This window comes from Syngnathus typhle, linkage group LG10 (genome assembly GCF_033458585.1).
Source record: "Syngnathus typhle isolate RoL2023-S1 ecotype Sweden linkage group LG10, RoL_Styp_1.0, whole genome shotgun sequence".
Lineage (NCBI taxonomy): Eukaryota > Metazoa > Chordata > Actinopteri > Syngnathiformes > Syngnathidae > Syngnathus > Syngnathus typhle.
This window is the reverse complement of record NC_083747.1, coordinates 13058311-13343479: the sequence shown is the minus strand read 5'-3', so window position 1 is coordinate 13343479 and position 285169 is coordinate 13058311. Positions and strand designations below refer to the sequence as shown.

At 46.7% G+C, this 285169-nt stretch overlaps 7 protein-coding genes and 5 long non-coding RNA genes across 30 annotated transcripts; 6 read left to right on the top strand and 6 right to left on the bottom strand.

Moving 5' to 3' along the window:
• Positions 1–22302: 22302 nt before the first annotated feature.
• LOC133161289 (uncharacterized) lies at positions 22303–25967 on the bottom strand. Its single transcript, XR_009716046.1, has 2 exons — positions 25547–25967; positions 22303–22649 (listed from the first exon to the last, which is right to left on the bottom strand). It is a non-coding gene; the product is annotated as an uncharacterized LOC133161289 (long non-coding RNA).
• Positions 25968–54264: 28297 nt separating this feature from the next.
• Positions 54265–69273, top strand: pou2f2b (POU class 2 homeobox 2b). Of its 3 annotated transcripts, XM_061289674.1 has the most exons (15): positions 54265–54620; positions 56150–56215; positions 56465–56499; positions 56952–57008; positions 57829–57954; positions 64650–64755; positions 64831–64922; positions 65055–65198; positions 65269–65410; positions 65490–65638; positions 65829–66026; positions 66436–66620; positions 66686–66754; positions 67660–67733; positions 68423–69273. In XM_061289674.1, the coding sequence occupies exons 1-15, from the start codon at positions 54608–54610 to the stop codon at positions 68722–68724; spliced, it is 1758 nt and encodes a 585-aa protein (XP_061145658.1). In that variant the 5' UTR covers positions 54265–54607; the 3' UTR covers positions 68725–69273. The 3 variants fall into 3 exon arrangements, with proteins under 3 accessions (XP_061145658.1, XP_061145657.1, XP_061145659.1); XM_061289673.1 differs by lacking the exons at positions 54265–54620; positions 56150–56215; positions 56465–56499; positions 56952–57008; positions 57829–57954 and adding an exon at positions 63049–64464; XM_061289675.1 differs by lacking the exons at positions 54265–54620; positions 56150–56215; positions 56465–56499; ... (1 more) ...; positions 57829–57954; positions 67660–67733 and adding an exon at positions 63051–64464 and having other exon boundaries at positions 68423–68596.
• A 2028-nt stretch (positions 69274–71301) lies between these two features.
• On the bottom strand, positions 71302–113065 carry erfl3 (Ets2 repressor factor like 3). 3 transcript variants are annotated; one of them, XM_061288523.1, is made up of 5 exons: positions 112604–113065; positions 89805–90039; positions 78877–78992; positions 77658–78739; positions 71302–77433 (listed from the first exon to the last, which is right to left on the bottom strand). In XM_061288523.1, the coding sequence occupies exons 1-5, from the start codon at positions 112623–112625 to the stop codon at positions 76798–76800; spliced, it is 2091 nt and encodes a 696-aa protein (XP_061144507.1). In that variant the 5' UTR covers positions 112626–113065; the 3' UTR covers positions 71302–76797. The 3 variants fall into 3 exon arrangements, with proteins under 3 accessions (XP_061144507.1, XP_061144509.1, XP_061144508.1); XM_061288525.1 differs by lacking the exon at positions 112604–113065 and adding an exon at positions 110561–110982; XM_061288524.1 differs by lacking the exon at positions 112604–113065 and adding an exon at positions 101278–101338.
• Positions 112832–115400, top strand: LOC133160652 (uncharacterized). The gene is made up of 4 exons (XR_009715944.1): positions 112832–112968; positions 113346–113462; positions 113934–114209; positions 115263–115400. It is a non-coding gene; the product is annotated as an uncharacterized LOC133160652 (long non-coding RNA).
• A 471-nt stretch (positions 115401–115871) lies between these two features.
• Positions 115872–124600, bottom strand: LOC133160400 (uncharacterized). Of its 2 annotated transcripts, none has more exons than XR_009715875.1 (3): positions 124545–124600; positions 124283–124398; positions 115872–118795 (listed from the first exon to the last, which is right to left on the bottom strand). It is a non-coding gene; the product is annotated as an uncharacterized LOC133160400 (long non-coding RNA). The 2 variants fall into 2 exon arrangements; XR_009715874.1 differs by lacking the exon at positions 115872–118795 and adding an exon at positions 120323–121400.
• A 4488-nt stretch (positions 124601–129088) lies between these two features.
• cicb (capicua transcriptional repressor b) lies at positions 129089–157712 on the top strand. Of its 3 annotated transcripts, none has more exons than XM_061289104.1 (21): positions 129089–129230; positions 133422–137110; positions 147365–147514; positions 147673–147835; positions 148104–148215; positions 148279–148461; positions 148577–148709; positions 148794–148978; positions 149100–149238; positions 149386–149483; positions 149694–150546; positions 150707–150846; positions 150926–151089; positions 151854–152053; positions 152237–152671; positions 152867–153141; positions 153239–153396; positions 153475–153638; positions 153775–153909; positions 154329–154463; positions 156404–157712. In XM_061289104.1, the coding sequence occupies exons 2-21, from the start codon at positions 133516–133518 to the stop codon at positions 156661–156663; spliced, it is 7677 nt and encodes a 2558-aa protein (XP_061145088.1). In that variant the 5' UTR covers positions 129089–129230; positions 133422–133515; the 3' UTR covers positions 156664–157712. The 3 variants fall into 3 exon arrangements, with proteins under 3 accessions (XP_061145088.1, XP_061145087.1, XP_061145089.1); XM_061289103.1 differs by lacking the exon at positions 129089–129230 and adding an exon at positions 129351–129511; XM_061289105.1 differs by lacking the exon at positions 129089–129230 and adding an exon at positions 129351–129511 and having other exon boundaries at positions 153239–153398; positions 153480–153638.
• Positions 157709–166504, bottom strand: znf526 (zinc finger protein 526). Of its 2 annotated transcripts, none has more exons than XM_061289112.1 (8): positions 166302–166504; positions 162202–162532; positions 161853–162016; positions 161678–161779; positions 160536–161227; positions 160308–160452; positions 158673–160094; positions 157709–158232 (listed from the first exon to the last, which is right to left on the bottom strand). In XM_061289112.1, exons 2-8 carry the CDS (start codon positions 162479–162481, stop codon positions 158086–158088), a joined length of 2952 nt encoding a protein of 983 aa, XP_061145096.1. In that variant the 5' UTR covers positions 162482–162532; positions 166302–166504; the 3' UTR covers positions 157709–158085. The 2 variants fall into 2 exon arrangements, with proteins under 2 accessions (XP_061145096.1, XP_061145097.1); XM_061289113.1 differs by lacking the exon at positions 166302–166504 and adding an exon at positions 163111–163238.
• Positions 166505–166935: 431 nt separating this feature from the next.
• Positions 166936–176836, top strand: gsk3ab (glycogen synthase kinase 3 alpha b). 3 transcript variants are annotated; one of them, XR_009715977.1, is made up of 12 exons: positions 166936–167057; positions 167183–167368; positions 168893–169080; positions 169194–169277; positions 169735–169845; positions 170458–170588; positions 173455–173659; positions 173759–173854; positions 174014–174200; positions 174271–174348; positions 175199–176043; positions 176119–176836. XR_009715977.1 is itself a non-coding variant. In XM_061289114.1 (11 exons), exons 2-11 carry the CDS (start codon positions 167194–167196, stop codon positions 175258–175260), a joined length of 1317 nt encoding a protein of 438 aa, XP_061145098.1. In that variant the 5' UTR covers positions 166936–167057; positions 167183–167193; the 3' UTR covers positions 175261–176836. The 3 variants fall into 3 exon arrangements, 1 of the variants encoding a protein (XP_061145098.1); XR_009715976.1 differs by having other exon boundaries at positions 176116–176836; XM_061289114.1 differs by having other exon boundaries at positions 175199–176836.
• A 4588-nt stretch (positions 176837–181424) lies between these two features.
• On the bottom strand, positions 181425–183636 carry LOC133160976 (uncharacterized). The gene is made up of 2 exons (XR_009715978.1): positions 183500–183636; positions 181425–182591 (listed from the first exon to the last, which is right to left on the bottom strand). It is a non-coding gene; the product is annotated as an uncharacterized LOC133160976 (long non-coding RNA).
• On the top strand, positions 182198–194851 carry znf574 (zinc finger protein 574). 5 transcript variants are annotated; one of them, XM_061289107.1, is made up of 10 exons: positions 183520–183654; positions 183844–184005; positions 185468–186578; positions 187405–187877; positions 188227–188321; positions 188932–189026; positions 190924–191069; positions 191144–191431; positions 192340–192968; positions 194268–194851. In XM_061289107.1, exons 1-9 carry the CDS (start codon positions 183520–183522, stop codon positions 192952–192954), a joined length of 3120 nt encoding a protein of 1039 aa, XP_061145091.1. In that variant the 3' UTR covers positions 192955–192968; positions 194268–194851. The 5 variants fall into 5 exon arrangements, with proteins under 5 accessions (XP_061145094.1, XP_061145095.1, XP_061145091.1 ...); XM_061289109.1 differs by having other exon boundaries at positions 187405–187619; positions 187698–187877; positions 192340–194494; XM_061289110.1 differs by lacking the exon at positions 183520–183654 and adding an exon at positions 182198–182346 and having other exon boundaries at positions 192340–194494.
• A 6314-nt stretch (positions 194852–201165) lies between these two features.
• On the top strand, positions 201166–283514 carry grik5 (glutamate receptor, ionotropic, kainate 5). Of its 4 annotated transcripts, XM_061289273.1 has the most exons (22): positions 201168–201909; positions 202150–202203; positions 205830–206911; positions 252402–252566; positions 253959–254123; positions 256972–257069; positions 257151–257316; positions 262115–262293; positions 263034–263087; positions 264721–264879; positions 265721–265873; positions 266806–266910; positions 268085–268192; positions 272175–272378; positions 273143–273256; positions 273868–273977; positions 274081–274254; positions 274894–275059; positions 276169–276394; positions 276883–277011; positions 277253–277419; positions 279939–283514. In XM_061289273.1, exons 4-22 carry the CDS (start codon positions 252452–252454, stop codon positions 280551–280553), a joined length of 3207 nt encoding a protein of 1068 aa, XP_061145257.1. In that variant the 5' UTR covers positions 201168–201909; positions 202150–202203; positions 205830–206911; positions 252402–252451; the 3' UTR covers positions 280554–283514. The 4 variants fall into 4 exon arrangements, with proteins under 4 accessions (XP_061145258.1, XP_061145257.1, XP_061145256.1 ...); XM_061289274.1 differs by having other exon boundaries at positions 201166–202203; positions 277253–277374; XM_061289272.1 differs by lacking the exon at positions 202150–202203.
• Positions 232317–243689, bottom strand: LOC133161342 (uncharacterized). 2 transcript variants are annotated; one of them, XR_009716070.1, is made up of 3 exons: positions 243550–243689; positions 232653–232903; positions 232317–232558 (listed from the first exon to the last, which is right to left on the bottom strand). It is a non-coding gene; the product is annotated as an uncharacterized LOC133161342 (long non-coding RNA). The 2 variants fall into 2 exon arrangements; XR_009716069.1 differs by having other exon boundaries at positions 232317–232903.
• Positions 283515–285169: the final 1655 nt, after the last annotated feature.

Genomic DNA, 285169 nt, shown 5'->3' with positions numbered 1-285169 from the left:
ACAACAATATAACAAGATCGTGTTTCAAGCAGGTACGGGATCATGTCTACCATGTCAGAAGCGCAAACGAAACGCTCGTTGTGTTGCAGTTACAGATTCGTTCTTGATAAACGTTTCCACAATGAAGGCGCGATGCTCACTGGTCCAATTTATGATAGCAACTGAAACGAAACAAAACGGCATCATATGTACTTTCGGGGGGAAAACTTTTTTTTCTTTTGTTTATTTGCATTTTATTAAACCTACAAATGTGTCAGATCATTTTGCCGGACCCTGTATAACCCGCGGGTCGGGTTTGGTGCTTCTCGTTGATGGCGTCCGTACCGCCGCTGCTGCTTATTGACGCGCTCCATGAAAAATGACACCTTGTACGGAGCTAGGTTATTTAGTGGAAGAGCGTGCAGTAGGACAACCTCAAACGACTTCAATATTCCACTTCCCTGAGGATGCTTGTGAAAAACAGATGTTTGTAAGAAAACCGCTTTAGGTTTTGGATGGATTTGGAGTGCCTTTTTTTAACAATGCAAGATGGCGAGTGTTTTTTCCCCCCCGCAAAAAAACAAACTAACCCTAACCCGTTTTTTGTACATGCTTAATCGATTCTGTATGAAACATTAAGATATACTGTGGTGGGCAAACAATAACTGTAAAGAAATATATAAAAGAACCAACGGTGGCGCCCACTTCCCGCCCTCTTCCTTTATATTCTGGTCTCTTTCGTGAGTAATTCCACTTGTCTGCTACAGGGGGCGCCAACAGGGCAACCAGCCATATCGGCTACAACGGAAGGCCTGCTATTCAAAACTGGAACTCACGTGGCAGTAAGCTGGAAGATCCACGCTGAGTGTGTGATGTGACAAACCGGTGAAAGTTAAATAAGTTTTGTCATGTGTACAAAGTCCCCCCAACCCCTCCATCCCTCTGTCCACCTACCTTTTTTCTTTCCTTTCTCTTTGGCCTCCTCAGCACCACAGCCACTGGGTCGCCATAGCAACCGCTGGGCGCCATCCACGTTGAGGATGAGGGATGGAGAAAGAAGGGAGGGAGGGGGGTTATAAAAGGATGGGGAGTTACCACTTCCCCCCCTCTCTGACTACACACCCTTGCTTTATTGCTGAGCCCCCTATCCAAGCTGCACCCCCCCTTCCCCCCCACACACACACATCTCTGTTGCCTCCCCATGTACCCCATCATCCTCTCCATCCCCACTGTTGTCCAGAAAAGCTGGCTCGCGTGGCGTGGATGGAGACGTACGCCGATTGAAGCACAGGTAGTGTTCTTTTATCATTATTATCATTTAAAAAGTGCCAAGAATGGGCGCATGGGGGCGTGCATGGAATGTCTCCTCTAATGTCAATGTACCGTTGCACTGCTCTTCTTCCACGCGGGACCCGTGAGCCCGTGCGTGTTTTTATGCGTGTGAGTTACATTGACTCGATAATCGTTGAAAATCCCACTTTTTCATATGCGCTCCCCGCGCGCACCTGTGTACCCCCCCAACCAAGCCCCTGCATATTACCTGCCATGCACGTGATTGTGCAGGTGCGCGATTTTGCACGCTGCGCATCCTCTTCTCGCGTGATGAGCGCGACATGCGTGATCGATATTGCCTCCGAGTTGTAGTAGCAGTACTGCTGGTGTCTACAATAACACAGCGCGCGTGGAGGGGAAATCAATGGACACACTGAGTTAATTATGGGAAAATCAATTAAAAGGAGGAGGCAGACCCGTACCATACAAACAGGCCGGCCAGGCGGCTCTCTCTTCCGGGCAGAGGAGAGAAGGAGTGCGGCCGGGCTGCTGGTACTGCTGGTGGTCGTGGAGACCTCTATCCGCTGGGGCTGCGGCCTCGCTCCCGGTTGACAAAATGCAGTGGTTGTATCTGATTGTATGTTAAGCCTTAAAAGCTGATTATTTATTGATTGATTGAAGTGTGAGTGCATGGGACTCTCAGTGTAGTGTAATTTTTGCTCAGCTTTGTAGTGTAACTCGGTCTTTGTGTGTTGTGTGTGTGGCGGCGGTATTCATGTAAACAACGTGTGTTCAATAACAAAAAGAGAAGTATATACAGTCATTAGACACTCTTTACGTACACCCGCACCTTCCAATACGAGTTCTGCCTTGTTACAAATACGAATGCTCATTAAGTACAACTACTTAATTGACAAATGAGATTTTTTTTGGGAGGGGGGGGGGGGAGCAGTTGTGCGTTTGTCTCACTAAAGTTGTGAATGGTGCTCATAGTGGAGTCCAGTTATAGAGCGTTAATAAACGCGTGCGTGCGTGCGTGCGTGTGTGTGCACGTTTTCATTAGCATTATTAACAACGACATTTTTGCTCGTTTGCTGCAAAAAAGAGAACTATAAAGATTCCACTCATTGGAGCCTTCAGCTGCGTCATCCCACCGTCAACAAATGTGCCTTTACAAACGCTCATTTGAATGGAGTGCATAGTAACATACTTATTGGTAATTAAATGGCACACAATTGAGCTTTATTACGTTTTAAGGTTATAGATTGGACCCAATTCGACAATTTGCAGGTGTACCTATTAAAGTGGCTGATTATCGTATTTTATTTTTCAACCTGGATCATCAATCATAAAAAAACAAAATCGCATTTATAATAATAGTATTATTTAGGGTGAGAATATTATCAACATTGAGCCGTAGTTGTTTTATGTGCAACTGAACTTTTAAAGGCCAATACACAAAAGCACCCGCAAATGAAGGCTCAATTAATTCTTAGATATTTTTTCATACAATTCAAGAGTAAATAATAATCTTCCATGTTTTAATATATATATAAATATAACTTTTCCCCCGTGTTCAAGTGTTACATGCTTTTCTAAATTTGCATAAAAGATTTAAATTGATGAAAATCTATTTCACCAATTTTTGTCGTGTTTTTATAATTGCTTATTATCCCAATTCTGCAATCATATTTGGACGTGACCATTCATTTAAAATGTCAAGCTCGCAACTATTAAATATGTAGAATTCAGTTTGCATTAATATTAGGTTCATTCAATTGCATTAATTCAACATTTCGTTGTTGTTGACATTTTAGTGCACTACCATGTAGCAAACATTTAAAACTTAATTTGTGGATTCAAATCCATTAAAATGCACGGAGCGTTTTGAAATTCACGTTCATTTGTAATTGTGGCGAACCAAAAGTTGCTGCGCTCGTACGGTTTGAAATGGTTATGGGCAAAATTTATGACAATAAAAAAAAAAAAACACGTTTGCCAATTACGTCGTTAAATGTTGTCGGGAGAAACACCCAAAACAGATTTTGTGACGTGAAGCTTTGCGCGTTGACCCTTCCCGTAACCAATACTTGAAACATCGGCTCTGTGAGGTGGTGCTATTTGTGCTCCACCTTACCAATCGTTGCACGGATTATTCAAGATTCTAAAGTTTTTATAAGAACAAAAAAAGAATAGCAAAAAACAACGTAAGCAGACTGCAGATGTTGGACCTTATCGCACGTACACACAATGGAATTTTTTTAGAGATTCTTAAACGTTTTTCTACGTGGCATTGATACAGAAAAAAACAAAACACTCCATAAGTCCTTTCACATACTTTTATTTTTCCAAATAGTACAACAACAAGGAACGAAATGAATCTTGTGCACGACGACCCCCACCTTCCAAATGTCCCCTCGCCCTTTCTGGCCCGCTGCACAATGCGGTAATGACCTGCGGGGTTCAAAGTTCGCTCGGCCAGCTTCTCAATTAATGCGAGAGATTGCGCGTGCGGGAGAGCCAGCATTGGCCGCCAACCTGCTGTATGGCAAAAACACGCCAGTCGCAATATGAGGTTCACTTGCACAAACACGCGCGCGCGCGCGCGCACACACACTCACACACACACACACACACACACACACACACACACACACACACACACACACACACACTCTTTGATGAGTAAGGCACAGTGGTTATTATCAAAATACATTTCTCCCCCTCAATAAAATTTGAACTACTTCTGCTGGCCATGCAGTATGCGCAAACAATATATTAGTTCATATGACTAAAAAGAAAAATATTCACAAAACTCCTTCAACATTTTTAGACTCACCCCTGGTACCATATATGCAAAATGACTAAATGACTGATGAAATAAATAAACGCTTCCTCCTTAATGACACAGATACTTCCACCATTCCATTTTATTGAAAAAATATTTGCAAAACTTAAAGATTAGCAGACTCTCTTTGATTAAGTCAATAAATGCCTTCTGGCTATCATATAAGGATGTCATTCAACATAATTAATTTGCAACATTTACAACCCTCCCCCCTAATAAACACAACAAATGACTAATTGATGCTTAGTAACTTCCTGTAGTTTTCTAATAAACACCTTCTTACTGAATGAGAAAAATTATGAAAACGCATCAATTAAAGGCCTCGCCGCCTGAACCAAGTAGACACCTGCTCTCCTCTGCAGCCACTATTTGAGAAAGTGCGCTGGTCGCAGCTTTGTGCCACATAGTGGCTATTGAATAGAGTCAACAGTCAATTTCCGATCATAGCTGTATTGATTAGCTGATAAATGGCACTTGAACCAGTGCCGGGCCAAGATGGCCGACTGCGACTGCAAGGCAAAATGGCGGCGGTCAAGCCTGCGGCGGCGGTCAGCGCTTTGGCCGAGCCACACCGACGAGGTGATAAATTGATCACAAACGGCGGCGGTGCACGGCCATTATGGAAGAGTGTGCCGCCTTTGTGCTCGGAATAATACATTGAGGCATAGGGGGTGTCAAAGGTCGGGCTTCATCCCAGACTGATGACCCCACAGACGGGACGACCTTTTTGGGGTCCGCGAGCCGCCGTGGTGTGAAAAGGGGGAGGGAAGACAAGAAAAGAGGGATGATGATGTAGCTTGATCAGAAAGGAATAAAAGATACGCAACGGGGAGCTTGAGGTCCACATCGGTATGGGCGGAAGGACATTTCCCGAGGCCCGATTATGGGATTTGTTGATCCCATCTGAGAGATTATTCTGAGTAATTAGCATGTGAAGTGAGCTGTGGTATTGTTACGTTGCTGTTGCTGATCACCGTTTGTGATCAAAATCTGTTGCTTAAAGCGTTCTAAAGAACACAATTGTCAATGTCTACCTCTAGCATGAATGTTAGCATTGAGCTAAGCGGCCTTTCCCTAATGTTTGCTTGTGTTTTAACGCACCGCTGTTACGACACTGTAATTGGCCAACCAATACTGCTTCGGTTGTCGAAAAATTTTGGGAGGTCGAACCTCGCGACATGAGCCGTTGTTATTGTATTTTCGTTACCTTGAGGATTGTATTAAACCCTAATCATGCCTCCAAAGAAAACAAGTGGAAGCAGTAAAGCCATCCTAAAACACAAAGACGCTATAAAAGCAATGCGACAGTGAGCGCCCGGCGCGCTGCAGTTGCGCGATTGGACCATGCTCCCTGCGGACTGAGGTCCACTTAAATTTTGGATAGTACATCAGGACTTTAAAAATATTTTCTGAATTTCAGCGACGGCTCTGTCACCATAATGCGACCAGCGTGGTGCAGTTGCGCGGTCGGCGGCGCGCTACAGTTGCGCATTCGGCAGTGCGCTGCAGTTGCGCGATCGAACAAAAATGCGCAAATGAAAAAAACGCTAAACGGCGTTTTAGTCTTGGAATGGATTGCTTTTTTCTCCATTATTTCTTATCAGAAAAATAGTTTCGGGATTCGACCGATTTACTTCTCGAACCGCCTTCTGGAACGGATTGTGGTCGAAAACCGAGGTTTGACTGTATTCTGTTTTATTTTAGTAACTTTTTAATTCTATTATATTTTTTAATAGATACAACTACCACTTTGTAGTAGTGATAATAATGAATTATAACTCAAATTAAGTACAATTTAAATATTATATTTATATATCTATTATATTTTTTAATAGATACAACTACCACTTTGTAGTAGTGATAATAATGAATTATAACTCAAATTAAGTACAATTTAAATATTTACAAAATATCATACATAAATATTATTTAACTCCCTCCCCACCTGTTTTATAATATAAACCTCACGTTAACAAATAATTCCTTTAAAATACTAATGGCCACTTCTGTTTTTTTAATTGCATATTATAATTATTGGAGCGTCCTTTGGTTCCACAAATACCAGTTGGCTGTTCTTATGGGAGTGAGTCAGCAAGCAACATGGCGCCGCTCAAAGTTATTGATCAAGACAACCTGCTTCTCTCTTTTACATTTTTTTTCCCTCTGAATGCCCGGCAGCGCGTCAACTCTTAATCCTGCCTGCTGTTATCGTGCGACGAAAAAGACAATTGCAGGACCATTTTAGCCCCCCACCATCATCACACCACCCCGCCCCCCCTGGATGGATTGGCCTGCGTGCAGTGATTTGCTGTCCACCTGCGGGGGGCAGAAGAGAGCAATGGACGCTCTTGTTCATGAGGGGACACATCTTGTTTTGCCACATTGAGGAGTGTGGACAAAACTCAGTTGAGTTTTGTGTCATGGACGGTTCCCACCAGTGGCGTAGCCAGACATTTTTCCAGTAGGGGCGCGCGCCCACAGGAAAAAAAATCGAACATCACCCACGTCGTTCGCTGATCGCTAAAACAACATCCGGGTCCGAGAGGCAAACGGTGAATGGATAACATCGCGCACATAGAATAGCGCAAGCACATTCGCGCAAGACCGAAAGAAAAAAACGGCATGAAAATGAAGAATCGAAAAAGCGCGATTTTTTTTCAACCGGGGCGCAGGGAGTCTTAACCGGGGCGCCGCCCCGGCTCGCCCCGGCTTGGCTACGCCACTGGTTCCCACCTTTCACAGCATAGCAGCGGCGGCGGAAGTAGCAGCAGCAGCACCTCTAATCCTGCTCTGGTCCTTTTTTAGCCCACACTCATTGCTTAATCCCAAATCTCTTCCTCGATTTTTTTGGGTGCAGCTGGTTGTCTCCCTCCGACGCTTTCTTCCTCTATCGCTTCTGAACAGGCCACCTCGACGTGGAACCCTTTTACACTTAATTTTCTACGCCATCATCTCATTTTTGATGGCCCTCTCCAATGCTAATTTTGTTTAAGTTTATTTGTACTGTAAAAACAGCAGTGTGGCAATCTATTGCTACTACAAGGACTCAAGGAAATCATTCAAAATCCAAAATACACACACACCAGATATATATATATATATATATATCTGGTGTGTGTGTATTATACACCCCTAATATATATATATATATATTAGAGTGTATTAGGGGTGTAAATTGCGGGTTTTGCCACGATACGATATAATATCGATACAAAGAACTATGATACGATATTTGCCGATATCTTAAAGCCTGCTGTGATTCATTCACGATACATCACAATATAGTCGATCGATATAGAACAATATCCTGATTTATAACAATTCGTACGCAAAATCAACAAGGTACTGCAAACTCTTTATTTAGGAAATTACAAAGTGCTTCCAAACGAATGACTTGAAGCCCAAAGGGGAGAAAATGTCCTCGTCTTCTTGGACACTAGCCATAGCACCAGCCCAGGAGCCGCGTAGTTGTCGGCTCCCCTTTCACGTGCCTGCTCTGCTCACAACACGCCGCACACTGCTCCCGGAAAGAAGAAGCAAGCAACAATCAACTGGATTTCAAAATAAAGTCGTGTCTCATGTCTGAGGTCAAAAACGGGTGATATAAATCGATGTTTATGTTTAGCAATGATGCCAACAAATCGTAGAGCATTATATCGATTAATCGATGTGTATCGATGAATCTTTACACCCCTAATATATATATATATATATATATATATATATATATATATATACACGTGTAACATCCATCCATCCATCCATCCATCCATCAATCCATCCATCCATCCATCCATCCATCCATCCATCCATCCATCCATCCATCCATCCATCCATCCATCCATCCATCCATCCATCCATCCATCCATCCATCCATCCATCCATCCATCCATCCATCCATCCATCCAGCCAACCATCCATCCGTCCCTTTTGCACCTGCTGCTTGTCGTCTTGTGTCTAAGCAAGCTCACCGTTTGTTTTTTCTCCTTCTTTTGTCACCGCAGCCATTTTGTGGGATGCGATCAATTTTCTGTGATTTTCCACCCGTCATTAGGAGGTGCCACTGATGCCACATTGCTCCTCGATTATTTTTATGTGTGGTTTGAGGAGGAATATGATATTGACCCCTCCCCCCCACACACACACTCTCAAACCTTTCTTTTTCTTTTAAATCAATTCTCTTGTTCATTAAGTTGGTGGTGGTGGTGGTGGGGAAACTTTGTTGGTTGTGGCAGATCAGGGCTCTAATTTCAGGCACGCCTGGTGACAAACGGCGCCTCCTCAGCGGCTCCTATTATTCCTCGTATCAAGAAAGCTGCAAAATATGATATGTTCTTCTAATCTGCCAATAGTCGCGTGGCCTTGAAAGACTTCATTTCGGATGAGCCGTGAAAGGCTCAAAAAAGAAGGAGCTTGGGGGTGGGCGGGGGATGGCGCATCAATATGGCTGAGCAGGATAAGAGGGAAAAGAGCCGTATTCCGAGGCCGTATCACACTGCCGCCGTCCATATCCTCCCCATTTACGCGCATATTGGCTTTGGGGAGGCGAGAAATCGGGATGCGCCCCTCCAATAGGAAGGTTATCCGGAACCCGAGCGGCCCGGCCCGGGCTAGGCTGCAAAGCCCATCGCTAAACTTTTACAGCGTGAGGTGCCGATTATGGGCCCACATGTAGAGTCGAAGTGTGACTCATTGCGTGGAAATGAAGTGCATGTCGCACGACCGAGGGAAGATGGCCACAAATCCACTCAGCTGCCCTTTTTTCCCATTTCGGGGATCGGACACGGTATGATGCGCATGGAAACAAAACACATGCATGCGCTTTTCTACGGTCTGACAGGATTTGAAGGCTTTTCTACAGTCACTCAAACATCTTTGCGGAGTACATTGCGCTATTGCCGCCATCTTTGTGGAGTGTTGCCACCATCTTGGCGGAATCTATTACATTGTGGCTCACGTGTTGGTGGAGTGTATTCCGTGGATGTCTTAGCAGCGTAATTGCGGCGTGTGTTGTCCACCATCTTTGTGGACGCTGTTGCATGACGCCGTCTTTGTAGAGTGTTTTTGTATCCGCCAGAGTGAGCTCCAACTTGTCCGCTGAGCCAGTTGTTTTTGTGGCGGTGTGTCTGCTGCCGTCTTCTGCGGCTGCCATGTTTGTAGGCTTTTTATCTGTGCATCACAGTCCCACGGAAGAAGCCTTGGGCGTTTTGCACAAGCCGAGGGAATTTCAAAGCTGTTTGTCTGTTGCAACTTTACATGACTCCACTGCTGCCCGGAGTAACTGTCAGACAAAAAGACTCACGTTTCCAGGCCTTTAATTTTTTCGTTACACAAGAGGAGGAAATGAGGAAGAACGAAACCAACTTATGAAAAGTCAAACATGAGAGAGCCAGCGGAGAGAGGGAGTAGAAACAGAGGAGGTAACAAAAACAAGGCAGCTTTCAAAAGTGCAAGATGAAAGCTGCAGTCAGGCACCTCCCAAGAATTATTTTATCTTCTCGACAAGTGGCGATTTAAGCGGGCCGCACGCATGTGAACAAGCAGGTCAAATTTTGAGTCAACAAAAGCCAGATGAGTGCCCGTCTCTGAAAGATGATCCTGTGTCGCTTCATGGCTCGATGGTGAACACATTTGTGCACTGCCATGGATGCAGTTTGCTGTTAAATGAAACCAACAGTCAGACCTATTTCCAAATCGAGCCAGCCCCGCTCCAGCTCACTAGGCCACGCCCCTCAAAGGCACACACCAAGACTGCTGTCCTTTTTGGGCGCCGAGGAGCCAAATGCTTCCTGCCTTTTTTAGTGAGCTGTCTGGAGCATCCCTCCGATGTTTGTGTCGGAATGCGTCTTCAACACGTGTCCCACGTATCAATAGGTTAATAGCCCAGATGTCAGTTTCACTGACTGGCTGATTAGTTGTGTGTTCACTAATCCACACTGGGGCGGGGAACTATTGGCTTCGTCATTGATTTTTAGCCTTGTGAGCAGCAAGAAGATAGAGAGAGGGGAGATCTATTGATTGACCCCAAATTAGCCCCCCCACTCGCCTCTACACACACATACACACACACACACACACACACACACCACCCACCGAGCATCCAATCAATGATGTCGTTTCCTTCCAGTCCTCAGCTGGAGAGTTCTCATTGGCTGCTGACGAACCAGTATGATCGCAAAGACGAAACGTGTTGATTTGATGGAATTTCTGGATGGCTTTGAAATGAGCGGTTAGTCACTAAGTAATAAGTCACAACATCAGAAACTTTTTTAGAAATTTGGTTATGATCTTTTTCTCATTTTTCTTTCAAAAAAGACCTGACCTGATAAAAGGCTTTTATCAAATTTGTGGCAATTTTGTGTGTTTGCTTTCGTTCTACCTTTTGGCCTCGATGACTGGCTAATAAGCGAATTTTCGAGGAAAATGTGTGGTGCCGAGGGTGGCCTCGTCTGAATGATTTTTGTTGGTGATGACATTCTCCCATGCAGGAAAGAACGGCTTTCCCTTTTCCCCGTGACCGTCCCGCCATTGCTCCTTCATCTCCCTCCTCCCTCCCTCCCTGCAATTCCTCTTGGCTCGGTCTAAGCCGGGGAGCTTTCCCCCACTGAGCCCTTTCCTTCCCATACATCACTCGATCTCATCCCTCTCCCGCTCTCCATATAGCTCCTTCAGGTTCAGCCTGGCTCCCCCCCTCCTCTTTGCTCTCTTTGGTGCGTCTGCGAGGTTGTTAAACATTTTTCTTGCCTCTTAATTGTTTTGACTGATCCGATTGGCATCCCGATTAGGCCCATTGATTTCTTGGCGCTAAGTGCATTGATTTTTAAATTTCTTATTGATTCCTCGCTCTAAATCACCTGCACTCTCACTCACAGTCTGACTGTTTAGCCGCGGCGTGAAAAAGGGCTGAGGGAAGACCGCGGCGAACAGGGAAGGCTGGCGGCGGCAGGGAAATCAAACTATGGCCATACAAACGTGTTTGGAGCATGTCCCACTTGATTGCGTCTTACAAAGTACAATTACATGCTCAGTACGCAAGTGGAAGTACCAAACAACCTGATTTGGGAGGTTTTTAAAATAAGTACTATGAGAAAGGGACGCTAGACTAGGGGTGTAACGATACATCGATACTAGGGGTGTAAATCGCGGGTTTTTTCACGATACGATATAATATCGATATAAAGAACTACGATACGATATTTGCCGATATCTTAAAGCCTGCTGCGATTCATTCACGATATATCGCGATATAGTGCTCTACGATCGATTTTTTTTTTTTTAATAAAAAATATAGAACAATATTCTGATTTATAACAATTCATAGGCAAAATCGTCAAGGTACTGCAAACTCTTTATTTAGGAAATGACAAGAGTATTGTAGTATACAAAGTGCTTATTTTAACACTGAACTTTGATGTCGTGTTTTTTCTTTAAATGTGCGGCGAGATTTGTGCTCCCTGAATATTTGATCACCGCATGGCAGGATTTACAAACTGCACGTGTCTTGTCCGTTGAGCCATCTTTTCTTTGGAATCCATAGTGCTTCCAAACGAATGACTTGAAGCCTAAAGGGGAGCCAATTTCCTCGTCTCTTTGGACACTAGCCATAGCACCAGCCCAGGAGCCGCGTACTAGTTGTCGCCTCCCCTTTCACGCGCGTGCTCTGCTCACAACACAACAACGCCGGGCGCACTGCTCCCGGAGAGAGGAAGCAAGCAACAATGAACTGGATTTCAAAATAAAGTCGCGTCTAATGTCCGAGGTCAAACACGGCGATATAAATCGATGTTTACCTTTAGCATCGATGCCAATAAATCGTAGAGCATTATATCGATTAATCGATGTGTATCGATGTATCGTTACACCCCTAATCGATACACATCGATTAATCGATATAATGCTCTACGATTTATTGGCATCGATGCTAAACGTAAACATCGATTTATATCGCCGTGTTTGACCTTGGACATTAGACGCGACTTTATTTTGAAATCCAGTTCATTGTTGCTTGCTTCCTCTTTCCGGGAGCAGGGAGCAGTGCGCGGCGTTGTGTTGTGAGCAGAGCAGGCACGTGAAAGGGGAGTCGACAACTAGTACGCGGCTCCTGGGCTGGTGCTATGGCTAGTGTCCAAAAAGACAAAGAAATTTGCTCCCCTTTAGGCTTCAAGTCATTCGTTTGGAAGCACTTTGGATTGCAAAGAAAAGATGGCTCAACGGACAAGACACGTGCAGTTTGTAAATCCTGCCATGCGGTGATCAAATATTCAGGGAGCACAAATCTCGCCGCACATTTAAAGAAAAAACACGACATCAAAGTTCAGTGTTAAAATAAGCACTTTGTATACTACAATACTCTTGTAATTTCTTAAATAAAGAGTTTGCAGTACCTTGTTGATTTTGCGTATGAATTGTTATAAATCAGGATATTGTTCTATATTTTTTATTAAAAAAAATATATATCGATCGTAGAGCACTATATCGCGATTAGGGGTGTAAATCGCGGGTTTTGTCACGATACGATATAATATCGATATAAAGAACTTCGATACGATATTTGCCGATATCTTAAAGCCTGCTGCGATTCATTCACGATATATCGCGATATAGTGCTCTACGATCGATATATATTTTTTTTAATAAAAAATATAGAACAATATCCTGATTTATAACAATTCATACGCAAAATCAACAAGGTACTGCAAACTCTTTATTTAGGAAATTACAAGAGTATTGTTGTATACAAATTGCTTACTTAAACACTTAACTTTGATGTCGTGTTTTTTCTTTAAATGTGCGGCGAGATTTGTGCTCCCTGAATATTTGATCACTGCATGGCAGGATTTACAAACTGCACGTGTCTTGTCCGTCGAGCCATCTTTTCTTTGGAATCCAAAGTGCTTCCAAACGAATGACTTGAAGCCTAAAGGGGAGCAAATTTCCTCGTCTTTTTGGACACTAGCCATAGCACCAGCCCAGGAGCCGCGTACTAGTTGTCGCCTCCCCTTTTACGTGCCTGCTCTGCTCACAACACAACACGCTCCCGGAAAGAGGAAGCAAGCAACAATGAACTGGATTTCAAAATAAAGTCGCGTCTAATGTCCGAGGTCAAACACGGCGATATAAATCGATGTTTACCTTTAGCATCGATACCAATAAATCGTAGAGCATTATATCGATTAATCGATGTGTATCGATGTATCGTTACACCCCTAATCGCGATATATCGTGAATGAATCGCAGCAGGCTTTAAGATATCGGCAAATATCGTATCGTAGTTCTTTGTATCGATATTATATCGTATCGTGACAAAACCCGCGATTTACACCCCTACGCTAGACGCCTCTTTGGCAATTAAAGAACCGAGAACAAAAATATTGCTAAGCTTATTTACTTTGAAAGGCTTTCCTTGAATATGAGTGCAAAAACAAGAAAGCTGACAAAAAATACTATGGAGTCAATTGAACCAATTTATTGACACATTTTGCAGCGGGTTAGGGTTAGGGTTAGTGTTTTGGTAAATCTAAATCCTATTGCCAGGGAGACATGGCTTTTCACCATGGTGAGAAAAATACAAAACTGTGTACTGGAGAAAACACTTTTACTTGCACACATCTCTGGATAACATACAAAACATGTACTGTAACAAATTGTACACAGTATAATAATAATGTCCTGGCGTTACTTCCAGGAATCCGTCAGGCCCAATTTTCAAAATGTCTGCTGCTGATTTGGGAGGATTGCGGGGGACGGATCAATAACGTCAATTGCGTGACGCGGCTATGATGATGGAGTGCATGTTTGTGTGATTCACTTGATGGCTGAAGTCGGCTTTATCAGGGATGGACAGATATTGGAAATGTCAGAGATGGAATGCGCTGTTTTGTCTTTGCCTTATTATTTCGCATGCTGTGTGCGTGTGTGCACGTGTGCCTGTGTTGTTTTTGCCTCATGACTGTTAGGTATTGGAGACCCACTGGACTCCAAGTCTTACATGCCCACTGGTGTTTCTCTGAAGGTTGCGCATGGGCCTAATTGGCTTTAGCCTCCTGTGTGCGTGTGTGTCTGTGTGTGTCTGTGTGTGTGTGTGCGTGCGTGAGCGTGTGTGTGTGTGTGTGTGTGTGTGCGCGCGTGTGCCTGTTTTCATGCATGCATGAACACCATAATAAAGTGCTGCTGTGTGAGCAAAAGTGTGCATGAAACCCAAACTTTGCTCTGATATATCCAGTATGATGTTAGTGTGAATGATGTATTTCTTGAAATAGTGTCCTCCCTCTAAAACAGGGGTCACCAACACGATGCCCGCGGGCACTAGGTCGCCCGTGAGAACCGCATGAGTCGCCCGCAGGACTGTTCTAAAATTAGCTCTAATAGCGGCACTTGTCAGTGAGCTGCCTCTATCTATTTTACAGTCAAACCTCGGTTTTCGAACGTCCCGGTTCTCGCACGAATTGGAATCCGAACAAAAAAAATCGAGATTTTTTGCTTCGGTTGTCGAACAAAATTCGGAGGTCGAACCTTGCGAGATGAGCCGGGAGGACCCGAACAAACCCAACCGCGCGGCCCGGATGCCGACTGACTTGTTGTTATTGTATTTTCGTTATTTTGAGGATTGTATCATGCCTCCAAAGAAAGCAAGTGGGAGCAATAAACCCATCCTAAAACACAAAGACACTCTTAAAGCAATGCGACAGTGAGCGCCCGGCGCGCTGCGGTTGAGCGATCGGACCAAATGAAGCTGCCTGCGCACTGAGGTCCACTTAAATTTTCGAAAGTACATCAGGAATTTAAAAAATACTTTCTAAATTTCAGCGACGACTCTGTCACAATAATGCGACCAGCGCGGTGCAGTTGCGCGGTCGGCGGCGCGCTACTGTTGCGCGTTCAGCGGTGCGCTGCAGTTGCGCGATCGGACAAAATTAAGCTTCCTGCGCACTTAGGTCCACTTAAATTTTGGAAAGTACATCAGGCCTTTAAAAATATTTTCTAAATTTCAGCGACGGTTGCGCGTTCGGCGGTGCGCTGCAGTTGCGCGATCGGACAAATATGCATGTTGTTTCTTGATGTTAGTCCAACATTTGTGCTCAGCTATCCGTCGCTTCGAAAAACCGCGTCTGTCGATGCTAACCGTTAGCATTTACGTGGCATTTTGCGTTATTTGTCTATGTTACCATACCAGGGCATCTTAAGGCTTTCGTGTGTTTTTTAGTATATTCAGTGTTATATTTGTCTTTTTTTTAAAAAAAGTGTGTGTGTGTGGGGGTGGGGGGTGGGGCAAAGGGCACATCAACGCACTAACTTGAGTTTCAGCTTACGGTTTGTTTTAGTGTTGGAAAAACGTTTCAAAGGTTTTGTAAGTGTTTTAATGTGTTACAAGGACGTGGGCAGGTCGCAAGTATAAAATTTTAAGCAACTTTATTCATCTTCATTCTTTATCACAAAAGGGGCTTCACTGTGAGCGACGGTGCTATCCTCTGTACTGGCCGACTGTCATTGGCTTGCGCAGGTGTGCCTAATGTTTTGTCCAGTAAGTTTTTGCACAAATGTGACAACGTCTCTCGACCTGTCGTACAAGCGTGCTGAGGTGTTGGCGAGACCTTTCTTTAAGTGTCAAGGCGTGTATTCCTATTATTGTTCCTGCGCTGACCAAATTGCCCTAACCTTTTCCCCAAGTCATTTGCTGCCTGCTATTGTTTGACTATTGTGCAGTGGAGCGCCGTTGCCCCCGCCCCGCTCCCAAATGGACCGTGCGTCGGGTGGCCCTGCGCCGCCATTACAATATACACTCTTCTGCGAACAGCCACTTAAGATGAGTGCTTTTAAATGGCCCCGCAGATGAGACCGAGGAGAAGGGAGCACGAACGACAAACCCATCGGTTGCCTTTTTCAAACACTTGCTGAGACGCACAAGCTGTTCTTGGCTCCTGTCCGTGCTGGCTGCAGCATGGAGGCCATATCAAATACGCTATTCGCTAGGGGATAGTAACTGAGCACGACAGCAAATGGTAAACCTCCAGGAATAATTGACCAAAATGATTACAAATGCCTCAATATGAAAATTCCAATTGGCTCCTAAATCATGGGTTACAAATACGGCGGTGCCTTGAGATGCAAGGAAAGTGACTCTGATGCAAGCCATCATTTGGCCCGTCCTATGAGTAGAGATTTTTAAGTAGAGATTTTTCACATTCATTCAGCTTGTCCTCACAGGGGTGGCAAACGTGTTGGAGTTGGAATTGACCCCGTTTAGTACCGTTTCTTTCCGTGTATAGTGCGCCCCCATGTATAGTACGCACCCCTAAAAATGGCATGCTGATGCTGGAAAAAAGCTTGTACCCATGTATAATACGCACCCAATTTTTATGAATTTTTAAAAAAAAAAAAATTATTTTTTTTTTTTTTTTTTTTTTTTTTTAAGTCCCAATGATCGTCACACACGCAGGGAGGCAATGGGTCCCATTTTTATAGTCTTTGGTATGGTCTTAACTAGGCTGGATGTAATTTTTTTTGTTGGCGTTGATTTCTCCGACTGCCCGTAAACGCACCACCGCGCTCCGTGCGCATGGAGCGTGTTTGAAGTGAACAGCAGAGAAGAAAGGAACAAGGCAAAGTGTTGTGAAATAAAATATTACCTGTAATACGGATTTAGGTAGAGAACTGAACTCTCGCTCTTTATATAGCTGACGTGTCTTGCTCATCCGTTCTGCGCATCTGTAATGGCGGCCTCCGTATGATATCCGGTTTGCGTGTGTGCGAGAGCGAGAGAGAGCGAGAGAGAGCGCGCGCGAGAGAACGCTCAACCGTAGCGCGCCGCCGACCGCCCAACTGCACCGGGCTGGTCGATTATTGTGACAGAGCCGTCGCTGAAATTTAGAAGATATTTTTAAAGTCCTGATGTACTTTCTAAAATTTAAGTGGACCTCAGTGCGCACTGCGCAGGGAGCTTAATTTGGTGCAGCGCGCCGGGCGCTCACTGTCGCATTGCTTAAAGAGCGCCTTTGTGTTTTAGGATGAACAGCAGAGACCAAAGGAACAAGGCAAAGTGTTGTGAAATAAAATATTACCTGTAATACGCATTTTGTTATTTGCTGATTGAAACTGCTAATTAAACTGTGAATTGAAACTAATAGGAAGAAAACAACTCTCGCTCTTTATATAGCTGACGTGTCTTGCGCATCCGTTCTGTGCATTTTATTTCACAACACTTTGCCTTGTTCCTTTCTTCTCTGCTGTTCACTTCAAACACGCTCCATGCGACCGCAATGCTCTCGTATCAGACAAGGCTTGCTCGATCACCTGCTCGTATGCTGTCCCGTGCGCGCACGAAGCGCGGTGGTGCGTTTACGGGCAGTCGGAGAAATCAACGCCAACAAAAAAATTACATCCAGCCTAGTTAAGACCATACCAAAGACTATAAAAATGGGACCCATTGCCTCCCTGCGTGTGTGACGATCATTGGGACTTAAAAAAAAAAAAAAAAAAAAAAATTTAAAAAAAAAAATTTTTTTTTTTTTTTTTTTTTTTGTACCCATGTATAATGCGCACCCCGGATTTTAGGACAATAAATTAGTAAAATTTTGCGCACTATACACGGAAAAAAACGGTAGGTCCTGAATACATGAAAGCAATTTCAATGGAATCTAAGACAATATATATGTCCACTGGTTCGGCTTGATGAGTTAGTTGAGTCCAGAGACGGGGAAGTAGCATTTAGCTGTTATGCTGCAGGCAAATGGGAGAAGGTGCCAACAGAAGTGAAGCCAGCCCCAAGTGTAAATACTCGGAAAGCCAGATGAAAAAAAAAACACGCCTTCCCGTACCATCCTGTTGCCCTTGATTTCCCTCCCAAAAAAATGTTATACAAAAATTTGTTCATCCAGCAAAGAAAAGGGAAAGTGAATGTACTCTCTTGTCTGCAAATCCGTTGAAACGTTGCGCACGTTGACGCGTATCGAGTTATCTTGCGTATGAAAGGCGCCATGTAAAACTGCTTTCCCTCGCCTCGCTTTTAATTCACCTCTCAATGGTGCTTCAAACGCCTCCCCGTTATAGAAGCCATCGATGCCACAAATAGCGCAATAAAAGGGCGCGCCGCACACCGTACATCATCTGCGGCGCTTTATGATCAATATTTATGGATTAACATGACAAAAGCATAAAATAATCCAATCAAATGTCACTCTGTTCAGGAACATGTATGGTTCGCTACTGAAGTGCGGCGCTCGCCAAGGTTGGCCGTTGCAAGTTTTGCTGTGATGAACCAAGCGGAGGATGTCAAGGGCCAGTCATTCGGCCCTGTGAGGATGAATTTCAAATTTGACCGCTTAAAGAAACACTCCTGCCGCAAAAGTGGTCTTAGTCCGAGTGTGCCTGATTGTGACAACAATGCAATGCAGCAGAATGCGATGGAGGCAGCAGAGCAAAAGCGCAAGAGGCTTCAAGTTCAATTCGAGGTCACGAGGTCATTTGAGACTTCATCTTCAACGAATTGATGTGAAGTTTGAAGGTGTTAATTGAATAATCAGTTTTGAAGTGAATTAATCCTCATTTGGATTTTTAATCTCTCTCTCTCTTTGTTTTTCTGTCATGTGTCTCGCCCACTTTTACAACGTATTGACTGTTTTATGGGCAGCCCAGGAGCACCTCGCGCAGAAATCACCCAATCTGGCTTTTCCTGACCGAACAGCAGGCTTCTAACCTGCTAATGTTCGGTCCTGTTATTGCGCTTGGTGCTTGAACAATTTTGAAAGGAAGTCAGTGCACGCAAATAGTGTTACGAACATCGACGTCGCTCGTCCTTGGGACGGATCCGAGGCGTCCGGCTTTGCCTCGACCTGCTTACCTTCTCTCTGCCTCATTCATCCTTAATTCCTCATCATCATTAATTAAAAGCCCCCCACACCAATCCCCAATAAAGAATGGCTTGTTGGGCAGGTGCAATGTGGAGCGAATGCAGGCGACGGTAGCGACGGCAGCGACGGTAGCGGCAGCGGCGGCCGTGTGATGAATTTCTCTGTCAAAGACAAATTCGAAATAAATCTTTTGCCTCGGACTTCCAGCGCGTGTCGCACTCTGATAATTTCCACAATATCCTCTGTAACCCCCCGAGGGCAGATATTTTTTTATTTATTTATTTTATTTCCTATACTCCCAGCACCCCCCTTTCCTCCACATCTGTCTCTTCGTCTCTCCGCCCTGTTTGTTTCTATCCTTGTAAAATGCTGCTTGCTTTGCTGAAATACTGCAGTGCTTTATCAGCCCACTTTTTTAGCCCCTTCTTCTGGACAAGCCGCCTTCCCCCTCTCTTTTTTGTTGTTGTTGTGTAGTACGCTTGCTTCTTGGAGGGTGGAGTGAGTGTGTGTGTGTGTGTGCGGGGGGGGGTTAGGGTTAGGGGGGGTTAAAGGGTGAGGCACGGTGGAAGGGGTCGTGAGCAGACGTGGGTGCGACATGTAACCGCGGCGCAGGAGAGGAAATCAATACGTGAAAGGATGAGGAGCACTGGGGTGGATTACCGTCTGGAGGGAGATAGGGGTGGCTGTAGATGAGGCCTGGGGGGTTGCCGTGAACTAGTGTGTCTATGTGGAGGCCAAGCGCATTGTCCACTCTCGTCCCCACCCTCCCTCCCCACACGCACCCCTGACTTGAATCTTGACACCCCCCCCCTCAGCTCACATACACACAGGCGTAAACACACATTACCAGGCACAAATGGAGTGAGTGTGTGGACGCTTATGGTCGCCGTGTGCTGATAACCTTAGACTATCTGGACGGGCGAATAATGGCCAGATATTACCAGCGTAAATTAAAGCGCTCCGGTGAGACTGCCTGTGCGGATGTGTGTGTGTTTATGTGCATCTGCCACCGAGCCTGATAATAAATATCTATAATAAATATCATCATTATTGGGACAAACGCTACCCCCATCCCCAATAAGGCAGCTGTTGTGAAAGATGGCACAGGGGACTTAGGTGGATATTGGCAATATATCAGCATTGATTATTGAGAGTGCTGACAGAAGAGAGGCAAAGTTAATAAAAACTAATAAAAGAACAGAAAACCAGATAGAAGACTGCCTCCCATTTAGCGGGATCAAATGTTTGTAAAGGAGCGACAAAGCGTGCGTACATACATATGATGTCTCACCATGATTTGGTAGGGAGGCGATGTGATTGGCCGTTCGAGACTTCACGGTCGCGATCGAGCAAAACCAGATTTGATCTCACGAACCGCTTTCTACGCTTCAGGACGCGGCACCGTCAGCTGAATATTTCGTTTTACTTCATCTTGACGGCACTAATTTGAGATACGACTGCTGTTTGGCGACGGTGTCCGGAAGAAAAATATGTGAACAAAAAGGGTACAGTGACACATGTAGATGGACAATATGAGTACTCTTACTTTTTTTATCCTGTCAGAAGAAAGACGAAATGAACCCCACTAAAGCTCTTGGTGGGAAACACCCCACTGCATCATGATTGGTTGCTGCATCCAAGTAGGAAAGCAATTGTGAAGCATGAATTGGCCTCTATAGTGTCCCCAGGTGGCCAAGGTTGGCATACCTGAATACAAGGTGTCTTGAATTCCATGTGAAAATGGAAGGGAAAGTCACAGGACTCCTAGTTTTCCCCTTCATGTAAGGTGGCCTGAGAATGACCTAGGAACTAGGGGTGTAAATTGCGGGTTTTGCCACGATACGATATCATATCGATACAAAGAACTACGATACGATATTTGCCGATATCTTAAAGCCTGCTGTGATTCATTCACAATACATCACGATATAGTGCTCTACGATCGATGTAGAACAATATCCTGGTTTATAACAATTCATACGCAAAATCAACAAGGTACTGCAAACTCTTTATTTAGGAAATTACAAAGTGCTTCCAAACGAATTACTTGAAGCCCAAAGAGGAGCTAATTTCCTCGTCTTCTTGGACACTAGCCATAGCACCAGCCCAGGAGCCGCGTAGTTGTCAGCTCCCCTTTCACGTGCCTGCTCTGCTCACAACACAACACGGAAGCTCCCGGAAAGAGGAAGCAAGCAACAATGAACTGGATTTCAAAATAAAGTCGCGTCTAATGTCCGAGGTCAAAAACGGGCGATATAGATCGATGTTTACGTTTAGCATCGATGCCAACAAATCGTAGAGCATTATATCGATTAATCGATGCGTATCGATGAATCGTTACACCCCTACTAGGAACCACCTCCCCTGGCCACTAGTTCCACTCCTGAGTCGATGACTGGTTTGTCCTAGGCGTGGTAACACTTACGGGGACCCGCTGCATTCAGAGCAGTGAGACGATCAACCGCTGACAAAGTTGATAAGAGGTCATGCTTCATAACTGTATTGTCTTGACAAACGTATACATCATGTCGCCACGTGTCTTTGTGTGAGAATTGCACCGTACTGCGTTCTTGTCGTGCATGCAGCCAGAATATGACAGTGGGGGGGTCCATTGTAATGGGGTTAGGCCTCCCCAGCTATCGATTGGCGAGCGGTGGTGTTATTGATGAGCGACAATTTAATTCCGCCGCCTCATTTGTCTGTGTGACTTGACCGTTTAACGAGCGAGCGCGCCACTGATATGCGGTGACGGCAATGGTGTCGACTTGAGCGCTAGCTTTCGCGCGTAGTCAAATGCAAGCGGGGCAGGCGAGCGCACGTGACTTTGGTGCAAGGCCTTGTTTATAACTAATGGGTGGCCTGAGGACACTTCAACCTCCCTCTGATTGGATAAATATTTCATGCCACACTCTGACCTGCTGCACATGCAGCATAAACACGCAGAGGCGCTCGACAAATTGCCCTCCGCGAATATCGTTGTTTTAATTTGTGGTCCTATAACGTGAGAAAAGCATTTAAAGAGCCATCGTTCGCTGGCTGAGGACAAAATGGCGTGTGGCGAACTTGCATTTAACTTTTATATGAGCTTCTATATTCTCACTAGGAACCATACATGTTAGCAAACTTAGGTTGCTAAAACAAAAGAGCTAAAAGGATAAATCATCATTTGCAGTGAGCGTTCATGGTTGAATAATAATGAATCAAATCTACGTTTACTACAATGACTCAAGTTTCTGTGTGTGTGGGGGGGCGAAAGGTCTGAAAAGCAACCTGACTGCGATTGTGACTCCAATCCAAATCAATCAGCGGCACAGAGTTTAGCATGCTCAATGTATTGAGAGAAGACAAGCACGATCCTTTCCGTTGACTGAAATCGTTTATTTTGTGTGAAGTCGGGATGAGACGGTGCTCTGGAACCCACGGTGCCGCTCGTTCTCGTTATGCTTTGTGGAGGGGCGCTTCCGGCTCATTTTACCGTAATCATCTGTAATCGCCGGCGAGTCACCATTACGTCCATTAGCGCTAGCAAAGGTGCGCTGGTCTATTTGCGGCATGCCTTGCTTGCACCATATTGAGGCTTTGGCCGTTGCTTCGGTCCCCGGTGACGGGAGCCGTTGTTGCTCGCTCGCTCGCTGGGTCTGACTGTCAGTTGGTCTGTGCACGGGCCCTTGAGTCTTGCACGTTCCCCCAAGGAGCAGAAACCTCTGTTGGGGCAAAAAACGCTGTGGGGGCCCTTTTGGCAGCAATTTTGCTGGACAACATCAAGGCACATGGCTCATTTCTTTCCAAGTTTGGATGTATTTCCGAGACACGTGAAGGTCCTCGTTTTAGTTTGACAACCCCCGGAAAAAGAAATCAGCAGCTCATATATGTGTCTGATTCACATATGGAAGAACAAGGCGGGTGGCCTCTATTCCCTATCTGCTGTGTCTGGAGCGCCAATTACCCTGAACAGGATCTCGAAAATGTAAGAATATTTTCTGCGCGAAAATAGGGCCTTTTTATTCCAACGGGAAGACAGGCAGCAGCCACCAGTCACCCCCGCCGCCGTTTATTTACATTCACCCAAAGTCAAACGTAGCAAAATGTTCTCAAGGTGTGGGTGGATGCTGTAAAGGTGTAGACCGCACCACCTCCCGAACCGCTTGCGTGCCCCCTTCCCCCAATCTTGCCCTCCCTCCCTCCCTCCCTCCCTCACACACACGCCACTACATTTTCCAAGAAATAATTGCTTTTGTCTGGAAGGAGTGCACGAGGGAGGGCGGGAGGGATGGAAGGGGGTGCTCACACTCCCTCTGTGGATGAAAAAGGGGGTCTTTGAAGGACAACTGGTCACTTCCCCCCCCCCCCCCCCCCTGTCCTCATTGGATGTCATCTGTCATACATGACGCTCGGGGTGAGCCGCCATCAAGCCCGCTTGTCCACTGCGGGACATTTTTCTTCATTAAGGCCGCTTTAGTTTGCAGCGCATCCGCAGCGGCCCTGATGAGGAAATGCGGTGAGCGCGGGCTCGCTCGCTCGCTCTTCTTTTCGTAGCGTCCTCCTCCACGATATTTTTGTGAAAAGCGTGCCATTATCACCCCGCAGCGTCGTTGAAGGTAGAAATCAGATGCCTGCGGGAAGGACGCCGTTGGACCGGACAGGCACTCGCGGGGTTCGGGTCGCAGCGCGCTGCCTCATTCCTATTGATTCTCGCCGTATTGACTGCCATGTTTAAAGTATAGATTTTTCTATTTAAAAATCTATACGGACAATAATCTGCCGTGTAAGCGCCTGGCGTTGACTGATGCTGGCCAGTAATTGACGGCGTATAAGGTGGCGGGCGAGGGCAGAAGGAGAGAAGGAGGAGGCTGCCGATGCAAGGGAAGACAATTCGGGTGGTAACCTCCATCGGGGAACAGCATTTTTGGGGCGTTCGACCAACAGATTCTTTGGAGGTGGTTTGGCGGGATGAAATTATGATTACCGATTAATCGGCCGATTCATTTCAAAATAAATAATGAATGAAATATCTCAAATCAGCCGATTTTTGTTTATTTTAAAACATTACCAGTCAAAGATTTTATAATGGTAAAATATATACTAAAAAATAAAAAATCCAAATTTGTGAATATGTTAAATATATAATTAATTTGTCAATAAAATACAGATCAGAACTTTTATTATTTATAAAAAGAATCTGACATGATTGGAGCAATGTCTTTTATTTCAACTTAAAAATTCAAATACAAAAATAATTTATAAAATCTATACATACGGTCAACACAAACAGATGTAGTGTATATATGAATCTTTTTTTAATGCATTTATTATCTAATGCACTTTTACGGTGATACAAATTTGTTTAACCTACATCTCTTTATTATAAATTATGATGCATTTGCTTGAAAACTAATTGTTAATTGGCAAGCAGATTTCAGTCCTTATTATTATGTAGTATTTTAAAAAATATGCCATTTCATACATTAAATAAAGGTTGGCAAACCTTTGGCTTGTGGCCCATCCATGTACCTTTCCACCTTAACTCACAAATGCGCCAAACAAATAATAATAATCATCATCATCATCAATCAATGTTGCATCCACTGACACAATGTCTCCCAGCCCGCCTCTCTGGTGGCTTATTATATACAGCGGCGGCGATGAGATGAGTTAATTGCGCCGCATGCTGTGGTTTTAGCCCTTAAGCATCACCATGAATTCCCTGATCCGGGCTAGCCTATCCTCTTTTTCCCCCTTTCCAAATGCACTGATCAGGGCTGGCATCATTATAGCCTGTATTATTAAGAGTCGTAGAGAGAGAGAGAGAGGGGGGGGGGGGGGCAAAAATCGATACAGGATACCTTTTGCAGCGCTAGTGAAAACGAGGGAGATGGAGGGGAGGGGCGATGGTGGGTGGGGGTGTGGAGGAGGATAAGGGGGTGGTGGTGGTGGTGGGTAGTGATGTGTGAGTAGTAGCGGCTCCTGAGCTGCCTCAATGTTGCAGGCAGCCTGGTGTGGCAGATCGCTACAATCGTGCAAGGGAGGCGGGTCGGGTGAGCTGGCTGCTGCATACAGGGGGGGGGGGGGGCTTCCCAAAAAAGAAACAAAAAGAGAAAAAAAACTAAACAAATAAGACTCGAAAGAGACATACACAGGCGGATGGACGAAGTGTAAGTTGTTTTTCCCTCGGGTCGATCTGCCCGTTGTTTGTTTATCTATCGATTGATTGCGTTTTAATTACTGGAGAAGTGGGGCGGAGATTCGGGTACGAGCGCGCGGCTGTGTGTGCGCGCGCGCGCGTACGTGCGCGCTGTCGAGTGCGTGCGCGCCTTTTAATTAACCAACTCGTGCGATTCTCGACGTTCGTCTTTTTTTAAAGCAAGCTAGCTATTACCGAATGTATTTTTGATGCACATGTACGTACGCAAAAATTAGCTCCAAACCAAATATAACCACACAATAAGACATTTTCCCCCAGTTGTAATTATTTCCCTCTCGAATGCTGTCTTCTTGCCGTCTTTCGTCTGTATTCAAGCTAATAACCAAAGCCAACCCCTAAAGCACGCTAGCGACTGTGTACGCTTTTTTTTTTTTGTAATATTAGCGTGACGGTATTCACCTCCAGGGGCCTCCATGTTGGCTTATTTCGTCCCGCAGAAAGAGCAGTCCTCGTCGTCTCGACCTAACTTTTTCACTCGTCAATCCGTCTGTGTGGGGTCGTAACAGGTTCCATGGACATTCACGCCGGTTAAACTCAATAAAAGTGCCGGGGCGGGGGCTACATGTGTACGCACCAAGCGGCGAGCTGTCCACGCCGAACCGCCTCCCGAAAAACAAGCGCCGAAACTCCGGCGGGGACCGAGCTCGCCCCGGCTCCTCCTCATTTGCACCCAAAGCCAAAGAAAGAAGCCGGAGGAAGATCATGTTTGTTCCCTTGCCGGTGCCGTTCGTATTTCAGAGAGCTGCCCCTGACCTCAGCGCCTGGCGTCTCAAGTCCCCCCTGGCTCTCCGCTCCAACTCCGGTAAGACGTGTTCACTTGTTTCCCTCAACGGCGAGCCATCCCAGCCCTCCCCGCGGTTGAGAGACCTGCGCCCCGCCTCGGTGGCTCTCCCTTCCTTCCTTCCTTCCTTCCTTCCTTCCTTCCTTTCTTTTTTCCTTCCTTTCCTCTTTACCTTCCTTGTCCGGGCGTCGCTTTGCTTCCGTTCCCTTCTCCCGGAGAAGCGTGTCCGTCCTTTCCCTCTCCTCCACTGCCTCAGCCTCCGCGTCTCTCCCCGACTAGACTCGGCAGGCAGGGAATATTCATGCCAACTTATCGATCCTCGCGGAGATCGATTCCTCGGGCCGCTGGAAGCGAGCGCGAGGGGGAGATAGGGAACGCGGAGGAGTACGGCAGAGAAATGTCTTCTTTGCCTCTTCTGATGTGTTTCATGTAACTCTGGTAACGTTGTGTGCAAGCTGTAGTTGACTTTTCGGCTCGATGGCTGACGGCATCATTGCTCACCTACGCGGATGCGGCGCCGGGGATGCGAGCTTGAGGGCTGGAGTCAGGCTGGTGGTGTGCTGGTGTTTGTAGGGTGGAGCTCCATGAAAGGCACACTTGGGGGAAGAAGTCACAGAGCGTGTCCCTCAACTAGGGATGCTAAAGTTTCTTTCTTTTTTTTTTCAATGTATGCCAAAAACGTTCTGCATTCATTTTTGACTGATAAATGGTCTGTAAATGATCCAATGGTGTGTTTATGAGAGTTCTTTGTCAGTATGCGTCTTGCCTCAAGTGCACCCCGCCTCCTCCCATTATGTGCCTCCGGCTTACCTGTGACCCCGAACGAGTATGTTGGAAAAGGGAAGTTGTTGTTTTTAAAGAATTGATGGTTGGGCCGGATCTAATGCTTCGATGGCCGTCTTTGGCCCGCATGCTGAAGGTTGCGCATCCCTCACTTTAGTGTTAGCGTAATGGGTCGTCCTCGGTTTACGATGGTCCAGACATAAAACATTCAGAGGTTCCAAAGGGTGCTAGAATATGTCGTCATGCGGCACAAGAAGGCACACTCGGTTACTGCCGTACTTGCTACTCTGCGGTGATTGTTTTATATTGATGAGATATAGTTTCTTACCATAATCAGGATATTTTGAGGTGATGAAGGATGCATCATAATACGTGCTCACGTGGCAGAGGGCACGCTCAGTTACTGCCGTTCTTTGTGTTTTTCTACATTTGTCCCATGACTGAATTTTACACCAATGTTTTCCGTAGATCTGATAATTTACTGTAGTTTGTGCAGCAGGTTAAGAATACTGTGTAGACAAGCTCAGTCACAACCGTACTTGCTGCATTTTGTTTGATTGTTTCATGGTAACTGTTCGTCCCAGTAGCAGGAGCATAAGAACATGCTGTAACGAGGCGCAAGAAAAGCTCACTAAGCGCTCTCCTTGCGGTTTTTCATTTGCTTCTTTGTATTTATGGCCACGGGTTGTTGCATATTTATATTTCAAGGAAGAACTCGTTTGCACAGTGGCGTAAGAGCGGGTCATTAAGTGCCACAAGGAGGCCCGTCTGCTTAATATCCAATTTTATCTTTGGCTTTGCATGCCCTAGATTTACCATACCATATTACCATAATTTGGACTTTACTAACTGCGTTAACATGCCCACGTGTAACACTTTTATAGTAGCGTGGTGTCAAATAAATGTTAGCCAGAGATGCTGGGCTCTTAAAGGGCACCCAGCTGAACCCTGCCTCCGGCGCCGAACCCCGCCTCTCATTTCTAAATCACTTCAAGCATATTTGATCGGCAGCGCAGCGAGCATCACCGCCGTTCCCGCATGTGACAGTGATGAGATCGCCCGCCGGGGCCTCGTGGCTCCATGGCTGGGGCCATACAAAGGGGGGGAGGTGCATCCACGATCAGGCGAAAGGAGCAATAACCAGCCGAGGAGGAGGAGTTTTGTTGCTGAAAAATTGCAAATGTCAGAAGCAGATAAAAAATATGCGGGCCATGAGAGGAGAGGAGCGGGAGAAAGTACGAGCGTGTGACAAGGCGAAAAACGTGGAAGGGCGGAAAACTCGCTTTGAGCTAGAGAGGGAATTGCCGGGTGAAGCGTTCCGTCTGGCCCGCCATTGGAACAAGCGGGCCAAGTGACGCGTCGACGGCGGGATAACAGTGGCGTGCGAGCTATGCCGATTTGGGAACGCACAAGTGCCTCGTTCGACTTTGGCGCCGAAAAACGCAGGCCAAAAGTGGCTCCTCCCGTTTGTCGCCTTCTTCTCTCAGCTGAATTTGGTTTAAAAGCAGCCTCGGCTGCCAACAAAGAAACAATAGAAATGTCTCTTAAGAAACGTTTTAAGGATGGACAGAGATGTTTAGAGGGAGGTCCTGCTTTGGCGAAAAGGCTTTGCAATTCAGTCTCACCGGTCTGTCCAAAAACATGCCACCCACAAATGCTCAGCGTGTCCATTTGTGGCAGCCTTGTCCTTCCGAAATGTAGTCCGGCCCTCGGAGGACTTTGCGTCCCTTCCCCACTTTTGGAGAGAGGATCAATTCCATTTCTTTGTGATGCACCTGTGCCCACTTTAGCGGCTATTTGTGTACGACGGACGGCCCACGTGGCCAATGAACTCCGTCAGGGTGGGTGGGGGCTTCATGCCAGTTGCAGTGTTAACATGATTGCAAATGACAAAATGTCAACCTGGGTTTGTTAGCGACATAATGGCGAATCAATAGACGTGAGAAAGATGTCAATACTACATGCTTTATTGCATTAAGCTACCTCTCTCCTTCTGCGTAGGCCCCCCCCACCCCTCTGCCCTCACTCACCCCAGACTCGCTCGCTGTCACAATACGATTCTCTCCCTGCTAGAATTAGATTGTGGAATATGACTACAGGAGCGGAGCGACGGCGGAACGCTCTGGTGGCTAACGAGCTTTTGGTTCTGCTCTTTGTGTACATTAGGATGCGATATCGATGCACTGCTTGAGGCCAGACTTGCTGATGTGGACTTGAGCTTCTGCCTGCCCTGCATCCATCTTCCGTTTGGAAGATGTGCTCGAGCATACATTTGGACACGCATTAAGATTGAAACATTTTGGAGGAAGGGGGTGGGGTCAAATTAACATTTAGGAAAATACACTCGGCATCAAACATGTAGTCTGGTTTCTGGAATTTGCCCCTTGCTTCAAAGTGCCTCTGTCATTGGCGGCAGAGAGATTTGGAAATGATTTGTGCCACTGTTTGCGTTCACATCATTTGACTCTTGTATGGTCTTAGTACATTCTTGGTGGCTGGGATTCATTTCCTTTTCAACGGCTTATATGATGATTTTCTTTCTTTCTTTCTTTCTTTCTTTCTTTCTTTCTTTCTTTCTTTCTTTCTTTCTTTCTTTCTTTCTTTCTTTCTTTCTTTCTTTCTTTCTTTCTTTCTTTCTTTCTTTCTTTCTTTCTTTCTTTCTTTCTTTCTTTCTTTCTTTCTTTCTTTCTTTCTTTCTTTCTTTCTTTCTTTCTTTCTTTCTTTCTTTCTTTCTTTCTTTCTTTCTTTCTTTCTTTCTTTCTTTCTTTCTTTCTTTCTTTCTTTCTTTCTTTCTTTCTTTCTTTCTTTCTTTCTTTCTTTCTTTCTTTCTTTCTTTCTTTCTTTCTTTCTTTCTTTCTTTCTTTCTTTCTTTCTTTCTTTCTTTCTTTCTTTGATGCATGTGTAATTACCGTTTTTTTCCGTGTATAATGCGCAAAATTTAACTAATTTATTGTCCTAAAATCTGGGGTGCGCATTATACATGGGTACAATTTTATTTATTTTTTTAAGAAAATCATGGTACAACAAAACCAACAACAGGACTGACCGACAAAGTCGTGGAACAAAAAGACAGGGTGACATTACCAAAGACAGGAAAAGAAACCAAACAGACATCATGACAGTAACACATGCAATGATCCGACGGTGAGCGAGGGGCAGACAGGACTTAAATACAAAACACGTTACATTGATTGAGGTGACACAGGAAGGGAGGGGCGACGCGAACAGAAACTATGGCAACATAGCAAAACTGGGGACGAGACATGACAAATCTCCCTCGAAATAAAACTTGAAATCACCTTTCTTCTTGTTTGTTGTCAATGGCGCATCGCATTCAGCCATCCTGCCCAACACACTTAGTCAGTAAAATTCATAATTGACGACACATCGTTTGATGCGATGGTGAAATCCTTGATGGTGTGTTATTGTCAAATATTGTTTGTTTTTTAATCTCCATCGCGGACCGGATGTCAAACGGAGGCAGTATGACTGCGCATGTGCACTATGGATCCGATGCGCAGAACGGATGCGCAAGACACGTCAGCCATATAAAGAGCGAGAGTTGTTTTCTTCCTATTAGTTTCAATTCACAGTTTAATTAGGTAATATTTTATTTCACAACACTTTGCCTTGTTCCTTTCGTCTCTGCTGTTCACTTCAAACACGCTCCATACGAACGCAATGCTCTCGTATCAGACGCTTGCTCGATCACCTGCTCGTTTGCTGTCACAATGTACCCTACACAAATCCGAAACATTTGTTGCGGCTCCGAGTCACGACGAGGGGCGAGTTTTGGTTTCCAAGGGTGTTTGTATTCCTTCTCCCATACAGAGCCGCCTTTTTCACGTCCGCACGCCTTTTTCACATGTCCGCACTAATCGCGGTGGTGCCTTTACGGGCAGTCGAAGAAATCAACGCCAACAAAAAAAATTACATCCAGCCTAGTTAAGACCATACCAAAGACTATAAAAATGGGACCCATTGCCTCCCTGCGTGTGTGACGATCATTGGGACTTAAAAAATAAATAAATAAATAAATAAATAAATTGGGTGCGTATTATACATGGGTACAGGCTTTTTTCCAGCATCAACATGCCATTTTTAGGGTGCGTATTATACATGGGGGCGCATTATACACGGAAAAAAACGATATTCCTAAAGCCTGGCTTAATTGATTGGATATTATTTTTATTTGTTTGAGGCCCATATTGATTAGGAGATTTGGCAGAATCAAATGCCATTAACGAACTGATCAGCCGATTAGTCCCAAAAAATAAGGTCCGCCTCTGCCCGCACAATATAGCGCCTGTGTGTTGATATGTAATTGACAGCCTGTTGATTGAATTGATTCACGTGTGGTGCTGTGTCGGGGGACAGTTACTCTCTCTTGGTGCCGCGCTGTTTGCGTTCACTTGGGTGTGTGTACGGATGGTGGGACATACGTATGTGGAAGTGGAATGATTGCGCCACAGTGTGTGGCTAATGTAGTATTCATGGTGATGAGGTCCCGCGGCTCATTAGCCCCAAACGCATTATCGAGTTTCTTCAGACCACATCAACCACGCGCATATGAATAACCATTAGCAAGCGCTGACCTTTTGCACATGTATACTTGACAGTGGCAAAGAGAGCTGCGCAGCATCCCAATTGGGCAAACATTGCAATGGTTTTGTTAGCTTCATTCATTGAAATACGGGCTGCCATTAGTCCTAATCATAGCCCACTTAATCAGACCTCTCACCTGTAGAGCGCACGCACAGGGCCCCAAATGGACTCTGCGTGCGTGTGTGCGCGTGTGTAGTTGCAGCCAGTTAATCAACACATCAGCGGGAATCAACACATTCAAAGCGCCCGGCCGGCTCCATTGCACATATTGATTGATAGCGTTTATTTCCCTCGCCGTCTCTCGTCTTCACTCGTCCAGATGACGTGGACGTACAGAGAACTGGAGCGTCCTTGACCTCTGCCGGGGGCACGTTATGTTGTGCGTGCGTGTGTGCGTGGATGCACCGGCCCTATCAGGATCTTGAGTGGTCTTCGCCCCTGGCAATCAGCGGCTGCAAAAACAGGTTGTGAGCTCCTGCTGCTTATTGACCAGTCCCGTAGTTGATTTTGCCGCTTCTTTCCGCCACCGCGGGAAGGCTTTGCGTGCTGGTTAGCATGATCACGCCACAACAAATGTTTGACGCTACTTTTATGGACGAACAACGAGGAAGTTTTTTTTCATGGTACAATATTTCCTTGTAGCATTTTGCTTGTCCACGGTCTTGCCTTTCCCAACATTTTTGACATATGACAAACTTCTGTCTCTTTCTTCTCGACCTAATCGCAGCGGGGTAGGTTTTGGATGGTTTTGTTTCAAGGTCCAAGTTCCAGAATTTGAGTTTGGCCTAGATTCTTACTTAGCAAAATAAATTGAGGAGGAAATTTGATCATCTGCACACAAACGAGCGTGTCCATTTTTTCCCATCTAGTGATTGTCTTGCTGTATACGACTTTCAGCAGCATCCACATTCATCCCGTCTGTGGGACTTGATTCGGTTGTTGCTAACAAAAGCTGAAGGTCTCGGATGCCGGATTTGCCGACAGCGCGCTCATAAACGTGCCAAGAATCAGTTTTACTGGCCGCATGTCTTTTTTTTTTTTTTTTTTTAAGTTGTTGATTGCAGCAGGCTGTCACCTCTGGCATCTTGCTCATGTGCAAGTACATTTAGCTAATAAAAAAGACCAATAAAACGCAGAGGTTTGATTGGGTGTCTCCCCTTAACCCGGCAGAGCGGACGGCTAAATCAAGGGTCCTTCGCCAGCAGCCCCCCAACCCCATTTCATTTAGCTGATAAGATTTATGGTAATGAAGGCGTTCTATTAACCTCTGCTTTCCACCGCTGTCCTTCACGCCGATGGTGGATGAGAGTCATGCTTGGCCATCGTAGCGAAGCCAGCTAACATGTCCTTTCTTGAGACGCACAATGTGCGCACACACACACGCACACACACATGCACACACAGACACACACATGCACACGCACACACACACACACACACACACACACACACACACACACACACACACACACACACACACACACACACACACACATAACCGCCAAAAGCAGCTCAGACCTTTTGAGAGGGTTGAATACATGTTTAATCTCCTTGCGCTGGTCATTCAGTGCGTTTCTTTATCCCCTCAATCCTTCCTGCTCTCTATCCTCCTTTGCGGCAGGAGGCCTCTGTTCTGAAATTAATCTGCTGTACTCGACCACCTTCTCGCCTGCTAATTCTCTTGTTCGGTCTCCGTCACGGCCTTTTGTCGGCCGTCACCGCCTCACTTAGAAAAAGGATGCCGCTTCAGCGGGGTGCGTCCCGAAACATTTTGAAGATCTTAACAGACTCTGCATAGGATAACCGAATGTGTGTCCTCAATAGTCAATAGCACGTTTTTGTACCCAAAATCGAGAAGGCACAATTTGGCCTAGTACCCGCGCTAATCTGTGAGACGCAGCAGTGGCACCCAGTGTGACGAAAAATTTAAAAAAAAAAATCCAAGCCATTAGTTTTCCTTTACATTTACGCGACGGTTGATTTTTGGAGAACTTAGTTTGAATGCTGAAAACAAATTCTGCCCATAGCAGGTATTGGGCCATATTTGAAGGTATCTCGTACTCGCGGAGCCTGCCCATACTAGACATGGATAATTGAGGCAAAAAGAAAATATGTGACAGGAAGTCCTCATCAGCAGTAGTTGGCGCTATTCTGTGACAGATTGACTCTTTAAAAACTCATCTGTGTCAGACAGAAAGGACTTTGTCATTGGCAAAAATGAAATTGTATCCATCAAAATCGTTAGCTGTTGTAGGAGTGCAACTATGTTGTTGACAATTGTTTTTGGTGCTTCACAACTTTTCTTTCACCGTTTCACCCAACCCAACAACACCATATTGACACGTTACATTTATATACAAATAATAGGGAGGGGTGGACAACCCTCCCTTTTTTGTACAAAGGCTGCACCTCTCTGTCCCTTTGTGTGCTTGTAAAGAGGGACAAGAGAAGGGGGGGGGGGGCAGTTGATGGAGTGACTTAGTGACCTCTCTCTCTCCCCACTTTTGACGGGCGCATGTTCTTTCCATTTCACCGTAGCGCCTCCCCCTCTTCCTCCCTCTTTCATCCTATTCGGTTGGCCCTTTTTTCAGGCTGGTTAAGTTGCTGTGGCTGTTGGCCTCGCACGTCCTGCCCCCTCCCTCCCTCCCTCCATCCCTCCCTCCCTCCTCCGTAGCCTCCTTGCGTCTTCCGCAGTAGCCGTCTGCTTGCCAAAGTGTCTGTAAGACACATTAAGGCCCATAAAAGCCTAGTTTGCCGTGGCACCAGTCAGAGGTAGTGTACAAAAGTGACTTTAAATGAGCCGGTGATTACCCGGGAACATGGCAGACAGACGACCAAGTGGCCAGGAGAGTGTGAGACAAGGCCAAGGCGGCGTCTTCTCGCCAGTCTCTTCAAGGAAAATGGTCCAAGAACTAATATTTGTTTGTCTCTCCCTAAGAGCTAAAAAGCCGACTTGAGTGCAGGTGTGGTGACGCAAAAGTTGCAAACCTAAATTTACTGCGACCCCCACCGCCCTCCCCTCGCTGTCACCCCTCCGCCTAATTGGCCACATGCTGCCTTGAGTGACATGTGTAATCATCAGTCAAATTATAAGGGGGCGGGTGGGGGAGGCAGCAGAAGGTGGTGTCTGAAAGGAAGTGCTTTGATCAAAGCTAAAGATGGAGGAGTGGGAATCCAAACAAATGGATGGAGCTACATGGAAACCCGCTGTCCACACACCTGCTGCAACATTAGTGGCACGTCGCTGGCACCGTGCTCGCTGCTAATGGCGCAAAGTCCATCAATTGCTTTTCTTATGGAAATGGCATTGAAGTTGCTTGGCTCCACCGCTTTCGCAAGGCAGCCCACCGGTGCAAATACAATATTGCCCATAGATCAGGGGTGGGCAAACTACGGCCCGCGGGCCACATCCGGCCCACGGGACCGTTTAATCCGGCCCGCCAACCCTGAACAAATTGTATTATTAAACTTTTTTTTTTTTGGTCATTTTGCCTGCAATGACTGCGTTTTCCCAGTAGATGGCGCAGCGCTCGCCTGCGCATTTACTACCGGAAGCCGTGTCAGAAAGCTCGGTGCACACTCACAAGTGCGTGTACGTACTCAGTAGTACGGACTTGGCGCACTCTCGCTCTATTCGTATCAGTCCCGAATTTAGAGCGTGGGCTTTGACGACAGCATTCTTATAATTCGCGCGCTGAGCTTTCAGATGCAGTTTTGCGCTAAAGCCACCCACAAACCTTCCCCTGGAATCCTTCCATTAAAATGAGTGGCCCGAAAAAAAGAAGTGAGTGCCGAGTGTTTAAAAAAGAGTGGCCGATTTGGCTCGACGTACGCGACGTGACGTTCAGCCACATCAACATCAACCCGTCACAGATCAAGGTAAACGGACCAACACCTCGGATCTCGCCTAAGAATTGCCACAACAAATTTTACTCCAGACTATGACGCACTAGCAAAAAAGGGACACCAACAACACTGTTCCCACTGAAAATGAACGGGAAGCTCTCAAGTTTATTGTAAAAAAATGCATTTTGAATATGATTTGTACACATAGCAGGGATTGAAACTAGCGACCATTCTCATTTTCAAACAATGCAGGATGCTCAAGGACATTGATGCACCACCTATTTGCGACTAATCTTAACCTGTAAAGTTCTTAAGTGTTTCCCGTTTCCTCACCTCTGTTACCAGGTGTTTGCGAGTTAAAACTCTGCTCTGATTTTCAGATACCCCTCACCGTTGATTACTTTATTTGAGTGTATGCTTTCACCGATTCTTCAAGATGATATATTTGGTCAGAATGTTTGCCGTTTGATGTGATCCCATAAGATAAACATCTTTCATTAATCTGACCTGCAGGCACTGAAGTGATGGAGATTGTTATTCATAATAAGAATCACTGATAGCAGTTTTTTAGTGAAATTTTTTTTTTTTTAATGCTGTTAATAAATGCATTTGTTTTCAAAAAACTTGTTTGGAATATCCATGCTTTACTACCTACTAAAGGCCAAGATCTTTTATGCAATGACCTTTACAGGTCGCTTATATGACTTCACACAACGCCTATACCATCTGCTCCTGGTCCGGCCCTCCGGTCCAAATTTAGAACCCAGTTCGGCCCGCGAGTCAAAAAGTTTGCCCACCCCTGCCATAGATCCATTCATCCATCCATTTTCTGTACCGCTTTGTCCCCACGGGGGTCGCGGGCGTGGGGACACCCTGAACTGGTTGCCAGCCAATCGCAGGGCACACAGAGACGAACAACCATCCGCACTCGCACTCACACCTAGGGGCAATTTGGAGTGCTCAATTGGCCGACCAAGCATGTTTTTGGGGATCTGGGAGGAAACCGGAGTGCAGAAGAAAACTCACGTGGACACGGGGAGAACATGGAAACTCCACACAGGGAGGGCCGGAGGTGGACTCGAAGCCGCACCCTCCTAATTTTGAGGCGGACGTGCTAGCCAGTGCGCCACCGAGCCGCCCTGCACATAGAATCACTTGACAAAATTTGGTGGAGTTCTTTATTATATCCTGGATAAAAACGGTTCTATATTAATATCAAGCTTCCTTTTTTGTCACTCGACTTGCCTTCTTTGGGTCATTGCCAAGATTGGTCAATTTGGCCAATTTTGGCTGAATTGTTGCTACGATGCCACTCTCTTTTTACTTTTGCCAACAATGCAGATTGCATAATTGTCTGCAAAAATATCTGTGAAAATATCTCCGTACCTAAAATAGCTTCTACGCTGTTTCTATTTGGACACGCATTGTTAACGAGAGCAGACGCTATAGCTTGCTGGTGTGCTAACGAGGTTTACAGTAATTAGGAGCGTTGATGAAGAAGTGCTTTGATTCCCCGGCTGTGGCGGCGCGCTCATTAGCGGCGCGCTAGCCGCAGCCCCAGTCACATCCCATTAGGCGGCTCAGTGTACACTCTGAATCGGGAGCGGGAGATTAAGCCCAGATGAAAACACACGCACACACACACACACACACACACACACACACACACACACACACACACACACACACACACAGCTAAAGACGGTAAAGTCCAAATGCTCTCACCACTATAATAAAGTTTGTAAAAGTTTAACCATAGCTTTAAAAAAAGCACAAAAAAAATCTAATGAGCGTGTTACATGGAGTGTGATGTTTCGAGAAATTGCAATTTCCAATTCACATTTCAGCAGAGTAAAGCTGCTCACCTCATGACAACCAAGCGCCAGCCCATCAAGCCCTGCCTCTTAAAGGCACACACATCAACGCAGATTTTCCAGACATTTTGTGCTTGCGGTTTGTTAGTGTACAAAACAAATGTGTGTCAGTGTGTTTAGAAAGTATATTATTATTATTATTATTAATATTATTATTATTATATATTATTTTTCAAACGTGAATGATGGGTAAAAACCAAAAACTACTACCGGAGAGCTGTGCCTAACCAGGATTTTGTTCTATTTTGTTGATTATTTTTGAGAAAAAAAGGCGTATTTTTGTTAAACCTGTAACGTTTTTCCACTTTTGTGTCATTACCTCTCTCTCTCTCTCTCTCTCTCTCTCTCTCTCTCTCTCTCTCTCTCTCTCTCTCTCTCTCTCTCTCTCTCTCTCTCTCTCTCTCTCGTTCTGTCTTGCGCCATCTTTTGCGTGATGGAGTGATAATTGAGGATGTGGCTCCCGTGTTTAACGCCGCTTGATGAAGTCCACTTTTTTCTGTCTGCGCTAACCTGTTGCAACCGGGACAGTGCTTATAGCAAAATCAATACGCGCAAGTCGAAGAGTGAGCCAGCCAGGAAAAGGCCAAGACGAGAAGAAGACTGTGTGTGTGTGTGTGTGTGTGTGTGTGTGTGCGTGCGTGCATGTGTGTGTGTGTGTGTGTGTGTGTGCGCATGCATGTCTGCGTAAAGAATTTCATCATGCCAAATATTAGAATTAGCATTGGCTTTAAAATAATGTATTGCTCAGGTTGTCGTGTAAATTTGACACACTACAGAGATGAGTGTTGTTTGCGACGACAACTCAAAGCCAAATTTGCTCTCTGATGCTGCGGCCGTTGCTACCGAACTCTCAATCAACTACGACCTGGAAAAGAGCCATGCCACATTTACATGTTTCACTTTTCCAGGGTCTTTAGAAATGCGTGTGTACTCAATAATGGAGAAACACCGGTTTAAAAGTGTAAAGTGGTGCCAAGATGACTGGCACCAGAAGGGGGGACACGGGGAAGGAGTCGAGTAGTAGAGGTAGGGGGTTGGTTGTATGAGAGAAGCACAGCTGGGAAATGAGAAATGCAAACCTCCGCACCCCCTCACCTCACCATCCATCCTTCTATCCATCCCTGCACCTCGCACGCACGCACGCGCACACACACACGCGCACACACACACACACACACGATCCCCATCTCTTTATCCTCCCCTCAGGAAAGAAGGGGTGGCGGTGGGATAGGGAGAGGCGAAGAAGGGGACAGATAGCTGCATTAAAATTCATGCTTTGACCCCCCCCCCCCCTCCCTTGCTGACTTTTTTTTTTATTTTTCCCTGCTGAAAATCAATAGTGTTTACTATGAATGAGTGCAAGAGTGGACAACAGCAGTGCCAGGGGACAGAGAGACAGTCGGAAGAAGAGGAGATGCAGCAGCAGCAGGAGGAGGATGGGTGACTTTATTGCAATGGGCAGAAGCACCAGAGGCCAAGGTTAAAGACCAGCTGGGCCAGTGAGACAGAACAAGACACGCACTAAGTAAATTCAGCTGTCTTATAAAACAGACATAGTGCCCCTGTAAATGCATATCACGCCATTGGCCTATCATCACAGCAGAATATCAATCTCAGTCCAACCCGCCTTGTAATTACCCGCACCGTTAATAGCCCAACTTTCCGCCCCTCACGAGAGACGTGGCCCTATTTTGGAAATAAGAAACAAACGCCACGCGCACGTACAATATAACGCGCTTTTCAGATTTCACACTTGGTTACATGTGGAATGTGTGCAGACCGCATCCGAACCCCCCCCCCCCCCCCCCCCTGTTCCCCTGGCCTCTGTATTGTGTTCCCCACCCAAGTACCAGTGAGTAGTTTTGCTCTCCTGCCGTCACACGCTCATTATTGAGCTCTGTGTTTGTAACGCTCATATGTGGGCGAGCAGGCTCAGGCCTTATCCTTGCGCATGGTAAGCTACGTATGCGAGCGAACAGCTCAAGCATTATGGAGAGCGCAGGTGAGCGAGAGCGAGCGGCCGCTACGTGCCGAGGTAGCGGGGCCAATCTGGGCTGCGGCCCTTTCATTAGCATAGCATCTCCATTTCAAATCGGCCCGTCTGAAGCCGACAGCATGTTTTATTCAGCGGCTGATATTGATCATGTTATGCATACCTACAAATCCATAGTGCATACCCCGAGCCGAACCTTTAATATGCTAATCGTGCCACTCACGTAAGAAGCATATTGATGTCAAAATATTTCCATATGTACTAAAGAGTTCTGAAAAGTGACATTCAGAATTGTGTGCCAATTGTGTGAAGAAGCAACCAGTGTTTCTTCAATTGCCAACTGTGACATTTCACCTGGGCCTGGGCAATTTGTCCAAATTTGATTGTGATCATTCAAAAAAAAAAACTAGAAAAACATTGTGTGCGTGCATATGCAAGTTCCTGCGTTGTGAAAGGACCCTTACTGAGGTCAAGCGCCCCAAAGTCTTCGAGCGTCTCGTCCATAGATGACCACCTCCTGCCTCTGCCCGTTAAGAGCCGATGCTTCACTTTAAGAGCTTTTCTTGGCCATCGACATGTTTTCAGCTTTCAATATTTCTCACTGTGTTAACTGAAAGCCGACAACTCCGCTTATGGCTCCCTTTTTATGTTGCCGTTGTTGTTAACTGGAGCCGATGTGCTAAATCTCCTGGAGTCCTGTGAAGGAGCGCCCTTTTTTGTCCCATCTTTCCCCAATGGGACACCTATAAGGGAAGAAAATGACTTGCCCTTCCGATTTCGGTTTTGATCAGCCCCTCATCAACAGTCTTAAGTCTCAGATTCCCCCCCGCTCCTGTGCAGCTGTCTTGTCCAGCCATCTCCCTCTGGAGCTGTTCCCCCTAGCGACCGTTTCCAAGGTGCCCATTCCCAAGGCCACAAGGGTCCGGCAATGTCACTCGTGCGTAACTCCACACCTGTAATTCATCCTCCCCCCCCCCCCCTCCTGTGTCCCCCAAAACCCCCAAGCCCTTTTTGAAATTGGAGCCCCAAAAAACCTGTTTCACTTCGCCGCATGAAATTTGGTAGGCGTGTCAGTATTGAGCAGCTCCACCAAAAAGTAATTCCCGAAAGATCTTGTGTGTTTTGCTTGAAAGCGGCCATTTTAGAATAATTTGGGCCATTTCCTGCCGGGGGTCCTACAAAAGTAAACTTGCCTGAGAGAGTTTGGCTACCAAACTAACTTGAGACTTCTTTGAGTAGAAAATAAAAAAACGTTGACAAAACCATAGGAAGCAGGCACAGAAGGTCTGCCGTTTTGGTCCGAAGTGACCGTTTTAGGGTCACATTGGCCATTTCCAGGTGTACTGTGCCACAAAGACCAAGTCGTCCTACAGATTCCCTTCAGTTATGATCTTAGTTTCAAGTTTAGTTTGTTTTGGAGGCCCCCCCCTCGGCCCTCCTCGTCACGGAGGAGCGACGCTTATCTTCTCCCCGGCAGTGTAAGCTCCCCGTGTCCACAGTGTACATGACACTACATCTGTTCCATGTTTAAAAGGTCATTTGTCAGTTGTGACATTTTATGCCCTTACCAAAGGTTTCCCCAACATCCCACATCTCCCGAAATTCTGTTTCTCATCTGTTTGTTTGGCTTTTGTATCAATCTCGCGGCGGTGCCACAACATATGGAGAGAAATGTCGTTGGCTCGATTCGATCGTTGTGTAATATCCAACACACAACATGCACACGATATGACACGCACGCCGGGCGCGCTGTGCCTTTGTCTGCCTGCCATGAGGTTGCCCGGGTAGCCGATTTCCAGAAATGTCACTTTCAACTGGCGCGCACACTCATTGTAGTCAGACTTTGCTAATAATGCATGTTTGTTCTCTTTCTGTGTGGAAGTGGTAATGAAAAATTTAGATGGATTCCGTATGGATAAAGAGAGACACGCTCGCTTAGTTTTTTGTTGTTGTTGTTCCATCCATCCGGAGTCCAGCTAGACCCGAAACAGCGTGGATCAGTTGAACTGTGCAGATAGTCATCATATAGTACGGCGCTCGGCGGTCCTTTTCTATGTCGCAGACAACTGAATGATGAAGACTGACGTTGTTTCGTACTAGCTTTCGCAAACGTTTTGTTGGCACCTTCCCCAATATTGCGTTCAGCACCACGTGGCCCGTTTCGGTTTCTTTCGTTGTTGCAATACACGTATTTTGTCTTTGTCACCGCTTTCTTCCTATTGGTCTGTCTCTCCGCTAACTCCGCCACCCCAACCCGCCCCTGCCCTGCTATTGATCCAGTCATAGTTTTCTCAGTCTTCACAGCGCAGGGCTGCTCTAATCAATACAGATAATTGTCTACTCTCTGCCCATGCCAAACAGCGTCTCTCCCCTTCTCCCCTAGCCCTCCCTTTTTATCAATGAACCCCGGTCTTTTCCTCCTCCGCCCCGCCCTTGCTGATGGGAATTCCCCTTCCGCTAATGACGGGAGATAACCTGCTTTCTTTACAGACCCCCCCTCACACCTCCCTTTCCTCCCTCGTTCATCGATTAGCGTGAGAGTCTGGGACTGGCCCGACTGCCCTACACATGTAAACATGCTCACTGCTCGTGTTGCGGTTTAGTTGCGGTTTGGCTGATCCCCACCGCCCACATGGCAGCTGTCGCTGTCCACCAAAGACGAACAAACACCTCGCCTCAAATATGATGAATATTCTCATTGATCCTCTCATTCTCTGAATCGATCGAAGCCGAACATAGGGGTGGGAATCTTGAGGCACTTCACGATTCAATTACGATTCTGATTCAGATTCAGATTCAGAGGCTACGATTCGATTATAAAACAATTATTGATGCATTTTTAATTTATGTACCGTATTTTTCGGACTAAAAGTCGCTCCGGAATACAAGTCGAAATGCATGAGCTCAGCCATATTAGCACCCGTGTGGCTTTCATGCATTGCTCCTGTTTGAAGCACGTGTGCTTTCAGCTCCCACTCATCGGTTTTGAAATGCGCAGTTAGAGTAATAAACGACTGTGGCTACAGACGTTTACGCATCACATGTAACGGCGACTCGGTCTGCATTCAACAGCGATGATGTTATTTCTGCTTTAGTCTGCTTGTAGAGTGCCGGGACGCCTGTGTCGGTGAAATAGCGTCGGGATGATATGACGTACCTCGGCTCCGTTGCCTCCATCATTCTCCGAAATCCCTGATTCTCTACAACCAAGTACGGTTGCAAACCCATTGCAATGAATTCCGCGATGCCTTTCGTAATTCGCTTGGCCTTTTGCAATGTATTTGGCAGCTTACTCAGAGCGTCCGCAATTGTTCTCTCGCTGCTAGCAGCAGCAACAGCAGCAGCCAGCTTTCCCACCTCCTCTGTAGGCTGGAATGGTGCTGTGTGACTTCTCATATTCGTTGTGTTGCCAAAGTATTTTATTTTAGCGTGACAAATTTTGCTTACAACGTAGCTTTTGTGCAATTTATTTCCTCCGTCAACATTGTAGAATCTAAAATGATTCCACACGTCTGCTTTTAAATTTTTAGGAGCAGGTCGGATTTCTCGGCGAAGTGGGTTGAATATCTCAGGCTCAGCCATGTTTTTTTTTTCTTTTCTGGAGGCGTGTACTGCAGAAGTGTGCTGAGTGTGCCACTGTGCTCACGGTCCGTTCCACATAGCGTCTCGGAGAATGCGCTTACTGTATTTTAGTTTCGCTTTACTTGGCATATTTAAATACCGTATTTTTCGGACTATATGTCGCTTTTTTTTTCATAGTTTCGGTGGGGGGGCAACTTATACTGAGGAGCGACTTATATGTGAATTATTTCACAAATTTTCAAAATATATATATATTTTTTTATAAAGTGAAACTGCGATAAACGAACCGCAATGTAGCAAGGGATTACTGTAATTTGAACTCCAAGTGACGTCAGCGGCGCGGCGTTTGTTTACATAAAGGACAAAGGATTTGATCACGGGATGACGAAGATGACGAAGGGCCCCACGTACTACCGGCATCATTAGCAGCTTTGTTTGCAAGTGACACGTAGGACGAAGAGTTTGAAGGATTTATATGACAGTTCTTTGATATATACTTTATATATCGTTATATGGGTCTGTGGAATATTTAGAACTGCAACTCACGACGAGTCCGATGTCAGCGGCGCGGCGCATACGCGGCATCGTTTACATAAAGGACAATCGATGGATTTAATGAATTGGAGTGACACGGATGGTTTGATAAACGTGTTATTTATGTAATAGTTATTTGAATAACTCTGAATGTTACGTCAGGCCCCTTCTCAGCTCCTCGCTTGTGTATATGTCACGTTAGCATGCCGTATCGTTTAGCCTGTTGTTGCTGGTTCATGTCTGTTCTTTGCCCCCAAAGTGCAATATATAATTCGGTGCGACTTGTATATGTTTTTTTTTCACTTTATTGTGCATTTTATGGCTGGTGCGACTTGTACTCCGAAGCGACTTTTAGTCCGAAAAATACGGTAATCGGAATTTGGATGTTTGCAAATCGTTCTCGATTCTTCTACGGCCGAATCACGATTAATCTAAGAATCAGAAATTTCCCCCACCTCTAGCCGGGCGGTTGTGGTTGACTTAGAAGACGTTTGGCCTCTGGTGTGAGTGGGCCGCATCAGTTCATGCTGCGGGGCTTGGTTAAGAAACTGAGGCAGACGTCCTAACGCTGCATTACTCTTAGGTCACATGATCAAACGCTTTAGAACAGTGGTCCCCAACGTTTTTTGCGCCACGGACCGGTTATGTGTCAGAAATATTTTCGCAGACCGGCCTTTATATGACTAGATAATACATTTATATAAATAAATAATAAATTGATAATAAATATATAAATAAGATGAAATAAAATGATACGACTGGCATAAAAACAGGTATAAACAACATAAGAATAAAACTCACCATTACGTTGAATTAGTGGGAGCACTGAGCTTGTGGTTAAGGTTTGTCTTTTAATGTAGGATGCTATGTCGATTTGAAGGCTTCATTGCCTCGTTAGCTAGCCTGTCGCCAGATATTATGCAGAGTGGGCTTGGCGCGTCTGAGTCAACCGTGGCAATAAATCCATATTTTAAGTAGGTCTCTGGAAATTTTCTTTTAAATGCAGCTTTGCTTTTCTTAGAAGTTGTAGCCTCTTCTTCTGTCTCCTCATTGGGCTATTTTCCCTTTCCGAATAAGCCTTCCAAACATCTCTGTTTCCTGCTCATTTTCGCTTACTTCGCGGGCTTGACTGACGCGGCGTCACGTGACAGACACAAGCGTTTTGACCTGAACCGACGGGTGAAATTGGGAGAGAATCGCCAATTTTTTCAAAATAAATTCTTACTCATTTTACTCATTCATGTCATCTACTGGAGGAGATGACAAATTTGCCTAATTCCTGTAAAAGACCAAATTGTGAGGTGCAGTGAATGAAAGCGTTTCAAGAAGCGACTCGAGTAAACCCCACGCCTGATTGCACTGTAAAGTTGGATTGCGTGTGTACACGTGTAATCCTGTGTGTTTAATAATGCATCAGTGTGCGCATTTGTCTTTGTTAGTCTCTGATGTATACGCTATCACTCAAGCCAATCTGGAGCTACGAGTTAAACCGCCCAAGCAATATCAATGTTGATATATATGAAGAAAAAAGAGTCCGTGTGTGGTGTGTTTACACAAATATCTCGTATCCCGCATTCACACGTGCTGCAAGTGATGTTTGGTCTTTTCTTCAAGGGGAGTAAAGTGAGATGGAAAGAGCCAACCAAGTACTTATCAGCCGCGATGTCGCTCACAATGGAATGATTTGCTCTTGTATGAACAAATTTGAGGGAGAGCGACTGCCAATCGTTTGCGGTTCAACTTGGCGCTAGGCTGAGGGCTTCTTTTTGGGTCACGGTAGCCTCTTTCATGCCGAGACCTCGCAAAATTGCCAATTGGTAATGGAAGACCCGGCGTTATCAGCTTGGGCTTTTTTTAAAAAAACATTTTTTTTATATAGTTTCAGATTGAAGCATCTCGCCGAATGTGGAAATTGCCTGGTCGACTTTGTCCCCCACATTCCTAGTCGGTGCCGACGTGGGTGGAGGGGCAAAGGTGCAAGCGTGTCATCTGTTTCCTAATGCACGCAGATAATCTGCAAGATTACTCTAACTAAAAGTACCGCGTTGTCTTTGCTTTGTTGATTTTTTTTTTTTTACCACAGCGCTTTTCAAAGACAGACCCTGCAAATTTTCTAGACATTGCTGGCGTACAGGTTAGAGAAAGAGACAAAGTGGACCTGGCAATTTCCCACCTCTGGAAGTGATATCAGAGCCGTAACTTGATTTCGGATACGTGTGGTTGCCGCGGAGGCGTATTGTTTTCTTTTGAGACATTCTTATCATCTATTCCATGAGTATTTGAATTCTGGCCTCCGTTATGCAGTTTCAGCCAGACTCCCGTTGTGTGTGATGTTTCATGTAAGCACTTTTCTTTTGTGTTTGGCTACTCTGCCTTTCATATTAGCTCAGCAATTAGCATGGCTCTCGGTTTTCATCTTCACTCAGTAATAACGATCTTTGTCACAAGTGCGTCGCATTCGTTGCTATGAAGATGGAGGAGCACGTTAGATCAGCGTCTAGCGTTTACCCAGTCGTCCTCAGATAGCGAGGAAAGCAGGAAGAATGGCTGGTGACCTTGACCTGGTTGAAGAAATGTCAGACTTGGTTGAAGCCATTTTCACACCAATGATGTCATCAACAGGCCTTATCGGTATTGGTCAATCAAGGAGTCAAAATCTAAACCGGAGGCCAAACTTATACCATCTTCTACGCGGCGTGGACAAAATGATGGCATTGATGGGCTCTGTAAAAAAAGGATTCTGCTAGCTGGGTGACAGACCGTTGTTATCTGGAGACTTTTTCAAAGCAAAATCCTGCAGAATTGCACTCACGGATGATATCGCCGTATTCATCCGCCTTTGCCTTTTATCCAGCAAAGCAGGATAGACCGCAGATAACAAACATTATCCCCTTTTAGCCAGCCAACGACAACATTTCTCCGCTGTTTTTCTTCTCTTATGCAAAAGGGTAGAAAAGTGCAATAAAGTCAGATTCAGCCTTCAAAGAAACAAAACTGTGAATGAATAAAATTTCACCAAACACACATTTTCAATTTAGCCTGTAAATGTTGGTCGGTACTTCCGATAGTGTCTTAGGCCAGCACAGAATTTGTGACCGCCCACTGCTGACCCTTTGGCGCCTGCCTTTTTTACTCCGATATTACTTCTGAAGGCAGAAAATTGGAAGTAAGGCGGAAAATTCCGTCTCACCCAGCCAGGCCTTCTCATGTTTGTCGGCGATAGTGTGTCGTTATCTGTGTGATTGCCCGCGTCGCACATGCGTGTTTGTTTAAGGAACAAAGGTTTACCCAAGCACTCGAAGGGGGCCGACAGTTGGGCGGGCAGTGTTGGGTGGGGGTGAGGGCTCTGCGTGTATTATTGGCGTTCTCCTCCGCCGGGAGACAGAAGGGCTCCTCTCCCGTTCCCCCCTCCATCCCTCTTGGGAGTTGAACCGTCAACTCCCTAACCTTACTCTCGCCCTCTGGTCGTGGACTTGAACCCTGTCCTCGGCCCCCACCCTTTCGCCCCCTGATGGACAATCTGTTCTCCTCCTTGGCTGCAGTGCTGTGCATGCCATTAACGGATAAACACCACCACTCTGTGTGTGTGTTTGTGCGTGCGTGCGTGCGTGTGCGTGCGTGTGTGTGTGCGCGACACACGAGTCAAGTGTTTGGTCAGTTGGCTTTGGCGTGGGGTCATGGCCCCACCTCCTGTTCATCAAACGACCATAATGGAAACCAAATCTCTCGAAATAGCTGAAACAAAATCCTGGCACGTCATGAGGCAAATCAAAAAGAGCAGACATCAGGTTGTCTGCCGTTTTGTTTGAAAGTAGCTCTCCTCCTCGGGAAGGCGAGAAGGAACGGCCACCGCCGTTTGAATGGCTTTACTCGTCACAAGTGACGTTTCCATGCTGAGATTGTGCTTTCATTGCACACATTTGTAACCTTGAGCGAGCAAGAGGAGTTTATTCACCCCTCCAGGTTCAACTGGGAGGCGCTTAACCCCCCTTTATTCCTCATGTTTGTGTGTTGTGGCTTATCAGATCCCAGCTCCTCATTCAGAGCGAGAATCCAGACATCCTCCACTCTCTCTCTCACTCTCTTTTTTTTCTGCTAACCTTTGAGAATAAGAGCAATGAATTAGAATTTCTGAGCGAACGAGCGAGTGAGAGGAGGAATCGGCGGGAGGAGTGCGCGCAGGCGTGTGTGTGTAGGGGCGGTGGGCTGGGCTGGCTTTTGTTGCGAAGCTCGCCGTCGTTGAGAAAAGCCCCGTTCAGCTCGTCCCGCAGCCTCCCCCCTCCGAGGGGCCCCGATCGATACAAACTCGGAGCAATAAAGCTTTCCCCCTGTCATCTCTGCAGAATACAAAGCAGAATAGAGGGGGGGGGGGGGCGAAAAGGAGGGAGAGAGCAAGAGAGAGAGAGCGAGAGAGGTGAAAAGCTGTTCCGCTAGCCAGACCAATTTCCTAACCCTCCTCCTCGTCCTCCTCTTCCTCCACCACAATCACCGGCAGCACCTCCATCACCCACTTTCTCACCTCCTTCTTGCGCCCCCGCCCCCCCCCAAAAAAACCTGCACTGTATTCCTGCATGACTTGTATCTTGCCATTGTAAATGCAGCATGAATAAAGTATGCGTAGATTCCCCTGTGCCCCAACTATGTGAGAGCAAAAGTAGCATGTGATAGGAAAGTATGAAAAGGAAGCGTAGGAAGATGCACACGGCGACGCTGAATATTGGCGATGACGAGGCGAGAGGGTCAAACACAAGTCCCGGCCGGGAATTGCGAGCTAATTAGCGTAATTGCACTCCGTATGCAATGGGATGCGGCTCGCAAAAGGCCGCCGCTGCATGAGTTGTGCGTGTGCACGCGCGCCCTCCGACACTGTTCGTGAATTTGCGCCTTTCATTCTTCTGCACTTGAATGGCAGTGCGGGAGTCCGCCCGCCTGCCAATCAGCAATTGTCAATTTAATATATCTGAGTGCCAGCTTCATATATGTGCGCATGTGTTCCTATATCTCAGACTTTCCATCTCTCACCTCTGTAAATGATGACAAAGGAGGCTCTCAACTTTTGCGTCTCTTTATAATGCCGTTCACTAAGGAGCGGTCTATCTGCTCCGTGCATAAACCCCGCGGGACTTAGCGTGATCAATGCAGCATCAAATTACCGTATTGTTCTAACGCATGCGCAACACAGATTGGCAACATTATATGGCATCTCCGCCTTTTTTGTGTTATGTCAGTCATAACAAAACAAAGACCATTATGCACAGAAAACAGCATCACTCTTCTACAAAAGTACTATATCAATTAAATTGAGTCAACTCGCAAAATATCAACAGCATGAATTCCGGCTGCACGTGAAACAACACCGTTTGGTATTTCAACATGTCAACAGTCAAAAATCTTGTACGAACCGCGACATACCCCTTTCTTCTTTTTTGTTTCTCCCCCCCAAAGGCCATGTGTCCTTCCACCGTCACAGGTTCAGCCTATCGACCGGTTTGCACACGCGTCCAAAACGGGTCACAGTTTGAGTGGGTTGGGAAGGCTCACTCCTACACAAAGCAGCAGTGTCGCCCGTGTGGGTGTTGGTAGAGTGGAGCAGAAAGAGGTAGAGAAAGAGTGCGCCTGTCGTTGCATACTCTTTCTGCTCTGCCGGAACGGACTGGGAAGCTGGTCCCGGCTGTAGGTTCCGCCTAAGCTCAGTCCCATGCAGCGTCCGGATAATGAAAGATCTGGGCGTAGCCCTCATGTGAAACCACAGCCTGAAACACTTCTCGTGATCCAGCTTGGAAAGGACTCGATCTCCCGGCTGCAGAGTGGGCAAGGTCCTGGCTCCATGGCGATGGTTGAAATAGTGTGCCTGTTTAGCCTCTTCTTTCTTGTCCGTTTCCTCCACAGCCGTCCTGCTGGGCCACTTTGGTTTGAGGTTCGCCTCCAGAGTTGGCAGTGGAGTTCTGATTCTCTTCCCCATCAGCAGCTCAGCTAGGCTATAGCCTGTGGTGGAACAGAGCTACGCTCTGTAACACATCAGCGCCATGACAGGGTCCTCCTCGTGTAGGATCCTTTTATCCGTCTGCACTGCCCTTTCTGGATGTCCATTGCCTTGAGGACGGGATGTGAAGTGTTGGAAATCAAGTTGCCTAGCGAACTCTTGGAGTTCAGCACTTGCAAACTGAGGACCATTGTCACTCTCCACCTCACTTGGGATGGCAAACCTAGCAAAAACTGATTTCAGCTTTTCCACCACTTGCGCACTTGTTGTAGATGGCAGGTGCAATATCTCGATGAATCTCGAATAGTAATCCGAAACGACCAGGTCGTGTTGTCGGTTAAATTCACAAAAGTCCACAGCTAACCTCTTCCAAGGTCGCTCCGGAAGCGGTGTGGATAAGAGTGGCTCCTTTTGTTGTGTTCTCTTCATTTCGTGGCAAATCTGGCAAATGTTCTCCTCACGGTACACACCGAAGTCGCAATGTTCAGACAGTTCGTATAGAACCCTAATGAATGTTTCCGCCTTCTCACCCGACCGTTGTGTACGCTGGTGGAAGCATGCATGTTCGTGTATAACATTCCTTCGCGGCGCAAAATACTTGTCGAACTTGCCAAGCACTCGATCAAAGTCATTCCTGTGCCCATCCTCGGCGAAGGTAAACGACCGGTTGATGTTCTCGAACTCATTGCCCATGGCGTAAATAAAGCTGCTCACTTGCACCGCGCTGTCCTCCCTGTCGAGCGTCGTAGCGGTCCTAAACCTCACAAAGCGCTGCTTCCAGTCAGGCCACTCAGCAGGCTTATCAAAGGGAAAGCTCGTTGGAGGGTTAAACTTTGCCATCGGCCCAAGTTTACTTCTGACACCATGTAAATGATGACAAAGGGGGCTCTCGATGTTTGCGTCTCTTTTTAATGGCGTTCTCTCACATTCACTCAGGAGCGGTCTATCTGCTCCGTGCATAAACTCTGCGGGACTTAGTGAGATCAAATTACCGTATTGCTCTAACACATGCGCAACACAGATTGCCCCCCCCCCCTCGTCTTGGTCTTGGTCTTTTATTCGCTCAGCCAGCAAAACGGCCACCTCCCCTCATTACTATCGGTTGTGCGGTGCATTCAACGGAAATTTGGCATGAACTCAGTTTTCAGAGTTTCAGGTCGCTCACAATTGAGATGCAAAAAAAGTCTGGGTTGAGGATAAATTCATCAGTTGGGCCAGTGATCAACAATCGCCCATTTCAGGTTGATTATGTGACCGCCCGTGAGCATATTTTTTCCATCGGACGCGATCGAGAACATCTCCGGAGTGTGTGGCCGCTTCCCTGTGACAAGATACTCTGAGCATCCGACACTTCCTGGCCGAGAAGAACAGCGCAGTGTTGGAGCCTGGCTTTGTTTCCCATCCCCCCCATGTCTCCCAGTTGGCCTGGGATTCCTCCCAAAGACACTGGTGGACAGACGGATGGACGATTGTCCTGTATAGTTCCTTGTTGCAAAGTGCATCTTTCCCACCTTGCTTCGTGTCCTTCGCACCTTAGCCTTGCCTTGCCTCTCTCCATTCGTCTCTTGCGTCCCCTTTTGTTCATCCCGTCTCCCTTTCGACATTGTCCCCTCTTACTTTTTCATCATCATAGGCTCATTTTGTCAACTCTGTGTCTCCCTCCCATCCCTCACCCTTCCTCCCTGCCTCCCCTCGCCCCCACCCTGCCGGCTCCCCGGGGAGGTCAGTAATAATGGTCGTGATGGAGTGAGAGAGGGAGGTGCGATTATTGTCTTGTCGGGAGTCAAAGGAATCGATCGGCCCAGAAATATGAGGCGCGAGAAAGAGCCGCTGTGTCAGATACAATAACCACCCACTCCCGGGGGCTTACGCACACACACACACAATGAGAACACATTTATTTGTGGAGATGTTGCAGACAGACATTGGTTTGATTCTTCTTTTCTTTTTTTATGAACAAGACGCGCTCTTATCCCTCTTGCAAGCAGCCGCCCAATCATCTGCATGCTTTGATCGGAGCTAAAGCTCGGAATGCCTGCCGATCATTGCTCATGCACAGATAAAGGGCAAGGCGTGGAAAATGGCTCGTGCACCTTTCACTTGCTATAAACAGACACAGACACATGCGCACACACACACACACACACAGCAGAAGCGTGCACGCTAACACTGAGACCTTTCACTGCTGTTGCCTGGCAACATGGCCGAATGTCCAATTGGAGGCGAGGAGAGTGGCCGCTGATGTCACTGCTGCTGCTGCTGACCAACATGGTTGAGAGAGGAAGACAGAGCGAGGAGAAGAGAAAGTTTGAATGAGAGGAAGAAAAGGGCAAGGTTGCCACAAAAGAAAGATGGGACGCTTGGCCACAAAGCACAGCAAACTCCCAGAAGCCCCATCTTCAGACTTTTTAGTTCAGGCCTCTTTCGGCAGATCGGGATTCTTAGATCTTGCTTCTGTTGTAAATCGCTTCAGAGTAATGAGAGAGGAGAACATCCGTCTGGAATCAAATATCATTTAGATTACTGCAACTGATATTATGCTGCCATGACTATATGTTTGGAACCAAGCTCCTTCTATGTTTCTTCTCCTTTTTAAACTTCAGCCGACTTGACATTTTCCCACAGGCCCACCTGGGGTTGGCCACCGTTGTGGTGACGGAAGCTAATGCCCGAGAGTGAAAGTGAACGTCGAAGTCGCTTGTCCCTCACTGGTGCGATTTGATTCCCCCCCACAAGGGTCGGTGGGACCCAGCTCCTCACCGGCCAGCCGCATCCGGCATGTAGGTGAGATGTTTGTGTTTTCCGCCACAACAAGCTTGTTGCTCAGCTTGTTTCTAAACCTACCACAATACCCTTGCCCACCTGCACGCCACCAAATCACCAAAGTCGATTTTTAATCTCTAACCTTGCAGTCTTGCGACTCGGACGATGTAGAGGACTTGGCGGCTCCATACAAGAGCGCCAATGTGATGGATTAGATGAATTAACGGCCGCCCGCGCGCATGCGTGCGTGTGGAAATGGGAAGGCCGGTAGACTCCTCTTAAGAGCTCGCAGTAGGCCCGACAATGAGCGTACGCACCTTCCTTTTCTTCCTCTGTCTATCGCCACCTTGGCTCCCATCGTGTGTTCACCTCACCTTCTTTTTACGATTCTCCTGCTCTTTGTAAACACACACACACACACGCACCCGTGCTCCTCTTTGTGACAGTCTAGTGATTGATGGCGCTCGGGAGGCCTCAGCCTCCCCCATCTTCCTCCCTGGGGGTCACACTATTGCATCGTGTGTGTGCGTGCACGTGTGTGTCGTATCAACACAACTTAAAGTAATCACGAGATCACATCTTAATAGTGTGTGTTTGAATCACATTTAGGCCGGTCCAGATTGAAACTCTCCAAGCGAGGGCTGTAAGTGAAATGTGTTTTTCTTTATGATGTGAAGCGTCCTTAGCGTTCCAAATTCAAAGTGCAGAGCATGCGCATTCAAATCAGGAAGTATTGTCAATGTTCAAAGAATTCCAACATTGTCCCAACACTTTCTCACATTCCCAGAATTTGCACTTTCTGCAGGAGACTAAATAAAAAAGGTTTCAATTTTTAACACACTTTCTCGAGCAATCAAAACACGCCGCCGTCAAACTGTTAAAATCAGCAAATTCATTTCCGAATCCTTGCACATACCTCAACTTATTCAAACCACGACAGCGACAAATTAAAACACTATCAAAGTAAAACAAAAATCAAAATGTAAAAATAAGGGTCAAGCATTCAAACCATTCTAACTTAAGTTGTAGTTTTTTAAATACCACATTTGTCCTAATAAATTGACATTTGCCAAACTGACCAATTCTCAGCTAATTGAATTGTTAAGAATTCCAAACATTTGCATGAATGTTTTTAGCTGTCTGTCAATGTCTGACCACGCGTCAATTGAGACCCGAGCCATCTAAGTGGCCTGGCTGGCTGTAGTGTTGCTAGAACTGGTCTCCATGGTAACCAAGGCTGAGACCTCCCCCAGGGTGCTGTCAACTGTAGCACAAATGGCCATTTGCTATAGTTCTTCTCTTTTTCTTAACCAACGGTGCCAATACGCATGCACGCACACACACGCGCACGCATGCACGCGCACGCACGCATGCACGCGCACGCACGCATGCACGCGCACGCACACACACACACACACACACACACAGCTTGTTATGTGGATAAACTGGACCGTAGACAAAGGTCACGGCCAAAGCCAGGGCTGCCCAGACAACCTCTGACCCCCAGATACTCCCCCCTCCCTGTCTGTCAGAGAGCGTCTGCACACGTTACATACAAAAACACCCGCCGTTTGTCACGTACGATCACACAAACGCATCTGCCGCCCAACATTGCTGGCATGGAAATCGCACTTGCAGTCAATCGTGTTGACAAAACCGATGGAAATTGATGAACAACCCCCCCCTATTCACACTAAATTTCAATTTCAACACAGCAGTATTTCCTCACATAATGGTGCTGACTTATTAGACTGGTGGATGCAAAATCTGCAAATTTCAGTGTTGCTAATATGACATCTTCTCAAACAATGCCCCCCTTCTGTTATAGATTTTGCTAACCAAAACAGCAGTGCCACCATTATGCCAGCCAACATGTTTTTTGTCATCTCGTCACATTTCGTGTGTCAAAGTCAAAAGTATCTTTTGAAAAATAAAATGAAACCGGATTAAACATTTCTTGGCTTGTGGCCATTTTGAGTGACCAAGAGAGGTCGTTGGCCGCATCCATTTGCAGCTCAACAGTGCAACCTTGTGGCCGCTCGAACCTCCCGTCACAGTGGAGCAAAGTGCAAACAAACAATTGTGTGCTCTCCATATTCTCTATGCGGGAGTTTATCCTGTTGCAGTTGGTCCTCTGCACCACTCAATTGGTTCCCAGTTGTAAGTGTGTCGATCTTGTCATAATTATTTCTGCTTGGGGAAGAAGAAAAAAACATCCACCTCCAGCCTAATTCTGTTTTTAGAAGCAGTGGGTGTCGTTGAGAATTTCCTCCACGTTGAGTGTATGTGTGCGTGTGTGTGTTGTACAATTGCGCGTGTGTCAGCGTGTGAGCGGCTCTTTCCAGCTGCACTGTCACTTTCCACCGCAGTCAGCCAGCCAGCCAGCCAGCTCACTTCTGCCCCTTCCACTCTGTCACATACTCACCTAACGCTCCCTCCCTCCTTTTTCTCGCTTTCTCATCTTTCACTGCCATCTTCCTGCCTTACCTTTGGGCCCACTTCCCACTCTTTTGAACCACACTTCCTGTCGCGTTGCAGGATGTGGTGATGAAGGAGGCGTGGCTTAGTGAGAATGAGTGAGTGGAAGAAAGAGAAAGCGAGAGAGGCTGTCTTGCGTGCGCGTGTACGTGCGTGTTGCAGTGACTTATTCTTTGCTGACTTTTTGAGTGAGGCGCCAGCAATTGCTTAAGATTGCAAGGACTCGTTCGTCGCAACTATGTGGTTGCCAGGTGAGTGTGCACTACTTGACTGGGCAACCAATGACGCGCGTGCATGACGGCAATGTGTGTGCGTGCGAGCCTAATTGGAGAGCAAGGGCTGGCCTGCCTGCCTGCTTGCCTGCCTGTCTGCCAATGGGCGGGGGAGTTAAGGTGGACAGGAAAGGTCAGCGCTTGTTTCCAGTGGATCACATCTTGCCTTTTTTAAATTTTTTATAAATATTATCTATTTTGTCTTCATGCTCAGCTGACAGAGCTAAAGTTAGCCAATCATTTGGCGTATCGGCAACACCGCATCATGTCCCGGTTAAATTTTGTCCAATAATTCTTGTTTAAAATACAAGGCTTAACCTTGTGTCTGTCAGCCGGAGGTCGAGTGCGCTCGTTAGTCCGCCCGGCCAATTATCTCCAAAATGTCTCCGTTGTCCCTCCCTCAGTGCTGTCTTTTCATGTTATTAATAATTCCCCGTGTGAGCTGGATAAATTGACCCCCGACGGTGATGCGAATCAAAGTAACGTAACCAAGTCAAAATTCACCAGGCTTCAAGTGGCCCCACTTTAACTGCAGACTTTTTTGTCCAATCAAAATCCAATAGAGTTTGTGCAGCTACATTGTACAATTTTTGAATTTTATCTTGAAGAATTTTATTATAACAGTCTTCTTATTGATTGTTCCTGATTCACGTTGGATTACACAGCGCCAAATGTTGCCAGATTGGAGTGCGTCACAGGGCAAACACGGCCATATTTGAAAACGTTTTCTTGATCATGACATCAAAAAGCAGCACTCTTCTTTGTCATGTGTGCGTGGAATGTTTGAACATGCTAATGTTACCGGTAAGTAACACACACCGCTAATCTTATAATGGGGAAGTAACGTGGGGAAGTGAGAGAACGCCACTTCATCTTGATGTACTGCACATGTTTGTCATCTATGTATCAATATCGGACGGACTTGTGTCCACTGTCTGTCCACATGATGACGGTTTTCTAGCATTCTTCTTTCCACCAATCCATTGTGTCAAACATCATCTTGCACGCTGTTGCTTCATAAAAACGAACAGAGTGTGGGTTAGTGAGTCGATTCTGCAGGTGGCATGACACAATTAGTCGGTGGTTGGGGCGGATTTGCATATTTTCACAAAAGGGAAGTGGCTCGCAAGAAGGCCTCACAAATAACCGCAAGCCGACTTCATCTCGCGGTTCATTGGCCAGGAAAAAAATGAGTCGAAAAAAAGAGCAGAAAAATGTGAAGCGTTGCACCAGGACTGGCGACTAATGACACGCGAGAGACCTTTAGAGCTTCCAAAGGCCCCCACAGTCAAAACATCTCGAGTTAAATTTAGCCTGAGCCCGGCCTACTCGCTTTAATTGGAAAGTATGAATAGATACAAGCAAGCAAGCGACTCACCTACGCTGCCTGTACAGTTTGTGTGTGTGTGTGGGGGGGGGGGGGGATTGCGCTGTGGTCTGACAGCACTCCCAACCTTCACCTCAAGGATCCTCTCTTTCTCGTCAACACGTGTCTTTGTGTCTTGCAGATAGCAGGATGCCAAGGCCGGCTGAGCTTGACAAACTTGGAGCTGACTCACCCCTGGACAGCACAGGTGACAATCGCACACGCACACACACACAGGCATGAGTAGAACACATCATGCCTTTATTTTGTTATGCATTTTCTCAAATGCATATTTTCCAATCTATATTTGAATGAGCACAATTTCAATTTGTTGCAATTTTGTCAGTCGTCTAAAATGCACCTGCGTCAGCTTCTTGTTTCCTTTTAATGCATCGCCCACTTTGAAAACTTCACTCGGTGTGTCGTAGCCGTCTTAGCCCTCTTTCTTTCCGTGCAGATTCCGAGCGCAACGGCTCCGACTCCAATCACCAGGTACGTCCAAGTTAATCTGGCAGACCTTTGGGGCCACCCTGCACTCCGTGTTCCTCCAGCGCCATTCCGCGGTCCCGCCAACATCAGTATGATGAGGCTCGTGCCGATCAGGCTAGCCCAAGCTAATTGTACAAGGCCGACCTCGAGTTGATTTATTTGCATCACGGCAACATACCCCACCCCCCACCCCCCTCACACACACACACACACACACACACACACACACACATCCCTTGCCCGGAAGCAGCTCCAGCACACAACCCGTTCCTGTTGAGGACAAGTGAATGGGCGATTGCTAGCTGGGTTCGAATCCCCTCTGCAGTGAGCATGATGTTCCAGAACACGTCAGCAGAAAAACGGAACCATTGTCACATTTGTGTTTGTTCTCCTTGGATATGAAAAATCACTTCTTCAGCCAATCCTCCAATTCTGTCCTTTTTCTCTCCATCAAGGCTCAGTCAATAAAGGTCAATCCCTTTTCCCTTTCGCCCAGCCTGAGCAGCAGCAAGGTAAGTGACTATTCTGCCTGCCTGTGTCCATGCCCACGTCTTCATGTTTACTCATCTTTTGTGTCTTAGCGTCGCTCAGAAAATTGCTTGACAGCAAGCGGGTGAGCTCTGACTTGCTCCTTTTGTGTCCTTGCCCTAAGTAAACAAGCAAGCCACTAAGACTGTCTGCTAAATAAAGTTGGGTGCTTCAAATCACCCATATTTGCCTATGCCGGTGAAGAGATGCAAACGAGTAGTCGAGCATAGTCTCGTCTTTCCCAGTTGGATCGCAAACAAAGCCGCCACCGTTATGTCGCACAAAATGCCCCCCAAATCTTGCAGAATAAAGAAAAACAAAAATAGAAGAGTCCTCAAGTGCCAAACCAAGTCCACTGTAAAATATGATTGCGTCTCAGATTTTTTATTTTTTTTTATTGCGTCTCAGTTGAGACTGTCTTCTCCTGCGTGTCATTATTAAATCTTCGTCTGTATGTATTCTACTGCCCCCTTGTGGCCTTAATGCGTACACCGAAGTGAGCAGGAAAAATCCCATTGAATTGCCAAAATAGTATATTAAATGTTGTAGTGGTTAATGTTTCCATTTAGTTCAGCAGGAAAATATGATTTAAGAATTCATACATTGTGCCACTTAATATCGTCACAAAGTAGCTTCAAAAGTAAAAAGCACTTGGTAAATGTTTCTTGAATTAAAATACAATGAAAGTAGTTGTTGACATGACGCTTGCTCTCTCTTGTGCGGACCTCGCAATGGTGTGTTCTCCCCACCAGCGAGGTCACCTGCTCACTTTTCTCCTTCCTGGTGTCCTCTTGTTTCTTCTAGAATAAGATGGAAGAGTGTGGCCAGCATGATCTGGCACTGCCTCCCTCGCACGGGCCCACCCTCTCCCCCTCCCAGACGACACTGCAACACACACAACTCATGCTTACTGGCTCCCAGCTGGCAGGGGTGAGACACGCACGCATGCGCACACACACACACACACACACACACACACACACACACACAGTTTTTCTTGTGCTAATTTGTTTAATCAATAATATCATTAGTTTGAAAAGAGCAAATATAGGCCAATTGGAGCGCCACTCGCTACATACAGGACTGTCTCACAAAATTGAATATTGTGATCAAGTTCTTTATTTTCTGTAATACAATTAAAAAAACAAAAATATCATACATTCTGGATTCATTACAAATCAACTGAAATATTGCAAGGCTTTTATTATTTTAATATTGCTGATTATGGAATACAGCTTAAGAAAACTCAAATATCCTATCTCAAAATATTACAATATCATGGAAAAGTAGTAGGGTATTCAATTAATCACTTGAATCGTCTAATTAACTCAATTCTGGTCATTCTGGATGAAGGTGCAGCATTGTTCCCTGAACATTGCGCAGACCCTTCCTTTCCCAGACAACAACATAACAAGAGCATTGCGGTTCTGGATTGACATTAGGGACAGGCTAGCTGTTCGTGCACTGCCTCAAGTCCCGCTTGTGTCCGTTTGCCCAATTTCTGCATGTTGCAATGGATGTAATTTATCCTGTCAACGTTCTTGTTCATCGTCCACCAGCAGCAAATGGAGGACTCCCATCCCGCTTCAATTTGGTCAATTAATTCTTATTAATCAGGAACTTCTCTGGGGACTCTAATTGCATCAATTTCAGTCAGATCATCGTCGCCTCTCAAATTTAAAGACATTATGTTTTTGTTTTTTCCAGCTTTTTCCCAGATCTTGGCATGTCGGTACATATATAATTTTGGTTGACTACAGTCTCTAAAAGCAATGGTTTCTTTTCTTTTTTTCTTTTTTTTTCTTTTCAACGGATATTATTTAGAACACTGTCGCACATTTCACAATCAGTAGACAAACTATCCACATTCATTTTCGAGATATTGATTCCATTCTTTAACATCTACAGCAGTTGTTGACAAACTATTATTTCTTTACATAACGTTTTTGCCACTGTTAAGGCATTCAGTGTATATTTTGAAGCCAATTCAATCAATTTTGAGAATGCATCTATTATGACCAGGCATTATAACCCTGTGGATTGTGTTAAGCACATGTTAAACAAGCTCTACAAAAAAAAAAATTATGACTGTTTTGAATATGAATCAAATTCATATGTTGTACAAAGCTGACTGAACTGTCCCATTATCCCTCCTCTTGAGCCATGCGACACACAACCATGGCTCAATATTGCTGCCCACTTGTATAGTTTTTTTGGAGGATAGGTCAGTCTTCTGGTCATTTATAGATACCATTCTCCACTCTTGCTCCTCTTTTCGTCCATAATTGGATCTCAGTCGATGGACTTAGTCGCTGCACATCTTTAAAAAAATGTCAGTAATTCAATCTGCTTCTTCTGTGTCTGCAAGCTTGTTACCTCTTGGCACCTTATCAGTCTCGTGTGTGCCCTGCACACGTGCATATAGCTATTTTTCGTGGCAATTGGGTTAGGGTTGGACTGCTACTAGCTTAGTTGTAGTTTCTTGTAGTTTCTTTTCAATTATTTTCTCATCGTTTATCACAAGAATCTTAGCAATTTGAATAAGAACCAAAATGTATGTTTTATGTAACTCAATAGTACGATTTAGGGAATCCATATGTAGTAAAGTGTTGTATCACTACATATGATTTCATCTCCATTCAATTTGACACACCTTCCAAAATGCTTCTCAGTGTCCCAGTGCACACATGTTTTGCATGTGTAACTGGTTGTCTAAACCCGTGTTCCACATCCTAATTTTTTCCTTCCTCAAGGTGTCAAACCAATCCACTAATTGGAAAAGATAAAAATCAACAAAATAACCGTCAGTAAATTAATATAATAGTTAATTGTTGTTGTTTCTTAACTTCAACTCGATCGCTCTCTTATTCTCAAATGTAAAAACTTAAAAGTCTTGACACAACCAATTGACTATTCCCTTTAAATTTAGCTTCAAAATGTCATTATTTTATAGTTTTTCTTCATCCAATTCCAGAAAGCAAGTTCTTTCCATCTCTCAAATTTTGTTCCATCAAGGCTAGGCATTAATTCCTAGCCTCAATGCTAGTTTTTAATTAAGTTTCATTAATATAGTTTCTGCCCATAAACTAAAACTTGCTTTTTTTTTACTTCCCATTTTTACAAAATCGTTTTTGTTTTGCGGTGCAAATCAGATAGACTACAGCAGGGGTCCCCAAACATTTTCCTTTGAGGGCCACATAACCTTTCCCTTCTCTGATGGGGGGCCGGTGTCAGTTTGTAACAGAAAAAGTGTGACGATCGTAGGGGAGCTTAAAAAATTTCTTGTTTTCCAGAAAGCCACACATAACCAAATAACGGTTATTTAATAACCCTTTCCAGGTTCTTTACAGAAAAAAAGTCAGGAAACAAATAATAACACTATTAATGAAATAAATAATAACTAAATAACCCTCTCTGAGTTCTTCACAGAAAAAAACAACTAAAAAAATAACTAAACTATCTCTGGGTTCTTCATAGAAAGAAAACCATGGAACATTAACTTTCTGTCGTGCCATGCACAATCTTAACAGATAAAAGTTCAGCTCAGTTGTCAGAGCAGAACCTCTCTGACACATATGAGCAGTCTCTTAAAGTTCTTGTGTTCCTTCCTTATAATCCTTTTGTAGGTTCCAGTAGGCTTGTAGACACCGCTGTCTTTTTTGTTAAAGTTTGATAGTGCGTCATAGTCTGGAGTAAAATTTGTTGTGGCAATTCTTAGGCGAGATCCGAGGTGTTGGTCCGTTTACCTCGATCTGTGACGGGTAGATGTTGACGTTCATGTGGCTGAAACTGCATCTGAAAGCTCAGCGCGCGAATTACAAGAATGCTGTCGTCACAGCCCACGCTCTAAATTCGGGACTGATACAAATAGAGCGCGAGTGCGCCATGTCCGTACACGCACTTGTGAGTGTGCACCGAGCTTTCTGACACGGCTTCCGGTAGTAAATGCGCAGGCGAGCGCTTCCCCGTCTACTGGGGAAACGCAGTCATTGCAGGCAAAATGACCAAAAAAAAAAGTTTAATCATACAATTTGTTCAGGGTTGGCGGGCCGGATTAAACGGTCCCGTGGGCCGTATCCGGCCCGCGGGCCGTAGTTTGGTGACCCCTGGACTACAGTGTAGTAAATTCTTTTTTGCACCTATATTAGCCAATTTCACCCTTCTAACACATAACACCTACAGCACACAGACAACACAAAAACAGCAGAGACACAACTCACAAACAATACCAACAAACAACGCTGCGCAAACATCATCCTCCTTTGACGTTTTGGTTATACTTTTTTTTTTTCATCAGTGCCTTTCATCCTTAATGCAAACATTGTCACATCTTCCTTAAGCATCACCCTGCTCCAAATATTCAAACATTCTCTGAGAAGGGGGGGGGGGCAGCATCAATGTTGATTGGTCACAGGCTGGCCATTTTCTGCAACAATCATGATGCCGGCCCACCGCCCACACGAGCATAGCACAGGCCCATGCGGACAGCCCCGCCCCGCGGCTACGCGCAAGCGCAGGCACGCTTATCAGTCTCACTTTCTCAAAGGGCAGGCCAACTTTGCTGTTGCCCCCTTCATCATTATCACATTTGACATTTTTCACCGTCTTCTACACAACATTTGTCGTCTCTTATTCTCGTCCTACCAAGCCACCGTTCTAGTCACTTCCTCCCACACACGTCTTATTTTCTCTACTTCCACACACTGTTCATCTTAGTTTCTCCAACCAACTTAAACACACCATCATCCACTTCTCGATTTCCCTATTATTGCTCAACAGCTTCCAGAACATTCTCCATTACTGATTTCTTCCATAGAACACACATCTCACTCACACTCGTACACACACCCATTCATGAGGATCCTTTGCGCGCACACGCACGCACACACCAGCACAAAAGAATGACGCACAACAAATAGAACACACATCGATCCCACTAACACACCTTTTTGTTTGTCTTACTTTTCTGATTTATTCTCTATTTCACTTTTAGAAGCTATTTGTAATTCTTTTCCATCTATTTAGCAGATTTGGACTTCAGTGTTTCTTTATATTACTTTATAATTTGAATCTCCCCCTTCTTCTCTAGCTCTCTGTACATTTTGGTTTTCTCTTGCCTGCCTACTGTTAGGCCCAGTCTCATCATCTTCCTACCTGCAATACAGTGCTTTCCTCTGTCCTCTCTCTGTCTGTCTCTCTCTGTCTCTCTCTGTCTCTCTCTCTCTCCATCTCTCCCTCTCCCTCTCTCCTACATCAACAGATGCCTTCTTTAAGATTTCTTTTTGTTGTTTCGTTTATGGCACCTCTAAGTCCTAATAATTCGGTTGTTTTTAGTTGTCCCTCAAATTTATATTTTTTAACCCCTTTATCGAACATTTTTTAAGTCGGTCGGGATCCTGCCTTTCAATTATTTTGCAATCTTTACATTTTAGAGTATCTCGTATATTAGTTTTACTCTTCCCGTTCTCCATTTTAATCAATTTGGTCCCAACTGTAAAACCATAGGGGTTTCTAAAGTCAGGTGTTTCCAGTGGGATAACGAAAAGATCCTGTGGTGATTCTCACTTTTACCAGCGTTTAGTTACTTCTCCGTTGAGTAACTTTTATTTAAACGGACCTTTCCGTTTTGGTACCTTTAGAACGGACCTTTCCGTTCTGTCCTAGGACTTTTATAGGGCACGACGAGCCCTCGGCCGCTCATTCTTTTAAAAGAAAAATAAAAGCTCAACCTCTGGTTCTCTTCACCTCTGCACCTTGGATTGCCTTCAACCTTTGGATCCCAGCTGGCGGAGCAGACAGCCAGCCCTTGAAAAGGATTCTAGGACCCCACCTAGGGAGGTCCTGCCACGCGCAGTCTTTCTGGATCTCCGCTGCCGCCCGCTGGAATCCTCAGGTGTATTGGCATCTGGCTCGAAGGACCAAATAAATGTCAGGTCTAAATACCATCAGTCATTTAACCACACGCTGGAAGGAAGAGGAGAAAAGAACCAGAACAGGTTTACTCGCAAGGAGAACGATAGACAGAGGAAACTCAGTTACAATCTCCATCTATTCTGAGTTCTCCCTCCACGTGCTCCTCTATTTAATGTTTTGGTTGCCCTGGTTACAGAGGCGTTGCTACACTAAAGGGAGGGGAGATTGTGTCTGTAGCAACGCTGATTAGCAAAACAATGTAGTGTGGTGTGAATTAGCACTTCATTGTCGGCCCGTGACCTCCGCAGAGTTTGTCCATCTGTTCTTCTCCAGTTGTTGGCCGAGTCGTCCGCGAGTGAGATCAGATAACTTCAATTGCCGCTTTCCTGTGGAACAATGCAACTAGACCTTTGCTAGATTTTATCTACTTAGTAAATTAACACGCAATAACAATGAGTGACTTGTCCTAAACACTTGAACAAACATTGAGTAAATATGGGATAACTTGTATGCAACCACTTCAACCTGTGTTTAACACTTAATAAAGACAAACAGTTCTGACCAACAACAATCTATGAACCAAACCTACAGTTAACTAAAAGGAATGAAGTTTCTTTCAACCAAATAAGAACATTTCGCCTATGCAAATAAGCTCTGCTCATTGTTAGTGAAGGCCTCTTACAGGAACAAAAACACACAGATAACATAAGGACAGGAAGGATACATATGGCTGACAGGGATCAAAAGACATCCCTGTCACTAAAAAGAAAGAACCTAGATAAAAGGAAAGCCATAAACTCGTAACTGACAAGGCTTTACTTAAATTATTCCAACACTTGGTCTGAGGAAATATTCAAATTTTTTGAGATAGGATTTTTGAGTCTTCTTAAGCTGTAAGCCATAGTCAGCAATATTAAAATAATAAAAGGCTTGCAATATTTCAGTTGATTTGTAATGAGTCCAGAATGTATGACATTTTTGTTTTTTAATTGCATTAATGAAAATAAAGAACAATCACAACGTTCTAATTTTCTGAGACAGTCCTGTATATTTGAACAAAATGTCAAGCTCACCATATCAGGCAGCATACAGTGCCTACAACGCATCGGTCGACTCTCAGCGCCTCTCTTGTGCTCACTCTATGCTTTTGCTTTGGCTTGCAACTTCATAACACTTGCTCTCCCAATTTGGCGCCGCTCGCAGCTCACAGCTCTGTTGCCGGCGCAGCAGCAGCTCCTGTTGCAGCAGGCCCAGGCTCAGCTGCTGGCCGCCGCCGTGCAGCAGTCCAATGCCGCTCACGCTGCCCACGCTGCTCACGCTGCCGCTCAGGCCACACAGCAAGCTCAGGCCGCTGCAGCCAATCAGCAGGCCCACAAGCATCAGCAGCAGCACCTGCAGCTTGAGGCGGGACAAACAGGCCAGAAGGCGCAGGGAAAGAGCACACAGGAACACACTACCCAAAACGTCCCTGCCCCACCTCCTCCGCCCCAGCTTGCCCTCTCTCAGCCAATCCAGCTCACCGCCCAGGTACTGACTGGCTATAATGTCTTTTAGGGGGTACTTCTGTTGAATTGACGTGAGGAATTGTAGAATGTTTCCTGTCCAAATTTTGAGATCCCCTGCATGACAATTCCTCGTTCCACCCGGCATGCCCTTTCTCTCAACTCCTGCCGCTGACTTCTTATCGCACCTCGTGCTCTGGCCTTCCTCAGGACATCCAGCAGTTGCTGCAGCTCCAGCAGCTGGTGTTGGTGCCAGGCCACTCGCTGCCGTCGCCTGGCTCGTTTCTCCTCCCGCAAGCGCAGCAGAGCCAGCAAGGTAGCGCAAGCGGCGGCAAAACGTTCCCTTCTCAAAGATTTTCCAAAAGCTTTACTTTGATGTTATTTATTTCAGGACTCCTGTCGACACCAAATCTTATTCCGCTACCTCAAGTCAACCAAGGGAGCCTGCTGTCCGCTCAAAGTCGAATGGGACTGCCAGCACAGGTAGGGGACAGGAAATCATTTAGGGACCTCGCATTGGGTAGCCCCATGGAAGAGCACTTGGGCTTCAGCACGCCTTTGACCCAAATTTGGACGAGGAAAAGAAAAGATTTGAAATCTTGTTTCCTCTTTCAGCGAGACAAGAGCCTGGAGGCGAGTGGCGGCTTGAGCTCGGCGGCCGCCGTGCCCTCTCACCCCGAGGAGCCCAGCGACCTGGAGGAGCTGGAGCAGTTTGCTCGCACCTTCAAACAGAGACGCATCAAGCTGGGCTTCACGCAGGTAAGGAGGCCCGACGTCGTCGCCACAGTGTGTACGTCGTGTGGACTCAACGTGGCGGCCATCCGCGCAGGGCGATGTGGGCCTGGCCATGGGAAAGTTGTATGGTAATGACTTCAGCCAGACCACCATCTCCCGCTTCGAGGCCCTCAACCTGAGCTTCAAGAACATGTGCAAGCTGAAGCCGCTGCTGGAGAAGTGGCTTAACGACGCAGGTTCCTCTTTCATAGTGCCTGCATGATGAAGATGATGGTGAACGACGGGATTGTGACTGTGTCTGCCCCCCCTTTCCAGAGACCATGTCCATTGACAGCACCCTTCCCAGCCCCAGCTCGCTGTCATCGTCCTCACTGGGCTTCGACGGCATGCCCGGCCGCCGCAGGAAGAAGAGAACCAGCATCGAGACCAACGTACGCGTTGCCCTGGAGCGCGCCTTCTTGACGGTAAGACGCCTGACGACGCCTTTTGCAGAAATGGACTCTCATTTCAATTCCGTCATGTTTTGCGGATACCTGGAGAGAGGGAAAAATCCTGGCTCTGAAACTCTGCGGCCTATTCATCCTGAATCTTTTCAGTTTGAATTTGTGAAGTAAGATTGCAATTTGGTCTGAGCGAGCTGAACTGCCGTTGCAGAACCAGAAGCCTACCTCAGAGGAGATCCTGCTGATCGCCGAGCAGCTCAACATGGAGAAGGAGGTGATCCGTGTGTGGTTCTGCAACCGCCGGCAGAAGGAGAAGCGCATCAACCCCAGCAGTTCCACCCCACCCCTGCCCAGCCAGCCTGCCAGCGCCCCGTCCTCCCACAAGCCCGCCTGTTACAGCCCCCACTTGGTACGACCTGCGACAGGCATTACCGCCCTCTAGAGGCACCTTGTAGGATGGCTGGACATCCGCTTGCACTTACGTGTGGGCTTTCAGATGAATTTACAAAGTGTTAAAGCAGGGGTGGGCAATTCGGGTCCTCGAGGGCCGGTATCCTGCATGTTTTATAGGTCTCCCTGCTGCAACACCACTGATTCAAATGATCAGGATTGTTATCCAGCTTCTGCAGACCTTGCTAATTATCTGACCATTTGAATCTGGTGTGTTGCAACAGGGTGACGTAGAAAACATGCGGGACACCGGCCCTCGAGGACCGGAATTGCTCACCGCTGTGTTAAAGCATGGATTCATGATGTGTCCCCACCTATTTTCCTCAGCAATGAATAAGAGATCAAAATATGTCTTGCGCTACTGACAGATGAGCAACCAGCTTTCCCAGGCCGCGAGCGGTCTCGGAAGTGCGACGGCCACTGCCGTGTCCCCTGTCTGCCCCCTGACCTCCAGCCTGGCCTCCAGCCTCACCTCTAGCTCCACCCCCTCCCCGGTCACGCCTCCTCCGGCTCCTCCGCGCAGCACGGCCAGCGGCATCAATCTCAATGCTAGGTAAGCCAACAAACGCAACTTGTTGGTCCAAGCTGTACATTCTCACTTTGCATGTGCGTCCACAGCTTGTGGCGTGTGGGCAAGAAGAACGGCGAGGTGTCGAGCTACATCAGCGACTTTGCCGCCAACTTGAGGTGAGTTGCGCAAAGAGGCTGTTCTCGCAAGAATTGAGGAGGTAGCTTTTGCTTTGCTCTTGATGCACGGCACTGCAGCTCGAGTGTCTGGCGCTTGTTGAACTTGTTCTGCGCTCAACCAAACAAAAAGCCCTTTGTTCCTTTTGGATTCATTTTCACACATGAGCAAATGTCTACAAGTCTTTGTGAATGTGCATGTACAGCGGAACCTTCCCATGTGAAGCTGAGTCCTTTTTTCCCATTGGTTCGCAATTCTAAAGGTGTATTCAGACCTGAATGTTTGGTCTGCTTTAAACGGACCACGGTTCGATTGCTGGTCCGGACCTTTTGTGCAGGTGTGAATTCTGGTGTGGATTAAAGAACTTTTTAAAGAACGGACCAAGGCCCACTTTTTCGCTTCCAAATGAACTCTGGTGCGGTTTGCTTCAGCTGTGAATACAAACAGCGTAGATCTGAACCAACAGCACACATATGCAGAGCAGGAACGCAGCACGTAGGACTCGCATGTGTCGCCCTGGCCATTGCAAAATATACTTCACTTGTAAAATGTACAGTCTGAATAGGAACCGCATCAAACGAAAAATATTAAGTCTGCTTTTGGTCCGGACCAAACAAGCGGACTAAAGGAATTTTCTGGTCTGAATACACTCTAAAGAACTTTTCAGGTCTGAATACACCCTAAGCGACATCGGAAATTGATGCTATTCATGTCGATAAGTTCACTGCTTGGTCTGGCCTTTGAGCATGAGGGATAGATGTAGAGCGTAGAGTATACACACACACAAGCCAACAAGAAAGTTTCCTCTTTACATTATGCTTTTCTGCTAACCTTGCCTCTTCATCTTTTCTCTTCTGCCTGGATGCCTGTCTTGATGTGTGCTTCACGCCTGCGTGCATCACAACAGGAACACTGTGATGGGCGTTAACACTGGGATGAACCAAGCCCTCCTCGCTAACAATCCCCTGGCCACTATTCAAGGTGTGTGCTTGCCAGAATAGAATTCGGGTTACTTTCAGACCTCACTTGCTCTGTTTTACTGACGTGTTTTACGGCCATGAAAAGAAATCGTTATATGGCTGCAAAAAACAAAAACGTTTAGCAACGCAGCACAGCTTTCATCATCCAAACTATTAGGCCTGTCACAAAGGAATGTTTTTACAATCCATCAGCCCATCAATTATTCCATCGATTCTCCCCCACATCTTCTTAAAAATATGTTATGTTATGTGTGCAATTCTTTTCACATCGATCTGTTCAAAACTTGTCGAAATTGTACAGCTTTTTCTCCAATGTATAATTTTTTCTGAAATTCAAATGTTGAATTTGATTGCTGACTTGCCTGGTAAGATGATGGGTCCTGATTTTGTTTTCAGTGTGGCCCTAATGCTCCTTTGTAGCATTTCCAATCAAAATCCATCGAGTTGTTGTCGTGTGAACGTGTGTTTGTGTGCGTGCGTGTTTATCTTGCTCATGTGATTCCTTTCCCCCCCTGCATCATCATCATCATCATCAAACAGTCCGAGCACAAGCTTGCTGTTTGATTTTGAGCACGAGCCGAGTTTGCAAATTATTGAGAGGGGAGCGTGCTCTGCTTCAAAGCGGAATACATTTTCTACACGCACGGGCATGTATTTTTCTAAACATGTTCTGCTGTGTGTGCCCCTCAGCCCTGGCAGCCCGTGGTGGCCAGCTGCCTCTTTCCAGTCTTGAGGGCGGCGGCAAGATGATGCTGGGGGCGTCGGGTGGCCAGGGCGGCGGCCTGGCTGCATCGCTCTTCCTCAACCACCCGGCGCTCCTCCACATGGGCCAGAGCCTGGGCGCCGGCCTGCTGAACGCGGCCTCGCGCCCTTCTCCCTTCGTCCCCTCGGCCAGCAGCATCAGCCCGACCCTCTGCTCGCCCTCGCCCTGCTCCAGCCCCGCCTCCTCTTGCTCATCCAGCGAAATGGCACACAGCCCCAAGATGGAGTGACGGCGGCGGGCGGGCGGCCGGCCAATCAGAAAGAAGCAAGGAAGCGGGCAACTCTAGCCTTTCACACCAAAGCTAGCTCTTCCTCTCTCTTGCACTCTTCTTCTTCTCCCGGCCCTTTTTGTCCTTCCCTCCCGCGCTTTCCAATGCCAAAACCCCCCACAGAATGGAAGAGGAGGGAAGGGAGGGGTGCAGGAAGGGGAAGACCAAAACCAAAAATCTTTATTGTTTGTTTGTTTGTTTGTTTGTTTTGTCAGCATCAGCATGGCACCTCGAGACTCTGAGCAAGAGAAGATGAGCGGCGAGGCCTGCCAACCGGTGTCTAAACCAAAAATGACAAAAGAAGACGAAGGAGGACTTTCAAAAGTATTTATTTTGCGTGTCTACGTAACGAGGAAAGCGAAAGAGGAGTGTTTGAAACCAAAAATATACCCGAGGAGGAGGAGGAGGACGAACACACAAAAAGTGACAACCATACCAAAATCTCAAATACCAAAAAGTACGGAGAGAAAAGCTTTATTCCACGGACATGTAAATAAATTGTCAAGCTATCCAGGACCAGGACTCCACTGCAACGCTTGCATTCCATTTCATCCATTTCATGAAGATGCTGCAGTTATCTTGTTGCGCATTTACATGTAGCCCACCACCACCACTATCACCATCATCTTCATTACCACCACCGGTGGCACGCTCCAAACGTAAGAACCAAGGCACCTCTCGGATGGGGAGCCGCAATCGGATGCTGCCGCCGCCCTTTCATCAATCAACTTTGCGTGTTTTGTCGATGTCGTCGTTCGCCACCGCCATCCGTCCACGTCCCACTGCCATTAAACGCTCAAAATGGAAACCAAAGCATTTTTACCAAGGCCTCAAGGAGGTCTTCTTGAAGAGCCTCGTCTAAGACACTTGACACCCTGACGGGTCGGCGGCGGGTTCAAAGCGAGACCAGATATTCATCCCCGCCTGCCACAAACAGTTCACTACTGGGGTCATCAGCGCAACTTGAAATCCCCACGAGGAAAGTTTCCCCGTCAAATAACAAACGGGATGAGTCAGGTTTGTTGAATCGTCTGTGGGGGAAGTTGGGTCCGTTTAGCCCAATGGACCGCTAAGCAGGCAAAAGGTGGGACACACATCTGTGACGTCACACCTTTTCAAAAAGGATACCAAAAATAAACCCAAACCAAAAAGAGACAAACGACTTGAGGACTGAGCGAAGCAAACCAAAAATCACCAACCAAAATGTGTCCGGGGGGAGATCGTGGTGGTGCGATGCCCTCAAAGTGTGTAGCACAGCCAGGTGGAACGCCCAAAGTCTGGCGGCCAGGCAGGGTCCCCCCCCCCCCCCCCCCCCGGCCTCCCTCTCCAGCCCAGCGCACGGAAGCAAACGCAAACAACCTCATTGAAGTGAATCTTCTCAAAGAAATCCTTTGTTTTTTGGGTCGCTGCCATGCCCTTTTATTATTCTGTACCTTTTAGTGCTCTCCCCACTCGCTTACCACAAAAAGCTCCTTTTCATTTAGTTTTTTTAGACGTGCTGGGTGGGAAAAAAAAAACTGTGAATATTTTGCTTCCAGATTTTTCCAAAAAGCAAACAAACCAAATTGACATCAAGTGACAGTCTGGCAAAATGGAGCAATTTTGTGTTTGGGGTGTTGGTGGGCACCCAATTGAAGATGATCTTTGTCACCACTTTGCAGGCTCGCTTTCGCCCCCAAAGTGGCAGGCGGGCGTTTACCCAAAGACGACTGGGCTTCGACGTGGAGGTTGACGCCTCAAAGGTGAAACCTTTAGTCCACGTGGACTCTTTAGACGGAATGTATCTGTTAGTGCTTCTATAGATTTTTGTAGTACCAAAAAAAAGATCTATGTTCTACTACTGCTTACTTATTGCCAATGTATTGAAAAAAAGAGATCCTTAAAACATTGACTTGATTTTAGACCAAAAATGTAAACTATCTCTCTTTTTTTTTATTTTGAAGTTAGACTTTTGATTGTACTGTTTATTCAGGGTAGGTTTAAGTTGCTATTTATTTGTTAATTTATTTTGTTTGAATATTCTGGGATGGATGTGATGTTGTGCCCCTCCCCTGAACGTTCCTCTCGAAACCAAATAACCCCACCGAGGTTACGAGGACACGTTTGCTTTCCCTTGATGTTGCCATCGCTGGTGGTCCTCGGTTTACGACGGTTCCGGCGCACAAGCTTTCCACGTACTGAACGAGGTCACGCGGCAAAACAATTTGCACAGTCATCCCCGTGCTTTGTGTTTTACGTTTGTTTTATAGTGATGGCCTCCAAGTGTTTTTCATAGAAATCTTCACTGTCGTTTGACATTACAGTGTTAGCATTACATTTTGTGATTGACCACAGCGTAAAGTTTTCGGTCAGTGTCGTAAACCAAGGACCCCCACCACCACTGTAAATGATGTTAAAGTTAAAAAAATGATGAATCTTTTTGTACAGCTGAGCAAAAAGTTGACTTAGACGAGTTAAACGTTTTTCTCCACAGGGAGAAACTTTGAAAGCTTTACTGCTGCGTGACCAAAACGAAGCAAAACACGAGAAAGGAACCCGTTTTTAAATAACGTTTGTTACTCAGTTTCGTCCTTCAACCTTTCCTTTTGCTTTCTTGAACTTTTGTTGTTTTCCTTCATCCAGTGTTGGATGTCAAAGAGAGATAGTTCATCGTATACCTCATATTCTCCGATGATAAACCAAATAGATGAATGCTTTAAACAAAACGTGCACAGGGATGAGCGGTGGGAGGTGAGTCTGGCCAGGTGAGCAGCATGTTGCGCTGGTGCAAGTTAAAGAGTCCGATGTGATCACGTGCCTCTTTCACACTGAGATCCTGAAAAACCGGCGCATCGGCGGCTCCGGTATTAACAAAAAAAATCAGGCAATTACAAATTGTTTTTAGAATAAGAGTGAGTGTTGGTAGTAGGGCATTCCCCTTTCTTAAAATTGGAAGTTTGCTGAAATGAGTGAAGTCGTACTCCAGTCCCGGAGGTGGCAGTACTGCAAATTGCGTTTTACTCCGCAGCCAGCAAAGACACGATCCGAATACTCTTGAGCATCTCCCAATCAGATTAGGACGCCAGTGTTGTATGCGATACTTGACAGACGCAATTGCTGGATACGTGCATGGTCAGTGTTAGCCTTTATTTCGGCATTGCCCAAAGCGCCTGTAAAGTTAAAGTTAAGTTAAAGTCCTAATGATCGTCACACACATCTGGGTGTGGTGAAATTTGTCCTCTGCATTTAACCCATCCCCGTGTGATTTTGATCCATCCCTTTGGGGAGAGGGGAGCAGTGAGCCGCAGCGGTGCCGCGCTCAGGAATCATTTGGTGATCTAACCCCCCAATTCCAACCCTTAATGCTGAGTGCCAAGCAGGGAGGCAATGGATCCCATTTTTATAGTCTTTGGTATGACCCGGCCGGGGTTTGAACCCACAATCTGTCCAGTCTCAGGGCGGACACTCTACCACTAGGCCACTGAGCTGTAATCCTGCATCCGGTCCTGTTTCGCTCTTTGCTCTGATACTACCTACCAGCACTTGCGTCCCCCCATTCAAAAAGTATTCTGTCGCCAAAAATGTCTTTTCAAGTTTTGTTAATTTCTGCTCGGTGTGAGAGGGGCTTGGACTGATCCAGGCTCTCGTCAGCAACTCGTGCGAGCCCGGGCACCTCCCCCCTTGAAAAATCCCTTTGCACCATTGCTGTCCGCCTTGAGCTTTGAAGGCCGCCCTCTTCTCTTACCCGGGACGCTTCCATCCTTTCAGACACGGCTGCGATTTGCTTGCCAATCGAGCCCTAAATTAATCACAATTTCCGTAGCTTTCCGAATCAGAAAGCGACCCGGGGAACCGGGGAAGGGCGGCCGAACGGTCGCTAGGTGACACGTCCTCCGCAGAATCCCCGTCGGGCGTGGAGGTGAATTTCGGGCCACCTCGGGGTGAAGATAACCCCCATAGTGAATGATACCAAAGTCTACGCCCTGCTCCAGAGAACACGGCGCTCCTGCTTCCAGACGTCTATCTGACGCCGCTTCACCTCCGCCGGACTCCGGCAATTTCAGTCCCAGATTAAATAATTTGCCCTCCACCCCCATTTTTATTTTTTACAATTTAGATTTGCTAAATTTCTTTTGTTTTAGGGTAGCTTCAGCCTATTGCTACTGCTTTTATGTTAAAATAATGGTTTCTTTACATTTTAATCTTGTAAAATCTTGGACCCTTCCTTGAAAAAGTAGATCCTTTTAACATGATTAAAAGTGTTTCAGGCAATGAAAAGGAATGAAAGTGGTGGGAGAAAGCGAGATTAGCTAACTCGCACATTGCGGTTTCTCTCTGACCTCTATCATGGCTTTTCTTTTTCTGTCTTCTCCCAGTGCAGCTTTTGTCCACAGCTTTTTCACAAACGCACATCCCTAAACAAGTCCCAGATTTTAAAGTATCAAACCAAAGAGCTCCGACTTTATTGATTTTTCTCTCAAAACGTCTCACCTGGCGACCTGCCACTCATTTACAACCTCTGCTATCCAAAGGGAAATAATAATGATGCTAATGAAGATAATGATGAAATGTATATTTTTGACTATTTGTCATCATCTGAATTATGATGATCTTGACGACGATGATAATGAAGTTTCTCTTGGTATCTTTGTAGCTGTTCTGATTTTTTCTGCCAAAGTTAGCCCCACCCCATCCTCCGCCTCCTTTGACCCCGATTTCCGTGTGAGTGTTTGCGAGGTTTTTTTTCTTGGAGTGGTCATTTGCCAACTGCCTCGTTCATGTAGCTTTAATTGCCCCTGTCAATTGATGTGTATGGATGGATGGATGGATGACATCACCCCCGCAACATCCTATTGTGTCTTCCATCATGTCAGCCCAAACCCTTGTAGTAGCGAATTTGAGTGTTTATCTTGAAAAGAAAAACAAAAAAAAGAGTAACTCTGCTTGTTCATTGTACAGTGTTGTTCATTTTAAGTCATTTTTGTAACTGAACGTGTTTAATTCATGCAAATAAAAACAGGAAACAAAAACTGTACAGATGACCCCTGCTGCCCGCCGACTCTTGCCTTCTGCTTCTTCAGACCGCACCAAAAGCTGTGGGGCCACAATCGGACCACCGGAGGCCGCTAGAAGACTTAAAATAGGTAAATTTAGTTTTGTTTTATTCTGCAAATCCAATTAAAAAATATCAAAGTTTTTTCATTAGTTTTATGAATTACTTAACATTTATGGCAAAGCTAAATTAACTAAATTGAATCTAAGATAGATATTTGGCATTTTTTGTTTAATTGTATTTAAGACACAGCAAAAATATAGTGAGATAAATCTCATTTTCATGGTTACATTAACTCCGCAAATGTTCTGTAACGCTTATGTCAATATTTAGAGGGAACCATTCTCAGGAATGTAAGTACAGTACAGTAAATTATGTGTTAACTTCAGTTTACAAGTCTATCAAATTGAAAAGTGGGTTGCTCAAGTTATTGTTATTGACAAACAAGCTGGTAATTAAAACTCAGTCTGCCTGGCAGCTGAAGACCACTATTTGCATACAAGACAAACAAACGCACACATGAGCTTTTGTTTTGTCTTTTAACTGGTTTTAATTAACCCTGATTACATCTTAATTACAATTTTTTGGGGAGGCAGGGAAAAAAAACAACCCACAGGGAAGGGGGGGGGGGGTAGTGAGGACGATGACATTACGTCACGGGATCAACTCAGCTCATCTTATCTCCGTGTCAGAAGTGTTACGTAACAAGTTGGTAACATTTACACAAACAATAGTCCAAACGGTTTTTTTTTTTTGTCCTCAACGCAACCTCCCCCGAGGTAAAAACTATCAAATACAAATCTCAAAACAGTAAAAGAGGCTTCTGATGTACAGGGCAAAAAAGCTATGGAATAATAATAATTACAAGTGGAGGAGACTTTAGGAACAATATTAAGATCAGAAAAATAAACTTTAATCCTCTTGATTGAGAATCTTTGTGCTGCGTTAATTATTCTTTTGTTTAAAAGCGAGGAAAAGATGCTTTGGGTTAGGAAAAGTCAAGAATAAGGCGGCAGCGGTTACTTGCAACTTGTGTGTGCATATACTGTATGTGTGCGTGTGACATGCTCTCGCGCAGACACAGAGTACGCCAGAAGAATTCAATCACAGCGCTGCCTGGAGCTCTTATGGATCCGTCTGATCCCGCGCGCGTGCACCTCGATTGAGGACATGCGTCAGATGCTAATAATTAACCTCCTCAACACTTCACTTGCTGTCTTTTCGCCCTGAGCGGTACCACACACTGAGCTGCAAAGGTGACGCAGAACCCAATGACAGGTGTGGCCGGAAAATAAAGTAAAAGTCGAAACATGATTAAGTCATTCAACGTAAACTTAGTTTAGTCCCACACACCAGCGCAGTCATGGGACAGGACAGTAGAGGTGATACTGAAGAACACAAAGTTGAAAGGGACTGACTGCAAGTAGCAACGAGATCAAGCGTTTCACTAATAATCCAACACCAAATGGTCTTGCTCTCACCTTGAAGTGTTGAAAAAATGACTGAAAATTGAAGAAAACAAGATAAACCGTTTCATGAATTGCCCTAATCTAATTTTCTCTCTAGTCCAGTGGTTCTTAACCTTTTTAGAGTTACTGAACCGCACCAGTTTCATATGCGCTACACTGAACCCCTCTTTAGAGAAAAATAAGATTTTATTTTTTTAAATTGAAGACTGGAGCACAAAATGAGCCAAACATGGATATTACCTTGTTCAAAGAACAAAACTCACACAATGCATGAACTCACAACAAATTACATACCTGCAAATCAGTGTGACTTCTGCTGTTTTGCGAGACCAGTTCAGAAATGCGTCATCACGAATTTACACTATACGTCAGGTGTGTTTGGACCTCCGCAATGGAGGCTCTGCCGAATCCATGAGACAGACTCACCGAACCCCTAGGGTTCGATCGAACCCAGGTTAAGAACCACTGCTCTAGTCTGTGAGAGCATGTCAGTGTTCGTGTGTGTGTGTGCGCGTGCTGAGTTGAGCACTCGTGTATTTGTGTATGTTTTTTGATTTCTAGAGGAGCTCAGGCTGGTGAAGTGTGTCGAGCAAAGTTGTCGTTGGTCGTCAACGTGTAGGCCGGCTGGGGTAGGTGTTAAGCTATTCTCCGAGAGTGGACTGTAAGCAGAAGAAAGAAGGTCAGGCAGGACACAAGGGATTTCTGAGAGGACGGACGCCCGTTCTGTTTTGGCGACCGGCTTCCCTGACGCGAGCGGGCTGTTTTGAAGAACCACGACACCATGCGCTCCTGAAAAAAACCCTTTTCCCGTCTTTTCCTCATTATCCTGCCAAGAGAGGCAGTAAATGCAGGCACTTGTCATCGGCGCCTATTTACAGTGAGCAGGTTGGGAGAGGAAAAAGCCCTGAGGAACATGTGACAAGAGTTGGGAGCTGCGCTTTGGAGTGTGACTGGCCTTGGTAACCTTCCACGAGTGTGTCTGACTGCAGTCCATGCACGGCCCGTTTCCACCCGACGTTTCTTTTCCGTATGTCCGCTTTTTCTCTGCATTAGCACCTATTTGTCGGTTTTCTGCTGCGTTCTCCCCCATCACGTCAATCACAGGGCCATCGAAAAGTGACGCGCTAATAACCACAAGGACACCGCGCAATCTTAAAAGCCTTACGGCGGCCAACCGTTAGCATAACGGGAATTGGAACGGAACCGGTTTGAATGTGAGCGGTATTCATCCTTAACGCGAAGGGACAAAAAGGCTTTTCCGGTATGATATGCGTGTCGGTTTGGCCGTCCCATCTATCGGCTTTTATTATGCATACCACGGAACAAAACCGCTGGGTGGAAACGTGGCCTGACAGTCAGGGTTCCTGCGCTTTTGGAAGTACCTACTCCCAAATAATATGTCCCAGAAGAATCCTAATACCGAACTTGTCGGTGGGGCCTCTGTAAGATTAAGGCAGTGTTTGGGGTGGCCGGGCACAGAGGCTTTGGGGCGTACAGAGGAACCATTTGCACACCTCCGGCATCCAAATCCCATCAGCAGTCTTTGTTTTCCAGGGACAGCTGCGCCGTGGCACGATGCAGCTCGGCACTGGCCCGCCCACGCACTGGCAAGGGCGGCGCTATGGATCTCTGGTACGTCGACAGAGGGGGGCTGTCCCCGTGCCCGGGCCCTTCCTCCTCCGTGTCCATCTGGTCGTTGCCTCGACGGTCCCTTTGCCCCTGAGGGCGGACTTTCTTGTCGTCCGACTCCTCCTGTGAGGCCTCCAGGCGCTGGTCTTCGCTCCAGCGCCTCTTGAAGCGCAGCTTGAGGGGGATGCACTTGGTCTGAGGCGGCGCGTGCGGGGGAGGACTGGCGTCCACCGGCTCGCCGGGCTCCATCTTGAGGGCGGGCGGCCCGCGTTGCGAGGCCAAAAAGGGCATGAGGCCGGGCGGGGGAGGAGCGGGGGCTTTGAACACATCTTCGTCAAGATCTTCGTCGGGAAGGGGCGGGTGGGTGGCCGAGCCATTTGAGATGAGCTGCTGCTGTTGGAGGTGGCGGCGGTGGTTTGTGGCTCCGGAGAGGCGCTGTGCAAACAGCTCAAAGTATTCACTTCGGTCGTCGAGGTCTTCATCACTAATGTCAGTAACCTCCACCTCCTCTTCTGATTCGACGTCTGAAATTGGTTCCACCTGTAAAAAGAGGCAACACAATATTCAAGGTTCCTAGCCACGTCATACATTTAAAGTTCTCTGAACACAATACATTGTAATCATGAACTATCAGTTGCAGCGTGACAAGATGACATTCTGTCAAAAGGGATTTAATTTTACGGAAGACGTATGTACGAGGTCTTTGAAGTGTGGGGATGGGTTGGTGGTGTGTTGTACAACTAAATCAAGCAAAGGCCTCCTACCTTGATTTTAGGAAGGCCTGCACTGTTGAGGGACTGCGTTGAGGATGAGGCAGAGATGAGGCCCGAGCCGCTAGCTGAGCTCAGGTCACTGCTAAAGGACAGCGAGGAGCCCAGGCCGGACGTGGATGACATGGAGCCTGAGCCGGACGACAGCGAGCTCTGTCGAGCTTTGCCTTGTCCCTGCCCGTCTCTCTGCTTGCGGCCCAGCGGCGGCGGCTGCAGCTTGAACTTGAAAGGGGACACGTCCTCCCCCAGGTGGAGCGTGTGGTGCAAGGGGTGAGAATGGGTGTGTGGGTGGGCCGAGTGAGGTGGGTGCGGGTGGTGCTGGGCCGAGTGAGACAGTGAGGCGTGGTGGTGGTGCCGCTCACCTCCCCGTTCTCGCTCGGCTGCTCCTCGGTCGCCGCCCGGGTCCACCTTGTCGGCGGACGGCCGGTGAGGCTGTGGGATGACGATGTTGGGGTACTGCAGGAAAGCCCGGGGACTCAGCCCGTAGTTGTACACCGACTGGGTGTGAGCCTGAAGGTAGCGTTTCATGTCCTCGGGGTTGAAGGAGAAGTGGGAGCCCAGCATGGGTGAGAGAGTGGGTGAGGGAGTGTAAGCGAGGTGCGGTACGGGAGTCATGTTGAGAGCCGGGGACAGGGGCGGGGCCAGGAGGCCCGCCGCTCCCGGCCCGGGCAGGGGCGATACGGGGAAGGGGGACAAAGACTCCGGGTGGATACGGTGCCCGGCTGCGCCACGGGAGGCCGGGTGAGCGCCGAGATTGCCAGCTCCTCCGTAAATGCGGAACAGAGACTCGTGAGAGATGCGGGGGTGGATGAGGCTCCTGTAGCCGCAACTCCGCTCCAGCCTGTCCTCCCCGCCGCCCGGACCGCCCTCCTCTATCTCCGAATTGACAGAGGTTCCGTCGCTGCAGTCGCTGACGGAGCCGCGGGCCACCCGGCGGGCCACCGAGCTGTACAAGCCTCCGGGGCTGCGCAGGTCTTCGTTCGGGGAAAGAACTTCTGAGGGCGTGGAGGGAGGGAACCGGAAGTGCGTCCCCGCACCAGAGGGCACGGGCGGGGCACTCTGAGGTACGCCATTTCCTGGAGACAACCGAGATGAGGATATTAAAAAAAAAAAACAGAGCTTTCTCATCTAATCCGTCATCATCACGCCATCATATTGTGGGATTAGGAGGCACGTAAACAAGCGCACACAGCGCTCGGCTTTCCAGGCTTACCGGTGGAGCCCATGTCGATGAAGGGATAGTTGACCAACACCAGCTTGTTGAAGTTGAACTTGTAGGTGAAACGTTTGCCTTTGGTCTTGTGCAGGATTCGCTTGTTGTAGTAGTATCTGGTGTCAAACGGCAGCAGATGCAAGATTAGCCGCAGTAAAGCTATCAAAGTATCAACATAGGGCAGTTGGAACACCAATGCATGTTGAACCAAAGAATTTCAAACTCATTGGAAAGCAATTTCTACGAGGACAGTTAAGCAACATTTTGATGGACATACAACAAGTGTAGCAATGCAAAGTGCTGCTTCAAGGCCAGATTACAACACAACAGTGCGTGCACCAGGTTAGTTCATTTCTTGGCCCTAAATTGCAGTCAAGCGGCGTCCACACCACATACCAACGTACAATTTATCAAGAACAATCGTCAGGACACGGTCCAATTATATAGACACAGCCAGTGGAACCAAATATCCCCGGAAGAGTCGCAAAAAGGACCACATTTACCTGCCCACGCACTGGAAAAGCATGGCACCGAATATTTGGGAGCAGCTCAGCAAGCCTTCAACTGAAACGAGGCCTGAGCACACCTTTTGGTGAATCCAAAGACGCAGCTGCTAGGAAAATAAAGATGTAAAGCGATTCCAACTTGTTCTACTCCAAAGGATTTTACTACAGCCTGTCAAGAATCTTCAAGGAAATCAGTAAACAACGAATAAGACTTGAGTTGTCCTTTGCGTTGTTCAACAATTCATCGGGCAGTGGCCGTCTTCATGGACACGCGCGAGTTTGTTGATTCAGGAAATGGACTGTACGGATGCTGTTGTTGAGCATGTAGCGGTGGCTTTTGTTGAAATTTCATCCGCTTGCATTTCATCTCTCCCCACCTGCCAGTGAAAGACGATCTTTGTCTTGCACAGCACACAATCAAACGCATGCTTTAATAAGCGTGCATATGAGCAAGTGTTGCGTGACACCCGCAAAAGAGAAGGCAGCGCTGACAACAGGGTGCAATGGCAACAGGTTGATGAGAAGCAGCGGACGGACGCAGCCCGAGGCCCTCTGAGGCGTGTGCGTGTTACTCGTAGGATGCAAACATTCCGCTCTTCGTGTTGCGGCACGGAGTCAGCTCTTTATGTAACGCCCAAGCAAAGCCACTCATAATTTGGTCCATCTTTCTTTGTTTACGTAACCTCCATTCACTGTTGTTGTTTTTATTTCCCCCCCGTGATTTGCGAGCGTTCCCTCTCCCATGGCCACTGCGGGCATTTTCATTAACTTTTGTTCAGCTCCATCTCTTTATGTAACACCGCTAGCTTTCTTCGTCTGCTTTACGTAAGCTTTCTGACGGGGACGGCTTTGAGTGAAGTCTCCGTGCGGCGCTGCGTGCGGCGCTGCACATCTACTCCCTTTGCTGTGTCAGAGCAACACGTCTGGCTCAGTTCAGTCCAGCCTTCGGGCGACGCGGGTGAGTTAATGACAGCCCGGCGTTGCATCTATCATGACACCATCTTCAGCCTGTCACTTTTTCAAGCCCGACCAAACGCATGCTACAACCCATCGATTCGCTCGCCCACACGAGTGTGCGGTAAAGCTCCGCCTCTTCTGCCGGTTGGTGGGAGTCATGAGGCATTAAGTTGCCTCGACATTTAAAGTTTGGATTTTTGAATGAGTGAAAATCTTGAAATCGGGGACCCTTGTTTTGTTCAAAATAGATCAATGCAGCCAGTACATGGGTGCACAAGGAAGTGCATCAGTCACCAACCAAAGTGCACAGTCCTCTTATTGTTTTATTTATTGCAGTTTGGAAAGACAATGAAACCGATCGTGAAGTCTAAAAGGCGTTTTGTGCGGTCAGAAAAGCCCCGCCGGCGTCAATGTAGACTTTGATGTGGCTAACGGGCCAACCCTTTTCATCAATTTATAGCGTCATAAGCGATCATTTTTGCAATTGCATGAATTAGTGATTTGAACATGATTGGTACATGACGCTATATTGTACGATAACAACACCATCTGTGAATTATGCGATGTTTAGTAGCAAGAGAGCTTTTTCCTAGTTTGCCCCTACCCCCAAAAACACTGCTATGGTGGGGGAACACAATCCAAAAGGCAGTGTCTTCGCCATCTCGGTTGCATCGGAGCGAGACGACTTATTTGAAGCTGCAGCGCCCGAGGCTGCGTAGCGAGCACGTGGTCAATCGCTGGCTTCCTGCCCCCCCCCCCCCTCCTGCGCCATCATGCGGGCAGACGCTCTTTGAAGAGCATTTGAACTCACTTCAAAAGAGAAGAAAGAGATTCTTGGCGTGCTCGCCGCTCGAGTCGCCGCCCCGATCCATCGGGATGGATCCACAGGTGTTCTTGGCCCCAGACCCAAACGTCATCCGAGAAAATGTCTTGATTGTCACCAAAATTCTGACCAAAAGTCAGCTCTGGCAGATGCGCCATTTTCCCTTTTTTGTTCTTTTTTACACGTAACAAACCACAGTTCATGTTGAACTTCCAGTCCTGTGATCAAGAGAAAATGATTTCAAAATTTAATGGATGGGAACTAAGTTTGTCAGTCCAAACAAATTAGAGGCTGATCGGCATCCGGTGAAGGGTGTTGCACCTTCAGTGATATTCCGGAACAACTGCCTGATTCACAACTGCTCGTTTCCTCAAAGTGGTTGGGCTTGCGCTGAGGGCTGATCGCTGCCTCTCAATTCTGCTCTGGTTTTTAAACATGCCAGCATACTTCTTCAGCAAAGTTCCCTTTTCCAGCAAGACGCGCCTGAGCGCACCACAAACGCACACACACAAAAGGCCTTGTGGAAGCCACCGGCCGGTGAGCGAGCGTATGCACCGGCTCGGGCTTTGCCCATTGTTGCTCCAACTGTAACAGAAAGTCCCGATTACAAGAGCAGGCCAACTCATTTTATGCTGCTTTCGCACGCACGCCAAACTCAGGTATGATGAACGCGTGAATTTTTGTCTGAGTCATCAACGAACATTGAGTGTTTCACCTGAAATAAGGGGCGATGCTGGCTTGCTGTGTGTGCGGTGTCACGTGCTGTGTGTGAGTGAAGGGTGTTTGTAGCCATAGCCTTGGGCGTTTCCTTGCCCTTGAATGGACTGCCAAAACGATTCCTAACAAGTTCCTAACAGAACAAGGATGGGGCAAAGGAGACCGGGGGACAAAGAAACCAATCAGATGGCCCGGACCCACGCACTGTGGATGACGGCAAGCGAGATAGCTTATCTCGTTGCCGCACTTGCGTTTACTAGCGGCTCGTCGCCATCTCCATGAGTACTGTTGCGTTTGTTCAAGATGTCCGTCGTTGAGCAAGGAAAACAAAGATGTGGAGTAATATGTGGTTCTTTATTTGCAAGATCTTGGATTGTTCTACGGCAGTCAGTACACAATGCACTTCACCAGATGAAAACAACAACGTCAGACTCCAGCTCAGAAGGTTTTATACTGTCCGCAAGCAGGAATACGGAAGAGAAGAAAAGGGAGGGGAAAAGAAGGAAAAACATCCTCATAGGCAGACATTTGTTCTATTATCACCTGAATGTCTTGTTATCTACTGAATGTTTTATATCTATGTGTCATGGCGTTAACGAGCTGTACCTTATGTGTAATGGAAAAGTTACCAAGCTGTGTGTGCCGTATCTGTGCTCTGATTGAGCAACTATGTTTGTATAAATTAATAAGAGTATTTACACATTGCTGTTGCTCCCTCTTCAGTCCAAACTACAAAAGTATTAAAAGTTAGCGGACTTACATTGTATGTTTGTACGTATGTTTTGGAATACTCACGACGTCGTCCGAACGATAGATTACATGCAGAACTGCAACGTGACACAAACGTCGAACGTAGCTCTTAGCTAACATGCAGAAGGTAGTGCGCTCTAAACTCTAAGGCAGGCGTATACGAACTGGACCAGCAGATCATCACATTTCAAACCTGTTTTAGAAACTTTTACAGACTGTAAAAATCCACATTATAGTTACGTGCCCGTGTATTCCGTGTGTGTTGTGTGTGTGTGTGTGTGTGTGTGTGTGTGTGTGTGCGTGTGTGTGTGCGTGTGCGTGTGTGTGTGTGTGCGCGCGCGTGCGTGCGTGCGTGCGTGGAGTGTGTGGGGGGTCACTTCTTCACGACTGTTCAGTGCGTTTAATAACCATAATTGTGCAACAGGATTCCTACTGGGCTGGTGTAACGTCCCTGTTTGCTCAGGGAAAATACAAATTTCCATGTGGACAGAAGCCTGGAGCCAGAAGATGGAGAGCAACGCTGAACAACATTAAACAATGTCCTCTGACACTACTTCCTGATCAAAGTGCCTGCAAACTGGACATAACTGAGAAAAGATCCCCTCCAAATGCGTCTAACATGAGGTAACTTATGACATCCCCTGCGTCCTCCCAGACCTAGTCCTCCTCCGGCCCTCATGGACCCTCCCAGGTTGGTTTGCCACCACGAGGCACCTTCGTGCAATTCCAGGGCTGGTCCTCTCCACTCAGCAGGCACCCGCAGCACATTATTCGAAGAGACCACCTCCACCACCCTCACCATAAAGTGGGCTTCCCCACCAGGCAGGTCCAGAAGTACCAGATCCCCTCAGTTTCCATCAATGGAGGCTACGGAAATTAAACCTTGCGGACCAAGAGCGAGATCGAAGAGGTAAGCCACAAAAGAAACGACAGAGGAAAGAGGTGTATCACTATAGTAAGTTGTGTGGGAAGCCAAAAAGCAAAGCAACTGGAGATTCACAACTGCGTCTGGACAGAGCTTTGAGGAGTGGAAAAGCTCTTTGCAAGTGTTTGTGTTCAATACTTGTGTTGGTTTCTACTCTGTATAGAAATTTGTATTTACTGATTGTTGATATTTTTTCTCTCTGTGATGCTTTATAAAAATACCGTAATTTTCGGACTATAATTCGCGGGGTTTTTTCATAGTTTGGGTGGGGGGGCGACTTATACTCAGGAGCGACTTGTATATGTTTTTTTCACAAATTTTTACTTGATCATTAACACATCACTTACTTACAAGTATAGTTGACCACTTCACATGTTATTTTTAGTATAGTTGAACACTTCACATGCTTTGAGATCTTTATCTTGAACATATTCAAAACATGAAAAATTGAGAGAAAAAATCAAATAAAGTAATTACACTTTAAAGCGCCATATCCTCTGGACATGTCCTCTGTCACAAGGATAACATAAAGGACGAGAAATTTGATCGATGGATTTAATGATTTGGAGTGACACAAATGGTTTGCTAATATTGTTGTTTATGTGATAGTTATTTAAAATGTAGTTTATAGGGGTGTAACGATTCATCGATACACATCGATTAATCGATATAATGCTCTACGATTTATTGGCATCGATGCTAAACGTAAATATCGATTTATATCGCCGTGTTTGACCTCGGACATTAGACGCGACTTTATTTTGAAATCCAGTTCATTGTTGCTTGCTTCCTCTTTCCGGGAGCAGTGCGCGCGGCGTTGTTGTGTTGTGAGCAGAGCAGGCACGTGAAAGGGGAGTCGACAACTAGTACGCGGCTCCTGGGCTGGTGCTATGGCTAGTGTCCAAAAGGACGAGGAAATTTGCTCCCCTTTAGGCTTCAAGTCATTCGTTTGGAAGCACTTTGGATTCCAAAGAAAAGATGGCTCAACGGACAAGACACGTGCAGTTTGTAAATCCTGCCATGCGGTGATCAAATATTCAGGGAGCACAAATCTCGCCGCACATTTACAGAAAAAACATGACATCAAAGTTTAGTGTTAAAATAAGCACTTTGTGTACTACAATACTCTTGTTATTTCCTAAATAAAGAGTTTGCAGTACCTTGTTGATTTTGCGTATGAATTGTTATAAATCAGGATATTGTTCTATATTTTTTATAAAAAAAAAAATCGATCGTAGAGCACTATATCGTGATATATTGTGAATGAATCGCAGCAGGCTTTAAGATATCGGCAAACATCGTATCGTACTTCTTTGTATCGATATGATATCGTATCGTGACAAAACCCGCGATTTTCACCCCTAGTAGTTTATATATCATTGTATGGGCCTGTGGAATCATTTGAACTGCGGCGCGGCACACGGCATTGTTGACAAAGATGGATTTAATGAATTGGAGTGACACAGATGGTTTTATAAACCTGTTATTTATGTACCGTATTTTCCGCACTATTAGGCGCACCGGATTATAAGGCGCACCTTCAATGAACGGCCCATTTTAAAACTTTGTCCATATATAAAGCGCACCGGATTATGAGGCGCATAAAATAGAAGCTATACTGCAACAAATTGAGGTTGACTAGGGTTGCGGTATGCATCCACTAGCCAATAACCAACGAGCCCTCTGTAAACAATCGCGTTTCTCAAACGATCTCCTATAAAATGATCGGAACTGACTAAAGTTCGATCTAACGCATTGGTACTAGTTACCTATGTTTCCCTTCCATATCGATCGGTAGATTTACTTGAAACATTAACAGAGCAGCCTATTTTGACATGAAATAGCCTGGTGCGTATAGCAGTTATCGTTATAGCATTAGCCATCCACAAATTCCCATGATCCTCAGCTCGCAATCTCCCATGAGCCTCAGCAAAGTGTAAACAATCGCGTTTCTCAAACAATCTCCTATAAAATGATCGGAACTGACTAAAGTTCAATCTAACGCTTTGGTACTGCTTACCTATGTTTCCCTTCCATATCAATCCGTAAATTTACTCGAAACATTAACGGAGCAGCCTATTTTGAAATGAAATAGCCTCGCGGGTACAACAGCTATTCGGTGACGCCCCCTGACTACATTGGCGTAATGTTGGGAAGCGATGCGACCTTGTAATTTACTAGTCGTACTAAAACGTACTGAAACATTTTGGCAGAGCACTGTGTACAACCAGTATGGATCAACAAATTCATCAATTGATCCATATATAAGGCGCTCTACATTATAAGGCGCACTGTGTTTTTTTTAGTAAAATGTACGTTTTTAGGTGCGCCTAATAGTGCGGAAAATACGGTAATAGTTTTTTTTAAATAACTGAATGTTACGTCAGGCTCGTTCTCAGCTCCTCGTTTGTGTTTGTCACGTTAGTATACCGTAACGTTTAGCCTGCTGTTGCTAGTTCATGTCTGTTCTTGGTGTTGGATTTTGTCAAATAAATTGCCCCCCAAAATGCGACTTACATATAGAGATGCACCGATCCGACTTTTTCAGTTTCGATACCGATACCGATGCCGTGGCTTTGCGTATCGGTCGATACCCGATACCGATCCGATATTATGGTTGACTTAACAAGCTACATAACTCTACATGTGGAACAGAAAAGACCAAAGGCAATGGCATCAGGCAGACTACACAGTTCTTTGCTCTAAATTAGGGGTGTCCAAACTAACGGTCCAGTTTTTATTGGCCCGCAGCAAATTCTGAAAACATAATTGAATATGGCCCGCACAAGAAGCTTGAGCTCAGCTTCTCAGTTTCCAGACTAGATGGAGCCCGCCACACAAAGCGTTTAACGTCCCATTAACACCCCCCCCCGGAAGAGAAGCGAACACGCAGCGTTTGACATCCGATTAGCCTCCCCCCCCCCCCCCCCCCATTCGGGAGAGAAGTGAACGCGCAGCCTTTGACGTCCCATTAGCAACCCGAAGAGAAGCGAACGCGCAGGGTTTGACGTCCGCTTAGCAACACGGGGAAGAGAAGCGAACGTTCGCTCCATGTTTGCGTTTGTTTAGAAAACTCTCGTGGCATGCGGCACACGTGCTGCTGACGTATGACGTAGCCCGCGTCCTAATAGATTAAGGATCGGCTCACAGATCGGCTGCATTTTCCGATACCCGATCCATCTATTTTGTTGATATCGGGCCCGATATCCGATCCAGATATCGGATCGGTGCATCTCTACTTACATATATATGTTTTTTTTCACATTTTTGGGCATTTTATGGCTGGTGCGACTTATACTCCGGAGCGACTTATAGTCCGAAAATTACGGTAATTATTTGTGTTTATCAAAGTGCTATACTTCATCCATTCATTTTCTGAACTGCTTAGTCCCCACGGGGGTCGCGGGTGTGCTGGAGCCTATCCCAGCCGTCATCGGGCAGTAGGGGGGGACACCCTGAACCAGTTGCCAGCCAATCGCAGGGCACACAGAGACAAACAACCATTTGCACTCGCACTCACACCTAGGGACAATTTGGAGTGCTCAATCGGCCTACCAAGCATGTTTTGGGGATTTGGGAGAAAACCGGAGTGCCCGGAGAAAACCCACAAACAAAGCCGCTAATGATGGACCCCGGTAGTACGTGGGGTCCTTCGTCATCCCAATCTTTGTCCTTTATGTAAACAACCGCCACGCCACACCGCTTGAAATTCTTGAAATTCACTTGAAATTCAAATTACAGTAATTTCTTGCTACATAATTTTTTTTGGGGGGGGGGGGATTTTTTGAAAAAAAAAAAACCATATATAAGTCGCTCCTTATTATAAGTCGCCCCCCCACCCAAACTAGGAAAAAAAACGCGACTTGTAGTCAGAAAATTACGGTATTTAAAAAGTGATTTGTACTTATGAATTATTTCAAGTTAAACTAAACTAAAGGGGGAAACATTAAGTATAGTAGCTGTTGAAACTCAAAAAATAAATAAAATAAACCCAACAAAAAAATAATGCACTCATTCTTTGGGGTGGTGGATACCAGGTGCAAATCCTGGCAAGAATATGCACTTTGTTGGTTAGACTAATACTTCGTTTAAAATAAAAATAAAAACATGATAGACATACAATGTCACATGGGGACAACATTGCAAACTCCACACTGAGGATCAAAACCTGCCTGCGCCGGGCCTCGAACCCCTGACCTTTACTCTCTCTCTCTCTGTCTCTGTTTCTCTTGGTGACGGTTAGGTTATGCTGATCACATGTCCTGCAAATGTTGACATGTACTCTGGCGTGTGTGTAAGTGAGGAGCGCATAAAACCCGTATTCAGTCAGAATAATGCAGCGCGCACACACAATGGGAAGCTCACATGCACGTGGGCCGCCAGCCTTGAACTTTGCTGCCACATTGGCCTCGTGACCCGCGACTGGCCGGATGAGTTGAAGTGGGTGCGTTTCCTGTAGGCCATTGCGCGGACGCAGTCGCTGGGCTGACGTGGACGCACGCTTCTGTTGCAACGTCTTTTTGCAAAGTGCCAACTTCAAAAGTTGCAAAAGCAGAGTGAGTCGTCTTGAAAAATTGGCTTGTCGAAGATAAGGGATGCATTTTTTCCCTCCCCAAAAACGTTTCAATGCTACTTGACACGATTTCTTACAGGAAAATGTATCTCGTCCTCAACCTTGGGGGTTAGACTCACCATTTTCTATTTTACTTGATTCCGCTTTTTAGTTTGTTTATCAAGTGGCGGCCGCTCGATTCCACTTGACAATGATGCCGACGTGAGACAGCCAGCTGCCACAATGGCGCGCTTGTGCACATGCCTTGCCTTGTTAATCTTTTCCAGCTGTGTGCGGCAGGCGGGCGGCAGGCGGGCGGCAGGCGGGCGGGCCCCTCTGACCTCTGATCGGCGCGTAGAGAACCCATGCGCCGCTACTGACCGTTAGATAGGAGAACCGAGGGGGCTGGGAACTGTACAAAGCGGGAGGGAGGAAAATGAGGGGCAGGTGCTTTACCGTTTACGGTGGACCTTGGTTCGATTCTAAAAATTCTTAATAGCGGTACTACATCTGTCCTTAGTCCAAATGATCAGCTGCCCACACAGCAATCAAAGCCAATCAAAAGCAAAAGTGTGGGAGAAGATATTCCGGCACGTGTTCAGCAGGCAGGCATGGTATGAAAAGCAATGATGAAAAGGAACCCTTGAAAACACTCGAAGGTGTGAGGACCATAATTGCCACATGCCAATAGCAGACGGCAGCTTTCTTCCATATGACTGCCTGCCGGGCCGCCGACAGACATCGCGCCGCCGCGCTAACAAGCACACGTGTGCGCACGTTGCCTTTTAATCTTTCGGGGCGCCACATTCCCACTGATGCGCATCTACTCGGCCGACCGGGCTCTGAGGACAGATCGGGTGTCACGTCAGGTGGCCACACCCACCCGCTTGATTGTGGCTGAAAGGTGACTTAGCTCCATTCATCCATCCTCAGAGGAACAAACAAGAATGGAAAAAAGAGATGGGCGGATGCTAAGACTGGCTATATTTAAGCACTTGGCTGCGCTTAAGCTTGCAATCTGTCACAGCTCCAGAGGATGGACGCGGATGTGCTAAAAATAATCGGCATGAGGGTCCGAGTACGCATTCTTTCTGTCTGTCTAATGCTAAATGACGACTCATGACTTTGCGTGGCTTGTAATCTCAAAGCTAAATAGCAAGTCATCGAAAACCCCTTCTATTTCAAACAAAGTAAAGCCTCCAACCTCTGTGTTGGAACACGTAGCTTTTTTTAAAGGGATTTAGTTAAATTTGGATACGAACGAGTTGACTCGAGGTCATTCCCAGGAAGAGGAGTTGAACAAGAGTTGAATACATACGCAATCATCAACATCTCGAGACCTCGTCTCTCACCTCAGTAATCGATCAATACAAATATCAATCTTACAAGATGATCAACGTGGAGCCACCACATTAGCGCTACAAATGCGCGGGACAAGGCACCAACAATCTCAGCCCCGCGGTGGCAAATTGAAAGTCTAAACAGAAGGCAGTGAGTGTTTTACTTGGCACAAGGGGCACCGACACGCTACGGGTCGATAGTGAGCGTGAGGGCACATGGCGAGGGTTGGCTCGTTGCTATTTGGATGGAAACAGACATGACGGACAGAATGTCTGGCGCCAAAGAGGGCCAAAGTGTACGCTATTGATTCTCCTTGTCGGTTGGTCGTTGGAACTGACAAAAACAAGAATATTTTACCTGAGTGCCCTACTGAGTTTGTCGTAGTTCATTTGGGGTTTGCACTTCCTGGCCCCCCAGAGGCGGGCCACCTCGTCGGGGTCCTTGATGACAAACTCGCCGTAGTCGCCCTGCCAGGCGATGACGTCGTGGTACTCCTCCTTCCTCAGCAGCTCCAGGATGAAGTGCCACAGCTGGATCTGCCGCGAGCCCGGGCTCGACTCAGGCTTGTAGGCCCAGTCCGGGAAGGCAAAACCTGTCATGGCCAAAAGAAGGAGTGAGAAAATTGAGAATCAGAAGATCAATTTGGTTTGAGCGATTCACCCGCCCCCCGTGGTCAAGGAGAATATTCTCGACATGGAGCCAGCCGTGACGTCACAAAACATCGTGGCGCGTTCTTCCTGGGCCACACCGAGATTTCTTGTCGTTGGGACATTGCTGTCAATTGTGGTTTCCAATTTGTCAGCTTGCAGTCACTTTATTTTTTCTTTGCAAGTTTTTTTTTTAGCATTCTACAAAAAAAGCCTAAGCCGTCCGTCTATTGCCAGAAGTCTTTTGTTGCAAGGCAACCCACAAGCGCACCACCTTGGCAGAGGTCTGCGTTTTAACGCATTTTCTTGTTGCTCTTGGATTGCAAAGTCATCACACGTTGTGCTATTCAAACTATGGCGATCAGCAAACTGAATCTTTTAGTTGTTTCCAGCCCTGGCACCTTCAAAGCTCTCAAAGCGCTCGAGCACCTGAGGCCCATGACGCTTGCCGCCACTTTCCCTTGACTTGTGATCTTAAGATGACTTGCTAAATGAGCGTCTGAGGCCAGTTTCACATCCATGACGGTGAAGGCCTTCATATCGTTTAGCCAAAACAAATGCAGAAATAAAAAGGGGAAGCAGCCTGATGGCTTCATCTGCGGTCCTGGTCTCGGGATGACCAACTCGGGTCTTTGTACAAAGCCCATTCCTGTGTTAACAGCCACCGCCTGCTCCTCACAGGAAGCACAGTGAGCGCACTGTGCTCAAAGTTGTGTTAGCGGCCATTGCGGGGCACTCGGCCTCCTGCGCCTCGTTCCTGCCACTCACCCTTTCCTACGAGCGGAGAAAAAACAAACCGCTCATCTCTCATCTCCAACCACCTGCTGCTCAGAAGGACAAGAAGCGCACAGTCAGACTGCAGAAACGCGGCCGTTTTGCAAGTTGGGTTGGAAACGTGAGACGAGCAGGCCCAAATCGTCAGATTATACATGTCACTGGATTTAGCAGCCCGAGGCGAGACGTATAATCTGCGCCCAGAACCATTTGGTGGCTTGCGTAACACAATCATGTTGGTGGCTCTTGTGAATCTCATTTTTGGGCGCTTACGCAATGTAAACAGAAGCGCGGCGCTTGGGAGCACTTCTTTGTCTTTTAATTTGCGTTGCCGGCGTGCTTTCTTCAGACAGTCAGACAGTTTCAAAGCTCCGATCTCTCTCGCCCGATGTTGCCGGACACTCAAGTGGAGGGCTTGCCGCTCCAATTTCCAATCAGGTTGAGAGGGAGAAATGAGCAACGTTCTCAAATGCTGACTTGCAGGTTTCTGCTGTCGGCTTAATAAAGCTTTTATGACCGCAACATTTGATCTCATGCACGTCTGTCCACATTTCGTGAGCGAGCTCTTGCATCCTGAGCCAGAAGTTGTGCGATGACAATTGCCAGCTCACATTTGAATTCCCAAGTCTCTCCTTTTCTAAACCCCCCACCCCCCCACCCCCACCGCACTGAGGAAGAGAGGCATCCGCACTCCAGGAGAGCAGGATTTGGGTGGGGGTTGTTGGTGGGCGCGGGGGGCAGCAATCTGACCTGGATGACAACAGACTAGCAGACGAGCTATGATCTCATCGCTCCCTTAATCCCCCTCAGTCCCCCCCTCACCTAAACCATTGTCCCACACTCTTCCCACTTGTTTTCCCAAATGTCCCTCCCCTGCTGTTGCCCCCCCCCCCCACTATTTTTTTCTCTATCCTCTGCCTGTTCCACTGCTCGCCCCATCTCATCTTCCCTTGGACTGCTCCCTGCCTCCCACTCCTTACCCCCCTTTTGCATCACTTTCGACCACCTGCCCCTCGTAATGCTCTTGCACTCTCCGCCCGTCCCAGGGCAGAGATTAGACTCGGCCCTTTCGTCAGGGCTGCGCACACGCTCGCTTCTGCATTATTGATGCAGATTGTGCGCGTATAGTGTAATGGCTATCTGGTATCTCCCCCTGGGAGGAAAGGAAGCGGCTGAAAGAGGTAGAGAAGAGGTCAAAGACAAGACGAGAGGGGTTAGGTCACTAGCTCTCGCCTCGTCCTCTTGGCTCATATGCGTCCCATATAGTATGTGAAAAAAATATATGCAAGCAAGTCAAAAAACATGAACATCTTTTGAACCGTTTTCTGAAATCCGAACATGAAGATTCTGTGCGACAATATTACGTTCTTCCCAACAGTGAATTGATTTTGCGTATTTTGGAATGCCTGTAGCTAAATCCTCTGCGAAGGCCATAAAGGCCTTTTGAACGCTGTTCCAACAGTGAAGCCAAAATAGTTTTGAGAGACGCTTGAGAAAAATCGGCTATTTGATTGCAGGTAAAAATATTTGCAACTTGGCATGTTTTATGCTAAGCACCTTGAACGGCCTTGTGACAGAATGGTGCCAGGTACATAAAGCCTCCTGGCAGGTCATTCAAAGAAGGGGGAGCTGTCCGGAACACAGATGCTAAAGTGCCAAAATGCTGTCGGGAAAAAGAGGAGAGAGCGATAGGCCAGCAGACGTGAGAATCCCGGGGGCAAATCAACTGAGAAATTCACGGCGCTGTTGCGCAACGGCTGCTTGCTTAACTACGGCGCGTGAAGATGCCGAAGGTCACCGCCGGTTCAGAGAGTCGCTAAAAAGCATTCAAAAGTGCCATACACGCGCTCATAGCCCGTAGCCTTCGTTTTCATTCAAACCAGTCGAGACGTTCTTGGCTGAGCGGGAAAGCTCCCCAAGGGGAAAGTGGAGAGGCAAGAGATGAGGGCACAATGAAAAGGCAGCGACGAGCCGAGGTGGGCTCGCCAGCACTTGCCGCGCCGAGGTCGTCTGAGCTCATCGACGTCAATACCTCGGCGCCCCGACTCCGCCCACCCCACCGAGAGCATTCCAAGCAAAGGTGCGCTACATTGACGCAAGTCATTGGACTTGGAAGAGTTTCTTTAACGCAACATACAATACTTGTTTGGGTTTTAATTAATCATCCAAAGTTACTCAGCAGTTGTCTTTTCACTCAATACTCATGTGCTCTTACTCAAGTCATTTTTTGGAAAACTACTTTTTTCAATTTCACACAGTGCTGTGATTGTAAAGTAACAACAACTGTGGAGAAATATTCTGAGGTCTCATCGAGTGAATTAGCATTGGTTACAACTCACGACTGTCATGCAACTTTAGAGGTGCATTTTTCCCCCAAAAAATCACCAATGCTAGTTTCTATCGGACTCTACAAAACTTGGAATGATATACCTTATAGCATGTCCATTTTTAAATAATTCAGAAAAAAGGGGAGTGGGCCCGGTTCAACGCACATCAGGAAGTAAAAACATGGAAGCCGCTCAGCCGTTCCTTGAGGTCATCCACATCTATAGGCTTTTACTGGCTACCACAGAAGAGCCAACAGCCCACAGAGAACACAAGTCTTTGTGGCCTGGGAAGGGACAAAAATAGCTTCTTGCACACACAGTGGGGTTTTTGTTCTGAGGAGGACGAGCAAAAGAGGGAAGGGAGGAGAAGGACGGAAGATTTAGGACGGCAACGCTGTAAGATGTGGTCGCTCTCTGGACAGTGACACTTCCAGCCGACGGGAATTAAAAGGCAGAGAAAAAAAGGCCTAAAAAGGATCGTCTCTTCCCGAACATTCAGCCCTTGTGTCCGACTGGGAACTGCACTTGGAGTAGCCGTTGGTTGACACACTTGTTTCAAAGCCTGCCAAGTTCACTTTGGAATTGACGATTGGGACAAATTTGGCCATTTTCTCTCCCTTGTGATCAAAGTCAACAAACGCTCGATTCTCACACAATCGAGCTTGACCAACTAATCGTTCCTGCCCTTTAAATTGGACGATTTCAAAATCAGCACAAATCGGAAGATACTTTCCTGTTTTTTTTAAATGCATTACAACATAAAACAAAGACAATGACAAACATTCACAACCTCTGGAAATGAAATGAGGCAATTGCTCGACTTGTATGACCTTGTATTGACAATCATATCGTCTGTAACCCATCTTGCTGTCACCCGATCATGTCTGTGTGCTCGCCCCTCCCCTCCTGTGTGCTCATGTCCGTGGTTTCTGTCTGTGTGCTCGCCCCACTCCTCCTGTGTGCCTATGATTAGTGTGATCATTCTCACCTGCCTCTTGTTACCTGTCGCGTATTTAAGTCCTGCCTGTGTATCACTCCCTGTCAGATCATTGATGATGTTTGGCAATGTCACCCTGTCTTTTTGTTTCACGTCCCGGTCAGTCCTGTTGTTGGTTTCGTTAGACAGTTATGTTAGTTTACCGAGTCTGTTAGTAGTTTGTGTTCGTCAATAAACCCTGGTCCAAGCTGCACTTGGTCGCCCTGCTCCATTTCATCTCCGTATTCGTGACACTTGTAAGCGTCAAGGGACCCAAAAATAAGTTATTTGATTCATTCTACATATTTTTTACTGAAGTGGCCAATTAATTAGGTGATCTGAATTTTTACCTGTCAATGGAGCTGCAGGGACAGCAACCTCCTGTTGAACGTCAACAAGACCAAGGAGATTATTGTTGACTTCCGGAAGGGTCACACCCAACAACACCTGCCACTGACCATCGGCGGTGCTGTGGTGGAGAGAGTGAGCAGCACCAGATTCCTGGGGGTGCACATCAGTGAGGACCTCATGCTGCTCCACCAACACCACATCACTGGCGAAGAAAGCTCAGCGCCGCCTGTACTTCCTGCGGAAACTCAGGCGAGCTATTGCTCTGCGGCCGTCATGATTACATTCTACCATGGCACCATTGAGCGTCCTCTCCAATTGTATCGCTGTTTGGGGTGGTAGCTGCACCGAATACCCTGCAGGCCCTGCAGCGCATAGTGAACACGGCTGGTAAGATTATTGGTGCTTCACTCCCCTCCCTGGAGGACATTTACACCTCCCATCTCACCCGCAAGGCGACCACGATTGTGAGTGATGTGAGTCACCCTGTTCACGCTTTGTTTGGTCTTCTGCCCTCTGGGAAGAGGTACAGGAGCCTGCGCTCCCGCACCACCAGACTCACCAACAGCTTCATACTCCAGGCTGTTAGGATCCTGAACTCTCTCCCCGCTTCTACGTAGCGTCCTGTACTTTTGCGCTATATTCTGACTGTTTGCTGTATGCACACTTGCTCCATTTTTGCTCCTCTTATTTATTATGTTATTTGTTTATTTATTATTTATTCATCACTCTTATTTATTCATTGTTTGTGCCTTCTTGTTTTTACTTTTTGTGTTGTTTACTTGTATGTGTATTGTGTACTATGTCTTGTCACCGTGGGATAGTGGGAACGTAATTTCGATCTCTTTGTGTGTCTTGGCATGTGAAGAAATTGACAAGAAAGCAGACTTTGATTACATCGATTTTTTTTTTTTTTTTTTTTTTTAACACGCGTACCGATAATCAGTCAAACCTACTTTGAGCATTTTCAAAGGCCCAAACTTTGGATTGTCCTGCATTGCGTGACTATCATTTGAAGCGGGTTGTGATTTATTTTCCTCACGTTTGCTGTGTTGGTCACACACTGAAAGAACAGTGTGAAGATTTCCCTTCTCATGTGTCTGAAATGTTAAAACTCGACCAGGACAAATCATTATGAGCGCTTAACGAGTGCAGTCAAAATGAGTGAATATTTAAACAGCTGTTTTGATGTACGATCTGACTGGTGAGAGCAAAATGGGTGGCGACGCAGTGGCCGCGACCTCCTGGGAAGACTAAAGGCGCAACTCGCAACACGTACACACGCATACAGTACACACACACACGCACGCACACACACGGGCTGGTGTTTTCACACGGGAACGATACAGCTAAAAAGAGCACAGGCGGACAGAAGAAAGAAAATATGCGAGCAAACACGCTCTGTGTCCCCGCGGCATCGCACCTGAGACGGCACTCAGGTGCGTTGGACCACAACTTTTTTTAGGCGCATAATCACGCTCCTAAACAAGCCTGGTGGGAGTGCGTGTTTGTGTGCCAATGCGCTCCCCCGAGTGTGTTAAGAAGAACAGAACAGTATTGTGTCATTGGCACAAGAGCCTTTTTTGCTCTCGAGGCACAACGGCTCCAGTGTCTTCCCATTTTGCCGACTTGTAACATCGGAAGCACAATTTGTTTTTCTCTCATATTGAGTCAAGTGTGACTGACGGCCACAGAAATGAGAAACAATTTCACAAACACTCCAGTTGACTTGATGCATAGCTAAGTCTTCAAAAATGAAGGAATCAAGCAAAATGAAGCCATTTCAAGAGTGCCTACTAGAGCCTACTTTCTTTGTGCCGGGCTTCTAATTTCCTTCCAAGTCAGTTTTAGGGCAATGCTGTTAAGGCCTAACAGGAGCACGTTACAAGATACAGGCGCCATAAATCCCCCCCCCCCACCCCCTCCCTCCCGGCTCCCTCGCTTTGAGTGGCTCTACCGAGCTGGCGTCCGAGTGTTAATGCACTTCTCCAGCCAGCAGCTTGAGAGCTGCCAGTTAACACTTCACCTATGGTTCAACAACACGCTGCCTACACTCGCCACCGTGCTCCGACTGCGGAGGAGCACGTAAGGACGCTGCTGAGCACTCTGCATTGCTATCACTTGGATCCATTTGGACTCATCACGTTGACAAAAGTGATGAATAGCAGCAGCTATTCAAATCAAATTAAAATCGCCCGATTTGAATTATAAATGGTGGCCGTGCTGTACATTTGATATGTGACATCTCAATGTTGATTCATCACTATTAAATTGTAGTACACAAATCTTTACGTTCATAGCAGTTCAGTATTTAGCTGAAAATTGCTTGTACGGTGAAAGAACAGATGATTTTAATCATTTCCGTGAGCAGCAGATGTCAATTAGATGATGCTGGAGGTTAGGTACCGACAAAGGTTAACGTGCGGGCTAAACCAAGTTTGGGGGAGGCTCCGAGGCTTCCTGGAATGCGCCGCTGCTACCAGATGGACGGGAAGCGAGCCACTGCACATCCGTTTCCCGAGTCGTGACGCATTTGCTCAAATCAGTGTGATGACAAAGCGAGCGCAATCACCAAGTCCAGACAACACACGTTGATTGCTTAAAAGCACCGAGCTCGTCGCTAATTTTATTGTACTTGTCTTGACATGACTTGCGCTCATCAGTTAACTGAATGACAGTTTCATTATTTTTAATTTTATTAAATTATGCCAATCATGTGCTTTTATGAAGTGCAGTATTAAGGACTATATTTACTATATTATGGACTATTTTTCCTCATTAAATGCAATTTTTTTGCAAATATGGGGGGGCGGTGGAGCAGATTAATGGATTCCGCATTCAAATATTAAGGGAAAAGATTTTAAATATGAATGTTTTGAGCGAACGTAACCACGGAACGAATTAGGTTCAGACAAATCGTGGCAATGTTTTTTGGCATTTTTGCCTCCATATTCATTGGGCCCTGGGATTTGATCTGTCCACTCTTGCTCCTTTTTGTGTTACTTCACTAACATCCTCCAAAGGTCTAGCGGCATTTCACCCGCCTCGTCTGCAGGCGCCAGACTGCGCTTGTGATTCGGTTGTCTTGTTTAATCATGCTACGTTTTGTAACATCGGGTCGGTCAGAGGAAAAAAAAAAAAAAAAGAGTCCAGCGTGCTGAAAGAGAAAGCAAGAGGCCTTGTCGAGCTCGCCTCCGTTCAAACTGCTAGACAGCAACCTTGTTGCTAGCCTGTTGCACACTCGCTCGCTCACTCGCTCAGACTTGTTTGCCTTGAGCAGCGCCAGCATCGAGGAGAGTGAACACACACACACACACAAACGCACGCACTGTAGTATGTACGCATATGTAGCGCAGAACTGTCTCCTGACAACGACCTGTTGCCTTTCCCATCCGCTTTGTGAAATGCTGCTCCCACGGGTACGAATGGTCTTTAGCGTTTATATTGTTATTGTTGTTCAGTGCGTTTCTTTGGCAAGGGAGGGCTTTATTTTTAGGCCTTAAGTGTCCGGTTGCTAGGAGACCAGACCGCGCCGGTCGAGAGCGCCGAGCCGAGCAAACGGGGGAGAGTTTGCGTCGTCAAGAGCGAAATTTCAAACGCATCGGCGCCCTGAGTCAGCGCTGACGCAAACTGACGTTTGAAAGCGTTTTGTTTGTAAGCGTTGCCAGTCAGCAACTCGTTTTTCTTGTTCTCGTTCTTTTCATTCTGCCCCAGCTCATTGACACTCAAGTTGGTTGCTGCTGTCACGCCAAAAAAACACCGTCTGCTTCAACAGGTGCATGCGTCTCGCTCTCCATCAATCATTCCTATGCCAAACTTATTTGGAAGACAGCGGACCCGATCTTGCATTTATGCAACTCAGCAATTTACATGATTAATTTTGGGAAGCTAGCCCCCAGAAAGGCCCGCTTGTTTGTTTTTTGTTCATTACCAACCGATCAGCCGTTAACTTCCAGCGTTGCCAACAGACATCTGGGCTTTTCTCTGCAGCGTCTTGAGAAGTTTAGCACGCTGCTTTCTCTGGCATCAAGCCCACAAGTCCTTCCGCATCATAAACGAAATGTAGTGTTCTGTTGAGCGCTCCAGCTGTGATTCATGTGCATTGCCTCTCGGGAAGTCTAATTTATTTGCAGCGTGTGTTCTTTTCACATCTTTTGCACGTGACCTGTGGCGTCTGCTAAGTGGCGAGACATTAGTGCAAATTTGCAGAAATAACTTCACTCGCTAATGGATCGAATGCGTCCGTTTCCACAAGACTGTGAAAATTGTCTTTTTCGCTTGGATGTCGCAGCGAAGCGCTCTTGTACGGGAGCGTGATGCGGGGCCAACGAGAAAGCTTTCTTAGCAAGTTAGAGCTGTTCTCAGACCAGAGCATGTGGACACAAAATGGCCGTTTACCTTTGAAGTGTATGTATGTCAGAATGCAGTCTTGAGCATACATCTATGTTGTGTGTGTACCTTGAAGGGGCATGGCCCAGTGGCTTAAACGTCTTTGCGTTTGTTGCGGTCAGTAAGTGCATCGGCGAGCGTGGCTCTCCTTGCCCACATGTGAGGTGTGCTAGCAACACTTATGCCGTCTTCAATTAATGAATACGTCTTTCCGCCTAATCACCCACTTTTTTCCGTCTTGTCGCAAAAATCCGATGACGACATTCCGGACAGCTGTAGGACACATGACACGCTTGGCTTTTGCATGTGCTCCTTGTTATGAGCCTTGCACTATTGTGAGCAGAACAGTTGGGGCCTGGGGAGCCTGGAGTGTTTCTTTCAACTTCAACAACAACGAAAAAACACAAGCACGTGACAAAACAATGACGGAAAACAAGGTGGCGATAAGACTTGTCGCGATGCTCCCGGCCATCATCAAGGGGGACAGATGTGGCCAAGTTAAAACGGGGGCTTTGCACTCCGGGCCCCTTGGGACCTCCACCAGCACTGTTGTCCCAACGCTTGGGGGAAGAGGAGGCGTTGACGGGCATGCGGCATTAATGGCGCTAATGGAAACACAATAAGAGAAATGATTTTCTGGCACCAGCTTTACACCACCACCGTGGTAGCCACACGCTTGGAAATTGTTTAAAAGAAAAAACGCCTGTCGAACTGCCCTGTTCTGACTTGTATGTTGGCTCAAATGATGATATCGAACACGATGAAATGATTCACAGGCATGGTGGCACTCAAATGAGTTGTTTTGGGGGGGGTTTTGACAAACAATAGGCAATAAATGGGGAGTCGCGTCTGTGCCCGCCACGCTTCATGTGCGTCAGCAGCATGTGTCAACAGCGCCCAAAATACACACGGGCTATTTACACCAGTCCCATCAACCGGTTCCTTCCTCCAGTTCTCAAGCTTCTGTCCATGACTTGTGTTAGTGCACTTTCCTGCCATTCTTTTATTGCAGCTAATTTTAGAAGAGGGAGAAGGGTCTGGCCACATCTGTTGGGAAAGGTGTGTGTCTGTGTGTTTTATGTGAGCATGTGGTGCGGGAGCTGAAAGGAGAGAAGTGACAAAAGGTCACGCTGAAAAAGAGACAAACTTAGCAGCACGTCGACTTGCGTCACAGATAATTGATTGGCAATGTCAAAGTTTCATCCAAGTGAAAAGTGACATTTTGGACTTGACTTTGTCCAGCTGGGCATAGTGAGCTTAATGCAAACATAATATTTTAAATGACATTGATGAGCTAACAATTAGCATCGTGTTTGTCAATTCTAAAAACAATGCAAGTCGCCATTGACGTGCTAGTGTGTACTAGTATGTGTTAGTACTGATAGTCCCGGCTTTACAATTGAGCCATGGATATTTGAACACAAATTGTGGAGCAACACACGTAGACAGACGCAAGCGTCTAGTCTTAAAATATACTCTTGACAGCATCTTACTGAGCCACAAGAGCTCTATTGTTGGTTTTCATCTGCATGACTTTACACTGCAATTACGTCTCTGGGCACTGTTATCAAAACGTTCTCAAAATGATGGCTAAAAAACAAATGTGCACCATATTGGTTGTCTTGATGAGTGCCGAGTATCTTCAGCTCACCTGTCGCTGCCATACAGCAGAATACTCAGGGCTCGAAGCTTATTTTTTGCCCAAGTTGCCCTCGGGCAAGTTGGAGAAAATTTTACTTGCCCGAAACAAAATTTTACTTGCCCGAATTTTTTTGGAGTGGATTTTTACTTGCCCGACACATTTTTGCAATAAAAAAGACAACACTATAAGTTTTGCCTTCATATGCCTTCGTATCCGCCAACCGGAAACAAGCTCTGCTGGTGCGCAGGCGCAGAAGAGCCAGGGACGGGTGAGGGAGGATGCATTTAATTACGAAGCACTTTGCCGTTATCAATGTATTGCAGACTTACACGAGAAACTAACCGCTCCCTAGAAAACAAAATGTCGGACCAGAAGCGGCAGAAGTTGCGAGAAATTATGCACAAAATCGTCTTTTTACAGCTTGAAAACATGGTATTATGGCAGGGCAAGTTCGGGCAAGTGAGGAAAAAATTCTACTTGCCCGTCTGCCATCGCTACTTGCCCCGGGCAATCGGGCAATCGTTAGTTTCGAGCCCTGATACTCAAGTGGACGCATTTCCGAGTGCACGCCAAGCGCCACAAAGGGCCAGAGTGCCGCGTGTTTATGCGTCCGTCTTAAACACTCGGTGTAGCCGCCTGTCACCGCGTTCCCTTGCTCGGCCGCGTCGTTAAGCAGCTTTAGGGGGACGAGCTTAAGTAGTGTTGATCGGCCTTACGCAATACTCACCTCGCACAGACATCGCTGCCAGCCCTCCAGCGTGTCAGCCACAACACTCGCTTCTGTGTATGTGTGAAAGCTTTGAGAGGAAATCGGAGGCATGAATGAAGGCGTCAGTGTTTGGAGCACACACACACACACACACCAAGCAACTGCGTTTGGAACGTGCGCTAGCTGACTGTTGATTCACTCCACAAGTTTATTGCTAGGTTAACATCCCGTTCTCGGGCGCCGGGGCATCACATTTCAAGTTACTGTTGACAAAACGGCTGCCACGACAGGATCGTGATTGCCGTGGATGCCCTGACAGATTTTGTCAAAAAACTGCCACGGCCGTCACGGCTTAGATCCCTTTGAACACAACAAAATGTGGCAAATTGCTCCCTCGTGCAGTCGTGTGCGGCACATGAGAGCGGCTCTTCTCTGCCCGGACCAACTGAAGAGGTCCACTGAAACCACAAAGGTGAGGCAGAAACAGGCCGAGATTTCCGTTTGAGACGAGAATTCAAATTGGAAGCGCGTCAAAGAACGGCAATTCCCAACCGCTGTGCTGCAGCAAAATACCGTAATTATCCGTCAGGTGTGCCGGCCCAATGACCCAATTACTTTTAATTGGCTCAATTATTTATTTGCCGCAAATAATTTATTTGTTCAGCTTTCCACGCCCAAGCCGTGTCGTGCCAGGAAGAACAATGACAATTTTTCTATATACGACAGAAGGCACGCTCACCGTAACTTGCCCCAATAGTTTTAAGTGCACTACAGATTGGAAAACACAATTCGACTGACTGCCATGTGACAAGCCGCCGTGTCAATTTTATGCCAAACTAATAACTCATCAAACCATATTTTTAAGATAGCGCACCGTCATATGTGATATGAAATATTTGTCTTCGTCATAATGTAGCTGAGAGTGTATTATATTCAGTAAAATCATCAAATTCAGTACATTATTGATAACATGCAAGATAAATGTGTTTATTTTAATCTGGAGACAACTCCAATTGTGACACTTTACTGTGAAAATACTTTCTTTTCAATCATTGATTACCTTCAGTATCTTTATCAACCAGTTGTCCCACCCCGAGCTCAATAAGCAGCGGCAGGTCAGAACCGCTCTGACTCATGAGCAAGATTAAAATCGTCCAATGGAGGAAAATAAAGCTGGGTGTTATGCAAGAGCTCAACGGAGCAAGCAAGTGAGCGAGAGAAAGAACCCAATAGAAAGGCTGAGCGTGACATAACCGTCGCGCAAAAGACACTCAATGGAGGGAGCAGACAAGTGAGGGCTGTCCCTTCGGGTACCGTGCCCCGTCACGACGCTCTCATTGACCTGCCAGACCAGATCAACAATGGCCGCACATTTTGTTTCATACTTCCATACAGTATATAGTCGAAGGTTCCATGCATCTACCATGAACATATCTGCACATAAGGTACATAATACTTTTGTCCACTTGTACTGTAGTATCTGTGACGTTGGGAGAAATAGCAAAAACGTGAGCTGCCATATCGCGAGCGACAACGACAAGAAAACGCAAAATCCTTTGAAAATTTGCCATGAAGCGCGACAAGGTAGAGGAACCCTACAAAATGGTTAAAATATGTATTTAAAAAAAAAAGGGACAGGTGTGAGCCGATAAGAGGTTCGTCAGGAAGCGAACAAGAGGAAGGAAGTTGACGGAGATAAAAGCTTGACTGGCAAAAATGGAGGGAGACGAGATAGCGAGAAATGAACTTTCAACCCCTCTGTCGGGGGCTCTTATGTAATAGTCGAGCGTGTACACACACAGAGCAGAGCAGAGCAGAGCGGAGCAATTACCCGACCAACATGTGGCACGACCTCGCTTGTGCGTGTTTGATGTGTAATGTGCAGACTTTGGAACAAACGTGACACCGGCGTCGCTCCGGCAGTCGACATGTGTCCGATTTTATTGGATGCAGCCTGTCGGTCGTCTGAACACAGCCCATCAAATGATGACGCAAGCGAGAGCCATTTTAATCTTCAAGCGCTTCGGCGGAAACAGCCAACAGGTTGCTGGTGCAGCGTAACGCGTTGTCCCAAAGCGTTTGCAGGCTTCTTCTCCTCGCATCATCGCTCGGGCAAAAGCGGCACGAGACTTTCTTTCTATTTGTTCGTCAGGAGCTTTTGTTAGTGGAGCATGCTTTAGCTTCCCGTATAAACTTGATTGGCAGTGTTTCTAACATGGTGAAAAGCAAAGCTCCCACACACCTTCATGCCGGCCGGCGTGACTCACTCAATTGTACGCGAGGGCTCATTCATTTCCTTGTTCTCTGAAAGAACACAACGCACCGCACTTAGGACTTGTTTCCACGACGATGTGTACACAAACTGTGTCGTGCCGTTTATCGCTCCCACTGAGTAGTCAAAGCGGGAAAGCTTTTCCTTGGAAATGCGCATTTAGTCAATTACGCCGCGATTTCTCCTTTTTATTAAATGACCGGCGCCCGACACGGATTTTACTAATGGACTGTTTGTCAAGACGTGAACGGTCGCTTATGAAAATGCTTGATCATTCTCAATTTGTTGCCTCGTCCTTAGACGCCGCGCGTCTCGCCTTTCACACAGCCAGCAAAATATTTTTCTCCTTTTTTTTTTGTATTGCTGGTCTATATCAAGAACTTGTAGAAGTTGACGCAAAAATGTTCTTCCTATATCTAAAAATCTAATCTAATCTGAATTTGTATTCCTCTATGCCAGGGGTGGCAAATCCATAGGGAGTATTACAAACCACTGTATTCAGCTTTTGAGAAAATGAAAGTATGACAGGTGCCTCAAAAAACTTGAAAGATGGCACATCTACGCCATTAGTTGCAAGCTAAATGTGAGACACCTGTTGTGGAAGTTTGTCTTTTTCCAGCACTCCTGCTGCTGCCTCCCTTGCGACTGATCACGGCATAAAACGCTCGCTCTGTTCGCTTGATGAAATGACGACCTAACATCTAAGTGACTTTGCGCGTGCGTTCACTTAGTTTGTTTGCCGTGTGCGACTGGCGGGCAGTTACGTAATTCATCAGGCCGCGTTCGACGCTAAAAATGGAAGTGGTCAAAACAATTGTGTTGCAGGTCAGCGCTACTGGACAGAGGCGGCGGGGCAAACAAATACCAATTGGCCCCGCCTGCCCTATGCGTCCAGCAAAGTGTACATTCAAAAGTGAAAGCTCATTATTTTTAGACAAGTTTTTTTTACACTTAAGGAATGCAAAAAAATGGAGAATGAATTCTGTATGCTTAGTTACCGTTGGTCTCATCAAACCATGTGGTGTAATCAATATTTCCGCAACGGCCGTGGCAGCGAGTGACTGAGCAGTTATGTCCAGACTCCCAGAGATGTTTGTACAAGGCTCGTCCATTTGTGTCTCTGTTAACTTGCCGACACGATGCTTGCCGCCGATGGCCAGCACGCTTGTTAAACTTTATTCGCTCTGCTTTCCTATAAATACCTTTGCAATGATCTGATGCATTATTCAGCTTGTCTTAGGCCGCCGCGCACGCAAATATGCTAACGCGTTAACGCACACCTGAAAAGCAAAAGACGTCGAGCAAAAACAAAACCAGCATTTGGAGGAGGAGGGCTGCCTAAGGCTGTAAAAAGATTCAGAGGCATGCGGAGCGGCTACCAGCTGGAGGTCCACAACATCGAGTGGCCTCGGGCTTTACCTTTGAGTTCGAGAGGCTGCCAACGTCCCCTTGACGCTGCCTGGATTTCTTTTTTTTTTAACTCTTTAACCCAAATCTCTGTTGTGTATAAACGTCACTGACAAACAATATGAAGGGCAAAGGCATGCTAGCAGTGCTGGGCATGCTAGCCGTGCTAGGCATGCGGCGATACCGATATAGGTGCCAGTACATTACGGACTCAAAATCATTCAAATAAAAATGCTCCGAACCTAAGCCTAAGCGAATGTACGATAACATAGAACTTCAGTTGTCCTGCCTCGGTTTTATTTCACACTTCGCATTCTAGGCTATATTTACGTCAAAGTGAACGAACAAAACAAGTACGTAGTTGCATGTTTAATTGGCAGTAATGACAAACTGCTACTGTAAAGTTTTGTATTTGAGGGAAAATCAAGCAACAAATGTGTGGCCAAAAAGTGTTTTTAACCAACATTTTATCCCCAAAAATAAAACATTGATCACAATTGCGAGACGTGCCAGCATTATCAAATAGCAGCGATCTGTACTGGCCAAACAAGAGTTTTGGAACTCTACTTGTCGGTCTACGGCTGCATCCTTTGTTGCGAGTGACGGGCCAACACTAACAGACATCAACGAGCGTGTAAATCAGCGCTCGTGGACGAGACCAGACATGCAACAAGAGGGGGCGCTCCCCCCTCCAGAGGGAGGGGAGAGCACCGGGAAGAGGAGGAGGTTGATGCAAGAGGAGCCGCCACTGGGGGATTCCCGCGCGGATTGGTGACACGCATGGTGGGACGGGAAGGTCAATCGATGCTTAAAAAGGTTTCACTCCCCTCCCGAGATTAGCACGCACAAACGCAGCAGACTGCCTTCCAGAACTGCAGCTCGCGCGCACCAACGGCTCTGTCGGCTCCGTCAGCCACGGCGAGTCGGAGGGTCGCAGGATTAAGTCTTAGTTGGCACATTCCCAGCAAGACTTGACATTCAACAAATTGTCTTAGAGTAGATGTGCGGCTCTGAATAGTTGAACGGGGCGTGCAAATATTTTAAAAAAATACCGGCTGACCAATTTACCAGGAAGGCTCTGAACTCCTATTTCCACACCATTATTTGACCGTTGCTAACTGGAATGGTTGTGTCGCGGATGTTGTTCTGACAGCAAACTCGTTGAGAGGAATCGACCGTCGTAAATCAATTAGTAGGCCACATCGAGCGATGCATGAAAAAGAACCGTCTGCTTTCAGTTAGAGTCGCCGATGACGCAGTTGAGGCCGTGCCGCCTCCCCGCAGTGGAAACTCAGATCAGGTTCATCAAGCCAGATCACAGTTTAGCGTTCCAAATCCTACCAAGGCAACGTGCAATCTAGCGGACCCTGACACGTGTGGAAATGTGGCTATAAATACAGTTTTAGAACAGGAGCAGTCCGGCCGGCCCAACAGCATTTTTACGCATGGCATCTGCACCTGAACTCGCACAAATGGCCCGGCTTTCATTTGTAAAAGCCGCCCGCTGGCTCGCTCTTAATCTTTTTGTTGTTACCTTTGACATAGCGGCGGCGCCTTTGAGAACATGCGGCACGTTGAGCCCCGAGTTCCAACCGAGGGAGGGGACGGGTCTGAACACGGAGGTTCAGACGGAAAGCTGAGAAAAGTACAAACGTGAGCTTGCATTCCTTGCGCGCGGCGGCGGGGGAGGGTGGGGGTCGGCGGACAAGGAAAAGTGAGGCTGATAGGAGAGAAAGTTGAACTTGGCGCTGGACAGCATTTTGTTACCCCGACAGCCAAGCACACAAGTGTTGCCACTATGCGAGCGTTCTTTTAGTGACTTCCCATCGGCCAAAATTACATCAAGAGATATCTGTCCTACACGCATGCACGCACACACATGTCCCCCCCCCCCTTTCTTCTTTTTTGGCGGGCCAGCACAGAGGCAGATTCCCAGATAAAAATAGCCAGGGGAACGATTTCGACAGCGCTGTCTTTTGCAGGGGGTGCACTTGAGGGGTGAGAGACGGGTTAGGAGCGCCACTCGCAGCCGTGATGGCCAACAGTGGCTCGGTTGGATCGTCATCTTAAATAAAGTTTTTCTAACCGTCCAATTATTGGCCGGAAGTTGACTGCCGTATAAAAAGCCTGTCAACAAAACAAAGCCAAAGAAAATTGTTGCTTTTATTTTTGGCCGCTTTTCAAACTGTCCAATCATAGAGGCCTTTAAATCTCATTTCCCAGCAAGCAGCTTCTCTTTTATCTTCTCAAGGGTGCCGGACTGCTTGGATTGCACGTGATCGTTTGGGCCTCGCCGTCGGGCCTCACCGTTGGGCCTTGCCGTCGGGCCTCGCCGTGGCCTTGGCGTGACCGGCATTATTGGGGCTAATCCAAGAAGATTAGGAGTATACATTACAGCAGCGGCGGCGCAGCGGCCCTGGCTACTGGGGTAGGATTGGGAGCACCCGGGGGGCTGTGATGTCATTGGGGATGGTGTGACAAACACCATCTTTGTTGATTGTCAAGAAGTCTTCGGGCCAGATGATTGTCTTGTTGGTATACACAATAAAAGCGCTCATCATTGCAGGGCTACGCTGTGCTAGTTGTGTGATAATGCCCAGATCGCTTTCAGTGGCCCCTTGCTCACCTGTGACACACACGCACGCACGCACACACACACACACACACACACACACACGGTGTGCTAGCTTTCACACGAACTGCCTGGCGCATGTCCCAGCTGCCCAGCCAGAAAAGCACGGCCTCCTTTGTGTCCACACCCCATCTACGTTTACAAAAACAAGCCGCCACAAAGTCACCTCCGCGACAACGTAAAAGCCCCCGTGTCACGTTACATGCCAACGCGCAAACGCACACGGGTAGGCGGCTGCGGGTTCATCTTGCTGCGCGTAGCCCAGAAATGTTGCAGACTGAAGAATAACTTTCTGCATGCAACATTTTTTATTTCGCAAACCACAGTCAAATTCGTCGACCTGCTGATGGAAAGTTGATACCGCGGAAAACGGCATCTCCCAATTCTCGTTAGCGTTGTGGAGATGCCACACGGGAGGGACGTCGCCCGTTTCGAAGAACACAGTAGAGCAAGTTGCTCTCGTCTCTGGGAGGCAGCTGGAACACAAACGCACGCCTCCCGTGATTCAACTGCGAGTGGGTCCTGGAACGGCCGGCAGACATCCCGACCGTTGCGTTTTCCCTCATGCGTGATGCAAGACCGGCAACTATTAACTTTCCAAGCGGGAATGTGGTAGGCCCGAGAACGGCAACCAAAAAAACAAAGCAAACGGGACTGTGGCCGCGTGTGCGCTATTACTGTGTGTGTTGGCCAAAAGTTATATCTGTCAACAGCGGCGTCCCATGCTGTCGGCCGATTAGCGACCAATACGGAGGTCGCTCTGCGCTTGCAATCAATGGCGGCGCAGGCGCGAGGACACTTTCAGCTGTGATGCGCAAAATGTTTTGAAGGCACGAGAAGCATGAGAAGAAAAGACTTCAATAGCAAGATGGGATCTTAATTTGGTTTCTGTCTAGGGTTTACGCCACCTTGTTGGTCATTGGGTATGTACCCCTCCTCCCCCCCACAGTGGTCCCGATGGTCAAGGGCAACTAATAGCAGGGAGGTCCATTAGTGTCGACTGGCTGAGCACATTGTTCGCTTTGGCTACATTCCTGGCTAAATACAGACATTTTCACAACCACCCAACCCCCCCCACGCTGACCCCCACGGGCCCCCATTCTCTCTTTCGGAAGTCATTTGTCGAATTGCTAGAACACACAGGTTTTGTTTCAAACTTGGTTTTGTACCTGTTTTTTACATGTAAAGTGCGTTTTTGCCCAATGAAAAGTGTTGCTTATCAAAATGGGCATCTTGAAATGGACAATCATGGGGAAAGAAAACACTCTCAGTGACTCGCAGCTGAATTGACCCACTCGCCGCAAAAGGAAAAACTGCCGGCCTTGCTGTTTTGGGGGTTGGTAAAAGTATTCGGGCCTCACGCGTACTTTTTTTTTCACTGGTGAGCTATTTTATAGACACCTTCAAACATCATCATGTCATCATTCGTAAATGTTCCGGATAAAATATGTCGGCCAAAGCTTCTAAGCATGAAAAGTTCAACTGCTTTCCGTTTCCATTTTGCGTCGCTTGACTTTTAGTCACCTCGCTACTCGTTACATTCTTGCAAGAGTACGTTTCCCATTGACCATTGCTGTGGAGTGTCAATCGAGTTCATCTGGCTTTGCGTTGAATTGCTAAATGTCTCGTAAAGGCAGCAGAGATTTTTTTTATCTTTTCTTCTGTGAGCGGTGAAGATGATAGTATCTTTGTTTTGTAAAGCGGCCTTGTACTTGGGCGAGCGTAACTGACTCGCAAGACCAAACTTTGATGAAAAACCGTTATTGAAAGTAGCGCTTGCAGGCGTTTGTCTTCCAATTCCATAAAACACATGCTTTTGTGTACAATAGAAGGAGATAAAAACACAAGATGACACCCCGAGGCGGTTTTGCGTGTTGCCGGCTGCTGATCAAACACAAGATAAGTGGGGTTTTTCCCAAGACTCCATCTATTTTAGCCGCGTTGGCCGAGTCGGATCGCGGCAGGGCTTCCCGTCCCGTAAATCGGGCAATAAAACTATATCTGGATAATGGCTGGCCGAGTTTCTTTGGTTTTGTTTTTTGTCATGGTCAGCAATACGTACACGTGATCAACAAGCCTTGCCTTAACGCTCCACCTGAGGTGCCGTTAATTGTTGAACGACAGGAATCAGTCAGGGATGCGCCCTCTTGGCCACGCACTCTGCTCGCCATGCAGGCGAGGACAATGAAAGGTCCCCGGCCCCCGCGAGTCCTCTCACACTCGCCTCGGGGGCCGCCCCAGCTCCCACCATTGTCCCGGGCACACAATGGTTACTCCGGAGCCGGGGGTCCGGCGACCATGCCATTCGAAAGACCAACACTGGTCCCGTGAGTGGGAGAGATGAGGGAGGAGGAGGCCCGACAAATACAGTAGGCGGCTTTTAAACGCATGTAGGTGGGGAACCGCTTTGCTACCAGGAGCCACGTCCGTTTTGTCGGCCAGGGCCAAGCAACACGTTTATTACTTGGATGCTTTATGGATTATCTACTTCCACTGCCTTGAGGAGTTCATGATGTGCAGTTTGCAACCCTGTCGTTTCATATGCTAGGTGTTCACGCATGAAGTCGAATTTGCAACGCTTCACGCAAGAAGCGCCGTCATCATTTTCGAAGAGAGAAGGCCGAGGTCATGGGTTAAAACTTGTCTTCTTATTCAAACGCGGGTGACGGCGAAGAGCAGCGGGAGCAGATTGGATGAAATCGTTCAATATAGGCCGCAACAAAAGGCTTTGTTGTTAGCCAATGCCTCCAAGACGCACCCACGCAAGATTCATCAATTAAGCCAGTGGTTCCCAACCTTTTTTGCGCCACGGACCGGTTACGCGTCAGAAATATCTTTATGGACCGGCCTTTATAGAAATAAATAATACATTTATAGAAATAAATAATACATTTATAATAAATATATAAATACGATGAAATAAAATGATACGACTGGCATGATACGAGTGGCATAATACCAGATATAAACCACATAAAAATAAAACTCACCATTTCGTTGAATTATTGGGAGCACCGGGCTTGTTTCTCAGAAACGAGCCGGTCCCATCTAGGCGTAATTGGAGACAATGACACCCGAAGTGGTTAAGGTTTGTCTTTTAATGCAGGATGCTTGGTCTCCATTTGCCGAAGCAGTTTTGAAGGCTTCATTGCCTCGTTAGCTAGCCTGTCGCCACATATCATGCAGAGTGGGCTTGGCGCGTCAGCGTCATCACCTGTGGCAATAAATCCATATTTTAAGTAGGACTCCAGAAATGTTCTTTTAAATGCAGCGTTCCTTTTCTTAGAAGTGGTAGCCTCTTCTTCTTCAGTCTCCTCATTGGGCTTTTTTCCCTTGCCGAAGAAGCTTTCCAAACTTCTCTGTTTCTTGCTCATTTTTTCTTGCCTTGCGGGCTCAACTGGGGTGACATGTCACGTGACCGAGACGAGCGTCTTGTGTCAAGAGACACAGCGACAGATGTGATTGGGAGAGAATTGCCAAATTTTTTGCATTTTTCAAAATGAATTCTTACTCATTTTTGCTAGCTTTGCGGGCTCGACTGGGAAAACATGTCAGGTGACCGGGACGAGCGTCTTGAAGAATTGCGTCAGAATGAATTGATCGTCGATAAAAAAATTAAAAAATATATATATATATAAAAAAAAAAATTTTCCTGTGCGGCTTGGCGGCCCGGTGCCAAGTGATCCGCGGACCGGTACCGGGGTTGGGGACCCCTGAATTAATCGACCTAAAGATATGAAACATTGACATGAGATGACACGAGATATCACAGTGCAAACAATTTCTTGAGGAACAAAAAAGGAATAACACCTTCCGGGGTTGCAATGCATCTTTACTCTGATCTGCAAATAGGCTTTTTGTATCAGAGTTTTTTAATTGAATCTTAAATTAAGTTTTTAACTTTTTTTTAAACTTTGAATTTAAGTTATACACCAAGTATCGATACCACTAGTACTTATGACATAAAATCGCAACAAACAGGCCGATCATTCTGCAAAAACACCTTCCTGATGTTTTCCTGATGCACATGATGATTCCCTGATCTAGAAAGACTTTTCTTTCTTTGCTTTAAGTGTATGGTACAACACACATACACACACGTCCGCTGTACACATCAGACCGCTAAACACAATCAATATTTAATAGCTTCCCAGAAGGCCACACTAAAGGAGTTCCTCGTAATAAAAGGTCTACAAGTTCACCATGAGGATGCCCTGATAGCCTCGTCTTGCTCCAGTGTGCGTGCGTGCGTGTGTGTGGGTGCGTGTGTAGGAATGTGGAGGGTTGGGGGGCAAATCATGGGTGCAGGGGGAGTCATAAGGGGACATGGTGGCGGGGGGAAGGGAGCAGAAAGTGGTCCCACTACTCCAGAGAAAAATGTGTTAAGTATGCACGCGCTGCCGCCCCGAAAATGTTTGTCGTAGGTGCTCTGCCTCAACCTGTAAAGACTGTCAATTTAGCGGGATGGGGCCAAGTTGATGAGCGTAATAAACTCGTAATAACGAGTGGCACAAATGCTCACGCTTGCTCGTGGACTTTGTGAAGGGGGTAGGTCGCATTTGTTTGGGCATTTCAGGAATTAGAGCCACACGTGCACTCCAACATACAGCTAACATACTGGAAAGCTCCGCTGACTATTGGCAAGCCCTGTTGCGCTCACTTGGTCAATATTAGCTTCGATACGTGAAGCAATTCAAGCACCAGCAGGAGACGACAACACGATCCACTTCCGCGTCTTGTCAAAACGGTACAGCAGTAAATACTGTAGTAAAAGTGTAGTAACGTTCTAGACAAGAAGCAAGCTGTCACGTGCTGGGAAATTATTTGTTTGTCATGCCGTTTAATGATCAAAACAGACAAAATAAGTTGCAAAGTGTAGACAAGAAAGAAGAAAATGGCAGATTGTTATAAGTTTTATCTGCTGGAATTTGTGTATTTTTGTAACATTTTAGAATTGTATAGGGTCGCAATATAACATGGAGGGGAAGTCGACTTACATAAACAAACGGTAAGAGTGGAAAAAGTGCACTTGCCATTGTCTCCGGGGGTCTTCATTTTGTAAAAGTTGACCAAACTCCGCCGACTGGACTGCGCTTTTCTCGGCCACTTCCTCACCCCGCTATGTGGGGGAGAACTTGGCCTCTCCCTCCGAGCCCGACCGAGGGGGCTCGCTGTCCGGTGAGCTAAGCGCCTAAAGTCCGGTAGTGCTCGTCGCTGCTTCTTAAAGTTCGTCTCAGACTCGACAAGCCAACAAAAGGGGTCAGGGCGAGCTGAGAAGCGCTTTCACTCTTCCAGGAACCTGTTTGGCGAACTCTCCAGCGAGTGCTTACTCCGCCTCGGCCGCATCTTCGTCGCCGTTCGACATGTCTCCTCCGAGCTTTGACGTGACTTCTCCGTGGTAGGACGTCGTTCTGGTCGAACCCCCCTCCCCGCCCCACGTTTGTTGCCCGCCCGCTTCTCCGGCGCTCACGCCACTCGCGGTACTCAACTTGTTCTTCCTACTCGTCCGTCCCGCCCCCTCTTGTCTTTTTCTTCTACCCTCTCGCCTCGTTCTGTCCTCTGGGTGTCGTGTTTCGCCTTCTGCGCGAAGCCCGCCTACACTGGGAGCCGGGGAGGGAGGGGATGCCGAGGGCGGAGGGCTACGTAACCTGGTTGAGGGCTACGTAACGTGGCTAATCTCTCTCTCTCTCTCTCTCTCTCTCTCTCTCTCTCTCTCTCTCTCTCTCTCTCTCTCTCTCTCTCTCTCTCTCTCTCTCTCTCGTTTTCTCTCCCTAGGTGGCGCAATGGGCGTCAAGCACGCGGATGCCGTTGCCATGGACACGAGGCCACGCGCACCAACGTAATGACGTCACATGCGATGTTGGACCTTGCCTTGACGTCATCGTCCCTCCGGTTTGTTACAGCGCGAGTGGACTCGAACGTACCAGGATGTTTGCGTTGAATTATTAGTTGGGAATATAACTAAATTGAAATAATCCAATTACTTACTTACCAATATACTTAATACATTATTTGTTTACACAGGTTTAAAGGTAAAAATCTTGTATTTCAATTAATCAATTCAGAAGCTACTTTTTAAATGAGTACCGTGATTTCCCATGCATAATGCGCAAAATTTAACTAATTTATTCTCCTAAAATTCTCCTGGGTACAACAATTTTTGAAGAAAATCTCCCTCGAAATAAAACTTGAAATCACACCTTTCTTCTTGTTTGTTGTCAATCGCGCATCGCATCCAGCCATCCTGCCCAACATACTTAGTCAGTAAAATTTATAATTGACGACACATTGTTTGATGCGATGTTGCAATCCTTGATGGTGTGTTATTGTCAAATATTGTTTGTTTTCTAATATCCATCGCAGACCGGATATCATACGGAGGCCGCCATGACAGTATCCGCAGAACGGATGTGCAAGACACGTCAGCTATATAAAGAGCGAGAGTTCAGTTCTCTACCTAAATGCGTATTACAGGTAATATTTTATTTCACAACACTTTGCCTTGTTCCTTTTTTAATCTCCATCGCAGACCAGATATCATACGGAGGCCACCGTTACAGATGCGCAGAACGGATGCGCAAGACACGTCAGCTATATGAAGAGCGAGACTTCAGTTCTCTACCTAAATGCGTATTACAGGTAATATTTTATTTCACAACACTTTGCCTTGTTCCTTTCTTCTCTGCTGTTCACTTCAAACACGCTCCATACGAACACAATGCTCTCGTATCAGACTCTTGCTCGATCACCTGCTCGTTTGCTGTCACAATGTACCCTACACAAATCCGAAACATTTCTTCGCTATTGAGTATGCTAGCGCATGCGCAGTGATACTGACCGGCAGAATAACATCCGGTTGTTCCCAAAGATGATCTTTTTTCTGAAATAATTTTACGTTTACTCTGAACTGCCGTTTGGTTTACGGACTTAAGTAAGAGTCAAAATTTGGGTGCGTATTATACATGGGTACAGTCTTTTTTCCAGCATCGACATGCCATTTTTAGGGTGCGTATTATGCACAGGGGCGTATTTTGCATGGAAAATCACGGTAATATATGTTTGTATCTTAAACAATGACTGGTGTGATTATGCTTTTAAAATAATGATTTTGCAAAAATAATTAAGAAAATATAACTTAAATATACTGTCAGCATTTATTTCAATAAATAGTAGAAATCGGATCGGCAACTGCGGCTTACCTTGCCCACCTGTGAGGTCATCACGTTACCTTAATTGCTCTTTTTTTCATGTCACGTGTTCCCCCTAAGGGTACGTACGTGTACCACCAAAGGGTACATGATATATAATATGTAAATCCCCTAGGCCTTGAAGGGCGCACTTCGAGAGTCACGTCATCAAGCAAATGTTTCATGGAGCACTTGGGTCCATCCTGCCACTGCAAAAAAAAAAGGAAATTCATCTTCCGTATTTATGATGACGTATTAAACGCTGAAGGGTGAGCGTCCTGCGCAAGAGGTGAAGTGCGTGCGGGCCTCATGGAGTGCACCACTTGCCCTGTGGCCCCTGTTGACAGCATGAGATGCTGCTAGTAAAATCAACTAGCGCCCCTGCAGTGTGATTTACAAATAGGATTTCTTCTTCCCCGCTCACTAGTCTCTGACTGGCGCCGGAAACGAGCTCTGCGCCACATGGTTGTTGTATTGCATTTTTATATCGTATTGATTGTTTCAGATACGTCTGAAGCGTTGGAGTTATCCAGAGAGACTCTCACTGAAGGCCCGAGCACCAAACGTACCACTGGTTGGCGACATGTGTCCCAATACCTTTGTCCATATTGTGTATTCACATGTTCTAAAGATTTTATCCCCGGGAGAGGAAATTAAACAAAAAAAAAAGAACACGAGGATATGCTGCAAAATTGAGGAGGAAGTAGGTCACGGTGATGGAACTATTAAGTGCGCGCGTGTGCATTTGTGTGCGTGCGTGCGGAAGTCGATGACATTTTCAGGTAACATTACAAGCACAGAACATTCTGAACGCTGATAAACAAGCTGCCTCCCCGCTCTTCCACCTCCTCCCCCGCATCCTCCTTTAGCTGCTCACATTTGCTCTCAACCCGCTTGCACAGATGTGTTAGGATTGATGTTGAGTGACGATGGGTGATTTTTTTTTTTCTTCTAGTCACGTTGAAGCTAATAGTATAGTAGCGCCGGCTACTGTATATACCGTATTTTACGAACTATAAGTCGCTCCGGAGTGCAAGTTGCACCAGCCATAAAATGCATGATAAAGAAGAAAAAAAGCATATGAGTCGCACCGAAGTCGCATTTTTGGGGGAACTTTATTTGACAAAATACAACACCAAGAACAGACATGAATAGGTAACAACAGGCTAAATCAGGGGTGGCCAACCAGTTAGAGACTAAAAGCCACATTTTTTACTGCGTCACCGCAAAGAGCCACAACATACACATGAGCACACAAACTAACCCCCCCCCCCACACACACACACAAACACACGCACGCACACACACACACACCCCTCTGCTCAGCCAAATTTATTGTGTGACATTATTATGTCACGCACCAACATGATAATGACAAATTGACTCCTACAGTACTAAAACCACAGACCAAAGACTACATTTCCAACAATGAACATTGTGTGCATTGTCTCACACAGACAAACTCTCAGTTCAACAAATTCCACAAACAAAAACATACGTTTCTTCACTTACTATGTGTGGCGGGACAGACCATTCGTTTTAGTTTGTCGTTTTCAGGAGACAAGATTTCAATAACGTCACTGAGGCATTTTTTAAACGAACTCCGCTTCATTGTATGGCTTTTTAGCCCGTGCAATGTTCCAAGCCAGTTGAAACAATGCAAGTGTGACAGTCTCTGAGTGCTTCGTAATTTTTTTGAAAAACTGTACCTATTTTTCTGCCTGACTTTTCAAAGTGTCCAAACTTGTGCTTACGAAATTCAGTCCCTTTTGCAAAGTCCTTATCGATATTTGCATGAAGTGAGCTGAAGTGGCGCTGAACATTTGAAGCTTTTAAATGCGCTAATGATGTCCGGCATATCAGGCAGAATGGCTTGCCATTGCGTTCAACAAAAAACAACTTTAACTCTGTTAAAAACGTCCTGTGTTCATCGTCATATATTCGTTTATCTGTGCATTTCTTCCTTGCCATTTTGGCTGGGTTGGCCACCCCTGGTTTAGCGTCTTGTCAGCTTTTCTGGACCTAATGGGCCCCCGTAGTCACAGTCGCCATTCATTAAAAAGCCAGCAAAACCAATCGCTCTGCCCTGTGTTCATCGTCATATACCGTTTTTTTCCATGTACAATGCGCAAAATGTAACTAATTTATTGTCCTAAAATCTGGGGTGCGCATTATACATGGGTACAAAAAAAAAAAAAAAAAATTTCTTTTCTTTTTAAATCCGGGTATGATACGGACGCTGCCATTACAGATGCGCTTTCTTCTCTGCTGTTCACGTCAAACACACTCCATACGAACACAATGCTCTCGTATCAGACGCTTGCTCGATCATCTGCTTGTTTGCTGTCACAATGTACCCTACACAAATCCGAAACATTTCTTCGCTATCGAGTTTGCTAGCGCATGCGCAGTGATACTGACCAGCAGAATAACATCCGGTTGTTCCCAAAGATCTTTTTTCTGAAATAATTTTACGTTAACCGACTTAAGTAGGAGTCAAAATTTGGGTGCGTATTATACATGGGTACAGGCTTTTTTCCAGCATCAACATGCCATTTTTAGGGTGCGTATTATACATGGGGGCGCATTATACATGGAAAAAAACGGTATTCGTTTAGCTGTGCATTTTTTCCTTGTCATTTTGAGAGCGAAATTGACACTCCTCAAATGGGTTTGTCCCTCCTCCTTTGCGGGATTTCACCTCGCGCATGCACGTTTGACCAAAATACCAGATTGAACTCAAGCGAAGCAAATACGCACGAAAAAAAACCACAAATGTTGATATGAACGTAAAAGAGCCGCATGAAACCAGCCAAAGAGCCGCATGCGGCTCGCGAGCCGCGAGTTGGCCACCCCTGGGCTAAATGATACGGTATGCTAACGTTATATAAACACAAACAAGGAACTGAGAACGTGCCTGACGTAACATGTTAACAGTTATTCAAATAACTATAACATAAATAACAGGTTTATCGAACCATCCGTGTCACTCCAAATCATTAAATCCATCGGAATCTTCGTCCTCTGTGTCACTTATAAACAACGCCGCTGCTGATTCCAGAAGTACATGCGGCGCTTCTTAAAAGTACACAGACTTTACAATGCATGTATATTCTATACATTTAATACTCGTAGGTTGTTTAACTTAAAATATACGTGCTTAAAAAGTATGATCATACTGTACTGGAGGTTCAGCTCTTCTCCCGGCTTCACAATACGTCACTAATATTAGTCGTTACACACCTGTGTTGAACACGTGTAAATAAGCCTCCAATGAATGGGGCTTTACCGTATGATGTTTATTGAGTCATTTCCTTGGGATCCGTTTTTTTTTTTTAAAAGGCCGTTTGTGCAATGGCGGTGTAGAATCCCAAGATAGGGTTTATCGGCACCCGCCTCAAGTGTGATTATCTGACAAAGTATTTTCGGCTCCTTTTCATTGGCTGCGTCTTTCTGCAGCCAGCGTCTGCCTGTCATGCCGATTAGGAACGGGTGGCGGCTGCATGAAAAGAGCGAGACGGGATGACACAGGCGGGACAAGGGCTCGCCTTGTGATACAATCTGCCTGCCAAGCGCGTCATCCACTTCACTCAGCGCTCCGACTCAGAGCGATTTAATGGTTCGACTCATGTGACACCCCCGCACCGTCAGCCCAAAAAATAAAAATAACCCAAAAAGAAGTTCAAATCCAATGTGCAAATGGAACAGAATTAACATCGGCGTCACCAAAAATGACACATTCCTCAAGATTGTTTTTCTAATTACATTTGTGTCATATCTTAGATATGTTTTGAACAAGATTATAAGTATACGATTAAATTGAAAAAAAAAAATCCCATTTGTATGATTCAAATCAGATGCACATTTCACATATTTGCATAAAATACCAGCTGTCAGTTTATGGGAATTTTGTATTTTTGGCTCACTTCCACCTTTGCCTTTTACACAAAACTTCACAACCCTGTCCCGGCATCCGATGACACACGCAAACGTGGCTCAGAGCTCGCCTCCCTCCCCGAAGGAAGGACGTCCTATTGCCTACAAGAGAACAACACAGAAGGTCAGAACCATCCTTACAACACAGATGGCTCAGAGTAGGTGCAATTAGCGTGGCCGTCGGGTGCGGTGGACTCCACGATGGAGCCGCACCACAGGCAACACACACACACACACCATCACAATGTGTTTGTGTTAGCAGAGCCGATCCAGGAAACAGCACAAGTGTAACGTGCACTGATGCTGACGACTCAAGCCTTGAGATACTTTCCCTTTTGAAACTGACCTCTCCAAACAAAATGAACTGAGAAAAAAAAGAGTCCCCTAGAAACTTTATAAAAACACCCAGAATTCCCTCAATTTGCAAATGCATTATACAAGTAAAGACGTTTTGTACTGAAAAGAAAGTGAGAGTTTGGGTAGCAGCTGAGGGGATAACAAGTGTGGCGAGTTGGCGGTTAATGACCCCCCCCTCCTTCAGCCTTGGTGAAACCACGACTGGAGTGGGGGGGGGGGCACAAGAAGGAGCAGGAGAGAGTCAATGGTGGCTTTGTCATCGGAGAGCTTGTTTATTTTCAAGCTCGTTCACGTCCAATCGCCTGAAGACAGAGAAGACCTCATGTCATCCTCGCCCTCCCTTTCTCTCTTTCACACTCCTCCCCAGATTCAATAGAATGGCACAAGAATGGCACAAACCTACAAGCAAGAACAAATATAAGTATGATATCTAATAGCAAGAAGCAGTGAAAATGATTTATTCATACAAATAATTTACCGTTTTTTTCCATGTATAATGCGCCCCCATGTATAATACGTACCCTACAAATGGCATGTCGGTGCTGGAAAAAAGCCTGTACCCATGTATAATACGCACCCAAATTTTGACTCCTACTTAAGTGCGTGAACGTAAAATTATTTCAGAAAAAAGATCATCTTTGGGAACAACCGGATTTTATTCTGCCGGTCAGTATCACTGCGCATGCGCTAGCATACTCAATAGCGAAGAAATGTTTCGGATTTGTGTAGGGTACATTGTGACAGCAAACGAGCAGGTGATCTAGCAAGCGTCTGATACGAGAGCATTGTGTTCGTATGGAGCGTGTTTGAAGTGAACAGCAGAGAAGAAAGCGCATCTGTAATGGCGGCCTCCGTATGATATCCGGATTTAAAAAAAAAAAAAAAAAATCTTTTTTTGTACCCATGTATAATGCGCACCCCAGATTTTAGGACAATAAATTAGTTAAATTTTGCGCATTATACATGGAAGAAAACGACATCAGTTACCTATAGTGACAAGCAGAACAATGATAGGCTATTCCGCTAGATCAGGGTTGTCAAACTCATTTTTTTCGGGGGCCGCATTGGAGTCATAGCTTCTTTCGGAGGGCCATTATGACCGTCAACCCAAATAAATGTATGAGTACCTCATATTATACACAGTAAAAGCTACAAAACAAACTGACAAATAACTCGTTTTCAAATCAGACGAGTAAAAACTGGTCAAATATTTTTAAAAAAAGATATTATTAAAAGTGAAGACAATTTGTGATTGTAGTAATGACACACGAATTTGATGCACAATTTGTCTTTGCGGGCCACATAAATTGATGTGGCGGGCCGTATCTGGCCCCCGGGCCTTGAGTTTGACACCCGTGCGCTAGATGGTAGAAGGTCCAATTAACTCGTGTATCCAACCTCTATTGCGGGGTTTACGTTCAAACAAGTCAAAGCCACGATACAAAAATACTCAATTGCCATGTTTTTATATTATTACAACACTAAGCACGCTTTTAAAGTAATACGAGCACATTTAAACCAACAAACTTAACTTCTACATCAATAACAATGGCCAAAGTTGTCCATTATAAAATCAACCTTTCTTCAGGTGTAAAAAGCAGGATTAAAGCGGATTTGTCATTCAAAATGCAAACAGTAGGCACAGCTAAAGTCTTAATTCAGATCAAACAAACGAGTATACCCTCTAATGGTCAATAGTGAAAATGCACCCAAAATAAATGGGCTGAAGAACAAAACAGAGTCAGAAACTGTACCAAAAAAATTGCCAACTGGCATAATGGCGACCCCAAAAATGTTTCACAAAAATGTGTACCTTTGTCAAAAAGAGTTTGAGTTATTTCACTAATTCTCTCCCAAAAAAAGAATCTACTTGGCAGAGGTAATTAGCATCGCTGTTCTTCTTCCATCTTCTTTATATTTCAGTATCCAAGCACCTAGTTGAGCCCGAAAGGCCTCCAAACACACAGTCATCCTCTGTCCGCGCTCTCCCTGCTGCCCCCGCTCCTCCCCGAGGCCGCCTCCTGCTCTTCCCCAGCTGGTATTCACACATGAGTAATGGGATTATCACAGAGACTGCCATTGTGGCCGTGGTGGATGTGGAGGGCCTGGTGGCAGAGGGGCTGACACTGGAGGACGAGCGAGCTTGGCGGCAGGAGGAGGTCCACCTGGTAGAGGGCAGTCAGGCGTCGGTCGGGAAAGTGTTGTAAACGTTGCGGCTGCTTACACCGCCAGTGCAAATTAGCGGCAGTTGATTTTTGTCCGCTTCAAAAGCCGTTGTGTCTGACAGATGAACCGCACTCCCTCTCTCTCTGTCGGATCACCATGGCGATGAGAGAGTTGTTCAAGAACTCTAAGGCACAAAAACAAATTCCAACTCTTAAATCCCTAAAACTCACTATAACTACCAAAGCCCAGAACCTACGTACATCCCGTCATTTAGAACCCTAAGAATTTAACCCTAACGCATCTTAATAACCTAGTTTCGCTGTAATTTTAAATTTCTGAACCACAGTCTGACACCTTACCTCGAGAACCGAACTCTAACCACTCCTTCCCTAATTTGGATGCTGACCTGCAGCTCACTATTGATGACCAAGCGCTGACTAACGCTAACTCCAGGACCCCGTAATACTACCAGCCGAACCCTAACCTTTACCCTCCCTCCCGAACATGAGGATGTAGGCACATGGCGGGGGTGGTTGACATTGAAGGACAAGTTCCACCTAGTAGAGCGCCGAGGTCAGCGCGGGGAGCACGCTAAACTTTACAGCTTCTGAGACGACAAGTGAAAATGAACTGTGCTTGCTTTTGTCGGATTCGAGGCCACTCAAAGAAAACCCATCGTGACTTACTATTTCCAGACAGACAGACAAACCGCACTCTCTCTCTTTCTAATCACCATGGCAATGAGGGAGCAGAAGGCACAGAGGCTAAAAAAGCCGCTCGCAACGGCGGCTAAAGTAAGTGGCGGGTAACGTGAGAGCGGGTGGACACGTTATATTAAACGTCTTGCCCCGCAGACAAGGGGGGGGGGGGCAGGGAGAGGATCAGTTCTTAAACCCCCCTGAGCGACGTGACATTGATGGATGGGACCATGGCGGAGAGGCTCGCTCGGCTCATGGGAGGAAATGTGTTGGGGAAGGTGAACCAGGAAGTGTCGGCATGGAAAAGGGGGAGAACGGAATGCTGGCCGGGTGACAGTTGCTATATTGAGCTCAGCATGAGTGTTGACACTATCTGCTGCATCGCACCCAGGAACAAAGTCTTCCTTGCCTGCTGGCACAGAGCGCGGCTTCCTCTTCCAATCGTCTCCGGGCCCTCATTCCTATACATCCCGCCGCTTGTACCATTGCTTGTACCATTGCTCTTTTTTATAATCTCTTTTCTTATATTCACGCGCTTCAAATTTGCCATCGTTTTTAACACGCTCATCTCTGTGGTGTATCAGAAGTAGAAGACAATTCTATTTTCATTTTCAGGTCATTTTGATGCAAATCATTTGGGATAAAATGTTAGAATATATTATAATCTTGCGGACTTTCACCTATCGAGGATGGAATGGTAACATATCCATCCTCCACAATAATTGACCACTACGTAATGCTAATTCCTTGGTAACAAGCAGAACTGTTCCATAAATTGCAGAAGGTGACATAAGTAAATGCAAAACAACTGAGCTTCATGTCATACTGCTTGTCTTTTCTTCCAGCATGCTAAGTGCAGTGTTTTCTTGTCCATACATGTCAGTGTGTCACAGCCAATCCTCGCTTAGACTCCCATATAGTATATACATACATAGCCTGTGTATGCGGTCAACCTCGTCCTATCAAATAACAGGCACCCGTCAATATATGAGCGAGTTACAGCCGAGCTCTCTCGAAGCTGCGACAGTGTGTGTGAGAATGCGAACAGACGCCTAGTGTGTGACACATGTCCCTGCTACCGCATGACACCGGCGACCAACATGAAGTCACATGCATGACGAGGACGCAGCAGATGTGCACTCGTTGAACCGCTAACGCTAACCAACCCAACACAATTTGGTGTTGTTGAACTTGTTGCTACAATTCTCTAGCTACCAGAAAGCCGCTTATATAGAACCTTAGCTCCCTAACCTTGTCACCTGAAACCGGACAACATAACCCAAACACCCAAATACATTAAGGCTATCTCCTAACCCAGTAATACACATAGCCTTGAACCTAACGCAACCAACCAACCAACCAACCAACCAACCAACTAACCATAACCTTGAGCCAACATCCCAAACCGACTAAGGCCCAAGCATAACAGCTCGAACCATTCAATTGAATTCCTTTCCTGGCCTCTTGAAACTACCCGTCCTTAACTTACTTGCTAACTCTAACTGCCAATCCTAATGCCGAAGCCTCTAATCGAAAGCGCAGATACTGAGCCCCAACTCTGCGGTAAACTCCCAACTTTAAGTTCCACAAACCTAAGCCAAGCCTAACCCCTCTTCCAAATCATTTTTCATGTAGTATAAACAAGACTTTTCTGGTCACTTGAATGTCGTAATAATCCGAATGTTGTTCTTTGCCGGCAACCTCTTTCCCCACCATCATCATCGCAGTTCAAGACAGCCGGCCTGTAGGTGTCTCAGCTATGCGTCACGCTTCACATGCCAGCGTAGCGGAGGCCGGGGCGGGCTAGCGGACACAGAGCATGTGTTACACCGCCGCGTCTGATGTGCGCTGCCTTCGCACACAGGCACGGGCGCCGTGGGTGGCATAGTTATGTGTCATAATCACCATCAGCCGTGGCTTTGTTCCAGCATGTAAACCGTCACCTCGGCGCGGTGGAGGAGCTCGACCACAGTGTGGCTGCCACCCTTAGCCGTCGTAATATCCAACAGAACTTTAGTCTTTAAAATCGTGGAACCTTTATGGGGTCAGATGAATTTATGGGGTCAGATGAATTCATTTCTTATATAAATGAAAGTCTCAAATCGGGACAGGCGCAATTGAACACGGATGTGCGGTACTGGAGGGAGCCAAGGAAAGGTGCAAATTGATGAGAATCAGGCCTCAGTGTGTCACTGGTAGCAGACGTCAGTGTGCCAGCTGTCGCTTTAACTAGGATGGCTGTGTGCGTATTAGATTGGTGCCGATGAGAGACGCTGATGAAGTGCCACTAGACAGATCTGATTTCCTTCCCCCGGAACACGAGTGAATGAGTTTCAAAGTTGTGTTTGTGTGTTTGCCGCTGACTCACCCTTTGACCTGTCGTTGCCTTCCTCGCAAAGTGGTACATAGAAGACATGTTTGTGGATTTGAATCAAGCTGCAACCCTGGTGTCTGACCACAGGAGATGTTCAAATACTGCGGTGTCTCGAGATACAAAATGATTTGTAATGAGTTTTTTCAAAGAGAATATTAGCAATTATTATATTATTATACTTGATACATATTATACTTGATGAAAACATACGGTGACAAAATGAAATACAATTCAAAATCATTTTTGCGCTACTCACTTTGGTGTGCACAGCTTGGCCACCAGAGGCATAGACATCCTGTACCAGATGCTCAACTCGATTAGTCCTCCTTCAAAAAGGATAAAGTCTCTCTCTCTCTCTCTCTCTCTCTCTCTCTCTCTCTCTCTCTCTCTCTCTCTCTCTCTCTCTCTCTCTCTCTCTCTCTCTCTCTCTCTCTCTCTCTTACTCTAGGAAAAGAAAGTGCATGGGACCACTTGTTGCTAGTCGGAATACTAAATTCTGCTTCTTGTGTCCACAAAACCAAGTCAAACATTTTAGTGCCGCTTGATTTTGGAGGAGACAAGGCCAGATCTACTTACCCGAGTCGCCGTGGTGATAGGATCACATGATGGCCATGGTTGGTGCGTGAGTCAACGTGGAGGTGGCTGTGCGCGTGCTGTCACACTAGAATGCACACACTCCACCATCATCCTACCTAATCATCCACCTACTGTGACGTGTGGAGGGAAAGAGGAGGAGGAGGTAAAAGAAGAGGAGGAAAGATATTTAACAAGTGAGGGATGAGTTGGGGAGGGATGAAAAAAGCAAGGTCACAAGTGTTCGGGTTAGGGTGAGGAAATGTTCTATGGTGGTCTAGTCAATAGCTTATGTTTGCAAGATACTACGTGGTTGAAAGGTTTGCAGCCCTGCTTTGAGCATAAACTATGCTCGGATGATATGTGCGTGTGTGTGTGTGTGTGTGTGTGTGTGTGTGTGTGTGTGTGTGTGTGTGAGTCTGTGTGAGTGTGTGTGAGTCTGTGTGAGTGTGTGTGCGTGCGTGTGTGTGTGGGGGGGTGAGTGCGTGCGTGTGTGTGTGTGGGGGTGAGTGCTTGCGTGTGCCCCTATACGAGAGCACACAAGTTTTGTTTACCGCCACTTCCTGCGGCTTACAGAGAAAAGCAACATCTGTGCACACTTGCAACCTGATAACCACAACCTTGTGGTTTTCTTTGACAGTCTGCGACTCACGTTTTCGTTTTCTTCTCTGCTGACCTCATCAGGCTATACATTACGGGTGTGATAAAATGCTTATTTTGCTGGTATCTAACATAAGCTCCAGACCTTAATACTTGAACTCAGCCATGTGTGCATGATTACTGTACTGGTCAAGTTTATGGTCATGGGGATGTTGTTGGTACAGCGGAGGCATGCGAGAAGGCAGTGAAATGAACGTTCTGTCATGGATGTGAAGGTGGAGCTGGTGTAGGGAGCAGCTGAGCGGTGTAACGTTACAAGAATGCGCCGAGCACACAAGGAGCAACTGTTCCGCTCCATGTGGCTGGCCGTGCCTTTTCTGCACCCACTTTATTATGCTTTAATTAAACTCTGTCGTCTCCTCTTGAGCTTTTAAGTTTTGCAAAATGCTAAGTTGTCATCCACGTGTTACAAGTACTAATAGTCAACCACTAGATGTCAACTAGTAGAAAGTCACGAGTAGCGCAAGTACTGCTCTTTGTCCTCACTCCCCTGTAAGACAAAAAAATTAAATGTCCTTAGGTTTCTTTTGTGAATGCTTTTGTAAATCTTGTCGTATTTATAAGTATGTGAAGAGCATTTAAATGCGCTATAAAAAGTTGTTTTGCCTCACTAATAAGGGTGTGTGACACATGCCCACTATTTGGGTTTAGCCATGTTGATAACGCAGTGTCTTAGTTTGCCAGTAAAGTTTAATTGCGTATTAGTCAGACAAATATGGCACTAGTAGTGGACAATAATTCCAGCGTGAAACAGTCATTGTGCCGGTGTGTTGAAGTAGTACACGGACTTTAAACTGGATATCAAGATTACGGGATAAGCGCGCAAGTGTTTTTCCATAATGGAAAGAGTTTTACCACAGGTGCTTCTTCTAAATCTTTAACCCTGAAGAGGTGGCACCACAGCGTAAAATACGGGGACACTTAAAGTTAAAGTCCCAATGATTGTCGTCACACACACGTCTGAGTGTGGTGAAATGTGTCCTCTGCATTTGACCCATGCCCTGGGGGAGAGGGGAGCAGTGAGTAGCAGCGGTGCCGCGCTCGGGAATCATTTGGTGATCTTACCCCCCAATTCCAACCCTTAATGCTGAATGCCAAGCAGGGAGGGAATGGGTCCCATTTTTATAGTCTTTGGTATGACCCGGCCGGGGTTTGAACGCACAACTTTCCAGTCTCAGGGCGGACACTCTACACTCTCTTTCTTCATTAACTTGATTGTCAGCCTAAAGCTCAGGTTAAAGGTACTAAACATAAACATAAACAACATGATATCTCTTCGGAAATCATTTAAAGGGAATTAATTCAACTCAAGCTCAAACTGTGAAGACCTTTTTGAATTGTACAGGTGAAGTTTTCAAGTTACATGCTAATGGTAATGATTTGATAAAGAAAAAGAATCCAGCAATACTGTCACTAAGTGGCCTTTTATGTGTATTGCTAGAACGTATACAAAATATTTAACCACTGTGCTTTGTGTATGATTGAAAGAAGGCTTCAATTAAAACTAGTAATAGAGGGGGTGAAGGTTTATGCAGAGCGATACTGGCACCTAGCGGCGTTGGAATTTTAAACACTTATTTACCGCTGCACCTAATTATGTGATCATATCCATGACTCAATGAGCATCACACACACACACACACACACACACACACACACACACACTCACGCACGTGCACGCGCACGCGCACGCACTACCTTTGAGGCACATTTTCCTCAAATAAAAAAGGGTATATAGGGGATATAGTCTCCTAGTGAGGGTTAGGTCGGGGGCTTGCTAACGAGATGAGACAATTGGTGGGGGACTGACTTACGTTTTCAAGAAATGTAAAGAAGGTTTGACAAAGACGGACACGCAAAATGAGGAAGATATTTTTATTTTTCGACTCTTTTTATGTTAAATGGCATTCATTCAAATAAGGGATACTATTTAGATTGTAGACTCTTGAGATAAGTGTGTAACGATGAAGGTAAAGACAGAAAATGTTGTGCGTTACAATTTATTGAGTAAACTGATCCCCGAGAATAACTCGTGCCAGGCTTCTGTACACAATCAACCAATAAAGGGCACACAACCAACGAAAGCGAGTGACTCTTACTATGTGCAATTTTGCTAGATGGCCAGTAGATGTTGCCCCAAAACAACATTTAAACGTTAGCAGACAGCCTCGCCTACTACTATGGAAATAAGTCACATCTTCTTAAGTTAAAATCTTAAAATGAACAGTGTTAACCGATGGATGGATGGATGGATGGATGGATGGATGGATGGATGGATGGATGGATGGATGGATGGATGGATGGATGGATGGATGGATGGATGGATGGATGGATGGATGGATAGCTAATAGATATATTTTTATTTTACACTTTTTAACTTTTGCCTAATGGACTTGAATCAGTACTTTTTTTTTACAAAACTGTTTTCTACACATTGACAACAACATTGAGTGTGAATATTTTTGCCACCTCTGTAGAAATTTTGATTATTTTCATGAATTTTGATTTGTTACCTTATGACTGTTTTGGCACTGGAGGGGGCGCTATTGTCTGTCCCAGTCCGGGTATTGTTACTACACATAAAAAAGCGATTGTGTAACGTCTGCTTTTCTCTTCGTCGTGTTCTTGTCTTTCTTACTACAACAAAAGAATATTAAATTAAATCATTATTAAAAAGGCGTCGTCTCCCAATGTGTCAATCATCGTCCAACGATTTACAAACAAGAGGTTAACCGAGTGTACGTAGGCCGCGCCCCCTCCGACCAGCTGGTGGCAACACACTTGGTGACGTCACCCTCGCAAGCCTCCATTGGCCAGAAGAACGTCTTGCGGTTGGCCAATCGCCTACTATTGTGGTGACGCCACCAGGCTCCGGCCTCGTTCACTTTGAGTAGGCGGGGCGAGTGGTAGAACCGGGAGCTTGTGCCGCGTTATGATTGGCTGGAGCGGCAGTGAAAGCGGGGCTCTGTTGCTGAGAGAGTAAAAAGAGAGGGAAGGGTAGAAAGTCATAGCCTGAAGTAACACAGCTGCGTTTGGCTCCAACTTATACAGTATAAAACACGGAAGCGTTTAATGCCGTATAAAATACCCGTAAGTATTGCACATTTGGTTTAAAGCATTATTGTCCTCGTATGCCGCTGTCAATTATGGTAAATCATACTCACAAAGGGGAGATAGCGTTTGTGCCTTTTTATTGGCTCTCCTCTGCATAGTCCCGCCTCTCAGCCCTCCCTCGTGCTGTTCCTATGGTTCCCAGAGCTCTCATTGGTAACTGTAAAGTTTGGGACGGGACGCCGGTTTGTCTGAGCATCTCCGCCGCTATTGGCCGGCTCCCTCCGTCCGTAAAGTGGACCTTGACAGCATACCGCGCCCCCTTGTCTCGGGACACCGCCGCCGATTGGCTACTGTACCTGTCAGCGACCTCTGATTGGCTGCTGCGCCCAGCTGTTAGTGGTTCATTCACCATTTTGTGACTGTAGTGGAAAAGAGACGAGCGATACTTTTGCGTATCCTTGTTGGAGTTTCAGTGCAGGGAGCTTGGTGATGTTTGACAGGAGAGAAAAGTAACTCATCTCCGGGACTTCAGTGTCCTCCGAGCCGACAGCCAAGGGGATGATCGCAGGTGCCGTGCGGGCAACCTCTTCCTCCAAATAAGACCGTAAATCTTTTTTTCTCCCTTCCCTGCTGAAGAGGAAAAGGCTCCGCACGGGTGAGTCCTAACTAAGTTAGCGGAGGGGAGGCTGCGAAGCTCAGCCGACTTAAACGCTTTCTTTACGGGGGATAACGACCGGGTTGTTGTTCTGGTTCTGCACGAGAAACGAACCGCTCAGTGGGCAGGACGAGGGAGGAGGCGGAGAGCTGTTGTACACACGCACACACACACACACACACACTAAACAACAAGCTTTAAACTTTCCCGAAATGTCGCACCACGAATGAGCATGACAACCGGAACACAATCGAAGACGACTACGGCTTTATTACAACGTGGTAATGGATTTTTGCTACTTTTTCTTCACCACCTTTTTCGTGTTGGGGTCGAGTCCAAAAAGCACGTCGACCTCTTTTCGCGGCACTGCGGTCCGCCACGACGGGACATTTTGTCCACTTATTTCTTTACATAATTTGTCTTTTATGAACGAGGAACGGCAGCCGTGAGGAATACAGGCTAATTTGGAAGGTTTTAGCGTGGCCGCCTTCGCTGCCATCGTCGTTGTTGTGTAGTAAGTCGTGCGTACTACGAAGGCTTTACAACCGAGTAGCTTTCCTTTAGCTTGCTGACATTTTTTGAAAAGTTTAATAACAATATAGCCAGTGAATTTTGTGTTTTAGAGGTGGGAATTTTGACTGTCCGGTCGCTATCTCCTAAAACAACGTCACTTGACTTTTAATTTTTTTAGGTGTTGTTTACGAGCTGGCCTTTGAGTCAGACATGATAGTAGTACTCTAGCTACGATCTTTTCTTGCACTGCATCACCACCTTCACAGCTTACATTGCAATCATCTCAATCATGCAGCTTTTTAGACATTTTTAAAAATTGATTCCTGCAGGCACATTGATGTCCACGATGGCAAGTAGAGTCTGCCCAAAAGGACATGGAATCAATAGAAACCAGAATCTCATAGAGCAACCTACGGCCCGTGGGTCTTATACGGACCCCTGAGAGCATTTAAATGCGGCCTGTCATGCCCCAAAATACTCATAATGCATCAAACGTTCACCGTGTCATATTTCATCACGCCAGCTTGTGCCTTGCATCGTGACCCACTTAAAGTAAAAAGCTGTCCCCCCACATCTTCCAAGAGCAAAATTCTAAAAAATCTGCAAGAAGCTACAAACGGGCTTGGCACCCCATTTTTCAAGGCAAATCATCTCCAAGCAACACTATAATGTGTGTCCTGTTATGGTAGACGTGTACCCAATCGCACTTCGGTCCAAAATACTCAATTGGGCAATTCACAGTGTCATTTGCCACAAAATGTCTGCTTTCACCCAAAATGGCCGACGTCATTTTCAATTTTTGGTAGGGTTGTTCAATACCAATTTGTTTTCCCCACACCAATACCAGTACGAGTATCGGTGTTTGGGCGTCAAAGTAGGGCAGATATAAATATCGTGCGCACACCATGTCTTGTGTTAATGAAAACAATTCTGTTAAATTCTACATTTGAACTCTCACTTATAGATTTTCATCTCGTGTACGGATTAAACCGAAAATGCCCTATTTGATGCTTCTCAGTAAACGTGTGAGTGCATGCTTGCATGTGTCTCTGTGCGTGAGAGAGACAAGGGAGATTTTAACGCGTGCACGAGTGCACTGTAAATTGCGCAAAGAGAGAGGCAGAGACCGAAAGCGTTTTCAATGTGTGTGTAAAGTTTGACGTGTTTGGAGGACGCCGAGGTGACGTTTGTCCTGTCCAACAGCAAGGCGACGACAAGCCCACCATTTGTCTGTCTCATCACAAGTTCCGGCTCTCCGGCTAACACCTTGATCAGGCTTCGCTTAGATGACGTGCAAATGGGAGGATAAGCGTTGGACAAAAAGGACGGACATTTATTAAAAGAAGCAGATAAGAGTTGACCTTAGCATTTGTGATAAAAATTTATCAAAAATCTAAATACTTTCCGGTGAAAATAAAGAGAAGGGTCAAGATGGCCGCAAACTCCTTTGTGTACTAACAGAGTAAGAACACGCACGCACACACACGGAGCCACGAGCACCACCGAGCAGATTTTTCCGAGCGAAGATCAAGCAGCGATTCGGCCGAGTGGTTGGTCAGCCGAGAGCTGGCGTCTCCTTCCTGCTTTTCTCTTTTGTTTTTCTAATTTGCCTCAAGTCATATCGGTGTGTAGCAATGGGTGGAGGCTGATCATGTGTGTTCACCTCTGTCTATTGACAGCAACCTACGGCCCGTGCATGGAAATAAATAACATCATGTTCGCAAGGTTTTCACTTGTGCGCCGCACCATTTTGAAAAGCAACAAATTGGAATATATAGAAATATTCAAACAAAATGGTATGCAAAATAAGTCTGCAAAATGGCATGAAGCTAAAAACAGCTGTCACCTTTCACCGTTGCAAAAATGAACAGAAGATGCCCTCACAGTGAACCCAGACCTAAATCCACGTGTAGAGGACTGTTGGGGGAGCAAAAATATGAACCATAACAAAGGGGGAAAATATAATTTTACAAGAATAAAGTCACCACAAATGATCATTTATTGATATATAATTTTTTTACGTGATAAAACCTTTTTATTTGTATTAAATTAATTTTCCCCATTGAAATAAAGTGAAATACAATTAATTCGTTCCAGCCTACTCCAAATTTTTAATGAAGAAAATTAACAAGGTGTTGTCTAAAACATCTTAAATGACACAATATGAATTTCATTAACTTAAATGCGGAATTGCTGAAGTAATTCTGAATGTTTTTAGGAAAATGAAAAGATGTGTGTGGCCTACTTGTGTTTGTGACTTTGACCTTTTGTCGCATTCAAGGAATCGCTAAATGTGCCCAGGGGACCGTACATGAAGAGTATTTCAATACTTTGCTTATATCACGCTATGGAAATGAGGAAAAGATACAATTGTGATGACAATAGCTGAAAAACGTGCGAGAGGATCAAGGAAATAAGTCCTTTTGCTGCTCTCTTACAAGCAATGGGATTAGATCTCGCTGCGTTTTATTTGACGTCGCAAGGTCACGTCATGCAAATGTGCGTAACTTTGTTTAATTTGTTGCGTGTTATAATTGGAAAGAGCCGTGCATTTCAACATGATTACGCGGAAGGACAACATGTGCTTGTGTGTTTGCACAGTCTGTATTTGTCGTGGAGCGTCCTGTGCCAGATTTAAAGTGAAATAATGAAATAAATAGACATTCCTCCCATTTTTGTCAGCATAATTCCACATTGGCTTCCCCTGTGCTGAAATGTTGATGGAGGAAGATGACTGGAGAAAAGTGTGTGTCGGGGAGCGAGCGAGAGAGGCTGTGGAAATTCCCAGCGACTCCTCCAGAAGGCTCTTAACAAACATCCGCCTCGCACGCTACCACCTCTCGCTCTCCCTCATACAGTCGTGTTGTTGGGTGACCTCAGTGGGGCCCGCCGCCGCAGGCCGCTTTCCCAAGGCAAAATAGACCGTTTGTTGTTGCAACGTTTAGTTTGAAGACACAGGTTGGAGCCTAGCCTGAGTAAAACTCTCCGTTGCGGGTGAAAGTCGCTCGGGGGAGATCTGGCGACCTGTACTAGGAGACTTGGAGCTTACGCGTGTGTGTTCGTGCGAGCGCGGGTGTCTATATGTTTGTGAGTCAACACCGTTTTAGCCAGGAACATTTACGAAAAGTTTACTGCCACAAATATAGAGTCTACATATTTGTCAAGTTTGTATTTCAGTAGTTCCACATGCAGGAGGGTTGTGCCCATAAAAAGGTATCAAAAAAGGGATTTTCCTTATTTCTCTTTCTTTCTCTCTTTACTCCCCCCCCCCCCCCCCCCAAAAAAAAGAGTGCATATGGCGCAGGGAAGCTTTGATGAGTGAATTTCATAAATCCTCATCACAAGGCGACACACTGCAATGCAGTAAATGTCAAATGTTCAACCAAGCCAATTATTACATTTTGGATTGAAGTTAGAGCGGCACAGTGGTGCGTGCGTGTGGTTTACCTCAAAGTCGACGTTTCAAATCTTCAAATATCGACTGAGTGGCTGTTCGCATAGGTCAGCCCCACGTACTCCATTTTCTTCAGAAAAACATGCATCTGCCTAGGTATGGTGAATTGAGACCACAATAGTAAATTCTCTAAGTGTGAGTCTGTGAGTGTTTGTATTTAGCCTGTGATGAACTGGTGACCATTCCTAGCAAATGACCATGTGTGTCTCTTTCTTTCCTTCTAGATATTCAGTACAGAGAAGACGGCAAGACAGAAGTGCCTTAAAGGAGAGCGTGAAAAAGAAAAGGAACCTCACACAAATCCGTATCTAAATAGAAATGAGTCCATTCAAAAAGCAACGGGGGCGATCCCCTTCGTCATCCCGAGGCCGAGGAGGGCGAAGGAAAGCGAGCGCTAAGCCTCCTCAAGAGACAGTCCCCAAAAGAATCAAGCAAGAGTCACTCTGCAAAAGCCCACAGAACACACCCAGCACTTTCTCCAAGCAGAGCCCACCCGCAGCGGGCGACCTTCACAAGGAGCTGATCGCAGACCAGCATACCCCCGGGAGGGGCGAGTCAACCGGGTCGAGGAAACCGGCCGATAAGGACGCGGCAAAGACGGCACAAAATTTGACGGAGTGCCAAAGTGTGTCGGCAGGCTCAGCAGCATCCCCTACCTCTCTGGCTGCCAACCACAACCCCGGCCCGGCCTCTGTGTCAAGCAGAAAAACGGCCACTTTCAAAGCTCGCGTTCCCAAGAAGAAATACACTTATGAGCACTTTGCCAACAACGCCACTCTTCCCGCCACCCTTCCTACCTCCAGCCATGCACCCACAGGCAACAAAATCGGTGACAGTGTGAATCCGACTCTTAATCATCTAAAGAATTGCAACAATGTTAGTCATATCATAAACATCAAAACAGATGCTCCTATAAAGAGTAACATTACCATGGCCAATAGCAGAAGTAATGCGTGCTCAGGTAATCAGTCTTCAGTTCAACAAGTTGTTAGTAAAGGCACAGAAGATGGCGGGGCTCTCAGGACACTAGTAGCCACCATAGAAAAAGAGCCCCAGGTGGGGGCAAACGAATCAGAGGCCGCCCCCAACTCAGTGCGCTCCTCCTCCACCGACACAGCCAGCGAGCACTCGGCTGATCTCGACGTGACGGAGGCAAATGGACTGAGCAACCCAAAGACCCCTGCTCCCTTTCTGAACTCGCTGCCCAAGGGGGCCGGCGATACCGGTGAACTTGGTGAAGCACTTGCTGAAGAACTTGGCAAAGGTTTGAAAAATCAGAGAGTCTTGGCTCGACAAATAAGGAACTCTGTCGAAGCCGGTGTCGGCGCGACAGGCCAGGAGAAAGACTTGTGCTCCCTGTCCCCGGTGTTCACACCTGGTGTGGTAAGGGAGGTACGGGGGCGTAGCGTCCAAGTCCAGCTCCAAGGAAAGAACACCATTGTTAAATATCCTTTTGATGGCGGAACCATGATGACTGCATCAGGATCCGCGAGCGTTGTGGAATTAGTTTTGGATGCGCCCCCACCTGGTGTGTCGACCGTAGCTGTTAGTACAAAAGTGTGTGTGCCCTTTGGGGGAGACGAGGGGGGGCCGCTGCTGTACAGAGAGGGGGTTGTCTCTCAGGTGGACCCTCACCCTGGTGTCTCGTTCCCCTACCAGGTGGTTCTGAGTGAAGACGGAGAGATGCTGGGCAACGGCACTGGCCGTCAACGGGGAGATAAAAGTAAACCTCAGACCGTGTGGGTTTCCCGACAAAGTCTGAGACTCCTCACCCCTCCTTGGGATGTCCCGCACTTGGAGGGTGGGGGTGTGCGGGAAAGGGAGCGGGACAGGGAAAGAGAAGAACGAGAGTGGAGGGAGGAGATGGAGGTGGAGAGAGAGGTTTGCCAGTTGAGTAGTGGAATGGGTGTACTGGTAGGGGGAGCAAGGCTGACCCATGGCTTGTCTCATCAAGGGCTCGCCGCCGGGCATCCCTACGGAAATTTGCATCCCTCCACCATAACTGCTAATATGGGGGCCAGCACAATCTACTCAGACATAGAGAGACCCAAACACGTCAACATCCCAGAGGAAGATGTTGAGGTATCTCGTCTAAATATGTCTGCTGCGCCCAAGACGAGCCCTGCCACGTCACAGCACAGAAATATAATTTCCAAGTCCAGTAGCTACCAATCACCCTCGACCCACCTCTCTGTGGTGAGGGGTTTGGGGCCCCCGGATTTCGCCAACCTAGCAAGCCCTCAGCCTCCTCCTTCACCTGCCTTACTCAATTCCGAAATGAACACTGTGCCAAATCTACCTCCATCCAAGATCACACCCAGTCAGACCCCAACACCCTTGTCCGTAGGGGGTTCTTCCACTACTTCTTCTCGCTCCAGGACGCCCCTCTCGTTGGCTCAGAAATACAAGAAGGGCGACGTTGTGTGCACCCAGAACGGTATTCGGAAAAAGTTCAACGGCAAGCAGTGGCGGCGGCTGTGCTCCAGGGAGGGCTGCATGAAGGAGTCTCAGCGTCGCGGCTATTGCTCCAGACACCTATCCATGAGGACCAAGGAGATCGAAGCCGCTGGGGGAGCGGACAGGGCCGGAGGTGGCGGCGGCTCAGGGACCGTGACGCCGTCTGACCTGCGGGGGAGAGCTGGCAGTGAATTTGAGTGGGATGACACGTCAAGGGAAAGCAGCGAGACGAGTAGCCGGGGAGACTCCAGACCCCGCTTGTTCCTCCCCCACGACCTGTCGGCACGCTTCGACTTTGACGAGTGCGAGGCGGCCACCATGCTGGTGTCGCTAGGAAGCTCCCGCTCAGGCACCCCGTCCTTTTCGCCCATCTCCAACCAGTCCCCGTTCTCCCCTGCCCCCTCTCCCTCGCCCTCCCCACTGTTTGGCTTCAGGCCGGCAAACTTCTCCCCGATCACCGCCTCCCCGGTTCTTCAACACCGGCACAGGCACAGGCAACCAAGCGGCACGGGGGGAGGAGGTGGCGGCAAGGCAACCACCCCGGCAGGGGGAGGAGAACGGGAAAGACTCTCTTCGAGCATCCAGCCGTCGTTCCACAGCAACCTGACGTTTACGGTCCCGATGAGCCCCAGTAAACGAAAACCTGATGCACCCCCTGCTCCGCCCCTCCCCCTGCACCACCACAATTACACGCCCAAGACAGAGCTGGAGCAGAGCGACCTCAACAACTCTTTCAGAGTGCTGTCCCCGCAGACACCGGCGTCACATTCCCACACGCCCACCTTTTCGAGGCCGAAGGGGTCCACCACCCCCTCCTCCAGCAGGCCTCCGTCCTCCGCTGCTGCCTCCCCTCCTCCTCTCCTTGTGTCCCCGGCGCCTCCGTCCCCTCTGACCGCCGACGGAGGGCCTCGTCGCGTGGTGCCTGTGTCCCATCAGAACTTGCGGGACTCACCTGTCATTGTGAGGAACCCTGACGTTCCGCTAACAAAATTCATTGAGTGTCCCTTAGGAAAAATGGGCGAAAAAGTCGGAGGGGTGCAGCCTCCTTTACCTAAAGACAACGGCATAACCACCTTCGCGCCCCAACCGATATCTGGCCTCCAGGTTCCTGTCCCCATCAACGCTGCAGCAGCCCCAGTCCCCAGTGGTACCGTCCTTCTGCGAAGTCTGGCCCAAACCTTGCTACTAGTCTCCCCGTCGCCGTCCTCTCTGCCCACATCGGACGTCGCCCCGCTGGCGGCCCTATCTGTCGCCGTTGGCACGACGGTCGCCGGACCTTTTCCGTGTAACGCGGACAGCTCCAGAGAAGGAGGGCAGGCCCGGGGCTTTGAGGGCGAGGTGCAGCAGCCCGTCCCTTGCCACCCTTCGCCCACGGCACTGCTACCCCTGATCCTGCCCATGGAGAGCCTTCACCCAGCACCGCGCAAGGACATCATCATGGGACGGCCCGGCACAGGTGAGAATGGTTTAAATTTCTGGTGACAGAGTCTTTTTCCTCCTAACTTGATTTCTGTAACATTATTCTCTTCAAAGTGCTTTGGACTCGTAATATTAGGACGTAATGTTAAAACACTACCACTTGGCTAGCTACTTCTTTCCTTTGCAATGTGTCAATTGCAGCAACAAAAGGGGTAAGAAGCATGAAGGTGGCATGACCCGAATGTGGCAGCGATGCCCAGCAAACAATGTTTGCTTAAGCGACATGCTGTCGTCCTTATGGTCATCCTTCGTGTTTGTCACTCCGAAGCTGCCGCTCATGTGACCCGCGCAACCACCTGCGATTTGTCGCGCAGTCCTAATATTGTGCACATGATGTCCCGAAATGCAGCACGCTTGCTGACTTGGCTCTCATTTGTATAGCAGAGTTGTCTATTTTACGCCCTTGCAGGAGTGTCAAATTCCTTTTTATGGCAGGCCACATTGTAGTTAGAGGAAAATTGTAGAAAAATGATCACCTTATTATATAATGGCCCCTCTTTTCATTATGAAACATATTTTTAGTAAGAAATAGAACTTGAAATCAGAAATCAAGGATATGATGGCAAACACCTTTGTTCCGTTTATGTTGAGAAGGGTTTGGTGAAGAAAAAAAACATGTATGATCTGTAAAACAAAAAAAAGTGAAATCACAATGTTAGTACAGATTTTCAGACAGAGTGAAAAGTACAAATCCATTTAGCAGGAACTATAACGTCGATGCTGTTGATTTGCTTTAGTAGGTCACATAAAAAAAATGTTGCCGTCCAGATCGGGCTCGTAGGCTTCCAGTTTGTCACATACCTTAAAGCATCCATACTCATTCACTCAAATGGTCTTGCATGTCGATTTAGAAATGAGAGGGATGAAAGAATAGATGCTGGTGTGTTTGTGGGAATTAGACTTGTTCTGGGATTAGCTCCATGTTCCATATTTCAAGTCATTAGAGAAGGATGCAATAAGAAAATAACACACAAAGTTGGAAATCTCAGGACTCCAAAAAAAAGGTTTTATTGACTGGATTGACTATGCAAGGTGCTGAATGTGGACCAGGAAAGGTGTGTGTGTGTGTGCGTGTGCGCGCGCGTGTGTGTCTGTCCGTCCGTCCGTCTTTCGGTTTGTGGGTCTTTCGGTCTGTGTGTGTGTGTGTGTGTGCGTGTGTGTGTGTGTATATATATATATATATATATATACAGTGCCTTGCGAAAGTATTCGGCCCCCTTGAACCTTTCAACATTTCGCCACATTTCAGGCTTCAAACATAAAGATATAAACTTTGAATTTTTTGTCAAGAATCAACAACAAGTGGGACACAATCATGAAGTGGAACGAAATTTATTGGATAATTTAAACTTTTTTAACAAATAAAAAACTGAAAAGTGGGGTGTGCAATATTATTCGGCCCCCTTACTTTCGGTGCAGCAAATTCACTCCAGAAGTTCAGTGAGGATCTTTGAATGATCCAATGTTGTCCTAAATGACTGACTGATGATAAATAGAATGCACCTGTGTGTAATCAAGTCTCCATATAAATGCACCTGCTCTTTGATAGTCTCAGGGTTCTGTTTAAGCCTCTCTGCGCTTTGAAGACAAAGGAACACACCAGGCAGGTCCAAGATACTGTTGTGGAGAAGTTTAAAGCCGGATTTGGATACAAAAAGATTTCCCAAGCTTTAAACATTTCAAGGAGCACTGTGTAAGCAATTATATTGAATTGGAAGGAGTATCAGACCACTGCAAGTCTACCAAGACCCGGCCGTCCCTCCAAACTTTCATCTCAAACAAGGAGAAGACTGATCAGAGATGCAGCCAAGAGGCCCATGATCACTCTGGATGAACTGCAGATAACTACAGCTGAGGTGGGAGAGTCTGTCCATAGGAGAACAATCAGTCGTGCACTGCACAAATCTGGCCTTTATGGAAGAGTGGCAAGAAGAAAGCCATTTCTCGAAGATATCCATTAAAAGTCTTGTTTAAAGTTTGCGACAAGCCACCTGGGAGACACACCAAACATGTGGAAGAAGGTGCTCTGGTCAGATGAATCCAAAATGGAACTTTTAGGCAACAATGCAAAACGATAAGTTTGGCGTAAAAGCAACACAGCTCATCACCCTGAACACACCATCCCCACTGTCAAACATGGTGGTGGCAGCATCATGGTTTGGGCCTGCTTTTCTTCAGCAGGGACAGGGAAGATGGCTAAAATTGATGGGAAGATGGATGGAGCCAAATACAGGACCATTCTGGAAGAAAACCTGTTGGAGTCTGCAAAAGACCTGAGACTGGGACGGAGATTTATTTTCCAACAGGACAATGATCCAAAACCTAAAGCCAAATCTACAATGGAATGGTTCACAAATAGACGTATCCAGGTGTTAGAATGGCCAAGTCAAAGTCCTGACCTGAATCCAATCGAGAATCTGTGGAAAGAGCTGAAGACTGCTGTTCACAAACGCTCTCCATCCAACCTCACTGAGCTCGAGCTGTTTTGCAAGGAAGAAAGGGAGAGAATTCCAGTCTCTCGATGTGCAAAACTGATAGAGACATACCCCAAGCGACTTGCAGCTGTAATTGCAGCAAAAGGTGGCGCTACAAAATATTAGCGCAAGGGGGCTGAATAATATTGCACGCCCCACTTTTCAGTGTTTTATTTGTTAAAAAAGTTTAAATTATCCAATTAATTTTGTTCCACTTCACGATTGTGTCCCACTTGTTGATTCTTGACAAAAAACTAAACTTTTATATCTTTGTTTGAAGCCTGAAATGTCGCGAAATGTTGAAAGGTTCAAGGGGGCCGAATACTTTTGCAAGGCACTGTATATATACATATATATATATATATATATATATATATATATATATATATATATATATATATATATACATACACACACACACACACACACGTGTGTGTATATATTTTTATATTATGTATGTGTGAGTGCATGTGTGTGAGAGTGCCTGCGTACGCCCGCAGCGTGAATCACGGAATGCCGGCAAGGATGTACACGTGAGTGCCCAAACGTCTGTTGCCATGGCAACAAAGCAAACATTTCAACGGACAAAACATGGAGGCAGGGAATACAATCACGCACGTGTGTAAGCGGGTCCTCTGATGACACGGGCTCACGTGCGCGTGTATAGCACAACAACACGTTGTCAAGCGGGATTTGGGTCTTATAGATCAGTGGTCCCCAACCTTATTTGCGCCACGGAACGGTTACATGTCAGAAATATTTTCGCGGGCCGGCATTTATATAAATAAATAATACATTTATATGAATAAATAAATAATACATTCATAATAAATATATAAATACGATGAAACAAAATGATACGACTGACATAAAAATAAGTACAAATGACAAAAATAACACTCACCATTACGTTGAATTAGTGGGAGCACTGAGTTTGTTTCTCAGAAACGAGCCAGTCCCATCTAGACGTAATCGGAGACAATCACACCCGAAGTGATTAAGGTTTGTCTTTTATTGCAGGATGCTTGGTCTCCATGTGTTGAAGCAGTTTTGAATGCCACATATTAGCTTTGCGGGCTCGACTGGGAAAACATGTCACGTGACCGGGACGAGTGTCTTGACCTGAATTAATTGATCGTCGAGCATTATTTTTTTTTCTGTGCGGCTTGGCGCCCCGGTACCAAGTGACTCACGGACCGCCGGTCCGCGGCCCGGTGGTTGGGGACCACTGTTATAGATGATCTCCGAGGGGATGAGAAAGCCACTGGTGTAAATGACGCCCCCCATAAAATTTTTAATATGACATTTTGATTATTAATACAAGTGTCAATAGCAAGTGAGGAGGAGAGTGTGTTCACAAAATTAAAGTGGAAACACATTTGAAAGTCAGTGCAGGCCCGATTATTGCACGTCTGTGAACAACGTGATTATCCTGTAGTGTTGGGTGTGTTAAGCATGACTCTTAAACATGTGCAGGTGTGTGTGTGTGTAATACTATGACGTTAGATCGGGGGTCTCAAACTCCAGTCCTCGGGGGCCCCATTCCTACATGTTTTCCAAGTTTCCCTCGTTAAACACACCTGATTCAATTATCAGGCTCCTGCAGAACGTGAGGATGAACTGATCATTTGAATCAGGTGTGTTTAACGAGGGAAACTTGGAAAACATGTAGGAATGCAGCCCCCGAGTACTGGAGTTTGAGACCCCTGCGTTAGATGATGTTTGAAATACAAAAAAAAAAAAAAAAAAACATTTTTCTGCCGAACGACACCGCGCTGCAAAATTCTTAATCATTCCCTAAATCAGTGTTTCCCAACCTTTTTCCATTCACGGTACACCTTTTCATTGGAAAAAATCTCGAGGCACACCACCAACAAAAATCTGTTAAGTGTTGCTCCAACTTCTATATTATAATCAGTTATATTACAACGAAAGACGTAAAGTCCTACACCTATATATGTATAAAGAGTCGAATAATTGAATAAAAATAAATACAAAATATTCTTTTAATTGTATTTCTTTTTTTAAATAAAAGTGAGTTTTTTAAAAAATGTTTTAGACAGTGTAAGGAATAAACTATTGAAAGTGATTGTGATTAAAATCCAAAAGAATCAACATGACTGTTTACTTTTTTAGACTAATGCTACAAATATTACGACTATAAGAACAATGTCACAGCAGCTGAGTGGCTATCACAATCGAAGTGTCTCGATTTGACTGTGTATTTTATGTTGATGAAAAATTAACAATCCAGGTTCTCTGGTTGAGCTGCATGCTCTGATTTCCATCGGACTGCAAACGCACCACAACCATATAGTCATAGTATCTGTCACTGTTGGCAAAAGCACACAGCAACACACATAAACTGAATATGTTCCGATGCAATACAATCAGACCGACACAACATGAAATCTCAAGATTCTCCGATTCTCCACGCATGCACTATTAGCAAGTGGCTGACCAGGCCTTGCGCGAACTGGCCAGTGGTTTGGCGATCCCGTTTACAATGCGCTCCGTAGTAAATATTGGACAATCCCATGGCACAGCTGAACATCTCTCACGGCACACCAGTGTGCCGCGGCACAGTGGTTGGGAAACACTGCCCTAAATGATACTGTTTGGAAGGACATGTTCTTAAATGTTGCCATTTATCCTCGGGGCAATATTCAAAACAGCCTCTTGACAACACTGCAGTTCTTCCAAAATTGTGACACGCGCGACATGTCACAAGTGCACTTTTCCCCAACACCTTTGGAAAAATAAAGCTCAGCGTTTTTAACCCTTCACTCTATCGCATTGCGGTGCCCCCCCTCCCATCTTCCCCTCTCCCGCTCTCCTCATCCTGGTCTACCCGGATACGGATACACGGCAATAATATCCCAGCTCCCTCCCTCCCTCACTCACTTTTTATGTAACACTTGAAAGCACTTGCATATCCTCACCGGCCGTGGCAACAAGCACAACTGGATGTGGTGTTTTTGCTTGCCGCTGACCCAAAAGGACTTTTCTCTGCATAAAAGGTCACTTGGAAGATTAACTGTTGTGAATACTCAGAGGGAAGACTTTATCAAGTTTTCAAAACTCTTTCTCTCATCCTTACATCTCCCCCAAATCGTTATATCTGCACGCCTTTATCTTTTGAATATCTCTTTTTTTATTTTTTGCTCAGTACTGTCCAATGTTCCGGGGGCACTCAGCCATGTATCTGCGGGCAAGTAGTGCCACCATACGGCCAAACTGGAGAATCGCATGTACAGCAGAGATTTTTTTTTAGAGGGGGGGTGATCTATGGGGCAGCGTAAAGTACCCCCTCTCCATCAGTGTGTCTGATAACTGTTATTTCTACATTACAGCACACTCTTAGTTCAATACCAAATCTCCTGTAACGTCTCTTACCAGAGGTGTGTGTGTGTGTGGGGGGGGGTTAGGGTTAGGGTTAGTGATTGTGATGTGTAGCAGCAAGTCAAGTGACTGGTGAGTGAGGTCCAATTCGATGCGATAAGCGAAAGCCTCGGCGACGAGACCTCAGGTGACTTGGATCACTGTTGCCACGGTAACTGCGAAGGACTGCCGCATGCAAGTTCTAATTGGAGCAAGTAAACGGCGGGATTCCGGTGAGGGCGGAAGACAAATTGAGGCGAGAGCGAGATTGGACGGGAGTGCACCTCGCCCGCCTCGTGGCCAGCGGAGGTAACGATTGGGAGTAAAGGTTTCTCGTTCATGTGGCGCACGCACACGTTGGGTTCATGATGCCTGTTAGAAGAGGAGACAGGCAGCGGTTGAACACCTACACACGTTACAAGCGCAGTCACAGCGAGGGTTCGTAAGGCTTCAGTGAGAGTCTATTTTTTCCCTCGAGGCCACTGATTCGCAAAATGCATTGCGTGCACCATTAAGTACGTGGGCTCTCTCTAGTGGTATGCAGAAGAATCACTGCCCAAGTACAGTTCAGTTGTTTTCAACTTAAGTTCATTTTTTATCTTCAAGAAATGTGAATTTCAACGTGCCTGATGCACAACCACATGTAGAAAAAGTCCAAATGCTCCAAAATGGCTGGCAGCAAGTGCTCAGTGCTGTTGCGTCGTACGTCATCACTCCTGGAATGACTGTTGTTAGTATAATATATACAGCTTAAGTTAAATATTACGTTTCAACCATTTACTATATTTTTATACGCATTTCAAGCTTTTTCAAAAGGACGTAAAATTTAAAAAAATTGAACAATGTATACTGATCACATTATAATCACTCTGGATAAATCGACTTTGATCGCAAGGCTAGGAAAATACTCCAATTTTGCTCCGTTGTTAGTTTATAGTATGTGTGTACCGTGCTTTAACTGATTACAGCAAAAGTGCTGTTGTGGGGACCTGGGCCAAGAATGAACCTGCGCAGGCCTTTTTCTCAACAAAATTGCAAGATGATACTTTACTTAATTTCTTAGTGAATAAAGCAATGACAAAATGCAGGTGCACAGTTTGGTGCTGAGGGGGTTAAGCGTTTTTACAAGTGAGGGCGGCCTGCCAGAATCTCTCTCAACATCTCTGGCCATATCTCAAAGCTCTTGATGGGCTGACCGCAATGGAGACCCCTCCCAGTATTGTGTTGGTCTGGATGTGCTAGCTCAGCATGACTCATGCATCTTGCTTGAGAAATACAGCAAGCAAGTGTTCACAATGTCCAGGTTGTGTTCTCGTCACACTTTTTCGCATTGTTCCCTTTGTCTGTGGCCGAGCCTTCCTGTATTTGAGAGGACTTGTCTTTTCACAAGTACTTTTCTCTCCTCCTCCCCCGTCCATGCCTCCCCCTGGTGAAAATGGCTCTATTTTTACCCACCACTCATGGAGCGTTTCAGCCGTTTCCTTCTCTTTCAAGTGGCCTCCTCTTTCCCCTCTCCCCCCCACCCACTTGTGCAAGCGTGTTGCATCAGAACGCTTCGCACTCTTGTTTCAGAAATGTCTATTTATGTACATTGATTTGAAACGTATTCATTTGGGAAACTGGCATCACTCGCCTCTTATTGCATTGGCCGTATAAGAGCAAACGCGCTGGTTTCTGAAATGATTTGTGTTTTGTAGTCAGTAATATAAAACGGCGATAAATGATTTTAAGAATAAAATCTACAACAAAGGCCTCATTACCATCAATCAAATTGCAAAATCTTACAGTAGTGAGCTCACGAGCGCATCCCATCAGCAACAGAAATTGGAACGTTTGTGTTTGGGTGGGATCTTGTAAACATCCCCACAAGGCAATTGGTTGTCCTAAATCCGAATGTCGATGTTTAATTGGTCGCTTTCCGCGTCTGTCTGCGTTTACTACGACAGTTTGCACCAATGGTACGAGCCCCGAAATAAACTGTACTAAGCTCTCGAAAGAGCTTCATTCGAACGACAATAATTGTCACCGTAAAATATTTTAAGTACGTGCACGTGTTTTATTATCGAAGCTGTGTTGTATTCTTAAACGTTTTTTAGATGAGCTTAATCTGTGGCACCAGATGACATTTGCATATGACTGGCATTCCACTGCACCTTTAGACCAATCACAATGAGCGGCGGGCTCATGACTGGGAGCCGCCCCAGCCAATGGCAGACACCGATTGGTGGAGGTGGGCGGGACAAAGGTTGGGCGAGGTTGATAGGAGCAAGAAGGGGAGGGAGGAAAAGCCAGCCAGCAAGCATAGCAAGCGAAGCAGCCTAGTTTACAACAAGAGGAAGAGGGAGGGACGAAAAGAGAGAGTAGAACGGGGAGCCGGGACAAAAATACGCGATTTACTTCGGCCGACGGTGGACTTTTGTGGACCGTAAAACCCGCCCCTAAGTGAACGACGTGTGCCCGTGGTGTGTTCCGCTAGAAGCTGCTAGCTAAACCTGCGTGCGGACGGCGGCGCTCTCCCCTCGCCACTACTCGCGTCTCGTCTTCCGCTGCGAAACGCTTTAAACTCGAGGAGGCGGAGGACTAAGTGAGGAACGGGCGATTCGGGTCCGTTTTTGTTTGCCCGCTCACCGGAATCGGCGCCTCGGTTGTTGTCTTGTATCGAGGGCTGGCGGTGGTTGCGGCACTGGCTCCATTGGTCAGGTTGTGATGGATGAATGCGCCAGTCAGCCCCATTTGTCCGTACCTAGCAAACAGGTAGACACACGACAACAAGAGCGTAATGGGCGCGCTCATCCTTCGCTGTAATAGAGCGTTCCATCCCGTCGCCTCGATGGGCTGCAACGAGGCCAGCGGATAGATTGTAGTTCGCAAACGGACAGCGGAATTGGGGCAGTGCATGTTTCCGCTACGTCTTTGAAACTGAGACATGAGAACACCCGCGTCGTTTTGGCGTCTGTCTGTGCGCGACCAGGGGCGTGCCCGAGGACTCGCTTCCGAATTGGGCGCCGCGGCGATTCGGGCTCTGATGCTCGCCCCGGGCATGAATGCATAACCCCCCCCCCCCCCTCAAAAAGAAAAAAAAAGAAAAGCGTCGAACCTCAGTGGACTCTCAGCTTGTGTAGACATTTTTGTTTTTTAATCAACCATTTTGGCTGCGTCCGGAGGGTGCCAGTTTTGCGCAGGTTGGGTGGCGATATGACCCGTGTTGACTGCGTAGTGGCCGGTCTGATGTTCTAATCCAGGCCGTGGACACATTCGAGGCCTCGGTAACCCCTTCAGCGCCACACCGCAACACTAATGTAAACAAACAACCGCGGGAGGGCATCGGGGCTACTTGGACCGAAGCCAACGGGGGAACCCAGTCTTTGAACCACAATCAATTCTGTTTTTGTTACGTTGGAAAGTTTTTACCGCATTTTTCCACTTTGGAAGCCAAACAATAGCTTGACGTTTTTCCTCAGCCTACTGTCAAGGATGACATATACAAACAGAATCCTCTCATCAATAGCAGATCAACATTTTGGACCAACTCACTGTCTCTTGTAGAAGAGACAAAATTGTTGAAAAGGCTACATTAGCACGTTTTTCTTTTTTTTTCTTTCTTTTTTTGGGACAACCATCAGCGATAACGCCACCATGTTCTCGTCAGAGAATCGTCAGTACCTTCGCCAAGGATTAAGCATGTTTGGTTAGTCCTCCCTTCAATTCCTCCATTGTTGATTGCTATTTGTTAAGTTCAGTGTGATAGTTTGTCAGCTGTTTCCATCTTGAATTTCCGCACGTTTTTGCAACATACGAGCGTTTTGCTAGTCACATGACCCCAAACAGATTCAATTTCTTTTCTTGGCTTTTTCCCCCCCATTTGTGGTGATAACAAAAGAAATCGTTTATTTATTTTACATATTGATTTGTATGATAATATATGGTGTATAATGTATAATCTTAAATTTATGTCCTGGAGAAGGAACCTAATTTAGGAAATTGAGCTAAGTGTTTTATATTTGTGGCTTCATTGCTCCCCTTCCCAAAAAAAACACGATTTGCATCAGTAGATGTTCTGTCCAATAAAGGAAATAGAACGGCGGTAATTATGCGTAGAAAGGCCTGCTGCTTTGAAATCGGATTTCAGAGTACAGCTTGTACTTTCTCATATCAAGACCCAAATTCCAAATCTGGTTACTCCCCCACATTCTTAAGATGGGATATAGTAGTGCTTTGACTTATGAACCTCTTTTTCCGTGACCCCTCCGATAACTCAAAACACACCTCAAAGCCTCTCATCCAAATTCATTCAAATGCAATCAATCATTTGAGTCCACGATCCGTTTGTGGGCCCCCGACCCTCAGTTTGCACAAACCGTCTTTTGTCTCCACAGTGTGGACCAATGTGGAGCCCCGGTCTGTCCCGGTGTTCCCCTGGCATTCTTTAGTGCCCTTCCTGGCACCCGCCCAATCAGATACCCCTTCTCAGCCGGGGGAGGGCCTTCACCCTGTCAATCACCCCCATGCGGCCGCTCCAAAGACAGGTATGGCCATAGCGCCATTGTTTTTCTTTCCTATCGAAATACTTGTTTGTAGTTTGGCTGCTTTTGCGACGTGTGCAACTCGTGTACAGTCTCTTCAAATGAAAGCCGGAGCGACCAATTTTGTCCGAAAAATTTGTTCCCTGTGCCATTTTTCACAGACTGTCAGGCGGGGGCGGTGCCGCCCCCCGAACCCGCCGAGGCCCCTCACACGTTGGAGCGGGGTCCCCCGACTCAGCACGCCGTCGCACCCGAGGAGTCGGAGAAGGAGAAAGTGGACGCGGACAGGCCCGAGAGCGAGACGGAGAGCGACGTGGATGACCCGTATGTCGTTTTTTCTGCATTCGGCCCTGTAAACACGCGTCATGTATTTCAACATCTTATTCTTGAAGTGAGCGTGACGGCAAAGCGTGGAAGGTGGAAAATACTTTAATTCAAGGGATGTTCTTCCCGCTCTGGGTTGTAATGAAGTGCCATTCTCAAATAAAAGTCAGCGGCCTCGTCAGTGACGCTGAGCATGTTGATGGAAGGCCGGCGCACGTCTGGACTTTCCTCCGCACTTGAGAGAACTTTGAGTTTTTGTCACCTGTAGCTTCCTCCCCGGCGTTGTGCCCGAGCAGCCGCTCTCGACGTCTCCCGTTAAGCGGCGGACACAATCCCTCAGTGCGCTGCCCAAAGATGGGGACAAGAGCAGCCCCGGAAAGGTAGTCCTCCTCGCGCTTGTGGATGAGGCTGCGCTTGTGTTTAATTCCGTGTGTCATTCTCAGCGGGAAAAGGACCACATCCGGCGACCGATGAACGCCTTCATGATTTTCAGCAAGCGCCATCGAGCGTTAGTGCATCAGCGCCACCCCAACCAGGACAACAGGACCGTCAGCAAGATCCTGGGCGAGTGGTGGTATGCCCTTGGACCTAAAGAGAAACAGAAGTACCACGACTTGGCTTTCCAGGTCTGCTCTTTAATAGGCCTGTTTGAGAAAAAAATATCTATTTGGATTTATGAAGCATGCAAGTTAGTGTTAGCAATGAACTAGCAGACTCTTCTGGAATAATTTCTTTGCTCAGGTAAAAGAGGCCCACTTCAAGGCTCATCCAGACTGGAAGTGGTGCAACAAAGACAGGAAGAAGTCCAGCTCCGAAGGTCGCGGCGTCCCCGGCGGCAAAGACATCCGCGAAAGGAGCATGTCTGAGTCCACGGGTTGGTCTGGCGACGCCAAGAGTCACCATGACTCTCGGAGCTTTTTCCGAACATCCGTTTTGGTTTTCTGTCCCCCCCACCCAGAGCCCCATTCTGTGGAGGTGAAGGGGGTGGCGGCCCCGAGCCTGGCGGGCATGTCGGAGAGGAGTCAGACGGCGGAGGGTCACATGAGCCAGCTGACGCGTCCCAGAGCCTTCTCGCAAAGCGCCGTGCACACCATGGAGCGGGCCGACAGGGCCAACACACAAGCACTGGCCGAACTGGCTCAGGTGAACAGCAAGTTGTCCATTTTTACATTTGCTATTCCAGAACGCAGAGTAGTTTAAAAAATTTTTTTCGAAAGAATGATGTTCATGAATAACAAAAGAATCAAATTGTATCATTTTGAAGATGTGTGGTGACGGAGGCGGACAGTTTTCCAGCCACGCCCCCTCCCGGTCGCAGCCCCAGCGGGCTGTCAGCGAGGACATGACCAGCGACGAGGAGCGCATGGTCATCTGCGAGGAGGAGGGTGATGATGATGTCATCGGTAAGAACAAAACAGCCTCTAAATTGGCACTGACTTTTGTAAACCGCCATTGCTCAGGAAGCTTCATGTTTTGCCGCGCCCCGCTTGGTACTGAACCTGTTGTGGCATTGAATGTCAAGTGGAACTGTAGCGCTTGTTCTTCTCTAGAGGACCCTTACCCCAGCAGCTCCATCGACCTCAAGTGCAAGGAGCGGGTGACCGACAGCGACAGTGAGAGAGGCTCCGGTGACGAGAGCGCTCACAAGGTAAGCGGGCGTCTGCCGCCACTCCGTTCTTCATACAATGCGTCGTCAAATGGCAGTCATGGCATTGACGCAAAAGACTCACTTGGGTACTTTCACCAGTTATTGCTTGTGTTTGTTCAAAACTTACATGACAAAAGGACATTGAAAAAAATCATGAAATATTCATGGCGCAATGAAATATTGAGGGAAAAAAAATGCTTTGTTTCCCAGCGTGTCTTCGCTCCCGTCATCTGCTCCACGGCAGCCTCGTCTTCCACGCATCACGGCAGGAGCGCATCCCTGTCTTCCTATCCGGTCGGCAAGCGCTACGATGAGGGGAGGTCGGGGGCCGGTTCCGACTCTCGCAAGAGGGGTGAAGGAGACGTTAAGGACACTTTTGGGTGTGAGGCGGCAGCATTGCATGCCTCCCCACTCGCCCTCTCGCTCTCCTTGGGCCAGTCTGTCATCTCCGCGTCACCTTCGCACCTCGGCGTGGGCGCAATGCGGGTGGCCTCCACTGTGTTGACCAACGTGATGCGCCCCGTCATCAGCACGCCGCTGCCCATCGTCAGCAAACCCAGAGACGGCAGCGGCTTGCACCCTCCCGAAAGGAAGCCCCCAACGCTCCAGCAGCCGCAAGTCCTGATTGGCACGGCTCCGGGAAGCGCAGCCGTGCCGAGCGGCTACTCCTCCTGTCCCTCGCCCGGCCCCGTGGGTGCCGGTGTGGTGACTAATCTAGTGCTCGGCGGCGCGCTGTCGGGGCAACCCACTGCCGTGCAGCTCATTGGCCCGCAGCCCCCGTCCTGCAACAGCCACTCCAACGGACCCCTGCCTCTCCCCCTGCTCCAGCCTCAGTTCCTGCCCACCTCCTCTCTAACGCCCCCAGGGGGCAAGGCCATCACGCAGGTGCAGTACATACTCCCCACCCTCCCCGCCAATCCCAAGAGCCCGCCGCAGCAACTCTGCCAGCCCAGCAGTATCTTCAACCTGCCCGCAGCGCCGGCCACACACGCTCCCTTGGCCAACGGCAAGCAGCAGGCTCAGAGTTCGCTCGTGTGTTATTCGTCCAGCCCCGCAACAAGAGGTGAGCGCCAAGAGTCATTCCTCTGGGATTTTTTTTATTTTTTTTAGCTTTCTGACCATTTCTATGTTCGCTATCTGGACGTTATGGCAAGCGTGCACATTCAGCACCATTGAGAGTTTTGTATTGCTAGTGTTCCACAAATATTTCTTCCTCTGCTCAGTGCAAACGCAGTCCCCGGTATTCCAGGGTAAAATAGTCGTTCCCATGGCGACAGTCCGCACTGTGCCGGCTCCAGCCCAGCAGTTCCCTGTTGTGGCCCCGCCTCTTCCTGTCCAGAACGGCACTCAAGCGGGGAGCAAGGTTGGCACAAAACATATTGGCTTAAAACACTCGTAGTATTTGTTAGTGATTTTTTTCTTAATTTTGTCGGCAACGTCAGATCATACAGATTGCACCCATGCCAGTGGTCCAGTCTCAGCTGCCCCCAGGAGGGGCGGTTCACCCCGCCAGCCCCTTCCCGGTGACAGTGGCCACCGCCGCCATTGTGGCGCCGGGGCCCGCCGGCCCCTCGCAGACAGTTCTGGTGCCTCCTCCAACCACCAGGTATGAACACTGCAAAAATTCCACAGGAAATCTTAAGAAGAAAATATGTTAAACCGTGAAAAATAAAACTTAAAATAAGCAAAAGTATCTGCCAACAGAACAAGAAAGTTTTACTTGACAAGATTTTGAAAAACTAATACTAGGCCCATAACTACAGCAGTCTTGAAATTAGTATTTTTAAACTTAAAACAAGTACCATGATATAATCAAAATCTTAAAATAAGCAAATTTGATATAAGAAACCACACTTCAGGTTCTTTTGTTGTTGAACAGTCCTCTTAGAATGTTGAAAGTGTTTGTTGTAAGCCTCAGTACTTGAAACTAGCTTTTAATACTCATGGACAAGACTATAAGATTAAATGAGATAATCAAGTAATAAGTATCTTGAAACAAGCTGATGCTTCTCTCATCTTGAGTCAAGTACGGGACTTCTTTCTCTCGTGCTTTACGAACAGAGCGTCTCAACCGTGGTAGACGAGCTAAATGAAGGCACCGAGCAGATCGCGGGATTGCTGGTTTGGGGAGGGGGTTTTGTGCTGCAGGGGTGCCGCTGCGGCGGAGGAGCTCTATTCTGGATGCATTAGTCACACTGCTGGTGGCCCCTGTGCTGCCTCGGCCGTCCACCCCCGCACGCTTGTGCTCGGCTCCGCACCCACACGTACAACACAAGTTCTCCTTTTGTTCTCTGACCAAGCTTCCTTCCCGCGGCTGTCACATCGTTAAACCCAGTCAGCACTTGAACAGACCTTTGGACTCTTCTGCAGGATCACCTACGTACAGTCCACTCTGGGGGTCCCATCAGCACTTCCACCGGTTTCCGCGACAACAGCTTCCTCGTCCTCCCCGTCCTCCCAGCCAGCGCTGCCTCTGCCGGGCTCCGCATACGTGCCACCTTCCTTGGCCACCCTTGGGTTCACCGCAATCCCGCCGCCTGGCCAGACACTGGTTCAGCCGCTGATTTCTGGTCAGTGCAGCACATTTTTAAAAGCATCTCAACTGTCCTTATTCTTTTGCGCACCATTAGTGGGAGCCCACCTACCACACTATGAGAATCACTGACCTATTTTGTTTGGAGTTGATTGACTTCTTTTTACACTTGCATGACGGTCAGACTCCAATTTGAACACCGGTGTCCACCCACATGCAGGTCAACCGCCTCTCCTGGCCACGGCGCCATCTCCGCAGCCCCCCAGCTCAGCCCCCATCTGCGGCTCAGGCAGCCAGATTGTCACCGCCATATACCCTCCTTCGCAAAGTGTCACCATGGCGACCGGGGTGGTCTCCATGGCGGCCGTACCGCCTAGCCCGGGCGTTTACTCTGTCTCCAGCCTTTCCAGCGTTTCCAGCCACGTGATGCCCAAACCCACGGCGCCTCCCGCCGCCGTGTCTGTCCCACAGCTGCATCCTGAGCGCCGCCTGCCTGCCGACAGAGCTGGCGAGAGGCAACCGGAGAGTCAGACAGAGGCGCCGATGCAACCGGAAGACCAGCGGCCGCAGAGCACCATGAGTGGCAGCTCAGTAGTGCCTCCTGGTGGACCCGCTGCGAATTCTTGCAGTCCTCCGCTTCAAATCCAAATCCTCGGTAGGCTTGTTCACATTCTGATGCAGGTGGTGCAAGTAGAAACATTTATTGTAGTCTGCCATTTATATTCTATAGAATAAAGTAGAAGCAATTTATATTTGAGATTTTCTCTTTTTTCCTCCCCAAATAGTTTTTACTGTAGTGTGGGTTTATTTAAATTAGTTTGAAATCATGCTTTTAAATATCATTTGGCAGCCAGCACACCTGGCACACTCAAACCCAGCCAGCTCCCGAGCCGCCCCCCCCAGAAAGTCAAGGCCACACTGGCCAGCATCCCGGTGGGCAGCTACGAGGGAGGGGGTCGCGGCAAGGAGCGGGACAAAGAAAGAGGGGCCGCAGCCACCACCGCCTCGTCTAACAGCCACTTCTCCTTCGACCTGGAACCGGCAGGACCCACGACTGCGTCTCCTGTGTCGCATTCGGCCGAGGAGTCTCCATCCTGTGACGGCACAGCAGAAACTGCCAGAGAGGTCATTTGATGGCAACTAGGGAACAATTCTTGGAAAAAAGGAGAAAAATTAGCCTAAGGGTTCTACAGTAACTCTTATATGGTTGTGTTTTTTTCAGACTGGATGGAAGGACTCCCTCCCATCCTCTCCACTACCTCCACCGTTAGCCACCGAGCCCACCCTGCCGCCCCCGTACACCGACAAAGAAGGATCGGCGCCAAAGAAGATCAAAGCTCGCCCTCCGCCGCTAAAGAAGACATTTGACTCGGTGGACAAGTGAGTGCTGGCAAAACCATGCAATATGGCCAGCCGGATGGCGCGCTATATGGCGTATGCCTTTTTTTTGTGTGTGAGCTGGTCGGGAAGAGTGCTGTCGGAGGTCTACTTCGAGGAGCGCTTCGCTGAGCTTCCGGAGTTTCGGCCCGAGGAGGTGCTCCCGTCGCCCACGCTGCAGAGCCTCGCCACGTCGCCCCGTGCCATCCTGGGCAGCTATCGACGCAAAAGGAAGAACTCAACAGGTTTGATTATTCAATTTCTATGATTAGCGGTGACTTGAGATGCCGTTTACTTTGTCCAGTGCCCCGATTTTGGCTATAAATCTTCAGTTGTTTTTCCCCATTGACATGAATACAAATGCCTTCCTATGTTGTTCAGACTTGGACTCGGCCACCGACGATCAAGCGTCTCCAAAGAGGAAGAGTCGTCGGCGTTCCAGCTGCAGCTCGGAACCCAACACGCCCAAAAGTGCTGCCAAGTGCGAAGGCGACATCTTCACCTTTGACCGGCCAGGTAACACACATGCATGCACACATTTCATTAAACCCTAGCCTGCAAAGCAGGGGTGGGCAATTCCGGTCCTTGAGGGCCGGTGTCCTGCATGATTTCTATGTTCCCCTCTAGCAACACACCTGATTTAAATGGTCAGATAATTAGCAAGGTCTGCAGAAGCTGGATAAAAATCCTGATCATTTGAATCCGGTGTGTTGCAGCAGGGAGACCTATAAAACATGACACCGGCCCGTGAGGACTGGAATTGCACACCCCTGCTGTAAAGTCACACGTGGCATTTGAGCTAGCTACTGTACATGCTTAGGTCGGAAATCAAAACGCTTTCTCTGTCCACATGATTTCAAGATGGTGGCCCCGTGGCGATGTGGTCGCATCATAGAGGTTAAATACTTTTGGTGTTAACTTTTGGTTTTCTATAGGCACCGACAGCGAGGACATACTGGCTGAACTGGAGTTTGACAAAGTGCCGTACTCATCCCTACGACGGACGCTGGACCAGAGGAGGGCGCTGGTCATGCAGCTGTTTCAGGAGCAGCAGGGCTTCTTTCCATCAGGTTGACAAAGCATACACGGAAACAAACAAATAACTTTTATATACTAAGTTAAAGCCGGCTGATCATACTAGAGCAGGGGTGGGCAAACCTTTTGACTCGCGGGCCGAACTGGGTTCTAAATTTGGACCGGAGGGCCGAACCAGGAGCAGATGGACGTAGTGTTTGTGTGAAGTAATATAAGCTACCTGTAAAGGTCATTGCATAAAAGATTTTGGCCTTTAGTAAGTAGTAAAGCATGGATATTTCAAACAAGTTTTTTGAAAACAAATGCATTTATTAACAGCAATAAAAAATAAAACAGAGCAGCCTATTTTGACATGAAATAGCCTGGTGCGTATAGCAGCTATCGTTATAGCATTAGCCATCCGCAAATTCCAATGAGCCTCAGCTCGCAATCTCCCATGAGCCTCAGCAAAGTGTAAACAATCGCGTTTCTCAAACGATCTCCTATAAAATGATCGGAACTGACTAAAGTTCGATCTAACACATTGGTACTGCTTACCTATGTTTCCCTTCCATATCAATCCGTAAATTTACTCTAAACATTAACGGAGCAGCCTATTTTGAAATGAAATAGCCTCGCGGGTACAACAGCTATTCGGTGACGCCCCCTGACTACAGTGGCCGTAATGTTGGGAAGCGATGCGACCTTGTAATTTACTAGTCGTACTAAAACGTACTGAAACATTTTGGCAGAGCACTGTGTACAACCAGTATGGATCAACAAATTCATCAATTGATCCATATATAAGGCGCTTTGCATTATAAGACGCACTGTGTTTTTTTTAGTAAAATGTAAGTTTTTAGGTGCGCCTAATAGTGCGGAAAATACGGTAATCAAAACGGCAACACATTGAGGGGTATCTGAAAATCAGAGCAGAGTTTTAACTCACAAACACCTGGTAACAGAGGTGAGGAAACGGGAAACACTTCCTTAAAGTAAGCCTTAAGAACTTCACAGGTCGCAAACAGGTGGTGCATCAATGTCCTTGAGCATCCTGCATTGTTTGAAAATGAGAATGGTCGCTAGTTTCAATCCCTGCTATGTGTACAAACCATATTCAAAACGCATTTTTTTACAACAAACGTGAGAGCCTCCCCTTCATTTTCAGTGGGAACAGTGTTGTTGGCCTCCCTTTTTTGCTAGTGCGTCATAGTCTGGAGTAAAATCTGTTGTGGCAATTCTTAGGAGAGATCCGAGGTGTTTGTCCGTTTACCTCGATCTGTGACGGTTTGATGTTCATGTGGCTGGACGTCACGTTGCGTACGTCGAGCAAAATTGGCCACTCTTTTTTTAAACACTCGGCACTCAGTGTCCACCTTGCTTTTCCTTGGGCGGCTCATTTTAATGAAAGGATTCCAGGGGAAGGTTTGTGGGTGGCTTTAGCGTAAAACTGTATCTGAAAGCTCAGCACGCGAATTATAAGAATGCTGTCGTCACAGCCCACGCACTGATACAAATAGAGCGCGAGTGCGCCATATCCGTATGACTGAGTACGTACACGCACTTGTGAGTGTGCACCGAGCTTTCTGACACGGCTCCCGGTAGTAAATGCGCAGGCGAGCGGTTCCCCATCTACTGGGGAAACGCAGTCATTGCAGGCAAAATGACCCAAAAACGGTCCCGTGGGCCGGATGTGGCCCGCGGGCCGTAGTTTACTCACCCGTGTACTAGAGCATATACAATGACTTTGTTTCACTGACGAGCACGTATGTTCGCGTCTTCACCAAAGCACAACGAATCAACAACTTCCTGCTTCTTTTTTAAAGAATTATGTAAAGTCCGTCTGTCAAATGACAACTAAATTAAAACCGACCTGTTAATACATCAATGAGTATAACTATTGAACAAACTATTTAATATATTGTATGGTAATTGAACAGCGCCCCCGGCGACCGATGGGAGACGCGGCAATGTTGACCTTGTTCTCCGCTTGCAGCTCAGGCCACAGCCGCTTTCCAGACCAGGTACTCGGACATTTTCCCAACAAAGGTGTGTTTGCAACTGAAGATCAGGGAAGTCCGGCAGAAGATCATGCAGACGGCCACCCCGGCCGACGCTGCCTGTCTTGCCGTCCCCACCGACTCATTGCCGGGACCCTCCGGCGCCCAGTCGGGGGACTTGGCCGGGAGAGAGGATGAAGACGGGGAACCCGGGGCCGACGAGGATCCTGGCGATTCGCAGGACTCTTCCAGATGAGGACGTTTTGCCATAATGTGGACTTGTAATCATATCTCTGGAACCACAGTGAGATGTCCGTATAAACCCCCCAAAACCAAGACTTTATTAAGAGTCCAGGCGGAACGTTGGAATCCCCGGAATTCCCTTGTGGATGTTCGGAAAGACCAAATGGATGCAACGTTTGTCTTGATTTGTTTTGAACAATGTTAAGAGGGAAAGTTGTTAGATTTTTTCCCCTGGATATGTAATCACTTCCAGTAAGTTTCTGCTGACATTGTGGGGGGCTGGGACCCTCAAGACTTTTTCCATCCCGGAACCACCGGTCGCTTCTTTTAGCTGACCAACAGGCCACTGACGGAGAGCTCTTAAAAATTGACTGCAGAGTGGACAGAAAGTGGACTGTCTGGCTGTGCCGTCATTCCCGCTGTCGTAGTCTGAAGGAAGCAAACATTCCCGTGCCTCTTATTGGTTACGCATGAAGGAAGGAGGATGGTCCATGGTGGTGATTTTTATGGACTTTTTTTTTTCAAGTATTTTCAATTTTAACATCATTGCGTTGGCTCCACCTGTGCCCGATTAATATTATTCCTTACATTCTTCATTGCCCTTACTTTACAATCTTTCAGAGGGATGTACTGTACCCTTTCTCTGTGCGCTTTGTCTTCCCTTTTAACAAAAGACAGTTTTTTTATGTTTTTAGATCCACGTTAACACTACTTCCTCTTTCCTTCTGCCTCCCCTTGTCACTTTATGCCTTGCCTCCCTCCAATCAAAATACAACTGTTGGAACAGAACATTTGATCTTAGTGCAAAACTAGTTGGGGAAATACTGTAAAAGAGTCTACAGATATAGGACCTTTATATCACAAAAACAGGACTGTGCAAAGCAAAGTTAAAGGAGGGGGGGAAAAAACAAATTATATGGCTTTCAATGTTTTTGTGTTCATGTTTGGCTGTTCCAGTATACAAGAGACAAATTTATATGAATAATTTAAGTTTGTATCTGTAACTTTCAGTATGCCAATAAAGTTAGGTGGTCAGTTCAATAAAAAAAAAGTGGAAATGTAGCGAAGCAAACTGAGTTTATTGGGTTATGAACACCATATTTTGTTGCGACTTTCAGCAGTGACATCAAATTTATACAAATCAAAAATACAAAAAAAATAGGTCACATAAGGTATAATGCGTTTATATACAAGCAGACACTCATACCCTTTAAAAGCACTTCTTCCTCACTACAAAAAGTTGCTCACACATACACTACTGTTTTGAAGTGACTGAAAAATGTTATTTTTGAAAGGAAAGCACTTGTCATCACATCAACAAAGCCTAGACTGAATTTCTACCTTCATTGAAAACCAAACGCTTCCTTTCAAAAATAACCCCACTATTGGTGTCTTTAAGTTGTTTTCATATTATCACGCAAGTCTTTCTGTTGGCTCAGAGCAGGTGTAGTCCATCCAGGCCATTCTCCATCGCCGTGTGAAAGATCTCCAGGGCCTGCTCCAGCGGCAGCACCCTGCCCTCGCTGCTCTCGATGATGGCGATGGTCTCCCCAAACTCGTTGCACATGATGGTGTTGGTGCCCTGTGACGGTGGCGGAACAGACATTTGACATGATTCCGTATGCTTTGGCTGATGAGGGCCGATCGGGCATGGCCCCTAATGGCACACTTTGCTTATTAAGTTGTTAATTCCCAAACTTGATTCATGAAGGTACATTTTTGATTTTTTTACTTTGTATTTATTTGTTTTATTGAAAATTAAATGATTAAAAATAATACATTTTAGGAAACAGTTTAATTATAAATAAATAAGTTGTACTACAATTAAAACAAAAATTGCTTACTGAGGCAACTTTACATTTAAAATCAATTATTCTTACATGTTCCAAACCATTAAATAGTTCATTTTAGTTCGTTTAGTTCTATACTTGAAAATTACAACCTATTCATCCATTTCCTCTCACATTTTCATCCTCAGTGGGTACTAATTGGAGGATGCATGATATAAATAATAATACGAACCTGCTGAAGATCAGAGGATTGGATCTGGATGAGGTGCGGCTGCCCCTTGGAAAGTTCCACTGTGGAAACCTCCACACCCGAATTAGCTTTGTCGTCCCGATCCAGCTTCTGCTGCCGATTGTGAGTCTTCTTGTGGTTCCTGAGGTTGGAGAAGGTCTTGAAGGCCTTTCCACACTGCGGGCAGACGTGCGGCCGCTCGCCCGTATGCGTGCGGCGATGTTCGACCAGGTGCATGCTCTGGACAAAGCCCTTGCCGCACATCTCACAGCGGAATGGTCGCACACCCGTATGTGTGCGCAGGTGCTCACGCAAGTGCGTGCTCTGTCGGAAGCGCTTGGCACATATCTGGCATGGGAACGGGCGCTCGCCCGTGTGCACCCGCTGGTGCAGCGCCACGCCCGATCTGGACACAAACAGCTTGCCGCACACGGGGCACTGGTGGGATTGGGCGCGCTTGCAGGTGGTGCCACGTGGCTGCCCGGGGCTGGGGTGGCTCAGCTTGTGGAGCCGCAGATTGGCAGGGGAGTTCAGCTTCTTGCCGCAAATGTGGCAGTCCAAGCCGCCTCGCACCGTCACGTCAGACTCTTCCGCAGTGGAAGAGGACTGCTCTGATTGGCCGCCAGTGGCATTCTGGGGTTCTTGGTGCCGCTCAGAACAATGGGCGTCAAGTTGCCTCCTGGTGACAAAGCCGGCCTCGCAGTGAGAACAAGGGAAAGGCGCGGGGGAACCTGGGTGTTGCATAAAGCGGTGCGAGGCTAGCTTGGCGGGCCAGCGGAAGGCGGCAGGGCAGTCTGGGCAGGTAAGGCCCCCGCTGCCACCCGCCGCGTGCAGCAAACTGTGCTGCCGCAGGTTGGAGGACTGCGAGAAAGCCCGTTGGCACACGTCGCAACGATACGGCCGCACACCCGTGTGGATCAGGGTGTGGCGGGTGAGGTTGGCGAGGGACGAGAAGGTCTTGCCGCAGTCGGCGCACTGGAAGGGCCGCTCACCCGTGTGCGTGCGGATGTGGTTGCGTACGTGGATCTGCTTAGTGAAGCTCTTGAGGCAGATGCCGCACAGGAAGCTGCGCTTGGGCCCGTGGGCCGTGCTCCGGTGCTGGAGGAGCTGCAGCTGCGAGACAAACGTCTTTGGACAAGAGCGACAAGCCAACGCGCTTTTTCCCGATGACACAGGTGTGGTGCTTGCGCTGGACGCGATTTCCCCGACGGGCTCGGCGCCAAGATGCTCTTTGCCAGGATGCTCTTGGCCCACCTCCCCTTGAACCTCGCTAGTGTGCAACTCGCTCGCATCGCCAGAGTTCTGCTCAATATGTTCCATCTCTTCCTCAGTAAGGGGGGCCATCATCTGAGAGTTGTTCTTCTCCCTGGCTCGCTGCAGGATGGCCAGAGTCGAGAGAGAGCCTCGTCGTGGAGCAGTGTTAACCTGGAGAGGGATGGAACTTAGTTGAAATTCATGCTGAATTGAAGAAAAAAAATACAGCACATAGCACATGTCTCAGATTCTTCTGCGGTGTGGCAATTGTGATTAACTAGAACATGTGGTCGCGTCGACGACTTCTTGTGGATTACCGTCTAAACTGATGCTACAATGATTTCTGTCTTTTCTGTTTTACAATAATAGTTGGAGAAGGTCTACCGTGGTAGAGGCGGTGGGGCTAGCAGGTGTGCCACAGGTGTTGACGTTGAGGTGTGTCCGGCGGTGGTAAAGGTACTTTGTCATGTTGGTGAAGGTTCTGTCGCAGAACTGGCACTTATGAAAGGGGGTCGGTGTGTGCGACTTTCTGCAAGGAATGCATGTGAGGGGAAAGGTGAGGTTGGGTGGGTGGGAGCAAAGAGGACGCCCACTGCCAGCGCTGGGCCTCACCTATGGACGAGGAGGGTCATCTCTGTGGTGAAGCCTTGGCCACAGTCCACGCACAGGTACCTGTTGACGCGCAGGTGGGTGCACAGGTGGGCCTGCATGGAGCTCTCTCTCTTGAAGACCCGGCCGCATTCGGGGCATTCGTGCGTGCCCTGCTCGTGGACGCGCTGGTGGGATTTGAGGCGGTTGGCTGAAACAAAGCTACGGCTGCACAGTGTGCATTGCTGAGGCACACCCCCCGTCGCGCTGGCTTTTTTCTCCGCCGTTACAAATTGGCTCGATCCCCTGATGGAGTTGTCCGCCATATCTTGGCGCCCAGAGGCTTCCTCAAAGCCGGCCATGAGCCCGCAGTCCGAGCTCTCTTTGTCCTGAGCCAGAAAGTGCTCCCCCTGGTGTTGGAGGAAATCCTCTGGCGTCTGGAAGAGTAGGGAGCATTCGGAGCATTCGTACGCTTGGTTGACCGCCGTTTCGATGGTCCTAGCATGGACTCCGGGGGCCAACGGCAATGCCGCTTGGCACCGCTTGGCCGTCTTGCCCGAGCTGTCAGCCAGGGCTTGGGCCGTCAGGATCTGTAGGTGCATGGTGGCCGAGCCCGGGGCGGGCGTCACCGGGGGCAGCAGAGAGGGCCGGGGGGCTGCTTTGTATTTGAGGTGGGATGTCTTCTTTTGCTGCTGCTGCTGCTGCTGTGCGAACACCTGCAACAGATCCAAAGCAAAGCCCTCATCAGTCATTAAAGATTAGATGGAAAATTTATAAGCCGCAAATCGCACTCGTGCAGGCAAACCCGTGCGTGGCCCCTGCGATGTCACTTACGAGGCTGAGGCACGCACCCAACGACAACAGAGTGTAAGAGTGTGGTAATCTGCACACTAACCGCACTGACCCCACAGGTTGATGAAAATCCAGAGCCACTTTGAAGTGAGCCCGGACCTCACCGTCAGAGACAGCCTCATCCCGCACAAACGCAAAGCCCTCGCTCTCGCGTCGACAATAAAAGGAAAGCAAACGTGCACTGAGTTCTGTTGCAATCACGCAAACTTCTGATGAGTGGCAAACACTTGATTGCTGAGTGAAGTTGCACAAAAAAATGCTATGGGGAAAAATAAAGCATAAGCCGTCTCGGTCAAAGCATTTAAATTCAGTACCTGAGCCAAAATCTCGCCAGCCTGCCGCTCGCTCAGCACAAAGTTCTGCGTGTTGGTGAGAGGAGCCAGGGTGCCGTCGGCTTGGATCACATACTGCTGCGGCTGCCAATCAATCACACGCTCGCCGGTCAGACAGACTGTTCAAGGGGCGCTTCTTTGGCCATCTCTGTCTTACCGTGTCCTCCGCGTAGGTGCTGGTGGTGCTGCTGTGGTGGCTTTTGCGGTGTTCAAACCATGTGTTGGGCGAGTCAAAGAGAGACAGACAGTCAAGACACTGGTACTGTACTGCGCGGGGCAGCTGGGAACCAGAATCTTCGGGAGCCGCAGCCTCACACAACTCTGAGAAGGGATGCACAAATGTTAAGAATTTCAAATTTAAATAAACTTCTCCCTGTACAATTACAACCATTGCCTTTGACTGCAACTTTTATCTCGTTCAAAATATGCATCTCAACACAATCCAAATCCGAACCAGGGGATGAGCGAATGATTCGACAAAGCTTTCACGCGACAAAATGTCCGACCTCGTTGCTCGGCCTCCATCCCGGCCACCCTCATGTGCATCTCCTGGTGCAGAAGCAGCTCCTCTGAGTTCACCAGAACGGCGCCACACTCCAGACACTGGTACTGCTCGCAGCGGACCGCCTGGCCCGCCTCACCTTCCTCGCTCGTATGAATCTCCTGGTGGATCAGGACCTCCTCCAGGGTGTTGAAAAGCTGGCAGCACTCGCTGCACATGTATTGGTGGTCCACGCTGGCATCCTCAGGCTGCTCCATCTCCATGTAGACGTTCTGCGCTTCCATGATGTCAGGTCTTAAATCGAGTGGATCATTTGAAGACAACTGGAAATAAAACTGGCAGATGAAAAAGAAAACCCATCAACTGAGATTCAGCCCATGGATGTATGCTGTATACATGAGTCATGAGTCGATTTGATCCCACAAGCATACATCATCTATCATCTGTGAGGAACACCATCTTCCTGAAGAGTTTTGGCTGGCTTCATCTGTGTAACGCTGTCCTGAGGTGACCAACGAATTAAAGAAAAAAAAAAAAAATTGCCAAAACGGTTTGATTTTTAAACATTTTAAGAATTTATAATTACATCTATATTGTTCATACAGTACTATACTATAGAATATCAAATAGCTATTTTATATCAGCTAAGCCTGAATGCTACTTCTTATGTTCATCTGATCCCGGCCTACAGGCAGAAACTAAAAACCTAAGCCTGTGGTGAGGACTGTGAGGAAGTGGACAGTGGAGTCAAGGCAGGACCTCCAAGCCTGCTTTGACTGGACTGATTGGGGAGTTTTTGTAGCTGCAACTTCAGACCTGTATGAACTCACTGACACTGTCAGATCATACATCAGTTTTTGTGAGGATCTGTGTGTGCAGACTAAGACCTTCTGCACGTGCAACAACAACAAACCTTGGTTTACACCGAACCTCGGCGCAAAGTCAAGGAGGAGGCCTACAGGAGCGGCGACCAGGACCTGTTCAAGCAGACCGGAAACACACTGAACCAAGAGGTCAGGAAAGCCAGGAGGTGTTACGGGGAGAGCCTGGAGAGACATCTCTCTGCCAATCCTGATCCCTCAACAGTGTGGAAAGGTCTGCAGAGCATCACGGGCTTCAAGAAACGAACCCCCCGTCCTGTGGAGAGCCCAAGGCTTTCTAACCAGCTAAACAGGTTCTACTGCAGGTTTGATCGGTCCTCCTACACAACAGGACCTCCTGCAGCACAATCAACATACTCACCTCCCCCCACAACCACTCTGTCCACACCTCCATCACCGTTGTCACCTACTCTCTCTCTTGCAGAGGCCGCGCCCGCACTCCAGATCCGCGAGGAGGAAATGCGCCAGATGTTTCGGAGACAAAAGATCAGGAAGGCACCGGGCCCAGACGGTGTGTCACCTTCCTGCTTGAAAGTCTGTGGTGAGCAGCTGGCATCCACCTTTGCACAGATCTTCAACCCTTCCCTCGAGCTGTGCGAGGTGCCCTCGTGCTTCAAGAGCTCCACCATCGTTCCAGTGGCCATCACAGGTTTGAATGACTATAGACCTGTCGCTCTGGCATCTGTGGTCATGAAATCTTTCGAGAGGTTAGTGCTGAACCACCTGAAGGATGTCACGGGCCCCCTGCTTGACCCCCTCCAGTTTGCCTACCGGGCAAACCGGTCGGTGGATGATGCAATCAACATGGGACTGCACTACATCCTGCACCACCTGGACACCCTAGGAACGTACGCCAGGATCCTGTTTGTGGACTTCAACTCGGCGTTCAACACCATCGCTCCTGACATCCTCCACCAGAAGCTCATCCAGCTCGCGGTGCCTGCCTCCACCTGTCAGTGGATCACCAGCTTCCTGACCAACAGGAGACAGCGTGTGAGGCTGGGGAGCATCACATCTGACACCCAGACCACCAATACTGGCGCCCCTCAGTGGTGCGTCCTCTCCCCACTGCTCTTCTCTCTCTACACCAACGATTTCTCCTCAGGTGACTGTCCTGTGACGCTCCTGAAGTCTGCAGATGACACCACTCTCATCGGACTGATCTGGGACGGTGATGAGACTGTGCAGGAGGTGGAGCGGCTGGTCCACTGGTGCAGCCAAAACCACCTGGAGCTGAACCCGCTCAAGACCGTGGAGATGACAATGGACTTCACCACTTTCACCCCTCACTATCCGCAGTAATACTATTCTCTCCACAGACACCTTCAAAAACCTGGGAACCACAATTTCTCGGGACCTGAAATGGACCGGCCACATAGACTCTGTCCGGAAGAAGGCCCAGCAGAGGCTGTACTTCCTGAGACAGCTCAAGAAGTTCAACCTGCCGCGGGAGCTGCTGAAGACCTTCTACACTGCCATCATCCAGTCTGTCCTCTGCACCTCCATCACTGTCTGGTTTGGATCGGCCTCCAAACAAGACAAGCACAGACTGCAACGGACAATCAGGACTGCAGAAAAGATAATTGGAATCAACCTCCCATCTATCCAAGACTTGTACCTGTCCAGGACCAGGAAACGTGCAAGTAACATCTCTATATACAGACTCTTCTCACCCAGGTTGCAGTCTGTTTGAACTACTCCCGTCCGGACGGCGTAAGAGAGCTCTGTACGCCAAAACCAGCAGACAGCTTCTTCCCCCAAGCTGTCGCTCTGATGAACTCACACCACTCTTAGAGTCTCAGAGTCATTGCTGTGCAATAGCATCCTCCTCTCCACACCTTTTTTGAATTGTCTACACTGTTTGTACTATTTGTCCTCTCTGCATCCATGGCAGCCTGGTCATCCTGGAAGAGGGACCCTCCCATCTGTGGTCTCTTCTCAAGGTTTCTCATTTCCCCTAGTTGGAGTTTTGAGTTTTTCCTTGCCCTCCTGGGAGTTTAAGATCAGGGGATATTTGAGAATATTTGTCATTTTTCACATGTCCTGAGTGTTGTTAGTCACCTAAATGTTGAACAAAGGCTGTGATGTGCCAAAGTTATATTCCTTGTTTGGCACGCTCAAACATGGCGGATAAAAACTCTTGAATCTTGAATGAGGGTACTGTTTATTGGAAGCTAACTTTCTTAAATACACAGCTTTCTTTTCAGCCAGGCGGCTCGGCACTGGTTAGCACTTCCGCCTCACAGTCTGTAGGGTACCGGTTCGATTCCACCTCCAACCCTCCCTGTGTGGAGTTTGTATGTTTTCCCCGTGCCCGCATGGGTTTTCTCCAGGCACTATGGTTTCCTCCCACATCCCAAAAACATGCTTGGTATGCCTATTGAGCACTCTAAATTGACCCTAGGTGTGAATGCGGATGGTTGTTCATCTGCGATAGGCTGGCAACCGGTTCAGGGTGTCCCTTGCTTACTGCCCGATGACTGCTGGGATAGGCTCCAGCACGCCCGCGACCCCCGTGGGGAGAAGCGGTATAGAAAATGGATGGATAGATGTTTTCAGCCAAACTTGCTTTCTTACATGCTTCGCTCACTCAAATCTATTTTTCAGCTTCTTTTCTCATTCTTTTTTTTTTTTTTTAAATATTCCTGCATCCTTATATTCAACTGGGTTCACCTGCTTTCCTAAATTCATTCCACCACAAATTAATAAATTGAATTTAAATGTACTTTTGGACCACCCTGCTCTTGACCTACTGGATTAAACGAGTCAATTTCACATAAAGTAAAGATTGTCTAGATTTTTCTTCTCATGGAAAGCGCCCTTGATTAAAATGTTGGCAATCTTAATTATTTTATAGTTTAACGCGTATAAAAAGACAACATGTTTCGACTTAGCAATTAGCCAACATTATGGCCCTTGTTGGTTGCCTCGTCCCAGCCACTGCCTTACAAAGGTAATATTGAAACCACCAAAAGGTTTCTTAACAGGTTCGCTTGTCTACTGTCTCATGTGTGCGATGGCGTGTGGAGGGCGGTTGGAGGCGCTCCCTCGGCCAGCGAGAACCAATTTTGTGACGCTCCCTGGCACCGCTATTTCCTGACGGCCGTTGCCCGGTTCGCCGGGCGGTCCGTCAGGCGGCGCTAGCCACTTTTCGCCGCAGCTCTCCGGTCGAAAAGCGGCAGGGGCCCTTCTTTTTTTTTTTTTTTTTACCCACCCCCTGTACCTCATTTACTGTCGTCGGACGGCGCCGTTCGTAGTCATCACCGCACGTCACTCAAACGCCCGCTCCGCCGAGGCTGCTCCGACGCTGTCTCGGGGCACAAGAAGCACACAACGGGATGGTTGTTCGCCGACGATTCTGTTTTACAGCATGTAGGGAGACGTTAACCCGCCATTAGCCTCCATTTTTGTGACATAAGCCCCGCCCTGTATGAGATCCTGCTGAAAGTCTTGCAACCACGATTGGATAGTGTAGCTGTCAATCACTATGGAATTTATGCGTGGGTATTGTAGTTTTATGCCGCCGATATTTATTTGGGGCGAGTAATTTAAAAAAAAAAAATTGGCGCAGTATTTAATGTCATTTTATGACATTTTATGTCATTATTGTTGTGTCATTTTTTATACAGTTTTGTGCACTGTTCTTATTTGTTTTAAACTTACCATGGACTTCAACACAAACTTTTGAAACGTTCTTATTTATTCTTGTTTTGCTTGATCAACTTTATTAGTGTGTGTTAAAAAGCCTATTGCTCTTTTTTTAATACTGTGTCCTATTTTGAGGATAATATTGCTATGATATGGAACTGAACGTCGTCATTTTGCTCACCACCCCTGGAGGACAGGTGCATCGAAACTCGCTTTCCCACAGTCCTTTGCGAACGTGACGCCATCGCACGTCAACTCTCCAGTTCCCCACCATCATCGTTGTACAGTTCAGAGGAAGAAAGGGGGAGACTGGGCAGAAAGCAAGAACGCTGTAAGTGCAGTACTTTTCCCATGGGAGTTTTTTTTGTGTGGTGGTCGTGGTTGTGGTGGAGGGCTCGTATTTATTGTGTGACTTGGTTGGCTGTCAGTAACATTCGCCGTTAATCCTGGCTGTAGTTCACACAAATATGAGCGGCAGCGGGCGGCCCAGGACCAGCTCATTCGCCGAGCCTCCCGGAGCTCCCGGAGCCGCTGCAGCCGGTGTCGGATCGGCAGTAGCTGGCGGAAGCTCGTCAGGAAAGTCGGGGGCTTCGCAAACCAGCGGAGGTGGCTCGACAAGCTTTGGTAACCTCAAACTACCCCGTAAGTGTCGTTTTTTAAAATGACCACTCCCCGCCTCAGACGCTTTGTTCCAAATGATGTCCATCCCGTGGTTTATTTCAGATGACGATATGGACATTTTCTTTAAATGAAGTCGATCACAATCGCCGAGCTAATCTCAGCTAGCAGGCTCTTGGCTAACTTGGGCTAGCTATCCAGCTACTATTAGCCTTGTTTTTCTCCCACTATTAAACCTCTTCGATGACATCAACATCAATACCGACTGTTGTTTTCTCGGCAAATAAACTATTCCATAAGGTTATTATTGACAATTTCAGTTCGGTGGACTCCTCCTCACGTCACTCAGGTTAAGAGTTAACCTTAGCGTTCGTGATAGTCATTTGTGGAAGCAATCGTCCACTTATTTGTGATGGAACTGGGGGGGATTTTTTTTTTTTATGTTTTAGGAGGCTTTTGTTTGTGTCGCAGCGTATGACCAATTGATTGATATATTTCATTAGTGTTAGCACAGAACCTACATTTAAATGTCAATATGTCAAATTGCGACAATTTGACCCAATTTGTATATTCTAAATTACATTATTAAAAGTTTTTTTCTAACTCACTAACAAATCTCAAGAAATTCACAAAAAGTAGACTCTCCCGAGTGGCAAAATGCCCGACCTCCGAGATGGATAAAATCAGGTGGATTTACTGTAGCTGCTTTTTTCATATCCTACAAACACAATATTAATCAGATGACTGTGTTTAGATAGGAGGCGCTGCGTACAATGAATTCTTAACCAGAACTTTCTGACTTGACTTCCCCTTTAACACTGCATGTTACAAACTATACTGATTAAGTTTCTATTTGGTGTGTTTAGCAAGGAATGCCATGATGTATTTGCGAAATTTGTCTGTCTGGTGCGGAATGATTTGCCGTCTTACTCCATTTTGGTACACGGCGGTGATCCGTAGGGGTCCCGCTGAGACGTGTGAAGTGAACAAGCCCCGGGAAAAAGCAGTAGCACTTGTGGATGTGCTGCTGTCCACACCGTTTTAACCACAGTGAGCTGACAAAAGCGCTTTGGGGACGGGCCTCTGTCTCGCTCGCTCTTGCCTCGCTCTCCTTTCCCAATGTCACCACTGGTGGTGTTGATCCGTCGGAATGCTCTCGACGCTAACCGCTCTGTCAGTTACTGTTTGATCTGAAGCACCAAGTTGTTTTTTTGGGGGGCGTCAAACATCAGCCTGGTGATGAAACTCTTTGACCAGTTGCAAGATGCACACAATGTACTCCCCCAGAGAGTACATCACCTCCTTGTTCATAATCTGATCCTGGATTATGCCAAATCAACCTGCGGACCACATGTAGCGCGCGCATGGCGCTCGCTGGAGCGGGAAGTCGTTGACGTCATTTGAACTGTTTATGAGCTGTAACTGTGATGGGATTATTTTAACGTGCATCAAAGTCTCTGTTGTCGCAGGGGATATGATCCCACACATTGCACAAATGAGCTGAGTTTTCATTTTGCCTTTATTTTTTCACACGCATTTCTCGTCCAGGTGACACTGGCAAATTGACCACCGTAGTGGCCACGCCGGGCCAAGGCCCCGACCGCCCGCAGGAAGTGTCCTACACGGACATCAAGGTCATAGGAAATGGCTCCTTCGGCGTAGTCTACCAGGCCCGCCTCATCGACAGCCAGGAAATGGTGGCCATCAAGAAAGTGCTCCAAGATAAACGCTTTAAGGTGAGCATGGGCTGTTGGCGAGGGAAGCCATTTTATGGACTACGTATATTAGTGACTCACTCTTGGTAAGAATCTGCCTTGTGATTGTTGTATCCTCCTTGTTTGCTTTTTAGAATAGAGAGCTGCAAATTATGCGCAAGTTGGACCACTGCAACATTGTGCGGCTACGTTACTTCTTCTACTCCAGCGGTGAAAAGGTGTGTATTCGGCTGCTGTTCAAAAAAAGATCGGCCAGCCCACGAATAGCGAAAATCCATGCCTGTTATAACTGCATTGGGGAAAATTGATTTGATTTAATAATCTGTCCTAATTTTCACATTGAGTTACAAACAACATGGTACTATTGTCAAGGAAGAAGCAGATTTCTTTTGTCGCCCTCACTATATTCCATTAATACAAAGAAAGGAAACGGGCCAGAAATAAAGCAGGGACAGTGGATTTTTGAGAGGCAACTGGCTACTTTTATTGTTTGGGTTTTTAGCCACAGGTAGAAATTGTCTGAACTTCGATAGACATTCTGGTAAAGCACCTCACAAAGCGTCTTGGGACGACTTGGCGGCATGCGCTTTGCTCCACGTCGCCTCTGTGATGTAATTTTCAATTCGCCGTCACACCCGTAACGCTGCAGTCGCTCCCACTTTGTGTCTTGTGCAGAAAGATGAAGTCTACCTGAATCTGGTGCTGGACTTTGTCCCCGAGACGGTGTACAGGGTGGCTCGGCACTTCAATAAGGCCAAGACCACCATCCCCATCATTTATGTTAAGGTAAGTGCCACCTCGTTGCACCCCCGCTTATGCTTGTCGCTCGTTCCGTTGCCTTCAGAGCTACATTTGTATTGTGTCTTATGCCCGTCACTCACTTTCTCTCCTTGTTAAGCAACATCCCTTTTTGTACTCGTCTGTAATCGTGTCGTTGTGACGTCACAAGCCAGTGTCTCCACATTTTGTCAATTTTCCCTTATGAAAAGCAGCACGTCTAATTGTATTCCCCAACCGAGCATCCGCATAATTTTCGGCCCGTTCCACCCCATCTCTGTCCATACGTGTTTGCTGAGCTGCGGTGTGCAGCCGATTCCGTTCGACGTGACGGGGCTCTCTGACTCTTGTGACGCGGAAGAAACGCCCACGCGTGTTCTTTCTGTCTCAGAGAAAAGCGGAGTGATTAACATTTGACCATGCTGTCGAAAAGTCGTTGCGCAATTGTAGGAGAGCGTGAGTCACGGTTAACCCCCCACCCGCACCTCCGCCCACATTGGGAAGCCGCACATAGCCTCGGCTGACAGGAGCTTAACAACTGCAGCCACAAGACGACGACTCAAAATCAGCAGGGTGGACTTTGTACGTGTTTATTTTGAACGGTTCTGTCCTTCTCATCAGGTGTATATGTACCAGCTGTTCCGGAGCCTGGCTTATATCCATTCCCAGGGCGTGTGTCATCGAGACATCAAGCCCCAAAACCTCTTGGTGGACCCGGAGACGGCCATCCTTAAGCTGTGTGACTTTGGCAGGTGAGCAGCACACATTCCTCGTATGTATAGCCGGCCGGCTGTGTCAGCTGTCTTGACTGCGCGTGCAAGTCTTGTTTTGCTCACCCACTTTTTTTTTTTGCGTCCTTCGTTGAAAATAAAGCCCAACTGAATCAATTGTTTAACCGAATGGATTGATTCAATTAAAGTGCGGCAGAAGATGAACTTGCCGAAATTAGAGTTTCAAGAGAAAAAAAATACGTCAAAACATTTATTTATTTATTTTTTTGCAGAGGGTTGAATGTATTTAACAGAGAAAGAGCGCGGTATTGCATAAAAGTGAGTGTGAAGAAAGAAACTGGTTTTCTAAAGTGTCATTGCGACAACTGAGTCACAATAACAATAACATGCACAGTTGTTGTTGTGTGCCTTCAAGGCATGTGGCCTTCCTTATGTGTGGCGTCAGTCTACGTGTGAAATCCTCAAATTGGAGTTTTCTTTACAAATTATACAATTGACACACTTTCAGTCTTGAGCTTTTACACTTTATACAGGGATGAGAATTTTCCGCGGATCCGCGGATTTCCGTGTGTTTTTCCCGTCGGAAGTATAATTTTTGTGAATCGTGTAAATCTGTTGAGAAAATTTATTTTATGTATGCGGGAGGGGTATGGAAGCGGCCAGCCAGCTGGCTGGGCAACGTTAGCCTCTGCGACTCGCAAGCATTTGCCCGCGGCGGCATCTTTTGGCACATCTCAAGGCAAAATTAGTGAAGCTGTGAGTACGGAAATCGGCTTGCCTCTGTAACCCTCACTCAGTGGCACCTGAAATAAACAAGCTGAACGGGATCAAGAACTGCTTCAGATGGGCAGGGCTCAAGAGCAGCGTCATTGTACAACTCGGAACATAGTTCGTCAGTCTGACGGAACATATCCGTAAAGTAGATGTCCCGGGAAAGGCTTTGTGTATTCTATGTCAAGATATGATCAGCTATGAAGGTCGCGGCGCTAGGAACATTAAGGAGCACATCGAAACAAAAAACACAAAGGTACTTTTTTACTTTTACAAGCATGTGGGTTTAGAAAGTAACATGATGTTACATGTAAGCTAATGTTACGCTATCGTCATGATATTGTCACATTGTCACAATATTGTCATGATGTCATTAAAGAATAAATCTTCAATGATATATATATATATATATCTGTGACGTGCGGTGAGGTTCGTGACTGGGGATGTGTGTGTGTGCCCCCCCTTGAACCTTTCAACATTTCGTGACATTTCAGGCTTCAAACATAAAGATATAAAATTTTAATTTTTTGTCAAGAATCAACAAGTGGGACACAATCGTGAAGTGGAACGAAATCTATTGCATAATTTAAACCTTTTTAACAAATAAAAAACTGAAAAGTGGGGCGTGCAATATTATTCAGCCCCCTTGCGCTAATACTTTGTAGCGCCACCTTTTGCTGCAATTACAGCTGCAAGTCGCTTGGGGTATGTCTCTATCAGTTTTGCACATCGAGAGACTGGAATTCTTGCCCTTTCTTCCTTGCAAAACAGCTCGAGCTCAGTGAGGTTGGATGGAGAGCGTTTGTGAACAGCAGTCTTCAGCTCTTTCCACAGATTTCCCATTGGATTCAGGTCTGGACTTTGACTTGGCCATTCTAACACCTGGATACGTCTATTTGTGAACCATTCCATTGTAGATTTGGCTTTATGTTTTGGATCATTGTTCTGTTGGAAGATAAATCTCCGTCCCAGTCTCAGGTCTTTTGCAGACTCCAACAGGTTTCCTTCCAGAATGGTCCTGTATTTGGCTCCATCCATCTTTCCATCAATTTTAGCCATCTTCCCTGTCCCTGCTGAAGAAAAGCAGGCCCAAACCATGATGCTGCCACCACCATGTTTGACAGTGGGGATGGTGTGTTCAGGGTGATGAGCCGTGTTGCTTTTACGCCAAACATATTGTTTTGCATTGTGGCCAAAAAGTTCCATTTTGGTTTCATCTGACCAGAGCACCTTCTTCCACATGTTTGGTGTGTCTCCCAGGTGGCTAGTGGCAAACTTTAAACGAGACTTTTTATGGATATCTTTGAGAAATGGCTTTCTTCTTGCTACTCTTCCATAAAGGCCAGATTTGTGCAGTGCACGACTGATTGTTGTCCTATGGACAGACTCTCCCACCTCAGCTGTAGTTGTCTGCAGTTCATCCAGAGTGATCATGGGCCTCTTGGCTGCATCTCTGATCAGTCTTCTCCTTGTTTGAGATGAAAGTTTGGAGGGACGGCCGGGTCTTGGTAGATTTGCAGTGGTCTGATACTCCTTCCATTTCAATATAATTGCTTGCACAGTGCTCTTTGAGATGTTCAAAGCTTGAGAATCCGGCTTTAAACTTCTCCACAGCAGTATCTCGGACCTGCCTGGTGTGTTCCTTTGTCTTCAAAGCGCAGAGAGGCTTTAAACAGAACCCTTTATACGGAGACTTGATTACACACAGGAGCATTCTATTTATCATCATCAGTCATTTAGGACAACATTTGATCATTCAAAGATCCTCACTGAACCTCTGGAGTGAGTTTGCTACACTGAAAGTAAAGGGGCCGAATAATATTGCACGCCCCACTTTTCATTTTTTTATTTGTTAAAAAGTTTAAATTATCCAATAAATTTCGTTCCACTTCACGATTGCGTCCCACTTGTTGATTCTTGACAAAAAATTCAAAATTGATATCTTTATGTTTGAAGCCTGAAATGTGGCGAAATGTTGAAAAGTTCAAGGGGGGGGGGCGAATACTTTCGCAAGGCACTGTATATGTATGTATGTGTGTGTGCGTGTGTGTGTGTGTGTGTGTGTGTTGACACGCACACACATACACACACGCCTAACGGTTCCCGTCCCCCACAGCGCCAAGCAGTTGGTCCGAGGCGAGCCCAACGTGTCGTATATCTGCTCGCGCTACTACCGCGCTCCGGAGCTCATCTTCGGCGCCACAGACTACACGTCCAACATTGACATCTGGTCGGCCGGCTGCGTGCTGGCCGAGCTGCTGCTGGGCCAGCCCATCTTCCCGGGGGACAGTGGCGTGGACCAGCTCGTAGAGATCATCAAGGTACATGCGCCAAGGAGCCCAAATTCAAAGCGAGAGCTGGATCGCAAATTCTGCCTTTCCCTCCTACTCACAAGCCACATTTCATTGCACTTGTGTCAGGTTCTTGGAACTCCGACGAGGGAGCAGATCCGAGAGATGAACCCCAACTACACGGAGTTTAAATTCCCGCAGATTAAAGCTCACCCATGGACAAAGGTAATTCGTCAAATCGGTAGCATCGTTCAAACATGGTGATGGCGGTCCGCAAAGCGCAGACCTTGTCTTAAAAGGCCTAGCGATTGTCCTTTGAGGAGATCCAAAGAACGGGCATCCTGGCAATAAAATTCAAAATTAATTTATTTGAAATTTCCTCAGGTGTTTAAGCCCCGCACACCGCCGGAGGCCATTGCCCTGTGCTCGCGACTGCTGGAATACACACCGGTCACCCGCCTGTCTCCGCTGGAGGCCTGCGCGCACGCTTTTTTTGATGAGCTGCGTCAGCCCAACACCCGCTTGCCCAGCGGGCGAGAGCTGCCCCTCCTCTTCAACTTCAGTCCCGTCGGTGGGTTTCCGTACTCGCCGGCGAGTCTGACCCGATGGGGGTGTCATATTCGTTTGTTGTGCCTCCTCAGAGCTGGCCATCCAGCCCCAGTTGAATTCATCACTCATTCCTCCTCATGCTCGTACACAGACGACGCCTGCCTCGCATGGTATGTCGACTAATACACGCACAACATGGCAAACCTTTTGCTACTCGCTCCTCTCTCTCGCTCTCTCTGTCTCTCTGTCTCTCTCTCTCTGTCTCTCTCTCTCTCTCTCTCTCTGTCTGTCTGGGTGTCTCTGTCTCTCTCTCTGTCTGTCTGGGTGTCTCTGTCTCTCTCTCTGTCTGTCTGGGTGTCTCTGTCTCTCTCTCTGTCTGTCTGGGTGTCTCTGTCTCTCTCTCTGTCTGTCTGGGTGTCTCTGTCTCTCTCTCTGTCTGTCTGGGTGTCTCTGTCTCTCTCTCTGTCTGTCTGGGTGTCTCTCTCTCTGTCTGTCTGGGTGTCTCTCTCTCTGTCTGTCTGGGTGTCTCTGTCTCTCTCTCTCTCTCTCTCTCTGGGTGTCTCTCTCTCTTGCTCTGTCTGTCTGGGTGTCTCTCTCTGTCTCTGTCTGGGTGTCTGTCTGGGTGTCTCTCTCTGTCTGGGTGTCTCTCTGTGTCTGTCTCTTTCTCTCTGTCTGGGTGTCTGTCTGGGTGTGTGTCTCTCTCTCTCTGTCTGGGTGTCTGTCTGGGTGTCTCTCTGTCTGGGTGTCTCTCTGTGTCTGTCTCTTTCTCTCTGTCTGGGTGTCTGTCTGGGTGTGTCTCTCTCTCTCTGTCTGGGTGTCTGTCTGGGTGTCTCTCTCTGTCTGGGTGTCTCTCTGTGTCTGGGTGTCTCTCTGTCTGTCTCTCTGTCCCTCTCCATGGAAAAAAACAAAGTGCAGCTATGTGTCCAAGTACCCATGACTTACATTTTTACACCTTTTTTTTCTTGCAACGTTTCTGCCATATTTTACTGCCAAATGTGTAATGCCTTTGTTGCTCTGCAGATGGCAGTGCGTCAGACAGTCCTTCCCAGCTTGTGCCTGGCTCCATCAACAACAGTACCTAAACAGCCAACACCACCCTGCCATAGTTTTTTTCTTTTTCTTTTCCTCTTCCCATTCTCCTCTTCTTCCTCTCAACACTTAAAAAGACTATACAGCACACAGTCTCTCACACACGCATGCACACACGTACACACACGCACGCACACACACATACGTCATGCATTGCTGTTTCCTCCCCCTGATAGGCTTCATCTATATATAAGCTGACTTTATAAGTCCATGTTCTGTGGGATGTTTGGGGTTGTACAAGCATTGTCTGTGTTACGGACGTTTTACCCCCTCGTGTGTGTCCCCCCCCCCCCCCCCCCTCATTTTTATTTAGCTTGTTTTATGTGGAGTGGCCATTTGGCTTTTGGAGAATGACAATCACCCAAAAGATACAAAACCTTCTCTGCTCGTTCGCTAAAACAAACAAGTCAATTGGGTTCTTTGAAGCAGTCAAACATTTTGCTTGCTGATAGCACCATTTTTAGATGAAGTGATTTTAAAAAACATTTTATGACAAAGGAAGCACACTGCAGCAGCCTTTCTTTTCCCCACTTTACCGTGACCTATTATCTTTAAATGTGGGCGTTGAGGGCCACTGTATGAATAGTAGAAGCTCACATATTGAGCATGTAAGCTGGAATGTGTTTCAGCAGGCTAAAAAAATGGGTCCAACCTCCTCATCATCATTTTGACCGAAGGCTACAGTACTTCCTCCAGAGTGACTTCCTGTTTCGGACCTTGAATTTTGAGCCTCTTCCCTCCTGGTTGTCCTTGCTCCTCCACAACACAGCTAATCTGTAAATATCAACTCTTATTTTTATTTTTTGTTATTATTCAATTGTTGTTCTTGTAATGTTTTTTTTCTCCAGTAGATGGCGCGTCCAAGCGACCAGACTGTTTATCCTCAGTCGCAGTCTGTAAATACGGTATTACCTTTTATTTTTTATTTTTTGGGGGGGATCCCTGGTTCAGTAGGGAGCGAAAAATGGAACAAAAAAGTCTCACAACTGAATCTCTCTCCTTCCATTTCTCCTGTCATGACTTCTCCCCGCCCATAGTTGTCTTAACTGTTTTATTTATTGTATTGTGTGTTTGGTTTCTCTTTGTATATTGTTTTCAAAATCGTTTAGTAGTGGGGCCGAAAACGTAGTCACATCCAAGATACTGTACCTTGACTCAGATCGCCAGTCCTCTGGTGGAACGCTTGTTTCCATTGAGCTTCAATGTGAACAGAACGTTACAAGGGTGTGTGTGTGTGTGCACTTGTGTGTGTGTGTGCTTGTGTGTATGCGTATGTGTGTATGTGCACACGTACACATGTAGTAGGTGAAAACAGAGCCTTTCATTGAGCGTCTCCTGTGTCCGACCGGCCGTCCACTGTTGTACGACATGCTGTTTTAATGTTACTTTTTAAAATCCGTTTTAGCAGCCCCGACCCATGGTCCGATTACAGACCTTGGCATTGGTGCAGAGAACAGTGAAAAACGGTTGGCTAGAGGGGATGACCAAGGAGGGATGGGGGGAGAGAGACAGTTTTTTTTGTTTGTTGCTATAAATAATTCAACTCATTAATAAAGTGATGAAACTGTTGGCGTCTCTGTACAGCCGTGTTTTAATTGTGCGTCTGTAATCGAGGTGCTGATCGTGTCATAGCTGTAATTGAGACTCCGATTGTGTCACAGTGTTCTCACGAACGCCGTGACGTGATTGGTGCCTGTGAGTTAATCATTTCACAGTGACTGGAACAAGAGGGAAAATATGTCAAGGCAATTTGTTCCAGCCTCAGCTTTTATTAACTTTACCATTATTGACTCTTGCACCCCAACCCCCCAAAAAAAGAAAAGCCAAAGAATTGTGCCACTTTTGGTTTGTGAATTTTGAGAGTGTAGTTTGAGGGTCGCGTCCTGCACCAAACGGCAGCAATTCCACACCGCTGTTTGTGAACTTGCCTGCCTATCCAAACTGAGCATGATTCAAATTCAAAAGGTGCAAGTGCAGGTAAACAAACGGGTTAGACATTGAGGCTTCAGCCTCCATCTACATGGATATTTAACCAGGACCTAATGTGCGTGTGCGCTCACGCTCATTGTCTTAAGGCAATCATTTTCCATTCACACAAGACTCTTGTGTAAAGGAGGAATCGTAGGTTTTAATGAAGTCTTGGGCTTCGCAGTAACAGTCTCCTTCTTTTCTAGAATATTTATAGGCATTGGCAGTCCACTTGAATAATTTGTTTCCTTTTTTTCATACCTACTCTTCAACACTTGCTATACTTAGTTTTTTTTAAGCCCTGGTGGGTTCTTTGGCTCCATCCTTAAACTTCAATTTAAATCATGCAGGTGAAGAGATGAATATGTTGGGAATCCATGTGCTTTGAGTTTGTTTTAAACGTTGAGACTGCAGCCAGTCTCGCATTGAGTCATATCAGCTCGCGACTCAAACGAAAAACCAGGAAGAGCTGAAATAATGGGATCCATACCCAAGGCAAACTTCCAACCAAAGTGTGAAGACAAATCTCATTCTGGAGAAGTTGCGCCTAAGGGTCGGTGCTGATGGAATCCTCCTGGAGCTTGAAACTCCAAAGTAACTGTACTTGAGACAGCGAGATTGATGGAATACTCTTGACGGCTGCACCTGAGGGGTGAGGGAGACTAACTGGTAGTCTGATACTGGATAGATTTCACCTGAGGACATGCGGTCTGTGATTGCTTCCAAAATTGAAGGAATCCATAGAGAATCGGGCTGCAGTTGAGTTGCGTAAACTAGTCTTGAGAGATTGTGCCTGTCTGACAGAATCTCCATGTGACACTGATGGAATAGGTTTAGGGACTAGATATGTTGAATAATGACATCCCTCATGCTGGGAGACTAATGGAATCTTGCCCAAGACTGCAGCAGGGGACAGGCCAACTTGTGGAATTTGCAAGTGTAGACCAAGGAGAATACTGAATGAGAGATGGAATCTGTCGAGTTTGGGAGACAGAACTGAGAGAATCCCTCCCAGGAAATGGCACCTGACCTGAGTGGATTTCAGACTGAATCACAGAGAAAGTGCAGAAAGGGGAGTCTAGTTCTCTTTCCTGTGGTGGCCTTTTGTTGAAATCCTCCTCTGAGGTCTTGTGTTGTTGTAAACCCTTTACATCGATTGTGTATTTGAAAACTTTTGGCTGGTGTCTGCACAAAACGCAAACTATTGCCTCTTTTAAGATACACAGTCAAACGTTTACTTTAGTGATCAGCAAACATTCTTGAAAAGGTGCTGACGCCACCCTTTTTTGTGTCACTCCTTCCAAGTTGCTGACGTGATTTTCCTTTTCCTCCATCAGGACAATATTGACTGTCCCTTGTGACTTTACCGACACTTAATAAGTTTACAGTGGTTTTATTCAATCTCCCGCTACCGTTTATCAACCAGCCCGACACTTACCAAATTGGCAATGGAGCAATCGCAGCGAGCTTCCACTGTGCCGCATAAACTATTATATTCACAGAGTGACGGGTCAGTCAAAGTGTGCCCTCGGATGCCCTGCCGACCAACCGGAGGATGAGCCACTCCCACCAGACTTGCGAACCAGACGCCAAATGGGGATTGAAGAGATGGCTTGCTGCCAGATGGGTCACAGCCACTCTCAACCTTGAAGGAAAAACATTACTGTGATGAAGCTTCAGGAGCTTCATATGTTTTGCCCCTCCTTGCTCTTTCTCAACGCTATCAGTAATAGCATGTGTGAATTCAGAACCGACAAGGCTCCCGAGTAACTTCTTGACTGAGGTTGTAAAGGGACGATATCTGCTCGAGCTTTTGTATTTGATCTCATTAGGTTGCACGGTTTTGGCTGAGAGGGTAATACATGAATGGGTCGGGCCGCATGAGGGCAAACATTTAATTTTGCATGTGTATTCAGAAAAAACAAGAGTCAGCAGAGAGTGCGCCAGCGAGCACATTATTACTCAAAGGGATCACGCACACAAGCAGACTTCATTAAAACCTACTGCACTTTTATAGAAGAGTCTTGTCAGGATTTCAAATTATCCCCTTGAGGTAGTCTGACTGTGTGTGAGAGAGAAATACCGTTTTTTTCCGTGTATAATGCGCCCCCATGTATAATACGCACCCTAAAAATGGCATGTTGATGCTGGAAAAAAGCCTGTACCCATGTATAATACGCACCCAATTTTTATGATTTTTTAAAAATTATTTATTTATTTTTATTTTTTACTAAGTCCCAATGATCGTCACACACGCAGGGAGGCAATGGGTCTCATTTTATAGTCTTTGGTATGGTCTTAACTAGGCTGGATGTAATTTTTTTTGTTGGCGTTGATTTCTCCGACTGCCCGTAAAGGTACCACCGCGGTCAGTGCGGACATGTGAAAAAGGCGTGCGGACGTGAAAAAGGCGGCTCTGTATGGGAGAGACGTTGAAGAGGAATAAAAACACCCTTGGAAACCAAAACTTGCCCCTCGTCGTGACTTGGAGCCGCAACAAATGTTTCGGATTTGTGTAGAGTACATTGTGACAGCAAACGAGCAGGTGATCGAGCAAGCGTCTGATAAGAGAGCATTGCGGTCGTATGGACCATGATTTTCTTAAAAAAAAAAATATATATATATATATATATATTTTTTTTTTTTAAATTTAAAAAAAATTGTACCCATGTATAATGCGCACCCCAGGTTTTAGGACAATAAATTAGTTAGATTTCGCGCATTATACACGGAAAAAAACGGTAGTTAGTGCTGAAATATCCATGCACTCTGGATGTGCCAATGGGTGCTGAGCTTTGTTGTTTAAAAACTCCCCATAGAAATGTTACACACTAGTGAAGGTCAGAAATATTGTAAAAGTGCTACTGATTTGCTGCTCTATTATAGGAGTCTTAAATATACAGTATCTCACAAAAGTGAGTACACTCCTCTCATTTCTGCAATGTTTTAATTATATTTTGTCATGGGGCAACACTGAAGAGATGACACTTTGAGACAATGTTAAGTAGTCACTGTAGAGCTAATAGCAAAGTAAATGTATTGTTACTTCAAAGTAACTCAAAATACAACAATGAATGTGTAAAATGCTGGCAACATAAGTGAGTACGCCCCAACTGAAAATGTCCAAATTGGATCCATATCCTGAAGACAAGCAGACTAAGGATATGGGTTACTGGAACCCTGTCCTGTGATCTGATGAGACCAAGATAAACATATTTGGTTCAGATGGTGTCCAGGATGTGTGGCGGCAACCAGGTGAAGACTACAAAGAAGTATGTCTTGCCTACAGTCAAGCATGGTGGTGAGAGTGTCATGTTCTGGAGCTGTATGAATGCTGCTGGCACTGGGGAGCTACAGTTCATTGAGGGAACAACGAATGCCAACATGTACTGTGGAATACTGAAGCAGAGCATGATCCCTCCGTAAACTGGGCCGCGGAGCAGTATTCCAACACGATAACGACCCCAAACACACCTCCAAGACGACCACTGCCAAGGTGATGGACTGGCCAAGCATGTCCCCAGACCTAAACCCTATTGAACATTTGTGGGGCATCCTCAAACATAAGGTGGAGGAGCTTAAGGTCTCCAACATCCACCAGCTCCGTGATGTCATCATGGAAGAGTGGAAGAGGATTCCAGCGGTGATCTGTGAAGCTCTGGTGAACTCCATGCCTAAAAGGGTTACGGCGGTGCTGGAAAATAATGGTGGCCATACAAAATATGGACATTTGGGTCCAATTTTGACATTTTCAGTTGGGGTGTACTCACTTTTGTCGCCAGCATTTTACACATTCATTGTTGTATTTTGAGTTACTTTGAAGTAGCAATACATTTACTTTGCTATCCAAGCTCTACAGTGACTACTTAACATGGTCTCAAAGTGTCCTTTCTTCAGTGTTGTCCCATGACAAGATATGATTAAAACATTGCAGAAATGAGAGGGGTGTACTCACTTGTGAGATACTGTATATTTAAAAAAAGTGTATTCAGCAGCGTTTATTTTTCTGGTTGAAGAATGAGGGCAACTTAAAATTTAAAATTCAGACCCCCCCTTTCAATTTCACCCAGGATGACTCAACCAACACCAAAACCAAAACCAAAAAAAAAAAGGTTAGTATACAAAAGTATTTCAGGTCGTCGGGTGAAGCGATCTTTATAGTGATCAAATGAAAGAATCCCCCCTCCCATTCAGCTCTAGAAGCAAGTTTTATTGTGACGTGAAATTTTTTAGTCATGTTTAACAAGTGTAGGCCCACAAAAATGTCAAGCAATAAAATCAAGTAATTTTGTGATAAATTTCTTTTTCTGAACCGTCAATATTAATTTGTGCAATTGCAATGCCTTGGATTTAGTGAGGTTAGTATATATTCATAGCCTTTACTGAAGTGTGCAGTGAAACTGGAATATTCCTGGCAGTATTTTTAAATCGTGAAACTTCAAAATGTTCAGGAAGTGAAATACTATAGGTTGGCAGCTCTGCAAAACAAATGTAGAATGAATAATATATTGAAATACAGATCTGAAATGAGGACCTTAATATTGAAATACAGGCTTCATGACACATCTAAATTGTGCATTATGCATTTCAGGAGTTGAACGAGTACTACTAAGTATGAATGGGAGTGTAGTAATTGCACTTGAGTACATAGTTTTTTACGTAAAAAATATCTTCCACCATTGTGGAAGAGGATTAGGGCTCAGAATTCTGACTTTAGAGTGTGAATTCTCACTTTAAAGTCAGATGTCTGTGAGAAAAAAAGTCAGAATCCCTTTAATAAAAATAAAAAAAAGTCAAAATCCTGTAAAGTGCGAACTTAGACTTTAAAGTGAGAATTCTCACTTCAAAGTCAGAATTTTGAGAAAAGAAGGTCAGAATCGTGTCACACCCCCTTCACTGGCCCTAATCCTCTTCCGTAGTGGACATACTACATTTCCGCCGTGTTTTAGCGCGCTTTCGTCCATCAAACGTCAGTGTCAGCGAACGCCATTGGCGGATTACGGGACCACCTGGACAAATCAGCGCCGCGCTTCTTCCAACCAAGCCCCGAATCAACTTGTTGTCCTAGTTCCCCTTCAAGAGTCGACGTCAAAACGTAACGGCAAGCCCCGGTGAGTTACTCGACGTTTGATCACTTCTTTTTCATACTTTTGGGGCATCGTTTCCTACTCCGTATGTTATCATATTGACAACATTTCACCAGTAAGGGGACGTCGAGACTTTTAGACTATCGCCGCCATTACACCACCGAAGAAGGGTATCCCGCCCTCCGTCTTAAGTATGCTCTTCTTCTTCTCCTTCGCCTCTTTCTTCTTCTCCTCCGTTTTCTTCTTCTCCAACGCCTTCATGGTAGAACCTTCACGAGGAAGCAGAAGTCGTCTAAGTGTTTTAGGGGAATACTTACTAGGGTTTGGGATGGTGAAACGCGTCGAAGACTAGGCCGTTTCGTTAGCTTTTGGAGCTATCTCGCGGCCACGCCATTAGCTTTTGCTATTAGCCGGGCGGCCATTTAGCTCAACGGTTCTTGTCCATGACGGTGACTGCTAAATTAGCCGCCGAGCTGCTCGGCGCCATCGAACATTTTATTATGTACAATCAAAACTAACCCCTGCCCCACCTTTCCTGTATTCGCTTTAAATAGTGTGCGTTTCATCAGGCTTTTTTTCTTTAAATGTGTGTTGGTGTGGTTTAGTAAGGCCAAAAGTGAATCGTCGCGCCTTTGAAATGGTGTGGACGCTACTCAAAGGCCCACGCACACCGAAAGTTAGGCCGTTTGGCTTTCATCTTCAGACGGTTGTCGGTTCTGTGTTTGTAATTCCCGCACAGTCTTAAGATTCAACTAGAAAATAACCCTCTGAGCGAAAGTTGGTGAGATGGTCAAAAAGACGTGCAAGTTACACAACACAATGGATATTTAATAAAAACACTACAAAGTACAGTCATACACTGTCATTGGAGTACAAGGCTTGTATAATTGACCCCAACATTTCATAAACATGTTCTGTTCATTGAAGACTAAATTGTGCAAAAGTCTGAAATGTGAACAAATTTCCCCAGCAGTTGTTGAAAAATAAACACAAACTGCAATGCAATCAATTAGATTACTGTTACTAAGCACAAATACTCAATCTGTTGTTCATGATTTAAAATAGTGGTCTGAAATGAGCCCCCAGACCCCTCCCCCAAATGTGCCCCTTAAATTTAAAGGACTGCCTTTCCTAGCTAAAGCAGGTTGTTAACATACAGACGCTTGCGCTTACAGACCTTGCAGGTTCAGCAGCGTGATGTTATTACCAACGTCACTAAGCACTCGAAGAATCAGGGAAAACCTTCGTCGCATATTGTTGGATGTCAGAAGCGCAGAAAGGCGGCTTTTGAACAACATGAAATGTGCCTACAAATTAGGGCGGGGAGACAAGGTGTGTGACTGTGAATGCTGCATACAGTGACATCACAACTAGCACTCTTGTCTTCCATCAGGAGAGGGCAATGTTTGCACCAGAAGCACATACACCACACACACATACAATTGCTTTTATATTGAAAGCTAATCTTTTTAGTTGCAGCACATAAATCTTTAATTTCTGATATTTTCTCGGCTACTGCAGGGGGACATGGAGACTCAGTCGGTGTACATGTGCTTCCCCTGCTACAAGGAGTTCAACACCCTGGAAGAGGTGCTGAAGCACCAGATGACTTGCACGGCCGAGGAGGACCAGGCTGACTTGTCCCGCGTCACGCCTATGATTGTTCCGGTGCTCCAAACGCAAGTAATAAAAGCTCGCTGGTTTGAATTCCTCCAAAAAGCGCAACTAAAAGCGTTCGTAGCATCGGCATGAGGTGCTCGTGGCTCCACTGATTAATAATGAAAATCCCTAAATGGTAGCATTGACCTGCAGCTGAGCACTAAACACGGAGCTTGTTTGCCACAATTTATAGGCCGCTCAGTGGTTTTTTTTTTGTTCTCAGAATTGATTAGCTCAGCGGGACTGAGGGCTGAACACTTTTCTCACATAGAGAACAAATTGTATCGCTGTCAATGTTGCAAGTGTGGAGTTGTGCAGAAAAGTCAATTATGGACCTCCATCAAGTCATTGTCGCAGATTAGCCTCCAACATGATTTGTTTCATCATATTTTTCTCATAAATAATAAATTGTAACTACAATAAATTACTACAAGATTCCACAGCGTCACAAGCACAAAAATAAACACACAGCCACGGTTTTCATTAGCTAACAGAGGATAGATTCCCTTGAAGACTTGCAAATTTGCTAATGCAGAGCAGTAGAGCTCCGGCAGTCCTGCATGTTAAAGCATGCACGTACAAAGACTGCATTTTAACACGTTTCAATGAAACTTTGAAGTCGTCTCGCAATATTCATACACAAGGTTCACTACTTTTTTCTGAACCGCTTATCCTCACGAGGGTCACGGACTCTGCGACGTCTCGCTGTTTGAAATCTCAATTAAGATGGTAGAATACCAAAATAGAAATGCTAACCTTTAGGCCTGAAACAATAGTCATACAGACAAAACCGATCCTTTAGTTTAAGTTCTCCAGTCTTAAGTGCAGTTTTTCTGACCCTGCAAATGGAGCTCAATCTCATGTCTGGAAAAAGGTTCCATATCTGCGAGATGGCAATCGATGTGGCGGGGCTTTGGAACAGCCGGCCACGGCTGCTAATGAGGTCACTCGGCAGACTGAGGCTCATGATGCTCGCTAACTGCCCAGGCCGTCTCGCCAGCTCTGGATCATGCGCCTTTGTCCTCCATCGTTGTCTCTGTGTTTTGTGTGACTGTTGAATTGCTGTTGATAATTTTCAATTTGCATTCACCCAGGGAGATGGGAGCCATTAAGCTTCAGGAGCTTTGACATAACGCATGCCGTCCCACTCCATTGGCTATCATTTGCTTGTTTATTAAGGAATATAGCCACGTAACAACAGCTGTTAATGGTTTTATTGGATAAAGAGAGCGTTTACAGTGACGTTCAGTGCACGCAAACATTTACGGTTAATCTGAGCGAGGGAGTTGTAGGTGTAGCGCCTTGACAAGTGCAGAACTACCTTTGTGCTTTATGATACTAATGAAAGTATATGTTTGTTTGTTTTTTAACGAATTTGTTGCATTTAGTCATCTAACAGTGGCAATAAAATGTTCCTTTATTTTTATTCTCCAACCAAAGGAACATTTATTCTGTTCTTTCTCCCCCATCCATTGTGTTCTCGCAGCCGGCCCTAACACAGGAGGAGACGGTCGACCCGCGAATCCAAGTGGAGCTGGAGCCACTGTCGGCACAGTCTGCCGATAATGTGGTGCAAGAGGCTGACATGGAGGCCCAAGAGGCCGAGCTCAGCGAAGATCAACTGTTGGATCAGCCCCGAATCCTCTACCAGTGCGGGGACTGCGAGGAGCTCTTCAAGAGCCTGGACCAATGGCAGAGTCATCGCAAAGAAGGTGTCTGTATGAGGGCCGTCGTCGTGGGCGAGTTGGATAACGAGACGCAGTCCGGTTTCCCTGCCGAGGAACCTCATCCCGTCGCCGAGCCTGACGTGAGTGAGCACGAGTCCGACCGAGCGGACGCTTTGGGATCAGAAAAGGAACAAACACGAGACGTCGAAGCTTCGTCGTGCGACGGTTCCGACCCGGCGGCTCCCGAGGTGGTCACAGTCTCATCTGCGCTGGAAGAGTCGTCTCCCAGGAAGAGAGGCGCATTAAAGAAGCCAAAGCCTGATCCGGTGCTGCTGTGCGTGGACTGCGGCTCCTGTTTCGGCCTGGTCTCCGAACTGGTGGCCCACCGCAAAACGCATGGCTTCGAGGAGGCCTTGCACCACTGCACCGTGTGCGGCGAGAGCTTTCTCAACACCACCCTCTTCCTCTACCACCGCAAGCAACACCGGCAGAAAGGCGAAGGAAGCACCACAGTGGCGAGCAGCCAATCAGAGAAAATGTACCCGCACAGCAGCGCGGCGGAGGGGCAGGAGCCGGATGGCGCACCCTCCACCTCTTCGGCACAGCCCGCCGAGCTCTTCCTGTGCCTCCAATGCGGCGGCAGCTTCAACAGCGCCGCCGTGCTGGCCACGCATCGTCGGGCCATGCACGACCTAGACACGCCCATCCATTCCTGCTCCTACTGCAAGGAGACCTTCATGAACACCACCCAGTACCTGTACCATCGCAGGCAGCACCGCGTTCTGGAGTGCGGCCCGATAGATGAAGTGGAGACCGGCGACGAGATCGGGTCGCCTACGGAGGAGGCGCAGACCTCAAAGCGCTTGCTCACTGAGTCGGATGCACCAGCCCCAAAGAGGAGCAGGCAGGTTTTCCGGATCGTTGGCAAAGGTAAAGTGGACTCCGCAAAACTGATGTAAGAAAGCTGACAATGCAACGATCAGGCCTTTGCTGAGGGAAGATGTTCAAATCTGCTCCTGTAGCCTGTTTATGTCAAAAGTGATTATTTCTGTCAGGTTTATTTCAATGACTGAATAACTATTAAGAGAAGAGCAACAGCAAACAAACCACCAGTGAGACAGAATATTAAGTCTTTTCTCGCGAGGAGAACGATAGAGAGAGGAAACTCGGTTACAATCTCCATCAATTCTGAGTTCTCCCTCCACGTGCTCCTCTATTTAATGTTTTGGTTGCCCTGGTTACAGAGGCGTTGCTACACTAAAGGGAGGGGAGATTGTGTCTGTAGCAACGTTGATTAGCTAAGGAATGTAGTGTGGTGTGAATTAGCACTTCATTGTCGGCCTGTGACCTCCGCAGAGTTTGTCCATCTGTTCTTCTCCAGTTGTTGGCCGAGTCGTGCGCGAATGAGATCAGATAACTTCTATTGCCGCTTTCCTGTGGAACAATGCAACTAGACCTTTGCTAGACTTTATCTACTTAGTAAATTAACACGCAATAACAAGAGTGACTTGTCCTAAACACTTGAACAAGACTTGAGTAAATATGGGATAACTTGTTCGCAACCACTTCAAACTGTGTTTACCTCTTACAAGAACAAAAACACACAGATAACATAAGGACAGGAAGGACACATATGGCTGACAGAGATCAAAAGACTTTCCTGTCACTAAAGAGAAAGAACCTAGATGAAAGGAAAGCCATGAACTCATAAATGATAAGGCTTTACTTAAATTATTCCAACAATTTCTCCTTTTAGTAAACAAGGATTCTGGCGGTAAAGAGGAAGCTGAGGGCGGGGCAGCAGTTCCGGTGGACACGGCGAACCTCCCACCACCCGCCAAGCTGCTGCAGGACTGGTCCCGCACCGCCCTGCCCCACGTATGCCCCTACTGCGGCAAAACCTTCACCAGGCGCGTCTTCTTGCGCACACACGTCTACAGCCACACCGGAGAGAAGCTCTTCAATTGCAAGGTGGCCGTCAGAATCTTCAAGCGCACTGCAGCAACACAAGTCAGCCACGTCACGCCTTGCCTTGCCGTTGTTCTGCAGGTGTGTTCCAAGTCCTTCACCAACTCACAGAGCCTGCTGCGCCACACCATGAGTCACAGCGGCAACAGGCCCTTCTGCTGCGACGTGTGCGGCAAAGATTTCACGCAGGCCGCCACTCTCAAGAGGCACCAGCTCATTCACACCTCGGACCAGCCTCGTCGCAAGCGCGGACGCAAACCGGTCGGTCCCCTTTTCTGCCTCTTCAACAAGAGGCACGCCTCTACTGTTGGTCCTGTACCTTCCCACCATAACAAAAACATTTGCCTCTTGAAACAATTCTTGTCTAATATTGCTTCATGTTTGTTTAATTGGCTTTGTTTACTCTTGCTCTTTAGTGAGCCCTCTAGTGCATTATTTTTATTTAATGTGAAGGATTCTGTAAGTGCTAGTCTTTTGCGTTTCACTGTGTTAAAGGCGGAATAAAGCGTACTGCACAAGGCTTTTCAAGAGTCTTGAATCAAGACCTTGCTTACTAATCTTTTTTTTTCCCCCCGTCCTCCTTTGTCCTTCACTGTGTCCTTGGCTGCAGATGTATGCTGCAGATGGTGATGTTGGAGACGGTCTCTTCTCGTGCCCCCTCTGCCCTTCACACTTTAACACAGAGGAACAGCTCAACCATCACAAGTAACACGCTTCCTTTCTCTGTATTGTTTGATGTATTCTTTTGTGTCTCGCTGCACTATTTTCTCTTCAGTGAGAATATTCAGCCTTGGCAATCCAGGTAAATGTGTGTCCCATTATCACAGTATGACATTTAGATTAACGCCCTTCTCTTGGCTGGCCGTGTAGCAGCTTTGTCGGACCTTTAAGCTTTCTGAACACGCCGTGCCCGGATATCTTCGACGTCCTTGAGTTTCAGCCACGTATGATTGACAGACAGCCCAAGCAAATTAAGCGGACAGGGCAGGACAGGACAGGATAGGAGGGAGGAAATGTGTACACTGTGTCTGTCTATTATATTCTTGTGAGTATGAGGTGAAATGGCTGATGAAGTCACCTCCCTAGCTTTTTCAGAACAATGTCGCAGTCCTCATTAACTTTGAGTAGAACGATTGCATTTGTACACTATTGACAGGTTGTGTCCTTAAGTGGACATGGCGACAGCCCTGTCACGAGCAGAAAAAATTTGCATGTCAAGTAGGTTTTAGTTTACTGCTGTTCTTCTAGCTCAGACACTCTTGGCTATTTATTCATATGTTTAAAAAGTTTTTTTTTTTTTTTTTTAAATCATCAGACTTCTCCACACCAGCAACCCATTCCCCTGCCCAGACTGTGGAGAGGCATTCAGTCGCAGGAAGGACCTCGACCTGCACTCCCTCACCCATCAAGGTCAGAGCCCCCCTGGACCTACCCAATTTGTATTGTCAGCGGGAAGAAAGCACTCTACCAGGAAACGCTTTTTTGCGTTATCTTCCCCGTCAGTCGTTTTGTGTTTCTGTTCGGGACCGGAAGAGCAGGTATCAGCGTGTAATGAAAAATCCGCTATGCCGTAATGGAAACGAATCAATTATGATGTTCTTATTAGTGCAACTCCCAGTCAATTACTATTGACTCTGCGATAAATGCCTGCCCATTCACCAGGTCAATCTTGTTTATTACTAAACATACGTCGGCGTTGTTGCGCCCATGCATTAGGGTAGCGACTTTGCATTGATCTGTGTCTCAAGTGGAACGGAATGGGAAAGGTGCAGGTGTATGAATTGGGTCAACGTGCCCACACTTCATCTTAATCAAGGGGGGGGGGGGTGCTCGTTAGTTCAGCTTGATGAGTCCGCACAAGGCAGAGGTCAGAGATACGGCGTTTTTCGGCGAGAGATGATTGAAGACATCGATCGAAGGAGGGGCCGGGGCGGGACGGTCGTCCCTCCTGGAGTAGAAAGGTGTTGATGGTTAGCAGATTGCCAGCCGTTGGGCTGACGACCCCTTGACGTGCTCATGAGCCATCGGTTAGCCTCCTTTTTTTTTTTTTTTTTCTCCTCCTTCTTCCCCAGACATGTTTTCATCCCAACGGTAGAGCATTTGGTTTTGGCTAAATAGACCCTGGATATCTGCCGCCAATTCATTGATGAGCTGATCACTAGAGACTGAGCATCACTTGCAATAGTTAGTCACGCAAAACTTGCAGCATTGGCACTGCAAATGTGTTACCCGTCCAATCACAGAGATGTGCGCTCATTTACGGCCTTCCTGTTTTTGATTTTTTCTTTTTGGTGCGGGGAGTAAACCAGGAATTTTTAAAATAAAACTTTAGCACCTAATAGAGAAGAGAGAATAGAGTTGAGCATACCTTGACTTAGGTCATTTGAGTGGAAAATGAAAGTATTGTGCTGTCCTGCCATGTGGGTTACTGTAATTATGACATTTCTTTTATTGAGTTAGCGCAAGATGGCAACCTTGTTCCGACTCGCACATCAATCCTGGTGACGCAGTCGCTTTAAGAATGAGACTACGTCTGAAGTGGGAACTCGTGTATTTTTTATTCTCCTACTGTAAACATGAAAAATTGTTTTAATGTTCAGTTGGGAAATATGTGATTATTTTTCTGGCTGGTTTTGTTTTTTGGCTGAGAGTGGGAAAACAGTGTTCATTTAGGAGTGAATGAAGTGGCAAAGTGTCAATGAGCCAATGTGACCTTTTCTCCCCGGAGAATCCAATGATACTGTTGCCGCTTATTAATGCTCCTTTTTTTTTTTTTTTTTTTTTTTTTTAAATTGAAAGCTGTAGGCTTCCTGAAACTCAAACACCAGATGATCACTGCAGCGCTGTTAAGATGGAGTCAAATCTCTCTCTCAGTGAATTGAAGCGGGACTTCACTCAACGTGTTTTACAACGCACACTAACGAACAGCGCTTGTACTTGCGCGTGCCACCGCCTGTGCATTGATTTTTCTTTATTTTTTTCTTCTCTTTGGCGCTTGTCCTCATTAGAGTCCCTGACTTTGGCCGAGAAGCCAGGTACACTCTGGACTGGTCGCCTGCCAATCTCAGGGCACATGTAGAAAATAACCATTCACACCTTAAGAGGACTTCATCAGCCTCAAGTGCATGTTTTTGGAAAACACGCACAGCATGGGGAAAACATGCTAACTTTGAGGGTCAAGATCAGGGAATGAGTTGTCAATTATGGCCATATTAAAGTCTACCTAAATAGACTTGATATGAAGCCAGGACCTTTAATGTGTTCATCTCCACTTGGATTCACAATCCCACCATTTCTTCCATTTCAGACAAGGAGCCCGTCGTCTGTCCCCACTGCTCCTCCCAGTTCATCAACGAGTCTGTGCTTGAGATCCACCTGCAGCGCTGCACAAGCGAGGAGGAGAGGAACACCGGACGCGGGCGAGGACAAGGACGAGGGCGCTCCACAGGACAGGTAAGATTTACGGAGTTGTCCACACCATGTCAACAAAGGATCAGAAACTGAAAGTCTGAAACGCGCCCCTGCAGATTGAGTGCGACCTGTGCGGCCACCGCTGCATGACCCAGGAGGGCCTGGACCTCCACCGGCTATCCCACACCGGCCAGACGCCGCTCAAGTGCCCGGTGCGGCCCTGCCGTCGCCGTTTCATCTCCAACAAGGCCCTGGAGGAGCATGTGCTGGCCCACTGCCAGGGCAAAATTAGCAAGTCCAAGAGCCGGGTCCGCTTCGAGTGCGAGATCTGCTTCAAGGGCTTCGCCTACAACTCCACCTTCCAGGTTCACATGAGGACTCACACCAATGAGAGGCCCTTCGAGGTAAGAAAGTCACTCAGAATCGTTGGGAAGACCTGCTTTTTTTTTCATGACCTACACCACAAACTGAAATCCAGCATTCACGGTCAGAAGCTGATCCCCGCAATGGCCATCTTGCCACTTCTGGACCTGAGCCATTTGCAACCTGTGCGTGTATGTGTGTCCTACGGGTGTTTCCTCCCTCGCTGTACTTGTGATTAATGGCCGGGCTGATTTAGGACCTGTCAGCTCCCCTCGCTGCCTGTTACTATTCTGGGAATCCCCCGCCACCCCCACCTCTTTTGCCGCCCCCGTCCCACTGGCGACCCTCCATCTTTGCCGTGCCGGTGACATCAACTTTCCCCACCAAGCCGCCCTGCTTGCCGCTGCGGGAATTGATTTAATGTTGGCAACCACGCAGCATCACTCTGGCCGCGCTCAAAGATGGATGTTTGATAGGAGACGCAACAAAGGCTGTCCTTCTGTGGCCGAATATTAATTGAAGCCAGGCGACAGAGAGAAATCATGCATTTTCTTAGAATTTCGCCGACAAAGTTAAAAAAAGAAGACATAGGGAAGCCACAAAAGTTGATGCTGTGTTTTGGTGTAGTCGCTCATAAAAGTATGAAAAATCCACAGTATGTGGATCAAGCAGCAGATGATGTTGTGCTCTAATAAAGTCTGATGTTCACTTCCCACCTTGCGAAAAACCTCGTAAAATATGTTTAACCCTTGATGCGCGAATGTCTTTGCTATAAAGAGGCACAGTAAGCCGTGCGGGTAGCCCGCCGCCGCAAAAACCAACTTTGCTCAAGCGGCACTTGAAGGCACAGTAAAATATGAGGACGCTTCTCCGGGCAAAAGTCTCCTGGAGCCGGACCGGGAGCGGTTCGCATATTAATGGTCTTGTCCGGTTTCTTCTCCTCCGCCAGTGCACCACCTGCGGCAAATGCTTCCGCCAGCTGCCCCACCTGCAGGACCACGAGCGCATCCACAGCGGCGTGCGGCCTTTCTGCTGCTGGATCTGCGGCAAGAGCTTCAGCGTGGCGGCCCGCCTCACCGAGCATGCCCGCACCCACAGCGGCGAGAAGCCGTACCCGTGCCCCAACTGCCCCGCCGCCTTCCGCTCCCGCTCCAACCTGGACAAGCACATCCGGCAGCACGGCGACCAGGCTGCCCAGGCCGCCGAGGAGGTGGCCAGCGCCAACGAGGCGGCGCAGGTCCAGAAGGTGCTGGAGGGGGCCAAAGTGCTCTCCTCCCTTGCTGACGCCACCCAGGTGGAGGTGGACGACGGCAACGGCGGCATGCAGACCATCTACGTGCTGCAGGCCAGTGAGGGCGGCGGGGAGGCGGTCATGATCCCCGCCGAGGAGCTGAGTGGCATGGACGGAACCTCGCAGGTGGTCATCCTGCCCTCGTCTATGCTGGGAGCGCAGGGCATCACCATTCCCACCATCACAGTGGACGGCAGCGAGATCACCATGATGGACGGCTCGCAGTCCCCGCAGCAGCACTCCATCGAGTTCATCGTGGAGGAGACCATTTGAGCGTCGAGCCCCGGGTGAAGTTTCACTCAAAATATACATTCCTTGGAAAGAAAATTAGATAGTCAACTTGAGCGCTAAAGTTCACAAGTGTTAGATGTGCGATTGATTTTACCTTCTCTTAACTTTGGAATACAAGCCCATCTGTTCAATGCTTCAGTGCCTTTTGCACAACTTGCTAACAACAGTAGTTGTGAGCCACGATCCCTGGCTCATTTCGAATTAGGGTTTAACGCCTCTTCTTCATCATGAGGAGTGCACGCCTCCCTCAAATACTGCAATTGATCAATAAAACGAGATGTGGCCGCAGAGTTGGTGCGCTCAGCACATTGCGACAGAGATTGGGAAAGACCAGAAAAGTCCAAGAAATGGACACATTGCAAATTTTCTTTAATCAAAAACCTGTTGTGAATTTTGAAGTGCAAACAAGTAGTGAAACATTGACCAAGTGTTCATGTGCATGGTGGAGGTCACCTTTAAAGCTTAGAGCGCATTTTAGGATCTTCCTTTAATTTCACGCAAATTTAATAGTTTCCAGCTTTAACCACCCTGCCTTAAAATACAATCAAACCTGGAAAGATCCACCCTCCGTTTTTTCCTCAAATTCAATCTTCCGACAACTGTTGTGGAAACATTTAGGTTACTTTAAACTCTTCTTCAGCCTAAATTTTGGACTTGTCTTCAGTTTATAACACAGAATGTGGACTTGGAAGAAGAAAGACTGGTGTTTGTTTTGACCATTATCCAACATCAGTGGCGACACACCGAATTGATTCGGTCGTCGGCCACCCTTGAAGAAAATCTTCCTACTTGTTAGTTTACTGCATGCTTTGAATGCGAAATTTAGTGCCATCTGGTGGACAATAAAAAAAGATCAATGCGAAAGCTGACAGTCCAAATGTAAATCTTAACAAATGACTTCATTAGATTCAATTGAGTTTGTGATGGGGTGTTTTTTTTTTTTGTCTGTTGCGTTTCCATGTGCTCATTTCATGAGTAGATGACAATTATGAATAATCAAGATTCAAGAGTTTTTTATTCGCCATGTTTGAGCGTGCCAAACAAGGAATTTGACTTCGGTAAATCACACCCTCTGTTCAACATTTAGGTGACTAACAACACTCAGGACATGCGAATATACATCCCCTGGCGCTTTATTCAAAACACCCCAAATGACTTGAAAAATGGTAAATGGAAAAAAAAAAACTGAAAGGCACACCCAAAAACACCGGGATTGCTTAAGGGTTAACTCAAAGGGTTAATTCAAATCACATTGTACAAGCTAGTAAGAGTCGTTCATCAAAACCTCTCTGCAGCTGTAGATCATCCCACCTTCGGCAGCCCCTGCTGTCGCACGCCTCTTCGGGCTAACAAGCGTGGGAGTGAAAAGGCACCCAGCTCAGCGGCAGTACGAGTCAGAGTGAACCCCCCCCCGCACTGTCACCGGGTTGGCGAGGTGCGTGCGAACTCCAATTGTCTGCTCTATTCATTGTTAGTGACTTTTAGTCCTCAAATTAAATAAATCCTACTGTTATTCAAATAATGTGTGTGTCGTTCCATGGAATTAATCCAGTGGTTGCCGGCACTGAAAATCCAAAATAACTATCTATTTGTAAGCAAGACTTTATTATGGAGGTCCTCTACCCTTGTACCTGCACACACACACATGCAAACGCGTGTCGGCGCAAACGGGGCCACTCTGTCTTGTTTTGTTACGGTGTCAAGGAAAGCAATAATGCTGATGACGGTGAGCGAGGGGAAGTGAAATGGGCGAATGGTGGCAACGGATGGGCCTCCCAAGGTGCAAAAGGCGTCCGGCAATGGCAATTTGTCTGCCTTGTATCGCTTTCTTCTGATACTCGACGTGGGGCCGGCTAATAAACAAATATTTTCTGGAGAACGGAGGCCCAATTTTGTGTTTGACAGGGGTGGCAAAAGTGAAAAATAGATTTTTACTGTCAGTTATATACAGAAATGAAAACCAAACCACAGAAAAATCATTTGCCTCTTTCATGATAGTGTTCATCACCGGTGTAAGTTGCTTCTGCATGCACATCTGACGGCATCAAGTTCACTGCTTGAATATTCGCTGATGAACACATCACATCCTGCCATATTTGTACAAAGCCCTAACGATGGCATCTCTGGAAGCGAGTCCACCAAGGTAGAGGCAATGGTCTAAACTGTTTTTCTTAAGTACTTTGTAGATTAAGATTTAGAAGAAAAAAAGCAAAAATGGAATCAAACGTCCCAAGTTATCATGGACTACATACTCCTACTATCTACTATATTTGTGTGAATCGCTTATTTTCACTTCTACGTGGAATAAAAAGGTAAGAGTTATGTTTGTGATAAAGAATTGAAATTTTTTTGTAGTTCAGTTCAAGATGGCCGCCATAACTCACTTGGTTGACCATGAGCTAGCCATGCTAGCTGTCTCCTTGGTTTTCCAAAGCATTACTTGGCAGCATTGTTGACACTTGTCAAAGTCTGCTTTCTTGTCAATTTCTTCACATGCCAAGACACACAAAGAAACCGAAATTATGTTTCCTCTATCCCACGGTGATGAGACATAGCACACGATAGACATACAAGTAAACGACACAAAATAACAAGAAGGCACGAACAATAAATAATAAGAGTGATAAATAAATAAACAAATAACCCAATAAATAGGAGAAAAACGGAGCAAGTGTGCATACAGCAGACAGTAAGCATAGCGCAAAAGTACAGGACACTACGCAGAAAGGGGGAGAGAGTTCAGCTCTGCTAATGGGACGTCAAACGCTGCGCGTTCGCTTCTCTTCCTGTGCTAATGGGACGTCAAACGCTAGTGTGGAAACTGAGAAGTTTCTCAAGCTCAAGCTTCTTGTGGGTGCCATATTCAATTATGTTTTCAGAATTTGCTGCGGACCAATAAAAACTGCCCGCGGGCCGTAGTTTGGACAGCCCTAATTTAAGGAATTTGAATTTTTGAATATTTTCAACAATACTATGGAATTGGTGCGGGTTCGATTCCACCTCCGGCCCTCCCTGTGTGGAGTTTGCATGTTCTCCCCGGGCCCGCGGGGGTTTTCTCCGGGCACTCCGGTTTCCGCCCACATCCGACAAAACATGCTTGGTAGGCGTATTGAAGACTCCAAATTGTCCCTAGGTTTGAGTGCGAGTGCAAATGGTTGTTGGTCTCTGTGTGCCCTGCTGGTTCAGGGTGTCCCCCGCCTACTGCCCGATGACGGCTGGGATAGGCTCCAGCACACCCGCGACCCCCGTGGGGACTAAGCGGTTCAGAAAATGGATGGATGGACTATGGAATTGAAATTGGAAGTATATTGGATAATGGAAATGCTGACACGCCATGGAACTGAAATGTTTGACAGACGTTTTTGAATTGGACCGCATGTCAAAATATGACTAGCTTGTATTTAAAGATGCAAAATAAGAACTTCTGGAAAGCGCTTTGAAAATTCAATTCTTCACATCCACGAGAAGGTCAATGGTCCAAGGTTATCTTCAAAAGAGCTGACGGAAAGTGATTTTTATCCTGATGAGCGAGCTGCCCATCCCCCTCCACCCCCCTCCCCGTCTCCTTGCACCCCCCTTGTAATATTCTCTTGATATCATGCACCCTAAAAATACCCAAAGTGACCCTCAGGAGAGAACGTGCGATGTTCAGCTCTCTCAGCAGTAAACAAGCTGACATCACAATGTCCCATGCAGGTGAAGGACAACAAGCAAGCGCCGCTTTGTCCAGCTTGTATTGCCTTGGAGCCGCAGGAGAGAATGCCGCTTAAGCAGGCCACTGAGAAACAAAACATTTGCCAAAGGAAAATAAAATGAAAAAAATGAAAAAAATCTCAACTAAATTAAAAAAATAATTAATTGTAAAAAGTAAAAGGCCATTAAAATGCTACATTTGGCCACAAAAATTTGCACATTTTAATTTTGTTATAATTAATATTTTCCCAAACATTTGTCCCCACAATTTTCGTGTATTAAAAATGTATTTGATTTTCTTATGTAGATGTAAATTCAATTTTCAATTCAAATCAGTGCTCTGAAACAAGCTGTTTTCAAAATGATCCCTAAAAACGCACATGCTGTGTTAAAATATTTGTTTGCATTTTGTTGCTCAGCCCAAAAGTGAACTTTGGCCACAATTAGCATCATTTCTTTGATTTGATGCTTTTTGGAATTTCTCGGAAGGCCTCGTCACTTGTGTACAATTTCAAAGTCATCCAGCCGCCGTTTGATGTTCTGCAATGCCTTGCGGCTGTTTTTTTGCCCTCCAGGAGGAAGGCAGCCTGTGGATGACAACTGTATCTCCTCATATAACAAGAAATACACAAAAACGTGCAACAAAATCCCACAATTAAATGATTGCAGTGGAATTGTTAGCCCGCAAAGTCTCCTTGAATGAATTGTGTGGACTTGCACGAAATGCGTGCAAATCAATGGTCCAAGTGCTAACTATATTCATGGCCGCATTGCTTGTGGTCGTTGGGGCGTTAGCGTGCCCTCGGCGGATATTAGAAAACTGATCACCCCCGCTCATGATTAGCCAGACCGCTGCGAACATGCGATGGATTTAACAATGTAAACAATGCAAGCTGGCGCCAGGAAGGCAAAGTCCAATCAATCATCTTGCTTGGGATGAAGCGCCTGCGCCACACCGAACAATTTGTCCTGGTGAGAACAAATGAAATGACTTTTTATCAGCAAATGCTTGCTTCATTTTATGAAATTGTTCACATTTGTTCATATTCTTCTCAAAAGGTCCAATTTTCGAATGTAGCGTTGACTTTTCGGGACAAGGGCGTTGCGCCAGCCGTGGATATTGGTTACTTCCTGGCAGGTGAACGGTAGCAAGTGGTCTCCTTAAGTATCGGTCGTTAGTCTCGGCAGCCTTCGCAAGACTTGATATTTGGAATCAAGCCTAGAATCAGCCCCATAATGATATCGGTGTCAGTTCTCGCCTATTACTATCGATTCAGGAGCAGATTTTAATTAGAAATGGCTTGAAGTTGTTTTTGGTGCTAATTTCTTTCCCTTTTTGTAGCACCTCAGCTTTTGGAACGCTGCATTTTAATGTTTTGTTTTCAATTTGGGCCTCGAAAAGCTCGCCGCAATTTGGATTTTACCGTGCATTGTCATTCATTGCGGAAAACAGTCCACCGATTTGGTGAACTGCACGGCTATTTAAAAAATAAAATGTTTTTATGTACTGAGCAACGTGGAACATGAACATGTCTGTCATTGATAAATGGACTGAAAAAAGTCAGACGAAGCCACATCAAAAAGGACAATCAGCACTCATCATTGGTCCTGTGTGAGAGGGGGGCGGAGTCAGAAGTGGCCAATTTTCATGAGAGAAGACCACCCCACCAAAACAGGTGCATTGCATTCACCATTTTGCAAAAAGAAAAACACATATTGACACGACTTGGAAAGTGTTTTCACTGTGGGATGGAAAACAACCACATTCAGTCTCTATGAAAGTGGTTAAAAAAACCACGACAGTTAATTGGGACGGCGTCAAGTAGAAGGACACGACGATTCCTTCGACCGTCTTGCACTCTATTAACATATTGTTGTTATTAACGGCGGGCAGGGCTGCCGGCATAATCTGCCACATGAATCACTCGCTGCGCTTTGTGGTGGCATTCCTCTAATTGATGGCTCCCTGCGTTTGCGGCTTGCTCAGCTCGGCACCTTGCTCCATTCTGCTGCTGGCGCTCGCCGTTTTCCAAACATCCTTTGCTTCCCTCTGCTGAGGCTGCGCGATATATCCCGCCCTGACTTTGACAAAGTAGTGCCTGCGCGCCTGGCTGTGTGCATGCAGCATGCTTGTTCTTGTAGTTGCTCACTCCTAAGGGGCCGTTAGCTTTGTTTAATATGGGAGCCAATACTTGTTGGTTCTCAAACTGGGGTCCGCGAGCGTAGCGTAACTACACTAAAATAAACATCGTAAGCTAATTTAGCTTTGGAACCATTGGTGGTCCTGACTCAAATGAGATCCCCCCCCCGGTGGTGCTCCCCCTAGCTTTTATGTACTTTTTAGGATTAAAATAGCTTTATTGTTGCTGGGCACTTAGGTCTACTATGTTACTGTATTTTGATGCCATCATGCTGGTACGTGGAGAGCGCCGTGCTGTTCTTTTTGGGTGGTCCTCGATTTGAAAACGACTGGTCTCTTTCACACGCGTGCGTATGTGTGCGTGTGTGTGCGTGTGTGTGTGTGTGTGCATAGCTTTGCTGCAACGCTGTGGGACTGTTAGCTTCGTGTTATGTGTGTCTTGGGGAGCCTATCAAGTGCGTTTGCACACTCTTCTGTTTTGTCCTCCATTACATCCCTCCTTTCATCCCCTGCACCGTCGTTCACCTTGTTTCCTCCCCCCCTCTTTCTACCTCTCTCCTCCCTCCCTCTCATTGATAGTGAAGCAGATGTGAGCAGAATGCCAAGGAGCTCATCATTATTCTGGCAACAGAGCGTGCAGCTCGGCCTGAATGTCAATCCCCTGTCCTCCCTCCCTCCTTCCTTCCCTACATCCCGCCGCATCCTCTTGCATTATCCCACCATCTTCGGACGAGGGGGGGGGGGTGCACATGTAACACTTGAGTAAAGTTTGCGCTGTGCTCGTCATTTGTGTGTTTGTGTGGCAAATGTTCCTCCTCAAGGTGTCAAGAGCAAAGTAGTGTAGAATGGAAATGAGCTGTAGACTGCTGCTGCGGAATAGATATTTTGGCACGGTGGGGGGTGGGGCGCCAACAGACAAACGGGCGTTGGGGCTGCGTGCAATGCCAGTGGCAGTTCAAGTTGTGTCACAGCATTTCTCTGTGGCGATTGCCGTGCGTGAGTTGCTGTCATTGGAAGTCTGACTTTTGGTCTCGTTCTGGCCTTGTGGAGTTCCTGTGGTTACTTGAGTAGGAAATATTTTTGCCTCAGTTTGCTCTTCATTGATGTGCAGCTTGTGTGGGACTGCATTTGGGCCCTTAAGTCAGAAATGTTGCATATTAGAACTTTCTCAGATGGGGAAGAACGATACTTGGCCACTTGGGTAGGAAATGTTTCACGTCTAAAAGTCATTTTGACATTACGATGTGACTTTAGCTGCCAGCGAACCACTTTTGGTTCCTTCATTAGGAAGTATATTTCCAGTATAAATGTGATTTTGATTTCTGCTGTGGAAGCATATTTGGTTCCTCACTCACTGCTCCCTCACCCAATCAGTTATTTAAGTTTGAATTGGGACATGTTCAAAGTGATTGTAGCTGGATTATGATGCAGTTATTAAATACGTCAAATCATTATTTTGTGTCGGTGGTTGTTTAGACAAAATGTTGGTGCTTTTTTGCCCGTCCAAGTTGCTTGTAAAGGGACCAAGAGGGGCAGTGACCCACCACATCCAGTAGATGGCGCTCCAGTGAAAATACACTCGTCTTTCCCATCTTTGCTGCCTTCTACAGGCCGGGAATTGAATATCACCCACAGAAATGAACGTCCTCAAAGGAATGCTGAATAAATGTAGACCTTAATTAAAAGAAAATTAACGGTGTACATTACTCTTTAAATTGCCCTCGCAGAGTTAAGTGCAGTTTCTACTACAAAAGTCGTTTTTTATCACCATATTTTATTGTAATGATGATCTATCGTTGCATTTCATTATATTGAAGTCTCGCTGTGGGTAAGCCATGGAAATTCGGTCATTTTTCCATTTCATAATGTGAGGAAGGGGCGGGGGTTACACTTTGTCTTACTTGCTTATTTTGCTTTTGTTAATCTGCTTATTTTTATTGATTGAAATTTGGTTTTCTTCTTCTGATGAGATATACAATTCTGAGTGCTTCTTTGGGTGTAAATTTCGACTAAATTCTTGTGAGAACAGCCTCAAGTTAAAAAGTTAAAGTCCCAATGATCGTCACACACACATCTGGGTGTGGTGAAATTTGTCCTCTGCATTTAACCCATCCCCTTGTGATTTTAATCCATCCCCTGGGGGAGAGGGGAGCAGTGAGCAGCAGCGATGCCGCGCTCGGGGAATCAGTTGGTGATCTAACCCCCCAATTCCAACCCTTAATGCTGAGTGCCAAGCAGGGAGGCAATGGGTCCCATTTTTTTATAGTCTTTAGTATGACCCGGCCGGGGTTTGAACCCACATCCTTCCAGTTTCAGGGCGGACACTCTACCACTAGGCCACTGAGCTGGTCCATGCGTGTACGTGTGTTTGTGTGTCAGTCAGGGTGCGAGGCATGCTGGTGTGATAGCGTTTATCACGCTTGAGCATGAAGTAGTGTTAAACTCTGTCAGGGTAGTTTAGTGTGTCTAACCCGTCCTCCGCCAGTGTGTGTTTATGTGTGTGTTTAATACGAGTGTGTTTTCCCTCCTCGTGAGTATTTCTTTCTGGTGTGTGTTGCCTGTCCTAATTCAAAGGCTGATCGCACTGACTGACAGAGACGAAGGTGCCGGGCAGTAGATGTTCATCTTTGAGGAAAAACACCTTTGGGGGGAAAAGAGAGGGGGAGGAGGAGTGGGTGGTGAGTGTGGGTGAAAGAGAGAGCGAGAGAGGCAGAGAGAGAGACAGAGAGAGGTAAAGAGCGAGAGAGTGAGAGACAGAGCGACAGGGAGACAGAGAGACAGAAAGACAGAAAAAGACACAGAAAGAGAGACAGAGAGATAGATAGTGAGTCAGAGAGCGAGCGAGAGAGAGACAGACACATAGAGAGCGCGAGAGAGAGAGAGCGAGAGAGAGAGAGACAGAGAGTGAGAGAGAGCGCACGCGAGAGAGAAACGCACTATTGGGCAAGTGGAGGACGCAAAGTGGATGCAGCCGAAGCAGAGAAAGTGCACGCGCGCAAGTCCGAGTGGATGTATTACTGCTACGGACAGACAGACAGACGGACGGAGCAACACATGGAAGGAAGTACGCTGAACGCGGACAGAGCGAGCATCTGCATCCCCGGGTGAGAGAGCGGGCGAGCAAGCGAGCGAGCGCCGCGCCGCAGTGAGGCGGGCGACTGGCACGAGGAGTGTGCGAGCACAGCCGAGTGAGTGTGCAAGTGTGGATTTTTTTTGCGTGTGTCCCGCTGTCCCGTGTCGTGGTTCGCATAGTCTTCAGACTTGATGCGTGCGTGCGCGCCCCCGTCGGCAACATTGGTATTCAGCGGACAGGAGCTCGGCGATCTCACTGCGCCTTTCCCCAGGACGGGATCACAGAGCGGGAATTGTGCGAGGCACCCGGAGCCCCCTTCCGATGGGTGAGTGAGTGCATGCATGTCTGTCCTCCATCCCTCTTCCTCATCCTCCTCATTCCAGTGATTTATGATTTTTTTTCTTTCCCCAAGCGTCAACCGGTGTCTCTGCTTCTGCCAGCTCCGCTCCCCCTCCTCTTCGCCCCCCCCTCTCCCACCTGTTTGCCTCCACCCCATCCTTATTTTTACTCGTCTTCTCAGCCATCCTCACGTCCTTTCCTGATGTCATGTCCACAATGTCCTCTGTCCAGTTTCCGCACGCATCCCCATTCCGCTCTCGATGCAGCCGTCCTCATTTTCTTTTCTGATGCCTCTATCCGAATATCCGGTCCATTCATTCTTATGTCCTCTGTTCAGTCTGGTCTTGTCAACTCGACTCTTCTCCAGCTCGCTGGTGTCCATTCTCATGTATTTTCCCAATGTAGTCACCCTCATGCATGTCCACTAATGATGTCACCATCCTTGTGGCTTCTCCTGAGGGGTCCACCGCCACGCCACGCGTGTCCACATCTTAATGTCTTTTCCGGAATTAACCGTCGTCTCCTGTTGTATCTCTTCCGGATGAATCCACCTTCGGCATCCTCTTCATGTTTCCTGATATATCCACCCTGGTGTCCTCTTCTGATGCCTCCGCCCTCATGTGCGGTCCACGCCGTCCGCTCCTCCCCATATCTTCTCCTGCTGTATCCATTTTCCTTCCTACTCATGTCCTCTGACATCTCCTGCCTCATGTCCTCATCTAATGAATCCCTACTCATGTGTATTGTGCTTAATCCACTTCCAGGCCCTCTGCTAACGTCTCCTTCCTAATGCCCTCATCCATTCTTGTGATCTGCACGTCCATATCACAATCCTCACTGTGTTTCCCCTCTGTTCAACTTTTCTATCCGGCCTCATCCCTCTGTCTGTCCTGTTCCTATGATCGGCTGTAAACAGCTTAATTCAATTGTCGTGCACTCTCCCGACTTCCCAATGATGAACCTGCCCTCCCCCTCACATTCTTCAATTTCTTACTTGGGCTCCATCAACCCTCATCTTTCTCCTCCTCATCCTCATCTCATTCATAGCCGACATCTCTTGGAGTGTTATTCTCTTGCTTTCTTTCTCTGGATGTACAGACACGCCAAACACGTCACCAGCGAATGAATAGACGACCGCCAGTGTGCGTGTGTGTGTCAAAGTACTGCGTGTATTTCTGCGTGTGTCAATCATTCAGATTGTCTTTCTTGTGCCTGTGCGAGACAATGCAAAGAGGTGTGTTTTCAAGCCCAGCTCGCCGGATTGCAAAATCAACACGTCTAATCGCCTCAGGCGTGACACCTGCGACACAACACACACACACACGCACGCACACACACACACAAACACACACACACACATACACAGGCACGCACACACACACGAGCACGCCTGGCTTTTTGTAGCGTTTAGCTCCCACATGCCAATTCACGCCCACCTCAGTGTTTTCACATCCGCTTCGTGCATGTTAATTGTGTCAATAAAGGCTATGCAATTGGACACACTCACGTGGACTAAACACTTTGGCAATGCGACGCATTTAAATGTGATTTTTCCAAGCATGAGCGTCTTAATTATCCCAAAAAATGACACTTAATTCTTAAATCCGCCGTTCGACAAAGTCAATAACGTTGCCATATTTTTGGAGGCGGAAACTTTTTGGAAGTTGCCAATAGTCTTTGTCAAAATAAAACATTCATGCAAAATGTCTTCAAATAATTCCCATTATTACAGAATATTAAAAAATAAAAAAATTAATGTCTTTGGATTTGTCCAAATGCTACCAAATTTGGACCATGTACTATATGTCATGTATATGTCATGAGCTCGCAGTGTTCACTCGTTAATTACTAGCTTTCACAATCGCTGTCAAAATACTCTTGCAGCAAAAGACCACAGGAGCTCTGCTTTCAAGCCCGCCAACACACGCACGCTCACGCACGCACGTACGCACGCATGCACGCACGCACACACACGCACACACGCACACACGCACATACACATGCACGCATGCACACACACACGCACACGCGCACGCACGCACACACGCACGCATGCACGGACGCACGCACAAGCACACACGCATGCACACACACACTCTTTCTAAAGGCCATCCCATTTTAAACGGTCTTCTGCGAATCTGGCAATCCGTTGCAGGGTCACGTATGTTCACATTGCGGTATCGATCGGTGTGTAGGTCGAATGGACTCCACTGTTCTTTTCCCACGTGGGCCAACCGCTATACTGGACACTAACAGGCAGCCTGGAGGAGATGATGCAGTCGGTCCCGGCGAGGATTTCTCGCGAGCTACCAGCGCTTGTTGCTGCCTCACGATTGCTTGTAGACATTGAGCAAGTGCAAACTGTTGCATAGTAACAAGAGTGGAGGCAACCTGTTGCGGAGCTCAAATTTGACATACGCCGGCTGACTTGAGCTCGTGTGAATAAACCGATGGATAGGGCCTGATGAATGTGTGTGTCTAAGCTCCCCATCTGCGATCGACTTTCATACCTGTCAGCTTCCCTCCGTAACCAAATGTCTTGGCACCTTATAAAAGGGCCAGCTGATTTTGACAACACAAATAAGCGGTTCAAAATGATAAAATAACGATGAAGGGAATAGAATTAATCACGGCATTTAATTTGCGCTTACAAAATATCGCTTGTCAAATAAGTGTAGATCATCAACTGCGCCGCACACATCAAACCCACATTAAAGTCGCAATTTCATGGCAGCAACTTGAAATCGTATTTATTATAGTGGCAGTTGAAGGGATTTTTTTTTTTTCAAACGTGTAAATGGCTCTATTTTAGTCAGCCGTGATGACAGTTGCGCAATTATGTGCTCGACACGTCCACATGATGAAGGATTTGCACAAAACCCGAAACTTTGAAACCTGCACCTATACTTCAACATCCCAAAAATAATTCCATTAACCTTATTTGCCCTTCTTTGTTCTTGAGAAACGAAATTATTTTCACACTCCACCACGCAAACCAAGCGTTTTGTGACTCTTAGAGGATATTATTTTTATTTAGTGGAGATAGAAAAAAATATGTATTTTATCTCTCCACCATTGAGGATGCCAAGCGACTGTCTGGCTGCGAATATACAACAAGAAGCGTCCTGATCAGGTGTGAGTGTATCAAATCCAATGCGGGCATTGAGCGGAGGAAGTGACAGGGTGGAGTGTTTCCAAAGTGAGACGACTGAAGTGAGCGGAGATGTGGGGAGGAAGTGGGCCGAGGTGGCCATCGAGGGCAGAACAGCCTGCTAACCTTTCATACGCTTCTCCATCCAGACACGCAGGGTAGCCTCAGCATGCCACTTCAACGTTAAAAGTTGCCAATAAAACCGATAAAGGCCATCACAACACAACTGGAGACGCTTGAGGTCGGAGTGGTCCACTCTGTCTAGCCAAGATGTGATTAAATAGACACGGCTTACTGTTTCCAATGTTGTGTTCTCACGTAGCCCCGAAGGAGCCCAAAGGAACCCAAAGGAGCCCAAAGGAGCCCGAAGGCCATTGGAGCTCCTCCGGGGCCGCAATTGGCCAGACCGTCAAGTAAGCGTTATAACGTGTGCTCCTCATGTCTCCTCCATGTGTCCACAGTCTTCTCCAGATGTGAAGAAGGTGGACGCAGAGCGCAACGGCAGAGCACAGCCTGGGTGACGGCTTGCTAAACCGCTAGCGGCGCAATCAAGGAGGCCCCTCGGAGGAGTCCGCCATCCGGTTCGCCTGTCGGGGATCATCGCAGAGCAAATAGGCCGCAGTGATGCCCCGGCGAGGCGGCAGCGCCTTCGGACATGTCCGGACCTATCCCCCGGATATCCTGTTGAGATTGCAACATTTGGCCGCCGAGCTTCTTTTCCACAAGGAGTAATTGAAAATCCACTCCTCCCCCTCCTCCCCACCAAGAAGACTTTGTGTCCCCGTTCGCTTGTCAGGGCAGAAGGAGAGCTCAATTTTATAAGGAACAATTTCATCCCACTTTTTCCCCCGCCCCCTTTTATCTTAGCCCGTAGTTTTCTTTTCATCGAGATAAGGCACGGGGTAATTCTTTTTCATCCTGATGGAGTAGACTGTCCAAAGAACATAACGAGCAGGTACAAAAGCGAGAGCGACAAATTAAGCAGCTTCTTGTTGCCGTGGACGCGCTGGAGAACGGGAGCGCATAGAAACTTGCCGCTGGAAAGATGACTCGGTAGACGAACAAACGTGCCGGGCAGTCGACTCATTGTCATTCTGAGCGTCGTGTGAAAGAGGAAGTAGGAAGAATAAAAGGCATCGCGAGGAGGGGAGGCGACAGCGGCAGCCCTGTTGTTTTTGCAGCAGGCCTGCCCGCGCCAACAGAGCAGGTGGAAGGCAGGAAAGAGAGCAGGTGTGGCCAAGCCTCCTCTTCATCTGTTTGCTGTTGACCTTTTTGCCCCCTCCCACCCCCAGTGCCCCCCCATCAATCCGAGGGATTATTTTTGTTTCATCGCTCAATAAAGACGGAAGCCTGCAAATTCCTTCATCGTGTCCATTGCACGCGCCCCTGCCCTCGCAGGTCCTAAGTGACACACCATGCGGCCCTGTGGCCCCCTCTCGGCCGCCCCCCTTGGCTGAAGCGCTCAGAAAGCTCAGATCTCTGTGCCAGATCTCCCCCTTCTTCTCCTGCTGTGACGCTTCTGATTGCCGTCTTCATTCCTTCTGTGAGTAACAACCTTCCTATCCCCGTTCTGCCTGTACGGATGTGCGCTGTTTTGTTTAGTTTGTTGACAGCAGGGGTTTGCTTTTCCTGCGCTTTTCCCGCTCCGGGCAATGTGAATGCCTTTGTGTGTTTGGTACCGGGCCCTCAGTCACAGGGACGGCGTGAGAGCCCCCTCAAAAATCTTTGTACACATCACTCAAGCCCATCCAGTATTTTTTTTTGATATTCTAAAATCTATTTAGCATGTATCAGTCAAGCCCCCCTGTACACCCAAGAGGGAAAAAAAAATCTGTTCCCAATACCGCCACTATCATGTTGCAATTATTGAACCCATCAATCGATGCAGGTCACAACTAAGGGAAGAAAACGTGAAACAGTGAAGTAGAAAACATCACACTTAGCTAAAATGACAATTATTAAATGTATTGACGTGTGCAGATTGTGACAAACTTGCTTTTATTGTGGTCCCACCAACAAATCAGAGGGCGGAAAATTCTTTGTCATCGATTTAAAACCTGTTTGATTAAAGAAACAGCCTCGGTCATTCCTTAGACGAACATGGCGACAAATATAAGATGAAATCTGATTGGGCACAAAGAAATGTTACTTTAATTGCTTTAATTGACCCACTTTGTGTAGCCAATTTAAAGAATTCCGGCTTCAATTTTAGGCGTGCTTCACAAAATGCCTCTTACTCGGAAGGAAAATGTCACACCGCGGAAGAGGTATTGCGACTGTAGTATTAGTGCATTTAATTTTGTACATGTGCGAGTAGTGGCAATGCACAGTAACATCCATATCAATATTGCAGCCTGCCTTTTGACTTCATACGTGATTGACTGCCCTTCATGTGGCAAAGGGCAGCGATAGTCGCTGATATGCTTCTCTGTCTTTTGGTATTGGTATATAATATTCCAAATGTCTGTAATTGGCTGGCAACCAGTTTAGGGTGTCCTCCGCCTACTGCCCGATGACTGCTGGGATAGCCTCCAGCACGCCCGTGACCCCTATGAGGACAAGTAGTACAGATGATGGATGGATGGATGGATGGATGGATGGATGGATGGACGGACGGACGGACGGACGGACGGACGGACAGATATTTCAAATATGTTTTGGGCATTTTTGGTGGGGTCCAAATGTAGTTTATTTTCACTTGCGAGTTGGGCGTAAATTAGCATTCCTTGATCAAATTCTAACTGTCAACCAAGAAGCCTCTGCATAAGGCCAACAATGTTTCTAGCATCTGTTTTATTTCAGCTTATTGGGATCTTGAATTAGCCTTTTGCCTTCATATTGGTCCTGAGGTTAATGTGGACTAATTAGTGGCATTTCCCCCCACAGCTTCTTTGAGCATTTCCTTTTTTATGATCTTCTGTCACGAAGGATAAACCAGCTGATGAGAGAGAGCCCCGATTCCCCGACTCGTACTATGCCGCCTCCGTTTCACACCTAAGAGCGTTGCGCCATGCTTCCGCCTCCTTTGGTTTACCATTGCTTCCGATGCGAGCAATGACGTCATCTCGCCTGGGACATGTGCACGTCTTTATACACTGTCACAGTCGCATAGCTGCCTCCCCCCCTTTTTCCAACCACCATACCCGGGAGACGCTCAATCAAGATCGTTCCGTCAAACAGACCAATGAGCTGCGAATAACGCTATTACGCCGGCTTCCAGCTCGGAGTGTCACGGTGACGGAAAGGTTGGGAGGGACAGGGAAAAAAGATGCAGTGTGCGTGTGCGCATTTGTGTGTGTAGTGTGCATGTGTGTCTGTACTGTATTAGAGGGGCCCTAGAGCAGCAAAAGACCTTCCATCCATGGGATCAATGTGATGGCTTTAGCGAGGCCTCGTTTTGTTCACACTGCCGCTCAGCCTCTGACAACCGAGATTATTAAATAATACCATTTCTGCAGCTGCACATTGATAACACACTGCTACCCCAACAGCTTCTGTTTTGCCAGGATGGAAAGTGAGTGTGGGGGGTTGATAGTTGCCTTCAAAGACATGATTGGCTTCACAACTTGGTTGACAAACAAAGTAGCCTAGCAACAAGTGGAACAATTTCATATTTGATGTAGAGCAGCAAGCCATTTTGGCTTGGGCGTCTCTCTGACTTTCTCGACTGAAGCCTATAAAAGTGATCTGTCTGCCTATAAGGTCGAAGCAATGACTACCTCTCCTGTTGTATATTTAATACAGAGCTGTGATTCAATGAAGGTTTGTGGCTGCTATATGCCGTTTTCACATTTTTATCGGAATTTACTCTGTCCAATTCTGCGACATTGACCCAATCAGAGCCATTGTGCTGATTTAGCGCTCGCGAGATAGTTCTCGTCCTTACTTCAGGTGCGGAAGTTTACAATGAAAAGCGATTGATTGATTTGCACGTTTTTTTGTGTGATTTACAACGTTGATCTTGAGAGAAAATTTGGATTTGAAAATATTGTCTTGGTGTGTAGTCTTGGCAAAGTGCTAGGCGCTGGGTATTTTTTCTCTCTCTGCTGTATGACAATGACGGCGCATCCATCTTGTAGTATAGTACGGCTCACAAACGTTTTGACCTTGCCGTCTAGTAAAAAGCCAAATCGGACAGTATTTGATGAATGTTTCTCCAGTACGTCAGGAGTGGGAAGGGCAGCCAGAAAGTTCTGATCCGGGTCCTTGGCGAGATAGCACGCGGAACCCGCTGAACCAAATATCGAGGCTTGTTCCCCACCGCAAGCTCTGTGGTTAAGGAATCGCTTGTCCGCTGAGATGAAGATTAGCGCTGCAAAATGCAAGAAATTTATACGCACGCAAAATTTACAATGACAAAATCAAAGCGCGACGTCTCAATTTAAAGAGACATGGCATGGAAAATGTGGCGATGGGAACAAAAGCAAAATCTTCCCAAGTTGAATTCAATGAGGCATGAAAAATCGAGGTTGGGGGTCATTTGAGGTCACGGGCTGTGGACAGTATTTTTAGCGTTTTTAGTTCAGTGACAGCTTTTCCCAGCATACACGGCGTCCCATGGAGCGTCTCATCTCCATAAAGCGCCGCACGGGCGCCTTTCGTCAAGCTGAGGCGAGCCAGCAAGCGGCGTGTTTGAGCCTCCTTGCTTGGCGCCTTCAATCCTCAGGTGCTTGACCAGCTTGCACTAAAGCTTGCCTCATCATTGCCTAATGGAGCAAAAAATAGAGCCCTATTTGCTTAGCTGTTTGTCCACTCCTGCTTGCTTTCAGAGCCTCAGGCTGAGTGGGGGAGGAGAGGGTCTGGGTAGCGAGTGCATGTGTGTTAGTGACCATTGTGATGGGGGCTTGGGCTTGTTTTTTCTTTTTTATAAACGTTCTCCCGACTGAGCTGTTTGGTGGCTCGTAAAGAGATGGCCACTAATGGCCTCCCGCTTAATGGACTCATTAAGATCGAATTGTAAGAAGATAAAAGCAACGCGAGTAGCGTGTGCCCGGCGTGATCGTTTTTTGCGGACGGAGGAATCGTCACGCCAGCCGTGTCGCTTGCTGGCGTTTTCCGCTGTGTCAGCGACACCCGCCACAACTTTTGACAGCGCCCCGTTTTTGCGTCATCGCAATCCTCGACCGGTGTCCTGACTCTGCCACGTCACCACCGTGTGACGGGAGGTCACTCGGGGGCACCGCAGAGCATGGCCAAAAGGCATTCTGGATGGCCTGGCGTGTTGCTTCACCGCGGCTCAAGTCTTTCTTTCTGCTGTCCGGAGGCTTGTTTGCTTGCGTCGGTCGCAGCTGCGGTGTCGGATCACAGGGGGATGGTCATTTACATGAAAACGAGAATAGCCCACTGCACAGAGCAGTTAAAAAAAAAATACACCCAAACATACCACGAAGAGCCACATCTGTGGCATTGTAAGAGGCTTATTGCATTTGGGTGCCAGCATAACAGCCCAATGCTGCTTCACCGTGTTTGCTTCAAACTCTGAAATGAGTCTGCAGACCTCAATCAGATCAGTCAGCTATTTTTTTATTTTGTCGCAAAACTGTGTGAAAGAGGCACTTGTTGGCGTTGACCTTTCCTCCAATTTCGATTTGTTCTTCATTCAAAGATGCGCCGTTTTTGAGCATGTCTTCATCTAGACCGGGAAAAAAAAAACAGATCCCAAGGTGACAGCGCGTTTCCTTTAATCCAATCAGCATTTTGTGCAAAGCAAAGCATGTCGCCGTAAAATGGCATCCTAGCAGGGGACCGCAATAATGCAATCAGTGATCAAACCTGACGGTCCCGCGGGGGGTACTACAGACAAAGGCAAATCTGGAGAGCAGCCTCACGCTTTGATCAGATACCAACACCACTCTTTGCACCCATGACACGTCTTAATTGATTCGCAATCGAAAGCCACACATGCGGCGGGCGCATGCAGCCTTCTCCATATTGCAATTGTTGCTCCTGACTGTGTCTAAGCGCCACTTGTTTGAGCCTCGTAGCATAATTGACAGTCACGTTTTGTCACGAGGTCGTCTTTTATTTTGTTGTGACTAAAAGCGTTTTTGTTTCCAATGGCCGCAATGACCACCAGGCGGCGTAACTGAGTGATTTCCGTCTCCAGATCAAATGGAAATGCTCCTCTAAAGTCAAGATGGAAATTGACTTTAGAATTGCTTGCACTCAAACGGATGGCTTTCTGGAGTGCCTGGCCACCCATCAAGTGTGAAAGTAAAGAAGCCACTCAAAATGAGCCATTTTGCATTTTTGACACCCAAACAAATGAACGATCTGGCGCGTTCCCACGAAAGACGAGTTTCTTGTACACTTGCCGTTGACGTCGGTTATGGCCATCTCAAAAAAAGTGTGGGCGTCCTTCTTCATACTTTATTTGCGCCCCTCCCAGCACATTGCGGCGCATTTTCTCCGCAGCTGTGACGATGACAATAAAAGTGCGCCGGCGGAAACCTTTATGTTCTCGCGGGCCAGTAATGAAAGCAGCCACCAGAGAATTATTGGGCCATACTTGAATAAATAAGACGCTATCTAGTCAATTTAATTTCAGATAGGTCGGTCTGGCGGAGGCACCATCCCTCATTAAAGCACGTAACAGCTTGATTGCCTTTTATTTTCTCTCCACCCTTTGATTTCATTCTTCGCTTAGTATTTGTGTGCGAGATGTGTTTTTGCTGCCAAATTGCATCACCCGCTCCCAATGTTTTTGGTATTTTTGGAGCGTGAGTCAAGATGCCGCAACGGGTTCTGTCGATCGGCGATATTAGCGCGTGAGTCACTTCCATGGCGGCAGCCTCCGTCCAAATGGCCACAGGGCGGCAAAATACCGGCCCCCCAATCGGGTCAGCTAGCCTCGAGTAGTCATGTTCAAGCCCTGAATGACTCCAAGATTTTTTGACTGTCGCATCCGGTGGAGGCAGAGTCAACTACGGCCCCCTCAGAAATCTGTGTAGCTCCAGTTAAGCCTCTCTGGCGAGTATAGTTGTAAATGATTTTCTCAGCCTCCCAAAGTCTAGCCCCGGGAGGGAAAGAAAATCCCAAAGCCACCCCTGGTAGCGACTAACGCAAAAGCAGTCAGCAAATTGCCTGTGTCTTATCCCGAGAGCCGCTAAGCGTCTGGTATTAGCTGGCAAATTGGGTTTTTGCAGTAGATTGTGGCCTATTACATAGCAGGTATTGCATCACTTCACTTGATTATGCTCAAAGCCCCAAAGAAGTGATTTGTGCCTCTCGCATCCAGCCGTAATTATTACCTCATAAAGGTAAACACTTGCTTGTTTGAATACCCGAGGGAACATCAGAATTAGATTGGGTTTGTTTGTGTGTTTGTTTGTTTGTTTGTTGTTTGTTTTGAAAGTTGCGTAAGCCCATTTTCACCCCGGCTTTTGCTCTGTTGTGGTTCTGCGGATTAGCAAATGGCTGGCTGCCTGCGTCTGCTCGGCAGTCGATACTTAATGGCCCGTTGCTTTATTGAGCATTTTTATGGAAATCAAAAGTATTGAGAACTTAATGTTGCCGTCTAATGAAACTACGTGTCCCGTAATTGTTTTTCCAGGAGCTACGTATAAAAAATGTTTCACAGCAGCACATTTCATCAACGCACAACACAAGCAACATTTAGCACCAAAGCCACCAATGAAGATGTTTGTCCAAGGTTTGGTGGTGTTAGACGCTTTTGAATGGTTTTCGACGGCAGATCTTACTTGCATTTTCACCCTTTTTTTGGCGCCAAACTGTCCTAGCCGCCGCTTGAAGATCACATCATCTATTTTTTTCAATTGTGGCCGCTCGCCTCGCTGCATCATGATGATGGCTTTGTAGTTGGCCGCCGCGAGGAGATCTCCCTCCCCCTGACGACAATAACAGCGGCACCTCGTAAAGGGATAACCTGCCTTATTGCTCGCCGGATTTACATAGAGCAGGTAATCATGCCGGCCGGCGGCGCTGCGTGACTGATGGCGGGTGTCAGCCGTGTGCACGCTGCTTGTGTTTTCATTTGGATGCGCTGGCCCGCCGGGCCATCGACGTACCGCTCGGCAGATTGGTGTGGATTTGATTGGCCGACTGCCTGCGTGGAGATTGGGGCCATTTATCTCAACGCTGTCTTGACTTCCATTTTCCTCAACGACTCGATCCGAGCATGACTGTCATGAGTGTGAAAGTCACGTTTCGACCAAGCCGCTCGCAGGACTTTGTCAGGGAACGCTTGGTGGAATTTGTCATCGGGTTAACCTGCGTTGAGGTGGCACCTGCGACATAGTTGACGCAACCAATTCTGTCAGTCAGCGGTTGCCGTGTCGACCAATGAAGATTAGTTCAAGTCCCAAAAGGTACAATTATGTGGTGTTTTCCTTCCCAAAGCAAGCCATACCATTACTAATTCACACTCATTTACCTTCCCACAATGGCTTTAATATTAAAACGGCATTGTACAATAATCCAGGCTGAAAGATGCTAATGAGCGGATGTGTGCGTCCTCCGAGGCTTTTCCCCGCCAGTGGATGTAAAAGCAGAGTGGGGGCGGGCGGTTGGGGGGGGTAGTGTGCGATAAGCGATAGTTCAGCAGAAAAGGTGTAAACTCCTCCGGCTGTTGGCTGATCTAGCAGGCTTAGGTGCAAGCGGTGCCTTTTCTGTCCGACCTGGAACGGCAATGTCCTCTCAGGGCTTCTGCAGCACATTGATTGCCCGGTGAGAGCGTGCAACACCTTTGACCTCCTTCAGCATACGCGCGCACAGCAGGAGACGAGAAAGACAGAAAAAAACGGAGCGCTCGCGTTTGGTCTTGCTCTGATCTGGAGCCAAAATTGGCAGAGGTGCGTGCACATGCTGGCAGCTGCTGATCTGCGTGAGAGCCTTTTCGGGAAATCAAAACTGGCGGCGAGACAGGTCGCAGTCAACCCAGCCATTATGCTAACTCAGAGAGAGCGGGAAGACTCGGCCCCTGGTTTGAAGTGGCCTGGTCCCTCATGGGCATATGATGAATAAACATGATCAACGGTTGTTTTCTGAGCTCTGCACAGTGTGACGCTCATTAGCGGCAGACTGATGAAAACAGCGCGTCCAAGAAACGTCTGTCGGCAACTCCCGCAGGCTCATTCGTCAAACTGAACCAAAGCCGCGAGAAATCATGGTCATGGTGAAGCAGCATGTGGCTCGGGTAAATTCCTACACTGGCGCCACTTTCCAACATGGACAGCGAGGTGTAGGGAAGGCCGCTTATGTCGAAGCTTTATTCGTAAGCGGCCACCTGCCACGCTTGGAGGCCAGCCGGAGTTTTCAACATGACCCGTGCACTCAATTTTTTTGTGAACCGATGTTTTTCCAATTTTAGTGTTCGCAATTTTGTTAGTTTAATAATAATAACACACTTCTTAAACGTTTAATGCGATTAAATCCCCTGCGAATGGTCCGTGGGCGGGGCTCTGCATTTGCTTATTTCAAGTTGTGCCTCCCCCCGAATACGCATCCTTCCTTTGAGCTTAACTGAATACAAACCCGAGCGGCGTGTCGCTTTGAAAGCGTTACGCGAATCACTAACAGCCGTTAAGACTTTCCGAGGCGGATCGGGGTGGAGATGAAGCTGAAAGGGAGATGGCGGGCGCAAATGTTTTTGGGGTTTTTACAGGCATCTGACACCTCCCTCATAATTGCGGGATAATCCTTTTTCATAGAGTCTTCCTTCGGCAATGCGCGTTGAAAAGCCTTCCCGCTCTTCAAGGGCACGCATTCATAAACAGTCATCATCTTGGCGAACCCACGTTAATGAATTGAAAGGGCTCGTCACGTGACGCCCAGCCGGCCAAAAAAGAAACGCGCAGGGAAATAAATCATGCAAGCGCATCCGTCACCGCCGCCCGCTCCGGCCCAGCCCGGCCAGGAGTTATTAGTCAAAGTTGCGCTGGCGGGCCGACGTGCCAAAAGAAGACTTTGTGCCGCTGTTGCTCATCCGGCAAGTGAAGTCGTTTTAAGTGGTAATGACACATGTCCCTTCACGTTTGCCGTTTGGCTGGCTTGAAATGCCGTCCGAGAGGCCTGACCGCTGGTCGCACTGCGCGCTGCCTGTCCTTCCTTCCTTCCTTCCTTCCTTCCTTCCTTCCTTCCTTCCTTCCTTCCTTCCTTCCTTCCTTCCTTCCTTCCTTCCTTCCTTCCTTCCTTCCTTCCTTCCTTCCTTCCTTCCTTCCTTCCTTCCTTCCTTCCTTCCTTCCTTCCTTCCTTCCTTCCTTCCTTCCTTCCTTCCTTCCTTCCTTCCTTCCTTCCTTCCTTCCTTCCTTCCTTCCGTACAACCATCTATTCGTCCACTCTAGCTAATCATCCACCAGTATTCATGTACGTTATTCATCCACATGCATCACCCGTTCATTTCCACGCACCTGTCCATCATCCATCCGTCAAGCCGTGTTCATCCAACTAGTGTTAAAGAAATGCTAATGGAGTTTGAACCCAGTCAGGTTCTTAGCACAGTAGTAAATATGGCGCATCAGCATTTAGCTAACGGCGTGGAAGTTAGCCCAAAGCATCAATGCTTTCAAGGTTAAAAAGATCCCTTGCCTTCCCTATCAACCATCCACGGCATCCATCTGTGACCTCATCCATCCCTCCATCCCGTCCGTCCATGCCCATCTGCACTCGTCTCGTTTTCCTTCTCCAGCAGAAGGCAGCACAGGCGACATGCAGCCATTTCATAGGTGTCATTTCACATGACAACACACCATGTCAGGTGCTAAACCTTTCGCCCTTGCCTTGCTGGATGTGCCTAGCGGGGTCTACCTGGGGGGGTGTCCTGAGCTTGAAGATGCTCAGGACCACCTGTGTGCGCTCTGCGTCTTCTTCATAGGGATGAATGGGAGTTTGTTTGTTCGTTCGTCTGCCTCGGGCCTGATGTCAGCTGAAGTAGTTTCTTAGATAAGCAGTGTAAAAACTGATGGATTGAAAGTCTGTTTCAATCCAAAATCCTGGCTTTAGCTGTGAGTGTCCAAGGGAATAGAACATTGATTAGGAATTGATCCCCTATGTCAGTGGTTCTTAACCTTTTTCCTTGTTCACACCCCATTCAATTCCCCCCTAACCCTAACCCTAAATAATTATTAAAGTAATAATTGGTTTACTTTACAGCTATAGGGCTTAATTAGCATTATCCCTAATGACAATTAACACAATGACTTCTTGATTTCCAGAACTTTTCACTTTTTTCGGTTACCCGACCATTATCCCCGAAAAATTGTAAATTTCCCCCAGGGTATCCTAGGAAGCTTTCTTGCACCCCCGGTTAAGAACCACTGCCCTATGTGAACCACTCGGCTCCCAATGGCCCAAGTAACAGTGGCAAATGGGCCCTTAATGTCGTGACATTTGATCATCGTAGAATGCTGCTAACGAGTCTTCATAAAAGGTACCGCAAGGTTTGCACGGGGGGCTCTGCATAGTCGTTTTGTCCCGCGTCATTGTCATTCTTCTCCCGGTTGCACTTGCGGATTGCACAAGCCAGTTAAAAGGAAGCAACCTCCCACTTTGCGCCCACCACCCAATTGTTGCGTCATTTACAGAGCGTGATGCTTTGCTTTCTGCTTTCTGTTTCTGGCAAGGGTTGTTCAAAGTAAAAAGCGTCTGGCAGCGTGCTAATGCAGCGCCGGCACCGCCTTTTGGCTTTGGCTCTGTTTCGTAACATCCATCCAGGCCGGCCCTCGCTCTTCAGCAGCTATCTTGTGCTATATCCCAACAAGCGATGCTATCTGACTTACCCGTGGAGAATTCCTCCTCCAGATGAATCCACCAACCCCTCCCGCGACCCTCGCAGTTCGCTTTCCCTGCTACACCATCTTGCTCCCATCGTTTGCCGCAATTCTGCTGCCTGCCTTCGGTCACACCTGCTTGTGGACTCTCTGCACCGGCGAGCATCTGAGCAGAGCGGGCTAAACTGGAGCGTTCCGGCGCGCCGACACACGCTTGAGAGTTGAGTTTATGGACAACCTGGGGTGCCTCGCTAGCATTTTGTCGCCTTGTTGCTACCTTGTACCCGCTTTGCCTTTCTCCTGCTTGCTTTTCTGCGTTTGCAAAAAGTGTCAAGTCTGATGTCTGACCTTCCAAAAGGAAAGTCGCCGTCCTTGGAGTGCAGTGATCAACAGAACAAATCAAGTCGCAAATATAGTAATAGTTGCGCTTCACTTTTTGCTCCTTCACATATTCTTCGTTTCTTCTTTGTTTTATCAGATGATTCAATTTGCAGAATCAGAATCACGTCAAAATGGCAAGACGCCCGCTTGTATTTGTAGTTGCCAGGAGTCTTGAAATCGGCATTATGATCACGCTAGCTACTTGCTGTGCCCCTTCACATTTTCCACCCACCCCCCCAAACAACATCCAGGCAGGAGCGGCCCAGCCTGCTTCCCTAGGCCTGCTCGCCCGCCGTAAATGGTGAAATAATGGCAACCACGCGCTATAAATCAAGACAATTGAAAAGCATGACCATTAGCGGCTCCCGTCGCTTTTCTCCCCTCCCACGTTTCGGCGCCCTTCACCTTTGTGCCAAGAGGTGAGCAAGGGAAGAAAGGGTGAGCATTAGAGAATTATTTTTTGGTTGGGGCGCGGCCACTGTGCCATACAGCGAAGGTGAAAGATGATAAAAATCACAAGTGCGGTTTCTTGCGTGGCCGCACATTTCAGGTTCTCCTGGAAATGATTACTCGTCTTAGCATGCGTGAAAGGGGCCATACTGACTCCTCACCAGTTATGTCGATGGGGGACATCTTGAGATGTTAATTGTCAGCCCAGGATTGAATGAAACCTGTTTGAGACAGCAAAAAAAGACATTGTAGCCGTTTTGATCTGTTTTGACTTTTTAGTGGCTGCTGGCGTCACCTGCCCAACACAGTGGCATAATTTGCGAGCCGGCATTCGTTGCCTATGACGGCAGGGGAAAAATATCCTTGTGTCAGCACATCTGAGAGGCATTTGCGTGTCTCCCAGGCTTAAGGCAGGGAAATACGTATCGGTGAGACAGTCGCAGATCGGAAGAGATAGACGCACGGCGGGGGCAGAGCGAACGGCAAAATTGCTGGTGAGAGAAGCGGTGCGTTAAATGAGATATGACAGCCATGTACATTTTCGTATTTGATTGTCATCGCGATGCGCAGACGCACAAATGTGCGCGCGGGCACCGATCCAGTCCGCCAGTTCTTCTGTGACATTATTGCGCCAATAAAAGCCAGCGCCAAGCGAGAGATTCTGTCTGGGTTTTGGTTGCCATAGTGAAACACCAAAGATGGAAGTAGTATTTTTTATGACTCAAATGACAAACAAGATCTGAGTGATGGAAGTATATTGTTTTATTGGTGTCCAATAAATAAATCCCACGATTATTTGGGGGGGGGGTCCGTCTCTCCTTTGGAAGCAGTCCATGGAGCCCATGTTGGGCCCATTCTAATGGTCAAGTGCCGATTCAGCTCAATATCGGCCTGCCATCCAACGTGAAGGTATTACCATAGGAGCGCTTGCGCGGCGCGCGCACGCCCGCCGCGTTATGTCGTGACACTTGGTGACAGAGCACGACTAGTCACGGCGCAAAAAGGACACGGCGCCAGAGGTGCTGATGGCTGTCATGTTAATCCGTCGCTGCGGCTATCGGGCTTGCTTCTTCCCGGCGCATGGCCGGACACGTCATTTAATTACAAACATGTGGTGGCACACATGCACAAGCGTGTCATGAACTTATTTTTAACAAAGACATCCGACAGGAAAGTAACGCACATGTGCAACATTTAAATGAATCGACGTCTGGGTCTACCAGCAGGTTCATAAACAAGTGGCACTTTATGCACAAATGTGCTATATATTATTTATTGTTATAAAAATGCATTTGTAAGACTTAAAGTACTCGCCCCAATAAGCCCTTCATGACTAATAGACGCCGGTTTTGAACACAAATGCCCACCGCCGCTCACTAGAGGAATAATAATAATAATATTTGAGTTCATCCATTTTTGAAAAATGCATGTGTACCAATGAAGGCCTCTCACCTACCAAGCAAATGACGACAAATTCTTGACTTTTTTGTCGCAGAGTAAATGAATGCCCCTGGCCATGATGTTGTCAGGGTCGGAATGGAGCAGGGCGACCAAATGCAGCTTGGACCAGGGTTTGTTGAGGGAAAAGGTAGTTGTGAGAGGACAAGGGGAACAAACTAACAGAACCGGCAAACTAACATAACTTAACGGACCGACCGACAGACTGGCTAACCGAAACAGAACTGACAAAGACAGGAACCAAAAGAACCAAGAACAACGTCAAACGTGAAGACATCAACGATATGACCGGAGAGTGAGGGGCAGACAGGACTTAAATACAAGACAGGTAACAAGAGGCAGGTGAACAGAAACCATGGTAACAGGCATAATAAAGCAACCGGGACGAGTCGTGACAGATGTAAGCTAATCGGTTACAATATTGGCACATGTTCCTAAATGAATGGCCTCAGACACATTACTTGGCAGTTGAATAACCGTTGTTGATAACCCCTCAGCCACTATGGAAGCAAATCTGATATTTGAGTCAATCATCTAAATGCTTAAAAACAATAAAGACCTCAGATAAAAATACCTTCCGACGACTCAACTGCCTCTGCCATCATTATTTCCGGATGGCGCAACATTGTAAAGAGCGCAGACAGTCCGGGAGCAGGAGCGAGATTGCTTTATTGAGCTACGCCTTTTTTCTCTGTGGATAAACAGGTAACGGGAGCAAGGAAGGGGGTGGGAGGGCGTTCGCGGAGTGCAGACCCCTCGTAGACACTGTGTGTGTGTGTGAAAAGGAAGACTTCGGTTGATGAGAGCAAGACGAGGGAATCGGAGATGAGGGAACAAGGGGGAAGCGAGGCAGATGGCGACGAGGGAGGCAAAAAGGTGGGGGGTTGGGTTGGATGTCAGTGATGGAATGGAGACACGTGAAAGAGGCACCCGGGAAGAAGGTTGGCTGAGCAAAGGAAAAAAATTGCGGCAAGTGGAAGGGTTTGTCCTCCATCTAGTGAGGAAGGGAGGTCTCGGCTCCGGGCCCCTGTGGCGCTTTGCCTCCCCAATCTGCAGCCTTTTAATCGAGGCGAAGCATCAAAAGAAAGACATGGTAATGGAAAATGTCAAAGGGGGGAGGCAGAAGAGAAATAAAATAGGAGTACAAATACAGTCATGTCCAGCAGGCATCTTTTATCAATTGCTCTTTTGTAAATGTACTATTATTGAATGAATGAATGAATGAATGAATGAATGAATGAATGAATGAATGAATGAATGAATGAATAAATAAATAAATAAATAAAAAAATAAATAAATGAATAAATAAATAAATAAATGCTTTCCTCCCAATAAAAAAAAAAGAATGCATTATAATAGAAAAAAAAGAAGGCCTCACCTGTAATGATTACCTTGTAAGAGCGATCAGATACATCCCACCAGCCACTCCAGTATGTAAAGGAATGCTCTGTATGAAAGAAGGAATACATAAAACATGATGCGGAAAAAAAATAATTTTCTCTTAAGAAATGCCTTACAGCTAACCAAAGCTTGATGTTTACAGGTGTTGCGTAGATAAACACCCCTGCCACTACGAGGAAATATTAATAATAGCCTTTACTCGTATAAAGCAAAGTTGTAAGAAATGAAAGCTTCGCTCTTAACAAACTGCTAATCTCCAGTTTGAGGTGAAGAGAGCGAGCAAGAGCGATGATGGATTGCAAATAGTGATCTCCCACAGGCACCTTGCCTCTATTGTTCTTCTTTAGAATGATTTGAAAATATGACTCTGAACCCCTCACTCTCATTAACGTGCGAGTGTTTTGCGCCGAAGGGTGTCTTGGAACTTTATTGGCTTTGTTGTCAAAGCGTACCCGCCCGGTCCCTTGCCGGCTCGTTCGTGTTCCTCGTGACGTCGGGCTAATCACTGGACCGGAAGATGCGTGTGTGCTGATTATAACGTTGAGTGACAGGTGGAAGGTGACACGGGGGGCGCCGCCGCGAGGACGTGGGCGTCGCCATTGTCGCCTCTCATCATCAGCGTTCGGTGCCGGCGAGCCGTCATTTGCCAGACGCAAACTTGGTGGAAAACGAGCATATTCAAGGCCGTGGATCATTTGAGGGTCACACTTGTCACTGAAGGAGCTTTGAATGAGTCGTCACGTGGCTGCACTAGCTCACGGGAGGCGGCGAGCTGATGAGTGAACTGTCACGTCTTCAAATGACCATGGCAAGATTTTTGCCCTTAAAGGGCAGGAAGAAAAACGCTGTTGTGCGTGACCTCCATTGTGTGCATATTTTGTTTTTATAATTTGACTTTGGGAAATTGTGTGTGTATGGTTGGGGGGAGATAATGCGTTTGCAATTTAGATTCTGTCCCTTTCTAAATATTTCCACAATTTTATCTTCAGAATGTTTTATTTGTATGATTTCAAAATATCTTATTATTATTATTATTATCGTTACCAATACAAGTATTACATATTATTAATAATAGTTGTATTTTTATAATTTCATTTCATTTTTAAAGTTAGATTATTGAAATCGTACCAAAAATTAAAACGGTCATTTTCTTGTTCTTAAAGGAGACATATCATGGAAATATCCACTTCTTTTGTTTTTATAATCATTTTATTGTGCACTTGGTTGTAGAAAAGTGTAATCTATCCCTCAAGGTGTTGTAGAGGTACTTATATGATCTGTTTTGGGGCTATTTTTTTACTCTGTTCAGTTTTCCCCATTTTCTATTACGTATTTTTATCTATTACGTCACAGTCTTTGGGGCGAGATTACCAAACAAGGTAATGGGTGTTGATAAACGGTTTCGCAAATCCGCCATCTTTATTACTCGGAGAGACTCAAGGATGCCGAAGTGGAGAGATCAAAATGTTCTGTTGATGGATGCAACAATCCACACAACTCATTGCACCGTCCCACATCATCAGAACCTCAAAGAAGTGCCTGGTCAAATTTCATTTTTCAAGCAGTGTTCCCACATCTTTGGGCAAAGTCCTGCTTGTTCAAGGTCAAGTGTTTCAGAAATCTTTTTTCAGTATAGAGAAGGATTCGCCGAAAGACTTAATTTTGCCACCGAGCCGCCCAAATGTGTGACAAAAAAAGCCAATTCATTGAATTCAGGCAGATGCACAAAATTGTAGCAAAGGGAGATGAGTTCGATTTCCATCATTTGCTGTTGGGAAAATCTGTTTGGAAATGGCGGCAAAGTGATACAAAGAGATCAAAATTGCGTTTCCCATTATCCCACGGTGACAAGACATATTACACTCAATTGGTCCACAGACAAACAAAACATTCAAGTAAACAATACAAAAAGTAAAAATAAGAAGGCAGATACAATGAATAAATAAGAGCAATGAATAAATAAGAGCAACATGGTTGAAATGGAGCAATTGTGCTACATACAGCAGACAGTCAGTATATAGCGCAAAAGTACAGGAGGAGGAGTGCAAGTGGAGTAATGAAAGGCAGCCATCGTGGCCCAAAAGGCCAGGACGTTATGGAGCCGAGGGTGGAGGGAGGAGAGGGGGGAGAGATTTCAGGATCCTAACAGCCTGGAGTATGAAGCTGTTGGTAAGTCTGGTGGTGTGGGAGCGCAGGCTTCTGCACCTCTTCCCAGAGGGCAGTAGATCAAACAAAGTGTGAGCGGGGTGACTCAATCGTGGTGATATCAACGAGACAACATGTTTTCATAGGACCGTGCACATCGCGCACGCATCGCATGGCTAAAGAAGCGTTGACGGTTGATTCAATAAAGTAAACACAACTTTGGTTTGTTTACAAAGAAACACCTTGGGGCGCCTTTAAGATTCAGCTCTGCCGCTCACTTTAATTAAGGTGTCGAGATCCTCTGATCTTTTTTTTTTTTTTTTTTAACATTATTTATATAGGAAATGAACGCCCCCAACACACACACACCACCACTCACGGTTACCGAACCCTGTTGCTGTGTCCCGGTTAGAGATGCACCGATCCGATATCTGGATCGGATATCGGCCCCGATATCAACAAAATAGATGGATCGGGTATCGGAAAATGCAGCCGATCTGTGAGCCGATCCTTTCCTTAATTTATTGGGACGCGGGCTACGTCATACGTCAGCAGCACGTGTGCCGCAGGACGCGGGCGGGCTATGTCATACGTCAGGAGCACGTGTGCCGCGAGAGTTTTCTAAACAAACGCAAACATGGAGCGAACGAAAGAGTCAGCTGTGTGGAGGTACTTTAAACTGAACACGCCAACTAGCTCGATGGCAGTTTGTAATGTCTGCAAAGCTAATGTTGCCAAGGGTGTTGGTAGTACTGCCAGTTATAGTACTACCAATTTAATTAAGCATCTCCAGAAACACCACACAACGGAGCACCAGGGGTTCCAGCAGTTGAGCAGATCAAAGGGAGCGGGAAGTGGACCTACACAGCAGTTAACGTTAGCAGATGCACTGCAAAGACGGGAAGAATTCCCAGGCAATAGCGCAAAAGCGATGAGAATTACTGAGAAAGTTGGAATTCATGGTTTTGGATGGGCAACCGATGAGTGTTGTTGAAAACGAGGGCTTCCGACGTTTACTTGAGCACCTGGCGCCATGGTACAATTTGCCATCGTGCAAGTGTTTTTCTGAGACCACACTGTCAGAAATGTATGAGAAAACGTGAGAACACTTGTCACATGACAGATGTAGATACCATGAGCTTCACAACTATGTAGAGACATGTTTACATTGCTTGATTATTGTATTTGACCAAGCCACTTGTTTAATCTCTTGTCCCGATGCTATATTTTATTTTTAATTCCACTCTGCACTTTCAGTATATAGAAATAATTTTGAATGGGTTTTTTTTTGTGTTCGACGAAGCAGAGCTTGTTTTCAGGGAGCACTTCTCATTGCTGCTTAAATGAGCATTTAAAGCAAAGAACTGTGTAGTCATGCCTGATGCCATTGCCTTTAGTCTTTTCTGTTCCACATGTAGAGGTATGTAGCTTGTTAAGTCAACCATAATATCGGATCGGTATCGGGTATCGACCGATACGCAAAGCCACGGCATCGGTATCGGTATCGAAACTGAAAAAGTCGGATCGGTGCATCTCTAGTCCCGGTCGATCTTGCGTTCCCCAAATTCCAACTCGCAGACGAAGGAGCCAATGTCGCTCAGTTAATGGCCTAATGAGCGGCACCTCAGGCAGGTGCACCACAATTTGCATTTGCAACTGCACCTGCCTGAGTGGCCCCCTCCCATGCTCCCCATCCCCTTCTCATGTTTTACACCATTTTCCCCTGTTATTAAACCAATCAAAATGTGCACCTGGGTCTTGAAGCAGCGAGGCAACAAAACGTCTTTGGTTTTTCTGAGATTCACATCCTTGTAGGTCATCCAAAGTCATCGCGCTTTTTATGAAACTCGTTCCCTTTTAAATATTGACTTGCTCACCGTCACATATTCTGGAATATCCTTAGGTGCTGTGTCACAAGACACAAGCCCAAGTTCAGTCTGAAAGTGCCGCTGAGCGTTTTCTTTTAGGACTCGCTGTTGTCGTGACAATTGCAACGAGCTGCCCTTGCAAATGTGTTCTATGCTGACGTTAAACATGAGAAAATTGCAAGCATGATCCAAAAATTGCTTCTTTGAGCACTTACTGAATGTACTGAGAGGATCGAAGGAACATCATTTGTTTTCTCAGAATCATCAACTGCGCGACTGACCATGTGCCATCATTTGCATTCAAAAGTTTGTCAAAAGAGGCACACGGAGAAAACATCAATATATATATATTTTTTATTATTATTATTATTATTTTGTTCTAGCAGGTTGATGCAACATCGGAGCAATGCCTCAATTTCCTCTGTCAAGTGTCTTCAACAAAAGAGCGTAAGAAAAGGAAATATATGAACTTAACAAGCAGACTTTTCCTCATCTCGGTGAAGAAAAGCCCCATAAAGCAAAGCAAAACAAAACAAGAGGCACGTAAACACAACAATGCGGAGCGACTATGTGTCACGACAATTATTGTTAGAAGCCCCGCCTCCACAGAACGAAAAATCATCTTCAAGATGTGGTTTCTGAAGCAAAGGGCATTTGAACACGGTGGATGGCACATGCAGACAATATAAGAATGCTTATTCATTGCGACAAAGATCATCTTATTGACTTAGCCATGAAACACATTGGTGGCTAGGCTATGTTCATTGATTTGAACGAAAAAAAGTGCAAATCAATTGCAATTAGCGACATTTAATACCACTTTTTTGCCCAGACAGATTCCAGTACGAATTGTTGATGGATACGCGTGGAACCAAAAAGCCAAGAGCCAAAAACCCAATTAATCCTTCTTCGAACTGTAACGGCTCTTATCGGACACCTTTTTGTTGTTGTTTTGTGGCCTCTATGATGTCACGCACGCTAATCTTATGCCTTATGCAGTCAATGAGCGAACGCTCTTCATCATCGAGCGACTTGGCAGGCGGCTAATGCGTTCCGCTGAAAGCGGCACACAATACAAGTGCCAGTCAAAGCTCATAGGCAGGCGTGAGCTTTCACTCCTGCTTGGATCCTTTAAATACGTTCGACATATTTCTGAATGTAGCGACCGGGAATGCTTAGTTCTTCAAGTGCAGACGGGCGGCGGGTGGTCGTCTACCTGCGAGCGCAAGGCCGTTAAATGTGCCTTAGATCAGTGGTCCCCAACCACCGGGCCGCGGACCGGTACCGGTCCGTGGGTCACTTGGTACCGGGCCGCCAAGCCGCACAGAAGAAAAAAAAAAAGATCGACGATCAATTAATTCAGGTCAAGACACTCGTCCCGGTCACGTGACATGTTTCCCCAGTCGAGCCCGCAAAGCTAATATGTGGCGACAGGCTAACTAACCAGGCAATGAAGCATTCAAAACTGCTTCAACACATGGAGACCAAGCATCCTGCAATAAAAGACCAACCTTAATCACTTCGGGTGTCATTGTCTCCGATCACGTGTAGATGGGACCGGCTCGTTTCTGAGAAACAAACTCAGTGCTCCCACTAATTCAACGTAATGGTGAGTTTTATTTTTGTCATTTGTACTTCATTTTATGTAAGTCGTATCATTTTATTTCATCGTATTTATATATTTATTATAAATGTATTATTTATTTATTTATTTATTTATATAAAATGTATTATTTATTTATATAAATGCCGGTCCACGGAAATATTTCTGACATGTAACCGGTCCGTGGCGCAAAAAAGGTTGGGGACCACTGCCTAAGATGACATCATCGACACCTTACGGGTTCGAATGAACGGCCCACAAGAGAGGAATGAAAGCTTTTGTCCTCCAGGTTAAGATCGAGTGAGCCCCTGAAATGCTTTTTTTTTAATTCGTCTGTTCTTTGTTTGTCATTGAAGCTAAGCTTTCAAATTAAAAGTGAGGCCGCCCGGTGGCGGCAAACAATGTCGGCGGATTACGACGGCTTCAAACTTCACCACTTGGAGGGCCTTTTGACACCTGACATTAGAAATAAAGGAGCGTGCTGGCAGCATTTTTATGAGTTATTTTGATTGTTTTTGCTTCCATTCGACTTTGAAGCCCCACCATGGCCAATATTAAGAACTGGACCTTCATTTGCTTGTAACCCATAGTTTCAGTTAGTTTTTGAAAAAGCATTTCATTTTTGTATTATTTCATTGTTTTTCCAATCCAATGTTTTGCTTATTTCATAGTTTTTGCTACGGACAGTAAACACCCAAAACGCTTCAATTGGGCTCGGCCCCGAGAAGACAATTTCACCTTGTTTGTGTGGTCTCGGTGAAGCGTGCGCTCGACGTCTTCATCCGAGCGCAGCGCGTTGCTGTATCGATTCTTGGAGGTCGGTGCGGAGTTTTTTTGCGGCCGTATTAGCAAAAAGACGGTCACGCCTCCAGATGTCAATCAATCAGTCAATTATGGCGGCGGCAATTTGGTGGCGCTGAGGCGACGTGACGTCTTTGTGCGCGGCGCTGCCCCGCCCGTGGAGGCTGTCTCGTCCCACTAATGAGGATGGAGAGGGAGGTCAGAGATGATAGCCAATCCAAATCAGGACCTTGATATGACTTTAGCACGGTGTCATATTGTGTCTGCATCGTGTGCGTGAGCGCGCGCTCCGAGGTAATATCCTCCCCTCCCACCTTCCTGCTGCTCTGTTATGACTCGCGTTCTTGCTGGGAGCTCGCTGTCAACGCGAGGTGTCGTGGAGGGCGCACGCGTCAGCAATGTGCGCGTGCGCGCACACACACACACACACACACACACACACACACACACACACACACACGCACACACACGCGCACGCACACACACACACACACACACACACACAATCAGCTCTCATGTTGATGGTCAAAAACACGTGTATCATCAGTCATTAGGATGATCAGTGTCTTCACGTTAATTAACATCAAGATTACTAACATTGTTAGAGGCAAATTTGTGTATTAAATGAGAAGTAGCTCTCCATACCCCAAAGTTGGATGCTATAATGCGTTGCCATCAAATAGCTGAATCGGGCCGTGAGATCATACTTGGCTTTTTCTTTGATTTAATATTCTTTTCATCTTTATGCGATACCGATTCATTGGACACTTCCGGGAGCTACAGATCAAATCCGCACACTATCTCCCCGCCGAAATGGAAACGTCTTTCCCGGGATGACTTGCATTTTCGCCTGGCGATGGGATTGGAGGTGAAAGCGCGGCTGCTTAAAAAGGTGGCGAAGGACGCCAGCGCACTGGCTACGCTTTCATACATGGCTTCGCTGCTGCCGTGGAATCGTTGGCCCGCGTCGTCGTAGCTGAATATTAACCAAAGGCGGTGAGCCGGCAGGCCTCGTTTTGAGTCCGCCATTTTGGGGTTTGTTGTCATTCAAGCTTTACCAGCTTGAACGCTAGCGTATACGTAATGCAGGGGTGGGAAATTCTGGTCCTCGAGGGCCGGTGTCCTGCATGTTTTCTATGTCACCCTGTTGCAACACACCTGATTCAAATGGTCAGATAATTAGCAAGGTCTGCAGAAGCTGGATAACAATCCTGATCATTTGAATCAGGGGTGTTGCAGCAGGGAGACCGATAAAACATGCAGGACACCGGCCCTCGAGGACCCGAATTGGCCAACCCTGCTATAATGACTACCCCCTATGCCAGGCGTCACCAACACGGTGCCCGCGGTCACCAGGTCGCCCGTGATGACCGCATGAGTCGCCCGCAGGACTGTTCTAAAATTAGCTCAAATAGCGGCACTTGTCAGTGATCTGCATCTATTTATTCTACAGTCAAACCTCGGTTTTCGAACGTCCCAGTTCTCGAACAAATCGGAATTCGAACAAAAAATTCAAGATTTTTTTGCCTCGGTTGTCGAACAAAATTCGGATGTCGAACCTCGCGAGATGAGCCCGGAGGACCCGAGAAAACCCGACTGCGCGGCCCGGATGCCGACTGACTTTGTTGTTATTGTATTTTCGTTACTTGGAGGATTGTATTAACCCCTAATCACGCCTCCAAAGAAAGCAAGTGGGAGCAGTAAAGCCATCCTAAAACACAAAGACGCTCTTAAAGCAATGCGACAGTGAGCGCCTGGCGCGTTGCGGTTGCGCGATCGGACCAAATGAAGCTCCTTGCGCACTGAGGTCCATTTAAATTTTGGAAAGTACATTAGAACTTTAAAAATATCGTCTAAATTTCAGCCACGGCTCTGTCACAACAATGCGACCAGCGCGGTGCAGTTGCGCGGTCGGCGACGCGCTACAGTTGCGCGTTCGGCGGTGCGCTGCACTTGCGCAATCGGACAAATATGCACAAATGAAAAAATGCTGAAAAAAGGGGTTCTGTCTTGAAACCGATTAAAATTTTTTCCATTATTTGTAATGGGAAAAATAGATTCGGAATTCGACCGATTAGCTTCTCGAACCATCTTCTGGAACGGATTGTGGTCAAAAACCAAGGTTTGACTGTATTCTTGCAAGTCTTGTTAAAATCACACTTACATGTGAACTGGAAATGACAATAACAACACATAGTGAAAGCCAAATTGAGCAAATTGGTGTGTCAAACTGGTAGCCTTTTGCCTTAATCAGTACCCAGGAAGTATAGCTCTCGGTTTAAGAAAGGTTGGTGACCCCTGCTCTATGCTAAGCTATCTTGCTTGCTGTTTTAAAAGCTTCTGCTTTTGATGCAAATCACGTCTCCATTTATGTACCATAAAACAAGCGCTCCTTTGGCGCGCCGGCGTTTATAGTCTGCGGTTATGGCGTGCGTGGGCTTGCATTCAGTGGCTAGAAAATGTCTATACTAGCCACTAGCCTGTTGAGATGTGATATTGAGACCAAGGTACATTGTTTCAAAAGGTCTTATGCCATTGATGTGACATGTACAACTCAACGTAACACTTTTTCACTGCACTTTTTTGCGTGGTCTTATACTATCTTAACTGGGCTCACGTAATAGGGGGACTTTTCCTAACTTGTGCGACAATGTGGATTGAACTGTGGATTGGATCTGTGGAAAGCGTGCCACAGATGAGGAAAGCAATAGCAACAATTAACGACCTATCTAATGATAGCGGCCTAATCTCCCACCACTTTACCTGATAGCCCCGACATACAATATGAAGAAGACCCGAGTTTGCATATTTACTTGCCAGAAATTTCGTCGGCACCTTCGGTGACAGTGCCTCTGACCAGTTTTTGCATCTTTTCATCAGTTTACCAGTTATTGCAAAAGTCACTGTTGCGCCATATTACAGGATTCTGGTCTCCAGTATTTTGAATGGAAATTCAGTTGGTTCATTGTGAAGGCAGTCCTTTTCCTCGACACCTCCTTTCATGTGTCCGTGTACACGTGCCGGCGCAAAGGCAGCCGAGCATTAGGTCACGTTCAGACTCGTCTCATTCACCGGGCCGACGTGCATCTTTCAAGCCGTAGCCGAGTACAGTGCGGCTGCGGGAAATGTGGCTCCGGGAAGGCATGTGCTTGTTATGCTGCTCATGTCACGAGAGCGACAGCGAGAGAGGCTCCCTTGTTCTGAAGCAGCGCATCTCTTTTAATGGCATCATTCAGGCGGGAATGGAGTCCGGTGCGAGGCGCTGGACAGTCATGGCAACGGGCATAGCAACTGGGACCTGTGAAGGACATCTGGAATAAATTAGTTAGATAGGTGGCGGTGCTGCTTTCTGCTGCAGTCCTGCCGAGATGACAACCTCCCGTTTGTTTTCTCAGAGCCAACGGGAAGCATTTCGTCACCGTTTAAGTCTAGCTGGCCCCCCGATTTTGAGGATTTCCCAACCTTTGTTGGCGGCAGAATGCTTTACGGGCTCAGTGCGGAGGTGGGATCTGCAAGGTGGAGGGCTGCGCTGTTGTGGGGGTATTCACAGACCAGTTCAGTCAAGGCCAATCAGAGCGATTTCTTTCATTCCCATTAAATGTGATGTATTACAGTCTCCACATGGATTTGCGTATTGTGTTTTGCTACTCCACACCGACGAGCTAAACTCAAGGCAAGTTCTTATTTGGTGGCACTTGGAGAACAAAAGTGTAGCCTGGCTTCTATCTCTTGTTTTAGACTCTCACACACACACACAAACACACGCGTACGCACAAACACACACACGCACAAACACACACACACACACACAAAAAATAGATGCGATCCCCCCAACCGTAGATGGCTCTTCCTGTATCATACGAGCTGCGCCTTCAGCCCATTTGAGAAAGTAGGACAGAGCTGATGACCATATTTGGTAGAGGGGGGGCTTGGTCCCCCCTGCAGCCATCTTGCCTGCCAGGTCGCTGATGCTCTCGCTCGCTCCCTTGGCCTCTGGCGTCATCATCATCCATCCCCCCTGTTGCTCTTCTCCGTCTCACGCCAACCATTTGACTTCCTCCTCCGTCTCTTTCGCGATACCTACTTGAAACCTTTGGTTGCGACCTGATCTGGAAAGGCTGATTGAAAGCCCTAAACCTTGTTTGTAAAGGCCAAACACTTTGTTGAAAGCCCAACTTTAGTTTGCTCCCAACGGTTCGTTCCAAACTAGGCACATGCTGCTTCATGACTGATGTTTAATCCCCTGGTTGCGTTCCCTAATCAGCACAGCCCCAATGACACGGTTCAGCGTTCCCCAAACATGCACCGTCTTCTTCTCATTGTGCACCCGTTTTGTTCAAGCGTGAGCTTAATTTGCTGGAGCCTGTTTGCGATGGTGTGCACTGCTTCCGCTCCCTGGCAGCAGGTTGCATGAATACTTGAATGCAGGGCGCAAAACAGCTGGCGAGGAGCACCCAGGCCTCGCGCCCGCCCTTCTCCCACTAGAGTGGCTCGACTCTGCTCCGCATCAAGTGAGGAGCAGAATCGAATTGCCCCGTTGGCCGGTAATTTAGGAGAGTGGAGCAGAGCGGCTCCTGCACCGACTTTAACATTCCCATCGAGCCGGCGCTGTCTTCCTCAGACTGGGAGGAAACGGTGCCAGAACGCGCCGCCAGTCAAAGCAACTTCGGGACCGAACCGTCTGGGAGCGTCTCTTCCTGCTTAAGTTTGAATCATGACTTCCTTTGGAACCTATATTTTCTTAATTAGCTTACTATGTTGAGTTCTTTAGAGACTTGTGTTTTTTCCATTCTACTTTTTGATGTTGTTTCATATGATGCTTCTTCGTTTTGTCACAAAAGTCCCTCGCAAAACTGGCGCACCGCGTAGTTGCTAACTGGCTCTTTAATCAAGACTTGTGTGACTTAATATGCATTTTCAAATATGATTCTCCAAAGCATCGTTGCCACACGTCAATATGATATAACAAGCGGCTGTTCCACAGACGTCATCTGGAGTTGATATCGAGCTAGTGACAAGAAAAACGAGTTGCGTTGACTTAGTTCTCATCCTCTCTTTTGAAGAGGGTTTTTGATGGAGTTGGAAGTGCTGGTGGCAAAAAAACAAAAAACATCATTGGGTTTGAGGAAAGAATATTGCAAGAATCCAGTAATCGTGTAAAGGCCACATTTGTTTGATTTGAAGAAATTCAATCTGAGCTTGTGCGACTTGCCTAAAACGGAATCCCTGACCTCTTACAGGACACCCAAAAGAATATTCAGATTATGGCATCATGTCATTGCTTGCCGTCCGAGCATGGCGGCAAATCTGCACGACAAACTCGACGCTTCTTCCACGGCAACTTTTGAATCGACTCCCTGAAAAAGCGACGGCTCGGCTAACGACATATTTGCACGCTCGCCAAACAATCTGTTAAGGGAGGTTTGAAATATTTGTCGACATTCGCCGTACCGAAACGTTTGTCTGTGGAGGACACACAGATCTCGAGAGCTTGCAAATTGCAGGGAATATTTGCGCAGGCTGTTTGGGATTTCCGGTGTGTGTTTCAACAGGCGTCTGGGTGGATGTGTCTGGTGTCCGTATGAATTGCTGATGGCAGGTGGCTGCCCTGGGACCAGTTTTTCCCAGACACCAGATGGTCTCATGGCAGACGGGGGCCGGACGTCTTTTTTCCTCCTCCATATTTCAAAGCCGCCTTCTCCCTGCAACGCAACATTTTAAAGCCGCTCAACTGCTAAATTCAAAGACACCATAATAGAGCGGGGTTACATTTGAATTTTCATGTTGTTGTTTTGTTTTCGTTGCATCCATGCCACCACCTGCACTCTCCCTCTTTGTCTGTGCCAATTTTGGTCAATCCTTTCCATTTCCTGCCTCAGTTTTTGGCACACAATCTTTATTTTCAGATGTTGCAATTTTACAATTTTACTCAACATGATGATAGGTAGATGCAGAAAACAAAGAAAAACCCAAAAGACGGCCATTTTGGTTTGAAGTGGCCATTTTAGGGCTCTTTAGTGACCTTCTCTTTTCTTTCCTCCACTGTGCAGGTTGAATGCAACTGGCTGTGTGTGTGTGTGTGCGTGCGTGTGTATGTGTGTGCGTGTGCTGAACATGGCAGCGAGAAACTTCCAATAAGTCATCATCAGATGGTTATAGCTTGACCAAACATCTTGTCTGCGTGCGTGAAGACCACTCCCTCCAGATTGCGAGCCATCAATAATGTAGCACAAGTGCGCGGCATTCCGCTTATATCCAACTTCTGACTACTGTTAAAGGATAGTAATGAGGAAAGTGAATGAGAATCTAGATTTAAAAGCTGCCTTTAGCCCACTATATTAATGCTAATGCAAACCCATAATGGGAAATGCATAAAAATGGGAAATGCATAAAACCCCCAAGCAGCTGATTTTGTTTGGTATTGTATTATGTTGCTGTGTGGCGCAAGGCTGCAACACAAACAGAGCCGCGCTTTCTTCATCTGCGTCAGTAAAATTCGCGCCAACAAGTGGACAAAAGCATCCGAGGAGCAAAGTGTGGCATCCGCGGCGCCGGGTCTACGTGCGAGTGTGTTTTGACTTGATTAGCGGCCATCTTTGATGCAAGCCAGACGTTTTCAAGTGTTTGTTGTTGCCGGCGTGTTGTTTGCTCGCCGTTATCACGGCGGCCCAGACCGACGAAGCCCTTTAGTGGCGCATTACCCGCGTTAGCATGAAGATTGGCGGGCCTTGCATGTGTGTTTCGCCCCCCCCAAGGGAATATGTTTTGCCATATGCGTGCGTGCGCTTCCAGTCAGCAGGTGGCTGCGGCGGTGTTTGCCGACGCGAGCCGTTAGGTAATCACTCTGATCTATTCCCGAACCGGTGTGTGTCATTATATATAGCATTATCCTCTTTGCCACCCACTCGCTATTCTCTCCTTCTCTTCCCGGTGCACTTACTCTATTTTCCGCCTCCCCTCACAGAGTCCTCCAGCCGCCGCACTCCCACACTCGCTCCATCGGGCCGGTGTTGTGCTTGATTTGGTTCCCCCGTGAGATTTTGTTCCCCCTGCCGCGGGAGCGCGCACGCCTTTTTGGAAAGCAAAAACCGATGTCGTACGGCGTCGTACGGCGTCAGCACTACGTTGTTTTCAATAAAAAACATGAAGAACTCACGTTTGCGTCAGTCAATTTTAATTTTTATAAGGGATTATTCTCATTTGATGTCTTTAAATTCATCCGCGTTTTGCCATTGAAGCGGGGTGCGTTCAAAGACCAGTCGTACAGACGGAATACTCATTCATTCACCAAAAAGCAACAATATAATTATGTGAGCTCTTTGCATAAACCTCGATGCAAAGAAACTCCTCTTTTTGGGTTTACAAAGGAGACTTAAGTCTTAATTGTGATCATCATTCATCCATCCATCCATTTTATTTTATTACTCAGGTATTTTCAAAGCAAATTAATATTGTTGCATTTATTAATTTGCTTTAACATGACAGCGCAATATAATTAAAAGCTGACACGATAGCAATGTCAAACGTGTTCATTTAAGAAAAAGCCACACACGTTTTGTGATCAAATCTTTCATAACGAGAATGATTTGAGTGAATTGATTTGGATGAATAATTGAGAAGAAAGTTCAGTTCTGAAGGCTCCTTTTGTCCCAAGCAAAGTGACAGATGGTGGGGAGGGGGGATAAAAATTGTAACAAGAACTCTATAAAAAATGTCAAGTCGTGAGTATATGTTTACCCCCCCCCCCCTTTTTTTTTTATTTTGAGAACGGTGAGTGCTGGACTCCAGCAGTTTTTCTTCTGTCTTCCTGGGGGTCCTTTCAGGTTGTGTGGAAAATTTGAACAGGTTCCCTCATTCCTAGGCCAAATTACAGGGGGGGAACAAATCCTCACAGCTGCCCCGTGAGAATATGTTCCCCCCCCTTATTTTGAGAACGGTGAGTGCTGGACTCCAGCAATTTATTTTCTGTCTTCCTGGGGGTCTGTTCAGGTTGTGTGCCAAATTTGAACAGGTTCCCTCATTCCTAGGCCAAATTACAGGGGGGGAACAAATCCTCACAGCTGCCCCGTGAGAATATGTTCCCCCCCCCTTATTTTGAGAACCGTGAGTGCTGGACTCCAGCAATTTTTTTTCAGTCTTCCTGGGGGTCCTTTCAGGTTGTGTGGAAAATTTGAACAGGTTCCTTCATTCCTAGGCCAAATTACAGGGGGGGAACAAATCCTCACAGCTGCCCTGTGAGAATATGTTCCCCCCCCTTATTTTGAGAACGGTGAGTGCTGGACTCCAGCAATTTTTTTTCTGCCTTCCTGGGGGTCCTTTCAGGTTATGTGGAAAATTTGAACAGGTTCCTTCATTCCTAGGCCAAATTACAGGGGGGGAACAAATCCTCACAGCTGCCCTGTGAGAATATGTTCCCCCCCCTTATTTTGAGAACGGTGAGTGCTGGACTCCAGCAATTTTTTTTCTGTCTTCCTGGGGGTCTGTTCAGGTTGTGTGCCAAATTTGAACAGGTTCCCTCATTCCTAGGCCAAATTACAGGGGGGGAACAAATCCTCACAGCTGCCCTGTGAGAATATGTTCCCCCCCCTTATTTTGAGAACGGTGAGTGCTGGACTCCAGCCGTTTTTTTCTGATGATTTGTGCAGTGATACCATTATTACTGCACTTTATCAATTTTTTTGGCCTTATTTTGGTCAAACAACTTTGTTTCTTAATCACATAACATACATCAAAAATTATAACTTTGAACTTTATTAAGAAAAAAAAAAGTTTTTTTTTAAATAATAAAATAAAATGGAAAAAATACAAATTTTAATTAAAAAAAAGCAAAATGGTCTTCAAGCAAGCTTCAAATATTTAGCATTTAATTTCTGTACATGCTGTACACAAAAAAGAGCCTTCGGTTGGAGGCTCCCCGACACATACAAGATGGAACCACCTGCAACACTCGTCACACTGAATCTGGTAAACAAAGAAAAAAGCAAGATCATACAATGCAGCACATTTACAATAATTTACAACGAATGTGTAATTCAATATATTTCTTAATCATCACATGCATTAGTTAACAAGACCTGACATAATTACCCATCTGTTGTCTGTGTCATGTGTAGCTTCCCCACAAACACAGCACAAGTTGGAGTCCAGCACTCACGGTTCTCAAAATAAGGGGGGGGTTCATATTCTCACAGGGCAGCTGTGAGGATTTGTTCCCCCCCTGTAATTTGGCCTAGGAATGAAGGAACCTGTTCAAATTTTCCACATAACCTGAAAGGACCCCCAGGAAGGCAGAAAAAAAATTGCTGGAATCCAGCACTCACCGTTCTCAAAATAAAGGGGGGGAACATATTCTCACAGGGCAGCTGTGAGGATTTGTTCCCCCCCTGTAATTTGGCCTAGGAATGAAGGAACCTGTTCAAATTTTCCACATAACCTGAAAGGACCCCCAGGAAGGCAGAAAAAAAATTGCTGGAGTCCAGCACTCACCGTTCTCAAAATAAGGGGGGGGAACATATTCTCACAGGGCAGCTGTGAGGATTTGTTCCCCCCCCCTGTAATTTGGCCTAGGAATGAAGGAACCTGTTCAAATTTTCCACATAACCTGAAAGGACCCCCAGGAAGGCAGAAAAAAAATTGCTGGAGTCCAGCACTCACCGTTCTCAAAATAAGGGGGGGGAACATATTCTCACAGGGCAGCTGTGAGGATTTGTTCCCCCCCTGTAATTTGGCCTAGGAATGAAGGAACCTGTTCAAATTTTCCACATAACCTGAAAGGACCCCCAGGAAGGCAGAAAAAAAATTGCTGGAGTCCAGCACTCACCGTTCTCAAAATAAGGGGGGGGGAACATATTCTCACAGGGCAGCTGTGAGGATTTGTTCCCCCCCTGTAATTTGGCCTAGGAATGAAGGAACCTGTTCAAATTTTCCACACAACCTGAAAGGACCCCCAGGAAGACTGAAAAAAAATTGCTGGAGTCCAGCACTCACGGTTCTCAAAATAAGGGGGGGGAACATATTCTCACGGGGCAGCTGTGAGGATTTGTTCCCCCCCTGTAATTTGGCCTAGGAATGAGGGAACCTGTTCAAATTTGGCACACAACCTGAACAGACCCCCAGGAAGACAGAAAATAAATTGCTGGAGTCCAGCACTCACCGTTCTCAAAATAAGGGGGGGGAACATATTCTCACGGGGCAGCTGTGAGGATTTGTTCCCCCCCTGTAATTTGGCCTAGGAATGAGGGAACCTGTTCAAATTTTCCACACAACCTGAAAGGACCCCCAGGAAGACAGAAGAAAAACTGCTGGAGTCCAGCACTCACCGTTCTCAAAATAAAAAAAAAAGGGGGGGGGGGGTAAACATATACTCACGACTTGACATTTTTTATAGAGTTCTTGTTACAATTTTTATCCCCCCTCCCCACCATCTGTCACTTTGCTTGGGACAAAAGGAGCCTTCAGAACTGAACTTTCTTCTCAATTATTCATCCAAATCAATTCACTCAAATCCTTCTCGTTATGAAAGATTTGATCACAAAACGTGTGTGGCTTTTTCTTAAATGAACACGTTTGACATTGCTATCGTGTCAGCTTTTAATTATATTGCGCTGTCATGTTAAAGCAAATTAATAAATGCAACAATATTAATTTGCTTTGAAAATACCTGAGTAATAAAATAAAATGGATGGATGGATGAATGATGATCACAATTAAGACTAAAGTCTCCTTTGTAATATATACTCCTTGTAGCCTGTACCCAAAAAGAGGAGTTTCTTTGCATTGAGGTTTATGCAAAGAGCTCACGTAATTATATTGTTGCTTTTTGGTGAATTATTGAGTATTTCGTCTGTACGACTGGTCTTTGAACGCACCCCGCTTCAATGACAGAACGCGGATGAATTTAAAGACATCAAATGAGAATAATCCTTTATAAAAATTAAAATTGACTGACGCAAACGTGAGTTCTTCATGTTTTTATTGAAAACAACGTAGTGCTGAAGCCGTACGACGCCGTACGACATCGGTTTTTCGCTTTCCAAATAAGGCGTGCGCGCTCCCGCGGCAGGGGAAACAAAATCTCACGGGGGAACCAAATCAAGCACAACACCGGCATTTGCTCCGACTGGATATATTAGCGCACCCCGTTGTTTGTCTCTGCTCTCTTGACATTTCGCTTGTCATTTCCCATCGCTTTCCGTCATCAAGACTGGCACCCCGCCGGTGTTTGGAGCCCAAAACATCTCGTCTCTTCCTGTCTTGACTTCCATCACATCACGTGTGTACGCAGAGTATGCTTCTTTGACAGCCACAGCAACGCAAGACTACAACGTGTGCGTACGTGCGCGCGTACGTACGATGTCAATAACTCACCTGAGCAAGCGGCGGGGTGGGGCGAGAGTAAATCGGGCAGAGTGAAAGATAGCCAAGCTTGACAGGCTGCATTTTCAAGGTTTAGGGTTAAATCAGTTACTATTTTAGCATGAATATGATAAAAGAGTTCAACTGTCTTTTGTATCCTTCACGACGTCGTTTATATTTAACCTGTTGTCTACATTAACATGTAAATCGTCTTATAATCTTGTCAACACACAGGTTTTTGTATTAGTCATGCCATATAAAACCCCGTCTGGGTTTATTGGAGACGTGCCAACAATTTCATTATTTTATACAGTGTGCGCACAATGTGTTTTATTAATGGCGCATACTGTAAACGCCATCGTGTCACATCCTATTCTGCTCGCAGGCATTCAGTGATTTATATAGTCCATAATTTCATGGTCATTTGCATGAAATCACATTGTATGTTCTGTTTTGCATGTACATATCTGGTCATCTTAATGAATTCATTATGGATTAAAAAAAGTTGTTTAAAAAAAGAAAAAGGTCTGCCGGCGGAATACATAAAGGTGACTGTTCCTGACAAATAGCAATTAAACTAAACCTAACCCAGGCGGCGTCAAAGCCGAACGAGCTATGCTAATGCGAGATGCGCTCATTTTCCTCATTTTCTGGATGAAGTGGCGCTCGGCCTCACGTGACGTGCTATTATGCATGCGCTTGTTCAGCCAGGGCCACTCGTTTACCCAACAGCAGAGCAAATCAAATGCTAATTCTGCATTAGAATATGGCTGTAGCAGCTCTTAGCATATGCTAGCGTCTATTAGCATAGAGCGCGAACCACTTCAGCGTAGAAAAGAATGGCGAGGGGCCCAATGAAGCCATTCAGTGTCACGCACATTTGTGGAGATGCACACTCTGTTTCAGAGGTCCACCTGCATAAAATACAATTTTATCACAACCATGAAAAGCGCCTTATAATTGTCACCCACTACTACATATTTGGGATTCAATAGTAACACTGAAGCCATCGTGTTGTGGCAGCTAATCTGCCTTGGGCACCTCATCATCACGACGTCATCAACCACCGTGTGGACTGCGATCAGTCCAGGGTGAAACCCGACCCGGGATCGGCTCCGAATAACCCGACAGCGAGCCTCGTGAGCAAAAAGCCGCGGATAGAAATTTTAATAACTGATCTGCCGTTAGGCGAGGGGAACGTGCCAATCGGACATTAAAATTTGACCCGATAATACGATTCGGTTCCAGAGGGCGCCGAAATGATTTATCATTTCTCACAGGTGACACTTTTGATGTTGTTGAGACACTCGCCGCCTCTCGCCGCTCGTCGACCTTGAGCCGAGTCCCGTCACGGGAAAAATGACGGACCGCAGTGTCAAAAATCAATGGACACTCGAGCATAAAAAGAGGCTGTTTATTGACACATTTCATTTACTCTTAGCGGGAGGCCTCCCGTCAGCTAATTTCTACTTTTAATGCGTATGATGAAATTTTGATAAGAGCTTCTAGTAAATGTGATGGTGTTTTAAATGTTTAGAAATAGTTTAACAGTCAACGGTAAACTAAAATAAAAAAAGTCACAAAAGTCGTGTTGCTAGGCGTCTCTCCCCCAAAATCTAATTTTGCTAAACTGCAAGCATGTTGTAGTCAAATTCAACTCGTGCCTTGTTTGTCACGTAAAGGAAGGACGGAAAATAATGGGGGTGGTAGATGCCGAAGTATTGAGCAGCCGTCTTTTGCGCATTTCACTGCTCTCCTCGCCTCGTGCCCTCTGCACTCAGCCTTTTTCAGCTTCATTAGCGCAACGTCTCCACAAGCCAATTTTAGCAACGTCCGGCCATTTCTTTGCACCGTCTCAACGACGGGGATGAAATTTGGAGCGATATCGATCATTAGCACTCCCGTCTCGTGAAAAAATGTAATTACGAGACTAATTTGATCTGGTTTCAAGTGGCGCTACTTGAACGACTCCAGTCAGCAGTGGACAAACTGTTGCCGGTGAATTGAATTCCCATAAACGGCTGCGAATTCAACTTTTAATCCAATATATACAATTGCAATCTAAAGCAGCCCGGCTGGGAGATATACACCGCCTTGGGATTAGCATAATAAAATACCGCCGTTTAGAGGCGGGGCTTTTTTCCCCCCTTCTTTTTATCGTTTAGTGTTTGCTACAGTTATTGCGGCTCGGCAGTTCAATTGAAAAAGCCCCGTTCACACTGATGAAATCATTTTGCCTTAGCAGAGGCAGAAAAGTCATTTCCCGCTGCGCGGCCTCCTCCGGCAGTGTGACAAACTACACGTCTAAAAATAAAGTGTGCTGGAGAAAAGATGGCGGCACACCAAGGTCATGAACTGCATATCAGCCGCAACGCCTGACGGCGATGGAATAGCAATCGGTTATACGAGACGGGCGCCAATCGGTTGCCTGTTGGTCAATCTCTTTGCCGATTTCAATGATCACCGATTGCGTGCACCTATATTTGAACCCTTGCAGTTATAAGTGTACCTAATGTTGTTAAAGTTAAAGTTAAAGTCCCAATGATCGTCACACACACATCTGGGTGTGGTGAAATTTGTCCTCTGCATTTAACGCATCCCCGTATGATTTTGATCCATCCCCTGGGGGAGAGGGGAGCAGTGGGCTGCAGCGGTGCCGCGCTCGGGAATCATTTGGTGATCTAACCCCCCAATTCCAACCCTTAATGCTGAGTGCCAAGCAGGGAGGCAACGGGTACCATTTTTATAGTCTTTGGTATGACCCGGCCTGGGTTTGAACCCACAACCTTCCAGTCTCAGGGCGAACACTCTACCACTAGGCCACTGAGCTGGTGTCTAGAGAGTGCGCATGCACACCCAAATACAGGGGGTCCTTGGTTTACGACGGTTTCGACTTATGCTGTTTCATGTTTACGACACACGTCTCATATACCGTATTGGCCTGAATATAAGACGGTGTTTTTTGCATTGAAATGAGACCTAAAAAGTGGGGGTTGTTTTATTTTCGGGGTCTAGACATTATACCCATTCACAACGCTACATGGCGCCAGATATCTTTAAAGCGAATGCTGAACTTAACTCCCCAGGCCAAAGCGAACCCCTGTCACGAAGAAAAAATAAATAAATAGCGGTAGCACGAAGAAGAAAAATAAAAAATAGCGGTAAGAAATAAAATAAAGTAAGAGATCTTTTTTCAAACTTGAGTCTTGAAAAAGAGGGTGTCATCTTATAATCAGGGCCGTCTTATATTCGGGTCAATACGGTATTTAAAGCCTTTTTTTGACCTCAGCAGTTTTGCGTCGTAAGCGTCGTGAAAGCGTTGTAAGATTCTAAACCCGCAGGGACTAGTTGGTGCGCACGGCGGAAGAATACACTGCGAGAGAGCCTGTGGACCAGGAAAGACGGCGTTACCCACTCACATGGCATACGCCATTTTGGACTGTTGCGTAATCTTGCTCTTGCAACGCCCCTTCCAGTGTAAAAGCCAATCACAGGAATAAAGTTAAGGAATTCTTTTCTCTTTTTTATATTACAGTACTGTTTCATTTTATTACTGTTCCGACTTACACCGAAATTCGGTTTACGTCACCGCGTTGGAACGGATTGACATCGTAAACTGAACAGTCCTGTATATTTTTGTTACATAGTTAACAGACTTGTATCAAATTGTAATTATGTGTGCAAGAGTTGTGACCCCCCCCCCCATGTGCTCTGACACCAAAACTGTCAGCACGTCTGACTTACTGACTTAAGGGTTCCAGACTACAAAGCTTCTCCAGACTGATTTTGAACACAAAAGTTCTCTGCTATTTTTGCAACAGCATCGAAAGTAAAATTCCACACTTAGCCCGAGGTGCAATCCCGCCAATAATGCCCGGACTGTTAAAAAAATGAATTAAACCAGATAATTACAATGTTGCCTTGATTTCTCTAAATTGGTTTTATTAAGCTTTTTAGCGCTTTTAGCGCCTAAATGAAGCGAAAAGCAAAAAGTTGTCGCATCAGCCGAGGGGATGAGAAGGGATAAACATTTAGCGACAAAAAGTCTCGCTTTTGCAAATCTAACATCTGATCGCTTCAATTAAAGCAATTGAAGTTGCACAAAAAAGCCAATCGACGGAATGTGTCAAAGAATTCCGTAGAGCCGGCAAAGTCACCTAAATCCAACACGAGGCCGATTAAAGGCTTCATTTGTTGCATACGCTTGTGTGCGACCCCCCCCCCGCATCAGCCACCGGCTTCCTCCTCCAATCAACAGCATGTAAGAGTTGATGTTAAAAGGCTGTCGGGGCGCTCCGCATTAATACGTGGCTAATTAGCAGCAGGCGGCGCCGTCACAGCCGCCGCTCCGCGACACAACGCGTCGACGTCTCGTCCTACTTATTGTGCCGACTTCGCCGCGCAGTCGGGATGGATTTGTCTTTCGCCGGCATAGTCAGGATGGATTTGTCTCTCGCTCGCGGCGGGCTGAAAACAAAGCCGAAATGAGCACGCCGGCAAATTAGAATAGATGAGAGCGCAGCGCAACGAGCGAGCGAGCCTTGCTCTCAGTTCTCAGTCAGCACTAATACAAACACAATTTCGTCAAGATGGGCCTGTTTATTCTTTGGCTTCTTGCAAAGTTCCCACTGCAAATGCTGTCGTCGGCGGCGCAGGTGGTGAGCCATGTCAGGGACGCTTTGCTGCCTTTCACTTTGCGTGGGCGACGCATCGTGGTGCCACCGTCGGAAATGAAGCCCCCCGAAACTTTGAGTCATTTGCTTCAAACTGGTTTCTTAGCAACAAGGGGTGGTCCGACTTGCTCAGTTCACTTCCGTCTCTCTTCATGACAAGGTTGGTGACACGTGCAAAATTGTTCGCTCTCTTTGTGGACAATAAGACCACAAAAACGATTTCTGGTGGTGTGTGTAATATGATCATTAGCAGAGCATCAGAATCCCCTCAAATGGGATGAAGTGACTCTTTTTGTGATGTAATTCAAAGTCTGTTTTACCTGCGCCAGCAGCTTCCCCTCCACCATCGGCGCCACCGCCTCCATCCGTCACCCTCGAATCTGTTGCCACAGCAGCAACAGCGTGACAAGGAGAGACGAACCAAATGTCATGTGAGTCATTGGGTGCGCAATCTGTGTGTGCTTGTGGAGACGTCCGTCCGCGGCTGCAAGAAGACAAAGCCGCTCCCTGCTACGGCCAACCTTCCAACCAAACGGGATTCTGTGCGCTCGTTGATGCCGAGCGGCCCTCCCAGGCGAAGGCGTTACCCAACCAAAGCCATGAGAACCCGGTCTGCAGGCATGCTGACCATTCCGTTGTGTTACCTCAAAATAAAAGACAACCGCATCCAGTCTTCATTAATATAAAAAAAAATGCAGATAGCCCCCCACACATTGATGCTGCCCCACTTGCCTTTAAGTAAAACAACACCTGCTTACAATACAAAAGTATGCCAATTGCACGAAAAGGAACGTACGCTTCTTCGTCTCACAACAGAAACACGAGGCTCTCCAAGAAGACCCTCACAAGTGCGTTCCTCAGAAGAAAAAAAAAAAGGCACTGAAACCTCAGGAGAGGCAGTTCAAAAGAAGTAGAAGGGGAAAAAAAAATTCTCGCATGGCAGCATCCGCGTTTGCGGGGGGTTGGCATGGGGTGGGGGGACAAGTGCAAAGAAAGCAGAAAGTAATACTGTCGTGTAATATCCTGAAACAAGGCTTTTCCCCTCCCCCCAAGAAAATATTCCACATCCGCTGCGACAAGACCCACCATTTCCTCTTCTTCTTTTTTCTTTTTTTCTCGCTGTCCTTTTGTAACAACACAATGTAATCATAACGTGATGTAACGTGATGTGATCCAGCCACCTTTCTTGAAGCCCCTTTCAAATGTTTCAACTCATCAAAGAAAAGTCACAAGGCGAGTGCAGGGCGAGTGGGGAGCATCCTAATAGTGATTAAACCACTTGAGCCCCCACCCACCGTCCCTTCACACATTGCTGTTTCCACATAAGGGGAAGCAAGCCAACCAATTCTTGTAGTGCATCAGCAGCGTTGTCATTGGTTCTACTCGATCCTGCGCTGACGGCAAAAATACACCGGAGTCTTGTACAGTGGCAGAGCTAGAGGGGAACCCGCACGTGACTGATCCCCCCCCCCCCCTTCTTGAAATATCCCTCGACCACGCCATTTATTGACTTTTGGGTATTTTCATTGTTTTTCTTTTTCTTGCAGTATTTTTTTCCCCACATTTCCAGCCATTCCACAAGGGAAACATATCATGAATAATTTTTTTTTGCGAACCCCCTGAGATATCCTTGGCCACAAACAACAAAATCCTAGGTCTCTTTGCCAGTGGTCTTCCACTGATCCAGAAATCATGAGCACGGCAGTCTACAAAAATTACCGTGATATTAAAATGATTGCCACGGCAGTGTTTGTCAGCTTGATGAAAATCTACCAGAGCGTTGTATCATGTAATATTTTCTTGATGAAGCAGCATGTGGCGCGTGGCCTGAGGTTGTTTTCGAACGTCCTGTTCCGAGTGGCCGAGTGCAAATAATTGTTTGTGATGATACAGCTTGTGTTACATATGCGATTGCAGCCGCACGGCAGCGTACGGAATGCTGCAGTTTTTGTCGTCACCCGCGAGAGCGAAAATGCCGCTCAGGTTGCCGAGGAAATACGGCGGGCGAGGGGGGTGAAGCGGAGACAAAATGCAAGGGAGGGAGAATAAGCGACGGAGGGGTCGCAAGGTCAGACGTGGGCAAGATGAAAAGAAGAAGCTGGTGGGAGGAAGGCTCACTTCCTCTTTACATCTCCTCGGCTGTCGGAGCCGCGCTGCCATTCCGATACACGTGGCAACAAAATTTAAATGAAATTGTTTTCATTTCATCACCTTGACGTGTGCTTCAAAAATTAGCCGCAGTTTAATCTCTTAAATGCTTGGCTATTCAAATGGTTCAAAGTGCTACCTTCCTTCCATCCTTCCTTGCTTGCTTCCTTGACTTCCTGAAAAAGTTGACTTCCAAAGTGTCTTCCCACTTTAGTTCCACTTTTTAATGTGACACTTAGACAGTATTTGTCATTTTATAGCACCTGCCAGGCTCATAATAGAATCATTTGGGCTAATACAGTGCTTCTCAATTATTTTCTGTTACGCCCCCCCCTAGCAAGAAGAAAACTATTCGCGCCCCCCCTTCCCCACCGTGACTATCCTAACTTGTCTTGTAAGTCGTAAAATGTTGCACTGTCGCAAACGTCACAGAAGTAACAATGAGAGCGCCACTGCCCCCTGCTGTGAAGATTCGCAATTACACTTTATTCTAGTACTGCCAAAAAAAAAAGCCTGTTCCCCAGGGTCACACGCGCCCCCCCAGGAATAGCACCGCGCCCCCCAAGGGGGGCGCGCCCCACTATTTGAGAAGCACTGGGCTAATAACAGTGATCATTTATTTGCAGGTAAGTGAGTTCCTTGATAGCTTCAAATAGTGAGTAAATGTCATCAACTTGAGATGTACGTAAGGATTGCGTTGCCTTTATGTAGCAGATGACAAAATGTTAGCTTTCATTGTGTAGCCTTCATGACGCTAAGGAGAAGAACACGTCTCGCTTCAGGAGTTAGCGTTGCGTTGCACCGCTAGAGGCAAGATAAAAAGATGGCCGCATGAAATGTTAACTGCACTCGAGAGTTTCTGTCTTGTGATGTAAGAACTTTTCCGTTTGACGTGTTATCATTTTAAATACAAGCCGCCGCGTCGGATGACAAAATATCGGGTGGACTTCGTCCGTGGCCGGATTTTATCCGATTTGCATGGGACGGTATAATCGACGTCGGCGTTGGTGATATTACCGCGTCCCTCCTCCGTTTGAATCTGGTTTTGCATTTTTGCCTTATGGTGATTTATTCGATGCGCCCCAGCCAAGATGGCATTTTACCTTCGCCGCGCTCAAATAAACATTGCCAAATGCAAATAGAGGCACACCGCGCCGAGCGGCTTCCAGGTAGAGATCCACATCAAATGAATAAATCAACGTGTGCTCCAAATGTTCCCGCTCCCCTTCAAGTCTGGGACAAAAAACGGTGTGCACAAATTGGGGGGGGGGGGGGGGGGGGGGCGTGGGGAGGGGTAAATTGGGGATACAAATCTGCCGCAAAGTTAGACAAAAAAGGGATAAAAAGGAACAAAGAGCCGTAAAAAGTCAGAGCCAAGAGACTCGCAGCGATGGGGAGATTAGAAAAGTGAGTGTCAAAAGGGGAGATGGAGGATTAGCCCATAGAAAGTCACTGCAACAACATGACAGAAGGGGAACACTTGGTGAACTGAAAAGCCATCTGTGCGTCCACGTCCAGTTGGGCTGCTCGGCGTTCTTTGGCCCAGGGGGAAAATGCAAGTGGCAAACTTTGTTTCTGTAAGCATGAGGGGGGGCACAATAAGGGTTTATAAAACAATAAACAAACATTCCTAGAAAATCACTATGTCTTATCACAGCGGGTCAGTACAAGATGTTTGAAGTGGAATCATTTCATGCTTGCATTGATGTAGATTAGGGGTGTCCAAACTACGGCCCGCGGTTCAGTTTTTATTGGCCCGCAGCAAATTCTGAAAACATAATTGAATATGGCCTGCACAAGAAGCTTGAGCTCAACTCTGTTGCACTTCTCAGTTTCCACACTAGATGGAGCCCGCCACACAAAGCGTTTGACGTCCCATTAGCCCCCCCCCCCCCCGGAAGAGAAGCGAACGCGCAGCATTTGACGTCCGATTACCCCCCCCTCGGAAGAGAAGCGAACGCGCAGCGTTTGACGTCCGACAGCACAGATGTTCGGCCCAAAAAGCCCCTCGCGCTTCTTGCTCGCGCCCCTTGCGCCCCTTGCGCCCCTTGCGCCCCTTGCGCCCCTTGCGCCCCTTGCGCCCCTGCTCTTGTCCTTCGCGCCTCTGCGCCCTGCGCGCCTTCCTCTATCTGTTCTCCCCCATCATTTGTACCTCGTAAGACAACAGCTGCGGTTCGAGTCTCACTTTACTGGTTACTTCCGATGCCCTTAAAAGGGCATGAACATAGGTCTTCCCTGTCACCGACGAATGGCCCTTCCATATTCTAAGTACCTACACATTACTGAAACTAGAGCTTCTCTGTACCGCAAAAATAGCTTAGGGTCTTCTCACTGCTGCAAGGTCGCCATTTAAGGTGACATACAGAATCCAAAATTTACCTCAATATGAATTGATCTCATAGGGAAGAAATGTCGAATGGTTTCATGGTATGTCTTGCGCTCGACTTTGAAGGTTTACGGTAGTGCATCTGACACGCACGCACACGCGCACACACACGCACACACGCACGCACACACACACACACACACACACACACACACACACACACACACACACACACACACACACACACACACACACACGCACACAAACGTGCCAAAGTCAGCCATGTTGCAAGGCTGCGGCGCTGTTGAAATTCTGCCCAAGCCGTTCCACTCCCAGATTCAATTACGGGAATGATTCATCCCGCCATTATGACGACTGTCACATTTTGTTGTGTCACACAATAAGGCAGAGAGGGGAAAACAAACCATTCGCCAGAGCCCCCCCCCCCCCCCAAGCTTCCCTTCCTCACCCTCCTCCTCCCCGCCTCAAGCTGCCCTCCTCCATCCGACTTGTTTTTGTCTTTTGGCTCCCCCCCCCCCCCCCCCGCCTTCCTCGCCTTAGTCTTCATTCATCCTCTGCTCATCTCCGGCCGGTACAAGGCCAGATAGCCTTTCTGATTTTCTCCAAGCGCCACCCCACCTCACCCCGCCTCACCCGTCTCCCGTCCAGCTTGTCCTCCATCATTCTCTTCTCACTCCCACCTCTTCTCCTTGGTCTTTCTCTCTCTCTCTCGAGATAATTAGGATCTCTGATTTTATGCTTCTCTCTTTCATAACAGACACTGCAGACGCAATATGCAGGCAGCCAAGTCCACTCTCACGCACGCGCACGTGCACGCGCACACGCACACGCACACGCACACAATAGGCATTTGCATACACGCGCGGCAAGATGAATGCCCCCTGATTTCTCTTTTCTTCCCGGCTGCATTTGCAGGCAGGAGATTTTTTAAATATTTCTCTGCTTTTGCCTTTTGTGTGTTTGTCGGTGGCATGCAGGGTGGCTTGCGCCATGAGAGGCGCGCGTGTAGTCTTCGGTACAACAAGAGGAATGGGGGTGCAGCCGGGGCGGGTAACTGCGGTGGCGATACAATTGAATATTAAATTTATATTTGAGTCTTTGGCGGGAGAGTTCTATGTTTAGCGGTTCACAAACCTTGAAGCAATCCAAAAAGACAGATAATAACATTACTCACAGGCATATATTCTTTATCCTCTGTGTAGAAGGACCTACTATATGACTAAAATGAACTGCGTAAGTGCCCTGTAGTTTTATGATCGTGTGTTGGAATGTTGGTGTGGTCCTTCAAATGGCTTGAAAAGTACAATCTCTGTATTGTAATCATCCTTCCATCCATCTATCTATTGTCCTCGTCTGTCCATCCCACGTCCCCCTCCCTCCTGCATGTATGACAAGCACAATAGGCGTGTTCGCCGCCTACCACAAAATCATTTCCTGGCTGAGAGGCTTGACACCAGATGTAATACTATACCAGATAGAGACTCATTGCTCATCTACTTTTATCTGCACCAACTCACCAAAATCACCTCAAGCCTAATGTGGATGGATGTCTTGAATACATTAGACTGGGAACCAGATAAAACAAGCGGCTCGTGTCCAAGTGGAAATGATAACGTGCGCCAGCCTGCCCGCCCATTTTAGATCCGCATCAATTACAGCCTATTATGAGAGCCGGGCAGTCAGCACGTACGTTCCGATCTCGCTAGCAACTTCAAAACGACATATTCCAGGAAAAAAATAATTGATCCAATGGTTGTCTGTGCCTTGTGATACGTTGGCGGCACGTCCATGACCTCGCCTGCCTCTCACTTCAGGTCAGCCGAAGAGTAAATGGCTGTCCTGTATCTCGGCATCAGAACGTCCTTCCAGACAGGCGAATGAATGCAGCGTCGCTTTGTTATCGGTTCGCCAGGCTCCTGGGATGGAAGCCATGCGCTCATCAAGCGATGGAGCCTTCGGAGGAATCAATCAGCAACTTGTAGCCGTAGGTTGAGGAGGAGCCACCGCTTGCCGGGAGCTTAAATTACGACGATCTCGCCGTCTCGCTTGATCATATCTCTGGGCGGCGTCAGTGAAAATTATGTAAACATGGCGGCAGGCAAAGTGTCTGTTAAGGTGCTCTTTCTCCTCCGACTCGCTCCTCTCTCTCATTCCAGCCAACCACTTTCCAATCTCCTCAGCCCGGGCATTCAATTTTGCTTCTTCGATTCCCTCGCCGGCCTTAGTAGTCAATTCCCCTGGCCTAGCTTTCCTCACTCTGGATTCCACGCCCCCTCCCTCGCCCCCCACCCTCCCCCCCCACCCTCACCCCTCTGCCGGGAGTACAGATGCTGTTATTTTCCCCCTTCTAATGCTGTCAATAGCCCTCAGTAGCAATGAAATAGTGGCCCGTTTCCATCTCCCTTTATTGATAAAGACGTAGAGGCCTCACTCCGAGGGCTTTTCGTCATCTGCCTTTCGGTAATAGCCAATCAGACAGCCTGGCTCAAATGCTGGCCCTCTTCCGGGATAGGCTACCCACGACGTTTTGATTGAGTGCGGCTGCGGGGCCACCTCTATGGCGCCTGATCGATACGCCATCACGCTGACACTCTGCGAGTGCACGCCATGAACATGCTGAGGCCCGGTTGGCTCGGCAACAGCAAGGCCGCACATTTGACACCAAAGGAACTCAAATTTGTTTTCATGGTGCTTTTACCGCAGCTGGACCAAAGAGGTTCACACAAAAAAAGAAAGAATGGATAATATCATGACATGCACGCTACTACCGTGGTGATCCGTGCCCTGTGATCTTTCATGGCAGACCGATGGGAAATCACGGATTGTGTGAACACGTGATCTCAGTGTGTTGTCAAACTAATCATTGGTTGTTTTCCCCCCCACAACAACATTCCGCTCATTTACACACACACACGCACACACACACACACGCAAAACAATGTCTCCCACCGCGTGGCCATTTTTTGCCGAGGTGTCGCGCTGGGGTCCGTTCTCAGTTCACTTTGACCAGGGCAAAGCGTAATGAGGCCACCGCAGCCATCCGCACAGTATGATGTCGAGCAATTAGTATTAGCGCCATGTTTTTTTTTTTTGCACACTCTTTGACACATGAAATACAGGAAGAATAACATAGAACAAAAGCAAAAGAAAGGGTGGGGCATGTTGCGTGGAGAAAAGGGCATCAAGTGAAACCGAAGAAGACGAACAGTTTTTCATTTTGTCGAGTGACTCAATTCGTTGGGCGTTTTACATGTGTGTTGCAACTCTTTGAGCTTGTCCACCTGCTCGATCCTTTCTCGTCATGTCGTCAGTCGGGGCCAGGCGGCATCGCCTTGCCCCCGGGCTGCCTGCTTAGCAGCTGTAATCGTTTTCTGGATGAACTTGGAAAGAAGTTCATGTCGGGACACGAGCGAGGAAGCTGAGCCTCTTGTTTGCGGCGACGCTGTCTTTGAACTGCCTCCGGAGATCTCAAGGCTAAGGCCTGTCACTTCCAAAAGAGCCAGTCTCTGCCGGCGAGGGAATGTGCCGGGCATATTTCACCCCCAGACAGGAGGTGCACGGCGGCACCACATTAAATCTCGCCACAGTGAAAGTCGAGTTTAGTGAGAGCTGGCGCAACTTGTTACGGCACACGATTGAAATCAGCGATGAAGAACATGTTTCTTCCCAGGGGCCATTTGCGCTACCTCGGTGGGCTCAACTACTACTACAGTAACACTGTGGGGGTTACGTTCCAGACCATCCGTCACGATAAGTGAAATCCGCAGAATAGAAATATGCTATTCAAATACTCTGTGCTTTTACAGCTTTTACAACACTTACATTTTTAAAGGTCTTTAAACGCACTTTTAAAATAATACAAATATAAAAACACGTAATATACCGGGAAAGGGGAAGAACAATGGATAAGAAAATATTATACAAACAACATAACCGATCACTCTGTTCCCACTGAACAAATCACAACCACCCCCCCTAAACTACTACCGTAATTTTCAGACTATAAGTCGCGTTTTTTTTCATAGTTTGGGTGGGGGGGCGACTTATACTCAGGAGCGACTTATATATGTTTTTTTTCACAAATTTTTACTTGATCATTAACACATCACTTACTTACAAGTATAGTTGACCACTTCACATGCTTTGATATCTTTATCTTGAACATATTCAAAATGTGAAAAATAGAGAGAAAAAAAATCAAATAAAGTAATTAACACTTTAAAGCGCCATAACCTCTGGACATGTCCTCTGTCACCAGGATGACATAAAGGACGAGAAATTTGATCGATGGATTTAATGATTTGGAGTGACACAAATGGTTTGATAATATTGTTGTTTATGTGATAGTTATTTAAAATATAGTTTATATATCGTTGTATGGGCCTGTGGAATAATTTGAACTGCGGCGCGGCACACGGCATTGTTGACAAAGGACGATCGATGGATTTAATGGATTGGAGTGACACAGATGGTTTTATAAACCTGTTATTTATGTAATAGTTTTTTTTAAATAACTGAATGTTACGTCAGGCCCGTTCTCAGCTCCTCGTTTGTGTTTGTCACATTAGCATACCGTATCGTTTAGCCTGTTGTTGCTCGTTCATGTCTGTTCTTGGTGTTGGATTTTGTCGAATAAATTCAGTCCATGAACGTGCATCATGTCCTCCGTTCCCGCAGGTGGCAGTACAGGCAGCCAGCAGACCGTTCTCCATGAGGAGCAGTAGAAGATGCCGGCTCTGCCAGCACTGCTGCTGTCAATACACTTGCTGTCCTTCCTGCTGCTAGCCAACATGCCGCCACGTTCGCTCTGTCAGACTCACGTGCTCTCTGCCGTTCGCTTGGGTGAGTTTCAGCCTCCAATCTTTCAAGTGGCGTTTCCGGGACAGCAAGTCAGGGTACATCTGTCTTTCCAAGATGGAGGAGAGAAATTCTTAACTTTGCCATGCAAAACTCTGATTCATAACATATTTTTCCCCAAAACTACCTGTGAATGACGACAGCGGGGCAAAGTTAAGCTCCGCCTTCATCACAAAAATTTTAGGTCCAATAATATGTGAGAAAACCGCATTTGCATCACGAACCACATCAGTTGGCGAGGCCTGTCCGCTGCTAGAAAAATATCAATGATGTCGATTAATTATCGATTAATCGACTTGAAAAACCTTCTGAGCCTTAACCTGCACTCATGTAGCATTGTTCTTTGTTTTTAAACCATTAAAGTTCTCGGTTTGTTGAAAATTAGGCCCCGGCAGAGTAATTAGAGTAAAATACAGTGCTGCCGAAAAGGAGCAGTCATTTTTCCACCTTTGACTCAATCTCAAATAAATCATCTTATGTCGTTACATTGCTACAAAGACAACAATCGCTCCACCTGCCTTGCGATCTAGCAATCCATAGATGTTCTGAGAGAAAACAAAGTAGATTTCGTAACATTGAAAACTGGATCCTGCCGACTTTTGACTTGTCATCTTGTGTCTTCATTTAGCTTTGTTTTTTTGATAGCAATAACGACAATGTTGAAAATTGGGACCTGCCACAGCGCCGAGAATGAAATTTGTGGCACCTCTAGCGCTGTAAAATAAAAACAACTCAATGGCTTGACTAGCAAGCTGGTCCACTCAGCATCTTTAAGGGTCCTCAATAACGATGCCACAGCATTGCGGCCTCTTAAACAAGCTTTCACGAGGTGCGTCCAACAAGATGAAGAGTCATTTTTGCCTTAATGTGACGGCTTGCATATCTGATTTCCTACCTGCTGCTGGGATTGAAACAGCTCTTTTGTAATCAGCCTTGCAAAATGTCAACCTCGCAAACAGGAGCAGCGAGCAGAGTTACTTTGAGTCGCCGCTATTTTGGGCCATCGCTATCATTCTTCAATCTGGTCGAGGGAGCGCATCACTGCCTCGAGCAACTCAACAGAACAGAAACAGTTCAAGCAGGAGGCGAGACTGAAGACAGTCCAAAATACAAACAGAGCTTAGACCTGGAAGGGCAACTTCAAAGCTGAGGGGGAGGGGGGGGGGGCTGGGGTAGGGGGGGGCACATACAGTTGGAACTGAGACCCCTATGCCGCCTGGTGGTGCTTGGTGATGTCACAACTAAAAACTGCAATCAGCCTCTGGGTATTTGCAGTTCAGCACCCAGTGATTCAGATTTTTTTTTTTAAAACAGATCTGAAATATATATTGTACTAGTTTGTTTTCTTTACATCCCCATCTCTCGCTCTCTGTCTAGCGGCCATTTTGGATGACCAGTCTGTGTGTGGGCGCGGCGAGCGTCTGGCGCTGTCGCTGGCCAGGGAAAACATCAACAGCCTGATGGAGGGCCCGGCCAGAGCTCGAGTGGAGGTAGACATCTACGAGCTGCAGAAAGACTCCCAGTATGACACCACTGACACCAGTGAGTCGTGCTCTCATTCAAAAAACTCAAACTGTTCCGCTGTTGCTCAACTTTGATGAATGAAGGCGTTAATGCAGCTCTGGCTTTGGCAAATGGTAAAAAACCACCATTCTCATTAGCACTGTGTTTCTTCTTTCCTTCTTTTCTTAAAGAAAGGCTGAAAATGACACCGGGAGCAAAAAAAACACTCTGCTTTTTTCTTTGATGGTCTTATGCTAATGAGGTTATATGTTCAGTGGAGAGTGCTGCTGACCCGCCAAGCCGGTCTCATTAAAAGCAGTGGACCAGTGCCCTCCAGGAACAGCGCTTTCTGTCCGCCACTGCACTCTCTAAAATGCCCATTTTGATAAAAAATGAAGCATCGGTGCAGGCTTGAGACTCCCTTGCTCCAATTCTGATACTGTGGCTCTCTGACCCTGCCATCAGCCCCTGGCACAATGTCTACTTGTGCATGACAACGCTTGTGTACATATGTGCGTGCAGCTGTGTGTGTGCGTGCGGCTGTGTCTTTGCCCGATGGGCAGGAGACTCTGACTTGTTTGCTCAAAGCCATTTTTTTGGCAGGGTCTTTAGATCGGAGAGCTCTGTCATCTTACAGCTATGACTGTCTGAAGTGCGCGCACGTAACTAACTTACCGACGTATACAGCAAGCACCAACATATACTACATTGGCCCGTGTCACTACGGGCTAGTGTCATTTGAGCTTCACAAATCCCACTAAAACAATGATAGGTTTTCATTATTCTGACCCAGCCACATTCATAGCACAGGATGGAGAAACTATGTGAATCCCTTGTCTTTTTGCTTAGCGGGACATAGAGCTGACTGTCATCAAAGGAAATCCCAAGTTTCCTTTAAACGGAAGCAAATAGAATAAAACAGCAGGGGAACGTAAAAGGGGAGCCGACAACTACGCGGCTCCAGGGCTGGTGCTATGGCAGTGTCCAAGAAGACGAGGAAATCTGCTCCCCTTTGGGCTTCAAGTCATTCGTTTGGAAGCACTTTGTAATTTCCTAAATAAAGAGTTTTCAGTACCTTGTTGATTTTGCGTATGAATTGTTATAAATCAGGATATTGTTCTATATCGATCGTAGAGCACTATATCGTGACGTATCGTGAATGAATCACAGCAGGCTTTAAGATATCGGCAAATATCGTATTGTGGTTCTTTGTATTGATATGATATCGTATCGTGACAAAACCCGCGATTTACACCGCTAGCGTGGCACAGTCCGAATCGGACAATGCTTGTGTGTATTTGTTTGAGGCCGGCGCGCATTTAACCCATCCCCTCAAACTCATCATATTGATCGCACTCTTGGCTGGCCAACTGCTCGCACCGATAAGCTCTTGGAGAAGTCGTTAGCTGACGGTTCGCAAACTTTGTTTCCCTTCACCCTGCACTGTGAATGTTTACATGCGAGGTCAAAATGAAAACAAACAACAAAATTGTCACATTTTATGATAAGAAATAAGGCGTTTCAAAAAACGTCCTTGCAATATAACGTTGTACATTTGCTTCGGACAGTCAGCGGCCTGGCCACCATTGAGTCCAATCAAGCCCTTTCAACCCTCAGACTGAAAAGTGAAATACAACAAAACTGTATTTGGGTTATGATCCTTTGAAATATGGCTTGAGTGAGCCCGGGTATCACACCGGGTTCTCAAAATAGATTTTGTTTGATTTGACAGAAAAAGCCTGAGAATTCTACTTAAGTCGTGTCCATTCATGTCCTGCCTACAAGCTCGACTCGGCTCGTTTGACTCCCCTCACAGCGGTCCGTCTCATCTTGTGAGATAAAAGCGCTTGTTGACCCGCAGCTTTGGCTCGAGCGATCTCATTCAGGCGTCACTGACACGCCTTCGAGCCGGTTGTTGTTGTTGTTTTCCTCCCTGACTCTCAACAGGCTGGACATAACAAATTGTGTGGCATTGATTCATTTGGTTTTGTTTCTTTATTTGCTCTGCCTGGTGACGCAGGTCAGAAAGTGATCTCCAAAATCAGAAGATTTGGTCCGTCATCTGTTTTGGATGGCAGAGCTGTTATTCGGCAAACATCTGCTTGTGCGTCCGCTGGCCGATATTGGGCCTTCCTTTTAATTGCGTTTGTCAGGTGGACGGCGTGAGCGAGCGTGAGAGCGCTATCGATCGCTATCGATCGCTATCGATCGCTATCGATCGCTATCGATCGCTATCGATCGCTATCGATCGCTATCGATCGCTATCGATCGCTATCGATCGCTATCGATCGCTATCGATCGCTATCGATCGCTGCTTGATGTGTTTTTTCCCCACTGCCCATTTGATTTTGGCCACGAGAAGCCTCATTTTCACTCCATTGCGTGAGTCTTTTGTTCTTCTAGCTAACTTTTAAGCATTTATTAGGCATTTATTGGGAGAAATCAATCATTATAATAGAACTTCCACTTACAAAGGATGAGTACTTTGAGCCAAAGCATTTATTAAAAACAGGGCCACTATTTGAGGATATGAAAAACTGATTGTTTTACTTAATCTCCACAATGAACAAAAACACAAATGGAGATATGTACCTCTCATCAAAAGCGTTTTTTTGATTCAGCTCTGGTGTTGGCTCTCATTACTGGCATGCTCAGTTGTTCTCTTTTTCTTGTGCTGTTGAAGTTACAATAGGGCAAAACACTTCAAGCAGCTTTAGCAGCGGTTGTTGTCCTTGGGGGCGCTCCTCCTCGCAAATAAATCAGATTACAGACACCGGATTTCACTGCTACGATGGGATCAATGGATGAATTCCAAAACTCGAACCCCGCCTGGATTCGGCAATGGCGTATGTATCTCACGTTTTTTTGGACCACTTTCTCCCCGCAGTGTGTCAGATTCTACCCAAAGGTGTGGTTTCGGTGATCGGGCCCGCCTCCAGCCCCGCGTCCGGCTCCACTGTCAGTCACATATGCGGTGAGAAGGAGGTGAGTGAGTCTGCCACGTGAAAAGTTGGCAAGATTATAATATTATTCTCATACTATACCTCCTCGCCCTCCGCCTTTCAGATTCCGCACGTGAAGATCGGTCCAGAGGAGACGCCCCGCCTGCCGTACCTGCGCTTTGCCTCGGTCACCTTGTACCCCAGCAACGAGGACCTGAGTCTGGCCATCGGGGCCATCCTGCGCTCGTTCAGCTACCCGTCGGCCAGCTTGCTCTGCGCCAAGGCGGAATGTGAGTATGCGCACACCCTGAGGAGAAAGAAATGCCTCCCTATGTCATGCTAAAGTAAAGGTAACACCATGCTGCCAATGTGGCAACTATGATCAAGTCACTTTATTTATCATGCTAGTGCTAGTTTAAAATTGCTAGCACTACTATATTCTATATCAGTGGCGGGCAAATTTTTGACTTGCGGGCCGAATTGGGTTCTAAATTTTGACCGGGGGGCCACACCAGGAGCAGATGGATGTAGTGTTTGTGTGAAGTAATATAAAAGACATGTAAAAGTCATTGGGTAAAAGGTTTTGGCCTTTAGTAAAGCATGGATATAAAAAAAAAAGCTTTTTGAAAACAAATGCATTTATTAACAGCATTAAAAAATATATTTCACCAAAAAACTGCTCTTAGTGATTCTCATTAAATACAACACTGTTATTATGAATAACATTTTCCATCACTTCAGCGCCTGCAGGTCAGATTTATGAAAGATGTTTATCTTATGAGGCAAAATCACATCAAACGGCAAACATTCTGACCAAATACATCATCTTGAAGAATCAGTGAAAGAATACATCTAAATAAAGTAATAAAGAAATCAAAACGGCAACATGGTGACGAATATCTGAAAATCAGAGCAGAGCTTTAACTCACAAACACCTGGTTGACAGAGGTGAGGAAACGGGACACACTTCCTTAAAGTTGGCCTTAAGAACTTTAAAAGTTAAGATTAGTCGCAAACAAGTGGTGCATCAATGTCCTTGAGCATCCTGCGTTGTTTGAAAGTGAGATTGGTCGCTAGTTTCAATCCCTGCTATGTGTACAAACCATATTCAAAATGCATTTTTTTACAACGAAGTTGAGAGCCTCCCCTTCATTTTCAGTGGGAACAGTGTTGTTGGTCTCCCTTTTTTGCTAGTGCATCATAGTCTGAAGTAAAATCTTTTTGTGGCAATTCTTGGAATAGAGCCGAGGTGTTGGTGTGTTAACCTAGATCTGTGATGGGTTGATGTAGATGTTCATGTGGCTGAACGTCACGTCGCACAGGTCGAGCTAAATTGTCCACTCTTTTTTAAACACTCTGCATTCAGTGTCCACCTTTCTTTTCCTTGGGCCACTCATTTTATTGGAAGGATTCCAGGGGGGCGGCTCGGTGGGGCACTGGGTAGAATGTCCGCCTCACAGTTGGAGGGTGCGGGTTCAATTCCACCTCCGGCCCTCCCTGTGCGGAGTTTGGATGTTCTCCCCGGGCCCGCGTGGGTTTTCTCCGGGCACTCCGGTTTCCTCCCACGTCTCAAAAACATGCTTGGTAGGCCGATTGAAGACTCCAAATTGTCCCTAGGTGTGAGTGCGAGTCCAAATGGTTGTTTGTCTCTGTGTGCCCTGCGATTGGCTGGCAACCGGTTCAGGGTGTCCTCGCCTACTGCCCGATGACGGCTGGGATAGGCTCCAGCACGCCCGCGACCTCCGTGGGGACTAAAGCGGTTCAGATGATGGATGGATGGATTCCAGGGGAAGGTTTGTGGGTGGCTTTAGCGTAAAACTGTATCTGAAAGCTCAGCGCGCAAATTACGAGAATGCAGACGTCACAGCCCACACTCTAAATTCTGCACTAATAGAAATAGAGTGCGGCGTGTCCGTACTACTGAAATACGTACACGCACTTGTGAATGTGCACTGAGCTTTCGGACACAGCTTCCGGTAGTAAATGCGGGCGGGCGGTTCCCCATCTACTGGGAAAATTATAAAAAATATTTAAATTATTTAAAAAAATGTTTAATAATACAATTTATTCAAGTTTGGCGGGCCGGATGTGGCCCGTGGGCCGTAGTTTGCCCATTCCTGTTCTAGATGCTAGCTACTGTACATTTGTGACCGATGAGTTCCAAAATGTGTTACTTAAAACATTCAGTTCAGTTTACAAAGGTGAAGGTGTCTCTGGAGTGGATTCTTTCATATTCAGTTCTGAAAATCAGCAGGTGTCCCGAAATTGAAGGGCCAGCAGGCCACTTTTGTGCTGCCTGCCAAACTGTTGTACAGTTCTGTTTTCAATGCAGCGCGTGACTGATTTTTAAAAGCGTGTTTTTCACCGTTTGGACAGCAATCATAAAGTTGAGCTCGTGCTGGAGGCTTTTTTTTTGTTTTACTTATTATACTTGCATGCGCATCCTCCTGGGAGGCTTGTCAGGCCGCACTCATCAAATCATAGAAGTAATGTTGGAATGTTTTGTTTTCGGAAGGGAAAAATGACGAGGCTCTCAGACAGCGTCAGGGAATTCATATGTTCATTTTTGAAAGAGCACATTATTGATTGATTATGCAGTGGCTTATCGGAATCAAAGGATGGACGGCGCGCTGTGCTGTGCTGCGCTGTGGCCGCCCACGGAAGTGTTTGGAGGCCTCCGGGAAAAAAAGCATCACACAGAGCTGATCATTATCCTCGGGCGTGAATGGAGGGAGCCGCGAGGTGCTTTTTCAAATTCTTATGGACCCGGCGCGCCATTGACTTCCAAAAGCTTTTTCTCGTGCCTCTTTGAGCTCTTTCTCTCCTTTGCTCCGCAACGTATCGCATATGTTTTTTATATTCCGATGGCCCTTATGGAGCACACGCTGCAATTCCCATCCCTTCTCTCCAATTCTCTTTTTTTTTTCCCCCACGAGGTTATCACACGGGAAGCCGGTGACCCACTTGGCTGTGCTATCTTATCGCCATGGCGGCAGTTGCCATGGCTGCGGGAAAGGTGCTAACTGCCATTCAGCAGCCAGCTTGTTCCACACTTGCGCAAACGCGGCGTGGGCGTACGTGCGCTTGCCGCTCGCGCTTCTCATTGTCCTGCTACGTGATGCGTTCGTAATTTGTTTGATTGCTTGCTTGCTTGCGTGCTCACTTTGCCCTGCGTTGGGGCAGACATGTGTGTGCATGAGTGTGTGTGTGTGTGTGTGTGCGTGTGTGTGTGTGTGCGTGTGTGTGTGCGTGCGTCTATGTGTGTGCGTTTTGGATCCAGTGTGGAAGGTCCACTTTGATTGAGAGTGTTTTTGGCCATTTGTTAGGCTGACGTTTGAGTCACTTAAGATGGACGAGGGGGGGCTAACCTTTTGGCAGGCGGCTGTTATTGACGCAGACGGCAACTATGAATCGTCCTCGCAGGGACAAATGAGAGCAAACTTCAAGTGGGGAGAAGAACACAGATGACGTTGCACTGACGACTTGTTCCTGTTCTATGGTTGCAAATTGCAATCACAGTTCCTTTTTGTCACATTTTTCCTCAGCTCATTTCCTGTTCTAAGGTTAGGACTGCATTTTCACATTTGCTGCCTTTCGCTTTCATGCCCCGTTCTATGGCTTTCCCTCTTGGCTATCGCTGTTTTTTGTACTATGGTTCTCATCCTATCATCCGTCATCGCCATCCCAGGACCCATTAGAATAGTTTGCATCGTGCTCCGTTTTAACATGGCCGGCCGCCGACAGAAATTAATCCCCGTTTGCTTTGTCAAATGTGAGCGAATTTCGGGTCATTTCCAACGCATCTTTTCTTTCGCTGCGGCCGGCTACCGACGCTCTATCGTGAGACTAATTCCATTAAGCGGTCGGCGGCGACTCAATGAGGTGGAGGACGGCGAGACGATGAATGCAGAAAAACAGAGAACAGGAGAGAGAAGACAGCTGAGAAAAATATGTGACGTGAGCAGGCAGAGGGAGGGAAGAGAGGAAGCTGTAAAGTGCATTGATTTTTCTCCCCTCCTTGCTCAAACTAATTAAAGTTTTGGCCTGCTTCAGTGATTACCCCTCTGCTTACAGAGGCTTTCTCCTGCCGAAGGGCTCTATCCGCTACCTCTCAATCCGGATGCGCGGTGATGCCGCCCCGCTCCTCCTCTGCCACTTATTTACATAGCTGGGGGGTGCTTTACTCTCGCATTACTATGAGGCGACGCGCGTCGGCAGAGTCGACTTTGCGGTCAAGGCTCACTCCACATACGGCGTCAAATGTGTCTCGACTGCCACTGGTTATGCTCATTACCCAAACCAAGAAGTTCGTGTGAAGAGCGAGAATCAACCTCAAGTGCACACATTCCTGTCTTTCTGCTCCTTTCTTCAACTCGGCTTTCGGTTTTCCCTGTTTGCCTTTCAAAAAGAATAATCACAGCAGTGCTCAGAGGAACGAAAACTGTAATTGAGCTGTGACATAAACTGTGAATTGCAGCACGCCTGAAGGCCTCCTTTGAGATGGACATTTCTTTTCTCCCATTGCGTAAAATTGAAATGGAAGCTGCTGCCATTATATCACCGTTGTTGCCCCTGTACAGACTGCTCATTTGCACCTGCTCGACTCAAAAGGACGGAACGACATAGAAATGTCGTACATGACAGTAAGCAGCAGGAGTCTAAAAAGTGAAAGTCGAGCGTCTTGCAGTCAAATTATTTTTTATTGAAATATTTTATACAATCCAATCAAATTTGCCTTTTTTTCCCCCCTCTCCTGTTGCCATGGCGACCCTGGATCTCTACGGTTACACTTGGAAACAATAAACAAGCCAAATAAAACAAGGCACCCTAAATCATGGTCTCAAATAAATCCTTCAAGAGGAATAAAATATTGACTCTTTTTCACAGCAGCTCACAAATCAGTTTTCCAGAGCTGTCACGAAGCAACAATTATTTTTACTGAGCGGGGAGGTTTGAACACACATAAGCCCCGAGCCCAGCAATATTTCACCGTTTGAACGATCCCTGCGAGGCAGCCGTCGCTCCGCCTGCCGTGCGCTGATAGAGACATTGATATGCAGCCTGACACGCCGCGTCGCTCTGCCTCAGGCCTGCTGAGATTGGAGGAACTGGTGCGGCGCTTCCTCATCTCCCGCGAGACGCTGTCAGTCAGAATGCTGGATGACAACCTGGACCCGACCCCGTTGCTGAAGGAGATCCGTGACGACAAAGTCGCCACCATCATCATTGATGCCAACGCCTCCGTCTCCTACCTCATCCTCAAGAAGGTCAGAGCATACACGCGCACACACTTTTTTTGTTTCATGTCAGCCAGTCTCTGCGTGAGCGTCTGGGTGTTGGCCGTGACTAACAGCAGCTTCTGTGTGAGTGAGTACCTCCCAACACCTGTGGAAAATTCATCACCACTTGTAGCGTTTATTGATCCTATTTCAGCTCCCTGTAGGTGTCCGAATACCTTTGTCCATATAGTGTAAGGACTTAGTCTTATTGAAGTTTTTTGTCTAGTGCTTATTCTTTTGTGGGGTGTCACAAAAGCTCTTGCCATTGTTCGTGCAGTGTGTAAAGCTAATCTGGTGCCCACGGCAACACTGTGGGAGTACTTTTATTTTTGTGTGTGTTTGTGTTCTCGGTGGGAGGGCCAGATCCTCAAGTGAGCTCATCATCCAACTAGAGCAACTTTTTAACTTCCATGGGCTCCACGCTTGCCCCAGTAAGCGGATGGAGGTCTAATTTTACCTTAGCGGATTTTTACCTTGAGGGACCATCGTGATAACGGGACTTCGGAGCAGGAATCGTTCCGCAGCTCCGTGAGGACTCATTCAGGGTGCGCGGCAGAGCCGTTGCGCCCTCCGGGGGCTGTATGTTTCCCGTGATGTAAAACAATGATTCGACTCGCCATCCTTTCCCGGCAGCATTACTTTCCTTTTTTGCTCCCATCTCTCGTCGTATCACCCACCTGTCTCTTTGTCATTGTCCTCCCCCCCCTCCCCCACCTTTTCTGCCGCAGGCGTCAGAGCTGGGCATGACGTCACCGTTCTACAAGTACATCCTCACCACAATGGTAAGAGTGCAACCTTCATCTTTTTCATGCATTCGTTTAACTGTTGTCCTCATTTGGAGCCTTGCTGGCTAATTTAGAGCGCCTCATTGTAGCCCACAAGTGCGCACCTGTCAGACAGAGTAAGAAGAAGAGTATGGAAAGGGAAGGTGTTCATTTTAAAAGGTGTCAGCACAAGATAGAGGCTAGTTGACGGCGTCACATCTGAAGTATTTTGATTGACAGTTGACTGGTAAGCGTGACTTTGTTTCATTCAGCACGTAGAGGACGGCTTGATTTTTGTCGATTTTGAAACCTCCTGTACAGTACTTGCCATTTTTTTGTATTATTTAAAATGTAGCCTGGATGTTAACAGCACTTGTCCCTGTGGTGTGGCAAAATCCAAAGACTTATTTAGTTTCACTTTACACTGACTTTAAAGTCAAGTGCAGTAAATCCCGAGTGTTATTTATATGAGCTGTAATCACATTACAAGTGCAGCAACCCAAGTGCAGATTTGACATGTGCAATATTCCCACGATGGTGACAAGCGCAAAATTGCTCACAGGATCTCGACTGATTACTCGGGACAGTACCATCAAACTTCATTTTATTCACTATTAATTCATATTTTGACTTTTCTACTTATTGAACTGCCTGTTGGCCGTAATTTTCAGATGCACCTTTTCCTTGTTTGGGTTTGTGCACAAGAAAGACGATCAGGCCACGCTTTGGGGGAAGGCTGAGACGCGGGAACGCACAGAGGACGAGCCAAGCGGTGCCGACGCCTCCCCCCCTTTTTAGCATTTCGATTAATGTGTGCCTTCATGCAGCCTTCACTCCGCCGCCTCCTTACATTCCCTCCCTTGTCCGTCCTCCGTACGTGCCTCACATGCGATTTGGATGTTTACGTGCGGCACCGCGCAAAAGTCACTATTAAGATGCAAAGCTCTGACAAACGTACACCGCCGTTGAGCCTCTAAAGATGCACTTCAAAAAGAAAATCTGCTTCAGATGCTTGTCAAGCTCCGGTTTGTGCACGTTTTGATCTGTTCTGGGGTCACAAAACTGTCTGAACGGCCAATGCTTGAAGTCAGTACGGTTGTGATTCTAGGGAGTTGGACTGTCCCATTCAAGCACTATGATGTCATTTCAATCCACAGCAAGTGGTAAAATGACTGCCATCTGTGATGGCTATATTTCGCTGATATTCCACAAACGCAATATGAATCTGAATGCCGTTTTTGGACCAGTGGGGCCGCATGGAACATATTAATTAATATGTTTAGCTTAATCTAAAGAATATTTTAGATATATTTTGAATTCGTATTAAAAATAGCTAACGAGCCAAGTTAGCTAGCGCACATTAGCCCATGAGTATAGGTAAGGTTTCTTGCGCTTTCTCAAATTTTTGCGACCATGTGGGGATGACTAACCACAAAATGACTACTGTCAAAAAGGTTGTTCAAGTAACAGAGCAAGTCAGATATAATAACAGTAGAGCGGCTGCGTCAGCAACCTGAGTCACTGTCTCACTCAATTGCTACTTATCTCCTCTTCTTGTTGTCAAAGCCCTTCTAAGATTAGATGTTGTCACTTGCTGGCACTGTATTTTCGTCATCCGGCGTGGCTTCAAAGTCTCTGCGGCTTCTTGTAGGACTTCCCTCTCATGAGGCTGGACGACATCGTGGACGAGCAGTCCAACGTGGTGGGCTTCTCCATGTTCAACACCAGCCATCCCTTCTACCTGGAATTCATCCGCAGCCTCAACCTGTCATGGAACGAGGGCTGCCACCTGTCCTATCCCGGCCCGGCGGTCAGTCCCTTTGTACGAAAATGGGTTCATACCAGGTCTTGCTCACACCTCGAACTATGCTGAAGTCATATTCTCAAAACTCTTTTTGCAAAGCTCTTGGTGCCATGCCGTTAATGAAACAGCTGACTAAGCGGTTTTAGCGCTGAAGATGACACGTTTCGTTCTGTACCGATCCATTTTGAACAAAATAGCATCTGACCTAATGATTTTTACTTGTTAGTTATTTTAACACTAAAACTCCGTATTCATTTTATACTACTTGAGTTTTTTTCACCCACAGGCACCATCTCCAATACGCTGACAGTCAGCGCCTCCCCCTGCCTTGCACATACCCTCAAAAACCGACTCTAATTAGCAGCCACTAAAGACGTTTTGTTTCCTGATGTTGCAAACACGCCACGTAACCTCTTTTTACTTGTATGTAATGACTATTGATCCACCCATCTGTACCCTCATCCTTCCTTCCTTCCTTCCTTCCTATTGATCCACCCATCTGTACCCTCATCCTTCCTTCCTTCCTTCCTTCCTTCCTTCCTTCCTTCCTTCCTTCCTTCCTTCCTTCCTTCCTTCCTTCCTTCCTTCCTTCCTTCCTTCCTTCCTTCCTTCCTTCCTTCCTTCCTTCTTTCCTTCCTTCCTTCCTTCCTTCCTTCCTTCCTTCCTTCCTTCCTTCCTTCCTTCCTTCCTTCCTTCCTTCCTTCCTTCCTTCCTTCCTTCCTTCCGTCCGTCCGTCCGTCCGTCCGTCCGTCCATGCATCCATGCATCCATCCATCCATCCATCCACAACCCCCCCCCCTGCCCCTCCCCTTTCCTCTTTCCCGTACTCCCACTCTGGCTTCTGCAGCTGTCGTCGGCGCTGATGTTTGATGCAGTGCACGTGGTGGTGGGGGCGGTGCAGGAACTCAACCGTAGCCAGGAAATCGGAGTGAAGCCGCTCAGCTGCACCTCACCTCAGATCTGGCAACACGGGACCAGTCTTATGAACTACCTGCGCATGGTACACACACGCCTTCTCGCTTCATTCTACATTCAGTGGGAAACTCAATGCACGCCGCGTCATCGACTATTGTGTGTTAATTTCCAAAACTGCTTTTTGCTTTCTTTTGGCTGACGTGGAGCGTTCCAGAAGGCAAATAGTCATTTTTTGACTTCATTTGCCATGAAAGCTCGTAGAAGTGATGTTGACTGCTGTCATGATGATGATGATTTGTGAGCGCTTGTCTCTTTCTGGCCGCCTAATGAGAACGAATGGCAGCTTCATTATCATCCTCATCTCATGTTGCATGTGGCCTGAGCGTGTGCGTCTGTATGAGAAGGACGGCGTCTGCGATGTCAACGTGGCCGTGGCGCCATCCCTCATTGCCTCCTCCCCACCGGCCAGACATCTGTCCATGTTAGTCAACATCACGATGAGTGCCGTCCTCCACGTTCCTCCTTCTTTTCCCGGGCACTCAAGTTCATCGTCTCCTCGTTGAATCGAAGCCGCCGGTCCCGTTCTGACCTGGCTAGCTCTTTGCTTTTTGCGCTCTCAAAGGACGGGACAAAATATCGATACTCCATCATGATAATTCTTCCCTTGATAAGCTATTGATGTTGTGGAGCCAAATATTGATGCTTGTGTTAAGCCGCCATTACAAATACAAACACGCCGCCTCGTTTACCCGACTGAATTCATGATAATGTCTGCATTTGCGGCCCTTTTCTTTGAGCATCCATGAAAAATAGAATAAAAGAATTGCTTTTATTCTTCAGTATATTTGACTCCCATTAATTTTTCTCTTAAAGCGTTGTTCTGTATTAAATATAAAACAAAAAATGAAGCGACAGCAACGGCAGCATTTTACCTGAATGAGTCACCACGATCAAAAGATGGACGTAATGTTGTTGGTTTTGGTTTCTCTTCTTCCGCCGTGGTCTCGTCTCTGCCAGGTGGAGTACGACGGCCTGACGGGACACGTGGAGTTCAACAGCAAAGGTCAGAGGACCAACTACACCCTGAGGATCCTGGAGAAGCACCGAGGAGGCCACAAAGAGGTAAGCAGCCATCTGCTACGCATTTTAAGTCGTTTGCTGCATATATGAAATCAATAAACACCCGGAGGGAATGCACATTTTATTTCTGCACGCAACCAACATGATGCTTGGTTGAACTGAAAATCAGTTTGAGCCTAAAGTAGCCGCTTCGAACCCAAAATTTTAGGTGAGGCTTTTTGAGATGTAATTTGTGAGTCTGTCCGATTTCTTGCTCCGGGGGCTGAATTTTGAGAACATTCCAAAGGGTGCCCACGGCTCTTACCAGACATGAATATTCACCAGGATGATCATGACTGTAAAATTTGGCCTGTGAATAATAACGGCGAAGAAAGGAAGCAATTTTGGCGTTGCCTTTGAACTGGACAAAAGGCCGTTGCGGGCGGAGGCCATTTCATTACGTGGACGGGATTTTTATCACGCGGCTCTTTTGTAACCATTCCCCGCAGTTTGGTCTTTCCGCTAATGACTTTAGGGAGCTGAGGATGAGCTGCATTCTGGGCTGGCTAATAAATCAGAATAATCATCCTCATCCACCCCCCTACTTGTCTTCATGTTTATTTATGTATTTTGTGCGAGGGTCTTTTTGAAAAGAGATAATCCCCGTCACCTTCCATAAAAGAGCTTGTTTTGGTGAATGTTTGATCTCTGGGTCAGCTCCCCAAAATCAAGCCACCGTGTCACAAAACTGACCAGCCGTGTCCTTTCAAAGGCGGGATTAAATGAAACGCCCGTGCGCGTGCCCGCAATGAGCAAAAATCTCCCCCCCACCCCCAACACCCCCACAGCCCTGAGATAGGGCTGCGCACTTACGAGGCGCCCCTGTGTTTAGCGCCAAATGCCAACCGATAAAAGGCCGCTGTTCTTTAATTTGGTGTCTCACTTGTTATAATTAACGTTCCAGCTCGGCAGTGGGATAAAATGTCTGAGTGGGATGAAGAAAAAGAGCTTTAACAGCCTAATTCAACCTTTTGGTTTGGTCGTGTCTGCTTTTGAGAGCCTTGTTGTTGGCTGCAAGTATACGCGCGGGCAGGAACCCACACTGTCTTATGCTCTCCTTCATTTGCTTTGCATCATTTCATTGTGTCACTATGATTTGCTGGCCATAACCTTCCACAGTGGAATCATATTTCTTTTGGTTCCGAAGCTTGAAGGACATTTTCTGTCTTGCGCTCAGATCGGGATCTGGTTCTCCAACAACACCCTGGCAATGAACTCCACCAGCCTGGATATTAATGTGTCGGAGACGCTCGCCAACAAGACCCTCATTGTCACCACCATTCTGGTAAGGTCGTCCCTTCCTTCGGGGCAGCGACACAAGATAGGAGTCGCGTTTGCGTCGGGTGTGTCTGCGTCGTTGGAGATCCCACTTTTCACTCATGGCTCGAGGTGTTCTCATAGGAAGTGACAGTGTTGACATAACAATCTGCAATATTCCCGTTGTTGTGAGATGAAGTGGACGTGGGGGCAGACTAGGAGACTCGCGTTGCTCAAATCAACTCATTTTTTAAGGGGGCTGGGCCAGCTCATGCAATTGAGCCTCGCAACAGGGCCAATGCCGAGTGCAGCTTTCGTAGGTGTAAATCAGAGGTGTCCAAACTACGGCCCGCGGACCAACTGCGGCCCGCGGTCCAGTTTTTATTGGCCCGCAGCAAATTCTGAAAACATAATTGAATATGGCCCGCACAAGATGCTTGAGCTCAACTCTGTTGCACTTCCCAGTTTCAACACTATATGGAGCCCGCCACACAAATGAAATCAAGCGAAGAAAAACTTTTACCGCGAGTCCCCAGAAATGGCTGCACCGAAGAAACGCAAAATAGCAAGTGAGAGTAGAATATTTCAAACACGTTGGGAAAATGAGTATTTATTCAGAAAGTGTGTCTGTTTGATTTGTAATGAAGATGTTGCTGTGATGAAAGAGTATAATGTCTGCGCATTTACTCCCGGGAGCCGTGTCAGAAACACTCACCAGTGCGTGTGCATACTCATTATTTCGTAGTAATTTCATCTATCAGTGCCGAATTTCGAGTGTCGGCTGTGACGTCAATATTCTCGTAATTCGCGCGCTGAGTTTTCAGTTTTACGCTAATGCCACCCACAAACCTTCCCCTGGAATCCTTCCATTAAAATGAGTGGCCCGAAGAAAAGAAAGGTGGATACTGAGTGCCGAATGTTAAAAAAGAGTGGACAATTTGGCTCGACCTACGTGTGTGAGAAGACGTTCAGCCACATGAACGTCAACAAAGCCCGTCACAGCTCTAGGTTAACGGACCGACACCTCGGCTCTATCCTAAGAATTACCACAACAAATTTTACTCCAGACTATGATGCACTAGCAAAAAAGCGAAACCAACAATACTATTGATTTCTTTATTACTTTATTTAGATGTATTCTTTCACTGATTCTTCAAGATGATGAATTTGGTCAGAATGTTTGCCATTGGATGTGATTTTGCCTCATTAGATAAACATTTCATAAATCTGACCTTCATCATAACAGTGTCGTATTTAATAAGAATCACCGATAGTAGTTTTTTGGTGAAATATTTTTTTAATGCTGTTAATAAATGCATTTGTTTTCAAAAAGCTTTTTTTTTAATATCCATGCTTTAGTATCTACTAAAAGTAAAAACCTTTTATGCAATGACCTTTACATGTCATTTATATTACTTCACACAAACACTACATCCATCTGCTCCTAGTTTGGCCCCCCGGTCAAAATTTAGAACCCAATTCGGCCCGCAAGTCAGAAAGTTTGCCCACCCCTGGAGTAAATATTTGGGAAAACTACCCAGAGAGTAAACTATTTCAATTTTCCATCATGTACTGATCCATTCTGGTTGTAATGTCCCAGTCCATTTAATTTTGTGCTCACCTTCGCCATTGGCTTTGTATGGAACAAAAGCCTAATAAAGGTCAGTTCTGACAATCGGACCTAGTGAGAAATGTTTACAGGAATAGGATAGTGACGGTCCATTTAGCACCGCAGTACACCCACTTCGTGTCAAGTAGAGCAGATATGAAAAGTCAACAGTGCACACACACGTATGCACACAAACGCACACAAACGCAAATTGTATGTGCTTTTATATACTAGATGAAGCTTACTAGCAAGTCAAAGTGTGGAAATGCGTGCTTGGTAGCTTAATTTCTTAGCACGATTGTGTGTGCCAATTGATTTTCCCCTAAAATGATGGCCTAGTCGCAAGGAAAGTGTTTTTGTGCCAAATCTTACTGCCTTTGCCAGCTTGCTCCGCTGTTGCGAGCGATTTTTGTTTGTTATTTTTGGATGCTTGAAGTAACGAGAAGGAACAGTTTGGCAACTGACGCTCAGGAGCTTCGGCGGCGTTGGAAACAAGCGACTGAGGATGTTCCCTACGAGTAATCAATTTTGGAGTAGTCACCGATGCCCTTTGTACGGTTGATACATACAATTTCTTCCAAAAAGCAATGACAGATATTTTTAAAACAAGCCCTCCATATGCCAAGATAGCATTTTTCCTGGAAGTAATGTTTTGTTAGCCGCAATTTTCTTCTCTCCTCCTTTTAAATTTCTAGTTCCTGATAAAATGGCCCCAAAAGATGGTCGTTGCGAGTACCGATACCTTGAAATAAGGCTGCTATGGATTGTTATCTGCAGACCTTGCTAATTATCTGACCGTTTGAATCAGGTGTGTTGCGACAGGGTGACATAGAAAACATGCAGGACACTGGCCCTCGAGGACCGGAATTGCCCACCCCTGATGTGTCGTATCAATGAGAAATCTTTTGAAGTGAGTGCGGATTGAAACATGAAAAAACAAAAGAGGTCTTGCTGTTGCTGCACCAAATGAAAAGCTTTGCCTTGCACTTGGGATGTATGGCAGGGTAGGTAGGGTGTTTTGTAAGGTGCTTACAAAGCAGCGTGATGGCTCTCTCCTCGCAGGGGAGTCGCAATTTTGACAAGGTGCAGCAGCCTCTGTGACGTTTGCCGCCGCAGTCTGCGTCTGTTGCACGCGTCCGTTACGCTCTGCGCTCGTTCAAATAAATTCCGAGCTTTCCCGGCGGGGCCTCTCGCCTCGATTCCAAGTGTGAAGTAGGCTGCGTGTTGGGAATACTGTACTCAAAACACATACAGACACACACTAAAAATCCTTTCAGTGGAATGTTGATGCGAGTTTTTTGCCCTTGGTTTGCTTGGCGCAGCTCGTCCTCCCAGCTTTGTGGACGACGGCTACCTGTCTGGAATGCAAACCATTTGATGCTGTCGCTCGCATCAGCAGCCGGAATGCAGCAGCCCTGCCATTTTCTTTCCTTTGAAAAACCAAAACAAAAGGCTAATTGGCTATTGGAGCGAAGTCAGACTGGGGCCATCTCACGGGAGACACATGCAAATGTGTTGTGCGGCAACGACGGCAGCCCAACAAGCGCCAGACTCATCTTGCAAATACAAAGGCACACCCACATCACCGTATCCGTTGGCCACATTCGTTGTCTTAAAAATATTTAGAAAAATAATAAGTCGAGAGGCTGTGGGTTTCACAAAGACCGCATTTAAAACAACATCGTGATAACATGAGAATTGCACTTTGAACAACTCGTTTCTTTCAACTTGCAGTTGAATTTGACTGTCAAATTAAATATGAAACAAAGAGAATGATTCATTGAATATAACCACATAGCTTTGCTTTTATTTTAGACTCTCTAGCTTAATGCTAACAAACGACACAAAACACTATAGAAAGGCTAATAAATAGTTAAATAAATATATAATAGAAAATAAAGAAAAGATATATCTCGTCAAATAGGAATTCATGACATTAGGAAAAAAAAGTCCTGAGTGTCGATCAGCATCTGTGAACTGTGATTGTGTGTGACTTCACCGTTTCTGCTTATCTCTCTGATAGTAGATTAAGTATGAGGAATGTAGCATCACCAGCCTCAAAAGTAACTTTTTGGGCGCTCACATACAGAAAAAAGTTGTGAATTTTGTCTTTGGCAGCAATGTGGGAGCTTCCACTTGCTCTCGTTTTGGTATCTCTAGAGGATTACACAAAACGCCTCCCAAGTGGAAGTCGAGCAAGGGAAGAAGCTGCCGAGCAACCTGCAGTCATCCAAAAAAAAGAAAGCAAAAAACAAGCTCAAAGGAGTTTGACATGATGACACAACAAAGAGCGGTTGTGTGCAACTGTGGGAAAGAAGAACCCGTCTTGTTATAGTTGGGGAGTCAAATTGGCAAGCAGACCCCCATTTCCTATGTCCGTCCATGCGTTTCTTCTGTTCAGGAAAACCCGTACGTGATGCGTAAGGACAACTACCAGGACTTCCTGGGCAACGAGCAGTACGAGGGCTTCTGCGTGGACATGCTGAGGGAGCTGGCTGACATCCTCAAGTTCTCCTTCAAGATCAAGCTTGTGGACGACGGGCTGTACGGCGCCCCCGAACCCAACGGCTCCTGGACGGGCATGGTTGGAGAGCTTATCAACAGAGTGAGTCCTCACAAAGCGGCTCCTCAAAATATTTGGGTCGGGAAACCGTTTTACAAGGATCCTTTTACAAAAGCTACAGAAGTAGCTATACTTTAACAGAGCAGCTTCATTGTGATGCAGAATGGCAAGTAGAGAATCGTGTCAAACTGCCTTACAAATGAATGTGTCCGTCCGTCTGTCTGTGGCCGGGCGTTCCACCAAGATTTTGCAAAAAGTGATAATTGGGAGAAACACTGAAATTGCCCATGTCGTCTTTTTTTCCTCCATCCAGGCCTTGGAAGCAAGTGACGGCCATTTTTGCGGTAGCCAAAATGAGAGCCCTCCCCCCCCCAATTACCATACGGTTTTCTTCAATTAGCAGACTGCGGTCCCCTCGTGGGGTCTGGCATGCTGGTGCCCCCCCACCGGCTCGCCACACTCGACCACCAGGCAACGCTGGCTCTGATTAGCGGCCCATGTTCATCAATTAGCTTCTAATAGGGGGGGGGGCACAGGTGGAAATAGCTGCCAAGCCTGCGCTTCCTCGCAATTAGCCTCATCTACTTAATGGATAGAACGAGGAGAGGGATGCATTTGTATCTGTTTTTTCTTTCTTTTCAAATGTCTCTACAAGCACATTCGAGCACTGGCGGCTGCTGTGCCACTGCGATTGAGTGCGGACACACGCACCCACCTGAACACTTGTGTTGCTTTGATTTTTTTTTCTCTCTTTTTTTTCTTCTCCATTTGCCGCTCTCTATTCACTGCATTTGGTCTATTTTCAGAAAGCCGACCTAGCCGTGGCGGGTTTCACCATCACGTCGGAGCGGGAGAAAGTGATTGACTTCTCCAAGCCCTTTATGACCTTGGGGATCAGCATCCTCTACAGGGTTCATCTGGTAAGGATCTTTTTCGGGGCACGCCCATTCCTGGCTTTCATTGGTTTGCTTAGACTTGACTTTAGAAAGCTTACAGGCCATGAGAAAAGCCACTTTGACTGGCCATGATTGTGACCACTCCCACAGTGGTGCAGCCTTCCATTATCTAGACAAGGGGAGGGACTCTAGGCAGTTACAATGGTTACTAATGCCTGTTTGGTCATGTTTACACCCTTTTCCTCCATTTTTTCTTTTTTGGTCTTATTTTTTTGGGTCTTTATATTTTTTCTTTTTTTCTTTTTTTTTTTTGGTCTGACTTAATTTTTGTCAGATTTTTCCAGTGCGCTAGTACATAGCATTTTTTTTAATCATTGGTGGTCCCGAGGGAGAAATCAAATGCCTAATTTGAGTGTTGTGCTATTGTACCTTGTAATTAGTCGTAGGCATTCACATGCTGTGGAGCGCTCTGTCTTAGCAGCTTTACATCGCGAATGAGGTTTTGAGCAAAGACATTGCAAAAGGCAGCGAGTATGGATGGCGGCATACAAAATGGTAGCGCCCCGCCCCGCTGTGTTGACCTCTTTTTGTACCTCCCCTTCTGTCCGTCCCACGCTGATCCGTTTCCTCTTCAGGGTCGTAAGCCAGGTTACTTCTCCTTCCTGGACCCTTTCTCACCGGCCGTCTGGCTCTTCATGCTGCTCGCCTACCTGGCTGTGAGCTGTGTGCTCTTCTTGGCTGCAAGGTCGCCAACCACATTCAGTTTGCGCGGGTCACTTGCATTTGGCCTTGCCGCGCCTATCGATCAAACTGCGGACTCCCGTGATGATTTGCCTTCTCTCAAGCAGGCTGAGCCCTTACGAGTGGTACAACCCTCACCCGTGTCTGCGAGAGCGCCGGGACATGCTTGAGAACCAGTACACGTTGGGCAACAGCTTGTGGTTCCCCGTCGGCGGCTTCATGCAGCAGGGCTCAGAAATCATGCCCAGGGCCTTGTCCACCAGATGTGTCAGTGGAGTGTGGTGAGTTGTCCTGCTAGCTAAGCGTCACGCTAACAGAACTTAAGGACGGCCCTTTAGACCAGGGCGTAAAGTCAGTAAAAATCTAACTAGCTCCAAGACCGGCGTGAAAAGTGTATGGTTAGTATTAGATCTCTAGTTAGTTGTCACGGATGCTTTGGATAGAGGGCAAGTTCAAGACAGACTAGACTAGAACTACCAATCTGACTCGACTCGGGCGCATATCATTCACAGTCTGATTAATTGTGTGCATTTTGATGACATGTAAATTAGAAGCAGAATGTTAAATGAAATATACCCTCGTGGGATATTAAAGGATTCTTGCTCTTCCCGTAACATGAATTATGAATCCACAAATCCTCCAAACAAACTGGAGGACCGGGATTAGATTGCGAGCGCAGATTGTCTCCATTCAGTCGTTTAACTGACGTGCGGCTCACTTCTTTTCCCTTGCCGTAAGATTCGAGACAAACGGTTTAGTAAATGCTCGCAGGAAAACTCATTTGAGGGCTTTCCTGAAGACTGCAAGTTATGTGCTGAGCTAATCAATGTTCGCAGCTGAAACTGATGTTTTAGGCAAAGACACCCAAGTCAGCCATTTTGCACTAAGTGACCATGGCCGTTGTTTCCGCCGCGGTCCAGGTGGGCGTTCACTCTCATCATCATCTCGTCCTACACGGCCAACCTGGCCGCTTTCCTGACCGTGCAGAGGATGGAGGTCCCCATCGAGTCCCCTGACGACTTGGCCGACCAGACCAACATCGAGTACGGGACCATTCACGGAGGGAGCACCATGACGTTCTTCATGGTAAGGCCTTTTTTCCGTTTCTGTTGGGTTTTTTGTTTTTTGTTTCTCTTTGTGCCGTCACGCATTTGTCTTCATGTTTGTCCTTACATCTGCCGCTTTATCTTCATTGGCTGCGACGGGCATTTAAGTGGCGGCACGGCCGCCTTTGTTTGTTTCCACGAGCGCCTCGGGGCATCCGTGTTGGCATCTGTGTTTGCGTAACAAGAGTCTGCGTGTGTTTATGTTGTGTTTTTGCGTGTAGGTGTGTTTACATATGGGAATGTGAGTAGGTGAGCGTATTTGTTTCTCTGTGAGCGGATGGCCGCATGCCAGGTTGGAAGCGTTTGTATTCCCTTGTGTTGTGATCAAAATGCTTGTGTTGAGTAACACAGCAAAAAAAGTAAATTGTGACAATCGTTTTGGGGGTTGACAGGCGTGAAGTGGTCCTCTAGTCTGTGTTGCACAAAGTCCACAACATCGTAGCATTTGAAAGTGTGATCAATATTTATTTCGTGTTGTGACTGAGAAAAGAACGTGGAAATCAGAAGCCGTTCTCAGAATTTTACTTTCCTTTTTCTTTCCTTTTTCTTTTTCAACGACACTGTGGACTATTATTCCAAAGACACGCATTTGGCGCCCCTCCCCAACACGCCGCGTTTCCTCTTCCAATGCAACCCGCTACAAAATGTCGCGGCACACTCCAGACACTCCATCGTGTCGCCACGTTTTTTCCCCTTAATGCTGAGGCACCCCCTGCCAGCCCCGCCCACCTGGATCGCAAGAGATAATGCATCTGCTCAATGTAGCCGCCGAATAATGTGTTCCATCGAGTAACCTCGCTTTGTCTTGACCGCCCCCGTCTAGCTGCCGTGATGTCACCGCGTCTTTATTCACACTGGATTTTCATAAACACACACGCTCACATTCGGGGGTTCCAATGTCGTTTATCCGGCAAGCATCTTTTTCTCCTTTTTGCTTATCGCACAATGTCTTTCCTTATCTTAGCCCGTGTGTCTTTTAGACCTATTCGAAAGTCACGATGCCTTTTTTTTTCACATGCGTATTATAGTATAGTATTTCTGCTTGTTTACGTTCTGTGCCCGCTGTCTCCTCTTTGTTGCCATCCTTAGAACTCTCGCTACCAGACGTACCAGCGCATGTGGAACTATATGAACTCCAAGCAGCCCAGCGTGTTCGTCAAGAGCACGGAGGAGGGCATCGCCCGCGTGGTAAACTCCAAGTACGCCTTCCTGATGGAGAGCACCATGAATGAGTACCACCGCGGCCTCAACTGCAACCTGACGCAAATTGGAGGCCTGCTGGACACCAAGGGCTACGGCATCGGCATGCCGCTGGGTACGCAAAGCCGCCGCTCCTTGCGCAAGTAGGTCAGCTTATCGCCTTTGCGTTCCACGCCCGTTTATCTGCACACTGGAATCTTAATCAACGAGAAGAACCTTCAAGCGTTCCAATATACATACCAAACAGCCACTCACATTTTTAATTAATGGCGTGGCGCCAATTTATATTTCCATCTCGTGTTTGAACATAATTGAGTCGCAAAGAACAACTGGAGTGGGTTAACTCAATTTTTTCTCATTTCTCATGCACTCAGACTCTATGCCGCTATTGGTACCTTGATATATAAATAGAAATATTTGTTTCTATTTTCCTTTTCTTTTTTAAACCTCTTTTTGAACACAGCAAGTATTAGCACTTTTTACAATTCTGTTTCACAAATTATTGAATTCATAATATCGACCATGATGTCCGAAACATTTATTTTCACCCTATATGACAAAGTCAAAACACTCCTCCTTCCTCTCTTCATCATTATTGTCCAGGTTCGCCGTTTCGAGACGAGATCACGCTGGCCATCCTCCAGCTGCAGGAGAACAACAGGCTGGAGATCCTGAAGAGGAGGTGGTGGGAGGGAGGGCAGTGTCCCAAGGAGGAGGACCACCGGGCCAAAGGTCACTCCACTCATCAATCCTGTTTGATATTAATTAAAAAGCATCTTTACTTTTGTTCCCTATCCATCAAAACGGCAGCTGTCTCTCATGCAAACACTAACTTTCTTCTCACTTGATCAGTGATTTGATATATTTCACAGAAGTAAAACTTGATCCATTTGGAAGTCCGTCAATTTAAAGCGAGCAACTGTTTTTCCATTGAGACGTTTGCGGTCCTTCTCTGTTTCTTGCTTTGTGTCAGGCCTAGGCATGGAGAACATCGGCGGCATCTTTGTGGTGCTCATTTGCGGCCTGATCATTGCCGTGTTTGTGGCCATCATGGAGTTTGTATGGTCGACACGCCGCTCGGCAGAGACCGATGAGGTATGCCCCCATACCTGCCCTCGCCGAACCCGCGGACACACCCCAGTAGGTTCCCGCCAACCCTTTTTCCATTTTTTCTTATGTGTGTATGTGTGTGTGTGTTAGAGTGGTTTGTTTCTTTTCCGGAACTGTCTCCATTTGTGTGTGCTGTCCCACTTTATTTGGGCTTCATGTCTGTTACGTGCACATGAGGGGATTGTGCAAGTCAGAAGTACTAACACCTGCCAAGATAGAAGGCTAACATTCTATTAGCTGGCATGCTAACAGAGGCCAACATAGCAACCTGATTATGGAAGATGCTAAGGCAGGCCTTTTCACACAACACTTACTAGGTTTCTTGGGGTGTAAGATCTTACATCAGCTCTTATGTCTAACAATAATAGTAATCTTTGAACTGATGCTGAGATGCAAAGAGGTGGAATGCTATAATATATAGTTAACCTCACAAACCTGAGTATGAGCTATATTTCAGAGGTCTAAACCACACAAAAATCTAAAATATGCAGTAATCCTCGCTACATCGCGGATTTTCATCCATCCATCCATTTTCCCCCCCAAAAAAGAAAAAAAACACAAATTCAAAATAAACCTTCTAAATTGAGGAACAATGGCACAAAAGTTGCCCACACGCCAGCAGAAGGCAGGGAGTGTCCACACAATTATAATACTTCGCGGATTTTCACATATCGCGGGTGGTCTTGGAACCAATTATCCGCGATAAACGAGGGATTACTGTATTCACATAGCAGCTTTAAGCCATCATAAATTGGGCATATTGGGAGAGATTTTACCTCATAACGACTAAAACCAGTAATGCTAATTTGACTGGATGAAAGGCTAACACGCTACTAATTAGCAGTGTATCGTCCAAACAGCAATTTAAAGTCAGATTGATCAAAATCTTCCCATCATGCGCTCTACTTGTTTTTTTCCCCCCTCCTTCTAGTGTAGTCAGGTTTGATTTCTCATAAGACTCAATGAAATGCTAACGGCAGCAATTTCCCCACTGCCATTTGCGTCCATTTTGCATGTCCTGCCTGTTTTTAAGGTCAGCGCACATCTCTGAGTGTTAAGCGAAAATGTCAGCTGTTTGTGTACTAAACGTGCTGCTACACAAGAGCAATATTGTTTACTGACAAATTGCTTACATAATGCCACGTTGTGATCCGACTTTAAACTTTGTCGCTGTCTCCTTTTAAGAAAGGGTTCAAAAACTAGGGTCCGGAGACTTTCTCTGACTCGTACTTTTGAGGTTATTTGGAGTAAAATGTTGCATCATATTATTTAAGAAAACATGTGTCTTCAGTACACACCAAGAGAACTAACGTACGGAAAAAATTAGCTCTCAGCCAACAAAGAGCTGTGACATGATTGTGTGACGTACCAAGTAAATCTGACATCCTTTAAGGCAGGGGTGTCCAAACTACGGCCCGCGGGCCAACTGCGACAGGAGCCTGGAGCCCGCCACACAAAGCGTTTGACGTCCCATTAGCACATCCCCCCCCAAGAGAGAAGCGAACACGCAGCGTTTGGTACCAGGGCCCCTTCACGTTACTAAATCTGGCCCTCCTTGCAAAATGTTTGGACACCAATGCTTTAAGGAAGCCCCTGCTTCACGTTCTGCTGGTATTCTTGGTCTTCCATCTTTTGCATTACTTCTTCCTCTCCTTCTTCTCCCCCATCTCACTGTCGCCGTCTCTCTCTCTTGCTCTCTCTTTCTCTCTCTTTCTCTCTGTCATCTGTCCATCAGTCGGCGTTCTCTGACAAAGAGTACTGTTTCTGTTTCTGTGAGCCCATGACCTTTTCTTTTGAATGCTGTTTGTGATGACGAGCGCGTGTGTGGCCGGGCTGCCTGAGCGCCACGTTGCCATGATGAAGTGTCCATGAACTAAACCAGCCGTCCCCAACCGCTCAGTCGCGGACCGGTACCATTCCAGGGTGAGGGGTGGGGGTTGTTGTGCCATTTGGAGCCTCCAAAATGTTTGATGAATTGGCAGAACCTCAAATAAGTTTTATTTCGAAATCAGGTACCTCCATCCGGGCCTGTCAACCTCAGTCATGTGATAATCCCAACACGTTGGAATCAAATAAATTTTGGCACTCGAAGAGAGTGAATGCTGAACGCCATATGAAATAATCACCTGATGTCTAGTCCTAAGTCAGCGTCGCTACGGACATTTTTTTTTTTGTTTTATTAGACATCAAGGAGGTTTCACTCTAATTGGACGAAGCGGGTCTGTGGTGAAAAACTGGTTGGGAACGGCTGCACTAAACGACATTGGGTGTTGCCGTGTCTCTGGATTGTAATAACTCTCTCTGCTCTTTGGAAACTCTTCCCATCCAATCCATTTCCCCCTCATTCCTGTCTTTCAACATTCGCTGCTCTTTTTGCAATGTGTTCGTCCATTGTTTTGGACCCGACTGGTTTCCGCCATTTTCTTTGCTTTTCCCATCGGTGTGGCATCCCGTTCCGCCGCCTGCCTACTCTTTGTCTTTCTTTCCCCTCCTTTTCGTCTTTCCTTCCCCTCCTTGTCCCCGCCCCCCTTACCCGGTTGTCCTTTCAGGTGTCTGTCTGTCAGGAGATGATCACCGAATTCCGAAACGCTGTCTCCTGTAAGAAGAGCGCCCGACTGCGCCGCCGGCGCCCGCTCGGCGGCTCGGCAACGGCCCTGCGCCACCCCAGCCGTATCACCATGGGAGCCCCACGGCCCTTACGCCTGGTCCGTGAGATGCGCCTCAGCAATGGCAAACTCTACAGCGGAGCCGGACCCCTAACGGGCGGCGGAGGCGGCGCGGGGCCGCCCGATCTGGGCCCGGGTCCGCAGCGGCTCCTGGAAGAGCCCCTCGGCGCCAACGCCACACCTCCCCCACCGGCGCCCACCCCAGTCATGCTGCCCAGCCGCGGTTGCACCCACGTGAGGATCTGCCAGGAGTGCCGTCGCATCCAAAGCTTGCGATCAGACGGCGGTTTGGCGTCGACCGTCACCAGGATACCGCCATCATCGGCGCCCCTGCCGCGGCTGCCCCCGCCGCCTCCCCCGTCTTCGTCCAATACGGACAGCGAGGGTGGCGGGGGTCCCAGCCCCAGGCGGCTGCATAGTCCCCCGCACCACACCGCCCGGCCCATTCCTCTTCAGCAGAACCTGAACAAAGCGGACCTACTGGGGGACCAGGCCTGAGAGTCGAACCAAAAAAAAAAAAAACGGTCAGTTGAAAGGATGGGGGGGGATAAAAAAAAAGCGGCTACAAAACCATGTAAACTGGAACCCGTTGTGTGGTTGACCTTGAAGCCTGCCTCGCATGCGCTTTTGAGCACTCCCATTTGGACAAAGACTGATGATGGAAGTGCTCATGGCCAGATCGAGCTTCTGATTCTTTCCCTCACGTGAGCAAGGATTTTTTTCTTTTCTTCCACAGACACTTCCTGGAAGCTAACCGCCCTGCTCACTGTACAACGTGTTGTACCTGTATGCCCTTTGAAATCAACACAGAAAGACTTCCTAAGGATTATTCCATGTTTTGTTCATTTTTTTGTCTCGTTTTGTTGCCGTTTGTTCGAGTGGGACTTCAATTAAAAGCCTTCTATGTGACGATTGCGGTGCTTCGCGACAACAAGAAACATGACTGCGGCTAATTGCGTTGGAGAGTTTTGTGTCCCTCCCTTCGTCGCTCTCGGAAGGATGGAAGACTTCGGTCTGTAGTTCATTCTTGCCGGTGTGTGCGCGTCTTCAAAGAGTGTGAGGAGAACTCGTGACGAGCAGCATTCTGTTAGTCGAGCGGGAGACTTCCAAATGGGAAATGAATGTCACTCTTTATCGGGCTCCCTTCCACGGGAGATAGAAAGTATGGCAGAAAGAAGCTTAAAAAAACAGTGAGGACTTTATCCACTGCAATTAGATGGGTCCTGATCCTTTAATTCTGGGCATCTTTTTAAAAGGGGTTTGTTCACACGCCAGCAAGCTGTGACTGCAGCTCCAGACTTGGCCGTCCGGCTCGGAGGCCGTCTGCCAGAGCGATCGTCGATAGCGTTTCAAGCTTTTGATTGCCTAACGACTCCCCTCGCCCGGCCGATGGGGAAGCGTGTCAGAACGTTGCCCGTTGGAATGGTGGCATACCGCTGACTGGATGCAGAGGGAATACGTTTTTATCAGTCGCTGGGGCCAAACGACGACGCTCTGTTTTTTTCCATCGCGAGCTGTTAATGTCACAGGCACTTTGGTTTTGAGCAAAACCCTCAAGCGGTCGATGCGCTTGAAAGTTTGCAACGTGAACGCTCGCTCGATGAGGCAAAAGCAGAACAGCCGAGTCCCCGCTTCAGCCCGTGAAAATCATTTGCTCAGCTTGACTTTCAATAGCGGTGACATTTTAAACATCTGTCAATGTCTGTCTGTTTTTTTATGCTAAATGGATGTTGCCATGGTTGCTGCCAGTCACACATTTGGGGGAATCTGGTTAACTTCAAACGGTTTCAAAGAACTGCAAGACCTCCTTGACTGCTAAGCTAACGGCCTGAAGCTAAACGCCAACCCTTTAACCATTACCTGCCAACCACGAAACCAAGAGCGCCAAACCCTTTAAAGGTCTCCCACCAACGGCATGAGCAAGTTGCTACCCTTAAATGGGTTAGCAGGCGTAGTTAAAGTTAAAAGTCCCAATGATCGTCACACACACATCTGGGTGTGGTGAAATTGGTCCTCTGCATTTAACCCATTCCCGTGTGATTTTAATCCATCCCCTGGGGGAGAGGGGAGCAGTGAGCAGCAGCGGTGCCGCGCTCGGGAATCATTTGGTGATCTAACCCCCCAATTCCAACCCTTAATGCTGAGTGTCAAGCAGGGAGGCAATGGGTCCCATTTTTATAGTCTTTGGTATGACCTGTTTGAACCCACAACCTTCCAGGCTCAGGGCGGACACTCTACCACTAGGCCACTGAGCTGGTCACTAGTTGGCCAAGCCCTCAAATTTAATCGCTTAAACTCTAAAATCTGACAGCCTAACTATGCCACCGCCAACTCAGATTGATCCCCTGTATCATGCCTACTCACCAAAGCCTCTGCTAGCCTGAACCTTAATACCTGACCCCTTACCCTTGCCCCAGAACAACCGACCCCAAGGCCGTCGATCCTTTACCCTTTGATCAAAATTCGAGTCTCCTAACCCCTTCCAAACCACAGACATCCTTCAAACCTGTCCCCGAGTACAAGATGACAAAAACCGAATGTCTCTCTTCCGTCAGCAAAGGCCCGATCGTCAGAAAGATTAGTGTCAACGATTATTTTAGCCCGATCTGTTCAGAAAACAATCGCTAGTATAAAAAAAACTATTTGAAGGATGGACTCCTTGGTTGTGCTATGCTAACACTTAGCCTAGCTTTTCCTGTTCAGTCCACTTTGTCTTTTTGGATTTTCTGTCAGTTTGGATGACCTGTGGCACTCTGCTGCCTCTGTCAGGTCATTCTTGGTACTACAAATTCCCTTCTTCTGTGTGCGCTGTTGCTCATCTCGAGTCCACCAGAGGCCGAGAGCTTAAAGTGCGGCAATTTTTCTTCTCATGCTGCTCTCTGATGTTAGATGTTCAAAGTTGTAATGTGTGTAAGGGTAGGCTTCATCTTGGATGTCAAGAAAACAAAACCCGTTTTCCGCAAATCACAGCACTTTGAGAACAGCCACCTTCTCCAAGAGCGTTTTGCACACAGTGCTCTTTGTGTAGGTTTGATGGCCTTTTGTGTTCTCTTTCCATTTCTGTGCCGGCATCAAACCAACACCATGATGAAGCTATCAAGAAGATCAAACATACCGTCTGTGAACTACGGGCTCAATATGAAATGCAAGAGGGAGGGAGGGAGGCTCACAAAACAGAAGAGTCTCAGGCGGTCACTCACGCAAAAGGGCGGGCACTCTCTTCCTTTTGTTTCTTTCTTTTGGATGGAATTTGTTTTCATATTTCTATACTAGTGCTAAATGGATTATTGGATATTCTGACGACATTGTCGTCACTCTTCCTGTTGCTGAACAAGATGTTTATTGTGTGTGTGGGTGATGGCGGCAGGAGAGAGGAGAGATGAAGTCCCTTGGTCCGCCCCGTTGTGCAAAGCTCATAGACAGATCCAACTTGTTTTGCAATAAAAATATTCAAACAGACATCACCGACAGTTACGGCTTGTCATTGAAATACCTGACTGAATTGTTTTATGTGTTTTTTAAGCTTTACGTGAACATTTTGCTAAATGTTGTGTCTTGTTAAAGGTAACCTTCAAACGTTCATTTTAAACATGATTTAAATTCAACTTGTAGCACATTCTTCCAGCGCATAACCTTTTCTTATTGATTGATCCCAACAGATCAATACGAAGGTTCAAATGAAACTGATTGAAACTGATTCATTGTTTTTTTTCCATGACTAAGTTGGTTTGCCTAATTCAGTGGTTCTTAAGCTGGGTTCGATCAAACCCTAGGGGTTCGGTGAGTCGGTCTCAGGGGTTCGGCAGAGCCTCCACTGTGGAAGTCCGAACACACATTTATTGTGTAAGTTCGTGATAATGCATATCTGAACTGGTCTTGCGAAGGCACACTGATTTGCAGGTATGTAATTTGTTGAGGTCATGCATTGTGTTGGTTTTGTTCTTTGAACAAGGTGATGATCATGCACGGCTCATTTTGCACACCAGTAAAAAACATCTATGTCTTGGATTTGAATTTTTTTGTTTAATTTTTCGCTAAACAGGGGTTCAGTGAATGCGCATATGAAACTGGTGGGGTTCGGTACCTCCAACAAGGTTAAGAACCACTGGCCTAATTATTCAAAATATCAGTCGCGTGAAGGCGAAGGCCTTCACACTAATGACATTCCAGTACTTCAGGGATTGTCAACCGGTGGTCCGCGGTCCTCTAGTGGTTTGTAGCGGTATTGCAGGTGGTCCGCGAAATTGGAAATGGAAAATAACTACCGTTTTTTTCCATGTATAATGCGCAAAATTTAAGTAATTTATTGTCCTAAAATCTGGGGAGTGCATTATACATGGGTACAGTTTTTCTTTTTTTTTTGAAGAAAATCTCTCTCGAAATAAAACTTGAAATCACTTTTCTTCTTGTTTGTTGTCAATCGCGCATCGCATTCAGCCATCCTGCCCAACACACTTAGTCAGTAAAATTCATAATTGACGACACATCGTTTGATGCGATGGTGCAATCCTTGATGGTGTGTTATTGTCAAATATTGTTTGTTTTCTTAATCTCCATCGCAAACCGGATATCATACGGAGGCCGCCATTACAGATGCGCAGAACGGATGCGCAAGACACGTCAGCTATATAAAGAGCGAGACTTTAGTTCTCCACCTAAATGCGTATTACAGGTAATATTTTATTTCACAACACTTTGCCTTGTTCCTTTCTTCTCTGCTGTTATTTTCAAACACGCTCCATACGAACACAATGCTCACGTATCAGACGCTTGCTCGATCACCTGCTCGTTTGCTGTCACAAGGTACCCTACACAAATCCGAAACATTTCTTCGCTATCGAGTTTGCTAGCGCATGCGCAGTGATACTGACCGGCAGAATAACATCCGGTTGTTCCCAAAGACGATCTTTTTTCTGAAATAAGTTTACGTTTACGGACTTAAGTAGGAGTCAAAATTTGGGTGGGTATTATACATGGGTACAGGCTTTTTTCCAGCATCAACATGCCATTTTTAGGGTGCGTATTATACATGGGGGCGCATTATACATGGAAAAAAACGGTAACGTTTTTAAAAATTAAATTGCTTTATTATTTAGACTTGATTTATTTTCCAG

What these genes read in the sequence shown, in the direction of transcription:
- pou2f2b (XM_061289673.1), top strand. Translation starts at nt 63,892, where the DNA reads ATGAGTCCAGAATGTATGACATTTTTGTTTTTTAATTGCATTAATGAA. An exon ending in GGCATCAATCTCAATGCTAG is followed by an intron (nt 66,621 to 66,685) that starts GTAAGCCAACAA and finishes GTGCGTCCACAG; the next exon opens with CTTGTGGCGTGTGGGCAAGA. An exon ending in TCCCCTGGCCACTATTCAAG is followed by an intron (nt 67,734 to 68,422) that starts GTGTGTGCTTGC and finishes TGTGCCCCTCAG; the next exon opens with CCCTGGCAGCCCGTGGTGGC.
- erfl3 (XM_061288523.1), bottom strand. Translation starts at nt 112,625, where the DNA reads ATGAAGACCCCCGGAGACAATG. An exon ending in GAAGACCCCCGGAGACAATG is followed by an intron (nt 90,040 to 112,603) that starts GCAAGTGCACTT and finishes TGGCCATGACAG; the next exon opens with GTTTTGCCTTCCCGGACTGG. An exon ending in AAACTCAGTAGGGCACTCAG is followed by an intron (nt 78,993 to 89,804) that starts GTAAAATATTCT and finishes GTTTGACACCAG; the next exon opens with ATACTACTACAACAAGCGAA.
- cicb (XM_061289104.1), top strand. Translation starts at nt 133,516, where the DNA reads ATGAGTCCATTCAAAAAGCAACGGGGGCGATCCCCTTCGTCATCCCGA. An exon ending in GAGAGCGACGTGGATGACCC is followed by an intron (nt 147,836 to 148,103) that starts GTATGTCGTTTT and finishes TGTCACCTGTAG; the next exon opens with CTTCCTCCCCGGCGTTGTGC. An exon ending in ACCACGACTTGGCTTTCCAG is followed by an intron (nt 148,462 to 148,576) that starts GTCTGCTCTTTA and finishes TTCTTTGCTCAG; the next exon opens with GTAAAAGAGGCCCACTTCAA.
- znf526 (XM_061289112.1), bottom strand. Translation starts at nt 162,481, where the DNA reads ATGGAAGCGCAGAACGTCTACATGGAGATGGAGCAGCCTGAGGATGCC. An exon ending in GATGGAGGCCGAGCAACGAG is followed by an intron (nt 162,017 to 162,201) that starts GTCGGACATTTT and finishes ATCCCTTCTCAG; the next exon opens with AGTTGTGTGAGGCTGCGGCT. An exon ending in ATGACCCTCCTCGTCCATAG is followed by an intron (nt 160,453 to 160,535) that starts GTGAGGCCCAGC and finishes CATTCCTTGCAG; the next exon opens with AAAGTCGCACACACCGACCC.
- gsk3ab (XM_061289114.1), top strand. Translation starts at nt 167,194, where the DNA reads ATGAGCGGCAGCGGGCGGCCCAGGACCAGCTCATTCGCCGAGCCTCCC. An exon ending in TCCAAGATAAACGCTTTAAG is followed by an intron (nt 169,081 to 169,193) that starts GTGAGCATGGGC and finishes TTTGCTTTTTAG; the next exon opens with AATAGAGAGCTGCAAATTAT. An exon ending in TCTACTCCAGCGGTGAAAAG is followed by an intron (nt 169,278 to 169,734) that starts GTGTGTATTCGG and finishes TGTCTTGTGCAG; the next exon opens with AAAGATGAAGTCTACCTGAA.
- znf574 (XM_061289107.1), top strand. Translation starts at nt 183,520, where the DNA reads ATGTTATTACCAACGTCACTAAGCACTCGAAGAATCAGGGAAAACCTT. An exon ending in TTCCGGTGCTCCAAACGCAA is followed by an intron (nt 184,006 to 185,467) that starts GTAATAAAAGCT and finishes GTGTTCTCGCAG; the next exon opens with CCGGCCCTAACACAGGAGGA. An exon ending in TTTCCGGATCGTTGGCAAAG is followed by an intron (nt 186,579 to 187,404) that starts GTAAAGTGGACT and finishes TTCTCCTTTTAG; the next exon opens with TAAACAAGGATTCTGGCGGT.
- grik5 (XM_061289272.1), top strand. Translation starts at nt 252,452, where the DNA reads ATGCCGGCTCTGCCAGCACTGCTGCTGTCAATACACTTGCTGTCCTTC. An exon ending in TTGGAGAGCTTATCAACAGA is followed by an intron (nt 272,379 to 273,142) that starts GTGAGTCCTCAC and finishes GTCTATTTTCAG; the next exon opens with AAAGCCGACCTAGCCGTGGC. An exon ending in AGATGTGTCAGTGGAGTGTG is followed by an intron (nt 274,255 to 274,893) that starts GTGAGTTGTCCT and finishes GCCGCGGTCCAG; the next exon opens with GTGGGCGTTCACTCTCATCA.